Source organism: Erythrolamprus reginae, chromosome 2 (assembly GCF_031021105.1).
Source record: "Erythrolamprus reginae isolate rEryReg1 chromosome 2, rEryReg1.hap1, whole genome shotgun sequence".
NCBI classification, from domain to species: Eukaryota; Metazoa; Chordata; class Lepidosauria; order Squamata; family Dipsadidae; genus Erythrolamprus; species Erythrolamprus reginae.
In genome coordinates, this window is record NC_091951.1 from 204541611 (window position 1) to 204773998 (window position 232388).

Genomic DNA, 232388 nt, shown 5'->3' on the forward strand with positions numbered 1-232388 from the left:
GACAGCGGAAGTTCGGGTTTGGCGTTCGGCTGCTAGGAAGCTGCCCGGCTGTTTTAAAAGGTCACAGCCGGGCTGGGGGGCTTCCCAGCAATCTCCCGAACCCCAAACTTTTGCTGAACCTCCGGGTTCGGGAAGTTGCTGGGAAGCCCCCCAGCCCGGCTGTCACCTTTTAAAACAGCCGCGCGGCTTCCCAGCAGCTTCCCGAAGCCGAACGCCAAACCCAAACTTCCGTGTTCGGAGGCTGCTGGGAAGCCGCGCGGCTGTTTTAAAAGGTGACAGCCAGGCTGGAGGGCTTCCGAACAATCTCCCGAACCCAGAAGTTCGGCAAAAGTTCGGGGTTTGAGAGGCTGCTGGGAAGCCCCCCAGCCCGGTTGTCACCTTTTAAAACAGCCGCGCGGCTTCCCAGCAGCCTCCCGAAGCCGAACGCCAAACCCGAACTTCCGCGGTCGGCGTTCGGAGGCTGTCAGGAAGCCCCGCCGCCCAGCTGTCACCTTTTAAAGCAGCCTGGGGGCTTCTCGGCGGCCTCCCGAACGCCGAACCCGGAAGTTCGGGTTTGGCGTTCGGCGTTCGGGAGGTCGCTGATGAGAAGCCCTCAGGCTGTTTTAAAAGGTGACAGCCAGGTGGCAGCGTTTTTTTTGCGGGGGTTTTTTTTGGTTGCACGGATTAATTGACTTTACATTGTTTCCTATGGGAAACAATGTTTCGTCTTACGAACCTTTCGTCTTACGAACCTCCCCCTGGAACCAATTAGGTTCGTAAGACGAGGTATGACTGTACACCCCTAAGTGATAATGGCCAAATCGGGCCCAAATTGTCCATATTTTGTGTGGCCACCATCAATGTTCCCTCTAATTTTTTCCCGGTGTGGGCGGAAAGGTATAGTGTAAGCGGCAGTCCCCTTGGGACTGGGCGGCATAGAAATAAATAAATAAATAAATCCCTTCTTTTTTATTAAAAGAAATTAATAATTAAAAAAAACACAAAATCCATTACTATTAAAACTAAAACAACCAGCAAAACCAAAAACATAACTATTAATAAAAACAGGTGAGGGCTGGGTTTTTTTTCTCTGTTATTATTTAAGTGCTTTTACCATATGCTAGTCACTTTTCTCTCTGTTTCTCTCTTTCCTGTCATTCTCTGACTCAATCATTTTCTCATTTCTCTTTTTTTCTCCCCTTTTCTCTAACATTTCTCTCTCTCTTCCTTCCACTCCTCTCTCTTGCTTTCTTCCTCTCTCACTCCCTTCCTCTCATCTCTTTCTTTCTCTCTCTCCCCCTCTTGCTCTGTCTCTTTTTCTCTCTCTCTCTCTTGCTTTCTTTCTCACACACTTTTTCTCGTTTTCTTTCTCACTTTCTCTCATTCACTCTCGTTCTCTCTCTCTTGCTATCTCTTTCTCTCCCCCCTCTTTCTCTCTCTCTCTTTCTCACTTTCTATCTTGTTCTGTCGCTCTCACTCTCTCGTTCTCTGGAGGCCAGTGAAGGTGATTTTCAATGTTGGGCGCGTGGGCCGGCGCGCTCTCTCCCCATCCCCCTGCCAGCATGCCCGGAACATTCAAAGTAAAAAAAACCTTCGAAGTTTTTTTTTACTTTGAATGTTCCGGGCGGGCTGGCAGGGGGATGGGGAGAGCGTGCGCCCGACATTGAAAATCACCTTCGCTGGCCCCCCGCTGTGATAATGCCTGCCCCGCCTCTCCTGCAGCCCCCTCGCTGAGAGCCCGGGACGAAAGCGCTCTCAGCGAAGGGACTGCGAGAGCGGCAGGGCGGGTATTCCCGTTGCGGGAGGAGCCGTGCCCCAAGGCGGGAAGCAGAGGGGAGAGGCGGATCGGGCGGGCGGGGGGCAGCGGCGAGTAGCCAGGGGCGCGAGGGGGCTAGAGGCGTGGGGGGCGCGGCTCCGTGCGCGCCCTTGAAAAAGAGTGCGTGGGGGTGTTTTGGGGTGCGCTGGCGCAAGCGTGCGCAGCCTACAGGTAACGGTGGCCACCATTATTTTCCAGCACTGCCTTAATCCTCTTGGGCATAGCATTCAACAGAGCTTTGTAGGTTGCCACTGGAGTCCCTTCCACTCCTCCATGACGATGTCATGCAACTGGTGGATGTTAGAAACCTTGCACACCTCTACTTTCCATTTCAGGATGCCTCACAGATGCTCAGTAAGGTTTAGATGTGGAGATATGCTTGGCCAGTCCATCACCTTTACCCTCAGCTTCTTTAGTAAGGCAGTGATTATTTATTTTGGAGGTGTGTTTGGGGTTGTTATCATGTTGGAATACTGCCCCTGCTGCCCAGTCTCCAAGGGAGGGGGATTATGCTGGGCTTCAGTATGTCACAGTATATGTTGGCATTCATGGTTCTCTCAATGAATTGTAGCTCCCCAGACCATGATATTCCCACCACCACCCATAGTCAATGTTTCCCAACCTTGGCAACGTGAAGATATTTGGACTTCAACTCCCAGAATTCCCTAGCCACCAAATGCTGGCTGGGGAATTCTGGGAGTTGAAGTCCAAATATCTTCAAGTTGCCAAGGTTGGGAAACACTGGTCTAAGGCCTTAGGCTTAGGCCATCTTTAGGTAGAGCAGCAATTCATTTTTTCAGCTCCTCAGAGTTCATTGCCATGAGGCGCCATATTGAACTTTCAGTGACCAATATGAGAGAGAACAATAACAGCAAATTTAACATACCTGCTTCCCTGTCACACCTGAGACCTTGTACCACTAACGAATAATATGACACCTAGGAGGGAAAGTGGCTACTTGGGCCCCATTTGGCCATGATCACTTAGGGGTATTCACTTTTGTTGCCAGCAGTTTAGACTTTAATGGTTGTGTGTTGGGTTATTTTGAGGGGACAGCACATTGTTACACAAGCTGTATACTCACTACTTTATAGCCAAGTATCATTTCTCCAGTGTTGCCACATGAAAAGATATACTGAAATATTTACAAAATGTTAGGGAGTGTCACTTCTGCGACATACTGTACTTTTGTAATAGCATTCACTGACCTAAAATGGAAATATATGAAAACTTCTGATTAAATTAGGATAAACTAAAATTTAGGAATAAAATGCAAGTATTAAAGTGCTAAAAATTGAAGTGTTATAATCACTAAATCATAATATTACTTTACCAATATAAAGGCATAAATAAAAATATACTGAGTGATTGTTTTAGATTGGAGTACACTTCTCCGTACTGAAGGAGTGGGTCCAGCAGTCACGTGGGTTGCTCCTGTCCAATCCGATGGGACTGAGCCTAGTATTAAAAAAGCCTGCTGGATCCGCCCCTTCCCCAGAATTCGCTCAGTCCCGCTATCCAGCGGTCGTGTGAACGCTCGTTCCTCTCAAAACACCTTCCCTTCGATCTTTGTCTTCTAAAAACAGTAAGATTATTCTATTATTAAAGCTTGTCGGCAGTGGATTCTACTCAGCCCTACCGGGCTTCGAGTTTGGGGGAGAAGTGAGCGGCACAGCCATTCGCGGTTTATTTTCCCTCCGTGCTGTTGCTGCAGCCGGCCTGGAATTTAACCTTATTCCTCTCGGCCTGGAGGTCCTGCCGGGGCAAGCCACTGTTTACATAACGATTTAAGGGCTATTTACCTCCTGCGGTGTGGGACTTGATTGTCTCCCGGACTTAGTTCCCTCCGATTGCAAATTAAACGGAGCGGGTTTTTTGGCGTGAAGGCCCTCGCGCCCAGTAACTTCGCACTTTCGGTTTTGCCCTTCTTGGTCAGCCATCAGTGCTTCCAGTCCGCCGCTTGACCCTGGAGTAGCTGTGAGTCCCTCAGGTCTATTCTCCACGGAAGTGGCCTCCAACCAGTGTGCCTTGGTTTACTTAAGTTAAGTTTTGTGAGGCCTGCCACGCTGCATTTAGGGACACGAACTCTTGGTATTGTCCGGATTGCCCCTAAGTCGCAGCCGCTCCTGGGCCTAGGAGCAGGGTCACCTCTCCTCTTGGGAAGCTCATTAAATTCTTCTCCCCCCTAAATTTCTTGGCTCAAGCCTCGTCTTCTGTAATTTGTTCAGACTATGGCTTCTTTTCTCAAGAGAGGCACTACTAAAGGTCCCAGAGAGGTTAGGCCTACTGGTGATGAATCTACTAATATCCCCCAGGCCTCTTCCTCCTCTTCTTCAGGGGCCCATTCCTTGGCTAAGTCCACCAGGGCTGAGAAGAGAAGGGACCTAGCCCTACAAAAAATACATGATAAATCAGCCAAACGTTTAAAGGTGCAGGCCCAAGTGCATATGAATCCAACCCCCCCAGAGGCCTCTTACCTGCCTCTCTCTGGGGTTCCTGTGCTATCCCTGGATGAGCCAAACCTAAATCCACCCCAACCTAACCTATGGGGCTTAAGTCCAGAGGAGCCAGATATTACTGAGGATTCCTCCCAGCCAGAACCTTCTCAGGCCTTCAGGGATCCTCCTATTTTTCCAGCTGATATTTCTTCCTTGCCTCCGGAGTTTCAGTCTATCTTGTCTGTTTTGACTAAAACCATTGATGCTAAACTCTCGGCCATCAATGTTCCTTCCTTGTCTCATCCCCCTCCACGTTCCTCCCGTCCCGTGGGTTCTTCTCCTTCCTATAGAGCCCCAGCCATGGAGGACTCTGATTCCTCTCAGGAAGAGAATGAGGACGTGGATGCAGAAGAGGATGATGAGCCCTTTCAGCGTCTGTCGGAAGATGAGGACTCTCAAATTAAGATTCCAGCCCCAGCTGCCATCTTTCCACCTCAACTCTTCAAATCTCTCCTTCTTAAGGCAAGAGTATCCACGGGGCTAGCCGCGCAAGAAAAGCAGGCTACACCTTCCACAGACCCTCCGAAGGAAAATCTTCCTTATTTCATGGAAGAACAGGAAGACAATGAGGTAATTCCTATGCCCAAATTGTTTAAGGACGCCTTGCTCAAACAGTGGGACCACCCAACCTCTGGCTTCACTCCCACTTCCAAGGACAAGAAGCTTTACAAGCTCTCTCCCTCCTATGAGGAACTCCTAGCCTGTCCCAGGCCAGATGATCCGGTGAAGACTCTTCACTCGGCTGCGGCCATGCCTGGTGAAGCAGAGGAGGTCCTCCGTCCAGAAGACAAGCGTCTTGAGCAAATGCTCAAAAGAGGTTTCTTCGCTGACTCATGGACCATTAAAAGTGCTGCAGCAGCATCCTTCTTTTCCAGAGCCATGCTCTTGTGGCTTCGTCAGCTCTAACAACATCTACCTCCAGATGATCTACGAGGCCAACAAGATTTCAACAAAATCTTCGCAGCTGCCCAATATGTAGCGGATGCTACTCTCCAATCTTCCAGATTTGCAGCCAGGTCAGTAGCGGCCTCCACAACGGCCAGAAGACTTCTATGGCTCCGCCCTTGGCAGGCGGGAGTAAGGCAGAAGTGGCAGTTAGCCATGGATCCTCTGAAACGCAATCTCTTCTTCGGAGACCTTCTGGACCCTCTCCTCACAGAGACCACGGACAAGAAAAAGGTCTTAGGACCTACCACTAAGAAGGCCTCTAAACCGCAGTCCTTTCGGCGCACAGGGCGTCAACAGGATCAAGGGTTCGCCTTTCAAAGGAATCCAGGTCAGTATTCCCCTCGATTTCGATCCCAATCTAGAAACTCCAGGGGCAGAGGTTCCCGCTACCAGAGGGGATCCTCCTCTACCAGAGCCTCCAAAAAATCCAGATGGCGAGTCTCCCTCTTTTCCCATAGGCGGTCGCCTGGCCTGTTTCTCCTCCGCCTGGCACCGTTCTTGTAAGGACCCCTGGGTCATTGATACGGTGGAAAGGGGTCTCCATTTAGAGTTCATTTCTCCTCCCCCTAACCATTTTATTTCTTGTCCTTCTCCCAGCTCCTCTACATCTCGTATCTGAATGGAGGAAGCTATTTCTCATTTGTTAGCTATTAGAGCTATCCAGCCGGTCCCCTCTCTTCAGAGAGGCTTGGGCTTCTACTCCATTTTCTTCATGGTCCCTAAGGCCTCTGGAGGTTGGAGAGCCATTTTAGACCTAAAAAAATTGAACCAATTCATAAAATATAGGAAATTCAAAATGCATTCCTTATCCTCCATCTTGGCCGCCCTGCATCCGGGGGATTTTATGGTCTCCTTGGACCTTACGGAAGCCTACCTCCATATCCCCATTGCCAAAGGCCATAGAAAATTTCTGCGTTTTGCCTTTCAAGGCAGGCATTTTCAGTATAGGGCTATGCCATTTGGGCTTTCCTCAGCTCCCAGAGTCTTCACTAAGCTCTTGGGATCCCTGGCGGCTCATATCCGGGCCACGCCCATTCATATTTTATGTTATTTAGATGACATTTTAATTCATGGGAATTCAAAAAATGGAGTGGCTGCAGATCTCTCCTCCACCATGTCGGTTCTACAGAACCATGGTTTCTCTATAAATTTCAAAAAGAGCCACCTTAAGCCATCTACTTCCATTCTACATCTGGGAACTGTCATTAATTCTGAGATATCCCAGGTTTTCCTCTCTCTTGAGAGAAAACGCAGCATGTTGGATCTCATCGCTCGTATCCTATCCCTGCAATCTGCCTCCATCGTCACTCTATCCTCCCTACTGGGAAAGATGGTGTCTTGTATTGGCATTGTCCCCTGGGCCCGTCTTCACGCCAGGGAACTACAGTGGCTTCTGTTACCATTCCAGAGATCGGGCCACAGCAACTCGACTCGTCGCATCGCCATTCCACCGACAGTTCGCAGATCCCTCAAGTGGTGGACTTCTCCAGCCCTAGACAAGGGATCTCCCTTCCGGTGCCCAGACCAGTTTGTTGTCACCACAGATGCCAGCCTCTCGGGCTGGGGAGCCCATGCCCAGGGTCTTCTAGCCCAGGGCACGTGGTCACCGGAGGAGGCTTCCAGGCCCATCAATTGGCTAGAATTAAGAGCCGTGTCTCTAGCTCTAAAGCAATTCAAACCTCACATCTCCAACCAGAATGTTCTGATTCTTACCGACAACATAGCCACCAAAAGCCACATTTGTGGACAGGGAGGCACAAGATCCAAGGCCCTCATGAAGGAGGCCCTAAAGTTAGGCCTTTGGGCGGAGAAACATCTCCAGTCGCTCCTAGACGATCACATCTCGGGGAGCCTCAACGTCCAAGCGGACTGGCTATCGCGAGCAACCATAGATCCAGGAGAGTGGAATCTCCATCAAGCACTGTTCCACCGAATCTGCCTCAGGTTCGGCCATCCAGTGCTGGATCTGTTTGCGACCGAAGCCAACGCCCAGCTCCCTCGCTTCATCTCCAGGTTTCCAACCCTGGGAGCAGAGGCAATCAATGCTCTCAGGATCCCTTGGCCTCCAGGTCTTCTGTATGCCTTCCCTCCAATTCCAATTCTGCCAGACGTGGTTCACAAGATCATCCTAGAGAGGGCTCGAGTAATTCTGATCGCCCCTCACTGGCCTCGCAGGCCCTGGTTCGCGGACCTCCAACAGCTGTCCGTCCAGGACCCCTGGCGACTCCCCGTTTCGGAGGATATGTTGCGGCAGGGGGCCTCCTTCCACCCGGATCCGGAGTGGTTCCACCTCACCGCCTGGCTATTATCCAGAGAGATCTAGACCTGCAAGGGTACGACCCAGACACAGTGGAAATCATCCTGAAGTCTAGAAGAGGGTCTACCAACCGGATATACGACCATACTTGGTCCAAATTCCATCAATGGTGCTCGCAGGAGGGCTTATCTCCCCTGTGTCTTCCCATTCACAGGATAATCTCCTTCCTCATGAAAGGTTTCCACCAAGGCCTCTCTACAAGCACCATCCGTCGCCACCTGGCAGCCATCTCTTCTGTCTTGGTGGGGCCTCGCAGGCAGCCCCTCCGCTCCTTTCCGGAAATCCAAGAATTTCTCAGAGGAGTGGCCAACCTCAGACCTGCTAAGATCCACAGATATCCTTCCTGGGACTTGCCACGGGTTCTCCATTCCCTTACTCAGGCACCCTACGAACCCCTGAAATCTGCGTCCCTCAGGTACCTATCCTTTAAGGTAGCATTCCTGGTGGCGATTACATCCACCCGACGCATATCTGAGTTGGCAGCCCTCTCTATCAGGCAGGACCTCTGTCAGTTCCATCAGGACAAGGTGGTTCTGCGACTGGACCCCACCTTTCTACCCAAGGTCAGTTCCATGTTCCACAGATCCCAGGATATTGTCTTACCTTCCTTCTGTCTCCAACGGGAGCACCCCCTGGCAATTAGATGGCACACTCTGGATCTTACTAGAGCGCTAAAAATTTATATTCAACGCACAGGACCCATTCGGAGGTCTGAAGCACTCTTCGTGGCCTATCATCCCAGATCCATGGGATCCAAAGTGTCCTCATCAGTAATAGGCCGTTGGATCAGAGGGACCATCTCTAAGGCCTATGAGACAGCCTCCCTCTCCATTCCAAGGAATATTACAGTGCACTCCATCAGAAGTGCTGCCACATCTGCCGCTTGGGCGACTCAAGCCCCGTTGGAGGAAGTCTGCAAAGCAGCCACTTGGGCCTCGCCAAATTCCTTCATAAGGCACTACAAAATCGATTCTTACGCCTCAGCGGACGCTGCCTTCGGCAGAAGGGTACTCCAATCCGTTATCTCTCACGATAGCAATCTAATCCCACCCTAGGGACCTATCTATTGAGTATGTCCCACGTGACTGCTGGACCCACTCCTTCAGTACGGAGAATAGGCGTTGATTGCTTACCTGAACGCCTCTTCTCGTACGGTGAGTGGGTACAGCAGTCACTTCCCTCCCTTCTGTGTGGTCTTCTATGACTTCTATTCCTACCTTTCTTCTAACACATGAGAGTTGAACATTGTGGAGCTTCACTACTGAGCCTAGTCTACGGATTCGCGAATTCTGGGGAAGGGGCGGATCCAGCAGGCTTTTTTAATACTAGGCTCAGTCCCATCGGATTGGACAGGAGCAACCCACGTGACTGCTGTACCCACTCACCGTACGAGAAGAGGCGTTCAGGTAAGCAATCAACGCCTATTTTCTTTTGTATCTTGGCAAATAATATAAAAATTGTGAGAAGAAATGAAATTAAATACATGTGATGAATTTTATCATAACCTTAACAGTACAGGAACACATGACCTGTGGTTTCAACTGTAGCGACAAAGCCTGTTTGAAGTGAATTTGTGGGTATCTTCCTTTCAATGAGAGGATGAAAATCCTCATTGTTGAATTATGCTAGTGTAAACAAGTCTATTTAGGGAGGGACATTATATTGATGTTCACATTCTCAGGAGAAAGGATGTTCCAAGCATTCTGTCTCTGCAAATCAATATGTTAATTGCTTTTGGGCAACTTTTTTAGCTTTGGGGAAACCCAAAGAATTCACGTCTGTTTTATAGCTGGATCATCATTTTATAATTTTGCTTCCAATGTCATTTTCCAAACTGAGTAAAAATGAACTAATAGTCTGAAAACAATCTTGTTGTGGTATTTGCCACCTTATTGATAATCAGGGTTCATTCTGCTTTTAATGGAAAATTTGTTGCTAATATCTCATCGTTTTAAGTGGGTGCTTCTACTTGCTCCTTAGCAGTACACCCATTCTGCTCTAAATTTCACATACCAGTAATTTTCAAATGAATTATATTGTATTTTTCAGAGTATAAGACACACTTTACTTTTGGGGGAGGAAATTCAGGGGGGAAATCTGCCTACCAGGTATTCATCTGGCTAGCGGACTTAAGTCTGTTCAGCTTCAGCACATTATTTTATCCCCTGGTTAGGGCTGAAAAAGCATTTTTCAGAGGGAATAGGAATGAAAACAAGCCTGCAAAGACTTCAGGAATAAAAAAAACTATATTCGGAGGGAGTAGGAAGCCAGTAAAATTTTAATACCTAATTAGGGCGGGGGGGCGGGGGGGAAGCTTTGAAAAAGCTACATATAGCCTCTTTTAGGGAGGAAAAAGGTGTGTCTTATATGAAAAAAACCACGGTATTTGTTATTAATGAATAACACAGTAGACAAAAATGATAGTCTTGCCTACTGATTTTTATCACAAAATGCCTCCTTCCTCTAAGTCAGGGGTTCCTAATTCCTGAGCCATGGACCACTACACAGCTGTGGCCTGTTGTTAAGTGGCGGGCGAGCGCATGGAGGCTGTGCAAATGGCAGGTGAGCGCATGAAGCTTCATTTGCAAATGTGCAGGATTAGGTTGTTTGAACCAATCCCCTCCTTCCCCACTGCTGCCGGCCCGTACAGCCAAAAAGGTGGGCACCGCTGCTCTGTCATTACCAATAACACTTGGATTTGCTTTCAGATAATGTAGTAAAATGTAGGAACGGGCGTTATGTAGTGTATTGAGCTGCGACATAAAAATGAAAAAGCTGGCTGTTGTAGTTGAGCATTATTGGGACATCCATAAGTTTCAGAAAAAGACCAAGAAAATTAATATTCCTGAGCCATAAAATTCCCTGGGTGATTATGCCACCCCTTTTTGAATAAGTTTGAGTGGTTGCAAGCATACAGCTTAGAGCAGTGTTTCCCAACCTTTTTGGAGCCGCGGCACATTTTTCATATTTTCAAAATCCTGGGGAACATTTGGGGGGGGGGGGGTAAAAAAAGTTTGGACAAAAAAATCTCTCTTCCTCCCTTTCGCTCTATTTCTCTCTCCCTCCCTCTTTCTCTCTCTTCCTTCCTTTCTCTCTCCATCCCTCTTTCTTTCTCCCTTCCTTCCTCTCTTTCTGTCTCCTCCTTCCTCTCTCATCTCTCTTTCCTTTCTCTCCCTTTCTGTCTATCCTTTCTATCTCTCACCCCTTCTCCCTCTTTCATTCCCTTTCTCTCCCTCCCTTTCTCTCTCATTCCTTTCTCTCCCTCTTTCCTTTCTATCTCTTTCTTTTTCTCCCTCCTTCATATCTTCTTTCTCTCCCCCCTTCCTCCCTTTCCTTTCTCCCCCTACCTTTCTCTTCTTTTTTCTCTATCCTTTCTACCTCTTACTCTTTCTTTCCCTCCCTCCTTCATTCAATTTTCTCTCCCTCCCTTTCTCTCTCTTTCCTTTCTCTCCCTCCCTTGTTCTCCCCTGGGGCTGCCTGTGCCTGCCCTGCACCACCCAACACGGACGTACAGCCCCCCGTCGTCGGTTCGTGGCCCCCCCCCAGAGGGAGATCAGGCTGGCGAGGGCGGTCCCCAGCCACTGGAGGGAAATCGGGCTGGCGGGGGCGGCGAATCCACCTCCCCAGCCGGGCGGAGGGAAATAAAGCTCAGCTTCCGGTCTCAGAAGCTGAGCTTCGCGGCACACCTGATGATGTCTTGCGGCACACCGGTTGAAAAACACTGGCTTAGAGAAAAGGTACATGGGCTCAAGAACACTTCCAGTTAATACTTCTGATCAGAAGGACCACCAGATGTTTCCTGAATGAAAATCCCCAGGACCTGAAGGTAGTGTTAATTAGGAATAAGGATCTATCTATAAAGCCACTGGTGCATGAACACATGGCAACTGAATTTAGGTACCGTATTTTTGGGTATGTAAGAGACACTTTCCCTCCCTTAAAAGTGGCTGAAAATTTGGGTGTGTCTTGTACTCCAAATGTAGCTTTTTCAAAGCTTTTTCCCCCCAGCCCATATAGTAATTATAATTATTAATAATAATATATTAGACTTGTATGCTGCCCCTCTCCGAAGACTCGGGGCGGCTCACAACAACAATAAAAACAATATATCTAATAATTAAAACATGAGGTGAAGTGATCTTCCATGGTCATCAGCAATGCTTTAGAAGCTGTTTTTTATTCCTCTCAAAACCAGCAAACTAATGTGCTGAAGCTGACCAAGGACACTAGCCAGATGAATACCCGATTGGCAGATTACACACACACACTTTCCTCTCAAAAAACTAAGTGCATCATATACATTGGTGCATCTTATACTCTGAAAAATACGGTGGCTTGTAGCTGAACCAAGTTTATATTTGGCTCAGATACCAAAATGGGCTGTTTTGTCCTGAATTAAGGATTGGAAGCAGAAGAACAAGAAAAATTGAAGGAAATTGGTGGAGGGAGAGGAGGAAACATTAGGGAGATCAAAGGGGGTCAGCTGGTTATAACCCTGGGGTTTGATGTGTGGAGAGAAGTGGAAATGTGCCACATCTTGCATCCCCTACACTCTCCAGGCTCTATGTAGATTTTGCATTGAATGGACCATCCAAAATAAAATGGTGATCAGAATTTCAGTGAAGTGTCCCCCCCCAGTTGAACCAAATAGACAATTACTGTATTTTTCCATTTATGTGTGTCTCTGTTATTTGATAATTGCAAGTATTTTCCTGATGATCCGCTAGGTGGCAGTATTTAGCTATCCTGGAGTGATATCAGAAAAATAAGTTTGGATATCTAAGTACAGTACAGTACACAAGGGCTACAGCATCTTGCTTTGCAGGACTTGTGGGGTATCTAAAGTGATATCAGAACTGTAAGTCACATTGCAAATCAAATTACAAGGCAGTGATGAGCAAATTCCATACAATTGGCAGGAAAACCTCAGGCCTGGTCCATGTGGTCATTAGCAGCCAAACCTAATGTGGAAATGAACCCCCCCCCCAGCTAAATAATAAAAAATTACAATTAATAAACATCATTGAACGCAATACAATACCAAAAAATCTCAAACATTGACAAAGTTTCCATCTGTCAATTACAAAGAACCACTGCTTGGATCCACATATACAGGAAGTCCTCAACATATAATAGTTCACTTAGTGACCATTTGAAGTTACAACAGCAGTGAAAAAAGTGACTTGTCATTTTTCAGACTTATGACCATTGCAACATCCCCATAGTCCAGAGGTGGGTTCCTCCTAGTTCAGACTGGTTCTTTAGAACCAGTAGCGGGAATTTTCCCTTGTTGGCTGGACAAGGAGTGATGGCTGTCTGGCCATACCCTTGAACGGGTGGTCTTGGCGACGCCCTCTTGATTTTGGCTTCTGTGCATTTACAGAAGCCGAGCTGTCAGTATTGAGCATGCGTGCTTGCTCAGGCGGCACGGGAAGTGAACTGGCAGGGAGGTAAGTTAGAAGCCACCCCTGCCAGTCACACAATTTACATTCAGATGCTTGGCAACTGAGTCACATTTTTTAAGGTAGTCTGGAGTCATGTGACCATCTTTTGTCACATTCTGACAAGCAAAGTCAATGGGGAAGCCAGATTCAATTAACAACCAGGTTGCTAATTTAAGAACTGCAGTGATTCACTTAACAAATATGGCAAGAAAAGTCATAAAATAGGGCAAAACTCACATGACAAATTTTTTACTTAGCAACATGAATTTTGGGCTCAATTGTGGCCGTAAGTTGCAGACTACCAGCATACTACAACAGTTAGTAACAAGAGCCTAGGTTCTTGGGAAGAACTTGATGCATATAACACCAGATAAAGAACTACGGTAGCAGCTGTGATTTCCCATTGCTGTTTATAATATTAATTGAAACTTTTCCCCACCCGAATCTCTTCCCAACTCTAAATTACTTCTGAAATGCCTTTTAAATAATACCCTAGATTTCAAAGAGGGTGCAGTAGATGTATCTGCAAAGATGCTACGCACGAAAGCAACGTGTTTGCAAGAAAGACTGGAGAACGGAAAGTTTTGTAGCCTGAGCTTTCTAGGCTTACCATCTAGCACTTGCTGTCTCCATAGTTACAAAACAGAAGATCATGGGAAGGAAACAATCCTACCCCCCTATTTCCCCCACTAAGCAGTGATGTCACCAACAGCCAATCCTGCCACTACAGCAGTTTCATAACAGCTAGAACTGTGAGCACAGGAGCTACCAAGAAAACATGCTGGGCCTTTGCTTGAGTAATCTCATGCTGTTGGCTGCTTGAGCAGGAGAGGAGGCAGGAGGCGTGTTTTCAGCCATGCAAAATGTCACCAAGCTTTCGGGTTTCTAAGAGAAGAGTTTAACTGCGCCCACTCATTTCCTGTGCAGCATCAGTGGGGAAAAGTATCAAAGCCTAAATTCATCTTGGGAAACTAATCAGCTGTGTCATCCATTTCATGCTCTCTCCTCTTGTTTTTCGTTCAGCTATTCTAGGAGGAATGGGACTTCAGCGGATGGCCAGGCTGACAAAACAAGTGAATAAATAATGGGAAAGCATTTGTAGCAACGGAGGTCGTTTGGCAGTGGTGCAGACAGCAAGACTCAAGGCTTTGAAAAAGGCAGCTATGAAGCCAGAAGACAAGAAGCCGTTCTTGCATGTGACTGGAGGCCTACTGATTTGCATACTAGCAGTGGCTTCGGGAATTTTTGATGGTGCCCACGCAGATACTGGCTACGAGCATTATGCTGAACCAACAGTGCCTGGAATGCCAGCCTTCCTAGCTATGCCGGCAAACTGCTTAATCAATTTGGCCTACGTACTTCTCGGTTGGTATTGGTCACCAGGTGACAAGAGTAGGCAGACCTACTTTCAAGAGGTCTTTGCCCTCATGGCGCTTTTATATGGGCCTACGCAATGGGTACGGCTGTGGACACAGCATCATTGGGCAGCTATTTTAGATCAGTTGTTAACACTACCAATTTTTGCTTGGGTCATTGTTTGGTGCCTTTTTCTTGAAAAAGGGTGGGAACCGTATGTTTTTCTAGCCATAGAAGTGACTTCACTGACTAGTTATGTCCTGGCAGTGCTCCACCCACAAGGTTTTGAGTTGGCATTGAGTGGACATATAATTGTTGTTTTTTGGAGAGTACTGAAAGTGCAAAGACATTTTGGCAATGCCACTTCCATTTGGATTATAATTCTGGGGACGATGTGCTGCTTTGGTTTTGTAAGCCTCAAAGTGTGGGATCGGGAACTGGCCCAATGGGCATTCTTCTCTCGACTCACCGGTCATTTTTGGTCCAAGGTATGCGATGTGCTGCAGTTCCATTGTGCTTTTCTCTTCCTTACCTTAATGAGCAGAAGCCGGCTAAGCTCAGTGAAATAATCTATAACTTCAATGAAAGTCTTAATCAAGGGAGAAACTTATAACAGTACAAGTACCTACTGTAGTGTGGTTTGAAAGAATAAAAAGTCTGCTAAAACATGCCAGTTTCTTCAAAAAGCTATTGAAGAAAGTTGGTGAACTCCACACAGTATCACTCAGTTTATTTCCTGTTGAATATAATGCTGTTTTATAAAACCACATAGAAGAGAAAAAAAGTGGTTTATACAGTAGTCCTCCCCTTACAACTTAGTGACTGAAGTTACAGCAGCATTGAAAAAAAGTGACCTATAACAGGCCTTACACTTAACAGTCACAACATCGCCAGGGTCATGTGATCAGAATTCCAGTGCTTGGAAACCAGAATGACTTGCCGTGTCCCAGGGTCATGTGATCACCTGTTGCAATCTTCCCAGCTGGCTTCTGACAGGCAAATTCAATGGGAAGATGGATTTGCTTAAAGACCATGAGATTCATTTAATAACTTAATAATAATCCGGCTAACCACTATGGCAAAAAAAGACTGTAAAATTATGTACAACTTGCTGAACAATTGCCTTGCTTAGCAACAGAAATCCTGGTCCCAATTGTTGTAAGTCAAGGAATTGTAAAATAATTCCATTAGAAAAGTCCTTTCAGCCAACTGAAGTTTCTGATGAAATACTACTGGTAGGAAAGTGGCATTTCCAAGAGGCAGTATCTCCATAGTTTTTACATGGCAGTTAGGTCGTATCTAACACTGCAGGTTGTTGACAATGCCATACAAATACACTAAGGCTATGATAGTGAACCTATAGCAGATGTGCCACAAGTGGTACATGGAGCCGTATCAGAGGGCATGTGAGGCGTTGTCCTATGTCAGCTCCAGCATGCATGTGCACGTAACCAGCTGATTTTTCTCCTTGGGGCCAGTTAATTTTTGACCTTTGGGGCTTCAGGAAGCTTCCCTGAAGCCTCAGTGCAAAAAACAGCCCAGTGGACAAACCAGAAGTTTGGGAAAATGTAATTCCGTTTTGCCCGTTGTGCTGTTTCTTGCACTCCACAGGGTTCAGAGAAGCTTCCAACGGGCAAACCATTTTTCCAAACGTCCATTTTGGCTATTTTTTCACCATCCCAAGTTTCAATGAGGCCTATGCCCATCCACAGGGATGGTGGGGATTGTGTGCATGTACATGGACAGGGTTGGGAGGTGGTGGTGGTGCGCATGTGTGTATGAGAAGGAATGGGTGTAGGCATGCGCAGGCATGCTAGCACACACACATACACCCTTTTGGCCCATGAACCCAAAAAGGTTCACCATCACTGCACTTGGGTATAAGACCAGAACCTTGGAGGTACAACCTGGTACAGAGGCAGATGCTTTTCAGATGGCAGTTATCATTTGGGGGAGCAGGTTCACACTTTGGAAGTGCAAAATGGAACCACTTGATCCATGTGGAGAAACCTGCCTGTCTCAACGTAGGAGAGAACTGCTCTGGAGCATGATTTGAATGAAAGGTCAACAGTCATATAAGGAAGTCATTTCCCTTTTATTCTGAAGTCACTCACTGTACCTCAGTTGTTTTCATTCCTAAGGCCTGTGCAAACAGTGATTTCCTGAACCCACTGTAAGTTGGCTACAGGAATATTATAGTCCTTGACTTGTGACCACAATTGGGCCCAAAATTTATGTTAAGAGAGAATTTGTTAATTGAGTTTTGCCCCATTTTACAACATTCCTTGCCACAGTTAAGTGAATCATTGTAGTTGATAAGTAACCTGGTTAAGTGAATCTGCCTTCCCCATTGACTTTGCTTCTCAGGTTGCAAAAAGTGATCACTTGACCCTGGGACCTACAGTGGTTGTAAGTATGAAGCAGTTGCTAAGCCTTTGAATTTTGATCACATCATGGAGATGCTGGAAAGGTGGCTAACTTGAGTGCTGTTGTAACTCTGAAGTCACTAAATGAACTGTTATAAGTCGAGGACTACCTGTATGCTTTAAATTTATCTAGGAGCTTAGATTGCACTTGCCCATCCATCATCAGGATTTGGGCTGAGACAGACTGGCAAAGTCAGACACTGAGCTTCCATCGTTAAGAATGAATCTGAACTTTCATGTCCTTTGTCCAAAGTGTTAACCTTTCCTACCACAATGGCTCCCTTCACAGTGATTGCAATGCAATTCAGCATTATTAATATTTAGCATAGTATTGAGTAGAAACATCTTACTGTGATGTTGAACTACATTCCTAAAACAGAATCTATCATGGCTCCAACACAACTGCAGCAAAGCAAGTAAACAATAAACAATAAAAAATCATGTCAATGGACAAAATTTACCCTCCTGACATTATGTGGATGTTTTCTATTTTTTTTTCTTTCCCATTTCTCTTTATTATAATCATCGTATCAAAATTTGGGTTTTTTCCCTTTCACTGTACTTTTTTTCCTTTTAATTTTGTGGTTTTATGTATTAAATAATTAAATTAGAACAGTAATAAAACCTACCATTTTGATAACCATCTGGTTGAAAAAAATCAGTAATCCACTGTGTATGGTCTTTGGGAGCTTTGCTTCCATATGGTTTCACAGCTCACCATTTCTTGCAGTAAAATTAGGGGAAGATGGCACGAGAGGAAGCAAATGATCTCGCCTTTCTTGAAAACTCTGGTAGGACAAAGATCCTGCGTTCTAGGTTTCCTCTTCCACAGGAGGTAGTTTTGTTTATAGCTATTGCGAACATCTACTAGGCCCTGCGAATAATCATATAAACTATGAACTAAAGGATACTGACAACGTAAAATATATAAAATGTTCTATTATCTATTCGGTGAAAGGGAGCATGTAGTGAGGAACTTGTATAGTCATGAAAATCCACATCAGTCTCACCCCACCAGTTTTGATCTCCATAACCCCAATGGTGACTTCCATTTTTGGCAGATTGCTGGCCTGAAGCCAAATTGTACCAGAAACACGTGCCACACTGGTGCCAACTAAGGGAATAGGCACGGTATCCAAAGGAGGATAGCATGACCCTTATAATTTGCAAAGTGCTGTCAGCGCTATGAGAACTTTGATCCGGTGTTTGTTGAATTTGTCACTCAAATTCGTCACTCTCTTCAGGTTCATGAGGTGGCTCGGCAACACCATCTGAAGGGGAAAGAGGAAAAAAAAATCAGGTTTCAACCTCTCGCAGAATAAAATTTTTCCAACTGCTCTTTATCAGCTAGCAGTTTCTCACCTGTCCCAAAACTGACATACAGAAATAGCACACTAGGACCATAAATCTGTCTGGGTTGCCTTCAGTGCATCTTTCCCAAAGCCACTCCATGGCTGGTATCCTCTAGCTGTGACTGAGAGTTAAAATCTAACACTTCTGGAGAATACCCATGTGGGAAATGAATGACCTAATGATCAGATTACTGGCGCTACGATGTGTCAAAGAGCTTGGATTTAGTTTCTCGGATGATTTTGTGCTGCATTAGATAAAGGACAGATATCCTCTGAAAATAATGACTTTCTGCATTTGTTTATTCTTAAAACATTCCTACCCAAGGAACTCTAAACAGAGATAAAACGGGTCTTGAGTACATATGGCTTTAAAGGTGACAACTTTTAAATAGCATTTGTAAGCCCACTGAGAGGCTATACACGTGTTCTGTGGGCACATCTTGGCATAGGCAGTATACACAGTCTCCGGACACAATTCAAGGTGTTGGTTATCACTTATAAAACCCTACATGGCTTAGGGCCAGACTATGTGGGATGGCCTTCTACCGCACAGCTCCCAGCGACCAATGATTGGCCTTGTTTGTGTCCTGTCAGCTAAACAGTGTTGGTTGTCGGGGCCGCGGGGGAGGGCCTTCTCCAGCTCTCTGGAGCCAGCTACCTCCTGAGGTCCGTACTGCCCCACCCTACTGGCCTTCCAGAAAGCCGTAAACACTTGGCTTTGCCAACAGGCCTGCGGCCATTGATCAAATGATGCATCATTTAGATCTGGCCACAAAAAATCCATGACTTTATTAATGGGTTTTAAATTGTCTTTAAATTGTTCCTTTTGAGATGTTGTTTATCTTTGTTATGAGCTGCCCAGAGCATAGTTCCCTCTAAGCTGAGCAGTGAGCAATCACTCACTTAAAAATCATCATCAACTCAGAGTTTTCCAAGCCTGCCCAGAAGCCGAGAGGGAAAGAGTGAGAGGGAAGGAGAGAGAGATGAAGAGAGGAAGAGAGAGAAACAGATAGAAAAAAGAGAGGAAGGAAAAGAGAAAGAAAAAGAATGGGAGTAAGGAAGAGAGAAAGAAAATCAAAATGTAGTTTGAAACTAGCTCAACTATTTAAGTGGCATTTTGATATTGATAGAGTTGCCCTATTATGAGCTCACTGTTATAGACACACAGTACAGTATTTTATTTTGAAATTCTCTGAGGCAAAACAGGGTGGGTTTTTTGTTTGTTTGTTTGTTTATTTATTTATTATTTCTGTGCCGCCCAGTCCCGAAGGGACTGCCACTCAGACACTATACTTTTCCGCCCACCCCAAAAAAAAATTAGAGGGAACACTGGCCCAGAGTCCTTCAGGAGTTGGGTGGCATATAAATAAAATAAAATAAATAAAATAAAACAAATAAAATAAAATAAAATACATACATACATTTTGAACCAGCTGAACTTTCCAAGTGCTTTTTAAAGGCAGTTCCACATAGACTATGTTGCAATAGTCTAATCAGAAGATGACTAAAACATGAGTGACAGCCAGTAATGCTTATTAATATAGAAATGGGTGCAACTGATGCACAGGATGTACTTGTGCAAAGAGCGTACTTGAACTGGATCTGCGAGTGCAGAACTCCCAGACTTTGTACAAACTGCCTGGGGGAGTGTGACCCAATTGAGAACTATGAATGATGGAAAATACTTAAGTACAGGAAATCTTAAAATCCACAGCTAATTTTTTTCAGAGCTGCTCCATTTTACTCTGCACAGCTTCCAGGCCAAGAAAGAACCTCAACGCCTTCACTAAGAGATGGCCTGGGACAGATATATAATTGAATATTATCAACATAGGGATAATAGTTAACCCTGTGGCAAAATGACCTAACTCAGCAGTTCTAAGTAGATGATAACATGGAGTAAATGTTCAGAAGTAGTATACAACAGAATACTGTATCAGTTAATATGGGGGATTGATGTGCTATTAATATCGCCAGTTTGAAGGCGTCCCAGAAACTTCTGCTTTGCTTCTTTGGGAGACATCTTGCTAAGCAAAATTGAAGGCTGGTTTATTTCAACAAAACCCATATTAGTTTAACTTAAAAATAAAAAAGTAATCCCTAAATACAATCATTTCATATAAAATGGGTCCACGTAGCTAAACCTCTTAGTGGCAAAGAGGAGCCTAAACTTTAAAGAAAATCAGTGTATATCTTTCATGGGGCTATTTGAAGAGCATTTTTTTCTATGTATGTATTTTCCCCCATAGTTTTGCTTAGGAGAAAAGTGCTGTAAATGTCAGCCAACAATAAGAAGGAAAAATGTTAGCAAATATGATTACTATGCTTCAACATTTTCTAATGCAAAATATGATGCTATTGGAAAAAGAGAAATTTGCCAAATTGAGATTAATTTCCATAATATTTAAATACAATTTCAGAATTATGTATAATTCTATTGTTATATCAGTTGTTTTAAACAGTTGTTTTAAGTTGCAGTAGAATGCTTGGCTGCATAGCTAGAGGTATAACATGCAGGAAGAGGGAGATTGTGATCCCGCTGGTGAGACCACATTTGGAATACTGTGTTCAGTTCTGGAGACCTCACCTACAAAAAGATATTGATAAAATTGAACGGCTCCAAAGACAGGCTACAAAAATGGTGGAAGGTCTTAAGCATAAAACTTATCAGGAAAGACTTCATGAACTCAATCTGTATAGTCTGGAGGGCAGAAGGGAAAGGGGGGACATGATCGAAACATTTAAATATGTTAAAGGGTTAAATAAGGTTCAGGAGGGAAGTGTTTTTAATAGGAAAGTGAACACAAGAACAAGGGGGCACAATCTGAGGTTAGTTGGGGGAAAGATCAAAAGCAACATGAGAAAATATTATTTTACTGAAAGAGTAGTAGATCCTTGGAACAAACTTCCAGCAGACGTGGTTAGTAAATCCACAGTAACTGAATTTAAACATGCCTGGGATAAACATATATCCACCCTAAGATAAAATACAGGAAATGGTATAAGGGCAGACTACATGGACCATGAGGTCTTTTTCTGCCATCAATCGTCTATGTTTCTATTTAACAGAACCAGTTTGGAGATTGAAGAGTGCCACCTCCAGCTGCACAGCATTAGAGAGGTGGGGCTGTTACCTTCTCCTGAAGGTGTAGAGACAAGCACAGCCAGGCTGTCAAGCGCCCCCTCATGATAGAGTTTGAGCCGTTCCATCATGCGCCTCCGTGCTGGGTTGATTACAATCTGAGGAGCAGAGGTACCTGCGGAAAGAAAGGAGACCATCACTAAGTGACAGCCTACCTGGATCATCAACCTGAGGCCCTTAACAGAAGAGCTGGGTTAGTGTCTATCTCTTGGAGTAAACCAGATAAACTAGATGAGCTAATTCTCTGTAAAGCTATATTGACAGAATCTTTTACGTATCAAAGTCCAGGCCTCCCTCCACCCCCATCTTCTTTACAGCCCGAGAAACAAGGCAGGATATCTTCTGAGCCTTTTGCTCCATCCAACTATCCGAATGCTGGCTATGCTGTCTCTTATCTGGCAGTTCTCTTGGCAGCATCTCTTTGCCCAGTGTCTCAAGGCCTTTCCCACGTTATCATTCTGATTGGCAATATGTCATCTAGCTGTTCTCCAGATGCCACCCTGGGTATTTTCGGTGCCAGATGATGCAACCTTTACATTTTGAGCTTTTTTTTTTTTAAAAAAAACACCTTGGTGCAGCATTGCTTTTAAGTTGTACTTTTTAAATACCTTCACTCCTACTGTAATGCATCTGTATTGCTATCCTATTAAAGCAGTTAAGTCTTATTGATCATGTACATTGAAATAAAATAGAAAATAGCAAAACATAGTAAAATGTTAAAATAAGGGTGTCTGAAAGTTAATAAATGTGGGGCTTGGTTGAGATGGCACAGAACAAGCAAGGAAGAAATGTATTTTTAAAAAGATACAGCACAGCAGGACAACAGTGATTAAACAAAATGGACCAAACAAGCCACCAGATGGACAGGTCAAGTAATTAACATGGATGTAACAGTATTTAAAGCCATGTTAGGTTACGGCTCCAACTTGCTCCATATTACTGATACACCAGGAAGCTGCATTTTCTTACCCAACTGGAGACTCTAGAGCAGGGGTGAAATTTACAATTTTTCCCTACCGGTTCTGTGAATGTAGGCGTGGCAAGGGAAGGATACTGCAAAATCCCCATTCCCTCCCCACTGGGGGCCAACCAGAGGTGGTATTTGCCTGTTCTCCAAACTAAAAATTTCCCCTACTGGTTCTCCAGAACCTGCTGAATTTCACCCCAGGCTGAAACTGGGAGCTTAATAAATCAGGTTTCGTGTCCTATTGTATCTGATCTCAAAATACATTCCACAAGTGAATGATTTAACATTAGTGGAGACCTACCTTCTGAATTGCATTATTCCTTCCATCTGACAGCAAAGCATAGAAGGAAAAATATTTCAGTCCATTACATTTACATGCCTACAGTTGTAACTTTCATTTTAAAATAAACTTTTGGAATTTTTGTCTATATTACAGGCATTCATTGCACATCTGTCCAAGGACACATAAAAGTATTCCAAACAAATGCCTTAATTATTGAAGTCAGCTGATCCAATAAATGTGGTTGTTTCCTAACCATTTTTCTAATTATCAAATATTTCATTATGCTTAATAAATACTTTTAAATTCCCAACCTTAGTAACTTCCAGCTCTTCGGTGTTCAGCTCAATGGAGTTCCCAAGCAGTGGAGCCATTACTGAAAATTCCGAGCTGAAGTCTATCCTTCTGGTAGGTGATAAACACTGCTTTAAATATATGGCTGCTTTGCCGCAACATGGCCTTGATGATATATAATGCTGTTTGCTTACATTTGGCTTGTCATGTTGTGTGAACCCAACCCTTATAGCTTCCTGTTATCTATTTAGCCGGCTGATCATTTGTCTGGCAAAAACTCTGGATGGCGAGGGAGAAAGAGACGTCTGCAGGATATCGTACCTAACTGGCCAACAGACACACTTTCTCTGGTCACTCGTCTGCAGCTCAATGGTTTGGAGTTGGCCTCCAGGCTTTCATCACTTTCCTCAGGTTCATTAAGAGGCACGGATAAATAGTAGTCTTCTTGGGGTGCGCGAGGTTGCTGTGGAGGCAGTAATGAAGAGGCAGAAGACTTCCTGTGTAGTTGTAACTGTAGCCTCTCTAGCTCTTGATAGACCTGCGGGATGGGAAGAACGGTTGCATACTATTACTTCTTAGGAACGCCGTCTAGCAAATAAAATAACTCACTCATTCTTCCATTTCCAAGGCAAAGCCACTGTGGCCATCGAAGCCAGTTTCTTTGAACAGGAAGCGCCATTCCCTCCCAAGCTCACTTAACGTCTGATAGGCAGCCTTACGATGTACTTGAAATGCCGCAAACAATATAGTGAATATTCTAAGCTGAGATTCCTTCACTTATATTTATGGTAAATGGGGCACCAATCTCCATCAACAGACGCTGAAGTGCCGGTAGAAAGGAGCAGAAACAAGAGAGACTCAATATAAGGATCCGGATTGTGGGGGCAATATGCAGGCTCTGTTAAAAAGTGCTATTGCTAACATGTTGTAAGCCGCCCTGAGTCTAAGGAGAAGGGCGGCATAAAAATCAAATCAAATAAATAAATAACTCGGCATTTATTAATTGTCACTTCCCCATTTGCCATCATTAATTCTTTCCTTTTAGGGTTCATGCATTGGTCAGTTCCACAGAAGGGATATGGGTAGCTGCAAATGAAAACATCACAGAAAGAGTGTAATTCTGGACTGGAATTTGGATGTTGCTTCATTTCAACCCAACACCTTTAATCAACGGTCATGAAACTTAAGCAACATCTGGAAGACCACTGGTTCCCTCTTCCTGGATCCCTCTAGTTTATTGATTGATTGATTGATTGATTGGGCTTGTATGCCGCCCCTCTCCGTGGACTTGGGGCGGCTCACAACGTATCAATAAAAGACACAATATATAAAATACATCTAAATCCAATTAACATAAATAATTAATTTAAAATATTCTTAAAAAGTTAAACATTCAAATGCACACTGCAGACATCTTACACATTCAATGGCCAGAGGCTGGGGTCTACTGACCCCAAGCTTGGCGGCATAAATAGTTGCAGGTTCTATGGAATGTGGGTATGGATAGCTAACAAAATAAACTTTACACAAATAATGGAGGGAGGGAGGAGCAGTGGGTGGGTTTTGTATGTGTGTAGTTTCTCTCTATGCTCCATCATGAATATGCCATCCCTCTTTTATTTTACACTACATGGCCATCCCAGAAACATCAGACACATATGTTTCTATTTATATATAATGAAATCAAATTGGTTGGAAAGTATCTGAAAAATTAGACCAATTAAAGCACACAAAGTTGGCCTCTTCCAGGTTCCTTCGAAGAAGCAATGCAGGTTGACAGGGCCGTGGGGGTGGGCCTTCTCTGTTGCCATCCCAGCTCTATGGAATAACACACACACACACACCACCGATATCCGCACTGCTCCTACCCTACTGCTTTCCATAAGGCCATGAAGACCTGGCTTTGCCGTCAGGCCTGAGGGGCCTTGAATCAACAACTAGCATGGCCAAAGTGTATGAATGGTATGCATGCATGCTGATGAATCAGTCTATTGTGGGTTTTAATTAAGGTTTTAGAGTTTAGATTGTACTTTTGACTTTTTAAATTGTTGTTTGTATTTTATATTGTTGCAAGCCGCCCTGTGTCCTTTGGGATTGGGCGGCACAGAAGTCTATATATGTATGTATGTATGTATGTATGTATGTATGTATGTATGTATGTATGTATGTATGTATGTGTTAACAAACAAACAAACAAACAAACAAACAAAAGTTTTTTTCCTCATATCTTTTCTTAGTTCTCCCGCTGAGTGACCATAGTGACCAGAAAAATGCTCACTAAATGGTTTCTAGACATCAATAATTATTTCTCGGTGACTCATTCAGAAGTCAGAGCCAATTTGGGATTATGTTTTACAGTACTTGATCTGGGTAAGTCAAATGAATTATAATCCTCTCCTTATATCTTAAGACAAGTAGCATTTTGCTCTTGCATGCAAAAATCAGATAAATTTGAGGAGGGGGGAAGGAAAACCAGACTTGTCTTGATGCCAACCAACGGATATAAACTTCCAAGTATAAGCTTGGGCTGGAATATTTCTAAAATTTCCACTTTCTAAATACACAGAAGGACACACCAGGCACAGATATAGATGGGGCTATGGAGATGTTCAAAGAAAGGGATTTAAAAGAGAAGGGGGTAGGAAATACTACTGTGGATGTATGAATTTATATGCATACACTTTCTTCATGAAACTGATGTGAAACATTAGCACAAAGCCAAGTCCGTATATGTGAAAGGAGAACATATTCAGTAGGTAACATACACAAATCATGCATGATTGTGCCAGATTTTCAAAATTCTTCCTGACTCTGTGAAACAAAGACTTAAAAGTTAAAACTTTGTTACAGCAAAGCAAATTTCTTTGCAGAGGAAGAAATCAAATGTTTGTTCTCTTACTTCAGCCATGGAAGGGCGGCGTTTGGCTCGCGGGTGGAGACAGCAACAAGCCAACTTTCCTAGTGTTTTGCCCAGTTGCTCTGGACAGGGTCCAAGCCGGAGGTCTACGTGCTTTTGGTAGAGATGACTGCCAAGCTGAACTGCCTGGGTTTGACTGGAAGAAGTTGTGTCCGTTGACAAATGGGATTCTTGTGCCTCTTCATCATTTACCAGATCCTTCTGAAAGCACAAACGCGGACAAGCGATTGTAAAAAGCCCAGCTGCGTGTTACAGAATTAATTAGCATAAGATGAGAGAAGAATTGCTCACCAAGTACTTGCTGTGTCCACGAGAATCTACCTCCATGGGTCGTCTTCCAGTCAAGAGTTCTAGAAGAACCTGTGAAGGATGAAAAAGATTATTTTGAACTACAGGAGAAATAGATAAAATACTACTAAAATTGGCACTTTGTTCTTTCCTCATATTTCCTCATACTTCTGTACAAATGTCAGGTGACCAAAACAAAGAATTTCATTATAGGGTTAGGTCATCATAAGATAAAGCCGATCAGATTTATTACAAAGGATCTTTTTGTGTCAAGTTTTCCAACCAGGCCTTTTTTGTAAGAACTCAGGGATCAACTGAATTATTTCTAACTAACCTTTATTGAACTGCTCTGAAAGTCAGATTCTACAACTAAAAGCAAACAATATTAGGTTCTGGCAGGATTTTCCCTCCTGCCTCTTAATAAATAGCTTTATTGTGTACAGTTTGAAGCCTTTGAAGGCTCTCAATCCTAATATTAATGCAAACTTTATAATATGTATTAACCAGTAGGAATAAAAAGCAACATTGAAACATCATAATTATAACTTCAGGGTTCATTGCAAACAATCTGGTCAAATCAAATACAATCTATGTTACTATTACTATTATATACAATATCAACTCTGAATCCCTTAATGATGTACAAAATGCCACAAAATATTTTATGTCGAAATCTAAATCAATTCTAAAATGTAATTAAGTAAATATTTTGACCATGCATCACATAGTTGAAGTAAAAAAAGTTTGTCCATTAATGTAAACAATCCCATAGATAGTATCCCCTCAGAAGGACAAGATGAACTCAGCATGTTCCCTGGAGTCATAAATTGTTTAACGTATTACCTGGGAAGGTGGCAGACTGTAACTGTAACTTGTTGCTTGTATCCTAAGATTTTTATTAATATTGATTGTTTCTTCATTGCTTATTTGACCCCTATTTATCATTAAGTCTTGTATCTCATGATTCTTGACAAATGTATCTTTCTTTTATGTACCCTGAGAGCATCTGCACCAAGACAAATTTCTTGTATGTCCAATCACACTTGGCCAATAAAGAATTCTATTCTATTCTATTCTATTCTATTCTACTCTATTCTAAGCAGAAACAGATGGACGTTTTAGAAATGAATACAGGTTGTTGAACAAATGAACTTAGAATTGCCCTCCACTTGTATGACATATCCTGTCTTCATCACACTTCATTTATTTGAAATACAAGTAGTTTCCAACTTACAACCATTCATTTAGTAATCAATGGCACTGAAAAAGTGACTTAGTCCTCGCATTTAGGATCATCACAACATCCCCATGGTCATGTGATATAGATTCAGGCCCCTGGCAACCAGCATGTATTTATAACAGATGCACCATCCTATGGTCCATGTGGTTGTCTTTTGTGACTTTCCCAGCCAGCTTCTAACAAGCAAAGACAATGGGAGAAGCCGGATTCATTTAACAACTGCACGATTCATTCGCTGCAGTGCTTCGCTTAACAACTGTAGCAAAAAGGTTGTAAAATTGGAGGCAACTCACTGAAAAACTGTCTCACTTAACAACAGGAATTCTAGTCCCAATTGTAATCATAAATCAAGATTTACAATGTAACGTTTCTGTTTCCACATTACTCACCACACCAAAGCTGAATATATCGATAGCAGTAGAAAGCATCCCAGTCCGGACGTATTCGGGAGGTAGATAGGCCAATGTACCCCTCACGGTCTGGGTCTGGCCCAGTGAACTGCTGATTCCTCCCGGCTTTGGCCGGCGGCTGAATCGTGCCAATCCAAAATCAGCCAGCCGTGGATTGAGTGCGGCATCCAAAAGGATGTTAGAACTGTATATGATGGGAAAAGAAGGTTTTGTCACTTGTTGATTGTCAGATAAACCCAACAATATAATTCAGCAGGAGACCAAAGGAATAATAAAAGAGAAGTTTATTTCTTCTTACAAGAATGGTCCCCATAGGATCAGATCTCAATTCTCCGTATCAGAAGGGGCAAGATTACAATAGAAATGCCATATATAAATATAATCCATGTCTTCAATCTCACTCCTCCTACTTTCTTGACCACTCCCCCTTTATATAATATATGCTAATGAAATGCTTGCAAGAAATCTACAAAGCTCAGAGAGCACCAAGGACCCCACAATTCCTTCTCAAACTCCCATATTTATTTATTTGTTTGTTTGTTTGTTTATTTATTTATTTATTTATTGGATTTGTATGCCGCCCCTCTCCGGAGACTCGGGGCGGCTAACAGTGACAATAAAACAGTGTACAATAAAAATTTAGTATTATATGTAATAAGCATGACCAGGAAACAGCTCTGCTCCAAATTTTCATCTTGTTCTTTGGAGATTCAATTTGAAAACTCAGTGTTATCCCCAAATACCAATTGCAGGGGAAAGGGATATGCGTCCTATCTGTCCCAGAAGCATTTGGTTGACCATGATGAGAAACAAAACCCTGGACTAGAGGAGTCATTATGAAAACGAGGAATCAAGACATCAAAAGATGTACACAGTTTAATGGATGATGAACAGAAATTCCTTCTGAATCAGAAAAGTTATTTTGCCCTGGGAACCACTAAATCCATTGCTTCAATTTGCTTTACTATTTCCAATACAGTGGAACCCCGACTTACGAGTTTAATTGGTTCCGGAAGGAGGCTCGCACGTCGAACAGCTCGTATGTCGAAACATTGTTTCCCATAGGAAACAATGTAAAAGCGATTAATGCGTGCAAGCCCGAGGGCTGAGGGGAAAAGACGTCGGCTGAAGCGGGGAAGTTTGCCAGGAGTCAGCAAAGAAGCCGCGCGTGTGTTTTAAAACATCGGAGCCGGCATGGGGAGGCTTTTAATCAGCCCCCGAGCCCCGAACCCGGACTCGGGGGTTGATTGAGAGCCTCCCCATGCCGGCTCCGATGTTTTAAAACACACGTGCGGCTTTTCTGCTGCCTCCTGGCGAACTTCCCCGCTTTAGGAGGCAGCGGAAAAGCCGCGCATGTGTTTTAAAACATCGGAGCCGGCATGGGGAGGCTTTTAATCAGCCCCCGAGCCCCGAACCCGGACTCGGGGGTTGATTGAGAGCCTCCCCATGCCGGCTCCGATGTTTTAAAACACACGCGCGGCTTTTCTGCTGCCTCCTGGCGAACTTCCCCGCTTTAGGAGGCAGCGGAAAAGCCGCGCGTGTGTTTTAAAACATCGGAGCCGGCATGGGGAGGCTTTTAATCAGCCCCCGAGCCCCCAACCCGGACTCGGGGGTTGATTGAGAGCCTCCCCATGCCGGCTCCGATGTTTTAAAACACACGTGCGGCTTTTCTGCTGCCTCCTGGCGAACTTCCCCGCTTTAGGAGGCAGCGGAAAAGCCGCGCGTGTGTTTTAAAACATCGGAGCCGGCATGGGGAGGCTTTTAATCAGCCCCCGAGCCCCGAACCCGGGGGTTGATTGAGAGCCTCCCCATGCCGGCTCCGATGTTTTAAAACACACGCACGGCTTTTCCGCTCGGAAGCAAAGCAAGCCAGCCCGGGTCTTCTCGGCTCGTATCTCGAATGTGAGCTTGTGAGTCGAGCAAAAATTTCTCTAATCTCGCAGCTCGTATCTCGAGTAGCTCGTAAGTAGAGCTGCTCGTATGTCGGGGTTCCACTGTACAGTGATTATTGAATTAGAGAGCTCTTCGAACTATACGTTACTCCAATAGATTCAGAAAAAAAGCATATAAAATAATAACACAAATCACGTAAAAATTGGTATTTAATCTATGAACAAGGCATTTCAGAATTTTGTTAATCACAATTCTCCATAGCTCCAGTCAGTCTGGCCAATGGTGTGAAATACTAGGAATTGGAATTTAGTCATGTGAAAGGTCATAAGTTTCTTAATCCAGCTACTATTGTGCACAATATTCATTGTTTATTTTCATTCTCTCTTGCACAATCCCCCACCACCCCCACTGCCCCATATTGAAGTACAGAAGGTAAAAGAGTTGCTAAACATCTCTCTCACCCAAAAAGCAGATATTCTCACATTTAAACAAAAACAATGCATTCGTTATGTTTACATCTCACTCTAGGAGAAGAATTCCTCTCCATTGTCTTACCTCTTTACATCTCCATGGATAAGGCTGGGGGAATCACTGTGCAGAAACTGAATAGCTCTGGCAGTACCCAGAGCCACATGGAGTCGTTGTGTCCAGGAGAGGCAAGCTTCAGCCTAAGAAATTCAAAATAGATTCAAGGACAGGAGTGATCCTGAAGGACGTGTTTGCAAGAACAGGGTACTTTTAAATAGAGGGGACAAATTCAGGTAGATACCTGATCACGTAAATGATCCTCCAAGGATCCCTTGGGCAGGAAGACATAGACAAGACAGAAACATCCCTGCTCAGCACAACAACCAGCAAACTCTACAATGTTAGGATGGCGAAACCTAAATTACAAAGTGAGACAGCATTAAACAACGGTTGTTCCAACACAGCCCACAGCCTTGTTCCCCATGATTCCCTACCACCACCTTTTCCAATTTGACAACCCTCTAATGTGCTAGGTTTGGGGAGATAAAATTGAACACATCAGAAGGAGAGCAGAAAAGCCCCTATCCCATTATTTCATTTCTGGGATCTCACAGGTACATCCAAAATAAACTTTGGTTCTTACCGGGAAAGTTTTTCCACTTCTGTGACAAAACTATTCTTTATTACAGTCCACTCCAGTTCTGCTTCCTGTCAGTTAGTTTAAGGGAGATTTAAAAAAAAGGAAGGAAGATATATAAGTCATCATTAGCTGGACTGAGTGAAAAAGAATTCTGAGGGGTAACAAAAAAGCAGGGCTCAGCAACTAAGGACCAAACATATTTGAAAAACACAGCCGTATCACACTGAAGAGTGACTGAGTCTGTTATGGCCAATCTCCATGGCTGTCACTCCCTGAGCTACAAAGAGCTCATGCCCAATCTTATTTGTATGGTATGGTCTATTAGAGGTGCAGAAGCCAAGTCTAAGAAATTTCAAGGTTCATTGTTCCATGGACTAGTTGAGAGAGGAAATGAAAATGAAAAGCCAGTGGAAATGAACATAAAATAAAAAAGTGTGAACATTATGAGTCGCAATACCCCAATGGAAATACCTCCTTGAGCCGTTTCACAGCATAGACAGTGTTGCGCAATCGGGCCTGGTAGACGCAGCCAAAACCTCCTTCACCAATCTTGTGATGTTCAGAGAAGTCATCTGTAGCTTGACGCAACTCTTCTAGCTGCCACTCAAAAGGGCACGTGGAGGGCAGAGATTCAAGGCCCTGCAACAGGGTGATCAGACATACCAATAAACAGAACGAAAGGGCATCCCTTCTCTCCAAAACACAATAACTGACGCATCAGCATTTTAGCCAGGAGCATTTTCTTTGGCTGTTGATTGCTTCTCCCCCCTCAAATGGAGAAATGGAAGCAGCAAGCTTTCAATGATCAAAAAGTTATACAGTGGTACCTCATCTTACGAACGCCTCTTCTAATGAACTTTTCAAGATACGAACCCGGTGTTTAAGATTTTTTTGCCTCTTCTTCCGAACTATTTTCACCTAAGGAACCCAAGCAGCTGCTGCTGGGATGAAGGGGTTTCTTTTTTTCCCCTTTTTTGAAGAAAGAAAAGGGAGGGGCGGCTTGGAGGAGGAAAGATTTTGCAGAGAACAGCTTGCTTGCAGAGGCACTGAAACTGTGTCTTTTGAAGAAAGAAAAGGGAGGGGCGGCTTGGAGGAGGAAAGATTTTGCAGAGAACGTGCTTGCAAAGGCACTGAAACGGTGTCCCACTCACCCTTTAGCCTAGCCTTGCTTCTTCCACCCGCCCCCTTTAGCTGCTCCTCCCTGCCCTCTGTTCGCCTCCCTTCTAAAGTTTGGGATTTTCCTGAAGGATTTGCATGCATTATTTGCTATTACATTGATTCCTATGGGAAACATTGTTTCATGTTACGAACTTTTCACCTTACGAACCTCCTCCTGGAACCAATTAAGTTCGTATGATGAGGTACCATTGTACTTGCTTCAAATCAGTTGGAAGTATGTTAGAGTAGCAGAGAGCGGCCTCAGAGAAAATCTAATCCTGTTTCCAGATGAACAAAATGAAAGTGATTAAATGAAGGTACTTAAAAATGTAAACTGAAGCTTCAAGTGAAGAAGGAAAAGATAGAAAATGAATAGAAAAGTAAGAGAAAACACTGAAAGGTGGAAATACTTTTTATACAGCAAAGTTTAATGACTCTTCCAACATCCTACAAAGTATATTTTTGTTGTATTCATATTCATTAAGCTAGGGAAAATGAATAAGTGGTTCCAAAGAACACCCCTAACAAAAGAAAATTCTGAGGCTTGGGTTTCCTCAATGTTTATTAGTGATATCATACTGACACAACTGGGAAAACCCAAATCTGAAAGCTTCTGGGTTTTCCCCACCCAATAGAAAGTCCATGTCCCTGCCCCAGTATCCACATGTCCTTCATAGTGTCCAATCAATGCACCGTCCCAACTGGAGAGGCCTCCCAGGCCCACCCCTCCAGGTGCAGGGTGCAGTGACCTTGACTCAGAGAAAGGAATGTTATTTTGATTATATATCTCCCCATGCCTGAAGATCCAAAGCCCAAGATGGTTTCCAGGCCTGACAGAAAACGCTAAACACCACAAAGTATTTATGACAGAAATTCCTGATTTGTCTAAACCAAAAATATTGATTTGTAACCAGAAAAGGCAGGGAGAAGCCTTCGTGGGGCCTTTCTAGAAATCTCCTAGTTGGAAACAGGGCCGGAAAAGGTGGGGAGAAGCCTCCATGGGGCTTTTCTAGGAATCTCCTGGGAGGAAACAGGGCTTCCACCCTCCCAGTGGTTTCCCCAATTACATGCATTATTTGCTTTTACATTGATTCTTATGGGAAAAATTGCTTTTTCTTACAAACTTTTCTACTTAAGAACCTGAACGAATTAAGTTCGGAAGTAGAGGTACCACTCTACTGTACATGTGGGAAGAATTAAAAATTAAAAATGAATGGGATTAAGAGATTAAGGTACAGGTAGTCCTTGTTTAACAGCTACTCATTATGTAAACATTCAACGTAATGGTTGAACGAAGCACTGAACCAATGTACTCACAACTGGTTCTGGTCATCACAGCATCTCCATGGTCACTTGATAGCTATTTGTGACCTTCCCTGATGGTTTCTCATAAGCAAAGTCAATGGAGAACCCAGGAAGTAGAAGTCACTCTGCTAAATTGCTTGTACATCCCCCACCCAATAGAAACCCTCCCTAGCTCTGCTGTGCTTGTGCATCTTCTCTTATTCAACAACAACTCCTATTTGCCTGCTGGTAGGTGAGCTCCCTGGGATTGTTTAACAATCTGTGACTCTTGCTTAACAATGACAATGGGAAGGGCCACGACTGCCATTGCTAAGTGCTGCAGATATGATACGTTGGGCTTTATGACAGCATCACTTAACATTGCAAATTCCAGTCTCAATTATAGTTGTTAACTGTGGGCTACCTGTACAGCATACAGGCAGTTAGAAGAAGGGGAGAAAATACTGATGTAACAACAGGAGAAGGACTTTAATGAAATGGTGGACATGGGTCTTCGTATCGTTAAAACCAAAGAGCACTAACTTCGATAATGGCAAAACTGCGGCAGCAAAGAGAAATTAAGTACTAACATCAGGGCAGTACTTAACTTAACAAGGACATGAGAAGGGGGTGGGGCTTAGGGATCTAAAGCAGAGCCATAAGCCAGTGTTTCCCAACCTTGGCAACTTGAAGAGATTTGGACTTCAACTCCCAGAATTCCCCAGCCAGCATTCGCTGACTGGGGAATTCTGGGAGTTGAAGTCCAAATCTCTTCAAGTTGCCAAGGTTGGGAAACACTGCCATAAGCAACATAGAAACATAGAAACATAGAAGACTGACGGCAGAAAAAGACCCCATGGTCCATCTAGTCTGCCCTTTTACTATTTCCTGTATTTTTACTATTTCCTGTATTTCCTGTATTTTTACTATTTCCTATAACCTCAGGAAACAATGAGAAAGGAAGAACCGTTACCTAAAAGATACTGAAAAACATATGTTGAAGGAAAGGTAGTCACATATGTCTGTTGTGAGCCGCCCCGAGTCTGTGGAGAGGGGCGGCATACAAATCTAAAAAATAAATAAATAAATAAATAAATAAAATGTCTTGAGCATCTAGAAAAGATACCAATTATGCCTGCCGCACAAAATTAGACAAAATTAGACACAAAGCAAACTTGTTATTTAAAAAAAACCTCAGAACAAATCACTGTCACTCATAGGAAGTCCTAAATATCATTTTTGTCCACATCATAGTTTCTCTTGTCTTCACCATTATCTTCTTACATCCCATTGAACAGTGTATCAAGCAAGCAGAATGCAGTCTATACCTGTGTGTCACTCTGTGTAGGAGGCGATGGAAGGGTGCTGGAGGCTGCAATGCTGAAACGGCTCCTCGGAGTGGAGACTTTTGAAAGGAGCCGAGGATTGGAGTGATCTGATTGCCCAAGAAATAAGAGGGAAGACAGTTTCAATCATCAAGATTCAAAATAGCATAAAAATAGCATTCATTGCCCATTCACCTCTTTGAGAAGTTCTGCTGAAACCAGAATATGCAGGGAGATAAACTGAAAAGTGAAACATTAAAGAGGAAGGGGAGTCATTCATTGTGTTAGTAATTTGGGAGTGTAGTATGACAAATTATAATATACAGGAAATGGTTTACTCTAAGAAACTCATGAGCATTTAATTCTAGTATTGCGTGTTGCATCAGGCATCCCTTTGAAAATAGGTTTTCTCTAAGACAGATGTTCTAGGGGGAAGTAGAAGCCGAATTTACTAAGTACTCAAGAAGTTCTCACTTTCATTTGAAAGAAGACAGTTAGCAGCCTTCCAGAGTGCCATACCAAGTTTTGAAGCAGATGAAACTTCATAAGCATCTTTACATTGGGTGCGCATATGAAACTTTCAGGGAGCTCAGTGGCTAATTTCTTATGGTTTTCCACAACTTACAGAAATACAATTTGGGAGAGGATGGAGACAAGTACGCAAACTTTATTCAAGATCCCAAGCTGATTTTCCTGGTGACAAATTTTGGTTGCTTTTGCCTGTAATCTGCTCTGCAAAAGCACAGTTCTGCTCTATACCCAGAAGCTTCTAATAGCGAAGTCAGCAAAACAATTTCCTCCCGTTATTACTTAACCGTCTTAAATACCATCAGAATGATCTCGCGCTCTCTTTTTCTTTCTCCCTCCTTCTCACTGACCATATTAATACTAAACCAAAATAAATTTGGTGAAATGGCAAAGGAGGGTTATTATTATTGTTGTTGTTGTTGTTGTTGTTGTTATTTTATTGTTGTTGTTGTTGTTATTATTATTATTATTATTAGATTTGTATGCCGCCTTTCTCCGAAAACTATACTTTCTACTTATGGGCAGACACATCTGCCATTGAATTAAATCCATCTGACACCACCTTGGCGAGAGAATTTCCTATTTTCTCAGCCAGGAAAATAATATCAATAATAGCTTTCTTTAACCAAAGAGCTTTCAGAGGTATTCAAACTAAAGTCCCGGAATTTCCAAACAGCACAAATAGAATCAAGTTTAGAGAAACTGTCAAAGGACCAAGCCACAAAGTACATGTGGAATTTTGGAACCTGGTACCGGTTTTGCCTCATTTTTTTCCCAATAAATTCATCAACTTCTTCACTTCCGGGAAAGAGGAGGAAGAGGAAAGGGATTAAACATATTCATTCCTCTCCCCCCCCCCCCAGTGAAATGGTTTTCCCACAGGATTTCAATCAATCATTTCTATGTGCACTTTTAAAAACAGCAGAGAAGGTGGGAAATATGTCAATTTATGGTGAAATGCAGCTTCCCCAGAAATACTGTATCACTTATGTGGATTATTGCAACAACAATTGGGAAACCTACACTTTCCAGAAATGATTTGACAAATTCCTTGACTTTTACAAAGGCTCTCTTTACAATGAGTAAAAATACTGAATCATATACAAGAGTCTTCCTACATTATCTTTTAGACAGAACTGGGTAATCAGGCTTCTTGAATTAGTTAAAATGTGCATGAGGTGAATGGAAAGTTGAAAGACCATAGCAAATAAAAGTGATAAATTTTTACAAAAGTGATCATTCAAAAATGTACATTAGAAATTCTTCACCATACATATTTTGAAAATTACAATTGCTGTGTAAGACAATAAGGTAGTCTTATAAGCAACAAGATACTGTTTTATTTATTAATATCCTATTACAATCTGTAGTTTATTTTACCTTCTATAAGGTAGTTCAGTAATACATCCAACACCAAATCCCAAATGATATGAAACAATTAAAACCTAGTTAATTTTAGCAATTGAAATTCAAGTCTCTCAAACACTAAATACCTCACAAAAAGGGAGATTGCTCTTGGGGCTAGGCAATGCTCCAGGTTCCAAAAAAAGGTGACTTTGAAAGTACGGAAGCTCACCTGCCACACTTATCAACATCGCCTTAAGTCAGAAATGTATTTTCCTACAGATCCTTTGAGGAGTTGCCAACAAATACCACATGAGAGCACCTGAATGCTCTAAATCACTTTTCCTCATTTGAATCTGGATCACTCTGTAACGCTAGTCTTTACTCCCTTGTAAAAGACAGAGACTGTAAAAGTTGCAAGGCTCAAATATTTATGGGAAGACCTGGAGGAGTTCATATATCTCTATTTTGAGAACTGCCATGGTTTCCAGGTGCCTTGGCACAAGTTGCTAATTTTAAATAGCATTTAAACTTATATACTGTTTCACAGTGCTTTACAGCCCTCTCTAAATGGTTTACAGAATCAGCATATGGCCCCCCAAAATCTGGGTCCTCATTTTACTGTTTTGTTTTTAATCCTTTGTGCATGTGCAAAACTTTCTGTGCATGCACAGAGGGTGAAAAAAGTGTGTGTGATGGTGGCACACACATGCACACACTTCTGAACCAGTAGGGAAGGGAAGTAGATTTCACAGCTGCTATAACTTCCTCTGAAATAGTATTGCCCTCTCAGTCATTCAGACGGTCCCCTTCCTCCTACTGTTCAGGATTTTCTGATCTTCAGAAAGATGGTGAAGAACAAACTATTCTCTCAAGCCTTGAGGTCATTATGACAGTTCCCTCTGGATTAGAAAACATTGTTGTTGTTGTTGTTGTTGTTGTTTTGGAATGTGAATGTTGGACGGGGCACATAATTGTTTATGGTCCACGCTTTTGGTTTTGACTGTTATGTATTATTTTAACCCAAGTTAAGGATTTGAGAAATTCTATACTGCTGAGAGCTGGTTCATTGGAGCGGCCCTCAAAGCAACAAACGAAAGAATACAGCTACCAAAAAGTTCATTCCAAAACTTGGGAACTAGGCAAAGAATTATCTTGTTCACCGAATTCACATTTGTAAATGAGGAAATTGAAAAGTTCAAACACCATTATTACAAAGCTCTCCAGATTGAGAAAATTCAATCTAAATGTTTGAGAAGAGTTATTTCTACAATCTGTCAGGTTAAACAAGGAGCAGTAAAAGAAATTCCCATGTCAAATTTCAAAACTTCTACATAGCCTTTACTTTACCATCTCACCAGTAGGAAGCTCATACATTTGTTCTTATTTCCATTTTAAAATGTAGATTGTAAAGTCTTAAGAAAATGTACCAACATTTACAAACATAACCTACACCGTAGCAACAACCAAATCACTGAAAAAGAGAGACTTTATTAACTAACAGCCACTTATTTGGAACAAATAGACATGAAATGAACAAACTATGGAAATCTCTGCAAAGCATTCTGGTTCCCTCCTGGCTCGCTGCTCTTGAACCAGGAGCAGCTTAAATAGACAAACTGGGTTATAAAAGCTCGTGGATTAGCAGGTATTTCAAAATATAAATAGAAGACAATTTCAAGTAGAAAAATAAAATATAGGGAAAACATTTGGAGTGTAGCTTTTGGAATTCTTTTCAACCCCTTACTAAGCAACTCCACTTAGGGTAAACAAAGAACAGAAGTGGAAGGAGCAGGAATTAACAAAGGAGCAGTTGGATGCCTCTGAGTGGCTTCTCATTTATCTTTCTTATAGGGATGCATTATGACTTTTAAAAATTATATGCAGTATTTCTCCACAGTGACTAGACTAATCTGCCCATTTTTTAATCCTCTTGTTTTTAACCAGTTTCTACCACCACACAAAATTTGGTTACTCTGCTGACCAATAAGAGTGTCCCAAACACCTTTACTTTATTTCTTTCCAACATTCTGATGGGTTGGAAAGGATAAATCCCTATTAGGCTTTTTTTAGAGTGTGCATACTACTTTTTTAAAAAATAAATCATTCTCGGCAATTCAAAAGAGCAAATACAAACATTAAAAAAACCCGAAGAAATTTTAAATACATACCTAAGCAAATACAGTATAATCAAAAGTAAATATACTTACATTTCTGATTCACTCCAGAATGGAAGCTACTAAACATTTTATGCAGTGTAAACCTAAGCCACAATAAAACCTCATATAAAATCTGTTTGGATGCAGGGGTGGGTGGGGCGTTATTCTCTTAGAGATGTAAGGCATCAATCAAGAAAGCAGAGCAGGAAGGGGGAGGGGGCTATGGTGATCTGAGACATTCTGACATTGTCCAGAGCAGTGTTTCCCAACCTTGGCCACTTGAAGATATCTGGACTACAACTCCCAGAATTCCCCAGCCAGCATTCGCTGGCTGGGGAATTCTGGGAGTTGAAGTCCAAATACCTTCAAGTGGCCAAGGTTGGGAAACACTAGTCCAGAGATACTGTTTTACAAAATACTGGTTGCAAGGCTTCCTTGTTAATAGGTGTTCTAACAGTTGAGCTATTGCTAGTCTAACAACCTCCCTGCCATAAGACACTTTGTCAAAATACTTTTACCACGCTTTTCTAATAAAAATGCTAAATGTGCCAAACCAATTGGCTATAATGCCAGGAGACGTAAAGCTGAAAAAGTGAGGAAAATTTTACATCTTCACTTTTTGCTAAAGTTTAAAGTAAAAAAAAAAAGCATGCTTGGCCTCATCATCCTTTCTGAGATCGCTCTACAGAATGTTACAGTTGTTTCTGTGACAAGAATTGTAGATGGGGAGAAGAATGAGAATTGCTGGCCTTATGAAATCTTTCAAAACTATATTTGCATTGTCAAACCTTTAGTCATAAAACCTCAATATATTCATGCACTCTCCTTTCAGTTATTTTTCATAGCTGGAAAAAGAGAACATTGCTGAAGAAAAATCAGAGAATGGCAAGAAGAAGAATCAAAAGGATTGAAATATCTTCTTGATGAGGAACAGATCCTCCTCAAAATCAGGAAAGGGGAGACTATTTTAAAAGTACAATTACAGTGGTACCTCGTGATACGAACCCCCCGTGATACGAACATTTCGAGATACGAACCGGGGGTTCGGAAATTTTTTGCCTCTTCATATGAACTTTTTTCGACTTACGAACCCACTGCAGATCACAAAAAGGCGCTCTGCTGGCCGCCGCCGCCCGGCTGTCACCTTTTAAAACAGCCAATGGGCTTCTCGGCATTCTCCCGAATTCAAACCCGAACTTTTCGGGTTCCAGAGGCTGTCGAGAAGCGCTGCTCCCTGGCTGTCACCTTCTGAAACAGCTGGGGGGCTTCTCGGCGTTCTCCCGAACGCCGAACCTGGAAGTTCGACAAAAGTTCGGGTTCAGGTTCCGGAGGCCACGGAGAAGCGCCCGGCTGTTTCAGAAGGTTAAAGCCGGGCGGCGCCACCCGGTGGAGCATCGGTTTTGCAATCGGCAGCGGCGTTTTCGGCCAATCTGGAGGCTGAAACGGAGGTGGGGCATCCCAATAGGGAATTCCATGGGCGGAGCTTTGAAATCACGAAGACCACCTTCCTGGAGGCCATGTTTCGGCGGACCAGGAAGGACGTCTTCGTGACGTCAAAGCTCCACCCATGGAATTCCCTATTGGGATTCCCCACCTCCGTTTCAGCCTCCAGATCGGCTGAAAACGCCGCTGCTGATGGGAAAAATGGCGCTCCGCCGCCCGGCGCCGCCCGGCTATAACCTTCTGAAACAGCCGGGCGCTTCTCTGTGGCTTCCGGAACCCGAACTTTTGCCGAACTTCTGGGTTCGGCATTCGGGAGAACGCTGATAAGCCCCCCCGGCTGTTTTAAAAGGTGACAGCCAGGCGGCAGCGCCCAGCGGAGCACCATTTTGCAATTTTTTTCTCCCCTTGCACACATTAATTGCTTTTACATTGTTTCCATTGTTTCGTGTTACGAACTTTTCACCTTATGGACCTCCTTCCGGAACCAATTAGGTTCATAAGATGAGGTATTACTGTACTTTCTGCCTGGTACAAGAATTTGGAATCAGAATTAACATGTTCAGAAATAATGAGGAACTTCCTGCTCCACCAATGTGTAATAAAATTGGTTTAAACTTTCTAAAAAGCATTTGACACTAATTGATCAATATTAGATTTGTCATCATCTGTAAATTCTGAAAGCAAATTAGAATCCAGTTATTCAAATGTTAATAGATTTCTATATGCTAGATTCTTGTTCCACTTTCCTTTCATGTACACTGAGATTTTAATCAGGCACATCTTCATAATTTTAAAAGATAGTAACCTAAAGCAGTTTTTAGGAAGTTGAATTTTGTGACCAGTGCCAATTTCTGCACTGTATAATCAGGGTTTAGAATACCTGCAGCCTAGCAGAGGAGACTCTGAGTAGATGAAACTCATGCTCTCGATTTATTACATTGTCTCAAGCCCAAATGCTTTCGAATTTATGAAATGAGGGTTTCATGAAATGGAAAACATTTCATGTTTCAAATATCTGAGAAAAGTTGTCCCTGAACAACCCCACTGGACAGGAAAATGAATTATACTCTTATTCCTACACATTCCAGGAGCAATGGCCAAGATGCAGCTTGTACCTGGTTCAGGTGGGGAGGGTTTGGGGTGGGGTTCCCATGTTGTTGTAATGCTCTTGCGGCTGCCTCTGCCACCTGGGTCTGGAGCAGGTGGGGGTTTAGGGGAAGTAGATGGCTTTTGAGAAGGCACTAGGCTGGCTTTCTGGGAACATAGCAACTGATGTCCTGTAAGAAGAATGGAGGAAAAAAGAATTAAATACTAGTTCATATACAACTTTGATTACTGTAGTTCTGCATCCAACTATCATTCTTTATAAACTATGTGTCATATCTTAGAATATTATCCAAGCCCAATGATCAGCTACTTACACAATTAATTAAACCATTATTTAGCTATTATGCAAATTCGCTGCTCTTCTTTTTATAAAGATACTTGCAACAAATAGTTAAACACATTCGATCTAATGGCAGGAGAAGTTATGGTTCTGCAGAATCCACTTGCCTACAGAAAGCCGAATCCCTTTTACAGCCAATTAGCAGATTCTAGAGGATCCTAGAGAATTAGCAACAATCAGGATGAACAGTAGAGTTGCTTGGACCAGTAGAGAAAAGCAGCACAAGGCGCCAGGGGCATTTGCAGCATTAGCTTTCTGCCACCTTTGGCTAAGGAACTGCATTTTTAGATTGTCTTGAAAGTTAGAGACGTTATGTGCAGAAATATTAAATGGCTTCCTTTTCTCTACTGACCTGGTCACTTCAATAGATCGGCATTGTAACTTAAAAATGCTGCACACAAAGGTTTAGTGCAAATAATGTGTGAAGTTTATATTTTAAGAGCAACTAAGAATTTTAGTCCAAGAGCTCTGGAAAACAATAGGTTATGTGAATATAGCATAAAATAAAATTAGCAAGCAATTTAGAGATCATAAAATATAAGTTAGTTGTTTCAGAACAGGTTTCTGTCTACAGTGATCCCTCGAGTTTCGCGATCTCGATCTTCGCGAAAACGCTATATCGCGATTTTTCAGCAATTGTTACCATCTCGATCTTCGCTAACACTATATCGCGATTTTCCCCACCCGATCAGGTCACTCTCTTCCTTCCTTTCTCATCTTTCTTTCTCTTTCTCTATGTTGCTTCTTCCTATCTCACACTCTCTTCCTCCCTCTCTCATCTCTTTCTTTCCTTCTCTCTCTTTCTCTCCCCCTCTTTCTCTCGAGCGGCCGCCTAGCAGCTGATCTGCTCGGCAGCGCAGCAGCAGCGAGGAGCCGAAGATCTTCGGCTCCTCGCTGGTGCTGCGCTTCCGAGCAGATCAGCTGCTAGGCGGCCGAAGGAACGTTCCCTGGGTCTTCCCCGCCGCCTCGGATCCTCGCTGATGCCCGCCCGCCGTTTGCCGCTCGCCCCGTTCGGCGGCCGCACGTCCCGTTCGCCCGCCGCTCGCCTCATTCGCCCGCCGCTCCCCTCGTTCGCCCCCCACTCCCCTCGTTCGCCCGCCGCTCCCCTCGTTCGCCCCCCACTCCCCTCGTTCGCCCGCCGCTCCCCTCGTTCGCCCGCCGCTATCGAACTTGCTATCGAGCCTGCTAATGAAATCCAACCCGCAGCAGCCCTTTCCCTCTCCAGGCTGCGGGAGGGGTCCGGAGAACAATGCCTGGCGCCGCGCTCCCGGCTGGGCTTTTTTCCCCCATTTCCCCTCGGGTGGAATTTCAGACCCTCCGCCGGTTGGATTTCATTAGCAGGCTCGATAGCAAGTTCTTCCTCCCTTTAGAAAGCCCCGCAGCCTCCTCCGACCGGCGAGGCCGCCAGCGAGGACCCGCAAAGCCGCCGCCGCCGCAGCGAGGCCAAGCCGCCCGCTCCCACGGCACGGGCTCCCAACACAGCGCCGCTCAGCCCGCCCTCGGCGATGCCTCCGCGGATCTGCAAGCCCAGCCGAGCGACGCCTCTGGTCTGGGCGAAGGCAGTGGGCAGGCCCCGCCGCAGCAGTCCCCGCGGGCACCGCGCGCCAAGGGCCGGCCAGGCCGCCGGCCAACAAAGGGGCTCCCTCGCCTCCCTCGGGCAGGTTTACAAAGGCAGCGCGGCAACTTGGAGCACGGCACGCCCCGCAGCCCTCGCCTCGCCCGCCCCCGCCTGGCCGGCGCTCCGGCTACCCCCGGCTGAGGAAGAACCGAGTAGCCCCCGCCCTCCCCCGCCCGGCTCCCTTCAGCCCCCCGGGGCCAAGCGGGCGGGGGGCGGGCGGGACTTCGCCTGTCTCCGCCGCCCGCATCGCCCCTCCGGCGGGCGGGCCTCCCCCGCCCGCCTCTGCTGCAGCCACCGCCGCCTCCCCGACTGGCACAAAAGGGCCCCGCCCGCCCCGCCCCGAAGCTTACCTTGCGAGTTTTTGGCTGCGGGGGGAGAAGTAGGACTTTCCTAACTCCCTCCCCCCGGTCGCCGTTTGCTGCTCGCCCGTTCACCTGCCCGCCATCAGGACCGCCGCGCACTAACTTGATGACGGCCAAGCCGTCCCAGATCGTGGGGAGGGGAGCTCTTCTCCAGCCAGGGGACGGCGAGGCCCTCCCAATGCCCCGCGCTTGGAGCCGGAGTGAGGCCACTTCCGCCTCCGGATGAAGGAATCTCCTCAAACTCAAAGCCTGTATCCTGCCGCCCGGTTTACCCAGGACACGAGCGGCGAAGTGACTTGGAGGAATGGAAAGTCCAAACCGCCGGGTTTCAGTGGGGTTTCCCCGTTGCCCAGGGATTCCTTCGCCCGAACGGAGGTGGCTGTGGCTCACTTCGCCGCTCGTGTCCTGGGTAAACCGGGCGGCAGGATACAGGCTTTGAGTTTGAGGAGATTCCTTCATCCGGAGGCGGAAGTGGCCTCACTCCGGCTCCAAGCGTGGGGCATTGGGAGGGCCTCGCCGTCCCCTGGCTGGAGAAGAGCTCCCCTCCCCACGATCTGGGACGGCTTGGCCGTCATCAAGTTAGTGCGCGGCGGTCCTGATGGCGGGCAGGTGAACGGGCGAGCAGCAAACGGCGACCGGGGGGAGGGAGTTAGGAAAGTCCTACTTCTCCCCCCGCAGCCAAAAACTCGCAAGGTAAGCTTCGGGGCGGGGCGGGCAGGGCCCTTTTGTGCCAGTCGGGGAGGCGGCGGCGGCTGCAGCAGAGGCGGGCGGGGGAGGCCGGCCCGCCGGAGGGGCGATGCGGGCGGCGGAGACAGGCGAAGTCCCGCCCGCCCCCCGCCCGCTTGGCCCCGGGGGGCTGAAGGGAGCCGGGCGGGGGAGGGCGGGGGCTACTCGGTTCTTCCTCAGCCGGGGGTAGCCGGAGCGCCGGCCAGGCGGGGGGCGGGCGAGGCGAGGGCTGCGGGGCGTGCTGGGCTCCAAGTTGCCGCGCTGCCTTTGTAAACCTGCCCGAGGGAGGCGAGGGAGCCCCTTTGTTGGCCGGCGGCCTGGCCGGCCCTTGGCGCGCGGTGCCCGCGGGGACTGCTGCGGCGGGGCCTGCCCACTGCCTTCGCCCAGACCAGAGGCGTCGCTCGGCTGGGCTTGCAGATCCGCGGAGGCATCGCCGAGGGCGGGCTGTGCGGCGCTGTGTTGGGAGCCCGTGCCGTGGGAGCGGGCGGCTTGGCCTCGCTGCGGCGGCGGCGGCTTTGCGGGTCCTCGCTGGCGGCCTCGCCGGGCGGAGGAGGCTGCGGGGCTTTCTAAAGGGAGGAAGAACTTGCTATCGAGCCTGCTAATGAAATCCAACCGGCGGAGGGTCTGAAATTCCACCCGAGGGGAAATGGGGGAAAAAAGCCCAGCCGGGAGCGCGGCGCCAGGCATTGTTCTCCGGACCCCTCCCGCAGCCTGGAGAGGGAAAGGGCTGCTGCGGGTTGGATTTCATTAGCAGGCTCGATAGCAAGTTCGATAGCGGCGGGCGAACGGGGCGAGCGGTGGGCGAACGGGACGAGCGGCAAACGGCGGGCGGGCATCAGCGAGGATCCGAGGCGGCGGGGAAGACCCAGGGAACGTTCCTTCAGCCGCCCAACAGCTGATCTGCTCGGTAGCGCGGCAGCAGCGAGGAGCCGAAGATGAGGTTTCCCCGTTGCCCAGGCAAAGGGGAAACCCCATCTTCGGCTCCTCGCTGCTGCCGCGCTACCGAGCAGATCAGCTGTTGGGCGGCTGAAGGAACCTTCCCTTGGTCTTCCCCACCGCCCACACACAAACTTCACCATCTGCGCATGTGCGGCCATGAAAAAATGGCCGCACATGCGCAGATGGTGTTTTTACTTCCGCACCGCTATATCGCGAAAAATCGAGTTTCGCGAGGGGTCTTGGAACGGAACCCTCGCGAAACTCGAGGGATCACTGTAATGTCATTCCTGGAAACATTATGTGATATTATTTGTGAAGAAAGTAATAGAAGTATTCTAGATTCTAAGTTTATATGGAGATGCAGCATGAATGATGAATATATGACATTATCAACTGAAAATGGCAATACAACACTGAAAACCCATCCAGACTCACCAATATAGGTTTTATCAAAGTCTGTTTATTCAAATATGCTTGAGGCAAAGAGTCAAAAGACTAGATAACAATTAAACGGAGATCAGTATAAACACAAAGCAGAGATTTTTTGGGGGGAAAGCCATCTATGGAATGTCTAAAGGAATATGCAGGTGAACAATGTATTTCTTATCATGAGTGGAAAAATCATATTTTTTTAAAAAAAATTACTGATACAGTTTTAAATTCTGAATTGAGATATTCTGGCATTTTACATAATATTTCATTGCTAGCCTTCACTTGTTTTGCAGTTTTCAAGTTGTTTTTACATATATAGTGATACCTCGTCTTACAAACTTAATTGGTTCCGGGGGGAGGTTCGTAAGGCGAAAAGTTCGTAAGACGAAACAATGTTTCCCATAGGAAACAATGTAAATCCGATTAATGTGTGCAAGCAAAAAAAAAAATCGCAAAAACGGCGTTCCATTGGGCGCCGCCGCCCGGCTGTCACCTTTTGAAACAGCCAGGCTCTTCTTGGCGTTCTCCCGAATGCCGAACCCGGAGGTTTGGCAAAAGTTTGGGTTCAGAGGGCTGCCGAGAAGCGCCGCCGCTCATCTGTCACCTCCCGAAACAGCCAGGGGGCTTCTCGTCATTCTCCTGAACGCCGAACCTGGAAGTTCGTCAAAAGTTTGGGTTCGACGTTTGGGAAGCCGCCGAGAAACGGAAGAGCCGTGGAGCTGTCGGCCGGTTGGGAGACTCAAACAGAGGTGGGGAATCCCAATAGGGAATTCCAAGGGCGGAGCTTTGATGTCATGGAGACATCCTTGCAGGTCGGCCAAAATGTAGACTCCAGGAAGGATGTCTTTGTGATGTCAAAGCTCCGCCCCTGGAATTTCCTATTAGGATTCCCTACCTCCGTTTGAGCCTCCTGACCGGCCGACAGTTCCACGGCTCTTCTGCAAAGGTGACAGCTGGGCGGCGGCACTTCTCAGCGGCCTCCCAAACCTGAATGCCGAACCCAAACTTTTGCCGAACTTCCGGGTTCAGCATTCCCAGCGGTGGGTTCATAAGGTGAAAAAAGTTCGTAAGAAGAGGCAAAAAAATTCCGAACCCTGGGTTCGCATCTCAAAAAGTTCGTATGACGAGGGGTTCGTATCACGAGGTACTACTGTACTGTATTTTTGGACGATAAGATACACTTCCTCCCGCCCAAGGAAAGTGAGTGGAAATGTCTGTGCATCTTATAGAGTTAATATTGAGGTGGGAAGGGAGGTTGGTGCAGCACCTATCAGCTGTCTTAGGTGGTGGGGATTTCTGCCCCTTTCCCTGCAATTGGAAGCAAATAGGCAACAGTGAATGGGCTGCAGCGGCAAACAGGTTGTGGCAAATGGGCTGCAACAATGACAAATAGGCCGCAGCAAACAGCCCACGGCGAATGGGCCAGATGAATACCAGATGGATGCTGGGAGGCAGAGGCAATTCTCCCCCCCCCCCCTTATTTTCTTCCCCAAAAGCATCTTATAGACGAAAAATACAGTAATTATTCTGATGGGAACAACAACCCATTTTTTATTTAACATGTTATAAGCGTGAACTGCAAGTAGAATGTAACAAAATCATCAAATGGAAATGTGCAATGTAACATATAATGCAGTATAAGAAATAATACATATAGTTCAGTGCCTCTACTTACACACAACTTTAAGAGAGATTCTGGACAGTTTACTGGAAAAAGCTAAGCTCCTTGAAGATAAGTGAAAAATATCCAACTGTATGGACTAATTGTGACAGATTTCTAAAAAGCCACAAGTGCCATTGCAGATTCTGGGATTACGGTCATTTGTCTTTTGAATAGGAGAGGTGGGAAAAGAGAAAATTTGAGAACATTTTATTTATTTGTTTGTATCTCGCCTTTATTATTTTTATAAATAATAAGGCAGCAAACATATCCAACACATTTTCTCCACAATAACTCTGTGAGGCGAGGTTTTCATGGCTAAGGTGGGACTTGAACTCATGCCCCCCTGCTTTCTAGCCTGGTACCTTAGTCACAAGCTGCCTACAGTCACCTTGAAGGGATGGGAAGCATACAGGTTTAATTGATAAATATAATGAAAAAATAAACCACTAGGCCAAACTGGTTCTATAAAACCCAACTCAAAAAATTACTCAGACAGATCCCTTTAATTCCTCCAGAGCTACCAACTTCATCTCAGCTGAAGAAGGTAGGAGGGAATCACCTGAAACAATGATATCACGTGCCCGGTATAGTTGCAAGTCATCGAGTATCTGAATTAAATCACCAACGTAGGCGTTGCGATTCATCCAGGTCCACATAAGGTTGTGCGTCCGCCCATCCATCTTCTCATACAGTCGCAATTCAACCTGGTTCCGTACAATCCTGGAAGCTAGTGTGTAAGAGAGAGAGAAAGGCCAGTTACTAACCACATACTTACTATCAAGGGTGTAACCTCACAATCAGCCTCATATATAACAGGCTTGACTATTATGCTAGAGCCTAGACTGAATGCTGATATATTACTATTAATATACTAGTCAACTGGGTCCTGTTAGATCATTATTTCAGAGATATTTCCTTCAATAAACAGAATAATTGGGGAGGGGCAAAAAAATAATGGGAGCAGGAACAATTTCCAACTTCTTGCTGGCTTGCCCACTGAGTTTCCTTGTGGGAATCTGGTAGAGAGTATTGGTAAACTTCTTCCCTTCTAGTTGTAGGAGGCAGGCAAGTAGCTGCTGCTGAATGGGGGAAGGGACAAGGGATGGAGACTGGCTGGGAACACAACATTCACACAGTGTTGGAAATGAAAATCATTCCCAGCAGCAGCCAGTAGCACTGAAGCAACCACATCTTTCCCAAATTTCATTCCCTGGCAGTCAGGTTTGTAATGCAGATATAAGTTAGCCTGTTTAAGATATCTTGGTTCAAACCTATGATATTCTATTTCACCCAGTTAAAGATTATATGAGAATTTTAGTAGTACAGTGTTCCCTCAATTTTCGCGGGTTTGAACTTCGCGAATAGCCTATACCACGGTTTTTGCAAAAAATATTAATTAAAAAATACTTCGCGGTTTTTTCCTATACGGTTCCTATACGGTTTTTCCCACCCGATGACGTCATATGTCATCGCCAAACTAATAAATTTTGCAAATAACAAAAAAAATAATTATTGTTAATAAATAATTATGTTTATAAATATCAGGATCACTAAATGTCTTATTCAATGGTGAGTACCAGTAATAATGGTGAGTGAATGGTTGTTAAGGGAATGGGAAATGGTAATTTAGGGGCTTAAAGTGTTAAGGGAAGGCTTGTGATACTGTCCATAGCCAAAAATGGTGTATTTACTTCCGCATCTCTACTTCGCAGAAATTCGACTTTCGCGGGCGGTCTCGGAACGCATCCCCCGCGGAAATCGAGGGAACACTGTATATAGATTCAATTGTCTTGTAAATAAAACATAGCAATACCTTTTTATATCTTGCATCCAGTCTTTGGCTCTCTTTCCAATTCTAAGTGGATAATTGCTACATATCTATAGTACAATCGGATTTTTTGATCCAAACCAAAGAGTCACTTCATGTTTCAGGAACCTCAAATATCTGGCCAATAAGACACTTCCCAATTCACACTGGTTGCAAAATTACCAGACTGGGGAAGGTTGACATAGGCAAAATGTTTCTATGCTATAGGATCTGAACACAAATATAGGAACTCTCTCATATAACACCAAAGTAATCTATTTATTTTTGCATTACCTATTTTGATTCATGCTAGCTTCAGGAGTTTCTCTTTCTTATGCGTTCATTTTTCTTTTAATATTAAAGATATTAAAAACTGAATTTAGGAGTACTGTAGATTAAATTATGTTCTTTGTTTGAATATTTTTACAAAGCAAGGCCACAAGCAGCAGGTGTGGCAGACAAGAAATGAGAAAGAAAACTGAAAGAACCATTTGCTTGCCTCTGACTAAACTGTAGTGAATTAATACAGCTGGCATTCAGCTTTGGATTCATTTCAACTTCAGACCTGCATTCATCTTTGATTGGTAAACACCCATCTATTCAAGGAATTTAATAAACACAATAATGTTTTGAATATGTCCAGGATCTGCTGTTTTGGGTAGCAAGCACAAGGCCAGTAATATTAACTAGCATAGAGAAACAAAATTTGATACTAGATAAAAATGAACTGCCAAACCAGATGTTCTTATGGTTATATACTCCACTTTTACCATTCCCATCTCATCAAGTAACATCATAAGTAAGTGTGTGTGTGTGTTGTGTGTCGTATTTCTAAACCACCCATCTCCCTCCAGAGTTGGAATAAAAATGATGGGCACATACATGACGTAAATTGTTCCTGATAAGCTCTTTTCTCCCATTGGCATTAAATGGAAGCTGACATATTGCAAAGCATCTTTACCATTTTTCCTTGATTCCATTGGCAGTCCAGGGGTTAAAAAGAAAGTACTGTACTAGTTGCCCAGTGCTGTATTTGAATGTGTAACCAGAAAAATATCAAAGGTAAGTTGTTTACACAGAACATCATGTGAGACAGGGAGATAGTTAAGAACCTCACTTGTTTGACTAAGAGAACATTTTGTGAGTTGTCACACTTATTTAAACAGCCACTTTTGATACCATCAATTTTGTACTCTCAACATTTCATAAGTGCCCAGGGGCCTAACAAGATTGTTTTATTTCCTAAAGAACTCCATTCTGGGATTAAAATGTATACTTTTATTGTGGGCATTCTCTCAGCCCCCACATGTTTGTGTCATTTTATTTTAGCTACCTTTAAGATTAGAAAACTGATTAGCCAACCAAATTTTAGTTTTAAAGCTTGGAGTATAGCTGCCATTTGCTCAAAGTACAGTCATCTTTGCACCAACAGGGAAGACAAATTGCACATCTTGCATTTGGGGGCACTGACTTATTCAACTGTTATTGCAAGCCAAATGTCACCGGGTTATCAGAAGTGACCAGAACTGGATGGGATTTTTTTAACATATGAAACTGAGCAGGGTTTCCTGTCAAAACCATAGGATGTTTTAACGCAAAATTTGAATATGCATAGAAGGGAAAGAGAGAGGTAAAATCTATCTTGGAGTGGACGGCAAATTTGGTAGTGCTATACATGTCTGATTGTTTACTGTCTGGTCTTCAGTTATGAATTTTAAAGCAATCTTTACTTTGATATCATTTCAGCCATTCTTAGCTCTTAGGAGCAATTGCATCTCCCTTTTTCTGGAGGATGAATGGAAATATATTTCCCCTCTGTCAATCCTTCCCTCATTATAATTTTAGTGCATATTTTAAATCTTCAAATTAAGTTTTGGAAAGTCCCATCTCTATCCCATATTATACAATATATCATTTCTGTTTCAGGGCTGCCAAAGGAAATAATATTTTTTTCTTATCTATTTGGATTTGATTTAACTCATAAATTAAGACTGTTTTAATATACTATTAGATGTATTTTTATGCAGTGAGTTGAAACAGATATTTTCATATGTTCTCTGGATGGTTCTAAACAATAATAAGTTCTTTCTTTTTTCTGTACAATGAAGACTTCTATTTTGAGTGGAGCGACTGTAGCTCCATTTAATGTTATATATAGTATGTGTCATGTTTGTCTTTGAAAAATAATAAAAATATTTTTTTTAAAAAAGGAAATAAGCCAATATGATTTCCGGATAGATGAGAACGCCTTTTGAGTTGTACCTCAGAGCCTCACAGTGATGTAAGTTATACTCTTTGGAAAATATTACACCATTCTTCATTTGCTGAGATCATGGTCCTAAGGATATTAGTGTGCCACTAGACTAGACTACATGGCTATTCCATTTAGCATAGCTAGCCATTTGCTCTATAAAGCCCCCAAACATAACATGCTAATTCCATTTACATCTAACCTCTTTAAAAACCATTTTACATCTTGGAATAGCAGACTCCATAAATTTCCTATTTACTGTCAGAACAACTATTTCTTTTTTGTCCTAGCCCCATCACATTTGGAGTAAAATTTTGCTTCTATATACCACTGATATATATAGATATTCTCTTCTATGGATAAATAAATAAAATTGGATACAAGAAATGTAGTACAGTGTATAAGAATGGAACCGTACTTCTGCTTCATTCTCTTCAGACAGATTTTGGCAGATTTTGCTTTTCTTATTTGAAACAAGTTAGCTGAAAACTGGTGTTATTCCATTTTACCCATAAATATTTACTGAAAGGAAGAAACAAGAAAAGCCACTATCTGATGGATGAGAATTGCTAAAGAGAAAGAAATAGGTAAACTATTGAAGCCACTGAAGAAAGACATTCATTTTGGTTCCAATGGCAAAGACATGTGTTTTAACAAATATTTATTTGTTATTTGGATTTATATGCCACCCAACTCTCAGAGGACTCAGATAAACTGATAGATGGATGAATGTTTTTACTATGGGTTTTTAACTTTTGTATCTTATTTTATTGATGTTAGCTGCCCTGATTCCCCAAGGAGATGGGTGGAATATAAATGTAATTAGAAACATAGACAATTGACGGCAGAAAAAGACCTCATGGTCCATCTAGTCTGCCCTTATACTATTTCCTGTATTTTATCTTAGGATGGATATACAGTATGTTTAGCCCAGGCATGTTTAAATTCAGTTACTGTGGATTTACCAGCCACAAAAGCAACACACACAGAGAGACGCAGCATTTGGAGAGGGGGAATCCACCTAAATGGATCCACTGGTTCGGGGCAGATGAGTTAATGGTGTTCAGGTAAGGTCCCTTCCACCAGAGTTCCACCCACTCGAACCAAGCACATCCGCAGCCCAACAGAGTGGGCAGAAACCTGGATTTAAAGTCAGGTTAGGATGGTACCTGAGAACGACATAAGCCGAATCCAGGAATTGATCCGGGGTTAAAAATGCGGAAAGGCAGAAAAACCCCATAAAACGCCTCAAGGCCAAGCCCGTATTCCGCCTACGCTCGCCATATGCACTTTGCCCTTCCACTTTCCCCTCTCCTGGCTGACCAACGAGCCCCTCTCCCCCCCACCCCACCCCGCCCACTTACCGAAACGCTCCCACTCGGCCCGGTCCAGCGCGTCCATGATTTCGTAGAACTTGCACATGACCGCGGCAGGCAAATCGTAAAGGAGCCGGGTCGATCCGGAACCGGCCATAACCCCCTGGTCTTCGCTATGACTACCGCCCTCCACCGCCAAGGCCAGGCCATAGGAGAGGCTGGACAAGGGGGAGGGAAGGGGGGGAAAAGAAAGAAAAAAGGGGGGGAGTGAGAAAAGAAAAGGGGCTACTTCCCCTTTAAATGGCACTCAGGATGAGGAAGAAAAAGGATCGCTTCGGCAGGCTCCCGCTCATCCTCCTGCGCATGCGCCAACTGCAGCGTGCATCTTCTCTCCGGGACGCGCGCCGCCGTCATACGCAGAGCGGCCATCTTGGACTTTGGCTGTGCCGGTTTGGGAGTCTTTCATTTTTATGAGCTCCCTTTCCCCCTCCCCACCGAATTGGACGCGATCATTTACCCGGGGTAGGCAAAGTTCGCTCTTCTATGACTTGTGGACTTCAACTCCCAGAATTCCTGAGCCAATCATTCTAACTCAGGAATTCTGGGAGTTGAAGTCCAAGGCGACGAACTCTGTCTGCCTTTACTTGGGAGTTAAAAAAAACCCTCTGTTTGACCTAATGTACCCTTTTTTGCCCGCTGAAGATGGGTAGAATGGAGTTACACAAAAGCAACGTCTTTTGTTTTCCGCTGCTGCAGAAAATATACCCAAATGGACAGCAGAATGAGTGAAAAATCGAGGCTTGATGAGAGCAGACAATTCAAATGGATTTTTTACATGCCTGATGAAAGCCCACATAGTATTCAAGACAGTCTATTAAAGCACTTTTCTGTCCTTTTAATGTAGGCTTGCTTGCTTGCAAATTCCAGATTTGAGTCCAAGTGGTTGGATTCCATATTCTTAAGAAATCTGCTTTATTTCCTAAGTCATTTCTCAGATGCCCCTATGGAGCAGAATAGTTCTGAACAGAACTGCATAATTGGAAGAAAGTTTCAGGAAACATATATATATATATATATATATATACGCATAAGCATCAGTGAAGTCAGTTGGTCTTGGAACTGATGTGCATTGAATTGTGTGTTGCTTTTTACTTAGTTTATTTTGATAGAAAATACACTGCTGATTTGTTCAGTCTGATATAAATTATTCCTACCTAAAATCATAGTATGCCGGATAATAAGATTATCTTTTTTTAAACAAATCTGATGATTCCCCCCCCCCTGCAATTTAGTAGTAGTAGTAGATGCTTGGAACAAACTTCCAGCAGACGTGGTTGGTAAATCCACAGTAACTGAATTTAAATAAACATATATCCATCCTAGGATAAAATACAGGAAATAGTGTAAGGGCAGACTAGATAGACCATGAGGTCTTTTTCTGCTGTCAATCTTCTATGTTTCTCTGTTTCTAATTTTTTATAGTACTGTAGCCCTATTTAAGCAACAAGGCAGAAGCTGCTAGTTTAGGTAATAAATTCTGATTATTATTCATGGTTGTCTATTATTTTTTGGGTGTTCCCTGATAGATTGTAAAAACTCCTTTGCTATGATCCTGTAATCCCTTAATTTGAGAGAGTTGAAGTGACTGAATGCACACAGCAGATATTTTTTCTTTGCGCCCTAGTAAAAAAAAACAACCTCTAGCTATTTAGGATTGAAGCATCAACCTTCCGAGTGGGGGGCAAGTGTTTTCAGCACTAGGCTGTACAAATACAGATAGTAACAATGCATACTTATTTTAATACAAATGCAGACAGCCCTTAACTTACAATCACAATCGAGCCCAAAATTTATGTTGCTAAATGAAACATTTGTTAAGTGATTTTGCCGCATTTTACCACCTTTCTTGCCATAGTTAAGTGAATCACTGCAGTTAAATTAGTAACAGAGTTAAGTGAATCTACTTTTGACGATTGCCTTTGCTTATCAGATCGTAAAAGGTGGTCACATGACTTCAGAACAGTGCATCCATCATAAATATGAGCCAGTTGTCAAGCTATACTCTGCCCTGAGTCCCCAGAGAGGAGCGTCATAAAAATCCAATAAATAAATAAGCATCTGGATTTTGATCATGTGGCCATGGGGATGCTGCAATGGTCGTTAAATGTGAGAAATGATGTTACATCACAGCTGTTGTAACTTTGAACAATCACTACATGAACTGTTATAAGTTGAGGACTATCTACTGCTTCTGTGGAAAATATAATTATTATTAGGTGTGTACAGTATTTAGGTTTGTTCCAGCTTGTGGATTCCTGCCAAGGACTTTTAGTCTGAAATATGGCTCCCATTTCAGCTTACTGCACCGGCTCCTTGAATGGCAAGAATGGCTATCTGTTTTCTATATGTGGGTACTAACAGTATTTTCTCTCTACAGGAGATATCTCTTATTTTTTAAAGCCAGCATTAATATATTAAAATATTTTCTGAGAGGAACTTATTATTTTTCCTATAACATATGAGATTTGTCCTAGCTAAGATTGGCACGGTTGCTTCGCTGAAATATCTATCATAGGATGAAAAATTCAGTTATGTGATAGCTTACCTTTTTATTAATTCATAATTTCTTATCACACAAATCTTCCAGATGGCAATATTTTATAATCCTAAACAGAATCAAGCAGTATTCAGGACAAGCCCAAGGAGTAATGTGTATGGCCAATATCATTTTACTCAGGACAGAGGTAGGCAAAGTTGGCTCTTCTATGACTTGTGGACTTCAACTCCCAGAATTCCTGAGCCAATCATGCTAGCTCAGGACTTCTGGGAGTTGAAGTCCACGTGTCATAGAAGAGCCAACTTTGCCTGACCCGGGAACATGGAAAGCAACTACAGGGGGATCCTGGCCTGTCTCAGGAACTGATGGGAAAAATCCAAGAGACCGTCCTGACACTCTTGGGAAAGGTACCCCATGCACTCCAGCAAATCGACAGTGGCTCCTAAATGGGTCAGTCTGATGGTGGGGGACAGATGACTCTTGTCTAAATGTATTGAGAATGTGTGGTATCTGAAGGCGATAACCGTTATCTTGATATTGTGAATTGCCTAGTGCCTGGATGATGACTGGACAAGTATATCATCCAGGTAACATTGGACATGTATGGGTATCAATCTCAACTGCACGGCCAGCACCCTGGTGAAGAGTTTCAGCTCTGAGGAGAGGCCAAATGGGAGGTCTATATTCATAATGAGACCCTGCATAACAGAACTTTAAATATTTTGGTGGAAAGACTGAATTGGTATGTGCAGGCAGAGATCAATCAAAGTGAGGAAGTCCCTCTTCTGAATGCCACTCAAGATAGATAGTGAGCATTTTGAATTGCTTTTAGGTGATATAGCGATTTAAACTTTTTAGGTCGAGAATAGCTCTCCAACCACCTGAGGATTTGGGGACCACAAACAAGATGGAATAGAACCCCTGCCCTAGCTCATCCTCAGGCACTTGATGGATGGCTCCAATGCCCAACAGGTGCTGAATGGCTTCTTATATGAGTGCCTGCTTATCTGGGTTGGAAGACATAGGGCATCGGGAGATGGAGAGCAATTGAATAAAAAGGCCAGATGACACAGTCTCAATAACCCACTCATTGACTGGCAGAGAGGGCCAGCCGATCCCCTATAGACAGATCCAGAATGGAATTACCTGGTACAACATTACCTCCTACACCTCGAAAGGGCTGCCTGTATTGCCTGCTCTTGCTAGCTTGGCAATTCCTGATGCCATATGACCCTGGAACCTCCCAAAACCTGTTCCCTGATCTGACCTCCAAAAGAGGTGCCTGTTGTAGGGAGGGACAAAAGAAACTTACATGAATAAGATAGGAGGATCTTCCTCATATTCCAGTCCTGATTAAGATGGGGTCCAATACTTCCCCAAACATTAGCTGGCCCTTATAAGGTGCAGACACCAACTGCCATCTATGGTGTGTGTCTGATTGCCAGCTATGCAGCTACCACCAAAGCCCCGATCATTCTGGCCACAATTTGAAGCAATCGAGCATGGCATCAGCCGAGTATTGGGAAGCCACCAATAATTTACTGAGTTCTTGATGGTCCCTGAGGTTGGAGGTAGGAACACACTCTCGAATCTGATGAAGCTAGAGCAAGGAGGAACAGGAGACAAAAGATGTGGAGGTGGATGCTCGAGCAGTCCAGGCAGCTGCCTGGTGAGGTTTCTAGAATGCCTGCTCCATCTGGCGGTCCTCTGGCCGCCACAGTTAATTGGGTTTGCCTGGCAGGTTGGTTGAGGAGTACAACAGCAAAATGGGCATCCATCAAAGGAAGCTAGAGATGTTGGGCCAGTTCTGGTGCAACATTGTAGTATCATTTGTCCAACTGGGTAGGCAATGGCCCCGAGGCCGGATAGTGCCTTTGCCGCAAGACAGTGTCCACAAAAAGCGGAGGAGTTGGAATCGCCTCCACTTCAAACGTAGTTTCTTCAAACAAGGGGTCCTCATTGAAGACCCATCAGAACTCCATGAAGCGGACAGCCCCAGCGTTTTTCGCTTTGAATATAAGTGATTTGAAGGGGCTGGAGTGAAAAAGGCCAGACAAAACTGAGGGTCCGGAGCGAGCCACGCATCATCTGAGAGGTCCAGGTCTAATTGGCCCTCTTTGAGATCTGAGAGCCCAGAGAGCGCTCTGGAGAGTGGTTGCCATAGGGGTCATCACAGAGGTCATCACAAAACAATGAAGTGGGGGCCAAGGCCCTGTTCATGGCCTGTAAGTTTCCGAGGCCCTGCCTAGTTATCTCATACCTGCCTCAATGCCTTGCTTTATCGCTTCATTTATCATAGACTACACCTGGGGGAAGTGGAAATGAGACATTGTAGAAGTGGGTCTAAGAGGTAGAAAAAATAAATTCCTTTTAGAGTTTCAAGGTCATCTCTTGTCAGCACTGGGGGCCAGAAGAAGATGGGCGCGTACGGACTTGGTGGCAGAAGATTAATAGTCCATGTGATGAACTTGTGGGTGTGGGACAGGAGAATGAACTGTAACCTTGAAGTAGAAATCCTTGGGAAATCAGATCCTGGTTCCCCAGAGGCATGCCAAGATGACTCCAAGAATTAATTGCAACTTTGAGGAAGTATTTGACTTGGATTCTGATTTAAATTTAGATGTTAGTTGGAACACTGACAGCCGGTGGATTCCTTGCAAGGAGGAACCTCCCAAATGTCGTTGTCAGTGATGGCCAACTCAGGGTTGTCTCAGGGTTCTGAAGCGACATGGCTTCAGAAGGATGAAATGAGGCCATCTCCACCTGGCTCATGGAAATAGCTTCCAAGGATGCAGCATCACCAAAGCCCTGGTGATCTTCCCGAGGCCTTGGGTCACTGTGGCTGGACTTGGCACAGATTTTTTTCAGCGCCTTGGCTTTCTGAGCCTCATCCTTTTGCTGCCCTGGAGCCCCTGGGATTCACATCGGCCTCAGATGAGGGTGACTGGAGGGCCCTGTCATGGAGAGAGGAAGACACAGCTCACTGATGTGAATATAATGCCTCTGGCTGCTTTTGCCTCCCCATTTTTTGCCTCCTCATTTTTTATGCTTTTTTCCCTGGCGATCTGCCATATAGAGGCTGGTAGGATGAGAGCACCCCACTTGTTGAAGTGCAGTAACCGGGAGGTTGGATAGCCAAAAATGCCCCTTATATGAATGGCCCGAAGGAACTAATGAGCAATCAAAATGGCCACAACATCAGAAGACAATTGGCAAAATGGCCACCAATATTTGAGTCTTGTAAGCATATATATATAGCGCAAGTAAAATAGCTGCCTGTCAGATGGCTAAGTTCAAAATGGCCGCTGCTCCAAGATTTAACGATATGCGCCCAATTGGCTGTGCTGCAATTAAAATGGCCATCTTATATTTCTGGCGGGAGCAGAGCGGCTCGTGCATTAGTGCACTGGACTGACAACAGTCTGGATGAGCACTAGCTCCTGCAATGCCCAAGCAGGGGTGCCAGCTACCAGCCCGTAGAAAATCCCTGCTGGAAGGTAGTGAAAAAACAGCTAGCATGGCAATTGAGTTGGGTGCTGTTCTACCCTAGCTGAGCAGTGCAGAGTGCGCAACTCTTCTGGCCATTTGTCACCCAAGCACGAAAGCTCCAGTGACGAATCCGCAATTGTGAAAACTGGGGTAGCACAATCTAGAGACGGTCAGCTGTAAAGCACTATGTAAATTAACCCCACGGCCAGACTGCGATGCCTCAGACAGACAGTAGATGAATTGGGCTGGCACAGAGCTAAGCTCTAAGGCCAAAGTCGCTGAGTCACTAAATCAGTGGTCCTTGGCTGGAGGCTCGGCTAATAGTGAGAGCCAAAGCCCTGTGCCGTTCTCAACCCAGCAACAAGAGATTGAAAGTAGTGGCAGCTGGGGAATAAAACTCATGAAACAAAGCTCTGATGTCTGGAAAACATCTTACAAGAGTGGAAGTTGGATAACACGCATCCTATTCTGCCTGAGGACTGAGTCAAAGAGGGAGAATTAAGGCAGGACAAAGAAACACAATTTGATAGACTTAGTCCTCATTGGCTGAATGGATGGTGTCATCCCATTCTAGGTTAGCTCCACCCATTATGGAGAAGGCCAATATTTCTCTCTGCATAAGCAAGATCCTGATAGCTACTAGATCTTGGGAAAGTATATTGTCCCAGCAATGTTGATGAGTTTGATCTGTAATTTCTGGTGTTCTGAAAATATATGAAGGTGGCATATATGATCAGGTTTGGTATGAAGCAGAAGCTTGATACCTAAGTAGCCTAGTAGATTCTTGAGAAAGCCTGTTTGAAAGTAGCTGGTGCATTTCTAGTTTAGATGTGGAATCTCTCCCTAGCTAATATTCTGTTGTCATCTGACTCAGAAGCTGGAAAGTGGCAGCAGGAGCAATTCCATTGGTATCAAGGTTTGCATTCCCACTTCAAAATCTTGCATCTGAACTTCAGATATTACTAATGAATTGGCTGGCATACTTGAACTAGTTGCATTTTCTCAATCTTTTTCTTTTTTCCGCTCTTGGGTGCATCTGCAGGAGCATCTAAGTTCCACTTTGACAGCCATCTAGTTTTTCCAATCCATCTGCAGATAATGTATTATTTGACTCATATTACACAGCAGTTCCTGGCTAAATCTTAATCTCGGATCCTGTGTTATTGCTACTTTCATTTGTGATATGTTGTCCTCAGAACCGAGAAGAAACAAAACTAATTGCATGTGGATCAGTGTCATGCAGTTAAGCTGCTTTTAAGTGTGCTCCTAGAGTTCATGAGTGCAAAACTTGTTTTTTTTCTTGAGCCTGTATCATAAAAGCATGACAAATGGTTAAGGTTTTATTATAAGCTCCTTTCTCGGATACACCTAAGCTCCTTTCTCGGATACACCAGATCATCAGGTGATGATTTCTCTCTCATAATTCCAATATTTCTAGAACTGGGAATTTCTGGCATTCAGAGCCTTTCAATATCATTCACGAAAATGATATTGCCAAAATGATAGTTTGTTCTAAAAATAAATGGGGAAAAACTTGAATACCAAATAGAAAGGAAACAAAACAAATGCCAGAAAAATCTTAATACTTTTAAAATAAATACAACAGCACTTTGAAATTGAGCTTAAGAGAAATTGAGGGCATTAGCCACAGTTGTGCCAGATCCTGTGCAACTCCTGAGGAGCTGCAATTCATCCTCCTGATCTTCCGAAATGCCACAGCCCCTCCAATTATCGTAGCTCTTTCAAAGACTGGATGAAATTTTAGGCCCTTTTCAGAGAGCAAATGTATTAGGATAAGAATGAGAGCAGGATTCTGGAAAGCATACTGCTATCATTCCCATCCAAAAACTTCCCCTCAAGCTCTCAAAATAGCTGAAATTTGTGGCAGTAAAATTCTGTCACTTTTGTCATTGAATTCTGGCAGCAGGGGGACTAGCTGCATGTGCATAATCTTAAAACAAAGCTGAAGAACTTTTAGTAATGATTTGCACTGAATTTCTGTAAGAGCAGCATAGGTGGAGGCTAACATTAAGAGAAAGGGTAACATTTCAAATTTGATGACATTTTCCACGGTTTATCATTTTGGAACAGCGTAGAAAAGAAAGCACCAACATCTCAGAATTGTGCAGTCATAAGGTTACCACATATATTTGAATTCCTTTTGGGTTCTAATGATGTAAGAGAAGTGAGTTTGTATCAAATTGCCATAATGAAAAGTACATTCTCCTTTACTGAATAAACACAGTTGGCTTAACTTTGCATTATAGGTAAGAGCCTTAATCTATGAGGTGAGGGCCATTCAATATACACTGCTCAAAAAAATATAACTCCAAGTAAATAAAACTTCTGTGAAATCAAACTGTCTACTTAGGAAGCAACACTGATTGATAATCAATTTCACATGTTGTCAGCACATTCAACTTTGTACAGAACAAAGTATTCAATGAGAATATTTCATTCAATCAGATTTAGGATGTGTTATTTGAGTGTTCCCTTTATTTTCTTGAGCAGTGTATTAAACTTCCACTGGCAGTAATTTTCTGGTTCCCATGCTCTTGTATTGCCATTGGTAAATTTGACCCTAAAGAGGCTGGTGTACTAATTAGGATTAGCTATTGATAAAGAAATGGAGGAAAACTACCCCAGCCTCTTTTTTTTTAACTCCATGTTTTTGAGATGAGAAAAGTCAGCTCTAATAATGGCGATACTGCTTCAAGGCATTTCCATTTATGTTTGCTCCTGACCTTCTCATTTTGGGGTAGGGAAATCTTTAACTATAGGCTAACCCTTTATGATAGATTCACAACACATGGAGTCATATTTGACCAGATCGGCCAAAACTAAGAATGGCCACAACTCTTTAATATTAATAAGTCTTAATAAGACTCTTGTCTCAACTATTGGACAGATACTAATGATATCTACAGCCCAGCTACAGAATAAGTTACAATTTTTTTTAATATATTGGGCCTTAGATTTCACTGACACAGTATAGCTAATCATATTTGTTCTGTGATCTCTTACATTGTGACTATGTGATAAATAATTTCTATTTTCCTAAATATTGCCCTAAAATAGATGTTGAAAAAATGCTTCCTGTAACATAAAATAAACATTACCATGCTATTATTAAAAATTAAATATCGAAGAAACATATCTAGCCTGTTTACACTGATGTATAAAGTATTTTATGATAGGGAGGTAAAAAAGTGATGAACATTTTGTATTAATAAATAACATGAAACACTGTAGATGAAAAAATAATTCTCCATTAAATCCCCCTTAGAGTTTTATGAAACTCAAAAACATCTTCTGCACCCTGATAATTTTTTGGGGGGGATGGGTTTAATTTTAAAAAAAGAAATACTCTTGCAGCAGTGAAACTTGGCTAGTCAAGAAGATAGCCACTTTTCAATCAACTCAAAAGCTAAAAGACATCCTCGGCCACAACAGAGAAAAAAATATTATATTTTAATGGCAGGGCAGAACATTTCTACCTTGGTAATAAAAGGCTCAAACAGATCTGTTAACATTTTACATAGATTTATAATCCAATTCTAGCACAGAATACAGTACTTACCAACATGAGATGCAACTAGATTACTGTGTAGAATGCATGCTGAGTGCTAAAACTGGACCTGCATTTATTTTTATATTGATATATGCAGTTTCCACAGTATCCCCCCCCCCAAAAAATACTGATAGTTTAATAACAACAAAAGATAGAGACACTCATAAAGAAAGGACTTTTTCTTGTAAATTTATAAGGCAAACGTTTTATATAATAAATAGGATACAAGGGTAGGGAGGGATTTTGGTGGATTTCTTTTAAACATATACATGTACATTCAGATGGATTTTGTTATTTTCTTATTGAAATTATACAAATTTTCCTTTATTAAATTTCTTTTTTCTTTTTTTTAAATATAGTCAGTGCTTTCAGTCTTTTTTTTTTTTTGGCTGTAGACAAAACCTACAAAAAGAGCAATCAATTTTTAAGTTTTATTAAACAATCTACTCAGAATTCTTAAAAGTAATTGTCCCAAAAACGCATCAAACAAATGCAAAGTGTAGTCAGGAAATATGGGTGGGAGTACACAATAAAGTATATACTGTATATTTAAAATTCTTCAAAAGAGCCAAGGAAGTTCTACTTAACCTCAATGGAAAGTTTTTTAATATTTTCCTAAAATTAGATATTCAGTATAGAAGGATCATTCATACGGATCAACTGTGATTTTTCAACATTAAAAATATTAGTGGGACAATCCTTAAGACAACATAGAGCCCAACTAATAGAGTGCTAATTATTATTTTTGGAGTTTCAATGCATTCTTAAAACTTATAACGCTACATCCTGATTTGCTACTTTATTCTTCTCCCCTTAATGGGTGTTGAATGAAGGAATCTACAGAACCACTTTCCTTTTTTTCCTATATTGCCTTCTGGTGGTGGATTATTAAAAATGAAAACTTTATGAAGTTCCTTCTGGGTTTTGTTTCATGTTTTTACAATTGCATTCCGGCCAAATGAATGTTTCAATGAAGGAGTCTAAGTATATTCTAATTTCTTTGATACACTGACTTCTGGTAGTAGATTATTAGAAATTGAAGCATACAAAATACCCTGGGAAGTTGTTTAAAAAATTGCCTAAACTACCCCTTTCTCCCTACTGCCAATGGTAAGACAAAAATAAAAGCATATACCTTTCCTCCCTTTTAAAATATATACATATATTTGACACTCACATTTGAAGCATTTGTGCCTGGAACAATTACTTTACAGAAATGTTCACGATACATACTCGTGGACCATTAAAATAAAACACACACACACACACACACAAAAGGTTTTCATTGACATTCCTTTTTTCAGGGTGGGGAGATAAAACCCTACACACAATGAGTCTCAAATACCACAGTTCTTTTCTGTTACATCCCCCATCAGGAAAAAAAAAAACACTATTTAAAAGAAAATAAAGAAACAACTCCCACCCCAACCCCAAATTCTGTGTCTCTGGAATTTATTTTTTTAAAGAAATGTCACTGGATAGAGTTGGCTATGTGAGGATTAAGAGCTGTACAAGGTAGCAAGCACTCAGCATACATTTAATAACAGTCCTTGCAATATTTGGTCTTATAGTGATCACTACTGAATTGTGAAGCAGAAGGAAGTTGGTTTGTTATTAGCGGCATGTTGATTTATGGAAGCAGGAGAAAGGATTTCCCACCATCCCTCCTGTACAATAAAGGGAGGAAACCTCTGGGTTTTTTTTTTGCACTCATAAAGATCAATGTCCAACTCTTCTGCCACTTCATGCAGAGATAACACAACCACAGTAAGTACTGCTCATCTACATGGCTTGAAGGAAAACCATAGCTGCAAGAAAATTTTATGTATTGTCAATTTATGGACCGAGAAATTTTCTTCCCCAACCTCAGTTAGGAAGAATATAGTAACACTGTAACTCAGAGAAGTGTAATCTGTGCTCGGGTTTTGCTTTTGGAAGAACGGCAAATTTAAGCTGCTGCTCTTGAGCAGATATTGCTGATTTCCCCAACTTGCAAGTGAAAACTGGCAGACAGGAAACTCATATTTGGTCCTCTTTCTAACAGTGCCTTTTGGGATATGATGAGAACTGTCAGTAAAGTGCTGGCAAACGTTTTTTTCCCCTTAATGATCTGCTTCCAAACACATCAGCCTTTGATTTGATGATAGTACTTGAGTTGTAATGTCAAATACAAAATTATTAAGTGTGAAAACCAAACATCTCAGCTATCACTCATGCAAGCATAAGCAGCACTAAGGAGAAAGGGCAAAGTCCAATTTCAAAAACCTTGATTATGCTCTCTAAAAAAATACTGTGAAACATGTTTGATCAGTAGAAAAAGTAGAGAGTCAAATTCAATACTTCATTTCTGCAACCCAAATATTTGACATGTCCCTTTTTTGTTCCTACCCTTCTTTCCGGAATTCGTATCTGGATGCAGTGCAACACTGACCCATGAAGGTACAATATCAAATCCAGACATGATGTCTTTGGAAAGCAGACCTAGATTTTTTGCTAAACATGCAGGGAAGAGAGGGGAGAGAAGTGATGGGATAGGTTATAAGTTAAAGAAGGGAACATGCTGTTGTGGAGTGCTTCCAATTTAGGCCAGATGGCATGCAATGCACAAAATGAAAAGGAGTGGTAGGAGAAAATATTAGATTTAAAAGCAGTAGTAGTGGGAGGATGAGAAGCCAAGTAAGAACTTTGCTATGAAGAAAATGAGGAAGAGCACTAAAAAGTTGAGTTTAGGACCAATAGTTTCCCCCCAAAAAATTACACTACAGACTAATTGAAATAGCCATAATCAATAGAGCTAAATCATACCAATAATGTTAATTAGGCTCTAGTTAAACTGAAAATATTTTTAGAGGTAAGTCACAATACAGACCAAATACTTCACATTTTCTTCACTTTATCTTCTTAGACTCAAGTCAATGCCCTTCCCAACAAGTAGATTTGAGTGCAAAAAAATAAAATGTTGACTATATGTGACCATCCTGTTATTTTTCAAACCCTTTGAGCAAAAAGAAATCCCCTTCCAAAAGTGTGAGACCAGACCAGCTGAATGTATCTTGTTCTGGCATTTACTGGCAGACAATTGTGAAGGATGTTTTTCCTTGCTAGGATACTGAAAATTAGGAGTAATAGTAAAGAAAGCAACATGTAATAATTTCTCAACAGACCATACCATTCCTTGCTTGTCAGTCTGTTATCCTTATTTGGTAGTGGTGCAATAAGCAGAAAAAAAGCTACCCCTCATTTATAATGCAATATACAGATATATAAAATTAGACATTTTTTTTCCTGTGTCTACTTGGTGCCTTAAAAAAAAACACCACACACGCACACACACACACACAAAACAAATTAAAATCCCCAAACAAAAAAGATTTTAGATCTAACGTTAAACTCTACACATTATTGGATAATAATTGAAACTGACAAGAAGTTTATTTTCACTTGACACAGAAACATCAGGTGGTTCACAATGCTAACAAGGTAAATCCCTCTTGCACAGTCTCTCAAACTCCAGGCACTATCCACATGTGTCTTCAGGATGAGCTGGGTGGAAGTGGGCAGAGCTAGGAGCAAAGATAGTCACTTTGTATCCCTGTAAATAAGCAGTTTGCCAGTGAAGCTACTACTGATGGAAAAGCAGCTAGTTCCAACAGCATCTTTAGAAGGAAGGGTGGGAAGAGGTCAGACTTCTACTCCTGCTCTACTTTCTCAATACTTTCTTTGGGTTGAACTAGATTTTGGTGGAAGACCCAGGTCTGTAATCAGCCGCAAAGCGGAGCAAGACAAATGTCATATGCAGCAAAGAAATGTTCATGTGCTGGGAGGAAGGCAGGAAGAGTCAGAAAAAAAGCAAGCAGAATTAAAACTTTTTGCTTGCCTGCTGCTTCTCTGGTGCAAACCGGCCTCTCTTACAATCACTTTGTAGCAATCAAGCAGCAATCCTGGTCTGCCTACAAGGATCTAGTTTGGCTCTTACTGACAAAATGAACCTTCAAGTTCCCACCCTACATCACAACTCAAGGAAGGGAAATAGTGTACAAGCGTCATCTTTTAACTTGTTTGGAATGTCAAGACACATGAGATTTAAAAAGCAACCCTGTGGTTTTACACGTTTTTCAAATCCAGGTAACGATAGATTAGACTAAGTACAATATGCCTTTTGATGATATATGGGGTACTGATATTCTAATTTGGATTTTTGTTTCAAATTCCATACATGTTCATAGGTATGCTTAATTAAAAGTATGCCAAAATCTTAATGTTTGAAGCTCCTTTTAATATCCTCATATTAAATTTAACCCATTCTTAAACTATTTGCAAGACATTGTTAAAACCATGTGATCTCAATGGGCTTGTGGCTCTAGTATCCACACAAATAGGAAAAAAGCAAGAAAGAATATTCTTCTCTTGGCTTTAAAGTGCATTATTCTCCCCCATGAAAACATTTTTTTAAGGGAGGGAGAGGTATTTCCATCATGAGGGCAACTAATTGCCTCAACAATGGACATTAAGAAACAGCTGGGAAAGGACATGGCAAAGGGCTGCCACCTTTTTATATAAAGCAGTCACCTGTATCTTTTGAAAAGTACATGGCTGGGAGAGTGCCAGAGCGCCTCTTATGATAGCAAAAGCTACATTTTCTAAATGATCTTTGCCAAATAAGTAGGAAGGCATGAGGCTTTCAATACTCTCAACAGTAAACTAAAGGAGATCTGTCTATGGGTATATGTTAAGTTCAGAAGGTTCAAATGCTAAAAATTTCAAATGCTAAGCATATTTCCTGCAGAGCTACAGCCCCACTTGTTGTCTCAGCTATACACTACAGTATTGTGAATCCTAAAAAGACACTGGAATGCAGCAATACCCTATATTATAGGGACAGGACTAAACTGACACAACGCACTTGCTTAGCCATAAGCTTGTTCTAAATGATTGGACTGGAAATGTGGTTCCCATGTTTTAAAGCTTAAGTGCAGGCAGCTACATAAAGCAACATTCTCCATGTCTGCTATTTCCTCCATCATCCTCTCCCCAAGAATTTTTTTCTATCCCACCTAATTCCTGTTATTAGAATTTTTCCGAGAAGAATGTGTGTAAGAATGAAATTGTTTGTGTCAGCAGGTATCCAATCAGCTATTGGGGGAACAAAAGATGAAGGCACTGTCACACATTGTAATACAAGCTCCACTCATGTACAAGTATTGTGATACTGCACATATGAAAGGGGTGCAGCTTGCATTGTAACAGTGGCATTCTAAACCCAGTTTGTGTATGCTTTTCATCCTGCAAACACCTGTATATATCAGATTATAAGAGTAAACTGCAATAAATATTTAATCTAGCCTTTTCACATGATTTTGTTTAAAGCTATAAACAGATTGGTGACCATTACATACAGTTTAGGCTTAAGTTATAACCCAAACTGATACTTTTTTAATAAAAAAAAATCAATAGTCCAATTGGAAAGATTGCTATCACTATTGTTTATTCTTGACGTGGCTCTGTATTTCAAGCTGGACAGGCTAAGGAGATGTTTTACCATGATATTCTTCTGTGGAAACTTTCAAGATGCATATCTATACAATTAAATTTTGACCTCCAAGGATAAGTGCTCTGTAAAACTCACCCACGTCAAATGGTTATGTCACACTTTCAACTTTGACATATGTCTGTATATTTTTACTATTTTTTTAAAAAGACCCATCAGAAGTGACCCCAAAGTGGAATAAAATGTAAGGTTCTATTCTATTTACCAAAACAATCTCATAATTTAGAAAAATTAATACATGATAGAAGGTTGTCTCTGCAAACTTAGAAGCTGAAGCGAGAGGGACAATAATTCAGTCTAGATTACTCAATCAAGTGCAAAATCTTAGAAATCCCCAAATGCATCCCCAAAGTGTACTGCACTTTTCCCATTTCTTCCCCACAGAGTAAGATATTTACTGTGATTTGGAAAACTCTAGATGGGAGACCCCTGCCCCGCTGCCAAAATAAATTTGTGCCTTTTTTAATATTGAGGGAAAGCCCTTAAAGAGTTTAAATTGTTGCAAAGTAATTTCTTCCTTTTTTCCCTTGTGCATGCTTCTTTACATTTTCTATCAGGTTTCTAAATGTACTTCTCAGCACAGAGACATCATTCCAATAAATAATGAGCTAGTTTCAGATTGTTTATGCTTTCAGATAGAAAGGGAATCCATCATTTAGCCCCAGACTGTAACCCAAATTCTAATGATTAAGAAAGAGGCTTTGTTCTCCATCAGGAGAGAAAAGAAGCCAGCCTCAACCTTATTGCAAATCAAAGAGAAGAAGGAAAAAAAACCCTAACTTTTGGTTCTGATTATGCTACAGAAGCTAAGAAAAAAAATAAATCCATGTTGCTCCAGGATTAAATCTCATCAGTCTTCCCACAGAGAAAACTGAATCTTTTTCTTATGAAAGAAACATATTCTAAGGCTAATAACTTCACTTTGGCTGCTTATGCACAAAGAATTTTTATTCCAATATCTAGTACATAGGCAAGAACACAGAAAAGTAACCGTCTATGCCAAGAAGGCTCTCCAAAGTCTCAAACAGACATGACTCCTGAGAGCCTATGCATGTATGTATGAACTCCAATTTTGCTAAGGAAAAAAATGTAATATTTCTCCCTCTCAAAATAATTTTCCTATTCTAAATTTTGCTGCAAGCAAACTGCTATACTAGAAAGAGGAAAACAAATGCCATTATAGAAATCTCTATTTTTCTCCCAGTAACAACTAACCAAGGCCAGAGGGCACTTATTTAAATCGTAGAAAGTTACTGCTCTGAATATTTTCTGACTTTTAGAGTGTTAACTTTTGATGAAAAAAAATTATCATAGATATCAGGATGTATGTCTATTAGAGTCCTCGAAGACCTATGAAACAAGATGGGGCTTGTTTTATCATTTCACACCACTGGGGAGAAAAAGAAAGCTATTTATGATAGCTACTTTTTGCCAAGACTTTGACTAGGACCCAGGCTTCCTTTCTTCTTATTGAATTATTTGTTACAGTCCAGAAAAGATAGGGAGACACACTAGATTACCTCTGTGCTACAGATTCACTTAATAAAAATAAGCAGACAAGCATGGCCAATGCCCATCTCCTTCCCCCATTGAGTACTGTTTTCTGCTATTAGGAAGGAAAAAAATAGACCTTAATTGCGGACATACACAATAAAACGCTACACTTCTGGCTGAGCCCTGCTTTCCTGGGGAGAAAGGTGATATGTGCTCAACAGCCTTGGAAGAGCTCGGTTGCAAACTGTAGGAAAATTATTTGAAGCAACTAGGCTTCCCAATTCAGCCATTGCCATGTACCAATCCCACAAAAAATTACAGGTAGTTTTACACACACTGGGCTACTTTCCTGAACAAGAAGTAAGGTGGAGAGGTGGAGCCAGTGTTCAGTCCAATGCCCCATTTGATACACACAGGCACACGCTGTACATCCTTCACAGCACTGCGCATCACCACCACCCCGTCAAACAAATAGACAAAAGCCTCCATTAGTGCAAACAGTTTCCTACGCTAACATCATTGATAATAACTGGAAGAACTTCTCTTTTTAACTCTTAGCATGTGACAAGTTCCCACACACATGCCATTCAGCACACTCGGATTGTATCAACAAAATCAAAGGCCTCTCCTTTCAGGATTGACCCAGGAAAGGAGGACAGTAATACAAAGCTGCACCTGGTGTCCCAGTGGTCTCTTAGCAGCAGAGCTATTCTTGGGGGGAGGAGGGGGAGAGGATATTCTTCCCCATTGCTGGCCTAAATGGCAGATGAGGGATATTAGTTCCCCAATATACCACAACCTTATTTCTCTCTCTCTCTTTCATGTGTACACATGCGCACACGGCCTACTGAAAACTACAGAACTCCAACTAAGACTGGACAACTACATTACATGGCACTAGGGAGGTGGAGTGGAATACACACATGGGCCCTTCTCCACCTGATCTGTTGATGGGGCCTCTATAATATGGAGGGCAAACAGGATCAGGGCAACAAGCCAGAGTTTTGAAGCTATTTCTCCCCCGCCAAACAGCTTGCCTTGTCAGTAGTATTCTCAGCAAAGCATGGCAGGAGGAGCCAGGCAGATGGGGAGAGGGAAGAGTGGGCCCAGTTCTGTAGAAAAAGTGCAAAGTGGCTTCCAGCCCTGGGAGGCATGTTTCTGCACCCCACACTGTGCTTTTCTGTATTAAAAATGGGGGGTGGGTGGGATGAGGGACACAGAGGGACAGTTTGGGGGTAAGCTGATTGATTGAAAGCCAGGGCATTGTGGGAAAAGAGAATTCTACCCGGCAGCTGCCTGGAGTCTTGTTTGGGTGTGTGGGGCTGAGAGTGCCTGTTCCTCTCTTTGTTACCTCTGGCGCTCACTTGCTCACTCACCCCCCACAAAGTCAGCTGACCCGCTCTGACACAGGTGTCCTGGTGTCCACGGCCTCGTCCCTGTTTGTAGGCCGGGACAAGGCCGTGGAGGACGACACAGTATCTTTGCGCTCATGTTTGTAGGACACGGCTGTGCCACCAGATTGAGTCTTAGGTGGCTCTTTAGGACAGCCATCACTTTCCGGAGCCCTCTCCTCTTTATAGCTCTTGCTGCTCAAGTCCTGGGGCTCGACTGGAAGGCTCTTGCTGTCCTTGGGGCTTTCGGGGGGCTGAGCAGGGGAGGTGCCCTGGGGCTCCAAAGATGGCTGGTGGGGAGGGAGGTGCTGATCCTTCTTGCCAGGAGAAGAGGAAGGGGCGGGGGTTGACACAGCATTGCCACCCCGCCCTTTAGGGCTGCTTTCTTTGCTGCGGCGCCCTGGGCTCTTGGCAGCCATTCGCTGTCCTTTGGAACTCCATTCCCCTGTGTTGCTTGGAGGAGGAGGAGTTGGCTTGGTGATCTCTATACTGACAGCCTCACGTGTCTTACGTTTCTTGATAGGCAATACTGTCTCCCGGATTGCCTGGATGACTGGCTCCTTGACGGTTTTCTTTTTAGCTTCGGCAATAGCTGCTACTGCACTGCTGCCTGGCTTTCGTCCCCGTTTCTTAGGTACAGCCTGGGGATCCAATTCAGGTTTCCGTTTACGTCCAGGACGCTTGATAACCATGACCTGTCCTGAGGTGGTGGCCCCACCTGTTCCTTCTGCCTTGGCTCCCATCGAAGACGACTGCAAAGGCATCTTGACTAGCAGCTTTCCTGAACTCTTCTCAATTACCCTTTTCACCTGTACGCCTTCTGAAGCAGTTCCTCTAGGTTTAGTAGAGCCGCTACCTTTAGGTCGTCCCCGTCCACGGCCTGTGCCGGGAGATTTAGGGGCTTTAGTTTTCTTAGGAGGCTTCTGTTCTCGTCGTGAGGGGCTCCCGCGTCCAGTCACCGTGAAATCAAAATCATTGGGATCCAGCGAAGTGTCTCCCACCTTCTCAAAATAGGCGATGAGCTCAACTTTAGAACGAAAGGCCTTGCCTTGGGGGCTGCAGTTTCGAAACCAGAAATATGAGAAACAACAAGGAAGGGGAGGGAGAGGAGAGAAAATTAGTGGTAATTCACCAGAGACATAAAAGCTAGATAATCACAATTTTAAAAAACCCTCTCATCTGGGAAGAAGTTGAAAGAATTCTGTGCAATGATTCTGTATTCTACAATAAAGTCTATGCATCAAACATCACATTGCGAATAGGGGGAGGTTTTGAGATTTTGCTTTGTGTTGCGCTCTATTTCTCCCCACTCTTGTAGCTCTGGTGTGAAAACTAATAGAAATATAAGGGAGAGCAATTAATACATTACTAATTCAGATTCCCCCTAATATTTACAATCATAAGGGCTTTGAAAGATGACCTCTGTTCTTATGCCACTGTTCTACCTTTTCTTTTCCATGGGAAAATGGGTTACAAAGAGCAAAGGAAAAGCAGCTTAATATCTGAGGTCCCTGATAAAATTCTGTGAAAACCCCCCCAATGTGAACTTGTTATCAAGGTTTTCTCTAGACTTACAGGTAGTCCTCGACTTACAATCTGTTCTTTAATGAGCATTCAACATTCCAATGGACCTACCTGGGGGATAAATACAACCCAACCCAGATTCGAAGGTACAAGAGTTCTAACGCCTTGAAGTCACTTGACTGAACTTTGGGCACTTGGCCAAAAGACCATATTTACAGACATGTGAAGTACCTAACCTCATTTTATGACAGTTTTGTCCAAAACCAGTATTTACTTCCAATTTTCAGTAAAACTGAGTTCATAGCGAACCAGTGGCTTGCTTAACCAACTCAACAGTTGCTTAATGACTGGTCATAAAATTGGGTTGGTCACATGACCATCCCATTTTACGATTGTTACACCTGGAACAAGTAGGCTCCAGTAAATCGAGGATTTCTGCATTCTTGGTTCCTAGTCCTATATCATCATTTATAATATTTGCATCACTTTCCTCACAGACAATCAGGGATCTTACAAATCTATCCTTATGTTTTCAGAAAAAAATATAAAGAAAAAGAAGCAGATTCTTGCCATGCAATCTTGGCGAAAAACAGCATTATCGAATGCCTGAATTTATAATATTGACGTGTATGTCATCAGAGGTAAATTCCCTCCACCTACCTGCCGCCATGCACAGTATGAAAATTTAAATAGGATGAGGTTGATAGAGGCCTTGCTAAACAACTTAACCTTTTGTTAGGATCCTTGTTCTATACAAAGAAATTCTTTCAACACTGATTTATTTATTTATAGCAGCAAAAACAAAACCAGCTAAAAATCTTGGATAGGATAGAATAGGATAGGATTTCTTTATTGGTAAAGTGTGATCAGACACAAGAAATTTGTCTCCAGTGCATAAGTTCACAGTACAGTGATACCTTGTCTTATAAACTTAATTGGTTCCAGGAGGAAGTTCGTAAGGTGAAAAGTTCGTAAGATGAAACAATGTTTCCCAAAGGAAACAATAGAAAATGATTAATGCATGCAAGCCCCCCCCCCAAAAAAATCGCAAAAACGATGCTCCACTGGGTGCCGCCTGGCTGTCACCTTCTGAAACAGCCGGGCACTTCTCGGCGTTCTCCCAAACGCCGAACCCAAAACGTTTGGCAAAAGTTCAGGTTTGGGAGAACGCCGAGAAGCGCCGCCGCCCATCTGTCACCTTCCGAAACAGCCGGGGGGCTTCTCAGTGTTCTCCCAAACACCGAACCCGGAGGTTCAGCAAAAGTTCAAGTTCGGTGTTCGGATTTGGGAGAACACCGAGAAGCGCCGCTGCCCGGCTGTCACCTTCCCAGAAGAGCCGTGGAGCTTTCGACCGGTCGGGAGGCTCAAACGAAGGTGGGAAATCCCAATAGGGAATTCTAGGGGCGGAGCTTTGATATCACAGAGATGTCCTTCCTGGAGTCCACGTTTCGGCCGGCCAGGAAGGACGTCTCCGTGATGACAAAGCTCCGCCCCTGGAATTCCCTATTGGGATTCCCCACCTCCGTTTGAGCCTCCCGACCGGCTGACAGATCCACAGCTCTTCTGTGAAGGTGACAGCCGGGCGGCGGCGCTTCTCAGCATTCTCCCAAACCTAAACTTTTGACGAACCTCCGGGTTCGACGTTCGCGGCGGCGGGTTCATAAGGCGAAAAAAGTTCGTAAGAAGAGGCAAAAAAATTCTGAACCCCAGGTTCGTATCTCGAAAAGTTCATATGACAAGGGGTTCGTATCACGAGGTACTACTGTACAGTGATCCCCCGCTCGTTGCGAGGGTTCCGTTCCAGGAGCCCCCGCAACGAGCGGGTTTTCGCGAAGTAGCGATGCGGAAGTAAAAACACCTTCTGCGCATGTGCAGATTGTGTTTTTATTCCCACAGCGCTAGCGAGTAGCCGAAGATTGGGGGCGGCGCGGCTGTTTGCCACCGGCATGGAGGGCTTCCTAGCAGCCCCCCAAACCCGGGTTGGGGGTCCGGGGGGCGCTGGCTCTCGCCGCTTTCGAGCTGAATCCGGGAGCGAATTCGCTCCCGGATTCAGCTCGAAAGCGGCGAGAACGAACGGCAAGGAACGCCTTTTCCACGCCGTTCATTCTCGCCGATTTCGAGCTGAATCCGGGAGCGAATTCGCTCCTGGATTCAGCTCGAAAGCGGCGAGAATGAACGGCGTGGAAAAGGCGTTCCTTGCCGTTCGTTCTCGCCGCTTTCGAGCTGAATCCGGGAGCGAATTCGCTCCTGGATTCAGCTCGAAAGCGGCGAGAACGAACGGCAAGGAACGCCTTTTCCACGCGGTTCATTCTCGCCGATTTCGAGCTGAATCCAGGAGCGAATTCGCTCCCGGATTCAGCTCGAAAGCGGCGAGAACGAACGGCAAGGAACGCCTTTTCCACGCCGTTCATTCTCGCCGATTTCGAGCTGAATCCGGGAGCGAATTCGCTCCTGGATTCAGCTCGAAAGCGGCGAGAATGAACGGCGTGGAAAAGGCGTTCCTTGCCGTTCGTTCTCGCCGCTTTCGAGCTGAATCTGGGAGCGAATTCGCTCCTGGATTCAGCTCGAAAGCGGCGAGAACGAACGGCAAGGAACGCCTTTTCCACGCCGTTCATTCTCGCCGATTTCGAGCTGAATCCAGGAGCGAATTCGCTCCCGGATTCAGCTCGAAAGCGGCGAGAACGAACGGCAAGGAACGCCTTTTCCACGCCGTTCATTCTCGCCGATTTCGAGCTGAATCCAGGAGCGAATTTGCTCCCGGATTCAGCTCGAAAGCGGCGAGAATGAACGGCGTGGGCGGGCGAAGGGCGGGCGGCAGCGAGGAGTTTCCGTGGGCGGTGGGGAAACTCCTCGCTGACGCCAGCAAGAGGGGGAAGACCCAGGGAAGCCACTGCCATCTACGCATGCGTGCCCGGCACGCATGCGTAGATGGTATTTTTGACTTCCGGGTTGAAAAATAGCGAAGTACCCTGTTCGCAATGGTTGGGGACGCAATAAACGGGGGATCACTGTATATATAAATAGCATGTAACAGGTCATAAATTATAGTTACAATCATCAATTGTAAGTTACAAAAACAATTGATAAGTCATAAGAAAACAATAGGAAAGATGAGAAGATGAGAAATGTGTATGGTGTTTATATGGCAAGTTATATGGCATTTCTATAATACTTCCCATAAGGAGGAGGAAGGCACAATGGCTCAGTGGTTAAGGTGGTGAGCTTGTTGATCAAAAGGTCGGCAATTCAGTGGTTTGAATCCCTAGTGTTCTGTAACAGGGTGAGTTCCCGTTACTTGACCCAGCTTCTGCACGTAAAAAATGCAAGTAGGAAAACTAGGGGCCACCTTTAGTGGGGAAGGAAACAGTGTTCCATGCTCCTTTGGTGTTTAGTCATGTCAGCCACATGATCACCGAGATGTCTTCAGACAGCATTGGCTCTTCGGCTTTGAGACTGAGATGAGCACCGTGCCCTTGGACCAGGAACGATTAGCATATATGTGTGAATGGAACCTTTACCTGTAGTACTTCCACTTTAATTTTATTATCAAAAGTAAAGGTGGTTTTTTAAAACAAGTTCCCATAATAAATAAAACCCTATATCCATGCAGCCAAAGAGAAGTAGAATAGTATAGTAACCCTTTCCTGACTGTGGCAAAGTATAAATATTTAGTATTATTGAGGCATTTCCTCCCCCCCCCCCCTCTGGAAGCATAATTAAATATAAATATATGTGGATTCCATACAACATCTGGGTATAATATAGGGTAGCCCTATATTAATTGTTAATGTCTTTTCTTCTTTATGTTATATTTACTCATACGTAACTTCTATAAAATGCCTGCCAACTTCAAAATTACATGTTTATTGTATTCATGTTCAGCTGTTGTTATTGCTTCCTGAAAATCTGAATTGGAAGATTCAAAGGTAATTTCTTGAACAATCTTTCTGTAAAATTATCCTGTGTTGTTGTGTTGTTTTTCACTTGTATATGCTGATATGGCAAGACAACCACTGCACACTGCATCAGATTCGCAGAATATATAAAGACACAGTTAGAGAGTACTTATCTGGTTTGTTTTTAAAGGAGCATGTCTTAGGAATTCTTGACAGCAATCCCCTCTGCAGCTGCTATGCAATTTCATTGTTATTTGGCTTAAGGAATTGCTACATATGCTCCCATATGCTCCAGAGGATGATTTTAATATCTGAATTCTGCACAGTCCTAGCATGGAAGTCTTTTCATTCTAAACTGTTCTAAAAACATTCTAATTGTTTTTCTTTGATTTTTCGATATCCTTCAAACTATGTAAAATTTATGATTTTTTCTTTTTTTATTGTGTATCCTCACTCCCTTACTTTTCCCCTTTCCCCCTTATTTTCTTTAATATTCAATAAACTATTTAAAAAAACCTTTGTCATGTTGTTCTACAAAACTCAAAAGCAACAGTACTATTTAGCTTAGAGGAAAAAATGTAGGATTGCAGAAAACAGGTGTCAATAATTTAGAAATTAAATCATAAGAACTGTGACATCTATATACTGCTAAAACTCTTGTGTCTTTGTTTGTTTGTAATCTTCAATTAGCCCAAATGGTACCCAAACATTTCTGAATCCAGGTACCTAAAATGTGTTAAATTAAAGAACACTCACAAAATCCAGAATCCATGCAACTGAAATTTCTAGCATCTTTATACCAGTTGTATTTGCAAAGCTCTGGGCTCTGCAGTATTGCCACAATCAGTCACAGTCACATGATTGTGATTTTTGACACTCCCTGCCAACTTCCCACAAGCAAAGTAAATGGGAAAGCGAACAAAAAATTGAAAACTGTTTTTGCTCTTGTTCTAACCCGGGCCTATGCAGCTTGGAAACAAAGGAGGAATCCAAGCATTGATATTTCAAATCAGTATTTCAAACTATATAAAGTCTCATTTTTACAAGCTAAAGTCATGCATGTGAGATAATCTTGGCAGTTTCTCAGTGAGGGTAATTAAGATATAACAATTCTGTGGCTAGGCTGCTGCCAAAGATCAAAGCTGCACTCATTCTTTCATGAGATAAGGAGTCTCCAGTTTCACAGACTTATTTTTACAGCTTCCCACCATCTCAACCGACAAGGCACTTTTTCTCCAAGGATTTTAGCAGTAAAATAACAGTTGTCTAGCATAACCTGGCTGATTCGATTCCATTGCCAAAAGTTGTAACTCCCCCCCCCCCCCCCGAATTACCCATACTCCACCCTTAAATACCTATAGGAAGTGGTCAACAATTCCCTAGTGAACAAATTACAGACTACTTCCTTTTTCTATACAAGTATTCTTGTCTTTTTCTTAATCTTCTAAAGCGGGCATATAGCAAAGGCTCCAGATCTTCCCCCTCCTCCTCTAAGTCAGACTCTACTGTCATTGGCATATCTTTCACCTCTGATGGCCCTTCGGCTTCATCCAGGTCTCTTTCCCCATCACTCTCACTCTCTGCATCAGCTGGCAACACCACTGACCCAGGGTACCAACATGGGCCTGGTGCATCCTCCTCATAATCTATCATTACCAGAATTGGACGAAGAGCACTCACTGCAGCTCCCAACTGCTTTTTGCCCAACAATGATCATTCTGTTTCTCCATTTAGGTAAGGAAATAGCTCTGAAATTATCATTGGGTCAAAATAAGCAATTGGCATATTGGCTAGGTCATTTTCAACCTAGGCCCTAGTGTACTGTTGTTCTATTTTCAGAAAATAGCATAAGGTCTGCTGTCTGAAATCAAAGAGAGATCTAAAAATTAAGAGTGAAATTGTGCACAAAAAACCATATACAGTGCAATATAAAAATGAAAACAAATAAGGTAAATAAAGTCAATATAATGCTAAAATAAAACGAACAAAGATTAAACCTTAACATGCAGAAAATCAGTGACAGCTATGATCTCCTAAATCCCAGAAAACACAAATCCTGGTTATAATGACACAAGAACGTAGAACATACTCAAATGTGTTCTCCCTCATCTACTCCACTGCTGAATCCTGATCAAAATAATCTCTTAGACCAGAATGTAGTAAGCACATATCCCCTTTTGACTTTTGTAGAACAGCACATGATAAGAGCAATGTACTACAAATGTACAAGGGCCACTGTTACTCACTTGATAAGATAGACGTCGTACTTCCCCGCCGAGCGCCCGGATTTTCTCTGCTTGAGTTTGCGAGTCCAGCCCTCAGGCAAAGTGGGATCATCATACATGGGACCACGATCTCGGATGACAGAACGGCGCTGTTTTGGAGATGCAGAGGCTTCAGGTACAGCTGGAGCAGTTCCAGCTCCTTCTGACATTTCTGCCTTGCCTGCCTCAGCTGGCTCCACAGAGGGCTGGGCATGTTGCTTTTCTTCTTTCCGCTCTTTCTTGACTTTTTTAGATTTTGAAGATTTGTCCTTTAGACCCTGTAAATCTTGGTCCTCAGATTTTTCTTCCCTGCAATGTAGAAAGAGAAAAAAGATATTGAATATTTAGCAATAAGAACTTACTTACAGCCAAAGTCACATTTATAAATTCTCTTTAACATACATATAGATTATACCTTTGGAATTTTTGGGGGGGATGATTTCAGTAGGAAGAAGGAAAAGCAATGTATGATTTTTGAAAGTCTTTCCAAACGCTTAAATGATAGCTGTTTTGAGCGATGTGATAAAAAGGCGGAAGGAGCTTGAATGCAGCAATTGCCTATCTTTCTTTGACACAAGGATGCAATGGAAGAACTTTTTGTGATTTTCTTGTCTACAGTCTGTGGACTCAGTTTGTCCATTCTCAAACTTGAAATGCTTGCATTTTATTTTGTAGACTTCTCTCATATAAATTTGGTTCCATTCCATTACGTTTCTGAGGATCTATCCATAGGTAATAATTTTTTACCCAATACTTTATTGGGCTGGGCAGAATAAAAAATACAAGTGTGCTGCATACTTTTGGATATCGCAGAGGAATACATTTGATTTAGTGATGCCATAGGTATATCTCTGTAGGACTACGATGATCTGCTGTGCTCTTTTTGTTAGTTAAACATCTCTTACAGATCACATACGAACATGACTATATTTTTCTATGTGCGTATTCCAGAAATATCTTCTCTGAAGAGCTCCAACTCACAGACAGGTTTTATAATTCTACAGCTGGTTTAATTAAACAGAGGAAGCCAGAAATTACTATTTTTGTCTGATATGAGAAAGCAGGAGTTCTTGCTAATTTCATATCACAACACATAACCCAGTCAGTATTTAGATTCTATATAAAAAAACACTTTTTTCACTTCCATTCAATTATTTTTAATGCTCTGAGACTGCCTGGACATGTCCATGCAGTTTTCTTAGCAATTTTTTAAAAGAAGCGATTTGCCATTGCCTCCTTTCTTGGGCTGTGTGTCTGACTAGCCCAAGGTGACTTACCTACATTTATGCCTAGAGTGGAATAGAAACACACAACTTCCTGGTTTCTAATCTGATGCCTTAACCACTACACTCAACTGGCTCTTAAAGCACACATTACTCACTTTTTATTGAATATTGATTCGTGATACTTCTCAACATTTTATCTTCCAACTGTGGCATAAATACTATTTATTGCCACTACAGTTTGTAATGAAAAAGATAATAATGCATTATGTCAGCTTTCTCCAACTCTCGGATAATAGGAAATGTCATATAATTCTGGAAAGCATTATGTACCAAGTCTGGTAAAGTCACCTGATGAAGCTGACCTCAATTCCTGATGATTACATGGACAAATCTAGGCAGCCGCTGCCTTCTTTCAAGATGCTTTTCACAATGTAGAGTAACCTATAATGCTGTTTATTAACATTTTAAAAACAACCATGTTATTGCTTTGTAAAACTAAGTAGCAACATAAGCATTTTATGCAGAATATTGCCTAATCTTCTTCAATTCAAAGGTAAGTTAACAAAATTTTTGTTAAACCGACCTAATAAGCCTTCTTAATATTTAATTAATATCCCACCTGCATTATTTTTATAAATAACTCAAAGTGGCAAACATATGCAACATGTCTTCCTACTCCTATTTTCTCCACAACAACCCTATGGGGTGAGTTGGGTGGAGAAAAAGTGAATGTCCCAAGTGATTGGCCCATCTACAGGGTAGATAAAAATCAATGATTTTTTTAAAAATTAAAAACTGATTTTTTAAAAAATTAAATTTATTTTTTTGATTTTTATCAACTTTATTTTAATAAAGTGCTTTTGGAATAAAAATCTACTTAAATATAGTTTTCTATTTAAAATAGATTAATAATTTAGTTTATTCAGCATGAAATGGAGCTTAGTTATGAGGCATGAGGCTGTATATTCTACAATATGGGGACTGTTGGTGAGTCAATAGAGGGTTAGAGGAGGTGCAGCTGTGGGGCAGATAGGACAGTTGCTCTTTAAAACTTGAGTTGATTTAAATCAAGCCTTTTTACTAGTAATTTAAATCATGATTTAAATTGACTTGATTTAAATAAAATCCACCCTGGTACAGCATCTTGCTTAAATTTGTTTGGAATTTATATATAAATTTGTTCTTTGAGGAAAATTCTAGCATTATCAGAACCTAATCTTACGATTATGTAAAGATACACTGTGTGACAACTATCCACTCAGTCAGTCAGTCAGTCAGTCAATCAATCAATCAATCAATCAATCAATCAATCAATACCAATATAGCAACATTCCAGGACAGAGAAGCAAGGAACCACATTCCAAGATATGTGTGCATCTATTCAATCTGAATCCCATCCATTTGCCATTTGTGAATTAGATGATGATATTGGGCAAACTTTGATTTTGATATTTATTGGTAGCTTTTGTAAAGAATAAAACTAATGCCTTATGAGATTTTCTCATTCCCAAATGTGAAGTAGATATAAGTAGATATCAGCTAAAATAGGTGGGCAAAGGGCTGGAAGAGCAAGTGCTTGGATTAGTGGATTTAAATACATATTAAAAAGTAAAGACGCCCCGAGTCTACGGAGAGGGGTGGCATACAAATGGAATAAATGAATGAATGAATGAATCAATCAATCAATCAATCAATGAGTTAATATCCAAACTTATACCTCCATAAATTGGGACTACTTTAGATAAATGTCCTCAATTTTCAGTTCGGTATTTGAGTAAACAGAAGCAGCCTAAAGCATTTTATATAATATAAAATAAAAATAAAAGAGTCCTTTGGGAGTTGGAAATCAAATGAAATAATAAATCACACACACTGCTAGGGGCAAGTTCCCTGAGGATGGGCTCCAGTTTCCCAGTTTGAAAGCTTGGAAGACTCTGGTCCCATTGTCCAACCCAGATTGGACCCTACATTATCATCCTGGGACACGTATACAGTGGTACCTCTACTTCAGAACTTTTCTAGATAAGAACTGGCTGTTCAAGATTTTTTTGCCTCTACTTAAGAACCCGAGCCTGGAAAAATTCCCCAGGAAATTTGAGAGCAGCACAAAGGCCAGGCCAGTTTCCTGCCATTCCCCCTTTAATCCCGGCCATCTGGGCTGCCTCAGGAGCCTTTCGGTGGCGCTTAAGGAGGCTTTGGCAGTCCAGAGCAAACAAACCATTTTCCTTTCTCTGGGCACTTGGACAGGAAATAAGCCTCTGCCAGCACCCAGAGAAAAGAAACACTCCCTTTGCTCTGGGCAGCCGAGGAGTCACCACAGCGAAGGAAAGGCAACGGCTACAAAGTGAGCGAGAGGAGAGGGGAGCTCTTCAGCATGGAAAGGAAGAGGCACCAGGTAGCAACAGCAGCAGCCAGTGAATGGGAGGCAGTCTCGCGCCGGGTGTAAGGGAGGCGCATGCTCCTCCTCGCCTCCTCAGAGTCCCTCTTTTTTTTTTTAAGCCTTAAAGTTTTGGATTTTTTTATTCCCCTTACCTCACCTTCTTCCTTCAGCAGTGACTGTCCCTCTCTCTTCTTCCTCCTCCTCCTCCCACCCAAATTCCGAGCTTTTATTTCTCTCCTAATGGGTTTGCACACATTATTTGCTTTTACATTGATTCCTATGGGAAAATTGCTTCTACTTAAGAACGTTTCTACTTAAGAACCTGGTCACGGAAAGAATTAAGTCCTTAAGTAGAGGTACCACTACATTTGCTTTCATTTATGAGTTCACTTAGTGACCACTTGAAGTTACAATGGCACTGAAAAAAAGTGATTCATGATAATTTTTCACACTTATGGCCATTTGCACCTTCCCCTTGGTCACATAATCAAAATTCAGATGCTTGGTGACTGACTCATATTTATGACATTTGCAATGTTCCTGGAGTCATACAATCACCTTATGTGACCTTCTGACAAGTAAAGTCAACAGGGAAGCCAGTTTGATTTAACAACCATGTTACTAAACTGAACACCTGCCAAGATTAACTTAACAACACTGGCAGGAAAAGTTGTAAAATGGAGCGACATTCACTTAAAACAAATGAATCAGCAAAAGAAATATTGAGCTCGACTGTGGTCATAGGTTGAGGACTACCTGTATAGTAAATAAACACTGAACAACATTGCTAGTGAATGGGAAAAATCTTATTCTGCAAACGATATCCTTTTCCCCCATAATATCTGCACTTCACATTTTATACCACAAGATGGTACTGAAGTCATAAAGAAACAATTCTATCTTTTTCCTAGGCAACATTATAGAATTCATTCAGGCCCAAAGTACAATGACAGAGGGGATGGGGGTGGGGAGATATCTTCTTCTCCCATTGATTTTTAAGTGAATTATCAGGTCCATATGAAAATGATATAAAGTAGAACACTTTCTTTTCCTTTTTTAAAATCATGACAGAGAAAGAGGAAGAAGAGAAGAGAAGCTTCTGAGATTTATAAAATATAGGAACTGAATACCCTATGAAATTAGACTTACAATCCTAGGTTTAGAAAGCCTAGAACTACGTCACCTTAAACACAATCTAAGCATAGCCCATAAAATCATATGCTACAACGTCCTTCCTGTCAACGACTACTTCAACTTCAACTACAACACATGAGCACATAAAAGATACCAACTTAATGTAAACCGCTCCAAACTCGACTGCAGGAAATACGATTTTAGTAACTGAGTAGTTGATGCATGATACTCACTACCTGTAGTATCATCTCCTAACTCCCAAAACCTTAGACCAGAGGTCCCCAACCTTTTTTGCACCAGGGACCGGCTTTAAGCTAGACCAGTTTTCCATGGCCCGGTGGGGGGGGGGGAGCTAGCTGTCAGCGGCGCCGTAAAAGGGGCGATCAAGAGAGGAATGGGTGAATGAATGGACGGAGGGTGGGAAGGAAGGAAGGAAAGAGGGAAGGGACAGGAACAGAAGAAGGGTGCAAAGGAAGCAAGGAAAGGTGTGAAAGGGGAGAGTAAGAGAGGAAGGAGTGAAAGAAGGGAATGAGGGAGGAAAGAAGGGAGGAAGGAAAAGGAAAGCAAGAAATGGAGGGAGGAAAGGAAGGAAGGAAAGAAAGAAAGAAGGGGGGAAGGGACAGGAACAGAGGAAGGAAGCAAGGAAACTTATGAAAGGGGAGAGTAAGGGAAGAAGGTAGGAAGGAGAAAGAAAAGAAGAAATAGAGGAAGGGAAGGTAAAAGAGAGAAAGAAAAAGAGCAAGAAAGAAAGAAAGAAAGAGAAAGAAAGAAAGAAAGGCAACTTCAAAGAAAGGCTCACTGAGCATCTCTCACTCTCTCTCTCTTTCTATCCCTCTTTCTTTCTTTCTTTCTCTTCCTTTCTCTCTCCTCTTCCTTTCTCTCCTCTCTCTCTCCCTCTCTCTTTCTCTCCCCCCTCTCTCCCCTTTCCCTCTCTCTTTCTCTCTCTCCCTCTCTTGCTATCTCTCCCCCCTTTCCCTCTCTCTTTCTCTCTCTCCCTCTCTTGCTATCTCTCCCCCCTCTCCCTCTCTCTTTCTCCCTCTCCCTCTCTTTCTCTCTCTCTCCCCCTCTTTCTCTCTTCTTCTCACTTTCTCTCTCTTGTTTTCTTTCTGTCTCTTTTGCTTTCTCTCTCTCTCACTCTTTCTTGTTTTCTTTCTCACGCTCTTTCTCTCTCTTGTTCTCTCTCTTGCTATCTCTTTCTCCCCCCCTTTCTCTCACTCTCTCTTTCTCACTTTCTCTCTATCTTGCTGTCTGTTGCTATCACTCACTCTCGTTCTCCGTTCTTCTCAGCGGTGACGCGCGCACGCCCTGCCCGCCTCACCTTTGCGAGAGCACTTTCGCCCCGGGCTCTCAGCAAGGGGGTTTGCAAGAGAGGTGGGGCCGGCGAAGGTGATATTCAATGTCGGGGGCGCACAGGCGGTTGCACGCACTCCCTATCTCCCTGCTAGCCCACTCGGAATATTCAAAATAAGAAAAGCCTTCGCCGGCAAAGGTTTTTCTTATTTTGAATACTCCGAGTGGGCTAGCAGGGAGATAGGGAGCGCGTGCAACCGCCCGTGCGCCCCCGACATTGAAGACCTCCGCTGAGAAAAGCCTTTGCCGGCATTTCCTCTCGGGGTCAAGGAGGCGCAGCGGCGGGCGGAGAGAGGGAAGGGGGGGGCAGCGGCGTCCCTCCTGGCCTTGGCGGGCCGCCCGACCCTCCCCACCTCCTGCAAACGCGGCGGGCGGCGGGGGGAGAGCGAGGAGCCGGTTCCGGCGGGCGCGGGGCTTGGCTGGCTGGCGGGGGGAGCGCCGCTGGTGGTGCAGAAAGGCCGAGGGGGCCCTGGCGCCGCGGACCGGCTGAAAACCCCCAACGGCCCGGTGCCGGTCCGCGGACCGGCGGTTGGGGACCTCTGCCTTAGACTATCCACTGTTGACCTCTGCCAATTCCTAAGAGGTCAGTAAGGGCTTGCATAAGTGCACCATCATGCCTTTGCGATGCATTTGCGATGCTGTGATTTCGCTGAGGCTTCCCTCGCTGGGAAACCCCATCTCTGGACTTCCGTTGCCAGCCGAAGTGCCTGTTTTCACGCTGGTGGGATTCCCTTGCTTGGATTGGATTCCCCTGAAGCGGAGGTGGGGTTTCCCATGGAGGGGAGCCTCAGGGAAATCCCACCAGCGCAAAAATGGGTGCTTTGGCTGGCAAAAGGGGTGAATTTTGGGCTCGCACGCATTAAGATATTGGCCCCCACCCTCCTTGCCTTTCGTAAACTCCTTAAAACCCACCTCTGCCATCAGGCATGGGGAAATTGAGACATCTCCCCCAGGCCTATATAGTTTATGTATGGTATGTTTGTGTGTATGTTTTGCTTTTAAATAAGTTTTTTTTAATATATTTTAAATATTAGATTTGTTACTGTACATTGTTTTTATTATTGCTGTGAGCCGCCCCGAGCCTAGGGAGAGGGGCGGCATACAAATATAATAATAATAATAATAATAATAATAATAATAACAATAATAATAATAATTATTATTATTATTATTATTAATAATAATATTAATAGCTTCTCCATTGATTCCTATGGGGAACATTGTTTTGTCTTACGAACTTTTCACTTTATGAACCTCGTCCTGGAACCAATTAAGTTCATAAGACAAGATATCACTGTATATCTAATTTTTTAAAATACCTTTTGTAACTTTATACATCTTAAAATCATCATCATCAATCTGGACATGATCATTTTTGGTATCATTTTCCATTTTACCACTGGAAATCCAAGTGGAATCATTATAAGTTTCAATATATTCATCAGCATATGAATATCAGTCATTAATCGGTATCAGTCATTAATCAATATTTCATTATCAAAATTCCTTCTCTTTTCATCATCATTTTCATTAGTCTTCTTTTCTTCTTCTGTTACTTCCTACATTTTTTCTACATGTGTTTTATTCTTTCCTTTCTCACTTACTTCAATTCCAAAAGATCTTCTGGGATCATTAAAAAGTTCTTTTAAAAAATCAACACTCTTCATAATCAATTTCCTCCATGACTTTAACATCACAGTTTTCAGATTGAAAAGAAAAAAGATTTTTTCATTTTGGCAGAATCAGTCCAACTTCAAATTTCATTCAGAAGTGTCACCAGTCCTTAATAGTCACTTGTCTCCATGCCTCAAAATCATAAATCACTAGGCTTTTGCAATCTGTCCAGCTGCTAACAAAATGTTTTCCAAAGCCTTTTATAATTTGTAAATTTTCTTTTTGATAGTTAAAAATCCAAGTCATTAATCGGTATCAGTCATTATTGTTTTTATTGTTGGCATCTATTTAAGTTCATTCTTATCCAAAAGAGTCCAACCATTTTCTTTCAAACAACAACAAATTTAAATCTGTTTTAAAATTTCCTCCGCTTTCATGCTTTCAAATCTTTCAAGGTCAACAGCTGGGCAAGTGTCCATAAAGATATTCAACTGTTGCAGTAATTCCTCCGACCACCAGATGGTATCCTCTGTTCCGACCTCCCAGCTCTGCCTTCCCTGTTTTAATTTTTCCGTAGTTTTTTTAAAAATCAAGTCGAATTTTCAAGTTATTTCCTTCAAATTTTATCATCCAAATTTCTTACTCCTCCAAATCTTTTAAAACACAGTTCCAAATCTTTGGTAGGTGTGCATTAAGCAGCAATTTAAATTCTTACATAGAATACAATAGAATAGAATAACAGAGTCTATGCAGCTGATTGTGCTTAATATTGGGTGGCGGGAGCATTACTGAAGAAGGCAATAACAAATTAATGTCTGCATTAAGTCAAAAAAAACCCCAACCAGAATGCATACACCCATCTAAGATATCCAGGTAGATAAAATGAATTTGAAGGCAATGTTTCTCCACATACTGTATATCCATAAAATAATTGGACATACAACCTTTGCCGATTCAGTATATATGAAAAGTGGGGGTAGCTTGGCTGTGGTCAGACCATTCATTTGTTGACATAATGCTGGAGAAAATCATATTTTCCTTGTATCAATCAATGACTTATCCTATCTGAAATTTCTGACATTTTTTTTTAAAAATTAGGCAAGTTTTATTGTTATTATTTTTGTAAACTACAACACAGGGCTAAATTTCTTCATACTCCATTTCAGTGGCAGTCAGTCTTATACAGAAACCTATACACCTTCATGTTGTTTGCTTCACTGGCAACCTGGTTGTAACAGCTTCTGTTTTAAAATGTATGTGGTCAATACCAGGATCGAGCAAATTGAGTACATTTTATACATTTAGATAAATTTTCCAACTGATTTGGTCCAAATGGCTTCCCAGTTCAGAAAGTGAAATGCAAATTAAGGTTAACTAGTTGTTAATTACAATTTTAACAGCTTTGTTTCTAGCAAGTGATGTGCAGAGGAATCAAATATGTGATTTAGTACACAAAAATAGAACAAGAGGGCATTCTTGGCTTTGTCCAAAAACAAAGATAGTTACAATGTTTAATTTGGCACCCTGTCATACAGTGCATCAGATTTAGTACATCAATCAATTTGAAATCACTGGACAACAGAAAAAGAGAAATCTCAAAGGCAGTATAAGCACTCTATAATTTGTGCGTGCTGAAATTCAAGACAACCATGGCCTGGCCCATTCAAGCAAGAAACATCACACATAATCCTCCTTCATCAAAAGAACCAATTTGCTGAAAAGTAGTAATTAAAGTAGGTGCTGTTCACAAGGCCATGCTGGTTTCAATTACGGATGACAATAGCTTCTCTGTACTGAAAAAGAAAGTTGCTTCTTCCAATAAAAGGAAGTTCAATGTAACTGCATAATTTTAATTATCCAGCAACTTGGACTTAGATTCTGTTCAAAAACTGCTTCTGTCCATGTGTGCACCCTAAAAGATCAAGGCCCTAGAACTTGAAAATATAGCCTCATGCATAAAGGCATTAAGAAAATAAACATGTTAAATCCCTTACAAGCTATAATTGCAGCTTTTTAAAAATCAAGTTTACAATTGCCATGGGCATATCCCTCTACAGTAGAACAAGGACAAGCAGTGTATATGGCCAAGACAATTAAAAATTTCCTTAAATTTAAAATAACAGTTAATAAAATGGTTCCTGTTTTCCTTTTTTAAATAAAAATGATTACCTGAGTGGTATGGTAAGTTTCTGTGTCTTAGAGAGCTCTGCTGCAGTAATTAAGCAAATTACCCAGTCGTTAAAAGATACACTTCAAGACTGCAATTTGTGATTTTAAAAGCAGTTTCTCTGTTGACTCTGTTTGCCAGAAGCTGTCTGTGAAGCACCAAATGACATTTGTGTGACCAAGGATGCTACAGCAGTCGTGAAGCACCTGAGTGCTGATTACATGGCTGCAGAGCTGTGCAATGATTATAACTGCAAGAATCATTCGTAAAATTACATTTTCGGTGCCATTGTAACTTCAAATGATTGCTAAACAGGGCATTCATTAAGTGACGATTACATATATTAAAGGTATAGGAAGTGTACACATCACTTAGCAAACCTTCAAAGTTACATCCTTCCTGGAAAGGGGGACATATGGGCCAAATTCAAAGTTCTGATGGCCACCCCTTGCTGTCACATGGCTGCACTTCAAGCATTTGGCAACACAGCCAGATTTAATGTCCCAGGATCACGTGATCGTATTTTATGATGGTTTGCCCAGAAACAGGACTTACTTCCTGATTTTGGCAAAAAAAGGCACTTTATTTACTTGTTTGTTTGTTTGTTTATATCTCTATGGCATCCTTCTTAACTGACTCCTCCGACTCAGCAACTCATAGCAAACAATGGGTTTGCTTAGCAATCGCTCTTCACTTAACAACCACGGGCCTTTTCTGACTGCTGAATTCACAGTAAAAACACTGTAAAATCATCACAACGTATAACTGTAATGGGGGTAAGTTCCATTATGATTGTAACTCGATGACTACCTTTATTACATGCATATGGTCAGCAATGTTTTATATTGTATCTTTTATCGAAATGTTGTGAGCTACTCCGAGTCCACGGAGAGGGGTGGCATATAAGTCCAATTAATAAACAATAAATAAATAAATAAATACCATGGTATTATAAATTCATTTTTCAACCAATTCACCATAATATTTTAAAATATAGGGATTCTACTGCATCACATGGAACACATGTGGAATGGAGTACACCTCACCAAATAAATGATAACTGCCATAATGAAAGTAATCTTTTAGTGGATAGTATTCATTTGTTGCCTTTAGGGCCCCCAGCACTTATCTAATATCCTTGTGTGTTTCTGGTACTGAGAGTGGGATTGCAGCTCTTCCTCTTGTCTCCGAAGGGTTATTTTCTCAGCCCAAACAAGATCATTCCTAAAATCCTCACATACATTTATTTCAGAGAAAAAAACTGGATATTCTAGAACCAGACCTCTCTAACACAGGACAATTTGTCCTTATTTATAATTACAGTGGTACCTCAAGATACGAACCCCTCGTCTTACGAACAACTCATGATACGAACCCGGGGTTCAGAAAAAATTTGCCTCTTCTTACGAACTTTTTTCAAGTTACGAACCGGCGTTCGGAGACTGCTGGGAAGCCGCGCGGCTGTTTTAAAAGGTGACAGCCGGGCGGCGGGGCTTCCCAGAAGCCTCCCGAACGCCGGTTCGTAACTCGAACAAAGTTCGTAAGAAGAGGCAAAATTTTTCTGAACCCTGGGTTCGGTTCGGGAGGTTGCTGGGAAGCCCCCCAGCCCGGCTGTCACCTTTTAAAACAGCCGCGCCGCTTCCCAGCTGTCTCCCGAAGCCGAACGCGGGTTCAGGGGGGTGCTGGCAAGCCCCCAGGCCGGCTGCGACCTTTTAAAACAGGCGCGCCGCTTCCCAGCTGTCTCCTGAAACCGAACGCTAAAGCCGAACTTCCGTGTTCGGCTTCGGGAGACAGCTGGGAAGCGGCAGCCAGCCTGGGGGGCTTGCCAGCACCCCCCCCGAACCCCGAACCCAGGTTCGGGGGGGTGCTGGCAAGCCCCCCAGGCCGGCTGCAACCTTTTAAAACAGGCGCGCTGCTTCCCAGCTGTCTCCTGAAGCCTAACGCCAAAGCCGAACTTCCCCTTCGGCTTCAGGAGACAGCTGGGAAGCGGCGCGGCTGTTTTAAAAGGTCGCAGCCGGCCTGGGGGGCTTGCCAGCACCCCCCCGAACCCGGGTTCAGGGGGGTGCTGGGAAGCCCCCCAGGCTGGCTGTCACCTTTTAAAACAGCCGCGCGGCTTCCCAGCAGTCGCCGAAAGCCGTTTTTTTGCGGGGGGTTTTTTGGTTGCACGGATTAATTGACTTTACATTGTTTCCTATGGGAAACAATGTTTCGTCTTACGAACCTTTCGTCTTACGAACCTCCTCCTTGCACCAATTAAGTTCGTATCATGAGGTATTACTGTACTGGGAATCACAGAATTCTATCTCTTGCTGACATGTGTAGTCTTACAAAAAATGAAGAAAATATTTAGTACTGTATATATACTATTCAGTATAAGTTTATGATTATTTTATAGTAGTAAGCAGCCATCTAGTTGTGTTTCACTTATTCCAAATAGGAATATTTACTTATATTAAAGCACAATTTTCCTTCTGTTTATAAAAGAAAATATTTCCTACTTGCAAATAACTAATAGTTACAAATGCCACACTGTCTCAATATAAACAGTGTTCTCTTACTTCCTGTGTCAGATCTAATCCAATTATCAAGATTCTTTCCAACTATAAACATCTAAGTTTCCATTTTGAAAATCTGAATTCAAGCTACTTATCGGTCATCGGAAGACCAATTGCATCATTTTGAAAGCACTACTACATAATACAGAGAAGCTGCTGCCAGGAAAATCATATTATGGCTTTGGGAAAAAGCACCTTTATCCATAAAAACTGAGCTCACCCAATTTCAAATGATGCTGGAAAAAAGAGCAATGATTACCTAAGATGACTATTGTTGTTGAGTCATATTCTGATTTAATATGTTTTAGTTTAAAATGAGGTTGATTTCCGGTTATTACCACATAACAAATTACTGAAAAAATGAAACTATCCTCAATATATTACCATAATTAAGCCTGAAATTAGTCATAAGTCATTATGATCATTAAGCAAGAAGCTCACACAAGAACCATCTTGCTCAACAATCGCAAACTCAGCTCTCCCTGTTGCAGTCTGTGATGACCTGAGGCACAGGCAGTTAGCAGTTCAAACCGCTCTTTTATTTCTTCAAATTTCCCCAAATGCTCGCACATTTCTGGCAATTCCAGAGCAAAGTGATCACACACACATGTACACACCAGCTCTGGCTGTAAATAGTCCATCCCAATGCTGTGAGCACCATGGTTGCAAAACAAGAAATCCAGCAGGGCAAGTGGAGGAGCCCAGGAAGCAAGGGGAGAGGCAATTAATCTAGAAATCCAGAAAGAATGCAAGGAATCCAGCAAAGTTCAAATGTCGACACTCAACAGTCCATGAATTCAGCTGTTTGTTCCCAACAAATGCCCCTCCCGACACCGTCTCCTTAAGACTCATTTCCCAGGTGTGCCTTGTGAAGAGGAGCTGGGCGCTCTCCTCCGGAATAGTTGGGTCAGTCTGCGCTGTTCTCCCCTTCTCTCTACTCTCTGTGCTTGAGGATCAGGAAGGGGTGGTCCTTGCTTATCACTTGATCTCTATGTTCACTGCTTAGCCTCTCTTGGTCATCATGCCCTCTTCCTCCTTATCTACAAACCATCCTAATCCTGAAAGGCCCTGGCCTGACTGGGCATGCTCCTCCCCACTTTCCTCCGAAGCCAACGATCATGAAGATGCTGCAATGGCTGTAATTTCAAATTCAAGCCATACGTTTCATTGTTCAAAACCGTTGTAATTTTGAATGATTACTGAACAAATGGTCATAAATTTAGGACTACCTATAGGAATATTAATGTGCCATTAATTTACATTTTAATTAAATCTGAAATTGCAAGTCCCTGGAATGTAGGCGTGCCCAAGGAACAATATTGATGGCCGAAATGAATTTTCCCAGAAGTGTGGAAAGCAGGCGTAGTGGAACCCGCTGAAGGAAAGAACCACTGTTGTTGAACTGCTTCTACAAATAGAGGACGGGAAGGGATCACTTGAGCCTCTGGGGTATTTAGGGAAAAGAGAGGATTGATGTCTGATCCAGGGGTGACCGAAGGAGTTACGGTAACTAAATTGGCTGCATTCCTATTCTTGAATAACAAGGAACGAAATAAAGAAGGGTGGAAGAGACCTGCAGTAACCGGGGGTTCTGGGGGAATACCCTTGTCGTCAGATAACTCCAAATCCGGCCCCGTCGTCCTCTACTGCACTACGAAACTCTGCTGCATAAGACATCTGCAGTACTGGCTGACCCATCTGGGCTAGTGGCAGGCTAAAAACAACTCCAGAAACAACTGGTTGGGCTGCACCAGGGGAAATAGATTGGGCCCCTCTCATCAATTGCATACATTGAGACACACTCTGGGAAACCACAGCCGAGATTATAGCCTGAATGTTAGCAGGTTCTTGCAGCCCTTGATTAATTGGAAACATCTGATGGGTCATGGCAGGAAACAGCAGCTTGAGAGTAAGATGAGAGGGGGAGCAGGAGGAGGAGGTAGAGGAGGAACAGAAGGTGAAAGGACAGAAACAGGAGCCACATTCAAGGAGTGGCCCGAGGCACCCCAAATATCAGAATCTGCCAGGGCTAGATTGTGGGACTCCATTAAAACCGAATCTGCCTGATCTGGGGGTGTCTCAGCATGCATGGCCACTTTGGATGCCTTGTCACATATTTTTGTCAAGGCCTTATGCATCGTGGTATCAGATTTTTTAGAGGCCTTGGTTATTTTGGGCCTGGTCTCTTTTGTCTTAAAGGCCCTCTTTCTTGAGTGCGCAAAGGAGAACCCCACATTACTAGGGCTGGGGAAATGAGAATCCCTTTCAGGGGCTGATAAGGAGACCCCAGAATCCTGCTGTATTGAGACAGGGGTTGCCATTACTGGATTGAGCAGATTAGGCCCAGACAAAATGGTGGATAACAGTTAAAATGGCCACCAAGAAGATGGTGGGATTCCTAGGTTATTTTATCCAGTAGGCCTCGGTAACTGGCACTGCAACAGTCACTTCAGGTATGGCAACAGAATAAGGCGCTGGTTATTTCTCACTCACTCACTCCCATGATGACAGATAAATCAGCAATTTTGACCTAGCCGCTTTAATTCCCAGTATGAGTATCCTGGTATCAGTAAATTCAAGAAACTGCTCTTAAGGTAAATTTTAACCGAAGACAACTGATGGGATGGCATGCCGCACTGCCGCCAGAGCCGATCAGCTGAGAGGCGCTGAGAGAGAAAGCCTCTTGCAAGGAACCAGGCGATCGTAGCCAAAAGAAAAAAAGGGCCAAAATTGGTTTTCGGGCCGATGCCCGCCTCAGCGACTCCATTCGCCAGGTTTGAACGCCTACGGGAAGCACTTGGCTGCAAAGCTTTCTTTAAAAGGAAAATCCCCTCCCCTCCCCCGGCTACCTAAGGCTCCAAGTAGATTGGCGGCTATAATTTCTGAGGCGGCAGAAAGGTCTGGGCCAAACGGAGCCTTCCAGAGTCCACCAAATGCCTTCCCGAGGCAGCGGCTCAAAAAGGGGAAGAGGAGAGCTCAGGGAGAGTGTTGTTTTGTTTAAAGGAATAAATGGACTTATCTGGAAAGGTTGGAAAGAAAGAGAGTGAAAGGAAAGTGAAGCAACAGTCAGTGAGTTGACCACATACGTCCTGCTGAGGAGCGAGGAAAAAAGCAGGAAGACTGACAAAACTTGAGCTTTTATAACATGGGCTCAGTCCTGATTGGTTGACGGGTGGAGGTCAACCCACTGACTGTGGACTACACCAATGATTGTATATATTTGTGGAGATTTGTATCTATATTGCTATCATAAATTCTGAGGGTGTAGCTCTTTCAAAAGGGATATAAAGGGCAGCTCCACAGAAAACATAGTCAAGACGAGCCAATCTGACCTTGATTAACCGCAAGTATTCTGGCACTAAAGGTTGGGAGAGAGGGAAGATGATATGCACATCTGGATATAGAATCAAAATCTTTAAAAAGTACCAAAACTACTTTGTAAGTAAAGGAATCAGCACAACAAAGCATAAGTAAATAAAAGATAATGTTATCTAAATTTCCTATCTCAGGATACTTTATTGCCAAATTCACACTCCTGCAATACATGCAAGTACAACTGTTAATGTCTAGAATCCAAAACACCAAGGCATCCCAAAAATACAAGTGATAAGAGTTTCTTCAACCTCCATATTACCAGACTACTTTTTGAAACCGCTCTGCTTAAAAACCACAAACTACTCCATAAGACACACTCCCCACCCCAAATATCCCCAAAGTGGGTGCAAATATCTGTACCTCTTATGGAGCAAATATTGCGTTGCAAGCCGCACCAGCGGGATCCTTTTACAGTGCTGAACCCCACCACTTCTCTCTTTGTCATTGCCCGCCTCTTTTCTTTTCAGCAGTGCACGAGTCAATAGGCAGAGCTAGCCATGAGAGGACATCTATCTGTGGTCCACTCAGGCTCTGCCTGATTTCCCCCCCCCCCTTTGTTTTCCTCTTCTAAACCTAGGTGCTTCTTATGGAGAGAGAAATGTGCCGTTAACTAATTATGAAATGAATAACTTCTGGATAGCTATTCTTATGTAGATACTCTAATGATTATTGGAAAAACACCACAAAATGAGAGTTTCAGGCTCTGCAAAATGACTTTAGTTTCAAAAAGACACGGTCATAATGAAATTCAGTCTATAATGCTCAATTCCATCACAATTCATTATCACCAAAGTATGTAGAACATATTTTTTTTGTGGGCAACCTGCAGGAGACTTATAGGAAACCTGGTGGTTTTCCACAAATTGTAAAGGGCCAAAACTTCACAGCAACTGGTAGCAACTCGGCACCTGTGTATATACTTAGAATAAACAAACAAAAACATCTGCACTGGCTGACTGTTATACCTGTAGTAGATAAAATATACCATAGCTTGAAAGTTTTTTCATCTTTCAGATTAAAAGCATATTTTCAGCACCAAGCCCCATTCAAAATTCTCATTCCATACTTATCTCTCCTTTCCAGTATCATGTCATTTCCAGAAAATCTTATTCTACTTAGAAACATACTTACTCAATACCATTATAGTTAAATGTAAGACGAAAAATCTTAAAGAGGTTTTTTACAACTGCAGGTTTCAAATTGAAATTTTCTATTGCTAGAAAAAAGTGTTCCTTAGTAGGACTGGCTCTTTTGCCATTTAGAAAACAGGCTGATAGCTACCAACAGAAGATGCTGGGTTTTCATGCTTTATACAGAATATACATAATTAATTATATTGATGATTTGTTTTGAAAAATTACTGCATCTTGTAAGCCTGCAAGAAATGTACCGAGATGCAGCTTTCCATTCAAATTGGGTTTAACTCCCTTCTAGCCAGAGAACATGATCAAATAATAAAATATTGGCCTAAACATGTCACTTTTTATTTCATCATCAATACTTTTTAATGTAACGTGGCCATTTTGTTTATATACCCTTTATGTAATAATCAACAATGATGAATGATATTATACTGCTTATAAAGCAAAATGTATTTGCATATTTTTAGCCATTATTAATCTAGTATTATTACTAAGTTTTCAAATAAAATTCTAGTTCTAAATACTGCAAAATGCATGCTTAATATAGCATCCCCAGATATTATTATTAATACAAGATGACAGAGTGTACTTTTTGACTCGTGATTTATAAGCTGACTTCATGATTGCTGAATGCCTGGAGTGATTAGTGCAACAGAGGCCCTGCTAGTCCTTTGAAACTGCTGAATAGTTTGATAGCATTATTGTATAGGCAGAGAAAGAGAGAGAGAGAGTGGGAGCCTCCTAATTGCTCAAGTGCAATTCACACTCAAACATCACACACACACACGCGCACATACACACACTATTGAATTCATGCTACAAAACAAAGGAGAAAAATACACTCTACTTTTAATATTCTTTCAAGACTGAGAGAATAAAGAAAGCAGCCGTTTCATTTCACTGTTGTGAGAGCTGGAAATTTCAAAATTAGAGCAAGTACATACTTTAGTAATTAGGAGATCTCCAACCTCCGTTATGGCCCATGCATAATCACATTTTGTTTTAACAAAACAAACGTGTAAACACAGCATTAACTAAATATCTTCAAATTTCATTGAAATGATAAGTAGTTATAATAGGAAGAAACACTGTAGAATATACCAAGTGCTATTTTTGCTTTTTAAAGTATTCCACTTGTCATATTGCCCCCATCATTAACATTTAATATTGAAAGTAAACACAAGATCTTACCTAGTCTTGAACAAATATTCAAGGAAGGAGCAAAGAAGAAAGACTACGGTAATTTTGTGCTTCAAAATTAGTAGATTTGATTTGTAGCTCAAGTTGACATAAATCTGTCTTTCTACATAAACACATCTACAGAAGATCCTAAAATATGTGTTTATTTGTGTATGTCTGTATGTTCCAAGCAAAGCTTCTTTTCTTCCTGACTTCATGAATGCTTCTTCAATCTTTCACCACAAATACATATCCAGCTGATGAATTTCAAGAACAATTAAAGTTAACTGTCTTAAAAACAAAATAAATAAACCTTTATTATTTCCTTATTTCCATCAAACCACTTACTGCAACTAGAGATGTTTGAAAATTAAACAATGTGGAAAGATCTGTTTTAAAAATAGTTAAAATTGATTCCCATTGTTGTGATACTTCTGCGTTCTGGACAAGAATAGTTATGAATTCTTTCCAGTAAGTAACAAATAATTAATGGCACTAAAAAAAATCCCTGAACATAAGAATTCCAAGTCTCCAGTTACTGCCATTCCAGGGGTGAAATTCAGCCAGTTCTATCCAGCTCGCACGATACATAGCACCGACTTTGAAAAGCCCTGCCACCCCATGCAGACTCAGGATGTCCATTTGTGTGACGATTTTCAGCATCTGTCATTGCGAGCCGGTACAGAAGTGAATTTCACCCCTGGTCCATACTCTCCACATTACAGGTAGTCTCATTTAGCAACATTTGGAACTGACAACTCAATTATTAAATGAAGTGGTTGCTAATTGAAAAGACAACTACCTATGCTTAAGATCTTAGTTCAGCTTTCCTTATCTTTACAGACCTAAGAAGATAGTAAATACAATGACTGGGAGAAAAGTGACTTTTCATCACTGTCATAACTGCAAACAATCATTAAACAAGGCAGATGCTAAAAGCGAGTAGAGTGATACCTCTACTTACGAACTGAATTCATTCCGTGACCAGGTGTTTGAAAGTAGAAAGGTTTGTAAGAAGCAGCAATTTTCCCCATAGGGATCAATGTAAAAGCAAATAATGTGTGCGAATGGGGAAACCACAGGGAGGGTAGAGGCCGTTTCCTCCCAGGAGATTCCTAGAGAGGCCCCGTGGAGGCTTCTCCCCGATTTTTCCGGCCCTGTTTCCTCCCAGGAGATTCCTAGAGAGGCCCCACGGAGGCTTCTCCCTGCCTTTTCCGTTTAAGTTTCAGAGGCTCGGGTTTGTAAGTGGAAAATGGTTCTTGAGAAGAGGCAAAAAAATCTTGAACACCTGGTTCTTATCTAGAAAAGTTTGTGAGTAGGGGCTATTCTTAGGTAGAGGTACCACTGTACCTATCATCATTTTACAATTTGCAGAAATAAGAACTAAAATCCACCTCCCAGTGTAGCATACTTAAAGTATGATTTCAAAAATCAAGATTTTCTTTAAGGAGTCTCTCACTTCTGACAAACTTTGTTTCAGTGTATTTAATAAAGAATTAATGGACTAAGCTTTAAGAGAGAGAAAAGTTTTCACATAAATATATTAAATTTAAATTTTATGTTATGCCAATTCCTGGCAAAATATCATCTCATATTTTAATTCAATATTATACTAATAAGTAATTTTTATTTCTTGATTAAGCCAAAAGAATGGATTGAAATTAATCCAGCAGGTTAGTACAAATGGTTCTTAGTTAATGACCACTTATTCAATGACCGTTCATGCTTGCAACAGCACAGAATGGGTGCGTGATAAAATTAATACAGTGATACCTCATCTTACAAACGCCTCGTCATACAAACTTTTCGAGATACAAACCCGGGGTTTAAGATTTTTTTGCCTCTTCTTACAAACTATTTTCACCTTACAAACCCACCACCGCCGCTGGGATGCCCCGCCTCTGGACTTCTGTTGCCAGCAAAGCACCCATTTTTGCACTGCTGGGATTCCCCCAAGGCTGCCCTCCATGGGAAACCCCACCTCCGGACATCCGTGTTTTTGTGATGCTGCAGGGGAATCCCAGCAGTGCAAAAACAAGCACTTTGCTGGCAACGGAAGTCCGGAGGTGGAGTTTCCCAGTGAGGGGAGCCTCAGTGAAATCGCAGCATCGCAAAAACACAGAGGTCCGGAGGTGGGGTTTCGAGGACTTTGGTGTTTTTGCAATGCTGTGATTTCACTGATGCTCTCTTCGCTGGGGAGCCCCACCTCCGGACTTTCGTTGCCAGCAAAGTGCTCATTTTTGCAATGCTGGGATTCCCCTGCAACATCGCAAAAACACAGAAGTCCAGAGGTGGGGTTTCCCATGGAGGGGAGCCTCAGGGGAATCCCAGCAGCGCAAAAACGGGCACTTCGGCTAGCAAAAGGGGTGAATTTTGGGCTTGCACGCATTAATCGCTTTTCCATTGATTCCTATGGGAAACATTGTTTCGTCTTACAAACTTTTCATCTTAAGAACCTCATCCCAGAACCAATTAAGTTTGTAAGACAAGGTATCACTGTACTGTCATTACTTCAATATTGTGACAATGAAAAATTGCTGGAGGCATTGTGTGATGAGAAACTATCAAGCATTGTAAAGAAAAGTTAATGAATAATGGTTTCTTTCCCATGACAGAATCAAAATTAAAATATTTTTAAGACTGAATATTAATTATATTCAATTTCACCAATGTATGTATGCTACCACCAAAAAAAAATGATAAATCCGTTCCTGAAATAAAATGAATTGGGGTTATAATGATAGGTTTTCTTTTTCTTCCGTACTTTTCTGGTCAAAATGGTTATCCTCAGGAATTGTATGCAAACTGTCCAGGATAAATTATTTAGACTGGCAAAAAAACAGGAGGTGCGTTGTAGTTAATTTCATATCATCTTTGATTTGACTGAGTACTGGCACAGTAGAAACACATACAACTCTTACATGTCGATCTTAGGTTCCACATGTCTTATTTAAAACTTTAAATCCCATAGTAAGAAAACAAGAACTAGCAATGTACAATTATTATATACATACAGTGGTACCTCTACTTAAGAACTTTTGTAGATAAGAACCGGGTGTTCAAGATTTTCTTTCCTCTACTTAAGAACCATTTTCTACTTAAGAACCCGAGCCTGGAAAAATTTCCCAGGAAATTTGAGAGCGGCACGAAGGCCCGGCCAGTTTCCTGCCATTCCCCCCTTTTTGGGCTGCCTGAGGAGCCTTTCGGTGGCGCTTAAGGAGGCTTTGGCAGTCTAGAGCGAACGAAACCTTTTCATTTCTCTGGGAGCTTGGAGAGGGAATAAAACTCTGCCTGCATCCAGAGAAAAGAAATGCTCCTTTCCCTCTGGGCAGCCCAGCGTGAACGAAGCGTTTTCCTTTCTCTGGGTGCTGTCTCAGAGTCCCTCTATTTTTTGTAAACTTTAAAGTTTTGGATTTTTTTGATTCCCCTCACCTGACCTCCTTCCTTCAGCAGCGACTGTCCTCCTCTTCTTCCTCTTCCTCCCACCCAACTTCCGAGCTTTTATTTGTTTCCTAATGGGTTTGCACACATTATTTGCTTTTACATTGATTCCTATGGGAAAAATTGCTTCTACTTAAGAACGTTTCTACTTAAGAACCTGATCACGGAACGAATTAAGTTCTTAAGTAGAGGTACCACTGTACTAAGAAAAGGAAATGGAACCCTCAAATTGAGAAATGCGGGGGAGAACAGGGGGTGCTGATTTTCCCACCCACTCCCACTTCCATCTCTGATTGCAGTTATTAAAATTTAATACTGGGGTAACAAAATGCAGTTAAATACTGGAGTGACAAAATGTGGATAAGTGCAGATTTAGCTACTTATTCATGGGCAAGCGATGTAGCAATACGGATTGTATTTACAATATTACAGGTAGTCCTCAACTTAATCTTTCAGGTGCAAACACTCAGATCCACACATGAAGATTTCTATTATTATTATTATTATTATTGTTGTTGTTATTATCTTATTGTTTGTGTCTATAACGTAGGAATCTTCTCAGATTGGTAGTTTGCACTGAGCCAGATTAGATAAAGTTCAACAAATTCAAGGGCTTTGGACTTTGCCCTCTTGCACCTACATAGAGATTCCGAACTAATTCTCTGCTTGACTCTTCCCACTGCCTCAGACATTCTGTCAAAATCATGATTGGGAATTTTAATCATAAATCATTGCAATTGTAAATTGCAGTCACCTGATCATAGAACACTGCTACTAATGAACAGAAGCAGCTTCTTGAAGGAGAAGTGAAATGATTTCAAAGGGGAAAAAAACCCAAGAAAGCCAGTTGCTTTTTGGACAACCAGGACCTGGATGATTGACACTGCAATCAATTGTAAATGTGAGTAACTTTCCAAAGCTGACATAACTTTGAACAGTTGTTGAATGAGATATTGTAAGCAAAGACTACCTGGAGACTAACTGGATATTTTGAAATACAGTTTATAGTATAAACTTTTGGTGCAGCAAAATACCGAAGTTGACTACGGTATGAACACCCACAAGAAATGACAGCTAAAAATATCAATTCCAAATGTATGATAAGTTTTGCATACTTCAGTTTCTCTTTCCATTTTGTGCTTTTGTTTTTAGGAACAGTAAATATCTGAAATCGAAAAAGGAAGAAAAATTAAAGCACCAAACAAATGGAAGTCTCTAGAAATGCTGAAGCATTGGTACAGAAATATAGAGGAAATTAGAAAAAAGCACATATTGGGTTTTTTAAAAGCCCCTTGAAGAGAGGTGGGCTTCTGCCAGAACGGCTAATTGTGTGCAGCGCCACAGCTCTGGAACCCGAGTGCGGGATCGAGCACAATTTTGCTTCCCGCACCTGTACAGGTAGCAAAATCTCACACGGGGATACACGTGCGGGCACGTTTCGGTGAGGCATGCGGAGAAGCAAAAAAACTCGCGAAACATGCCCGCACGCACATCCTTACGCAAGATTTTGTTATCTGGACAGGTGCGGGAAACAAAATTGCACTCAATCCCACACTTGCATTCCAGAGCTGTGGAGCTGTGCTCCATTAGCCATTCCGGCAGCAGCCCACTTCTGCCCTTGAATAGATATGAATGAAACAATGTTGTTTCCAACATACATCCTATTCATTCAATTCCAATGCCTTGAAGTATAAAAGAGCACAAAAAGTTTTGAAAGGAAACAAGAGGAATGATCTTCATTGGTGAAGGTTCAAGTCTTTCCTTCTCTTTGAAACACAATGTCAATCTCTCTTAGAAGAATAAATTTATTACTTAAGAACCTGGTCATGGAACGAATTAAGTTCGTAAGTAGAGGTACTACTGTATATGCTTGCTAAAATCTCCAAAACCAGAATGTTTCAGTATGATTTTGAGTGGCCTGAAAATAATTCTACAGCACACTAAATCACCCATTCTCTTTTTAAAAAGCTAGCAAAGTACTGTAATTTGTACAAATCAGATGTCAAAATCTTTTTATACAGCTCTAGAACGTTGCAGCTCAAGACGTTTCTTGGCACACCACAGCATTGGGGCTGTAAAACAGCACCTGAGCAACAGAGCAAAACTACAGCTCTCCTGAAAGCCTCAGCTGCCCCAGCATTACCCAGCAGCATGGTGCAAAGCTGCCCCAGCCTAGGAACCTCCAATAGCTGCAGCATCTCAGAAAGCCCTAACAGCAGAAAGCTACCACATTCTGGAAGCTCTAACATTGTGGTGCAAAGCTACATTCTGACAGTAGCATCGTCCTGGAGTCCCAAGAAGCACCCTAGCTCAGCCATGTCTGTTACTGATGAGGTAAGAAAAAGGGAAGAAATTAGCCTCAAGCTATAGAATTCTACCTGTGCTTTTGTGTACCAAAATTCTTGCAAATCAATGTTACTATTTTTTCTTTAAAAAGGAAACATACCTCTTTTTATAATTTAATGCTAAAGTTAGTACCAACTTACTTTATATGATTAGTACCAATATTCTTTATATGTTCTGCCTTTCTATTATTTATTTTACAAAAAAGTGAGCTATGTGATTCTCTTTCAGAACAAAATAGCAGCTTCTAAACTGGGAAAGGCAGAAAGGTGCAAAGGGAAATGCCCTTCCAAAAGCTTCCTAAATTTTGTTTTTATAAAAGGTTTTCGTGATAGGGGTGCCAAATTCATCCATAAACCCAACTGGATGAATGTTTTTACTTCTTCAGCCTCAATGATTCAAACAACAATTTTGCTATAGCCATTCCCCAGACATCTATATAGGGAACAATTTGGATTCCCTTGTAAACATCAGTTTGAAGCACAATAGATATACAAAAAAGAAAATGTATCATAAGGAAACAAAGCATAACTTCATGAATATACTTCCAATGAGCAACAGAATCTCTCCTTGATAAACTTGCAGTGAAGAAAGCCACCTCTACATTCTGACAGTAGCACCATCCTGGAATGTGAACAGGTAACCCTTTTATGCTGAGAAAACATTTGACATTTTGAGAGTTCTGCATATTGTGAGTGTGTTTGCCAAATACAGTAATTGCAATATAGATTTTCCCTAATCACAAAATGGCTGCCAGGGTGAACATAGCCAGTCAGAAAAAAACCCACTTATTAGAAGGCAATCTAATCTCTAAGGACACTCTTCATCACTTCAATGAAGAATTGGAAGGCTGGTGTTCTCCTGCTATTATTGAAAAGGAAATATTCTTGCTCGCTTTTACTATGATCAAAATAGACAATTGTAGCAGAATAAAACTTCCTGAGTCTTGAAAGCAATCCCTTAGCTACAAAAGAAGAGATGAAACAAATTCACTGTGGCATATTAAATCATTTCCAAGATACAGTGATAAAGGACAAAGTAAAATATGTAAGAGGCATTCAAACCGGTGGGAAACATTCACCTATATGGAGCTTGAAGTTCAAATTCACTAATTCTTTAAGGAAATAACAACAGATACAAACAAGCTAGAATAGGCGAAAGAAAATAAGCTGAAGATGAAGATCATACTGTATCTGATCAAGAAGTACCAACTAGAGACAAGGAAGATTAAGGGAGCACGGGAAATAATAAAGCAACAGATAATAGCCACAGCTAAAAAAAACCCCAGCAGATACAAAGTTTGAATTGCACACTATAGACAGAATTTCCGATTTCAGTCAAACCAGAAACTTTTTTACCAATCCATCAATGGAGGGACTACAATGAACCAGCCAACGTGTGATAGGGAAGAAATAGTGCAGTTATGGAACAACCCAAAGAAACACAACAAGAATACACTTGGGATAAAGAAGCACAGAAGAAACTGAAATGAAAGAAAGTGTAGTAACAGCAGAAATTGTGGAGAAAAGGGCAAGGAAGATCAAGAATTGGTTAAGTATCAGAGAAGATGAATTGCATGTGCTTTGGTTGAAACATTTTGCCATTGTTGTTCCATTTTACACTGGTTTTGTCTTTTGTTTTTCCTGTTCTTTGTTTCTAAACATTTTAACAACTGTAATCTGCCAAAGGTTGCTGAGAGTTGGGTAGCATAGAAAATTTAATACATCATTATTGTTGGTCACACAGTCCACTAGCCTTGCAATTCCACAAGATTCATTGCCCATTCTACACATTTTCTTCATCCACCCACCTTTTAACATAACTACCTGCAGACTGGCATATTCAAAGCATAATTGATAATCATAGTTCCAGGCTATGATGAGAGCTTCCTGCCTGATCTGCACAGAATAGGAAATAAAATTAATCCTGTCTAAGCTTTGGGAAGATGAGAGACAGCAATGAATTTTTGCCACATGCAGCAGCATTTGGGCCTGAATATTCATAAAATTTTACAAAGAATGGAGGAAATGATATGACCTGAGATCTCAGACTCACCATTCATTGGTAATAGAAAAGGCTATCCTGACTGGTTTTGTAATCAGAGCATGGGTGCTATATATGGGCACTATGGTTATGACCATGGGCTCCTTAGCTCATCTGCCTGTTCATTGTTCTGCATGGTCTCCCAGAACAGAATGTTAGAGTAATGCAGTTCAAGCAAATGACAATATTCACTTCTGACCAAAATAAGAGAGGTACTGGGCCATGAAAAGTCATGAGAGCTATCTGCAATAGCAGATACCATAATCTATATATTTCTTCAAGAATCAAACATTTCTTATTTTTCTTTTCCCTCAAAAGCCAAATATTGCAAGATCTTCAGAATCAAAGTACTGTATTTTGAAAGACCCAGTTTCATACTCAAATAGTTTCAGATTTTAAGAATTTTGTATCTTCCTTCTTCAACAATTTTAAATTCTTATTTAAAGGGTCAAGGAAAGGGTTTTTAGGAGACCAAGAGATTCTGGGCAAAATATCACAGATTCCTGTATTTGCATTTATTTCTCCAGATGTTTTGTTCAAATTTGTCTCTATTGTTGGAGACAAACAGAATTTGGAATTTTTGTTCATTTGTGTCTTTAATCCCAAGGCATTAGAGCCTCTAAGGCAATAAACTGGAAGGTGGTGAGTTCTAATCCTGCCTTGGAGAGGTAACCAGCTGGGTGAACGTAGGCCAGTCACAGTGTCAGGCCTAGAAAAATGGAAATGGCAAACTACTTACCCGCCCCGAGTCCTCGGAGAGGGGCGGCATACAAATCCAATTAAATAAATAAATACTTCCTAAAACCTTGCCAAGAAAAACTGCAGGGACTACTCTGGGCAGTCACCAGTTAGTCAAAAGCTGACTCAAAAGTACAAAAATAAACAAAAAAGAAGTTATTTTTTTGATTTTATCAAATTTAGGCACTGCCAGCCTCACTAACTAATTATTACTAGTTATTTGGCCATTTGATATTACTAATTATCTGTTAGCAAAGTGCTCATATTCCAACGAAATTATAACTCTCTGGACAGGTTTCCACCTCCCCCCCAAAAGAAGTTCAATTGTTCTTTAACACTTTTAACCATGCCAAAACTCACTTTTATGAATTGCAACTATGCAAAATATGCACCTTCATGTGACAGGCCCTGTTAGTCTCACCCCTGTGTGGGTTATAAAATGATCATGGTCGATGTGTTTGGTTACTGAATTATAATTTCTACCATTTCTCATCATCTCTATGAAGATGGAATAGCTGTTTACATGGGTTCAATTTTTAAAAATCCCTTTAATTTAAGTTAGTGAGAGAAAGACATTCCGTGTACTAGACACAAATCAAGTATAACATGGTCTCAGAAAAAGCAGAGCATAATGCAGACACTGTGGAGTTTGCTTCTCAACTAAGCTGTAGCCTAGAGGATAATTCTCTGCCTTACAAGGCAAAGGTTGCAGGTTCAAGTCCCAGTGGGTATGGCTAGCTGATGAGGCCAAAATAAGGCCGAAATAGATCTATCCTAGTCTCCCTTAATTTTCAAATTCAGCTTAAACATGTGACACATACAGATAGAATTGTCGGCTATCAATAAAATTAACTGCCTTGGAAATGGCCCTGGGTTGGGCCGAGAGGCAAAAAAGGAGCTGTGATGTTCCTTCAATATACCAGGGTGATTCGACACAAAATGTAACCCTTCCCTGGTACAGAGCTGAAGGGATTGGATACTGTAGCCTAGAGGATAATTCTCTGCCTTACAAGGCAAAGGTTGCAGGTTCAAGTCCCAGTGGGTATGGCTAGCTGATGAGGCCAAAATAAGGCCGAAATAGATCTATCCTAGTCTCCCTTAATTTTCAAATTCAGCTTAAACATGTGACATACATACATACATACATACATACATACATACATACATACATATGACACAAACAGTATTCTTATGAGTTGGTACAGAATAAAATACCGGTTATTCTGTGTGTTCTGTCAAAGGAAATAATGGGAATTTGAAACAATGCTTTCTGTAGCTTCTGCCTGCATTTGCTGCCATAGAAGCAAGTCTCAGGAAGAAACAATAGATTCAGTTCAATTCATTAACATTGTAACAAAAGCAAAAATATACTTTTTAGCTACATTGGTTTGAGGGTTTTATTTGTTCTCATATGCACAATGTACTGTACACTTTTAAAAGAAAGCATGTCTTTTTTTTAATTTTTAAGCATATGTCTGCAAAATTGTACAAAGCGATCTAAGTTTTTCACATAGAAATCTGAAACATCCTTAGCACAATAACCCTAATTGTAAAGCACATGCCCTGTCCATACTTTTGAAATCTGGCAAACTGTCTGCAAAGTAATTGTGACACACATACACATAAGGATAACATTATGACTTTACAACTAATAAACTTTAACCTCCATATAGCAAAGAATAATCAGCACCACAATACACACTCTCAGCATACCAGGGATCTGTCAGAGGTAAAGTATAGAATTGATTCCAAATTACTTTAAAAAGTCAAGAATGATGAAGATGAAGCCCTTAATTCCTGACCAACTCCACAGAAATCCCAAACTATTTTATACAATACAGTTTAATTCGAGGTAGAATTTTGTTCCATTGAGGAAAGGTAAGTTATTCTGTAAATCACTCCAATAGTTCCAACTATGTGTCTACACCAGTGTTTCCCAACCTTTTTTGATGTTTATTCATGTTTTCAAAATTCTGGGGAACACTGAAGGGGGGGCGGGGGGGCTAAAGAAAAGTTTGGACAAAAAAAAATCTCTTCCTCCATTTCACTCTATTTCTCCCTCCCTCTTTCTCTCTCTTCCTTCCTTCCCTTCTTTCTCTACATCCCTCTTTCTTTCTTTCTTTCTTTTTTCCTCTCTTTTTTCCTCTCTTTCTCTCTCCCTCCTTCCCTCCCTCTATGTCTTTCCCTCTCCCTCCTTCCCCCCTTTCTTTCTCTATCTCTCTTGCTTTCTTTCCCTCTCTTTCTCTTGCTTTCTTTCTCTCATTCTCTCTCCCCTCCTTTTTCTCTCTCTCTCTTTCTCTCTCGTTCACCACGCCAGCAACAGAGAGAAAAAGAAAGAGCGAGAGAGCCGGAGAGAGAGTGGAGTGCGCAGCAGCCATCAGCCTCCTCGCCCTCCCAGACGTCCCCAGCGCCCGGCCTCACGCCGCCTCCCGTTAGCCCGGCCGAAAGCCACACAGTCCCGGACTCCCGGATCGCTTGCTTCTCCGGCCAGCGCGGCGCTTTCCTGGGCAGATGGTTTTGCTGACCGGAGAAGCGAGCGATCCGGGAGTCCTGGACTGTGTGGCTTTGCGCCATGAAGAGAAAACGGCAGCAGGGAAAAGTCGGCCGTTTTCTCTTCATGGCGCAAAGCCACACAGTCCCGGACTCCTGGATCGCTCGCTTCTCCGGTCAGCAAAGCCATCTGCCCAGGAAAGCGCCGCGCTGGCCGGAGAAGCGAGCGATCCGGGAGTCTGGGACTGTGTGGCTTTGCGCCATGAAGAGAAAACGGCCGACTTTTCCCTGCTGCCGTTTTCTCTTCATGGCGCAAAGCCACACAGTCCCGGACTCCCGGATCGCTCGCTTCTCCGGCCAGCGCGGCGCTTTCCTGGGCAGATGGCTTTGCTGACCGGAGAAGCGAGCGATCCGGGAGTCCGGGACTGTGTGGCTTTGCGCCATGAAGAGAAAACGGCAGCAGGGAAAAGTCGGCCGTTTTCTCTTCATGGCGCAAAGCCACACAGTCCCGGACTCCCAGATTGCTCGCCCCAAGGCAGGAGGCGGCGGCGGAGGAGAGTGGGCGGATCGGGCGGGCAATGGGGCAGGGCGGAGAAGCCAGGGGCGCGTTTGGCCGGAGGCACCGTGGGGAGGCAGGGGCAGGGAGGTGCGGCAGTAGGTGCCTCCGGCCAAACGCGCCCCTGGCTTCTCCGCCCTGCCCCATTGCCCGCCCGATCCGCCCACTCTCCTCCGCCGCCTCTCGCCGCGGCACACCTGACGATGTCTCGCGTGGTGTGCCGCGGCACACCGGTTGGGAAACGCTGGCCTACACATTAACAAGATAGATTTAAGATAGAGACCAGTAACACTACTTAATTGATTAAATTCAAAGTATAGCATATTGAATTGACATGTGTTTTACAGCAACTTATTAACTGAAGCAAGACAATCTACAGTTTTCACTGACATTGAAAATAGAGCTACTTTCTCTCAGACAAACCCTAAATTGATAACAATTTCATTTTTTTCTAGTTCTTTTTAATTCTTGTAATTATAGAAATTAATATCTTGACAATTCTTCAAGCTCTATAATGGTACCTACACCAGTCAACTGCCATAGAAGTCTCCGGAGAGGGGCGGCATACAAATCCAATAAATAATAATAATAATAATAATAATAATAATAATAATAATAATAATAATAATATACAAGAAAAACACATGGAGGTGGCTAACAGCCTCCTGTACAAAAATCTTAAAATCTTGGAAAGACTCTTCACTGACTGGAGGCTCATTACTAGCATTAGCAAAACAATAATTATGTGTTTCCACCTTTATAACAAACTAGCATATGAAGCTCCAAAACTCTACTTAAATAACTTACTCTCTTATGGGTTCCCATGCAAAGTACCTTGGAGTAACATTGAACCGGACACTCTTGTAAACAGGGATCCCCAACCCCCAGGGCCACAGCCCACTATGGGTCACCTGAAGCAACAAGCAAAGATAGAGATGGGAGAGAAGCCAGAAATGGGTATTGCTCTATTTCCTCTGCCTGAAGACTGAGCACATGATATTTTTGGTCACTGCTTCCTTCCTAGTGACCTCCCCAGTTCGACAAAGGTGTAGAAAAGTTAAGGTTCGTGACCTGTGGAAACATTAACCCTTCCTGAACAGTGGACTAGACCACTGTTCGACAAACCCAGGCGCCTGGTCGCCAGTGGCGCCTAGAAAATGTTGTCTGGCGCCTAGAAAATGTTGCCTGCTGTACTGTATGTATACAGTATATTTTTCCCGCCTTGTGTTTACGCCCAGAAATGGTACATCTTGGCTTCCGTAGCTCCGCCCATCAACCTCGGAGCGAGCTGCTTTCCCAGCGTCCCCTGCGCTTGCGTGCGTCTCTCCCTCCCCCCCTTGCCTCCATTCCGCCTCCTACTCGAACCCCTTCACTCCCCCCCACCGCACACAGACGCTCCGATCTTGGCCGCTCACCCGCCTTTGGAGAGAAGCGGAAGCCCCTCCCCTCCCGGCGTGAGGTTTTGTTCATTCCTCCTCCGGCTGCGTGCGCGGTGACTTCCGACCAGTAACCCCTCCTCCCCCCTCCCCCCCTCACCCGCGTCCCCGGCCCGGTCTCCCTTTCCTTCTTCTCTGTTTCGGTTTCTGACTAACGGTCTCCCCTCGGATCCCGACGGGAGTACAGCAGAGCCGGCTCGGCGGAGCCAGGCCTGCGCCGGGGGGGAGGGGGTGAAAGCGATGTCAGGTGGAGACTCGGCAGCTGCCGCGGCCTCCCCTCAGCCGTTGCCCTTCTCGCTGCCCAAGCCTCCCCCCCTGATGCAACTGAACCCCGGCGAAGGCGTGCGTCCTGTGGGACCTCCCGGGCCGGAACAGTCGCCGAAAAGCGCTCGCATGGGTGGCCGGCCGGACTGGCCTGCCGGGAAACCCGTCAGTCTTCTGGCGCCTCTCCTTCCGCCGCGCGGGGAACCCGAACCGCTCCTTCCCTTCGGGCCAGTAATCTCAACCACACCGGACTACGGTGTGGTTGAGATTACTGCATTGGCTCATCATTTTCGTAAACAGCTATCTCCACCTGAAAGTGATGACCAATGCATTCACTCACTCCTCAATGAGTGGTATGAGTTTAAGGTCCTTGGAAAAGGAAAGAAACTGTGTGAGCTTCTGGATTTGGCACTCTCCAACACCGAGAGATTTCCAGTTCTGGGAAACCTGTTGTCGATTGTAGCGGTGCTCCCTGTCTCAACCTCATGTTGTGAAAGAGGATTTAGTTTGATGAACATGGTCAAAAATAAATTCAGATCAAGGATGCAAGAAGAAAGTTTAAGTGACTTGTTTATGATCACCATGAATGGGCCATCTGTGAAGGCGTTTGATCCTGCCAAGGCTGTGGACCACTGGTACTTCAGCTCTAAAATCACAAGGCATGTTCATGGCCACAAAACGCAAAGTGAAAAACACTAGAATGTTGCCTAAAATCTAAAATATCAAAATATAATATTTATTATCTTTAAAAGTAAAATGTTGTTTATAACGTTTGTAATGTTTTTTTTGTTAAATTAAAAACCAAGTTTGCTTAAAAAAAATTCTGGCTCCTAAATTTTTTGGCTGGCTCCTAGATTCTGAACAACTTTGTCGACCCCTGGACTAGACAACTGTCAGGGTGGGGCTGGCTTCTCTCTCCCATCTCTCTGAGAAGGGGCGTATCAGATAGGACCAATGCCCATTCTCCACAGAGCTGGGGAGAAAGAAGCCAGGAATGGGACAAAGCCAGCCTGTCCCTCTGGATGGGGAGCAGTCTGGTCCTAAGTCCCTCCAGCATTGTGGACCCTTCAGAGGACGCGCCTACCAAAGGGCGCCTCAGCTGAAGTGAAAATGTCCAACACATAATGCCTAATAAACGGGGAAGGATATGACCAGGTAACTGCTCGACACACCTCAATTGTGGTCTATGTTGCCCATGCCGCCGAAGTGTCTACGCTTCTGAGGAAGTGGGCTGTTACGCGTCGGGGTACTAGGTGAGACCTCGATTTGTATGCAGTGGCTATACATGCCCTAATTCATATTTCCACCATGGATGGAGTTACCCTGTTGCCTAAGGAAGAAGGCTGAAAGGAGACAGACAGAGACTCAGTCCTCCTGAGAGGAGAAGTCTTTTTAACGTATATACAGAGGGCCCTCCTAACGTCCAAAATATGCCACTTCCTCTCCAGGGCATGTTTCAGCCCCGGGCAGAAGTTGGGTAAGATCAATTTTTGAGCCCAATGGAACCAGGATTTTACCTTGTGGACAAAGGAGGAGTCCAATCTCAGGACAACCCTGTCAGGGTGGAAAATACACAGGTCTTGTCTTACTGAAAGTGTTGCCAATTCGGAAATCCTATGGACCGATGTAATGGCCATGAGGAATGCCACTTTAACTATGAGGAAGTGCAGGCTAGCCGAACTTAATGGCTGGAAGGGTCCGTCAGTGAGAGCCTGCAGAACCTTTGTCAGATTCCAATTGGGGTACCTGTGTAGACCACAGGAAGCCGTAAGTTAGTCTCACCCTTGAGAAACCTGGACACAATAGGATATTTGGTGTTCTGTCCCAGCGACGAGCCCCCAGGAAATAGGCTCCCACACAATGATTTTACAAAATTTAAGCATTTAAATATGACATTTTAGGAGGAGTGAGGTTTGGATTTAAAAGTTCAGCAAAAATCGGGAAATAAGTCTTTTCGGTGCCAGCTGCTAATTAGAGTTCCCACAATGAGCCAGAGTCTAAACAGAAACCCAAACAAACCATTTCTTTGATCACACAGATCTCATTAATCAACTCACTCTGAGTTGGCAGGAAGCCCGAAGATAATTAATCCAACTTACCAGTTTGTAATTCATCATTGAAACAATAATATCCAAAGAGAGAAGTCCAAGCGAACAACTGGAACATAACGAAAGTTGACTTCTGCACTGAAGCATCACATGGCTAAGCCTTAAATAGTTTAAGCGTGTGGCTAATCATTCCTCTCTGCCCAAATGCCCAGCTGTTCGGCCTCTTGAATGAGGAAATGGAATGGGTACCCCCTGGAAGTTGTTGGGGACCTTGGTGGTCACATTTTCTGTTAAGACTAGAACGTGATGGCTGACTACAGCAGTCTTGAAGCTTTTGAGAGCCAGATGAAGCCAGCCAATTGATATTGTAGCTCAGGTCTTGCTGACTCCATTGGCCTTGGGCAATCAGTGACTGCATATGGGCACCCCAGCCGAAGAGGCTGTCATTTGTCATGCGGGTCAGATGGACAGGCTCTTTGAACATGCATCCCTGTTGATGGCCTGGGACATCCAACACTGAAAGGAATGCAGTACCTTCTGTGGGATCCTGACATGTCTAGGGAATGGCTCCTGCCAGACTTTGGATAGCTCTGTCTCAATGGCCTTTTGGCGCCTTTTAGCATCCTTTTTGGCTGTTTTAGAGCTTCTGCTGCTCACAGTGGTTGCCTTCTGGCTCCTTTCTGAAGCTGCCTTAGCAGCTGTCCTCTGGCCTAAGGAGCCCTGCCTGTAACTCAAGGAGGCTATAAATCAAGCCCTCTTGTCCCTTTCCTAAGGCTGGGTGCTGGTGGAAGGCGCTGGATCCGCCATTTCCCTCTGTGTCAAAGGTAGATCTGGCCCGCAATGGGCTGTTGCTGCTGCAGCTTTAAAACTGCACTGAACACACACGCACCACTACCAACAGTGACTTACTCCCGCCTGGACCTCAGCTCGGTGATTAAGAGCCGGGTGGAGCCCCACCACTGCTATGTGGCTGGCAGGGACCTTGGCAATCCAATGCCGGAAACAGTAGCTAACCGGCAGACCAGTTACCTAAGATGCTCATCTAATTGCTCTTTAAAATACTTTTTTTCTTTGCTCACAATTAGGTGGAATTCTGGATTCGATAAAAGCCGATCGCTGTTGCATGTCTGGTCTGGCTGAAGACTGAGCCGAACTGGGGAGGTCACCAGAAAGGAAGGTGTGACCAAAATGATCACATGCTCAGTCTTCAGGCAGAGGAAATAGAGCAACATCCATTCCTGGCTTCTCTCTCCCCAGTTCTATGGTGGCAGGAACATGCCGCCACCACTCACACAGAACCATCCCCTCTCCCCACCCCCTCCGGTGCCAGTAAGCCAGATTTTACAAGATATATCTACAGTGGCAAAAATTAATACTAGAAACAACATACTCCAGAAAGTATATAGAACTAAACGGGAAGCTTCAGCTGCCACCCTTTGGTCATCACCATTAGGGTTGGTCTACTCCACAGCAGAATACCCGGTATGGCTTAACAGCTGCCATACTACCCTGCTTCCCCGAAAATAAGATATCCCCTGATAACAAGCCCAATAGGTCTTTTGAGTGCATGGCAATAAGGCCAAGCACTTATTTCAAGGTCCAAAAAAAATATAAGACAGGGTCTTATTTTCGGGGAAACACAGTAGTAAGTCAGACACAAAACTCATTGACACCATGGGGATTATAAGCAGCTATATTACAGGCATTTTGATTTGTTAGCTTCCCACTCTGAGTTATAGATCACCACCAACTTTATAAAGACAAGATGCACTAATGAGAGACTATAGAAAGATTATGAACCACTCACTCCTACTGGTGCATGTCAACCTTTCTCATTTATTAACTGGAAGACTCAAATCCAGGAAACCCCCATTGGAACTTGTACAACATCTGCTCAACAACTTTAAAACTGGTTCTCAGTGTAAAGCCAAATGGGTTGCTGAATGCCCAGAGATAGTCATATAAATAACCCCACAAAAAAGATGCCAGGCTTTGAACTACCCCATCAGTAATGGACAATTCTGAATAGGATTCTCATTTTACATGGCATCTACCAAGATTCCCTGTATAAATGGGGCATAGTATCCTCTCTCCCTTAGTGTGACTGTGAGTTCCCATGTCAAACTGTAGACCATACCGTGACTGACTGTAAGATGAGGGTATATACTGGTCCAGAAACTGATTTTTTAAATATAAATGATGCTGCGCTTCAATGGTTAGATGGTCTAGACCAAAAGTGCACGCATGCACGCTATCATGCATGCACAGGTGCCCACACCCATAATTCAATACCTGGGGAGGGCGAAAACATATTCCACCACCACCCGGATGCCCTCTGGAGGCTGGAAACAGCTTGTTTCCCAACTTCTGGTGAGCCCAATAGGCTTGTGTTTCACCCTCTCTAGGTTCCAAAGGCTTCCCTGGGGCCGGGAGATGGTAAAAACGCCTCCTCCATCCCCCCAGAGGCTCTCTGGAAGCCCTCTTAGAGCCTCTGTGCAAGCCAAAAAATCAGCTGGCCAGCACATACATGCAGATTGAAGCTGAGGTAGGGCAAAGGCTCACGTGCCAGCAGATATGGCTCCACATGCCACCTGTGGCACCCGTGCCATAGGTTCGCCATCACTGGCCTAGACATTGGTATTTGAACATTCATAGATCTTTTAAACTATATTTTATTGTGTTTTACTAACCTAGGTGAAAGATTAATATATATTACTGTTCCATCTATGATACGCCATATGCTACATACATACATACATACATACATACATACATACATACATACATACATACATACAAAATAGATAGGTAGGTAGGTGGGTGGGTAGGTGGGTAGATAGATATTCAGATGCAAGGATAAGTTACACTTTTTATACGGTATTACTGTAATGAATGGATCTCTTACACACTCATTTATAACTCTGTGTATTCAGGAAGAAAGGATGCAAAAAAGGTGAGGGAACAGAGAGATAAAAGATGGCACAATAATATGATCCTTTCAGTAAACAAATACCAAGATTGTAAGCTTGGTACATAGTACAGAGGAGAAATTGTTAAGGATCTAGTCAGCTTGTAAAAATACAGTCTGCACAATGCTGCCAAAACCAACTGAAAGCCTGATTTATCAAGCACTCTTGCACAGCCAGCTTTACAATTTCCTTTTAAGCATTTCTTCTTCTCTCCCAACCTCAATAACAACAATTAGCTACTATTCTAGTGATTCAAAGGATGGACTACAAAAATATAACAGCAGTGACAGAAACCACTGATAAAGGTTTCTTCTGACCAACTGCTCAAGAAAATAGCACTACTATGTTCACCTTAAGGAAACCATACGACAAACATTGAAAGCAGACATCATTATTCACTTCAAAACACACCACCTATTTCAAACGAACTTCCTGTAGAGCAATGGTTCTCATCAATGTTCCCTCTAATTTTTTTTCGGTGTGGGCAGAAAAGTATAGTGTCTGAGCGGCAGTCCCCTTGGGACTGGGTGGCATAGAAATAAATAAATAAATAAATAAATAAATAAATAAATAAATAAATAAATAAATAAATAAATAAGAAAAGAATCCCTTCTTTTTTGTTAAAAGAAATTAATAATTAAAAAAAACCCAAAATCCCTTGCTATTAAAACTAAAACAACCAGCAAAACCAAAAATATAGCTAATAATAAAAACAGGTGAGGGCTGGGGTTTTTTTCTCTGTTATTATTTAAGTGCTTTTACCATATGCTTTAAATCAAGAGTCACTTCTCTCTCTGTTTCTCTCTCTTTCCTGTCACTCTCTGCCTCAATCATTTTCTCATTTCTCTTTTTTCTCCCCTTTTTTCTATCATTTCTCTCTCTCTCTCTCTCTTCCTTCCACTCTTCTCTCTCTCTTGCTTTCTGTCTCTCTCTTGCTTTCTTCCTCTCTCTCACTCTTTTCCTTCCTCTCATCTCTCTCTTGCTTTCTCTCCCTCTCCCCCTCTTGCTCTCTCTTTTTCTCACTTTCTTTCGTTTTCTTTCTCTCTCTCACACTCTTTCTCTCGTTTTTTCTCTCACTCTCTCTCTTGTTCTCTCTTGCTATCTCTTTCTCTCACCCCTCTTTCTCTCTCTCTCTCTCTCTCACTTTCTCTCTATCTTGCTCTGTCTGTTGCTCTCACTCTCTCTCGTTCTCTCTCAGTTCTTCTCACAGCGGAGGCCGTCGAAGGTGATTTTCAATGTCGGGCGCGCGGACGCACACACTCCCCATCCCCCTGCCCGCCCACCCGGAACATTCAAAATAAGAAAAACCTTTCGTCCTGGGCTGTCAGCAAGGGGGCTGCAGGAGAGGTGGGGCAGGCGTTCGTCTCACAGCGGAAGCCGGCGAAGGTTTTTCTTATTTTGAATGTTCCGAAAAAAGCAAAAGCTGATCATTCAAAGGAAGCATGCCACTATAATCTTTGCAATACTGTGGACTTCAAAAAAAGAACTATTCAGTAAAATAAGCACCTATATGCTCTTCAGATTACACTGCCCTTTAGCGCATATGGATCTTTAGATCCATCCAAGTTACCATTTTTATGGATCCAAGTTCTTACTCACAACTTTGTGAATTTTCCTTATCAAGCAGAGAAATTTTTTTTGCAGAGCTGAGTAAATGCCTCTTCCACTGGATACTCAATCACCATATCATATTTTTACATATATTTATTACAGTTTTATACTACCGGACTCAAAACACAAATCTGCAATAATACAATAGGCACAGTGGTGATTATTCACTTCCCAAAGGCCTTCTCAAACAGCTCAGTCTTTAACAGCTTCAAGAAAACCAACAATGATGCTCTTAATATGATTTGTAGAGGAAGGTACTGTATAATATGGGGGCTGCCACTGAAAACAGTTTGGGAGCCTTCATCCTTTCCACTTCATGTATTTGGAGACCATTAAGACAGCGTTTCCCAACCGGTGTGCCGCGGCACACTAGTGTGCCGCGAGACATGGCCAGGTGTGCCGCGAGAAGCTCCAGCTGGGCGGGGCGCTGCCGGCGCCCCTGCCTGAGTGTCGTCCTGTGGATGGTCTTGGGCTTCACAGTCGCTTCCTGGTTCCCTCTCGTCCCACCGCCTGTGTCTCCCGCCGTCGCCTCCACCAAGCCGTTGCCCGTTGCCATGGGTTCGAGTGGGAGCTGCCACTTCCCTCCGTCCAGCTCAGCCACACTGCCGTAGAAAGCACAGAGGTTATTGCCACCGCTTCTGCCTCCACTCAGGGAGCCACCGTGGTCACCGCGCCTTTTCCTCTCGCTCAGCTCAACCACGATGGCTCCCTGAGTGGAGGCAGAGGTGGCGGCAATAACCTCTGCACTTTCTACGGCAGCGTGGCTGGGCTGCCTGGAAGGAAGCGGCAGCTCCGAGGAATGAGGCGCTGGCGGTAGACACAGGCGGAGGGAGGAGAGGGAACCAGGAAGCAACCGTAAAGCCCAAGACCAGCCACAGGACGACCGTCAGCTAGGGGCACCGGGACCGCGCGCAGCCATGGTGGGAGCAGCATGAGAAAGAGAGGATTCTATCCCACGAGGAGATGCCCACCAAGCTGCAGGTCCCGCTGCCGTCGCCTTCTTTCCCTCCGCCTCTTTCTCCTCATGCAGCCTGAGCCCGCCTTTGCGAGTCCGCCCTGGCTTTCGCTTCGCCCCATGATTTCCCCGCAATTTCATCCAGGCCACCTCTTGCCTCCTTTTAAACTGCGGGGAAATCTGCGGGCGAAGCAAAAGTCAGGGCAGGAGAGAAGCACGGGGGTGGGGAAGGAGGAGAGCCCCTCAGCGCTTCCCCTCCGCCAAGCTGCCTGCTTGTCCTCGCGCCTCGTTGCTACCTCCTGCCTTTTTCCAGGGGCCTTTGGAAGGCACCCAGGGAAGGAGGGGGATTGGGGGTGGCTGCAGCGGCTTCTCGTCCTCCTCATCCGGCTGCTAACGCCCTCCCGGCCCCTCTTGCAGTCCCTTCACCGAGCGCTTTTGTCCCAGGCTGTCAGCGAAAGGGCTACAGGACAGGCGGGGCAGGCGTTCTTCTCACAGCTGAGGCAGGATTTGGAATATCGGGGGGGTGCGTGCGGGCTCCGCATCCCCCTGCCACCCGGAACATTTAAAATAAGAAAAACCTTCGCCGGCCTCCGCAGAGAAGAAAGGAAGAGAGAGAAAGAGAGAGAGAGCAAGAGAGACATAGCAAGAGAGGCAGAGAGAGAGAGAGCAAGAGAGACATAGCAAGAGAGGCAGAGAGAGAGAGAGAGAGAGAGACAGAGAAAGAGAAAGAGAGAGAAAGAAAGAGAGCTAGCAAGAGAAAGAGAGACAGAGAGAAAGAGATAGCAAGAGAGAGAGAATAGGCGTTGATTGCTTACCTGAACGCCTCTTCTCGTACGGTGAGTGGGTACAGCAGTCACATGGGTTGCTCCTGTCCAATCCGTTGGAACTGAGCCTAGTATTAAAAAAGACTGCTGGATCCGCCCCTTCCCCAGAATTCGCGAATCCGTAGACTAGGCTCAGTAGTGAAGCTCTTTAATGTTCAACTCTCATGTGTTATAAGAAATTAGAATAGAAGGTAAAGAAGACCACACAAAGGGAGGGAAGTGACTGCTGTACCCACTCACCGTACGAGAAGAGGCGTTCAGGTAAGCAATCAACGCCTATTCTCCGTACTGAAGGAGTGGGTCCAGCAGTCACATGGGACATACCCAAGAGATAGGTCCCTAGGGTGGGAGTACATTGCTATCGTGAGAGATAACGGATTGGAGTACTCTTCTTCCGAAGGCAGCGTCTGCTGATGCGTACGAATCAATCTTGTAGTGTTTTATAAAGGAATTTGGCGAGGCCCAAGTGGCTGCTTTGCAGACTTCTTCCAACGGAGCCTGAGTCGCCCAAGCCGCAGATGTGGCAGCACTTCTGGTGGAATGCGCTGTAATATTCCTTGGAATGGAGAGGGAAGCTGTCTCGTAGGCCTTTGAGATGGCCCCTCTGATCCAACGACCTATTACTGTGGAAGACACTCTGGATCCCAAGGATCTGGGATGGTAGGCTATGAAGAGTGCTTCAGATCTCCGGATGGATCTTGTGCGTTGGATATAAATCTTTAGCGCTCTAGTGAGATCTAGAGTGTGCCATCTAATCGCCAGGGGATGCTCTCGTTGGAGACAGAAAGAAGGTAAAACGATATCCTGAGATCTGTGGAACATGGAACTGACCTTGGGTAGAAAGGTGGGGTCCAGCCGCAGAACCACCTTATCCTGATGAAACTGACAGAGGTCCTGTCTGATAGAAAGGGCTGCCAACTCAGATATGCGTCGGGCGGAAGTAATCGCCACCAGGAATGCTACCTTGAAGGATAGGTACCTGAGGGACGCAGAGTTCAGGGGTTCGTAAGGTGCTTGAGTAAGAGAGTGGAGAACCCGTGGCAAGTCCCAGGTTGGATATCTGTGGATTTTAGAAGGCCTGAGATTGGCCACTCCTCTTAGAAATTCTTGGATTTCTGGAAGGGAGCGTAGGGGCTGCCTGCGAGGCCCCGCCAAGACGGAAGAGATAGCGGCCAGATGGCGGCGGATGGTGCTGGTAGAGAGACCTTGGTGGAAACCTTTCATAAGGAAGGCGATTATCCTGTGTATGGGAAGACACAGGGGGGATAAGCCCTCCTGCGAGCACCACTGATGAAATTTGGACCAAGTATGGTCGTAGATCCGATTGGTAGACCCCCTTCTAGATTTCAGAATGATTTCCACTGTGTCTGGGTCATACCCTCGCAGGTCTAAGTCCCTCCGGATAACAGCCAGGCGGTGAGGTGGAACCACTCTGGATCCGGATGGAAGGAGGCCCCCTGCCGCAACATATCCTCCGAAGCGGGGAGTCGCCAGGGGTCCTGGACGGACAGTTGTTGAAGGTCCGCGAACCAGGGCCTGCGAGGCCAGTGAGGGGCAATCAGGATTACACGTGCTTTCTCCAGGAGGATTTTGTTGATCACGTCTGGCAGAATTGGAATTGGAGGGAAGGCATACAGTAGGCCTGGAGGCCAAGGACTCCTGAGGGCATTGACTGCCTCCGCTCCCGGAGACGGGAACCTGGAGATGAAGCGGGGAAGCTGGGTATTGTCTCTGGTCGCGAATAGATCCAACACTGGATGGCCGAACCTGAGGCAGATCTGGTGGAACAGTGACTGATGGAGATTCCACTCGCCTGGATCTATGGTGGCTCGTGAGAGCCAGTCCGCTTGGACGTTGAGGCTCCCCGAGATGTGATCGGCTAGAAGCGATTGGAGATTTTTCTCTGCCCAAAGACCCAACTTCAGGGCCTCCCTCATGAGGGCCTTGGATCTTGTGCCTCCCTGTCTGCAAATATGGCTTTTGGTGGCTATATTGTCGGTGAGAATCAGCACATGTTGGTTGGATATGTGAGGTTGGAATTGCTTTAGAGCTAGAGACACGGCTCTTAATTCTAGCCAATTGATGGGCTTGGAAGCCTCCTCCGGTGACCATGTGCCCTGAGCTAAAAGACCTTGGGCGTGGGCTCCCCAGCCCGAGAGGCTGGCATCTGTGGTGACTACAAACTGGTCGGGACACCGGAAGGGGGATCCCTTGTCTAGGGCTGGAGAAGTCCACCACTTGAGGGATCTGCGAACCGTCGGTGGGATGGTGATGCGTCGGTTCGAGTTGCTGTGGCCTGATCTCTGAAATGGTAATAGTAGCCATTGAAGTTCCCTGGCGTGAAGGCGGGCCCAGGGAACAATACCAATACATGACACCATCTTACCCAAAAGGGAGGATAGGGTGACAATGGAGGCCGATTGCTGGGGCAGGATGCGAGCAATGAGATCCAAAATGCTGCGTTTTCTCTCATTGGAGAGAAAAACCTGGGATATTTCGGAATTAATGATAGTCCCCAGATGCAGGATGGAAGTGGATGGATCAAGATGACTCTTGTTAAGGTTTATGGAAAAACCATGGTTCTGTAGAACCGACATGGTAGAGGAGAGGTCTGCAGCTACACCAGCTCTGGAATTACCATGAATTAAAATGTCATCTAAATAACATAAAATATGAATGGGAGAGGCCCGGATATGAGCCGCCAAGGATCCCAAGAGTTTAGTGAAAACCCTGGGAGCTGAGGAGAGCCCAAAAGGCATAGCCCTATACTGAAAATGCCTGCCTTGAAAGGCAAAGCGCAGAACTCTCCTATGGACCTTGGCAATGGGGATATGGAGGTAGGCCTCAGTGAGATCTAGAGACACCATAAAGTCTCCTCGATGAAGAGCTGATAAAATGGAAGATAGGGAGTGCATTTTGAATTTTCTATATTTAATGAAGCGGTTTAATTTCTTTAGGTCCAAGATGGCTCTCCAGCCTCCAGAAGTCTTAGGGACCATGAAGAGGATGGAATAGAAGCCTAAACCTCTCTGGAGAGAGGGGACCGGTTGAATAGCTCTAATAGTCAACAAATGAGAAATAGCCTCCTCCATTCGAATACGAGATGGAGAGGAACTGGGAGAGGGACAAGAAATAAAACGGTTAGGGGGAGAAGAAATAAACTCTAACCTTAGGCCCCTTTCCACTGTGTCAATGACCCAGGGGTCCTTACAAGAGCGGTGCCAGGCGGAAGAGAACCAGGCTAGGCGACCGCCTATAGGCAGGTGAGAAAACTTACCATCTGGTTCTTTTGGAAGTTCTGGTAGTAGAGGATCCTCTCTGATAGCGGGACCCTCTGCCCCTGGTGGTTCTAGCTTGGGATCGAAAGCGAGGGGAATACTGACCTGGGCTCTTGTGAAATGCGAAGCTTTGATCCTGCTGACGCCCGGTGCGCCGAAAGGACTGCGGTTTCGGGGCCTTCTTGGTGGTAGGTCCCAAGACCTTTTTCTTGTCTGCGTTTTCCGTAAGGAGAGGGTCCAGAAGATCTCCGAAGAGGAGGTTACGTTTCAGTGGACCCATAGCTAACTGCCATTTCTGTCTTACCCCCGCCTGCCAAGGGCGGAGCCATAGAAGCCTTCTGGCCGTTGTGGAGGCTGCTACTGATCTGGCTGCAAATCTGGAAGATTGGAGAGTAGCATCTGCTATATATTGGGCAGCTGCGAAAATTTTGTTGAAATCCTGTTGGCCCCGTAAGTCATCTGGAGGCAGGTGTAGTTGGAGTTGACGAAGCCATAAGAGCATAGCTCTGGAAAAGAAGGATGCCGCTGCAGCACTCTTAATGGCCCATGAGTCTGCAAGGAGACTTCTTTTGAGCATTTGTTCAAGTCGTTTGTCCTCTGGCCGGAGGACCTCCTCTGCCTCGCCAGGCATGGCAGCCGTTGAGTGGAGCGTCTTCACTGGTTCATCTGGCCTGGGACATGTTAGGAGTTCCTCATAGGAGGGGGAGAGCTTGTAGAGCTTCTTGTCCTTGGGAGTGGGAATGAAGCCTATGGTTGGGTGGTCCCACTGTTTAAGCAAGGCATCCTTAAACAACTTGGGCATAGGAATTACCTCATTGTCTTCCTGTTCCTCCATGAAGTAAGGAAGATTTTCCTCTGGGGGGTCTGTGGAAGGAGTAGCTTGCTTCTCTTGCCCGGCTAGCCCCGTAGATACTCTAGCTTTTAGCAGGAGAGATTTGAAAAGCTGCGAAGGGAAAATAGCAGCTGGGGCTGGAATCTTAATCTGAGATTCCTCATCCTCCGACAGACGCTGAAAAGGGGTCATCATCCTCTTCTGCATCCACGTCCTCATCCTCTTCCTGAGAGGAGTCAGAGACCTCCATGACTGGGGCTCTGTAGGAAGGAGAAGAACTCACGGGACGGGAGGAGCGAGGGGGAGGATGAGACAGAGGAGGAACATTTAAAGATGAGAGTCTAGCATCAATAGTGTTAGTCAGAATAGTCAAGATAGACTGAAACTCCGGTGGCAAGGAAGAAATATCAGCCGGAAAAGCCTGAGGATCCCTGAGGCCCTGAACAGGTTCTGGCTGGGGGAAATCCTCGGTAATATCTGGCTCCTCTGGACCTAAACCCCATAGGTTAGGTTGGGGTGGATTTAGGTTTGGCTCATCCAGGGATAGCACAGGTACCCCAGAGGGAGGCAGGTTAGAGGCCTCCGGGGGGGTAGGGTTGATATGCACTTGGGCCTGCACCTTAAAACGTTTGGCTGATTTATCATGTATTTTTTGTAGGGCTAGGTCCCTTCTCTTCTCAGCCCTAGTGGGCTTGGCTAAAGACTGAGAGCCTGAGGAAGAGGAGGAAGAGGCCTGGGGAAGCTCAGAAGGATTACCAGTAGGCCTAACCTCTTTGGAACCTTTGGTAGTGCCTCTCTTGGGAAGGGAAGCCATAGTCTGAGCAATTACAGAAGACAAGGCTTGAGCCAAAAAATAGGGGAGAGAAGAATTATTTTGTGGAATTCCCAAGAGGATAGGTGACCCTGCTCCTAGGCCCAGGAGCAGCTGCGCCTTAAGAGGCAATCCTGGGCGATACCAAGAGTTCTTGTCCTTAAGTGCAGCGTGCCAGGCCTCACTAACTTAACTTTAAGAAAACCAAGGCACACTGGTTGGAGGCCACTTCCGTGGAGAATAGGCCCGAGGGAACTCAAAGCGACGACTCCAGGGTCAGGCGGCGGGCTGTAGGCACTAATGGCCGACCCCTTAGGGCAGAACCGAAAGTGCAACTTACTGGGCGTCAGAGCCTTGGCGCCAAAAAAACTGCTCCGTTATTTGCAATAGGAGCGACTAAGCCCGGGAGACAAAACAAGTCCCACACCGCGGGAGGTAAATAGCCCTTAATTAGTTGAAAAAAATAAAGCTTGCTCACGGCAGGACCTCCAAGGCCGGAATTAACAAACCGGCCGCGGCTACAGCACGAAGGGAAAAACCGCAAATGGCTGAGCCGCTAACTTCTCCCCCAACTCAAAGCCCTGTAGGGCTGAGAAAAAAACTGCCGGCAAGCTGAGTAATGGAAAAATCTTACTTGCTATTGAAGAGAGATCGAAGGGAAGGTGTTTTATCGAGAGGAACGAGCATTCACACACATCCGATGATGCGAACTGAGCGAATTCTGGGGAAGGGGCGGATCCAGCAGTCTTTTTTAATACTAGGCTCAGTTCCAACGGATTGGACAGGAGCAACCCATGTGACTGCTGGACCCACTCCTTCAGTACGGAGAAAGAGAGAGAAAGAAAGAGAGATAGCAAGAGAGGCAGAGAGAGCAAGGGAGAGAGAAAGACATATAGGGAGGGAAGGAGGGAGAGAGAAAGAGAGCAAAAAAGAGAGGAAGAAAGAAAGAGGGATGGAGAGAGAGAAAGAAGGGAAGGAAGGAAGAGAGAGAAAGAGTGAGGGAGAAATAGAGCGAAATGGAGAAAGGTTTTTTTTTTTTGTCAAAACTTTTCTTTAGCCACCCCCACCCCCACCCCGTTCAGTGTTCCCCGGGATTTTGAAAATATGAATAATGTGCCGCGGCTCAAAAAAGGTTGGGAAACACTGCATTAAGAGATGTAGATAACATGTATGTGCTGGGTCATTCAGGAGGGCTGCTTCTATGCAGAAAAAGTGTCCCTGTAAGTACATCAGTGATAAGCCATGTAGAGCTTAGTCAAAACCAACAAGCTTCACGTAGAAATCTACTGATAGTCAATGAAGAGACTGTAAAATTATATGACTGTAGTCTCTTTGTTTGCTGTTATAATGAATCACCATTTTTATATAAGTTGTCATAGTCTTCAGAAGTAGCTCTAGGTAGAATACATGTAGTAATCCAAACCCATAGTAATAAAAGCATGAGTCACTGTGGCTAGAAAGTTTAATGTAAATATAAAGATAAGGGATAACCATGATAACAGATAAATCTAGACCTGTCTTTGCTTTCTTCTCTTTGAAATTTCAACTCTATATTGTAAAATGGCTCATTAACTCAGTACTGCATCCCCATTACTAATTTTTGCAAGTGTAAGTTTTTTCTACCAGCGTATTTAGCCCCAGACAGAAAACTAATTTTTATCTGAACATTCCAAAGGCAATGTGTTTTTTTTTAAAAAAACCAAAATATATGCTCACCATAAATAATGTTACATAAGCTTAGCATTACAGGCTCACTTGAGAACTGCATGTGTTATCTGAACAATCATTCAAAATATCCTGGTCAATGTTATTCTGATGTAACAATTTTTGGACCAAGTCTGAAAAATGTTAATTGTTATCCAGCAAATCGGTAACTGTTGTAAGAAATTACCAGAACTTATGTTTCACAAGTCCTTACTATGGGCCCAACGTGGCTTCAGAACACTTTAGCAACTTCAAATGGCTTTTTACCTTTGGCCTTTCCTGGACATGAACAGCCTGGACTACAATGATCCATGCTATGCTCATGTTCTGTGCCATCACCAAATTGTCCTAAAACTTCACAGAATTCAGCTACTACAATTCTTGTCAGTTTGTCTATACAAAGCTGTATTAGAATCCTGAAGCATATACTGTAACCTGGTTTACAACCATGTTCTGTTCAAAATATGTGTATGTATTTTACAAAGACCACCATTGCGTTTGAGAGACTATTTAAAGTTCAAAGTTACAACAAACCAGCAAAAGCTACTTATGACCCAGATTCAAAAATCCACAAGTTAGATGACTGCATTTTGGGCACTCAGCAACCAGCTTGCATTTACAGTCATTTGCAGTGTTCCGCAGTCGTGCGACCACAACAATTTACTGCATTTTTGCTGGAAATTGGTATTTACTTTCAGTTTCTGGCAAAGAGCACCTCATAATGAATATAGCTTAACCATCACTACAAGAAGTTATATAAAATCGGGTGTGGTCATGTGATGATCCACTTTAAAGCCATCACATAAGTATAATTCCATGCTCAATGATGGCCGTAAGTAAAGGGCTGCCTGTATCTTCCCAGGTAGCACAACTGAATTACGATTTGTTTAAAAAACACAATTAATTTTTATATGCCTAAGCAGCCTACATTGTTTAGTAGAACAGTTATGCCAATCAATGTTATTATTCACTTACTTGAGAGAGTACATTGCACTTTAAAAATAAAATAAACATAGATGGAAAAACTCTCATTTAAGCACCAAATGCTGATAGTACTTGCTTATTGACTGCACATTGAGCAATTGTTGTTGTTTTTTAAAGTTAAAATGGTACTGAAGAAAAAGAGAATTACAACCAATCCTCAAAGATGTAGCCATCACAGTGTCCCAATGGTCATATATTTATGATTCAGGCTTTGGCAACTGATACACTTTTACAATAATTGCAAAGTTCTACCGCCATATGATTGTTTTTTGCAACTTTCAAAAGTATCAGAAAAGCAGAGTCAATGGGAAACCTGGGAGGAAGTTGAAAATTATGGTCACATGATGCAGTGCTTAACAATCCACAGTGATTCGCTTAATGGCCACAGCCAGAACTGGTGCAAGTGTTTTACTTTTATGATTGTGTTGCTTAGCAAAGGAGTTGCTCATAGATAAGTGAGCACTACGTGTAATCCAAAACTCGCAGAAAGGGCATTGGCCTTACCTGACGCACTCCTTCTCTGTGTGGTGCAGAAGAGTCCAGGAATGGGTTAACACATCCTTTCTGCCCAGAGACTGAGTCATCAAATTTGTGGCCACGCCTCCTCATCTCTCCTCTGGCCCCCAGTTTCGGTAAAGGTGTGGCTGTGAATTAAAGTCTGTGCAATGTAAAGTGATAGCACTTGGACTTCAGACCGTATGGTCGTCAGGCTGGGTTTGGACGCTCCCACAACACACAGAGGAGGAGCGTGTCAGGTAAGACCAACATGACGTCCCTTCTCCAGCGTGGGTTGTGGGAGAGTCCAGGAATCGGACATACCAAAGCCAGCTGTCTTAAGGGCAGGTAGTCATCGGATCTGGAGTCCCTAAAGCTGAATGCACCTTTTGTAGGACACAAAGGCATCCATTTTCTAGAAAATGTGATTTGAAAATGCAAGTCCCTTATTGTACATATTAGTTCTCCCAACCAAAAGAAGTCTAGTAATTCAAATACTTGATGAAAGTGTTAAATGAAAGTTTAAAAAATTAAGGAAATATCTTTTTTTAAAAAATTCAAACTTTTTTGATAGTAATTCATAATATTTCCAAGCAAAATTTTCTATCTCATATCTAGTTTGGCTGTTACAATGACACTATACTAGCCGGGAAGGCGAACCTTCCTTCCTCACAATTGCCTTCCCGGGCTGCGGCTAAAGGGGAGGAGGCTTAAAGGGAGAGGTTTTTTTCTTTTTTAAATTTACCTGATTAATGAAGGGGAAAATTAATAGGAGAAGAAAAAAGGAGACAAGTAGACAGTCAGTAAGTTGACCACACATCCTGCTGAGGACTGAGGAAAAAAGCGGGAAGATTGACAGAACTTGAGTTTTTATAACATGGGCTCAGTCCTGATTGGTTGATGGACGGAGGTCAACCCACTGATTGTGGACTCTCCTATAGGCTGGAGAATCAAGGTTTACATTTCACACCTGCCCAAACTGGCAAGAGAGAAAGTCTACCGTTTCTTGTGTTTGTGACCAAGATTAACATTTTAGACACATGGAGTATTTCCCAACAATAACCTAAAGTCATTTTCTCAGTTGCAGCCTCTCAAAGTCCCAGGTCCAAAAGAACAATCTCCTAAATGTTAGTATGCCCTTCTTGAGCTTAGCATTATAGAAGTGCACACAAGAAACATGCGTCACACATGCAGGCAGAAGTGTCAAAACAACACAGTAGGACTGTTCTAAATTAGAAGTCAAATCTACCACCTCTTCCCATTTGAACCTTTCAGGGACAAGCAATAACATTTAAATGACCTTCTCTTCACATCACAATTAAGCTGCCCAGTATAAACACAGACTCTTACAAATTATTATTTCAAATACATTTCAGGTACAGAAGCAATGAGGAAATGATGATGTAAGGAAAAGAAACAACAGGTAAAAGAGGCAAGTGGAATTTTCAGAAAGACTGATCACAAATGTGTATCAGCCCAATTTAGTAGCCACAAATTAAATTGCTAATAAATTGTTTCAGTCCAGGTAACTTCAGCTGCATTGCCCAAAGAAAGCATGTATTTTCCTACACACCATACACACATACAATAATTAAGGCATTTTATTGTACCTTTTAAGCCTTACAGGGTTTTTTTTGTAAAAAAGCATTAAAGCATCGTTGTGTAAACCAGTAGTTAAAGCAATAAGCAAACAAACATAATAAGTGTATTAGAACGGATCCCTGAAATCAATCATGTAAAGTCTCAACTGAATTATGCACACATGTGCGTTCAGCAGACTACTAGACATCGAGCACCTAGCTATCTTTTTAATCAGTATGTCACTATTTATTTTAATACATTCCAACTGAACTATTATAATATTCTAGAATAGATGGAGCTATCCTGAAAAGCAACACAAAATGTTGTACACCCCCTCTCAAGAAGGACAGCCCATAAACATCCCATATTAGCAGCACACCAATTCCAAAATGCTTTTCTTTAAGAAATAAAATTTTAAATTAAAACTTTTACTAAGTATATTCACTTTCCTTTCTGAATATCAGATAGTTTTGTTAAGAACCCAATCAGCCCCCATTCATTTTTAAATTACTAAAGGTCAGTAGTTTGAAATATGCCCTTTCATTAATCATTTCCTCTTACTGATTAACTGCTAACCCTTTAATTACCTGTTTCCTCTTTACAATCAAAAGAAATCCCACCATTTCAATATTCATTAAGTATCTTCTCTTTTTTTTATGCAACTGCGTGTTTATAGAAGGAGAGAAATAAAAGCACTAGTGTACAAGTAAGTGGGACCTCACCAATTATTCACAGATCATAACATTCATCATCAGGATGGATCAATATTTTACTGTCCATATTGGATAAATTGGTGTTGCATTGCACTTAAAAAATGCACTCAAATGTAAATCTTTCCCTCCCGACACAATGTTCGACACAATGTTCAGAGATAATCTAACATAGCCATATAGCAGATTGATAAGGACATCCTAAAAAGTTAATAAATTACTGGCTTTTTCATAAAATGGTCCCATTTTAGGAAATAATTTAAGCTATACCTAAAGTGCATCTATAATACTTCGTTCGCTTCTGAACCATGTTAATAAAAACTAAATTAAAATCCCAGATAACCTTTGTTTTATTTAAAGTTCTTTGAAATCTATGAAATAAACTTCCCTATATTCCTCCTAAATATAATGAGATGTGCATGGTTTTTTATTCATTCAATAAAATATTGGGAATATAAATAGGGCCATTTTTTGTAATGAAACAAACTTTGAAATTCCCATCCTAAAGCTAATCCACTTAATTTAAGAGAGCATGTACACCAAGACGAATTTCTTGTGTCCACTTGGCCAATAAAATTCTATTCCATTCTCAATCAGCAAGTGTAAGGTTTCTTTACAACACTTGTTAAGCTAAAGCACTTATTTGTGAATTTACTTAACTTTTAACTTTTTGGGATTTATCTAGTTTTTTTAAATGCATAAATTTACTGATGTCTAGTAAGAATTCTCAAGATTTTATCTTTAATATGGTATTGGAAGCCTCTAACTTATTAAACAAATATTTGGTGTATAATTATGGCTGGAAATAAGTCTGAAATATATGAAGTAGGATAATATTTTAGTATTAATGATACATCAAAACTATATTATTCACTAGTTCAAAAATGTCTCAGGTTATGTAGTTAATTTGGCTAAACACTAAGATATTAACTCCCAAAGGCTTTACTCTGTTGAAACATAATAAAGGTTTGAAGCAAATTCCTTTAAATTTTGGCAAATAATCATTTCAAAGAAACTTTCTTCATTTACAATGTATATTTATCTGAAGGTTTTTTTTTAAATCAAACATGGTAATCAGTACAGATTGTTAAAATTCCCTATAAATTTATACAAAAATGTATTTTAATTAAATAAATATTGCTCCCAGGCTTCATTTACTTGGTGGTACTTTCTATGTCAATATTTCTAAACTTTTGTAAAAGATTCATGAAATATTAAGAATTTATTTATGGCAAGAATATGCCTCTCCATTTTTTAAACTTAAATTACAGTTATTGTAAAGCGAAGATTTAATTTTTCAGATTTTCAATTTCAATGAAAGTATAATTCCATCCCCCAATTCATACAACATATTTATACTCTGGAATAATCCCAGTCTGAAAATAGTTAATTTGCTGGAATGTGGGAGATGGAATTAGAACACATGGGCTGCTAACAGTAGCACTACTCTAAATCAATTTATTACCCAAATCAAATTTTCAAGTTATTTGAGTTATTACTTGAAGAATTTAGACTATGTAAAACAAAAAATAGCAATGTATTCAATTAAAATATCTGTTAAATTCAGTTTGGTATGATGCAGTGGCTACAAGTAAAATTCCAGAACCACTACTTATATTCAAACTTTCATAAAAAAATTATAAACTTGAAAAGTTTATTACTAAAATTATTATTATTATTATTATTATTATTATTATTATTATTATTATTAATTAGATTTGTATGCCACCCCTCTCCGCAGACTCAGGGTGGCTAAATGGATATTATTTTTAACAACAATGGAATAAAGGAACTAGAATAGCCTATATTATCAATGACAAAACATTTGAAAAAACTATTGATTATACACCATATAATTTCAACAAAGCTTTTTTTCTGTGTCTATTATATTCTTCAGAAAATGTTCAAAAAAGACTACTGTATTTTTCAGAGTATAAAACACACTTCCCTGTCCTAAAGGAGGGTGCATCTTATACACCAATTACAGCCATTTCTGGCCTCCTGAAGCCAGGTGTGAAAACAGGTGTGCAGAGGGTTTGAGAGATCTGCGGAGTGCTCCTGGGGGCTGGGGGAAGACTTTTTTTTCTTACTTATCTCTTTGAAATCTTGGTTTGTCTCTTATACATCAGTGCATCTTATAGTCCGAAAAATATGGTCATTTCCAATTACAATACAGTGATCCCTCGAGTTTCGCGATCTCGATCTTTGCGAAACACTATATCGCGATTTTTCCACCCGATGACGTCACTCTCTTCCTTCCTTTCTCATCTTTCTTTCTCTCTCTCTTTCTCTATCTTGCTTCTTCCTCTCTCACACTCTCTTCCTCCCTCTCTCATCTCTTTCTTTCCTTCTCTCTCTTTCTCTATCTCTCCCCCTCTTGCTGGCAGGCGGCCGGCGGGCGAGCGGCGGGCATCAGCGAGGAGCCGGGGTTTCCCCTTTGCGTGGGTGGCCGGGAAGACCCAGGGAAGGTTCCTTCGGCCGCCCAGCAGCTGATCTGCTCGGTAACGCAGCAGCAGCGAGGAGCCGAATCGGGTTTCCCCTTTGCGTGGGCGGCGGGGAACGCAAACTCCACCATCTACGCATGCACGGCCATAGAAAAAAAGGGCGCGCATGTGCAGATGGTGTTTTTACTTCCGCAACCCTACATCCCGAAAAATCGATTATCGCGAGGGGTCTTGGAACGGAACCCTCGCGATAATAGAGGGATCACTGTATTTTATCTATGGATAAGGGAATACTTACCCATTTCATATAGTCTTACTCAATTAAAAGTCCATTTTAGTATCACAAATTAATATACTGTATTACAATGTTCATTCTAGTTTAAGGATGTGAATGTGACTTTAGTGTACTGTATAACATTGTATATGAATTATGAATTTATTGTGTATGAGAGGTAACAAGGAAATATTTAATAGGACAGATTTACTTCAGTTTACAATCTTACATCTAGTCTCATTTCATTTTATGAACTGGTATTCTATCAACAAAATGGAAAAAATGATAAAAAATCTTTGCATCAACAATGTTTAATGTTTTAAGAATTAGGTGAGATATTTTTGCATGTAATGAAATGTTTTCACTTATATTTTTCTTTCTTATCCTTGTATAAGAAATTAAAAGAAATTTTAAAGGTTTAACAGTTTAAATAAAACAAAATATTGTTTGTAATCTGATCTGTGCAAAAACAGGGAACTTAAGTCTACCCCGAGCTGTTAAGTCTGCTCTGGAGTAATCTGCAAGTCCATTTATTGAAATTGCCACTACCTTGGAGTGGGGGGGAAGGTGCATCTGCAATTTCTCCTATTAACATAAAAATCATCTTGCTACTAGGTCTGCTTTAAATCAGTCTTGGAAGACAAGTTGCCTACCCTACCATATGAAAATCTATGTCAGGCCGAAGCCAGAATGCTTGGAGTTTTTGGCCTGCCACGTTATGCTATGTTCTTTTGGAATGTTTCTTGCTGTGGGAACTTGGGGAGGGGGTGGCTGCATGCCATGACACATTCCTTTTAGGTTCTCAAGGTCAGCCTTTGTTCAGCATCTGGCCAGAAGCTTCTGGGAGTTGCAGGATATGCTGGCAGATATATGGTTCATGTGATGGGCTTGTGGGAGGAGATGCAAGGAAATGAACTCTAACCTGGGCCCTCGTTAATAAATTGGAAATTTAAAGAAGGTGAAGCCTTGAACCCTGATTTATTTTTTGGATGCTATTTGGAACACTGACATTAACCCAATTCACAATCTATTCATGAAGTGCAGAAATATGAAAAATACAAATATGTTATTATGATTAAGAGTGAGTAAATAGTGGAGGCTATAATACTATATATCAGGAACTGGCAACCTGCAAGACCACATATATTGAATCACACTTTTGCTATACAAAAGCAGAGTTTTGTTGCCAAATTACATTTGGGTTCTTAATAGGTTTTTTTAAACAACTATCTCAAGGTGGCAAACATATCCAATAAACTTCCTCCTATTTTCTCCACAACAGCTCTTTGAGATGTGTAGGGCTGAGAGAATAACTGGCCTAAGGTAACCCAACTAGCTTTCAATTACTGTATATCAATTATGCTATTTAGTATTACATGTGCATAGGCCACATTACTTCATTTAATGCTTCTTTTCAATATACCTAGCAATCCTTCCAGATAATGAACTCGAATAGAGAGAAAATAGGCGTTGATTGCTTACCTGAACGCCTCTTCTCGTACGGTGAGCGGGTACAGCAGTCACATGGGTTGCTCATGTCCAATCCGGTGGAACTGAGCCTAGTGTTAAAAAAGCTTGCCGGATCCGCCCCTTCCCCAGAATTCGCGAATCCATAGACTAGGCTCAGCTGTGAAGCTCTGTAGTGTTCAACTCTCATTGTTAGAGAAAGAAAGATATAGAAAGGTAAAGAAGACACATACAAGGGCGGGAAGTGACTGCTGTACCCGCTCACCGTACGAGAAGAGGCGTTCAGGTAAGCAATCAACGCCTATTCTCCGTACTGAAGGAGCGGGTCCAGCAGTCACATGGGACATACCCAATAGATGGTCCCTAGGGTGGGATTAGATTGCTATCGTGTGAGATAACGGATTGGAGTACCCTTCTGCCGAAGGCAGCGTCCGCCGAAGCGTAAGAATCAATCTTGTAGTGCCTGATGAAGGAATTTGGCGAGGCCCAAGTGGCTGCTTTGCAGACCTCCTCCAACGGGGCTTGAGTCGCCCAAGCGGCCGAGGTGGCTGCGCTCCTGGTGGAATGCGCTGTGATGTTCCTTGGAACTGAGAGGGAGGCCGACTCATAGGCCTTAGATATAGTCCCTCTGATCCAACGGCCTATTACTGTTGAAGACACTTTGGCCCCCATGACTCTGGGGTGATAGGCTATAAAAAGTGCTTCTGACCTCCGAAAGGGTCCTGTGCGTTGGATATAGATTCTCAGCGCTCTGATGAGATCCAGGGTGTGCCATCTAATTGCCAAGGGATGGTCTCGTTGGAGGCAGAAGGAAGGTAGGACAATATCCTGAGATCTGTGGAACATGGAACTGACCTTGGGTAAGAAGGTGGGGTCCAGTCGCAAGACTACCTTGTCCTGATGGAATTGACAAAGGTCCTGCCTGATTGAGAGGGCAGCTAGCTCCGAAATGCGTCGGGCAGAGGTAATAGCCACCAGGAATGCTACCTTAAAGGATAGGTACCTGAGGGACGCCGATTTTAGGGGTTCGTATGGTGCCTGCGTGAGGGAATGGAGAACCCGTGGCAAGTCCCAGGATGGATACCTGTGGACCTTGGAAGGTCTGAGGTTGGCTATGCCCTTGAGGAATTCCTGAACTTCAGGGAAGGATCGGAGAGGCTGTCTGCGGGGACCCCCTAGGACAGATGAAATGGCTGCCAGATGACGCCGGAGGGTGCTGGTGGAAAGTCCTTTATGGAAGCCTTGCATAAGGAAGGAAATAATTCTGTGTATGGGGATGCACAGAGGGGAGAGACCTTCCTGTAGACACCACTGGTGAAACTTGGACCACGTGTGGTCGTAGATTCGATTGGTCGAACCCCTTCTGGCCTTTAAAATGACCTCCACTGAATCGGGGTCATGACCACGCAGTTCTAAGTCTCTCCTGATAACAGCCAGGCGGTGAGGTGGAACCACTCCGGGTCTGGATGGAATGAGGCCCCCTGCCGCAGCATATCCCCCGAAACGGGGAGTCGCCAAGGGTCCTGGACGGACAGCTGTTGGAGATCCGCGAACCAGGGCCGGCGGGGCCAATGAGGGGCGATTAAGATTACTCGGGCCCTCTCGGTGAGGACCTTGTGAATCACGTCCGGGAGAATTGGAATTGGAGGAAATGCGTAAAGTAGGCCTGGAGGCCATGGACTCCGGAGGGCATTGATTGCTTCCGCTCCCGGGGATGGAAATCTGGAAAAGAAGCGAGGGAGTTGGGCGTTTACATTGGTCGCGAAGAGATCCAGGACTGGAAAGCCGAATCTGAGGCTGATTTGATGGAACAGGTCCTGATGGAGGTTCCACTCTCCTGGGTCTATCGTTGCTCGAGATAGCCAGTCCGCCTGGACGTTGAGGCTCCCCGAGATGTGATCGGCTAGGAGCGACCGAAGATGTTTTTCCGCCCAAAGGCCTAACTTGAGGGCCTCCCTCATGAGAGCCTTGGATCTCGTGCCCCCCTGTCTGCAGATATGGCTTTTTGTGGCAATGTTGTCGGTGAGAATGAGAACGTGCCGGTTGGGAATGCGAGGAGAGAAATGCTTCAGAGCCAGGGAAACGGCTCTTAACTCTAGCCAATTGATTGGCCTGGAAGCTTCCTCCGGGGACCACGTGCCCTGGGCTATCATCCCCTGGGCGTGGGCGCCCCATCCCGATAGACTGGCATCTGTGGTGATGACAAATTGATCCGGGCACCTGAACGGGGATCCTTTGTCCATGGCCGGAGACTTCCACCACTTGAAGGATCTGCGAACACTTGGTGGGATGACAATGCGCCGATTTGAGTTGCTGTGCCCCGATCTCTGAAAGGGTAATAGGAGCCACTGGAGTTCCCTAGCATGAAAGCGAGCCCAGGGAATAATGCCTATGCATGACACCATCTTCCCCAAAAGGGAAGACAGAGTTACTATGGATACTGAAGAATTAGATAAAATGTTAGAAATTAACTCCCCTATACTGAGTTTTCTCTCGGGAGAGAGAAAAACCTGGGAGGCTTCTGAATCGATAATGGAACCCAGGTGAGAAATGGATGTGGAAGGTTGGAGGTGACTTTTTTCAAGGTTGATGGAAAAACCATGGTCCTGAAGGACTGACATGGTGATAGAAAGGTCTGTTTTCACTTTCTCTAGGGAGTTCCCATGAATCAAAATATCATCAAGATAACATAAAATGTGGATGGGAGACGCCCGGATATAGGCCGCCAGGGACCCCAAGAGCTTTGTAAAGACCCGAGGGGCCGAGGAAAGGCCAAATGGCATCGCCCTATACTGGAAATGCCTGCCTTGAAAGGAAAAACGTAAAAATTTTCTGTGGCATTTGGCTATAGGAATGTGAAGGTAGGCCTCAGTGAGGTCTAAGGAGACCATGAAATCTCCCGTGTGAATGGCGGCCAGAATAGAAGATAAGGAGTGCATCTTAAACTTCCTATATTTGATGAATAGGTTTAGTTTCTTTAAATCCAAAATAGCTCTCCAACCTCCGGAGGACTTTGGAACCATAAATAGGATGGAGTAAAAACCTTGGCCCCTCTGACCGGAAGGAACCGGTTGAATGGCTCTGATGGACAATAGATGAGAAATGGCCTCCTCCATACGGTTACAATCTGAGGAGGACCTGGGAGAAGGGCAGGAAATAAAACGTTTAGGGGGAGGAGAAATACATTCTAAAAGAAGGCCTGTTTGAACAGTGTCAATGACCCAGGGGTCCTTGGAGGTGAGACGCCAATTAGAGGCGAAATGGGCTAGGCGACCCCCTATGGGAATAGAGGAGAGATTACCATCTAGGTTTTTTTGAAGCCCTGTTAGAGGAAGCTCCCCTTTGGAAGCGAAAACCTCTACCCCTGGAGTTCCTACCTTGGGAACGAAAGCGGGGGGAATACTGACCTGGAGATCTCTGATAGGAAGCCGCTTGATCTTGCTGGCGCCCTGGGCGACGAAAGGACTGCGTTTTGGTAGCCTTTTTTGTGGTTGGACCCAAAACCTTCTTCTTGTCCGTGGTTTCCGTGAGGAGTGGATCCAGAAGATCACCGAAGAGAAGGTCGCGCTTTAAGGGTCCCTGGGATAACTGCCACTTCTGGCGTACTCCCGCTTGCCAAGGGCGAATCCATAGGAGTCTTCTTGCCGTTGTAGAAGCTGCAATGGACTTAGCAGAAAATCTAGTAGATTGCAAGGTGGCATCAGCCACGTACTGGGCGGCTGCAAAGACCTTGTTGAAGTCTTGTTGACCTCTCAAGTCATCGGGAGGAATATGCTGTTGAAGTTGGCGAAGCCACAGCAGCATGGCTCTGGAGAAAAAGGAAGCCGCTGCAGAACTTTTAATGGCCCAGGAATCTGCGGTGAATCCTCTTTTGAGCATTTGTTCAATGCGCTTGTCCTCTGGGCGGAGGACTTCCTCCGCCTCGCCTGGCACAGCCGCTGCCGAGTGAAGGATCTTGACAGGTTCATCCGGTTTGGGAAAGGATAAAAGCTCTTCATAGGAAGAGGAAAGTTTGTACAACTTTCTGTCCTTGGTGGAGGGATTAAGGCCAGAGGCTGGGAAATCCCACTGTTTGAGTAAAGCATCTTTAAACAATTTAGGCATAGGAATTACCTCGTTATCCTCCTGTTCCTCTGTGAAGTAAGGTAAATTCTCCTCCGGGGGATCAGTGGAAGTGGAGGCTTGTTTCTCCTGGGCCGCTAATCCCGTAGAAATCCTAGCTTTGAGGAGGAGAGATTTGAATAATTGAGAAGGAAAAATGGTAATTGGAGAAGGAACCTTTATTTGGGCTTCCTCATCATCTGATAGGCCTTGAAAAGGATCCTCATCATCCTCCATATCCTCATATTCGTCCTGAGAGGAATCTGAATCATCCTGAATAGGAGCTCTAACCGCTGGGGAAGAACCCAAGGGGCGGGAGGGACGAGGAGGAGGAGGAGGTAAGGGAAGCTCATTGATGGTGGAGAGTTTGGCATCAATGGCCTTGGACAACACAGCAAAAATAGATTGGAACTCAGGAGGTAAACTGGAAATATCAGCAGGGATGGCAGAAGAATCCCTAAAGGCCTGGGAGGATCCTGGCTGGGGGGAATCTTCAATAATATCTGGTTCCTCTGGACCTATGCCCCATAGGTTAGGTTGGGGTCTGTCTAGGTTAGGCTCATCCAGAGATAACACAGGGACCCCAGAAGGAGGTAGACTAGCAGCCTCTGGGGGGTCTTGACTACTGATTACTTGGGCCTGCACTTTCAAACGTTTTGCTGATTTGTCATGGATTCTTTGTAGGGCTAGGTCCCTTCTCTTCTCGGCCCTGGTGACCTTGGTCGAGGGGCGGGCCCCTGGAGAAGAGGAGGAAGAGGCCTGGGGGATACTAGTAATCTCATCGCCTGTAGGCCTGGCCTCTCTGGGACCTTTAGTTGTGCCTCTCTTGGGAAAGGTAGCCATAGTCTGACAATTAACAGAAGACAAGGCTGAGCCAATAACTGAATAAATAAGGAGAAGAATTTCAAGGACTTCCCAAGAGGAATGGATCCTGCTTCGAGGCCTCGAAGCTGCTGAGACTTGAGGACAATCTGGGCAAACCCAGAGTTCGTGTCCCCAGATCCAGCGGGGCCAGCCTCCCTAAACTTTTTAATTAAGTAAACCAAGGCACTCTGGTTGGAGGCTTAGCCGGTGGAGAATTTAGCCTGGGACCCCCAAGGCCCGCTCCGGGATCCACGCGGTGGACTGAGGCCTACGCGGCTGGCAGGAGGCCAACACGAGAGGCCTAGATTTAAAAAAGGGCGCGAAGGCCTTCGCGCCGAAAAATCGCTCCGTAAAATTTCTTAAAGGGGAAGCGATCGACTAAGTCCAGGAGACTATAGAGACGTCTCACTCCGCAGGAGGTATTCTTAAGCCCTTTAATATTTATATATACAATAAAGAATCAATAAATCAATAGATTAATACTTGCACCAGAACCTCCAGGCCAAAGGATTAAAAGAATCCACAAGCGGCCGCGGGGATCGTACACGGCAAAACCGCCGGGGGAAAACGAAACCGCAACTTCTCCAAAGGAAAAAAGCCGAGCCGCAAACGGCTGGCGCTATTAGTGCAAGTAAATAATAATGATAAAACAATTCTTACTACTTTTTGAAGAAAAAGATCGAAGGGAAGGTGTTAGAATGTTGAACGAGCTATCACAATACAACCGCAGGATATGCGAACTGAGCGAATTCTGGGGAAGGGGCGGATCCGGCAAGCTTTTTTAACACTAGGCTCAGTTCCACCGGATTGGACATGAGCAACCCATGTGACTGCTGGACCCGCTCCTTCAGTACGGAGAAGTTCGTGTCTGAGGTTCAAAATCTGGATGTTTCCATTTTGCCTAAACACAAACATTCTGAGATTACAGGTACTTAATCCATAGAGGACTGTTCTGAAATATCTATTAACTAAGATGCCAAAAACTATATGGCTTGGGGCCATAGGGTAGATATCTACAAAGCTATCTAATCCCAATTCATTTTGGTATACAATAAGGTTCACTCCAGGTCCCTTCTCTTCTCTTAAACATCTATAGAGACCAATGAGGTGAGCCTTTTCTATTACAGCTCCAATTCTTTGGAATAGCTTTAGATGAAAGTGATAATGTTGTTTCTAGTTTTTCTTAATTTATTTTACCATAGGAATAGAATATAAAACCCCTTTTGGATTGGAGAAGCAAATAAAATTCAATAAATTAATATACAACACTTGATAACATTTCCATTAGGAAAGTGTATATGATAATTAGTAACATGTATTAACAGGTGGGTTACTTAGTAAAAGAGAATACTAAATTTGAACTACACCAGGAGATGAATTAAGCAATATATTCTGTTTAACAAGCTGGGAATTTCAAATTCTTGAAAAGGATGAGTGATATAAACAAAGATGGATAAATGTATATAAATAGGAATACATCAACCCAAAATCTTCTAAATGCTATTAAGGATTGAGCATTGGGAGAGTTAGTGTAAATACATTGGTTTGGTAACTCTCTTCATGCAGTTTAGGGCACTGCTGTTCCTAACAAAAAACATACATAATCAATCACTCAATACTGTATTATCTTAAATAATTCTTACTTAGTGACTACAACTATGACTACATTATCAAAACTTCACTATTTCTAGTTATTATCCTTATTAACTTACCTTTTAAAAAATCAAACTATGAACACCAAAAACAGTAGGTCTGACTTTTTAGGAAATGTACATCATTCCCGATGGAACAGTGTTTAACTATTTACAAAGGAACATTATACAGTGGAACCTCGACATATGAGCAGCTCTACTTACGAGCTACTCGAGATAAGAGCTGGGAGGGGAGCGACATTTTTGTTCGCCTCCCGAGCTCACATTCGGGATACGAGCGCCAAGGAGCTGTCTCCTGAAGCCGAACGCTAACTTCCGCGTTCGGCTTCAGGAGACAGCTCCTTGGCGCTCGTATCCCGCGTGTTTTAAAAGGTTGCAGCCGGCCTGGGGGGTTTGGGGGGGTGATGGCAAGCCCCCCAGGCCGGCTGCAACCTTTTTAAAACACGCGCGCCGCTTCGCAGCTGTCTCCTGAAGCCGAACGCTAACTTCCGCGTTCGGCTTCAGGAGACAGCTGCGAAGCGGCGCACGTGTTTTAAAACGTCACAGCCGGCCTGGGGGGTTCGGGGGCTTCCCCCCCGAGCCCCCCAGGCCGGCTGCCACGTTTTAAAACACGCGCGCCGCTTGGCAGCTGTCTCCTGAAGCCGAACGCTAACTTCCGCATTCGGCGGCAGCGGTTTTTTTTGTTGTTGCACGGATTAATTGACTTTACATTGTTTCCTATGGGAAACAATGTTTCATCATACGAGCGTTCCGACTTACGAGCCTCCTTCCGGAACCAATTAGTCTCGTAAGTCGGGGTTCTACTGTACTGGGTGTCCAGGAGGAAAGTATTTTGAAATTCCCTGATATTTCCCTGACATTTCCCTGTAACTTACGATCTAGTTAAGGCGCGGTTGTAGATGACGTCATACCAAACGGCTAAGCCCTGGAGAAATATCAGTAGCTGAGGAAGCTAGTTATTGCCACAGTTATGCTCATTTTTGTTTGACTCTGCCAGGGAGCGCAATCCGGGATTTTTTTTAACATGATTTTTCCTTGACTTTTAAACATTTTAATACAGTTTGGTTTTTTCCGATTTATTCTGTATTTTTTCATGAATTCCCTGATAATTCTCTGATATTTCCCAAACTGCCAATTTCCCTAATAATTCCCAGATTTCCGTTTTCCAGGTTTGCTGGACATCCTAATTATACTAAATTGATTTAAATGTAACATTAAATGATGAAATATTTAATCATCATTGACTAAAATGCTAAAAGCAAGGTTGACTTGATATACTTAGCATGATGGGTAAATTCAGTCAAAACCTAGATTATGTTTTATCATCGCTCTGCTCAGATAATATTAAAGTCAGAAAAATATTTCTATGCCAATGATGAATATTTGTATGGATTAATTTGAAATGAATGCAATTCATTTGGTATATTACAAATCTGTATCTATATATTCTGTGTTCTTTTGATTCTCTCCCAATCTGCTATAGTGGAATGGCAAAAAAGATATAGCACTTGAACCTATGAAAAGATGTAACAACAACAAAAAAACAATGTGTCTCATTTTGAAACAAGGCATTAAGGAGAAAACTGGTCTGTTAATTCACACTCATAATGTACTCTCTAACATCATAGTCAAATTGTAATTTGTTTTTTATTATAAATAAGCAGCTCTTCTGGTAAAAGGCATATTACTAGCTTTCATAACTATATATAAACTAAGTGAGCAACCAAGTAATTCTTACAGTATGCAATCTCAGCAAATATTATATCTGGATTACAACTACCGGTACTGTATATAAGATTTCTAAGGATTAGGATCTATGTAAGAACAGTGGTTCTAGACACTGGACTAGAACAAAGAACATAAAAGAAATAAAGTAATGCCTCGGAGTTCAATTTGTAATGGGTGCATTACTGGAGCCTAACACATAGAAGCTCACTGGCTGACACTATCACACAGCCCAATCTACCTCAAGCTGTAGTTTGGGCTGTGTTTTTGTTGGGGTAAATTTTTGGAAGTGGCTGAAGGCAGTAACAATGTTACTTTAATAAACCAGGTTAGGATTTTCAGAGGCTAGCTTTGGAAAATGTTTAGAGATTAACCCCACTTTTTAGCATTTTCCTGTTGAAAATGTGAGGGGAATTACTTCCATGTTTCATAACAATATGATGTCTAAATTCAAAAGCATGATTTCTGAACATTCCAAGAAACATGCCATAGATTATAAATATGCAATAATTTGGCCATTTTCAGATAAATGGTTAACAACTGTATGATTGAATCAATAGTCTATTTTTCCATGGATTAGGATATTTTTAAGAAATAACTAAAATTAAATAAAAATTTAGCATCGTTAATTTTTTTCAGTTTAAAATGCATGACTTTTAACAGCACTATTGCAATCTTTAGTTGATGAAAACCTAAACTATTTTTGTTGAAACGAACTACGGTAATATCATTCTAAAATATCTATAAACTTGCCACTTTTTTCAAAGTAAACTGTACATTGTATTATGTTTACTGCATTCCATTTTAAAAGTTGGTCACCCAGAGTTATTTATGAGATGGCTAGTTTATTTATGAATTAAATAAATAAATGAATATCAGACACCTAATAGTTACCGGTACCTGGGTGGTGGCATCCAAACTTTAGAATGTCCTTACACGTGATATTTTATTTTATATGGTTCCTTTTGTTTTGAGCTGAATTGAAATACTGTTTCCTGAGGCATTTTAAATATTTTTTATTTAATGTTATCATTGTTTTCCTAGCTGCACAGTTTTTATACCTTCAAATTATAATTCTATCACTATACTAAGTTTAGATTTTAATAATTTTCTGTAAAACTCTTTAAAACTTTGCCATTGACACATGCTGAAAATTAGCAAGTTTCTCAAATAATAATGCAGATGAAGTATAAATTGATAGCTAACGTATGTTTGATAAATAACCACAACACATAGTACAAGGACTAAATTTTTGAATGCTCCATAGTTCTTAATACCACCTAAGACCACAACTAAAGGTGGCAAATGTTATAACACAATTCCAAGAAGTTACATAAACTCACCCATATTGGCATAAAACCGTCAAAAATGTATTTTTGCTGAAAGAATAAAAGCTATAAAACAGGAATACAATAAGCGCTTGAAATTGATGTTTATGATAAGGAAGATATAGGTAAGGTAGTACATGATTTTCATGTGCTGATGGCTTGGATTCTGAAATTAAATTTTAGTTTTGGTAGTAGGATAAGGGGTAGATCATATATGCATTAGAATCACCCATCTTGGCATAAAACTATGAAAAATATATTTTGCTGAAGGAATAAAAGCTATAAAACAGGAATATAGTAAGCACTTGAAACCAATGTTTATGATAAGGAAGATATAGGTAAGATAGTACTTGATTTTCATGTGCTGATGGCTAGGATTCCGAAATTAAATTCTAGTTTTGGTAGTGGGATAAGAAGGAGTAGATCATACATGCATTAGAATCATAGAAGACTATAAAATAAACAAGATCAGACATTTAGTGTTATACATTACTTAGGACAGAAGTGTTACAATATAGTAAACAATTGTTGCAACTGATAAAATAGTAACAGGATCACACAGAATAGATGGTGGCAGAAAATTAAATAACTAGTGAAAATGCCACAACTTTAAAGCATCTTTTTCCAGATAGAACTTTTTAGATATGTCCAATTACAATTCTCATATTTTGCTAGCATCTCCTATGCTGAAATAATGGTAATTTAGTCCAAAGATCATCAACATAGGGCTCATAGGCATGACATCTACAATATCACTAGGTGGCACTCAGGCACCTTCAAATTATATAAATAACAGAATTTGCCAAAATAAGATATTCTTATGATTTGGGGAATTTTTATTAAAACTTAAAACAAATACACTTGGCAGTTTAAGCAATGCACAAAATTTCATGATGATAACCACTACATAACAAGGTTACTGATCCCTAATGTTGTTTTGAAAATACCAGATTGAAGAAAGTGCATTAGAAGATTATAAACAACAAAGCTCAAATGAAAGTGGAAAGTGAGCATCAATGGAGCACTGCAGAAAAATTGGTACAAATGGATGAGAGCAAAGGCATGTAATTAAGTATCATCCTACAGATCATTCTACTGTTACTCTCCAGACAGAAAAAGAAGGGGGGGGAAGATTGGCGTTGACTCTAAGAGCAGTACTAGGTTTTTGTTCATTGATGGATTCTGAGCAATCACCCTTCACCTAATCCTCCATTGAAATAACCAAAGAGCAGTAGAAGAGTAAAAACAGGTTCTATAATGTGCACTAGATATTAATCAGAATAGTGATTTTTATTTCTAACTATTACATATTTATTTATTCTTTCCAAGTAGTGACTGAAAAGAAAGTGAGTGCACTACCATCTTCCCCTTCTTACCATTCTTTTTATTAGGATGGAAAGTCTGTGTCTCTGATAATTCAATATAGGTAGTCCTTGACTTACAACCATTTATTTAGTGACTGTTTGAATGGAACTGAAAAAAGTGACATGACCATTTTTCACACTTCCAACTGTTGCAGTATGTCCATGGTCACATGGCCAAAATTCAGAAGCTTGTTAACTGGCTCACATTTATGATGGTTCCAATGTCCCACGGTCATGAGATCACCTTTTGTGACCTTCTGACAAGCAAAGTCAATGGAGAAGTCAGATTCACTTTACAACCATGTTACTAACTTAACTACCATAGTGATTCACTTAACAACTGTGGCAAGAAAGGTCATCAAAGGGGGCAAAATTAACTTAACAAACATATTACTGTTGTTAGCCGCCCCGAGTCTGCGGAGAGGGGCGGCATATAAATCCAATAAATAATAATAATAGTCTCACATAACAATTTTACATGAGGACCCGGATTGTGGGGGCAATATGCTGGCTCTGTTAAAAGGTGCTATTGGTAACATGTTGTAAGCCGCCGAGTCTAAGGAGAAGGGTGGCATAAAAATCGAATAAATAAATTTTCAGAACAATTGTCGTTGCAAGTTGAGGACTATCTGTCAACCTTAAGAAAAGATAGAAGCTGCTGTTCCCTACTCTCTTATTTATCTATCAGGATCAGACGAGCAGCAACTGTGAAAAGAGAAGGTTGCCAATCCCATTTGTTTACCTATCTAGTTGAATAGTTGAATTTCTCCTTGCGCCCAAAGACCCAAAACAAAGGAGTTTCCATCCCTGCTTCTTTGCCTCACATCTTTTGCTATTTACGCCAGCTAACTTCCCTCCCATTTTGACTCTGTATCAAATGAGCAGGCAAAAGGTTGCTGTCCATGCACAAACATCCACCTTGGCTCATTTGCCTGCATCCTTGTATCTATAAGATGCCATGATAGCTAGGAATGAGGCCCAATTTTTCCTGCTGCATAACCTGGAAAAAAGGAGGGCGAAGACAGCACTTTCCACTCCCAGGGGAGCACAGTGGAACCCAATCCTCCCTGCAGTGCAGCCCACGGAGAATCCCAGACTAACTTTGTCCAGTTTCTTGCCTTTTGTGTGCGTTCAGTATCATGGGGTTGCCTGGAAGGAGAAGAATCTCTCCCCCCCCCTAAAAAAATATATTATTACCAAACGTTCCCCATATCCAGGAGAAAAGGAAGTTGGTGGGATCAGCTGGTGGGATCAGGAAGGTAAAGGTGCATGGACCACAAACATAGCTTGGGGCCTAGAGGCTGGAGAAGATGGGTCAGCACCACGAAGAGTAAAGCGGGGGAGTTGACATCCGCGGGAGAGCATCAAGGAACAGCAAGTCACCTCTGACCTTAAGCCCACCCCCACCTCTCTTCAGGGGGCACGCCCATGTCTTCCTCACCCACTCCTCCTCCCCTCTTAGGCAGGGCGAGCAGCCCCTCCCATTGCTGGGCAGAGGGGATTGCTGTGACGCACTCAGGGGCCCTGGGCGCGCAGGAGAAAAGGGGAGGGGAACCCACGAGCGGAAAGAAACCAACGGCCGCATCACGGTCGCGCATCCTCTCCGCCCTCGGAACTGCTTCAAATGGTCCCGTCTAGGGCCCCCACGCAAGGGATTTCATGGTCCGGCCCAGGTCTTCCCCACCCCCTTTCCTCGGGTCACTCACAGTCTCTCTTCATCTCCGCTCGGCGCCGCCGCCATTTTCTTCGCAGCGAAGAACCCGCGGGGGGGGAGGGGGGAAAACCGAGCCGGAGAGGAAACCCGGACAGCCAGGCTCCACCCACCCCGCCGCAATTGGACGCTGGGGCCCATCATTCAGGTCTCTATCGCAAAACGATTGGTCGGTGTTTCTCTACACGGGCGAGGCTGCCCTGCTCTTAGCGGCCGTTAGAATTGGCGGGAAGTGCTGTCAGTTACAAGGATACGAAGTGGGCAGGGGACAAATTTTCAGTCCTTTTCTGATTGGACTGTGGAGGTAGTTTGTCTATCGATAGGCCCGTTGGGTTATCAGTCACTGGACAAAAAGGTGGCACGGAATCGCGGGCTCAAGGATTTTGAAATTTAACGGGTCTAACGTTTTTTTTAAAAAACTGCTTCTTCAGTAGTTTCTCCGCTGTGAGCTCTTAAGTTCTTGGTTTTTTAGCGTAAAAAGGAAATTCTTTATACCGAGAAGGCAGTCCCATCAGTGCAGTGTATCCAAGGTCATGATACTCAAATGACTACCTAATTGGTCTCGGCTACAAAATAACTAAAGCCTTCTAGTCAGAATGACTCCGGACGACTTTACAGGAAGGGATGAAGCAGCTTTCTTGGTTTTTGTACAAAAGTGGCTTTTTATTCCATTGTAGGATATTTACCGGTACATCAATGTGGGCTACCTAATACCTTAAAAAACAACAGTGTCAATTCCACTATGTAACCTCACAATATCATCACATTGTCACATGAAGGTTATATTAAAACGCCTGTATTAAATAGTAATGGGTAGGACGTAACTCTGCTTCAAATATTATCTGTCTGCCCTATTATTCCAGCTTGCCAGTCTGATAAAAGAAACAGCTGAAGAGTCAATTCTTACATGCTGAATCCAACCACAGCGAGTAAAATCTGCTTTCAGTTGGGCCTTCTCCTGTTTGGGTGCTATAGGTTTTATTGTTAAAAAAAAACACCTATACGGCAGTTGTGGGTGAGACAAAAAAAGAGGACAATCTCTGTATACCAACATTTCGGAGGTTAAAAATAAGTTATCTTTAAAAACAAAAATTGTTGTAATTGTCCTTGCCACATTCTGTAACATTAAAAATATTTAAGGTACTCATAAAATGATCAAGTTTATTCTTCTAGTGAACATATACATTTGTATCAGTTTTTGATTTTATAGCTAATATGTTTCAACCATTTAGCATGTGATGACAAGTAGTGAACAGAAAATACTAATGCTGGCTTTCTTAAGCATAGCTTTTTTTTTAAAGCCTGCGTTCATACTACACACTAACCATATACCATTGCTTACAAACCCATTAGCAAGGTTTATGAAAATATTAAACTACAAATATGACATTTGGAATCTCACATGCTAAAGAATAGTAGTTTATTTAAACCACAATTGGTTGGTGGTTAAAAATACAGTTTTCAAACCAAAAGGGCTGGGTTGAGAGAACACTATATCAAACTTACCATACAACATATACCATTGCATGACTCAAGTTATCCTGTTGCTCAGCAGCTCGACTGGCACAAGCTTTATAACTGGTACAATTGGGCACTGAGTTTACTTGTAGAACATAGTCCTATACAGCTGCATCAGGTCAGAAGTTGATTCAAGTTTATTTGCAATTAAGCTCCACTGGAGCTTTTCTAGCCATGCATATTGCACTCAGGTTGAGTTCATGTTAGTGTTAAACACTTCTAATCATGGTGAATTTATTTTAAACAGGCATGTATGCTATAATTAAGATATAATAAAAAATTCTTTTCATAACAACAAAATTGATTAATTATCACACTCTGCTCATATAAATCCCAAAAGCATGGTTTCTGATCTTCCTCCAAATTGTAGGAGCTGCTAGCTGTGCTGATTCCTACATTCTTCCAATATAATGGGATGATCTGGCCCAGTAGATACCTTATAAAAGTTATCTGAGCTTCACTTTGGTAAGAAATATAGGCAGGAAATAATGACCAAAAAAAGGTGCAGAAAACAGCAGGAAGTTATAACTCCCACATCCTTGACATGTCATGTGCATTAGTTATAATTGTATCTGTTCCCTAGTGATGCTAATGCAAAAGGATACAAAAATGTACTTTATCAATTTATTCTATAGCTTCTTGCTAAGCAATGCATGCACTACATAGCAAACCCAATTAGAAAGAAACTGGGATCCTTTATTCGATCATGTGGGCAAAGATTTAAAACAGAGAAAAGATCATGTAGGATAATTCTATATATTTTATGCAAAATTCTTGAACAGAATTTATATACTACTCGTCTCACTATTGGGACTGGCATTTAACTAAGTAATACAACTGTTAAAGTGTGCTTGATTTTATGACTTTTTTCCAGTCATTAAGCAAATCACATGGTCAATAACTGAATCCAGCTTCCCCTGTTAACTTTGTGAGGAGCCCCTGGGAAGGTCACAAATAGTAATCACAGAACAACACACACACAAGATGCTGCAACTGTTGTAATATATATCAATTGCCAAATACAGTATCTGAATTTTGATATGACCATGGAGACACTGCAACGACCAAAAGTGTAAGGATGAGTCATGTCACTTTTTTCAATACTGTCATTATAGTAAATGGACATTAAATAAATAGTCATGAATTGAGTATTACCTTTATTTATTAGAGTTTACAATAGACTTTCCACCACTAATTTCCAGAAAAAAACCCAATATTGTTTATTTTATTTTTTCCCATGTTGTTCATTTGCCCATAATATTTTTCTTTGTTTGCTGGTTCTCTTGTGTCCAACACCATCCAAGGTTTTTGCCAATAATATTTTCCTTTGTTTGCTAGTTCTCTTGTGTCCAACACCATCCGAGGTTTTCCTATAAGGTTTTTATAACTAACACGCATATGAAAATACTTCAATAGGAAAGACCTTTCCAGCAATATATGTGGTCAATAGACATGCTGGATGCATCACACAACATCTCACACAAACATAGCAAAAAAAACCTAGGAAGGCACAACCATCCTAATTTCATATATTGGTACAGCTTCATATATTTAGAAATCCTATAATTTTTTTCCAAACCTGGAGTTATATTACCAAACTATTTTTTAACATAAACCCATGTGATTCACTGTCCGTAATCTCTAATACAGGGGTCCCCAAATTTGGCAACTTTTAAGACTTGTAGACTTCAACTGCCAAAGGATGCTGCCTGGAGGGTTCTGGGAGTTGAAGTCTGCAAGTCTTAAAGTTGTCAAGTTTGAAGACCTCTGCTCTAATACATTGATACAATCGCATGAGTAATGTGTCTTTCATATATCTCAAATGTTGATTTTAATTTGCTTAAGTGCTTTGTATGAACATGCCATTTTAATCCAAAGGTATTTCATAATCCAGTATTCAATTGTATGACATTATGCAAATTTTAATAGAGTTCAGAGGGTCTTTCTCCTAAGTACATTCACATACAAACCAAATTGAAAAATGGTTTTGTGAATATCTCCCTATTGGTGATAATTATATATATTAATGTTTAATGTGCCACAAGACTTTCTGTTGTGCCTGTTTAAATTTCTAGCTCTCTCTTAAATTAATAAGCATATAATAATAATAAATTATTATTAAATATGCATATAATTTAAAAATTGGTTTTCTTTTTTTGTGTAAATATATTTAGAAAAGCTAGGAGTATTGGGACAAGGACAATTTGTTTTTGACATATTTGTAATGCAATAATTATTTCTCTCATTAGTGCTGCATATGGGTACAAGAGGTAATCTCTGATATAGGGTAAAAAAGGAACCCTACAAATTCTTTACATTTTGAATAATCAGTTTTCTTAGGATTTGAGTTTTTTCATCCAATATCTTGAAATATTTCAGGGGAATCGTACAATTTCATTAAATTGTGAACATTTATAAAGTCACACAATTTAATGTGTGTTTTAAATCTTAGTAGCAACAACTAGGAGATAATACGTTCCACAGTACCAGCATACATTGCCAAGCCTTAACACTGTCATAATTAATCTAAAAAATAACCTGGGTTAAACTCTGTAAATTTGTTGTAAAATGGTCTAAATTTCCTCTTGCATTAGCAAAAGTTATCTCTTCTTAGATTATATTCATCTCTAAAAAGATACATGGAGATAAAAGGGATTTAAATATACACATTCGTTTGTAAAAAAATATCCTTAAATATTATTTTCATTAAAAAGTAATATCTAGATTTGTCAGAATGCTTATTATAGAATGCTTATTATAGAACTTCCCTGCACTTGAAGGGTAATGAGTGCTTTGCTTACCATTCTCAAAAGCCCATAGGGGACATTCCATATCTAAAATAATACAAAGCTGCTTCCAATTTGAAGAAGACAGAATACAATCTAAACTGGAAGACAATATATATGCCTAACATAGTCAAAATATAGAGGTTTTATTAATCCAAGGAACTGCAATTGCTTTTTTTTACATTGTTATTTACAAGTAAACATAATATTTTACTACTTTTTAAGTTATAAACATCCACCAATTAAATACAATATTAATGTATGAATAATGAAAACCTAAGAATGTTTACAAGATTTATGAAATGAACACTTTAAAAACCACAAGAATTATAAAATATTTCAAACCAAAGAAAAACATAGTATTAAAACAGTGATGATCAATTAACTACTTGTTTCTTTTGGTCAAACATGTGTATAATTTGTGTACAAGAGCAGTTTATGAAAAATTAAATATAGTATGTTGTAAAAAGAATAAATTAAAAATGTAAAAAACTACAGCTGTAAAAAGATTGGGAAAAGTAAAAGAAAGCAGTAACAATTCAGCTAATATTCACCCAGAGATAGTTTTTGCCTGAAAGATATTAGGTGTTTCACATATGTCATAATTCTATAATTTTGATTGATTGTTCTATATTGGTCTTATTTGTGATCTTTTAATATTTTATTATGAATTCTAGTAGATATAATCATATAATACACAATTGCCTAATTTTATTATTTGACTGTAATACACAACCTTTTCACAGTATCATCAGAGATGATATTTTGTATCCTTTTTATAAATATAATTTTATTAAATTATTATAACACATGCAAGATGCCAAATATATTGCATATTTAGTTTTCAGAAAAAGCCTCAGAATTCCAACATATCCATAATTCAAAAAAATTGAGAATTTAAGAAAATTCTGGAGAAAAATATTTATATGCATGAACAATATTCAGTGTTGAAAAAGTTAATTTAAAATGAATGTGATTTAAATACTCCTATCAGAAATTAATTTTTAAGACTCAATTGAGTTATTTATTTTCTAAAGGCTCCTAATACAGACTCCTAATATGCAACCAGGAGTTTTTATAAATAATAGATTTTTTTTTAGATTCAACTTTTAGGATGAAATGCAATACTTTAAGATTCCAATCATATTATTATTTAAATTTGGGAGTAAAATCCGCTATGATTTAGCTCTGAATGAATATACTGTATTGTAGTTCTGTGTATAGTGGTTCTGCAGAGCTACAATCACTAGGAAATGATCATTATATGGACTTTGAAATTGTGATTATTATATTATTTGAGCCATAGAAGAGAATCTACTATAATGTTATTGGTGCCTTTAAAAAAAGAGCTGATTTATGCCGCCGTTCTCCTTAGACCCAGGGTGGCTTACAACATGTTAGCAATAGCACTTTTTAACAGAGCCAGCATATTGCCCCACAATCCGGGTCCTCATTTTACCCACCTCAGAAGGATGGAAGGCTGAGTCAATCTTGAGCCGGTGATGAGATTTGAATATGTATATATATGTATATATATATTATTGATTTTAAAATATAGAATCTAAAACACACACACACACACACAATATACAACAAGTGCTCAGTGATTGGTGCCCATCACCAGACAAGTTTCACACCCCTCCTCCAAAAGGGGGGCATTTCTTATATATACCATTTTAACTCAAGAGCAATATATCTATTTACATATTCTAAAGTGATTCCAATTTATTCCTTGTGGCTTGGTCTCAAATTCTACTAACCATATATTGTCTTACCTGGTCCCATCGTCCATCAGTTGTCGCAAATCAGTTTCATTAACCGAGTTCATCCATAATCTCAAATTGAATATGATCCACCATGTACCAGTACCAATTTTGTAACGGAGAGGGGCGGCATACAAATCCAATAAATAAATAAATAAATAAATAAATAAATAAATGTCCATTTTGTTGCCTCCTTCTAACCCAAGACTATTACCACCTGAGTGCTTTCAATCGCTGCTTGTTTTATTTCTCTACATTTTTCCATTACATTGCTTTTAACTACTACTGCCATTTCCTTTCCTTTGTAATTGTCCATCGTATATTTAACATCCTATTAATATCCTTTTGAACTTTTCCCCAAAAGTTCTGCACTGTACCGGGCATTCTCAAAGCATATGCATAAACACTCCTTTATCTTGACACCCATGCCAACAAGCATTTTTAACATTCTTCTAATTAGCTAAAATCTTAATACATTAAATATTCATTCTAGTTAAATTTAAAAAATCATATAGCACAATACGTCAAAGCTCATAAAAGCAGATTACATAATGTTGTTTTCCACCATGCTTCTCTAAAATGGAAACAAAGGTGCTTCTAGAAAGATGCTCACACACTGATGCATGGATATGAGGTACCATGAAAAAAAGTTACAACTGTATTTTAAAGAATTAAGAGAAAGAATCCTTTTATTCATTTCTGATATTATAAGATGGTAGGTGATGAAAACTGAAGCAGTTCATTACTGTTTTTCTGTTTTCTGCATTGTAATGCTTTCATTATGCTGTGATATTTTAATTCAGAGTAGCTTTATATCTAAATTTAATTTACTATTTTGAAGTGGAGTTTGTTTTATTATTTTATAATGAAATATATCGTGTACACTGATGTTTAAGCTATAAAATAATACCATTCATGCTATTTTTTTCAAAATGCAAACAGGAATTAAAAATATATTCACTGCTACAATCAATACTAAAATGTCTGCATCCTAGCAGCATACTTTAATTTCTGCTAGTGAAAAATACTAGGGGGAAAATGGAGTATTTTTTAAAATAATTGGATATCATTCACATTGTAATATTCAAAGGTTGTTTATTATATGTGCCTGAAAATTTTCAAATATAAGAATGAATGCAATTAATTTTAATTTAGAAATGAAAGAAATATGTTTTAATGACAATATCAATTTGTTAATTTAAGAGCTTATACTATTTTTCCTCAAAATCTCCTTAAAAAACCTAAAATGGTCAAATATTTTTTCTTAAACATTTGGATATCCCCCTTCCCAGGCTGCATACCCTTACACATGTATAAAATTATATTGTATTGGTTATACTGTATGTTTTACAGATCATAAAGTCCAAATCAACTAATTTGCTTTATGCCCTATCAAAATAAATTTATTAATTTCATGGACTGTAATTCGTACAATATGGGAAAACCCAAAAATATAGTAATTTTATGACATTGCACAGATAGTATAAATGTTGCATTTCTGAAAAAAATGTAAATCAGATGTCTCTGATTCACTATAAAATTTGATGAATTTTGGTAGAAAAATAAGCATACTGTAAATGTTCATGTAATTCTTCATTTTGATCAAGTACAATCTTAATTCCTTACAATATTTACACATATTTACCAAAAAATGAATTCCTTCAGCTCTTCATTGATTCTCTAAGCATTGAATGTTCCAATCTAACATTGTGTTTTATATGGGTGCTAGGAAAATCTAGTAAAGTTGTAATGTAAAACTATATGTAACAAAATTAAAAATTATAAATCCTGAATATCTTAGTTAATATCTTCTGAAAGATTATAAATAATACCAGAAATATAGTATGCTAATTTATAAATAGCAATGGCAAATAGGGAGTTATTTACTCAAATGGCATGCCATAAAACATTTTAGTGGCACCTTTTAAATTTGATTAATTATATTTTTTCAATTATAGAGCATGCATAAATTTTCATAATTTACTATAATTCAGTGAAGGGAGAAAATAAAATATTTTTGTTTCTCTAAATTGACCTAATTACAAAGTCTGAGTATGCAAATTATTTTAAGAAGTTTATGCATACCTGGAAATATAATAAAGAAAAGGACTGAAGATTATAGAGTTTTTACAACCACAGACATATAAAAGATGAATTGTTAGCCTCTTGATAAATATGTTACATCATCTCTATGGGTAGGATCCGTACAGAAAGAAATAGTACAGAGGGGGAAACCTCAGCTGGATTCCCTTGATCCATTTCCCCCACAAATTTCAATAGATCTATAGGGATTTTTTTTTTGTTTTAAATAATTTTAATTGTATTGTATTTTAAATTCTTTACATTGCTTATAAATCACTTTGATAGATTTGTGATCCTGCAAGGTAGGATAGATAGATAGATAGATAGATAGATAGATAGATAGATAGATAGATAGGATACTAAAATGTAGAAAAAAATGAACCAAAACCAGGAATCTATTATTGATAATATAGTATATGAAAGAGCATTCTTCAAATCCAATCAAAAGAGCATTCTTCAAATCCAATCACTCTAAAAAGATAAACTACATTTAGTAATCAAATTGCACTCAAACAAAAATACCATATTTTCAGAGTATAAGATACACACATGTTGTTGTGTCTTATACATCAAATACAGCCATTTTTGGGTCCCCAAAGTTCTGCCCCCGCACTCCATTTTTGCCAAAAATGCCCCATTATCTGCAAAACTGGGATGCACAGAATGTTTGGGAGGCCTGCAGAGTGTTCTTGGGGCCTCGGAGAAGGCAAAAATAGGAGTGTTTTTGCCCTCCCCCAGCCCCTAGGAGCACTCTGCAGGCCTCCCAAACCCTCTGCATTTTTTCACAAAAGCAGGTGAAAAACAGGTTCATTTTTGTGAAAAACAATTTGCAGAGAGTTTGGGAGGCTTGCAGAGTACTCTTCGGGGCTGGGGAGAACAAAAACTTACTTTTTTGAAATCTTGGTGCATCTTACACACCGGTGCATCTTATAATCTGAAAAATATAGTAAACTACAATACATACCAGAATTCAAACTCAGAACACTAATGGAGGTAGCAATTATGTGAAGAAAATACTACCGTATATCCTCTATTGTAGTCTTCAGAGAGGGGCGGCATACACATACAAATCTAATAAATTATTATTATTATTATTTTTATATATTACAAACTCAATCATATTATTTTGTTTTATTTTCTAACAGTGTATTAGTAAATGATTTCGGATTTCATTTGAGTCTGTAAAAGTTAAATCAGTAACTGGAGAAGATATGCATTTTGTAGATTTACAAATAAGGCAGCACTATAATATAAATACTGTATAAGTATATAAAGTATACTAATATTGCAGCAAGATGGACTAACTTTTAACTGCTAAGTGTGATAATATGAAATTTTATTTTCTATGCCAATTTTGAACAAAATACATCTTATTGATAGTGATAGAATCTAGTTAAACATTCCTTTAAAAATAAAATAGAAATATTGTAATCAATTTATTAAGAAGTTTCCCTACTTTTTATTCTCAGGTAAATATTATCTTAATTTTTTAATCATTTCAATTAATTTTTCCTAAGAGAAATTCAAAAAGAGCCAGAATCTGAATTATTATTATGTATGTTTATGGCAGAGATATTAATTCACAAATTTGTAGAGGCCATTTTTCCATTTTAGTCAATTTGATTAATGACTAAACTTGACAAGTATATATCTGCATATAAAAATATTATTTCTATATTACAGTTTTTCAAACAAGTTATCCAGTTATCTGGATTGGATAACAGTTCCCTGTTTTTTTGTCCTAATGATGGTGGTGTCTACTAATGTAATCCACCATATATTTACCAAAAAATGAATTCCATTGATGTAAAACATTAATTCCATTGATTAAAACTTGTAAGTAGTATAAATAATATTATGACCCGGTGTTAGTTCACCTTACAACTACTATTATTATTACAAGAATTATTATTATTTTTGTTAGAAATCCGATTTGTAGGTTTAAAAAAACAGTACCACCTTGGCTTTTCTAATTGCTTCAGTGAACTTCACCTCATTGTGTTATAATTAAAAAGTCCCATTTTCTTGCTATTTGATTAAAAAATGTGCAGCTGCTACTACATTACAAATGATCTAAGAATTTTCTTTCAGCAAAATATTTTTGTTTTGGGAATCTTACATTTCTCCAATAATGTTATGTTTCAGTTTTTCTTTTTCTTTGGGGAGGTATTACTGCATTTATCGTATCAATTTAGCATTACAAGTAGGTAAATTAGTACCTTTCAAATATATGGATGGTAATTACCTTTCACTCCAGCCAGCATGGCTAATGGTCAGAAACCTTGGCAGCAGTCCAAAATATCTCTCATTTAGTACATAATTTGTGTTTTCAAGTTCAGTATTGGGTGATTGCTCTAATGACCCAAGCAGCAATTAAAATGTGTAAAGGCAGTTCCAGTAGGAAATCCAAATAGACATCCACTTATTTAAACAAGATAGCCATTCTACGGAAAAGTTCTCTTATGCATGATACTGTACATTGAAATGAACAGAGTAAGCATAAGTTTGGGTTCCGTTGACCATATTGTAATTATTATCTTCTCTCTACTTTGTTCTTTTGATTATGCCTAACATCTATTCCCTTGGATAGTGTTGTAGCATTTGTCAGTTTGTGCAGGGTGAAAACAAAGCCTGATTTTAACAATAATAACTGAAACGTTGGAGAGATACTGGCAGCATTGAAGAGCAGCCAATATTGTTGCGGGAGATCAGAACACTGGACAGCTCCCTTAGGGAGTAGGTATCAAAGCCCAGATGTATTGCAACCACAAAAGCAGACATCCTCTAGCAATTGTCTATTCCTACAACCAAAGAGTTCCTTTGAAAGAAGAAGTAAATGTAGTCTAAAAGGGACAAGGACTATTTCTAAGGTATTGATTTAACAGGACTAGAGAACTTCCAGCTGCCTCTGGCTGTCAAATGAAAGTGACAGGTCACACACCTGCAATAGAGAGACTCTCAAGGAGTTTAAAAAGGATGGCATAAGGGATGGATATAGCAGCAGAAATCTGTAGCAAACTAGATGTTCCAACTATTATCTTTCTGTCTCTTAAAATAGCCCCAGCCCTTTTTGTTGTTCTACAACAAGGTTAACGTTAACAGCAACATTTTGTACAGCTTGAAATGACAAAGAAATTTTATAAATAAATAGTGCAACTATTAGTACAAGATAGAAAGATTGTTTGAAACTGAGTGATTGAGCAAGAAAAAAGATTGAGTCCTTGGATAGGGGTGGCATACAAATCAAATCAAATCTAAATGAATGAATGAATAAATAGATAGATAGTTGATAGATAGATAGATAGATAGATAGATAGATAGATAGATAGATAGATAGATAGATAGATAGATAAAATGACATGTGAGATTTAACATTGTTAAGATCAATGCATATAACTTCCTAACTTATAAAATGAGAATGTCTGCATTGCAATATAGGGGGAAGAACTGTGAAATATAGTGCATCAAACAATCTTGGATTTTTGAAGTTTTGATCCTGTAGAAATAGCAGTGGTCACGGACTACATATTTTATGGTGAAACAGTGATAGCAGGGGACAGCCTTTATTAATTATGTTAGATTTTTTTTATCGAAGATTTCCCTACCTCCTAGTTTTTGAATTGTCCCAGGCTGATGAATATCTTTATTGGTCAGATGTGGAAGGAGAATTTATTTCTGTAGGTCCAAATTAATATTCTTAAAAACATTTTAACAGTGAAAACCAGTGAAAACCAGTGAAAACAGTGAAAAGCATATTAGAGAAGTATTTTCAAGTGCATTTTCTCCAAAGCCATTCCTTATATTTCCATAACATTTTTGATCCATTTAGAAGGAAAAGGGAATATTAAAAATAGTACATTCATATTTCAAAATAATATATGGATGGATGGATAACTAAGAATTGATCCCCCTTCTAACATAAAAAGCTAAAAATATCAAATCAATTTCTTCCAGCACTGAAGAAACCAAATTTGCAAATTGCAAGATGGCAAGGGGAAGCAAAATTATGAACAGAAATATTTTTATTTTTAGTTATTATTACATTATATTATGCTATATTATTTATTTATTCAAAAGTGATAACTGCCAATGAACTCTGTGTAGTGAACAAAACCAGAATGTAGCAACATTTTATAATTATAAAATATACTACATAATAACATAATTATATAGTATATTTTTGTAATAATTATAAATAGAAGAATCATTTAGAACTGCATTAAAGTGTACCAGTCAATATAGATATCTGTGAAAACATACCGGTAGTATTAGATGTATAGGTAGTCCTTACCCTTACAACTCTTTGTTTATTGATGGTTCAAAGTTATGGCAGTTTTGGAAAAAGTGACTTGCAACCTTTCCTCAAAATTTCACAGCACCTAAACAGTCACATGATTGCAATTCTGGCACTTGGTAGTTCCTAATATTTACAATAGGTGCAGTGTCTTTAGCCATGTGATCACAATTTGTGACCTTCCTAGCTGGCTTCCAATAAGCAAAGTCTATTGAGAAAGTTGATTCACTTAGTGACCATGTGATTCATTTAAACATTTAACGACCATTGTAAAAATTGTTGTAATATTGGGTCCAGTTATGGGATGACTTGCCTAATTCCTGTGCCAACTTCCATAATAAGTAAAGTGCTATCTGTAATGATAGGTGGCAATGCCTGGAGGGATGAAGGGAAGTGATGATGCATAGGGAATGTTCAGAAAAGAGAAGGAGGAACTCACAATGGTTTAAATGCCAAAGAGATTTAGGAAGGACCTGGACTAATACATCAGTCTGTTAAAAGTGATGTGGGAGATTTGTACTTTCAGATTTAGAGGATCTGTTAATGTAACCTTACAACTGAATAGATCTCGCTCATCTAGTCACATTTTGCATCTGGCCATTTTCAGATTTATGCTAATAGTATACTGTAAAATTTATTTTTTTGTTATAATCACTGCCACAGTAGGTAATATTAGGTACATTTGAAAAGATGAATTCATCCATAATTATACATTGTGGTTACTAAAAACAAGCCTTTTCTGATTTTATTCTTCGATAACTAGATACCAGAGGCTGTAAAATTTGTTATCAGATTGGTAGGAAATCTAGCAGCTATTTCCAAAATAATAATGCATGCAGATTGCTGGTCCTTCATAAAAGAGACAAACCTCCTCCTCCCTTTTGCATAGAAAGCAGTTAAGAAATATAAGCATGCCTTTCCTATTCTAACCATACATAGGTTCCCTATTTGAAATTTTATTAGTCAGAGCTCAAAGAGATTTGTTTGGTAAATTAACCATTCCCATTCCAGGGTGTTCCTACAAGCCTACCCAGGATAGATAGGAAGGGATTAATATTGTAATATTTTTAAACTTACTTTCTTGTGAGTGCAAGTCTTGGGCAAGTCTGTTCTCCTGCTAGAGAATGTACAGTACTTAGAGGCAGCTGTATTTGTAGCCTGTTCTATTTCCCTATTCCATAGATCAACAAGGACATCCACAGGATCACTGGCTATTGCTTCTGGAAAATCCCTCAGAGCACTAAATAATTAATTGGATTCTGTAAATCTCCAAAGATTTAAGATGCTCTTCACTCCTGCAAAGTGCTATGAAATCAAGCTTCATGTTCGGAAAACATGTTACACATACTAAGACATAAAACAATTTTTTTTAAAAGCATATAGAAGCAAGAAATATATTGTATTACAGTCTCAGTATAAACAAATTTTGCTACAACATATTCACATATTAACAATAAGGACTTAAATGATTGTTTCACACTTGTTAATTTGCAAGATTCTAAATGCTACCACATGCTTGTGACACATGCAGGAGAAAAATCAACTGTAATAAAAACAGTCAATGTGACATTTGTTTAATTAATTCTGTGGTAATAGTATAGATTAGAATAAACACAATATTTTATAAGAAAAAAGAAATAATGCAACATTTAATTTAATTATAAAAAGTTGGATTTTTAAAAATAAAATATGGCTGGGGTAGGCAATAAAATAGTTTGTGAGCTTTTCTGCAGAGCTCTTCCCATAACATTGGGGATACCATTGAAAAAAACTGCTATGGGACATATTACCATTTATGGTGGACCTGCACGATAGCAAAATAATACTGGAATAAAATTAAATTATAGTTAGAAGAAATAGGAGAGGATATAGTTTGGAAACCAGAACTATTCTTATTGTGTATAATTGGAAAAGAACTACAAGAAAAAAATACAATACTGAATTATACATATTATAACGGTGGCGAGATTGATCTATGCACAATATTAGAAAAATGTGGATATACCCAAAAACCGAAGAAATAATAAGAACAATTTTGTAATGTGCAGAGATGGACAAATTGACAAAGGAAATAAGAGGAAAGGGAGAGACTGAATCTTATTTAATATGGAATAACTTATACAAAGGGTTACAGGATAGAAAGAAGAAGTAAAAAGATGTATATTAAGAGTAAGCTAAAAGTGAGGAAACCAGAGCTTGGACAATTTTAGTTATTACAATAAATATATAAGGTAAAGCATTATAGAAAGTACAGTATAAGAAATAAGGAATAAGATATATAAATATGTTAAGAACATGGGAAGTAAAATGTAATATGTACATATTTAAGAGGAAAAGCTTAAAATATTGATACACACTTATGTAGACGTTGTAAAAGGGGAATTTTACCCCTCACTGTTTTGTCTTATATTTGTTTTATATGTGTATTTGTTGGTGTTGTCATGTCTTTTTAAAAAGAGAAAAAAGAAAAAAACACTAGTTGTAGAGGACAGAGTTTGAGCCAATATAGATTATTAGCACCTCTTGATCATATAACAGCTATTCAATCCAAGATATCTTAAATAGAAAAGTTGTAAAGCAGAGCCCAAAGAGATGAAGAGACTAATGTGTAGTTGCTAAAGTCATGAACTTCACTAATGCTTATATAGACTCAGCACTAACCATTGGCTTTGGAGTAAAAGTACAATGTTAGCTCTTGTACCACATTTTTTTCAGGTTTTACAGTGGTATATAAAAAAAGTTTATATTTTAAAAATCCCTTTTGGATAATTTTGTTTTATTGATGAAATACATGACTGTGTTCATGTTTTTGTATGTATGTGAGAGAGAATATGTGTGCGTAAAAGTATTTGTATTGCATTTGTACTTTATACTGCTATTCAAAGTTTATATTATCTGTGTTGCCTGTGCAAGACATTTATCTAATATTCCCATTTAATATTGTCTTTTAGCCAAAAATGTTTGTATGCATTTTTCACTCAATTTAGTTTTGGATGTTTTAAATATTTGAATATTAATTCAATTCTCATGTGCTGGTTAATGCCCACAATAATTTGTTATTACCATTGTTATGTTTGCTTATACAGTTGATTTTTCAAACTGCCATTTAAAAATTATATTGCTTTGAGAGGTGTTATCTATAAATGGGAACCTTAAAGCCTGTTCTACTTGCATCTTTTCTTATCATTATTACAATTATTGTTGTTATAACAGCCCATTGGTAGACTTTAGGAGAAACCCTTCCATGCTTCCACCTCTCACAATACTAGACAACATAGTATCAACAGTAGAGACCTTCAAATTTCTAGGTTCTATCATATCTCAAGACCTAAAATGGTCACCTAACATCAAAAACATCATCAAAAAAGCACAACAAAGAATGTTCTTTCTGCGCCAATTCAGGAAGCTCAAACTGCCCAAGGAGCTGCTGATACAGTTCTACAGAGGAATCATTGAGTCTGTCATCTGCACCTCTATAACTGTCTGGTTTGGTTGTGCAACCCCGCAAGACGGACACAAACTTCAGAGGATAATCAGAACTGCAGAAAAAACAATTGCTGCCAATCTGCCTTCCATCAAGGACCTGTGTACTGCACAAGTCAAAAAGAGGGTGGTGAAAATATTTACTGACCCTTCACATCCTGGATACAAATTGTTTCAACTCCTACCCTCAAAACATTGCTACAGAGCACTGCACACCAAGACAACTAGACACAAGAACAGTTTCCCCCCCGAATGCCATTACTCTACTAAACAAATAATTCCCTCAACACTGTCAAACATTTTACTAAGTCTGCACTTCTATTTCTACTAGTTTTTTCTCATCATTCCTATCATCCTCTTCCTCCCACTTAGGACTGTATGACTGTAACTTGTTGCTTGTATCCTAAGACTTTTCTTAATATTGATTGTTTCTTCGTTGCTTATTTGACTCCTATGACAATCATTGTGTTGTACCACATGATTCCTGACAAATGTATCTTTTTCTTTTATGTACGCTAAGAGCATATGCACCAAGACAAATTTCTTGTGTGTCCAATCACACTTGGCCAATAAAGAATTCTATTCTATTCTATTCTATTTTTGGAGACTATGATTGGTTTATGGTATTAACAGAAAATAAAAATTAATGAGTGAGACAATTATAACTAATCAGGCTAATACACCACCATTCACGGTGGCATATTGCCTGTCTAGAAACGTCTTGTAGAGCCATGTTTTCACAGCTATCTGAAAATGTCTCAAGTAGGAAATGGTCCATGTTTCCAGAGGTTAACAATTGCAAAGCAAAAGGGCCATCATAGGGAAAGTTCAAACCGAAGGGCACCAAAAATGGCATTTCCTCAATAGTAGGGCCCTCAACCTTTTCTCCTAGATATTATTGGATGTGCAGTTTTAGTTTAAACAAAGCGGTCACCAAAATATGCTGGAGACATGGAGAGCTTTGAAGGTAGCATCACCTCGAGGCTCGACTACTGTAACGCTCTCTACATGGGGCTACCTTTGAAAAGTGTTCGGAAACTTCAGATCGTGCAGAATGCAACTGCGAAAGCAATCGTGGGCTTCCCTAGGTATGCCCATGTTTCACCAACACTCCGCAGTCTGCATTGGTTGCCGATCAGTTTCCGGTCACAATTCAAAGTGTTGGTTATGGCCTATAAAGCCCTTCATGGCATCGGACCATAATATCTCCGAGACCACCTTCTGCCACACGAATCCCAGCGACCAGTTAGGTCCCACAGAGTTGGCCTTCTCTGGGTCCTGTCGACTAAACAATGTCGTTTGGCGGGACACAGGGGAAGAGCCTTCTCTGTGGCGGCCCCAACCCTCTGGAACCAGCTCCCCCCAGAGATCAGAATTGTCCCCACTCTCCTCGCCTTTCGTAAGCTCCTTAAAACCCACCTCTGTCATCAGGCATGGGGGAATTGAGATATTCCTTTCCCCCCAGTCCTATACAATTAATGCATGGCATGTTTGTGTGTATGTTTGGTTTTTAATAAGGATTTTAAAATTATTTTAAATATGAGATTTATCATATGCTGTTTTATTGTTGTTGTTAGCTGCCCCGAGTCTGCGGAGAGGGGCGGTATAATAAAATAAATAAATAAATCATTGTAAGCTACATCTGGAAGCAAGCTGACATTGAGTATAGCTCCCATCATAATGGTGTTACATAGACAAATCCATAACTACCTGGGCCACTGATTGCTGCAATAACCAACCCTAACTCTCCAATATGGTATTTTCTGAGTTATTAATGTCATTTCGCTCTCTGATAAAGATAACAGCAACATTTTGGCACAAAGTTAAATCTATATTTCCTAGTTTCTTTTGCTATAACTGAGACTTCCTTGAATAAGTTTACTTAGATGTTCCAGTTTTAAAGGTTGTGAGGAAAGAAATGCTGGAGATGGAGGGGAAGGGATTTACTCATTTGTAGCTGTACCAGAGCATCCCAGCCCTCTTTTGTATAGACTCAAGTCAGTTTTTCACACCTAGCAATTGCCTGGAGTACTCCCCATTAAATTCTTGGCAAAATTTCAAAAGAGATTTGCCAGTTTCTCCATCCTACAACTGAGAGGAAGTGGCTTTGTGCCTAAGGCAGAACTAGAACTGCGAGTTTCCCAGCCTCTCAATTTCTAACCTGTTATCTAAACCATTACACCCAATAGTCTCCTGGGAATACTTAAGGTATTTAAAATACGCATTAGACTGTATACAATCAGTCTGTTTTTCATTACTCACTCACTATGATGTCTTAAGTTGTCAGAATACTTATGATCTTATGACAGCTAGAGGCCAAAGAGATAAAAAAGTAAATTGTGTCTTTTTTTAAAAAAAATCTTGAATGTTGTATCATTCAGTTTACTCACATATAATTGTTATTAATTCCTCTCCATGCAATTTTTTTCTGGTGTTTTTTTTTACTCTATTTCATCTATTGAATCTTATATATACTGTACATCTTATAGTTCTTTCAATCTTCCACTTCCTTCTCCCATGTCCCTCCATTGTAATCCTGACTGCACAAAAATGAATTTATCTCCAGTAATTTTTCTTCATTCTGATGCTCTTTGAAATTAACAATATCAATCACTTCCTTCCCCCCCCCCCAAAAAAAACTTAGCCCACCCAGATTAATTGGAGATAACAGGAACAGACTTAGGTTTTGATACTGGCAATCTCTCAGGACATCAATTTTTTCACTTTTCCATACCTGCAGATATAAAAAATTGGTTTCTACCTCAGCCACATCTTCCTTGCTCTTACATGATCAAGAGGTGCTAATAATCTATATTGGCTCAAACTCTGTCCTCTACAACTAGTGTAGTATTCATGATTTTTAAGTATTTCCTAAGAAATTATTGTGGAATTCATTTAAAATTGATAATGCTGAGTTTCAGTTACCTTGCTCCACTCCGGTCTGGATCACTGAACCTTTCATGGCCATTGCCATATATGAAATCATGCTTTTTGTGTTTGTATTGAAACATGCTGCTGAATATTGCCTAATTTCCTTAGGAACATCCCCAAAGAACTACTATGCTCATATGGACCAGGCTGGTCTATAACAAACAAGTTAAATAATGTTGTATGCGCTATTCCTTTTCTTCTGCTGTTTTGAAACTTATTGTGTATTATTGTCTTCTTGTACAATTATCTTCTCACCTTAGAGCAGAGGCTATTAGTACTACATATGTTTCTCTTGTTTTCTATTTCCCGCCCTCCATGAAGGGCAGAATATATCACAATCGTGAGTAAAAATATGCAGAAGTTTAGTTGCACAAACCTGAGAGTTATGTCTGTAGAAAGTTCCGCCTGTTCAGTGCATTTTAGTTCAACAAGTATTATCTTCCCCCAGCCCATCTAGCAGATATTGTTTTAATAAGAAAAGCCCAGGGACCAATCCATACCAGTATTCTTTCCAATCAATAACATCTTTCTCACTTGTACACCACATGGTATATTCCCCAACTATTTTTTTCTGAGGACATTTCCCTATTTGTCTCATTTCCTAAAAGTTCTTCATTATTTATTTTAGTTATTGCCATTTCCTTGTGCTATGTGTGATGTATGTCCCTGGGTCATGATATTACACAACTTAACAATGAGAATAGTTTAAAGTTTTAGATGCTGTTCAATACTTTTCCTTTGTCCTCAGGTAGAATGAAGAAAGACTATATTTGAAGGCAAGAAATCAATGTGTTTGCTGCTGCTGTTATTTTTTGGGGTTTTTTTTTCATTATGCACCTAACTTTATGCAATCAAATAATGCACAAAGACAGCATAAATCAAAACTAGCAACTGAATGCATTGAATGTTCCTGAAAAATGAGTTGCCTACACAAAGCAGCATTATTGTTCCATGGTTATTGAGGTGCACATGTTCTTGTTAATGTACTTCTATGGGTAGCTTGGGGGGGGCAGTCCCAAAGGTGCTTTACAAAAGATAACTGAACTTTCTTAGTTTTTTCCTTGAAATTATTTTGCGTCTCATCCAAGAAGCTTCTTCAATTCTAAACTGAAGAGAAATATTTTCAGGGAAAAACTAAGAAAGTCCAATTGCCTTTTGAAAAGCACCTTTGGGACAGCAATGTCCTAGATGATTGAGAATCTAATAGACATTTATAGCAGATACTTTTGTTATAACCACAAACCTTAAAACAATGATTTAAGAAATCCTTTTTCTAAATTATACACTGTACTTATTTTATTCTAAATACGGTGAATATTGGGCTGCATTCTCTTTTTTATATATAATATTTTTTTTATTAATTTTTTTATAATAATAACACATATATACAATAACACATACACACTGCATAAAACACAGTGCTCACTGATGTGTGCTCCTGCCACCCAACAACATATAAACGCTCCACCAAAATGAGGGTTATATCTTATTTATAGCATTTTAAACCAAGAACATTACAATATTTACAAATTATAGAGTGATTCCAATTTATTCCTTATACCTTGGTCTTGAATTCTACTGACCATGTAACCTCTAAACCTGTCCCATCGTCCCATTAGTTCCTGTAATTTATTTTCATTAATCATATTCATCTTTAGATCCATAATTTCAAACTGAATGTGTTCCACTATGTACCAGTACCAATTTTGTATTGTCCATTTTGTTGCATCCTTCCAACCTAAAACTATTATCACTTGGGCACTTTCTATAGCTGCTTCTTTAATTTATCTAAATTCTCCCATATCACTCCTTATTAACTAATACTGCCATTTCCTTTGTAATCACCCATTTTATATTTAACATCCTATTAATTTCCTCTTACACCTCTTTCCAAAATTTCTGCACTCCCAAACACTCCCAAAACATGTGCGCAAACACCCCTCTCTCCTGGCATCCATGCCAACAGGCACCCTTAACATTCTGATAAAAGTACAATGCTACCTCTACTTAATTCGTTCTGTGACCAGGTTCTTAAGTAGAAAAGTTTGTAAGCAGAAGCAATTTTTCCCATAGGAATCAATGTAAAAGCAAGTAATGTGTGCAAACCCATTAGTAAAAAATAAAAGCTCAGTATTTGGATGGGGGGAGGAGGAGGAGGAACAGGAGGAACAGGAGGAGGACAGTCACAATAATTCCATGCAGATGCAAAACAATAATCTCCCAGCCTGATATTTATATATCACAATGGCCAGCCAAGTTGGAACAGAATTGTTCTGAGTCAATGCCCCAAAGCTTGTCCAGAAGGATATTGTGGCTAAAAGCTGGAGGAACTATCAATCGAATCATCAGGGTGGCATTCCGCTATCCACTCTATATCTCAAAGAATAAATATTAATACATGTGCATTTCTGCCAGCACTTAATCCAAGTCTGTGATTTCTCCTTTGTTGTTTCCCCCTCTGCTGGCTATTGCAGAAAGTACAATGAAAACTTCTGAAAGAAGTAGAAATGAGAGAGGTTGATTGTGGAATATTCAAATACTGTATGATAATTCATTTTTTTAAATAGAAACAGAAGATTGATGGCAGAAAAAGACTTCATGGTCCAGGACTTATGAAAAATAACATCCCAATGAGCCATGTGTGTATTGTACTTAAACGTTGAGATAGGACAGCTTTTCCAACCTGGAGTCTTTCAGATGTGCCAGAATTCTCTTACAAATGGGAATGAGAGTAGTAAGAGTTACAGCCCAAGAAATTAGAAGCAGATGAGGTCTGAGATAAGACCATAATATAGATTAAGTTAAAAGATAGATAAACATTATGAGAGTTCCTGTAACAGAACCTTTATAGATATCACCTATATCACCTGGAGAAAAGGGTGGAATAGCAAGTGTATTGTGACAAGTAAAATGAAGTCCCATGCCCAATTAAGATCATGCACATTCGAGGCATTGGTCCTTGTACTGTTTGGTTTTTTTCATATTGTTTGGGTTACCATCAACAGGATAATCCCTGTCTCGTGGGCATTCTTAGCCTCAGTGACTTGCATCCATAGCTAAAAAAGAAAGAAATATGTAAAGAAACAATTTCCCTCTTTTTCACAACATGCATAAACCATTTTAGTAATTTATCATCTTCTCTCAAAATATAACAACAGTTAAAGGATTGACTTGGCTCTAGTTTCCTATCCAAAACTTTATATATATATATATATGTTTTCGTAGATTTTCACGGGTACAGGTATGACGGTCTTGGTATATTTGGGTTTCTTCCCGTGTAGGATTTGGAAATTTCTGGCAACATTTTGACGAGGTCACACTCATCATCTTCATTTTTAAAAAATCACAAAAAGTATAAAGACCAATACAAATTGAAGAAAAATAAAAAATAGAAAGTGCAGAAAAGAAAATTAGAGAAGGAAGAAAGTAGCACATAATATAGAAAAAGAAATGAAATATATAAAGAAATCATTTTCTCCGTCACAAATAGAAACAATTTTAGTAACTTATCTTCTCTTAAAATACAACAAATCTTCATATTCCCATTTCCTATATTTTATTCATAAAATTCTCCTGATTAGCAAAGGTCCATTAAGGATTTCTTTTACAGAGATAACAATATAATTATTTTAACCATAATCAAATAAATCAATGTTAGATTGCTTTCTTTTACTTTTAACATCTTGATTTTAGTCCCTTCAAATAATGTTCTGAAGCTTGATTTATTTTCATCTTTTTTATTTCTCCTCACAAAAATCTACAAAGCTTTAACAAGCCTCTTTTGTAAATCCAATATAGGAAGATTATCCAGGTCATTCTCTTGGTTTGTTATTTGTATATCCCTTTTAATTATTAAGACATCAGCCGGCTTCTTTTGTATGTCCAGTGTAAAAAAATTTCCATGACATTATTATAGCTTGTCATTTTTAAATTCATTTTCATATCAGTCTCATTCTTGTCCATTAAAATTTGTTCCTTTTCCATAAAATTTTTTAAACCCAACCTATTTATAGAGATACACTCTTCAAATTAACTTCTACATTCATTGCTCAAAATATCCTTCAAAATGTCAAGTGTTAAAATATTTTGTTCCATTATGTATTGGTAAATCAAATTAAGGTTTCTCATTTAATGGTAATCTTCAGTTCCTTTTAGTTCCTCTGGTATTCAACCTTCAAAATTCGATGCTGTTTTTTGTGTTTTTTAATAGCATTTTTATAATTCCAAAATCTAATTTCAAATTATATGGAAATAAAATAATTATTCATCATTATTCCAGGGGAAAAAAATCCTTAAACTTCCCTTGCTAAGGATTGAAGGAAACTCACCTAGTGTGGTAAAACTTGTGGATCCAAAGGTTGCTAACAGCTGAAAAGCAGTTAAGCAATTTCCAAAAATGATTTCAAAAGGAAATATGCAAGCTCAATGTCTTGAGTGCCAATCACTATTTCAGCAAAATGGCTATTCCCTTGTCTCCTTCTGCAAAATGCTTTTTCCTCTTCTCTTCCCTTAAACCTTCTGGAATATGCTGTCTTGTGGTCTCCCTGTGAGGAGCAATTGCCTGGAGCACTTTTGGGCAATCTAAAGTTCTCTTCTTGTCCAAAGAGGAATGGGTTCTTCATTATGCTACAGTCTTCAGTTTTCCTTTTTTTTCTTCTTCTGAAGCCCTACTCAGCTTCAACTGGGTTCAACCCTATTGTGTACTTCTTCATGAAAAATAATCAACCTAGACAGGAAGAAGTTAAGAATAAACCAAACACAGCAGGAAGACAGTGGAGGATTCCCAGTATATCCCACTGGCTATACCAGAAGTAACTTAAAATTCTAGCATTCATTTGTTTTTGCCCTAAATGTAACACACACACCCTCCCATATTAATGCTTCCCAGAATGGGTATCAATTGCCTTGCTTAATGTATATATCTCTGTCTCTGTCTGTCTACCATCTATCTACATCTATCTATCTATCTATCTATCTATCTATCTATCTATCTATCTATCTATCTATCTATCTATCTATCTATCTACCTACCTACCTACCTACCTACCTACCTACCTACCTACCTACAGTACCTACCTACCTACCCATCTGCCTTACTTTTAGTCTTTCAATGTATTATCTTTCAATTTATTAAGGATGAGTAAGTGTACCTTTCTCTGGAATCTGTTTCTTCAAAGATAATGGCTTTTTTTCATATTGCTTTTGGGAGCAGTTCCCTTTTCATAGATCCTAGCAAAATAATGATGGACACAAAGAGAGATGGTTCATAATTGTCTTCCAGGTTTTCCTGAAGGTAAACTTTCCACTGTTGCCTGTCTTCCTTAGCAATGCTAAGCCATTGGTTCACACAGACTTACAAGAAGACTGACAAATATAGTATGATTCTCCACAGCAGATAAGTTGGTCAAATAAAGCATTCAATGAAGCCTGAAACCTTGATCCTTGAGGTTTTCTCTTGAACTATTGTCGCACATTCCTTAAGACTGGCTTTCTTGTGACAGCAGATTGCTGTGATAATGCTTCTGCTGACCACCTCTCACATGCATTGCCATTTGGGCAGGCAGTGCTCACTCTACATTACAGCATTCTTAAAGGGGAAGGAATAAAAAGTGCCATTCTGTCCTGAAAGATATTTGATGAGTTCCTCCTTGAGATAATACTCTAACTAAAAAAATGAAGACAAAAAATAAATCAATGTAGTTCAGCCAGCTAAATATGACAGAGTTAGAAAGAGAGAAGAGAAAATAAAACATTAAAATACAGAAATGGCAGATGAGGAAGATCTGTGCAAAAAATACTAAGGAAAAGCAGAACAGAGTGTAGAGCAGTGATGGCAAACCTATGGCAAGGGTGCCACAGGTGGCACACCAAGCCATATCTGCTGGCACACGAGCTGTTGCCCTAGCTCAGCTCCAAGGTGCATATCTCCCCAGAGATCAGAATTGCCCCCACCCTCCTCGCCTTTCGTAAGCTCCTTAAAACCCACCTCTGTCGTCAGGCATGGGGGAATTGGGATATTCCTTCTCCCCCAGGCCTATACAATTTATGCATGGTATATTTGTGAGTATGTTTGGTTTTTAATAAGGGTTTGTAATTATTTTAAATATTAGATTTGTTATATGTTGTTTTATTATTGTTGTTAGCCGCCCTGAGTCTACGGAGAGGGGCAGCATTCAAATCAAATCAAATCAAATCAAATCAAATCAAATCAAATCAAATCAAATCAAACAATAATTAAAGAAAGAAAGAAAGAAAGAAAGAAAGAAAGAAGCACGCCAGCTGATTTTTGGCTCACACAGAGGCTATGGGAGGGCATTTTTGGCTTCCAGAGAGCCTCCAAAAGGATGGGGGATGGCGTTTTTACCCTCCCCCGGCTCCAGGGAAGCCTTTGGAGCTTGGGGAGGGTGAAACATGAGGCTACTGGCCCCACTAGAAGTTGGGAAACAGGCCATTTCCAGCCTCCAGAAAGCCTCTGGGAGATGAGAGATGAATTCTGACACCTGAGGAAAAGAGGTTCGCCATCACTGGTGTAGAGAAAACCCAAGGAGAAAAAAAATAACAGAAAGGGCAAAGGGCAAAGGAACACAATGATCCCAATCCAAAACTCAGCCTTTCTCTCACATGTTATAAATAGAGTTCTCCCCCAAACCAAGAAACAAAACCCTTATATGTTTGCTTGCTTTTAAAAGTTGTTTTAAATATATTTTTGCATTTTGTAGAATATTGTGATTTTGTTCTTTGTTATGTTTAACTTTTATTATACATATTATAATTAATGTTTTGTCGCCCCTATAAGAAAATAACGCCTGGAATATACTACCTGACTCTGCGGTCTCGTCCGCAAACCTCAAAAACCTTATCCTTGAGCTGTCTACTGTTGACCTCACCCCATTCCTAAAAGGTCTTTAAGGTGTGTGCATAAGTGCACCATCATGCCTACGGATCATGTCCTAATGCTCCCTTTTACTCTTATCTTATTTCATGGATTCATAATTCTATTTATACTTATACTGTATATCTGTTATCTAATACATGTCTGATGAAAAAATAAAATAAAATAAAGACTCAGGAATGCCATTATTGGAGCTATACATTTAATAAGGGTATACAATAATCTGTGTTACCCTGGGTATAATTATCCACAGATTCCCTTCTTCTCTGTAGCTAGAACATTTAACTCAATGCTAAAAAAAAATCTTAAACATATTACACTGAAGGATATCCTTTCCACTCATATCCAGCAAATTGTGTTCTAAATTTAACATCATCAACTAACCTTGCAGATACAGAAAAAAAATAATTACCAAAAACTTTTGAAGGAAAAAATTGATTCATAGATGATCGTCAAAAACAATAAATCATTTCTTCATAGTTGTTCAACTACAACTCCATCCATCCAGGAAGAACAGTTGTCTCTAAAACAGTGAGAATCCTAGTGTTTATTTTTAAAATAGTTTTGATACTTAACTTTAAACATTAATTTTGCCCAGATCTGAATAATTTACATTGCTTCTTTTCATGAATATTCATGTAGCTCAGAGAAGAAGGTAGGTAGATTGAAGGAGTAAAGACTTTGCTTGGGAAAATAAAACAGGCTTGAACATTCATAGAGAAATACTAGAGGGAGGACTTTTTCAACCTGTAAGGGATACCATTGATCTGTGCCAGAATTAATTTCTGAAGAAGGTTATGGAAAGATCCCCGAATTTAGCAATATATACATATGGAGAAATAAATGAAAAATCCCATAGGTAGCACAGAAATACTTTGCACTATGCATGTTTGTGTTGATAGTTCCCATTTATATATTTTATACTACTTTATATAAAATATCCTGGAGCAGGACTAATGTCCATTAATTTCTTGCCCCTGCTCAGGCATTTCTTAAAAGTACTAAGGAAGAGAAAGAGAGCCCACTATTTCCAACAGCATGGGATTAACTACGTCTTTGCTGTTAGAAGATATAAAAGATAACCACAATAATTTCCCCGCTCTCCAATGTTGGTCTCAATTCTTCCAGCAACAGGTATTTAAATATTTCTCTGAATATTTCTGCCTTCAAAAACATCCTGAGATGCCACTTCTGAACACACAAATTAACTTCTTTCACAAGTCAGACAAGCACCTTCCTTGCACTGAGACGCCCAGCAGCTCAATGCGCAAGATGGTATATGACAAGTTACCAAGCACTTTCCCCCTCAGAGTGAACAATTGCCCAAACAAATGGATCTCCTTCCTCCTTTGACTAGGTCATAAATGTGCATCCTGCAAGCACCACAAGAACCCCCCCCCCCAGTAAAGTGCAAGGATGAATTAATTTTTCTAGCCTGATGCTCATGTAATTAAATTTCCTCATTTTCCTTCCTCCTTTGTTAAATGTATACATTGCCTTGTATGTTGTAGTTTTGCTTTCTCTTTGTATCAATAAAACAAAATAAACTAAACCCAGAGTACCTGTGGGCTCTGGTCCCTGCAATGGCCTTGCCGTTGCTGCCTTCCTAGCTGTCTGATTCTGGCCATCTCAGTCTTCCAGAGTCCTGTCCTTCTTCCATTGATGGAAGATTAAAGTTTCCAGTGTCACTTAATTAGGCTTCCCCAAGTGACCCCCAAAGCCCTTGGATTAGAGGGGGTCCGAGCGGTGGGTGTCACCTCGTAATCAGCTGAGCAGCTTGGACTAAAGGAAGCTCAATGCAGTTTAATGGAGCGAAGGTGGAGGAGAAGAATTAGGGCAAGCTTGAAGCCTGTATGGCAAAGAAAGGTGATCTAATGCTCTCCGCAATAGACGGCAGCAATAGCAATTCAGGCCTTCACTGTCATCTCTAACTGGAAAAATCCATTTTATACAGGGCTGCCTTTGAAGTCCACCTGGAAACTACACACATAGAATGCAGCAGGATCCCTATTTGAGGCAGCATGGGTGTGTTGGGTGTCAGGAGGGCGGAGACAATCCTACTCAAATAATGCTGATGTTGCAGAAACTACTGCCATTAGGTTCCCAAATATAATTCAAAGGGCTGGTTTCAGCCTATAAAGCCACCCTACTGGCCTTCCGCAAAGCCACGAAGACCTGGCTTTGCCAGCAGGCCTGGGGACCATGAATTGTACATCTTTCGTGGCCAAACTGTATGAATGGTGTGTATGCATATGATTATGACTGTTTTTCATACAAATGAAAAGTCTGCGAGTCTGCGGAGAGGGGCAGCATACAAATCTAATAAATTATTATTATTATTATTATTATTATTATTATTATTATTATTATTAAATGGGTTTTATTATGGGGTTTACTTTTAGATATTATATTCGACTTCTTTTTATTAGTTGTATTTTTTTGTATTTATTATATTATTTTGTAAGCCACCCTGAGTCCTTCGAGATTGGGCGGCATTGAAGTCGAATAAATAATTATATGGTTTGGCTTCTTGGTATCTCTATAGCCATACCCCATGCAACCGGGTAAGACTGAAGAAGCAGAAACTACAGAGATTTTTGGAAGGTCTTTTTAATGCTAGTCTGGAGTAAAAAAAGAACAATTTCCTACCCTCAGTTATTTATTAGTTAAATTAATGAGTTAGTTAGGATAGAGTCTCTTCAGATGATTTGAAGATGCTTGTTCCCAGGTGCATCACCTAGGTTAAAATTGCCTTTGATGAGATAAAACTGACTTGCTTTCTATCTCTGGGCTCTTCCCAGCCTTTCACATGCTTTCCTCCTAAACTGAATCTAATTAATCCATGTTGCCCATCTAGGAGGAGAATGTGCTGGATTCCTACCTTTCAAGAGGTGTGTGTGAGAAGTCTAGTGGCAGATCTTGCTTATGACCCTATTCCAGAGAGGTCTAGAGGGGATCTACCAGCTATAATGCTGGTTGGTTGCCAAGTTCCCAAAATGTAGTCATGTGAGAGGGCCTGTTCTAACTTTGGAACCAAGCACTTTGGAAGGGGGGGGGGGGGTTTGCCATAATTTTGAATGTTCGGCAAGCCTAATCTTAATCTTCTCGCAATTTTGTTTTCCGTAAGCAAATTATTTAATACTTTTAACTGGTTTTTATATTGCCTTAAAAATAGTTTTTTACTTTATGCCCCCAAAAGTTGCCTTGTGATAGGTGGTCAAATCAATTGGGAAACAAAAAAATAAAACTGTTCTTTCAAAGAATTTCAACTGAATTATATTTATTTATTTTATTTATTCATTCATTTTGTCCAATACACAAATACACATAGGAAGAAAAATAGACATGTAGCAATATGTAAGGGTAAAGTGAACTTAGAGGAGAGGATATATGAAAGAAACAAAATATATATGATAAGTGAGAGAAAGGAAAGACAATTGGACAGGGGACGAAAGGCACACCACTGCACTTATGTATGCCCCTTAGGACAGGGAGTTCAAGGCAAATGGTAGTTTTTCAAGCTGGTAGCTTAAAATCTTACTAAATCTTTAGCTCCAGTGTAGATCCTAATGTTTAGATTATAAAGACTGATCATTCTCAGGAGATTAAATCACAATCAGGGAAAAAAGTTATTCACAGAAAAATCTAATATATAAGCCATTTCCCCCAACAGTGGTTTTAGCATGTTCTAGGAGCATTCTACCATTGTTGAACCAAAATGTCAGTTTGATGAATTTAAGTTTATTTTTTCTTCACCAATAGCCAGTAATGGGCTGCTACCCCCAGGAGTGGGAACGCAGTGGAGCTAGTAAGTTTATGCACTATTTATTGAATACTTAATATTTTTTATTGTCCTTTCTTCTCTAGTACTTTAGTATGATCCTTAATTACTTTCAAAATAGGAAATAATTTTAATAGTGTGTTTTTACCCATAAATGCTTTAATCATTTTAATCATTATCAGGAACTGAACTTTTATAGCAATGAAAAAAAATTGAGCTACTTGTCTAATCTGTTATCATACTGAACATTGTGGGTTCGGTACAAAACCTTAAAATGTTACTGTGCTTCTCAACAAATAATGCTGTCTATCATTTCTCCTTTTTGTGGCTATTCAAATAATGTGACTTAATCAACTGAAAAAGAGTCCAAGCACTATTTGAAAACTTATCTTGGTTGGTAAGCCACTCCAACCCAGTCACATGATCATTAAGCCACCACCACTACTGGTCACATGATTGTCAAGCCACACCCACAGTGTGGTAGTAAAAAAATTGGCAGCCCATCACTGCCAATAGCTGAATGTAACATTAAGAAGGCATCAAGTATGAGGAAATGGCTGTAGCCTGGATTAAGAGATGTTGATGTATAGCCCAATTTTCTCTGTAAGGACAATCAGGACAGAGCCATTCCAAACTTTAATGCAAAAAAAATAATTATAACATCACAACATCCTATATAGAAATGTAGCATGTCAAGAAGAATGCTAGTCTGGAGTTCATTTGGATAACTTAGCTTTTTATATATAAACATTTATTTTCTGTGGGACAACATTCAAGCAAGGTGATGGCGAATACCAGAGGCGAGTTTCAGCAGGTTCTGACCAGTTCTGGAGAACCAGTAGTGGAAATTTTGAGTAGTTCAGAGAACCAGTAAATATTCCCACTGATTGGCCCCACACTGATTGAGAGGAAATGGGGATTTTGCAGTAACTTTCCCCTGGAGTGGGGAGGGAATGGAGATTTTACAGTATCCTTCCCACATGACACCCACTAAGCTACGACCACCAAGCCATGCCACATTCACCAAGCTACGCCCACAGAACTGGCAGTAAAAATTGTGAACCCACCACTGGCACATACCTATTATACCCTAAATAACAAGGGATCAAAGATTCTGAATTAATCCTCATCCAGTTCAATTTAGTCCCCTGCAAAGCATGGGCTTCTTTAAATTTGTTAGAATAATAATAATAATAATAATAATAATAATAATAATAATAATAATAATTTATTAGATTTGTATGCCGCCCCTCTCCGAAGACTCAGAGAAGCTTAACTTGCCGGAGTTCCACACATTTTCTGGATAGTTCAGATTTTGGAAATTTGCATGGTAACTTACATTGCATTGCTTTTAGTGTCAAGTTAAAACTGATTTGATTCAGAAGCAGTATGCCGGACTGAGACTGATCTGCTGTAGCCTCATAATTTGGGAGAAAAGCCGGTTAAGAATATTGTGTATAATGAATGGAGGGCTGAATAAATCAAAGAAGGCCCTATGGCCTTGTTACTATGACAATCTCAGTTCAGAGTTAGATCATTCGACAGCTTGGATAGTTTGCAATCCTTTCACTCAGAAGAACTCTAAAGGAAGAATAGTCCACAATCCAGAAATAGATCCTAAAAATCTTTTTATGGCTTTTAGAACATTCAGGAATTAGGCTGCTGAAATATTAAGGCAAGCCACTAAACAACCAAAGTATAATTTTTGTCTGATACAGTATATCAATCATTAAAAAGATGTAAGAACACTGCTTTTAAAAAGAAGATAATATGTACGCACATATTCCTCAGAGAGAGGCGGCATACAAATCCAATGAATGAATGAATGAATGAATGAATGAATAAATAAATAAATAAATAAAACCACACACAGAGCGATACACACCCAACTGGCAAATGTCTTAAAAATTCTGAGTCAATAAATTTGGGTAAATGAACTCTGAAAGTGCTCTGAAAGTAACTGCATCTCAAAAACCACATTCATCAGCCACCCAAAGATTGTTGGTCCGAGTTGCTTTTGGGATAAATGGGATTTAATTTACCCCATTTAAATTGTTTTAATTGGCAGGAAGCCAATAGTAGGAGGAAAGTAAGCAGGTACGTTACCATTCTATCTAGTACCCCTCGAATGGAATTAGATATTTAGGAAATAATTCAGACTCATAGTACAAAAGAAAAGTGTATATGAACATATGGGAAGGACATTAAGCATTACATAACTGAGGTAATAACAGGAGACATTGGCTATATCTCAACACTTTGTCAATATATCCACTCATGTAATTTTGTAATTGTTCTTTTACCAAGAATATTCTACATTGCTTTTCGTGTAAATTGCACAGGAAATCAGCTGGAGTACCACAGAGACCCGCAAAGCCTAAAGTACAAGAGTTATTGTCTTCCTTTGAAATTCAGCAGTCATAAAATTTAACACAAACTAGAAAACTCTTCCTGCTGTCAGTTGCTTGAGCCAATGATAATGAAATAGACGCTGCACCACTTTTGTTCCACAGAAATGAGGAACCTCTGGCCCTCCAGCTATTGATGAGTTGCCATTCCTAGCATTTTGGCTATAAACCATGATTTACACATTGCTTCAAGTATATTTACACATGCAACTTCAAATATCAACCAACAAATGCTCTACCCTCCACATCGGCAAAAAGAATCCTAACCTCATATATAAACTGAATAAACAAATTCTCACAGCCAACCCACACTCAGTAAAAGACCTTGGAATACTAATATCAAATGACCTAAGTGCTAAAGCCCACTGCGGTTAGGTCCCACAGAGTTGGCCTTCTCCGGGTCCCATCAATTAAACAATGTTGTTTGGTGGTACCCAGGAGAAGAGCCTTCTCTGTGGCGGCCCCGACCCTCTGGAACCAGCTCCCCCCGGAGATTAGAACTGCCCCCACCCTCCTTGCCTTTCGTAAAGTTCTTAAGATCCATCTCTGCCGTCAGGCATGGGGGAACTGAGACATCTCCCCCAGGCCTATACAGTTTATACATGGTATGTTTGTGTGTATGTTTGCTTTTAATAATGGGGGTTTTAGTGTTTTTTAAATTATTAGATTTGTTCTTACATTGTCTTTGTTATTGTTGTGAGCCGCCCCGAGTCTACGGAGAGGGGCGGCATACAAATCTAATAAATAATAATAATAAAATAATAATAATAACAATATCGCCAAAAAGGCTTCTAGAGTTGTTAACCTGATATTATGTAGCTTCTGCTCCGGCAATCTCACGCTACTCACAAGAGCCTACAAAACTTTTGCCAGTCCCATCCTTGAATATAGCTCATCTGTCTGGAACCCATACCACATCTCAGACATCAACACCCTTGAAAACGTCCAAAGATATTTCACCAGAAGAGCTCTTCACTCCTCCACTAGAAACAGAATACCCTACGAAAATAGACTAAAAATCCTGGGTCTAGAAAGCTTAAAACTACGGCGCCTAAAACACAATTTAAGTATTGCCCACTTGAAGATCTTTAAAATTAACTGTAAGAACTTCTCCATCTGAGCTCTCTACACTTAATTCAAGTGTACCCTTCTATTTAATTGTGGAAGGGACCATAAAAGATTAATACAAGTGGTCTAGCTGGTGGAATATTATCAAAATGACAAGCCTTTCCAACTTGACTAGACTGGGAACAGGGAAGAGACCAATTAACCAATCCACCTCGGCCATACCTAGCCCCTCTACTCAGAGATCGTTAGAGGATATGTTACCCAGAGAAAGATCCAATTCTTACAAAGATCTACAAACAATGCTGATGCAGATGCAGGAATTAATGCTTAAAAATCATGAAGATATTAAAAAAGAAATTGGTGAAGTTAGAAATGATACATCTGAGTTAAAAGAAAGAATGCAAAATATGGATAAAAGACACGAGGCTTTCCAACAACAGATGCTAAAACAAGAACAAAAAATGCAAGATTTGGAAGATAGGATAGACCAGGACCATAGACAAATGGAGGACCTGACTGAAAAACTAGTTCAAGCTAATAAGGAGTTAGAAAATACTGTAATCCAACTAGAGAGCGAGAAAGCCAACCACTTCCTCAGATTCCAAAACCTAAGGGAGGATAAAAGTGAGGATTTACCAGATATTATGGCAGACATTCTGTCAAAGGCGCTGGGCATTGAAAAAGATACAATGCTAAATAAAATAGATGAAATATATAGAATCAATACCAACTACGCCAGATGCCACAATCTCCCTAAGGAAGTCCATATTAAATTAGTTAAAAAATCAGTCAGGGATGAAATACTCCACAGAGCTCGTGAAGATCCTATAGAATATAAAGGGAGACAGCTGGTTATCTTAAAGCAAGTTCCGAAACATGTAAGAGATCTGCGTAAGCCATATACCTTCCTTTCTGCCAAATTGACTAGGCATAACATAAATTTCAGATGGCTAGTCCCAGAGGGAATGCTGGTGACCTGGCAGGACAAAAAAAATAAAGATAGATTTGACCGACAAGGCAGAAGAATTCTTTGAAAAATACTTTACCAATGAACAGACAGTTGAAGCAAAAAACTATAGTGAAATAAGAAACTCTCCTCCAATTATAGAACAACCAGTGGACCAGACTCTAAATAGAACAGAAGAGGTATTGGCTACTAATAAAAAAACTAACGAGAAAAATGGCTACGCAGAAATACCAAAAGATACCAGAAGCACTGGGCAACTAGACCCAAATATAGATAAACCAAACTTGGCACAAAGAACGATTAATTGGGGAATTGAGATATATTCAATCAATATAAATGGTCTGAACTCGCCAAACAAAAGAAACAAAATTCTAAACAAATTTGTTAAATTGAATCTAGATATCATTGCTATGCAAGAGGTACACATTAAAAATAAATTTGAACACTTACTTAAAAGGAACAAACTAGGAAATCTATTCTCATCCTTAGCGAAGAAAAAAAGAGAGGAGTAATTTGCTATATCAATCCAAATATACAAGCTAAACTGAAATATAAAGATAGAGATAGCAGAATTCTAATAATAGAAATCCAAAAAGAATCAGAAATAATAACACTAATCAACATATATGCCCCGAATGAAGGTCAAGAAATTTTTTATAAAAAACTACTAATTACTATTAATGAATATGCTACTGACAATATTTGCCTGTTAGGGGATTTTAATGGAATAATCGATAAGGAATTAGATTATAATAATGCTGGAAGGAATAAACAAAAGAAAAGAATTCTCCCTAAATCTTTTTTTGAACTAACTAAAGAACTAAAACTTAAAGATAGTTGGAGAGATAGAAACCCAAAGCTTAAAAAATTCACTTTCTATTCAGATAGACATCAATCTTGGTCAAGACTAGACATGGACAACAACAGAGCTTAATACAAAAATACAGTCAATTGAGATAGAACCTAATCTCATCTCAGATCATAATGCTCTTAAAATAACGTGGAAAGGAACAAAACAATGCCAAAGATGGACATTTCAAAAATCAATTTTAAATCAGGAAAATTTTAAACAAAAACTTCAATTGGAAATTAAACTTTTCTTCCAAGAAAATATTAAAGAACATACAAATGTACAAAACTTATGGGATACAGCCAAAGCAGTAATTAGGGGAATTACAATTTCATACATGGCCAAAGAACATAAACTTAAAAAACAAAAAATGGAAAAATTAGAAGATTACAAAATACTAGAAGAAAATTTACAAAAATATCCTCAAAAGAAAGAAATAAAACAAAAAATGTCCTTGATAAAACATCAGTTAAACTTAATGGACCAAGAAAAACTAGCACAACAAATTAAAAGTAGCAACCAATATAACTTTGAAAATGCAAATAAGCCTAGCAAATGGTTAGCTAATAAGCTTAAAAAACAAAGAGAAAAGAAACTTATTAATTGTTTTAAAACAAATAATGGGGAACTATGCCACGATTTAGAAAAGAAAAAACAGATCGCTAGAGATTTTTATAGTAATCTTTATGACAATCAAGAAAATATATCTAAGGAACTACAAGACAAAAAAATACAAGAAATTCTAGAACTGGCCGATCTCCCTAGGATACCAAAAGAAACGAAAGACTTATTAAACAAGGAAATTACCATCACTGAACTAAAAGAGGCAATTAAAAGACAAAAAATTAACAAAGCCCCTGGCCCAGATGGCCTTCCATCGGAGCTTTACAAAGACCTTTATAATCTGCATTAAGTAGAGAGATGGGTCGATAATTGGCTATTTCTGTGGCATCTCTCTACTTAATGCAGATTATAAAATTTTTAGCTCCATCTTAGCCAACAGAATTAAAGGTTTCTTAAATCAATTTATACACCCTGACCAAAATGGTTTCCTCCCAGGGAGACAACTAAGGAACAACATAAGAATGATAATGGATAGTCTCGAATATTATGAGCTTCGTAATGAAAAACAAGTGGCGCTAATATTCTTAGATGCCCAGAAGGCCTTTGATAATGTGTCTTGGAACTTCATGTTTAAACAACTTGAGTATATGGAATTTGGCCACAAATTTATAAATGCAATCAAAGCCATATATACTTATCAATCTGCCTATATTATTCTCAACGGAGACATAACAACAAAAATATCTATTCAGAAAGGTACAAGACAAGGCTGTCCACTGTCCCCCTTACTTTTTATCTTGACACTAGAAGTTTTAATTAGAATCATCAGACAGAGTGAAGAAATAAAAGGCTTAAATTGTAAATATGAAACATACAAACTGCAAGCATTTGCGGATGATTTAGTATTTATTCTAGAGGACCCGCTAGATTCAGGACCTAAACTACTGGCTATTTTAGAGAAATATGGTATAGCGGCAGGGCTAAAAATTAATAAATTAAAAACTCAAATTTTAACTAAAATATGAGAGATACACAAAAAGCTATTCTAATGTCCAAATTAGATATCCAAATAACCAAAAAAATTAAATATCTTGGCATTAATATGACAGCCAAAGTTTCTAGCCTAAAAGAAAATAACTATGACAAATTAATTGACAAAGTACAAAATGATTTGGTGAAATGGAAGAAATTACAACTTTCACTATTAGGGACAATAGCGGCTATTAAACTTAACATTTTACCAAAAATATTATTTTTATTTCAAACCATCCCAATCTATCTCAAACAAGAATTTTTTATAAAATTGAATAGAATCACCAGTAGCTTTATTTGGCAGAACAAGCACCCCAGAATCCGTTTAAAGTATATGCAGGATAGAAAAGAAGAAGGAGGCCTAGCCTTACCAATATGGAAGGACTATTACAATGCCACATCCTTAACATGGATAAGAGAATGGATGCTTCTATCCAATACTAGGCTATTAAATTTAGAAGGACACGACCTTCATGCAGGCTGGCATTATTACCTTTGGGAGGAAAAATCTAAAACGCACAAATATTTCACCAACCATTTGATTAGAAAATCCCTGATATACACTTGGAAAAAAACCAGGAAAAAACTCTATAAAGGAATTCCACTCTGGTATGCCCCGTTGGAAGCTTATGTACATCCTAACTTCCACCAAAAAAAATATATATAATAAGATATAAAGACATAATAAATACCAATGGAGAAATTAGAACCAGAACAGAATTAGAAACTATGGGTCAAAAAACAGAATGGTGGGAGTACTTACAAATTCAATCCAAATTTAACAAAGACAAAAATAAGCCAGGAATAGCAAAAAATGCTCCTTTAGATAAATTATGTACAGGATCCCAGGAACAACTGATTAAATTTTTTTATTGCTATCTAACCTCTAACGAATTTGATAATACTAATACAAAAATAAACATTAAACAATGGAACCCTGATCTTAAAACAGAAATTAAAGATGAAGAATGGCAATTATTATGGAACAGAAACTATAAATTAATTATAGCTACAGCCTATAAAGAAAATTTAATTAAAATGTTCTACAGGTGGCACATTACCCCGATAAAATTAACAAAATTAAATAACCAACTATCACCTTACTGCTGGAAATGTCACCAAGAATTAGGTACTTACTTCCACCTATGGTGGCAATGTAAAAAAGCACAGAACTACTGCAACATAATTGGACTCTGGATTGATGAAATACTAAATTTGAAAATAGAAAAAACTCCGGAATGCTTCCTTCTGGGTATCTTTAGACAAAACCTGCCTAAAATTCAAATACACCTAATCATCCATCTAACCACTGCAGCTAGATTAACATTTGCGCAGTGGTGGAAAAATGAAGACATACCTCCAAAAGATGCAATAATAAAGAAAATTAAATACTGTGCAGAGATGACTAAACTAACCATGGCAGTCAGAAATGAAACCGAGTCCTCAATTAATAACTGTTGGGATCCCTTCTACAGATGGTTAAAAAACAAAAGAGAATAATATGCTGAAATAATGGAAAGACCTGTATAAATTAGGCTAGATACAAATCCGGTATAAAATCTTTTTCCTTTCTTTTTAATAGTTGCAAGAGATATTAGATATATTAATATGAAATTTTTATTTTTAGTTCCAAAATCTCTATATTTTGATTAATTCAACGCTTGCTTCAACTCATCTATATGGCTAATTTGACCCAATGTAACGAGCTAATAAATTTGAAATCAGTTCATATTCTCAACACAGCTCCACTGTACATTTACCCACCCTCTTTCTCTCTTTCTCTCTTCCTTTCTCTTCTTGCTTCTCCCCTTTCTTTTTCCCCTTCTCCTATCCATTTTCTATTTTCCTTCTATCCCCCCTTTCTGTAAGTCTATATGTTTACTAATTGTTATACTTTTACATCTAGACATATAGTATTGTACTAAGATTCAATTGTTAATTGTTATGATTTCTTTTATGTTCTGTATATTTGTAAATAAATTTTTTTCTAATAAAAAATATTTTTTTTTAAAAAAAGATCATATGCTGCAAATGTCCTTCCTGTCAATGACTACTTCAGTTTCAACCGCAACAACACAAGAGCACGCAACAGATTCAAACTTAATATTAACCGCTACAAACTTGACTGTAAAAAATATGACTTTAACAATTGAGTTGTCGAAGCGTGGAACTCATTACCAGACTCAATAGTTTCAACCCCTAACCCCCAACATTTCTCCCTTAGACTATCCACGATTAACCCCTCCATGTTCCTAAGAGGTCAGTAAGGGGCGTACATAAGTGCACCAGTGTGCCTTCCGTCCCCTGTCCAATTGTCTTTCCTTTATCTCATATATCATATATATTTTCTTCCTTTCATATATATTTTCTTCTATTTTTATATTTTTCTTTATATATATTACCTCATGTCTATTCTCTACTATATGTATTGTGTATTGGACAAAATAAATAAATAAAATAAAAAATATATGTCTAGAGGGGAGTGGGGTAACTACCTGTCATTTAACATATTACACACAATGAACAAAACCAAAATTAATTTCAGTGTTGAATTTTTTTAAATTTAAATTTTATTTATTTTGTCAAACAATTATAGGGTGATAATTTGTACAAATTAAACATTAGATAAGTAATGATAAAAAGTAACAAAAGAAGACAATAGGACAGGGACGGTAGGCACAGTGGTGTGCTTATGCACGCACCAGCCACAACATTCCTGTCTCCTTTTCTCTCTCTCTCTGCTCCTTTCTCACTTTTGTCCCTCTTCCCCAAACATTTATTAATTTCTGTGAATTTTGGATTCTTCCAAATTTGCAGTCACTTCCTACCTGTGCACTGCTGGTATTATATAGCAATGAGCTTCCTATTAAAATATATTCATATATGCTGTATATCAGAAGGCTGCCCTAACATTTATTTCATTTATCCATTGCAAATACATTGTGAATCCCTAAGTTAACTCATAATTTTTAAAATCAGATTTTTGTATGTGCAAAATAACCTCAGGCAAACCCCCCCCCCCCCAGATTTAATGTAAGAAATGGTTTCTGAAGGCAGTTAAGATTCAACAGAATGGAAATTTCTACCTAAAATTCATTAGGCTTGGGTGGTATCTGTGCATTCAAAATACAGTATCTGAAAGGAAGTGGGGCTCCCTGTAGGCCCATCTGCTTTGGGAATGTTGTCATCTGGGACCATGGGGATGGATGTTCTCTGCTGGTACTCGACCTTCATTGGAACAGCCCCCTTGCCCCCCCAAATTAGACAGCCACTGATTTCCTAGGGATTTACAAAGGTCTTTAGAAAGCCATGCGATGGATCCCATTCTACATGGTTCTTTCCTTTTTTTCCTACTGTGTATTTGTATTGTTGCTTGGCAAGCCATGTTATGTGAGAACTGTTGTTATTTTGATCATATTTATTGCTTTTAATCTTTTCTACTGGAACTGGCTACGTACATTGGTTCATGATTGAAGCAGCCTCTAAGCCAGAATAACAAATATATTAAATAAGATGTGTTCGCCTTTCAAGGTGAAAATAATTTTTTGGGATAGACTTGATCACAATGGAGTTGTGTTGCCAGTGAAATATTCTCTTTTATTAAGATATGACATAGTCTATAGAGAAAGAAAGAGTACTCTAACTCATATAAACAGGGACTAGTCTCACAAAGATCTCTGTGGACTGTATACTACTCAGGTTCTTGTTCTGTTTACCAATGTGCATTCCAAGTCATCAATTCCATTTTGTTTTCGGGGAGGTTAAGCACATTAAATCCAAATTAAATTACTTCAACCACTTCAAATGTAGATATCCTATTACCACTGTGTGCATGCACAGAATGTAAACCTAGCACAGACCTACCATAGTTTAGCACATACACTTTTTGATATATATCACTTTTTTCATCCTTACAGATGCTTAGCAATGCTGAATTTATAGATATATATAAATTTTGTATACACATACAAACAAACACACACACACACACACATGTGGAAGTGTATCATAAGCATGCAAACAAGAGCTCTGGCTGCTGGAAGCCATTCAAAGAGGCAAAAAACTTTTTTGCAAAACTTTTACCTAATGTTTTTTGGTAAGATAAAGACAATGTGGGCTAAGTTACCAACCTTAACTATGTCCATGCTGCACATGGCATTCCCAGTTAACAGTAAAGACAATACCAATCAGTCTGGGCATATTTAAACCCTAAGTCACAATTAAGGACCCATTTTACCCCAAGTATGTTCATAATGTTCTGTGCAAGCTAGGATCTTTGATTTAGAAACTATCTTGCAAACCAGTATATTCTGTATTCTACATACCCTCAATTACGAGTGCTAGGAATAAAGTAAGGATGTGTTACACTCAGGATGTACTACTTAATGTATTAGGTTGTTGTTGTTTTAGGAGAGAAGTATTTACAGAATTTTCTGCCTAGCAACAAATATAACTTGACAGCCTGGGACTTAATGTATCTTGACTAGGGATTAAGGGATGATGGCACTATTCTGCCGGTTGGTATCAAGCAGAAAAATGTCTTGAGGTCTTAACTATTTAAAGGTTAAGGAATTGAAGTGGGGGGTTTTTTAGAATCCAAAAATCTATAATGTTTTTTTTTCTTTTCTTTCAAGAAAAACCTTGGGAATTCAGACCGGGCTTTTTTTTTTCCGTAAATCAAAGATAAATACCGTACTTTTTTCTTAGAAGAGTTGAAGGGTGTCCTCAATCCTGAAATAGATAAATGGCCATCATTCTTTGTGAAGGCAAGTCATCTGCTTCCACATATGTCTGCAACTTAACATGCTCTCATATTTCCACTGGCCTAAAATGTTTGTTTTCCTTGGATTACCTGCAATGGGATGGTTTCAAGATAGATGAAGTGTGGTCATTGTAGAATCACTGACTGTAGAAGAATTAATTTAAACTTGGTTGATTTCAAAGGCTCAAACTCAACCCTGACAAGATGGAGTGGCTGTGGGTTTTGCCTCCCAAGGACAATTCCATCTGTCCATCCATTACCCTGTGTGGGGGGGGAGTTACTGACCCCTTTGGAGAGAGTCTGCAACTTGGGCATCCTCCTCAATCCACAGCTAACATTAGAGCACCATCTTTCAGCTGTGGCAAGGAGGGCGTTTGCCCAGGTTTGCCTGGTGCACCAGTTGCGGCCCTATCTGGACAGGGACTCACTGCTCACAATCACTCATGCCCTCATCACCTCGAGGTTTGACTACTGTAATGCTCTCTACATGGGGCTACCTTTGAAGAGTGTTCGGAAATTTCAGGTCATGCAGAATGCGACTGCGAGAACTATCATGGGCTTTCCTAAATATGACCATGTCTCATCAACACTCTGCAGCCTGCACTGGCTGCCGATCAGTTTCCGGTCACAATTCAAAGTGTTGGTTATGACCTATAAAGTCCTTCATGGCATCGGACCAGAATATCTCCAGGACCGCCTTCTGCTGCATGAATCCCAACGACCAGTTGGGTCCCACAGAGTTGGCCTTCTCCGGGTCCCGTTGACAAAACAATGTCGTCTGGTGGGCCCCAAGAGAAGAGCTTTCTCTGTGGTCCTCTGGAATCAAGTCCCCCCGGAGATCAGGACTACCCCCACCCTCCTTGCCTTTTGCAAACTACTGAAAACCCACCTATGCCGCCAGGCTTGGGCGACATAACTGACCCCTAGCTGTTTCATTTTATGTTTGGTTTAATTGGATGGTATGACTGTTTTATAATGGGTTTTTATAATTGTTTTTAATATTAGATTTGTGCTGTGTATTTGTTGTGAGCCGCTCCGAGTCTTCAGAGAGGGGCGGGATACAAGTCTAATAAATTATTATTATTATTATATGGAAAGATGCCAAGATGCAGGCATAAACAAGAAGGTATGAAAATATTAGACAAAACTTCAAAATAAAAGACATTTCAACAGACATCTAGTCTTTTGAAACTAGTGGGCATTTTGAGTCTTGAAACTAGTGGGCATTTTGAATCTTTCACACAAAAATTGTTTGATGAGACTTATCTTGTTATAGAACATCTGTTGAACATAGGGCAAGGTGATATAGATGAAAAGGCAGCATCTCCAAGAATTTGAATTCTAAACACAGGTAGGGTCAGAATCAAAAATGCAAATATATTCTCCCGAATTCATATTTCTCTCACTGATCTTGAATGATCTCCCATGTTTACTTCTTAGCCCTATCACATCAGGTACAAGATAGATACAAGCCAGGCAAGGGTTCCTCATCGCCGGTGCTATCGGTGCGGTTGTGCGAGCAGCTCAGTGTGACCAGCACACATGCACAGGAAGCCAAATCCTTCGGGATTCTGAATCCTGAGTCCTTCGGGATTGGGCAGTGTAGAAGTCGAATGAATGAATGAATGAATGAATCAATCAATCAATCTTGCATGAGGACACGTGAGATAGAGGTTTTGCCGATTTTTGGCATTTTTTGCTGCGCGAAAGCAAAAAACCCACTGAAAATCTTGAAATCTCGCGTGCACGAGGGCCCTTGCCTGAGCGTCCTTGTGCAAGATTAGGTTTCCTGTGCATGTGCAGAAGCCAAATCTTGCGTGAGTGCACCGCCCCACCCACTGGTCATCCAGAGCTGCGCACAGAGCTCCATTTTTGCTACCAGTGCAATGGCGTCAAGCGTACTGGTAGAAAACCAATACTGGTACAAGTTCTAGCACATCAGGTACAAGATCCAGGGAAGGGGAGGAAGAGAGAGAGAAAGAGAGAGAGAGAGAGATGCTTCCTTGATTCTTCTCTTCCTTCTTTCCACCATCCTACCATCATAAACATTTCCCAACATCCTCTTTCCATCTTATTAGATCATCCTATCCGTCTCTTCTTACTGCCTCACAGGCAACAACTCTGGCTCTACCTCTTCCTATCTTTATACAGTAGTTTGTTGGAAACTGGAAATGTTCAAAGCAAATTACTGACCTCCATTTGTCCATTGTTGGCAATTCCAATTATCCCTGGATGTACAAGGGTACAAACATCTTCAGTAGAATGAAAGATGGCAGTATTGAAACATACATTTTGCTCTGAAAAACTTCCATCTCGAAATAATAATAATTTGAAAAGCTAATATTTAAAAACCACAGGTATCAGCTGGGATTTTGTAATAAAGGGACACATGCCAATATGCACAATAAATTACATTATTATTATTTATCTCATAATTTCAATTCAGTCTCTGTAAGAACAACGCGTATATTGCAATTCTTTTGAGGTTAGATTTTCAAAAATTATTTGCTAGGTCTTTAAAATGATTGTATGTTGATCAATGATAGTAGTCTCTTTAGTATGGGTTTGGAATTTCTGAAGACCCCCTTGGAATTCTTGAAGACCCCTCAATAGTTGTTGACCTATGATATAATTAATATCTATTTTATTTATTTATTTTAATTTTATTCATTTATTTTGTCAAGTACGTATTGCTAGTATACAAAGATATAACAATACAGTAGAACCCCGACATAAGAGCTGCTCTACTTAAGAGCAACTCGAGATAAGAGCTGGAGGGGAGAGATATTTTTGTTCTACTTACAAGCCCAAATTCGAGATACAAGCGCCAAGGAGCTGTCTCCTGAAGCCAAACGCTAACTTCCGCGTTCGGCTTCAGGAGACAGCTGCGAAGCGGCGCGCGTGTTTTTAAAAGGTTGCAGCCGGCCTGGGGGGCTCGGGGGGGGGGGGCTTGCAGCTTTCTTTCTTGCTCTTTTTCTTTCTCTCTTTTACCTTCCCTTCCTCTATTTCTTCTTTTCTTTCTCCTTCCCACCTTCTTCCCCTCCCTCCCTCCCTTCACTCATTCCTCTCTTACTCTCCCCTTTCATAAGTTTCCTTGCTTCCTTCCTCTGTTCCTGTCCCTTCCCCCTTTCTTTCTTTCTTTCTTTCTTTCTTTCTTTCTTTCTTTCTTGCTCTTTTTCTTTCTCTCTTTTACCTTCCCTTCCTTTATTTCTTCTTTTCTTTCTCCTTCCCACCTTCTTCCCTCCCTCCCTCCCTTCACTCATTCCTCTCTTACTCTCCCCTTTCATAAGTTTCCTTGCTTCCTTCCTCTGTTCCTGTCCCTTCCCCCTTTCTTTCTTTCTTTCTTTCTTTCTTTCTTTCTTTCTTTCTTTCTTTCTTTCTTGCTCTTTTTCTTTCTCTCTTTTACCTTCCCTTCCTTTATTTCTTCTTTTCTTTCTCCTTCCCACCTTCTTCCCTCCCTCCCTCCCATCACTCATTCCTCTCTTACTCTCCCCTTTCATAAGTTTCCTTGCTTCCTTCCTCTGTTCCTGTCCCTTCCCTCTTTCCTTCCTTCCTTCCCACCCTCCGTCCATTCATTCACCCATTCCTCTCTTGATCGCTTAAAGCCGGTCCCTGGTGCAAAAAGGGTTGGGGACCTCTGTCCTACAGGATTGGGTGGCAGAGAAGTTGAACATATGTAAATTTAAAAGTTTAAGAAAGTTTACAAGTTAAGTGAAAGAAACTTCATTATTCATTTATATGTAAATGTACATTTCTTCATTAAAAACATGTCTTTCTGCATAATTTAGACTAACTTTGTGAGTTTTTTGAGGGCTGGAACCAATTAAAATTATTTACATTAATTCCTATGGGGAAAAGTCGTTCGAGATAAGAGCTGCTCGACTTAAGAGCCCAGGTCCGGAACGAATTAAACTCGTATCTCGAGGTACCACTGTATTTATATACATGATATTGGTACTAATAATAGAGAAACATTAGGACAGGGACGGTAGGCACACAGTGCACTTATGCACACCCTATACCAACCTCTTAGGAACTGGGTGAGGTCAACAGTGGATAATCTAAGGATAAAGGTTTGGGGGTTTGGTGATGATAGTACAGAGTCAGGAAATGAGTTCCATGCATTAACTACTTGTTTGCTAAAGTTGTATTTCCTACCGTTGAGTTTGGAGCAGTTTACTTTGAGTTTGTATCTGTTGTGTGCCCGTGGATTGTTGTGGTTGAAGCTGAAGTAATCGTTGACAGGAAGGACGTTGTAGCATCTAATGTTGGGAATGAGAAATATTACTTTGTGCTTGATGCGATGAGTGTTTGGACATCATTTGAATAGGCTAGAGATAATACCATTATGACAAGTTATGTCCATCTATGTTTCCAATAAAGGAGAACATTTGTAGGTCAGTCTTGAAATAAGTGGTCCTTGGTGAGCTGGGGTGTTTTCTTGCAGATGTTTCATTACTCAAAATAGGTAACATCTTTGGCTAATGGAATGTCTAAAAGAAAACAACCAAACTCAGAGAGCACTAAAGTCCCCTCATCTATATTTGGTGATCTATATAAAAAGATTTTGAAGATCATTTCTTGGGGTAATTCCAGGGCATTGTCTTTGGTGAAAAAACACCACTTCTGGTACAGTAAAGTTGGAGTAACATACAAAAATGGGACATTTGGAAATGGGAAGGAAATTCCATTCTGAACCAGCTTAGTGGAGTTCTTTGGGTTCTTTAATCCCTCCATCATGCTCATCTCTTACCTGAGGTGTCCGGCAAAGATACCATTGGTGATGTAGAACACGTGCAAGCTGTTAATACGCAACCAACAGAGCAGGGGAGGAGGGGAAGAAGAAGGAAAGGAGGAGGGGAGAGGGCCAAATTGTAGCATTGTAGCCCAATTAAGGGATAAAACGTTTAAGGGCTTTGGGGGATCTTATTCTCCAAGATGAAAGCTTAATCTTCTGGGGTGGGGGTAGATATATAAATGGGTAGGAGTTTGACCCTTAGCGTAGACTATTGGATGGGAGAGGCTGATCAAGAGCTGAGAGAAAGAGCAACAACAAACAAAGAACTGAGAAAGAAAGAGAAGGTGGGAGAGAGAGAGAGAGAGGGCAAGAAACACAAACAAGGGGAAAGACAGTAACCAAGGCCATGACAGAGGCCTGGAATGTGGCAGTATTTGCTGCTCGTCGACGCAGTGATGATGATGAAGATACCACCAGGGACAGTGTATTTGCTTACACCAATACCAACAATACCCGTGGTGAGTTTGGCAAGGGCCTCAGAACCGGGGTAGGTGGGCAGGCTAAGGTTGGTTCAGAGGATAAACTTTTGCAAGAGCAGAAGGTGGGCTTTCTCCAGCTGACTTCAACTTTGGCAATTAAACGGAAGAGGGGTCCCTGAAATGGAATTTGCTAGTTGCCGCTGGAACAGTTTTGGATAAGGAAGGGCTCCAAAGTGGTCCCAGTAGAAGGATGGGAATGGCAGTGATGGCCTTAGTAGGCAGGGTTATTCAAAAAGAATGAACAGATTTCATGATGCATTGCTTCAGTTCTCAAGCATTGTCACGTAATGAGTCAGTGACCGTTTGAAAGAGGAGAGATCTAAGTTTTGAATGGCTGCCACAGGGACAATGAAGTCGCGTTGTTCTTCTGGCAATATTCAGTTGTTTTTTTACCCTTGGAATGGTGAGTCCTCAGGAAAAGGCTTTCTGCGTTGGGGGGCCTAAGACCTTGCTCTTTGTGCTTGGCCTGTGAGATCCCCAGACCTAACTTGCATGGGTTTTTTTTTCTTGTGGGGATAAGTAAAAGATTGCGCTTATGTTCCACCGCTACCCACTAAACTCGATGATCTTAAACATCAAATAACAACAGCGATCAACTCAGTGGATTGTGATATGCTGATACGCGCCTGGGATGAATTCTCTTATCGCATTGATGTTGCCCATGCTGCAGGGGGTGGCCACATTGAACCCTTGTAAGACAGGGGGGGGAAGTTGATTGTGAATAGAATACTTGTGACTTGGCTGGAGTTTTGCATTACTTTTCCTTAATAAAATATTGTGTCGTGAAATTGGTTCATTTTTTAAAAATAATCCTGTATTATAAGTCATAGAGAAGTATATACTTTCCTATGGATGAACTCTTGAATTATTTACAAGAATAGGGACCTTGTCTTATTTTAGCAGAACACTTCCCTGATTGATTTGCCCATTATGCTTGCTGAGATCCTTCTAATATTTAACTTTGTCCATCTTCTGGCAGACCCTTTTGAAGGTCCAAACTACCATATTGCACCACGATGGGTCTACAACATAACTTCACTCTGGATGGTCTTTGTTGTCGTTGCCTCAGTCTTTACCAATGGTTTGGTATTGGTGGCCACAGCCAAATTCAAGAAATTACGGCATCCACTCAACTGGATTTTGGTGAACTTGGCTATAGCTGATTTGGGTGAAACGGTTATTGCTAGCACCATCAGTGTCATCAACCAGTTCTTTGGCTATTTCATCCTTGGCCATCCTTTGTGTGTTTTGGAGGGTTATACTGTCTCTGCTTGCGGTAAGAAGTACTAATTCATGATGTTTTTTGCTTAATCCCTTTTTACCCCAATCCCTTCCCTCCAGGTCACAGTTTTATCCTCTTCCCCCTAATATAAGCACATCCTATAATCCTGTTGTCCTCAGAGATCACCCATCATGCTGTTCCTTTTGCCTCCATGTCCCTGAGTTGCTTGCCTATTAATCCCATGCATTCCAGGACACATCTGGCAAAACATTTAGTAAAGGCTTCAGTATAACCATTTCAGCTTTCTGACCCTTGTTGCTGTTTTGTATAAATGTTTTAGCAGGCCAGAAACTGAATTTTTGTAATGTAATGATAGATTATATATAATTCACAAACACACACATACCTAATAGATCTATGTCCTTATTGTTGTCCTCTAATGCTCTTCCTTCCCAGGCATTACAGCTCTCTGGTCTTTGGCCATTATTTCCTGGGAGCGCTGGGTTGTTGTTTGCAAACCTTTTGGAAATGTCAAGTTTGATGCTAAAATGGCTCTTGGTGGTATTTTTTTCTCCTGGATATGGTCTTGCGCCTGGACAGCACCACCAGTCTTTGGCTGGAGTAGGTAAGTATAAGGAGGGGATGGTACAGAGCGACATCACTGGAAACAAAGGAGCAGGGAAATGTCCTTCAGATGTGTTGGACTAAACTCTCATCGTTTTCAGCAGCTTTCCAACATAGCCAAAAAATAAACTTATGTATATGTTCACATAAAAAGTGGCTAGCTTTCATCAAAAATGTTGATAGGGAAGAGCCATTGAGGGGTTTTTTCAATGAGAAATATGTGGATCATCAATCATTTTTAATCTACAAGTCATTAAATCTTTCATTTGACATTTAATTTTGATGAGAGGGTGAAAAATGAGCAGGATCTCTATACAAAGGTATTGAGATATTGAAGCCTAAAGCAGTTCTGAATGCAACTGCTTCTGATGTTATCAAATCTATCTTCATCAGAATGTTGTGTGGCATAAGAAACTCTTCTGTTTTATTTTCTATGAACAAATGTAAAACATACTAAGAGGGGCTCAAAAGATTACTCAAATCTCAAATGTGAAAAGGATGTTCTTCTCCTCCCAACCAGGTACTGGCCCCATGGCCTGAAAACATCATGTGGTCCAGATGTATTCAGTGGCAGTGAAGATCCAGGTGTCCAGTCTTACATGGTTGTCCTGATGATTACCTGTTGTGCAATTCCCCTGAGCGTCATCGTTATCTGCTACTTGCAAGTGTGGCTGGCTATCCGTGCGGTAAATACACACTTTGTATTATATCACAGATGTCATGTATCCTTCCTTTCCTCTAGTATTCTCCTTCATGTTCCTTGTGACTAGCTTTCTCTTTCTTATAAAGCACATTTTTCTCCCAAATTAAAGTATCACTGCTATAGAGTCTCTAATTGAAAGCTATATAGAGAACTAGTAGCTGGATTCCCGTGCTTCGCTACAAAATTATGTGATCGGGCTTGATACATTGATATATTAACACCTAAAGCTTGCAAACTTATGTAGAATGTATAACTCCTTAGCATCAGAGCATGATAATATGATACTGTATAAGAAATACTAATGATCTGATGGTCATTTCGAAAAATCCTTTCTTAGCGAGCACCTAGAAGCCAAGGGGAACATACGTGCCAAGTTTCAAGTTTATAGGCTCTACAGTTCTAGAAATTTTGTGAGGAGTGAGTGGTATTTGGCTTTTATAATATAAATTAATATTTTGTTAATGGAGCCCCAATTCTGTCACTGTACTTGAAAATCCACATTGCAACACAAATAAAAACACCTCACTACCAATATATACCCAGTTAGTTCCCCTAATGTGATCTCCACTTCTATAAAAGTCCTCTGGCTAATCTGTTTCCTAATAAGGCCTTTGCCAGGAATGATTCCCAATTTTTCTAAGTTCATCTTCACCATACTTCTGGTTATATTACTTTCCTTATAAAAGGAGATCCACATACAAATTTAATCTGGATCCAAATTCTATGGTAAACTCATTTCTCTCTCTGGTTCCAAATCACAACCTAGAGATCTGAGATTTACTTTATTAATCTGACTTCTTTCCTTTCTCTCATAGGTTGCAGCCCAGCAGAAAGAGTCAGAATCAACACAGAAGGCTGAGAAGGAAGTGTCAAGGATGGTAGTGGTCATGATCATTGCCTATATTGTCTGCTGGGGACCATATACATTTTTTGCCTGTTTTGCTGTTGCCAATCCAGGCTATGCCTTTCACCCTCTGACAGCTTCCATGCCTGCCTTCTTTGCAAAAAGCGCCACCATTTACAACCCAATTATCTATGTCTTCATGAACAGACAGGTAATTTGTTCTGACCACAATGGAATAGCTAGAAATTATTGGAGTTGAGAGAGATGGGTGGATTAAGAGTAATTAACAGAAAGCAACTGGGGGATGGGGCTTATATCATTTAGGGGGTTGTGTTATGTTATGTGGTGGAAAAGGGTAGAACTGATTGACATTTGTCTATCTCCTGGCAGTTCCGTAATTGCATAATGCAGCTCTTTGGCAAGAAAGTGGACGATGGTTCTGAAGTTTCTACTTCCCGCACCGAAGTCTCATCTGCCTCTAACTCTTCTGTATCACCGGCATAAGAGCTCTTTCTTGATAGATTTCAAGACAGTTCTGCCTCCCAGGAGAGCCCTAGTGAGAATTTCTCCTTCTTTTCGCAGCATGTGGATGCCCTATGCATATCTAACATATTGGGCTGCTATTGCACAAACCCTTTCCTTGGACTTAAGACTGTGACCCAGGTTGGGTCCTTCTATTTCTCCTAGGGAGAGGGAGGTGTTTCCGCTTTCCTTTCAGAATTGTTTAGGGGGTGGCAATCATGTCTCTATATTCAAATATTCCATCAGTCCGAAATTTCCCTGAGGCTTCAGAGGTTGTTTTGATTGTTGTTGTCATCCCCTATCACTGTATCTTTAATTAATCTTGCACTTATCCTTTGGACTGCAAGACAGGCAAAACAAAGGCTCCTGTGCAAAGTTTATGACTTTTGCAAAGCAAGTCTGTCCCTTTTTATTTTTTTTAAACAGAGAATCCGCTCATCTTCAAGATGCCATTTCCTATGAATGGGTAGATAGTTTGATGTATCCACAAAAAGGGGATAATCTAGATATCAGCCACAGCAGCTCTATTTTGGTTATCTTTTGCTCTGCCCATCTTATGAAGTGTTTGGGTGGGTGCAGGGAGTCCATTGAAAGGAGGCTGGAGAATGAAGTTGTTTCTTGCAATTTCTGTGCTTCAGCAGGTTTGGAGATACTGATTTCTAGCTATGCCTAAGAGGAAACATAATTCTGTCAGAAAACATAAATGAGAATTTGCTGTAGCATTTTGGCCATCCTAGAGCTCTGTATATCTCCTCAGCATGGCTCAACAGGACCCACTCTGTACATAATATTTGATATTAAATCACCCATGTTCCGTGGGATATTTAGCTAGAAATGCAATGGGCAAAATTATTTTTAAAAACCTTACAGCAATGAGACAGAATAAATTAATGTACAAAAATGTTTACCTTATGTATAAAAGCTGAGTTTGTATCTTACAAATTATGTTGCAAAACACAACATTTTATATTTCTTGCAAGGTATCCAGGCATGTGGGAATTTGCCTTAGGTACCAGTATAATGACTGTGGATTAGTGGAAAAAGAGAAATATCAAAAGGTAATTTTAATTGTTGACAGTGGATATCTGTAGAAATCAAACAGGGTGAAACTGGTAGCTCAAACTGAAAAGCATGGGTCACCCCCCCTGACAACAGAAAAGTGTGACAGAAACAAATCCGAGCAATGAGACAGAATATTTGGGAAGTTTTCTTCTGCAAACCTTAACTGATGAGAAGAGCACTGAAGAATAAAATGTCTGTTATTAGAATGCAATAGGATTTCCTGTCTAAGGTACCAAAAAAATTGCTGGCTGAATAGCTTAAACAAGGATTTAAACCTATAAAATTCCCTTTATTTTCTTTCATGTGAAATCATGCTTTCATATACATATGTGTATGCAGCACATATTCCTCTCTTCCGCTCCAAAAGTTGAACCTCCATAGCAGACATGAACATCAAACCTCAAGTTTCCTGCAATGTTTTTCAGCTCATATGGGACACTAGAATTCAGAGGTGGATTGTCATGTGGAGTTGTTTTTCAAGCACTTTTGCAATTTAGTTCTTCATAGCTATCGTAACAATCAAGGGGAAAAGAAAGAACAGAAAGACAGACTACTTTTTAATTTTAATAAACAAATAAATAGTTATATTGTTGAGAAGCTGCAGCATGGGCACATAAATAGTGATGCCAACGTTGTCTGACTGTCAAGATGAAGGAAGCCATTTTTTCCATTCTGACTCAATAATGTCAGGGAAGTAATTCCATGCAAGAATTGCGATGGTGATCACAAGGAGAGTGGACATGGCCCGCATAGGAGTATGCACAAGCGGAACTATAAAAGCTGAAATGGTTGAAAAAAACACCAGGATAATGGCAGCAACGGTCAATAGGAGGTTCATGAGCTGTCCATAAAGCTTATACATACTGGTCTGGGGCATCTCCATTGCCTCCTGCTGTTGGGCTTGCTGCTGCTGTTCCAGTTTGGCAAGCCGGGTCTGGTAGGAATCCAGCACCTCCTACCACAAAGACAAGGAAAAGACAGGAGGTCAGGTCAGGATCAGCCAGTTTCCAGGCACTGATTTAGTTAATCCCAGGTGGATTTTCCCAGCGTTATTTTTCACCTGCCATTTGCAGGTCATGTGCTCTAATTCTTTGATGGCTTTATTTATATTTGCAAAGAGGAAGGTCAATTTTCTGACTCCTGGGTAACCCAACTGGCACTATTTAGACAAGACAGACAGATGCCAACAAGTTCAAAAGGCTGCTAGGGTTTACAAAGGCACAGAGAGGAAATACTTTAGAGGGAAAATGTTGAGGGCACTCCGAAACAGCCCAATTAATACTATGCTCATTGTTCATAGAATGCTGACTTGTACAAAAGGGGAAGGCACAGTGCAATATTTTGTTGTAGATTATGTGTGTTACTAATGCTAAGAAACTGGCTTTTGCAGTATGTGCAAAAGCAGGTTATGGTGATCTTATCGGCAGACAAAACAATAGTGCCAGTGCTTGTACCACTTGTAACATCGTTCTATAATCCTTCGTCCTCTGAGTTTTTGGGCACCCTACAATGAAAGTCATTGCAACCTTCATTTCTTATTGCAAAAATACACTGCTCTCTCTCTCTCTCTCTCTCAAGACAGTTGAAGTTGCCTATTGAGTAAGATGGGGTAGTACTTTTTTTTCCTTTTGTTCCATTTCTGTGCATTCTGTCAAGCTAGCCACATGCAACCTATTCCAATGTCCTGTTCTTTGCTCTCAGAATAATAACAATTTCTTAGATTTGTATGTTTGTAAGAATAATACTGTGTACAGCACCCATGAGTTTAGTTAAGCCATCTCTTACCCAGACATCCCGGGACCTCTCATAAGATTGATACACCATCTTCTCCTCAGTGCAGGCCAGATCATGTTTGAGGTTGGTGATTTCGTTGAGATTTAGTTGTACTGCATCATTCACTTGTATTTCCAGGTTATAGTGCCTGAAGAAAGGTGGCATTAAGTGAGGTTCTATAATCTGATCCTGTGTTCTAAGTCCTTTTTCTCTCCCCCCTCCACCTCCCAGCCAACTGGCTGATCTTGTTACAATCACCACTTTAGGCATTGCTCTAAATGGATTATGATGAGCTGGCTCTGCTTCCTGATCTGACACTTCCAGTACAATAAATGGGTGACTATGCTCATCCTAGATTGGGAAGAGGATTACAACTATCCAGTGCCATCTGTGTTTGGGAATGTGAAAACAAGAAATCAAACATTCTGGGGTACCTCAAAGCACTGAATCTAATACTGGTAGGAAAAATTGACATTAAGGAAAAAATACTTTTGGGAGCCCAGTGAAGGTTGGAACTAAAAAGCATTATTGCTGCCAAAGATGTGACAAGTAGATAAAACAATTTGGTAGGCTGAATTATTATGCTAAATATGCTTCTGAAGGGTTCTCTATCAGATATTCTTTTATCTAAGTGAAATGATCTGAAGGTAAAAAATAGACATAATAAATATGAAGTCAAATTTATTCATTTGCAATGATTGACTTCCTTTTGGTTACATAATAGAAACAACAGAGATATTTACTAGCAAATGGAATGGTAAATTAGCCTTCAGTCTGGTCTCTTACTTCATGCTATAGATACATGATTTTATTATTTTTTTAAAGAAAAATATGAAAAATTATCTGTTCATTCAGTTAAATTATTTTTTTCCAAAAGGAATCTTTTAAATAGCCTAGTTTAGTTATAATCTGATTTGATCTGATATGATCTGATCTAATCTGATTGGAGGATTATGGGATGGAAAATACCAGCAAAGAAACCAACCTAGTAGTAGTGTATTTCTGCTTTGCTGCGAAAGCACATCAATAAATGTGGAGTGACAGCAGTAGGATTAATTGTTGTAAAAATGTTCTCAAGCTCTATATACTTTTGCATACAAGATGGATCTATTTCTAATAAAAAAATCATTGCAACATTCCTTCTGGCTAGGGAAGTTGTGGCTGTGCACTTTTCATATTACAAGAAAAGCAGGAAGTGTCTGAGTAATGTCAATAAAGCATGGAGAAGATCAGAAGAAATAGGCAAGTTATGATCTATATTGTGATATTACATTAGTAACACATTTTTGTGTGAATGTGGCATATGAGGTAAAGAGATTCATATCCAGAAAAGACATTCTGTCTTTATCACTAAAGACAGAACTGTGATGTTCTAAGAGAATAAGTGTCAGGAGGAAACAGGACACCAGGGACAATCAAGCCTGAATGGCAAGGAAATGGAATATTCTCAAGAATGTGGATGCCCACCTTTTCTTTTCCTCCTGTAGGAGTTCCATAATTTGCTTTTTATCAGCTTTCCAAGTTTCGTCTAATATGTTCCTCTGGTTGTCCAGGGCTTTGTGATATTCCTTTAGTTCCATGATCTGGTTCTTCAGCTCCTGAAGCTTCTTTTTTGCCTCCTCTTCAAGATACTGCTTTGGGGCTGCCTCTGTGATAGACTCATTTTCTATGGTCTCTGGGATGGAGTATTCTTCTATCAGAGGAGCTTCTGTAGGGCGGAACTTGAATATGCTATATGGCCCTTGATGAGCCACATTGACTTTGAGAGTTTGGGTCGGGGGAGAGGAACTGCTCTCTGCAGGTGAGAAACTCTTCTGCTCCAATCTCTTCAGTTGGGCTAAGCAATCCTGAAGACGCTGTTCAAGATGAGCAATATTAGCCGAGGAGCGTTGGTTGATACGTTCAAATGCTTGACGGATGGAGGGGGCCTTTTCCCGATCAGCTTTGCTTACCAGTTCCACATAAGTGGAGAGGTTCTCATCACGATTGGCCTTCTCCACCCGCAGCAATTCAGACAAGTGCAATATACGATGGCGTAGAGCATCTTTCGGACTTCGGTAACTTGACTGGGAAGTTCCGGAGGAAATAGAGGACCTGTGGGTCCTACTGGAGTCCACCTGCTGCAAGGTTGGAGCAGAAAGACAGGAATATCAGAGCAAAATATACCAATTTAAGGTACCTCAGAATTGTCATATTTTACATGGAGGCCCCATTAGGTAACTAACAATGTACTGAGTGATCCCAGAATGTAAAGCCTCATACTGTCTACTTTGTATTTACTCCCATATTCTCTACTTTGATTTCATCTAGGGTAGTCAGTTTCCCTTTCTATAGAGAAAGATGGAGTGCTACCATTTGGACATTGTGGAGAAAGAGGCATGCTGAATAAGAGATGACTGTCCAATAACTCTCTTTCCAGGCAAACCTATGACAATTTTATAACCTCAGATATTCAGTGCCAGTTCTTACTGCCCCCTAGTTCAAATTTCTAAATTAAACAAGATTCCTAATAAAATTATATTTTGAACCTTGTTCATTCACTTCCACCTTTCTTGCTTCACCTGTGGATTTAAGCACTGATTCCTCAGTATATCTCAGCTTGTACAAGCACACTGAATTTTAAATCTCTCCTTTCTTTATGGGGGAAAATCAAGGTGGCAAAATCAGAGAGATGATCAGCAGCTGGCTGACTCTTCAGTTTTCTGATGAACTTCCTATTTATCTCAACCTCACTGTCTCTTAAAGCATGCCTTGACAAAAGGGAAAAAGGAATGGAGAGATTGGATATATACGGTACACAAAGTTGTACTTGGGAGACAAAGAACTGGTCAAAAACCTTTTGAAATGCCTTCCTGGATTTGAGATGATTAGGTGTGGGTATAATGCGTAAGGGATGACATTCTACTTTGATCCTACCGTGTTTCCCCGAAAATAAGACATTGACTTATATTAATTTTTGCTCCAAAAGTTGTGCTACGTCTTATTTTCGGGCGGTGCCTTATATTTCTCAAATAAGACAAATTCACAGGCAGAAAAGCTGAGACCCCCAAAGAAAGTGTACCATACGGTACACTGATTATGGTATGGTACCTGTCAGTATGGCACCCACACACACAAATGACGGCACTTATATGGTATAACAATATACTCCCGCTATTGCAGCTTCTGGCCACCAGAGGAACTACAGTCTATGCACTGTAGTGGAGACTGTAATGGTGCTGAGACAGCAGCAGACTGTGTCTGCTGTACTGGACGGTACAAAGCAATGGAAGGGGCCAGCAGGGGATGCCACATTATTACGGTAATGCTATGAACAGCTTTGAATGGTACCATATGTTTTTCCACCGTACCGTATGTAAACTTGACTACGTCTTATTTTCGGGGGGTGCCTTATATTAGTAAATTCTGCAAAAACTCTGACATGCCTTACTTTCGGGGTACGTCTTATTTTCGGGGAAACAGGGTATTTGACTATGGCTGGTAAGGTGCAAAAATACTAGTGTTTCTTATAGTTTGCCCTATCTTCTGTTCTCTTCTGGAAAAGTACCTGTGCACAGAAAATTCCCTGTCATTAGAACAATGCAATGACATCATATATCTTTCTCCCTGAATCATGACAACTGCCATTACAATGAGAGATACTTACTGTTTGAAATCTCAATACGTAGTGATCAGACTGTGTCCTTAGACTTAGAAATATTTATTTACCCATAGTTTACCAGAGCAATCCAACCTTTGAGTTCATCTGATATGCTATACATATGAATGGGTTTGTTAGGCTACAATCTAATTGTGATCTAGAAAGTTATAGTTCGTGGTCAAGAGTGTCTACAAGAGAGCCATGTGCTAGATAAAATGCATTTTAAATGTGAAGAAATGTGCTTTATTGGTCACTCACTGGATTGGGACCTTGACTTGTTGAAGCTTCTGAGTCCTGGGAAGGTTCTCCTTTGGTTAAATTATAGTCTACCATGAATGCTGCATGGAAACAGACAAGTGCACAAAAGTAACATTAATTTGTGATCTAATCTTTTTATATTTTTTGTTTTATTTGGTTATTGTAAGTTGGCCAAAGTTACTTTTGATGAGATAGACAGCTATACAAATTCGACTAGCAAAGAGATAAATAAAATTGTACTTTGTTGAAGCTAAATTGCAACTTCCTCTAGCCTACTTAAAATGGTGTTAAGAGGTAACTTTTATGACTTTCTTCATCTCTCTTTTTAAATAATTTTTAAAATTAACTAAATAAAAAAAGAAACGGAATACACAAAATTATAACAGAAGAAATAAAAATATAAAAATATGTATATATGTAGGGGGGGGACTGGGGGATATTGCAAAATGTGAGTTCCAGGTGTAGTCATAGAAGAAACGGCAGACATCACGGTCTCCAGAACTTTAAAAAAACTCTTGTTACCCACTCTTGTTAACATCGTCAGAATGTAAAATCACCATTGACAAGACGGAGTGGCTGTGGGTTTTGCCTCCCAAGGACAATTCCATCTGTCAATCCATCACCCTGGGGGGGGGGGAATTATTGACCCTCTTGGAGAGGTTTCGCAACTTGGGTGTCCTCCTTGATCCACAGCTAACATTAGAGCACCACCAGGAGGGCGTTTGCACAAGTTCGCCTGGTGCACCAGTTGCAACCTTATTTAGACAGGGAGTCATTACTCACAGTCGCTTATGCCCTCATCACCTTGAGGGTTGACTACTGCAACACTCTCTACATGTGTTCGGAAATTCCAGATCGTGCAGAATGCGGCTGCAAGAGCTATCGTGGGGCTACCCAGATTTGCCCACATCTCTTCAACACTCCGCGGCCTGCATTAGTTTCTGGTCACAATTCAAAGCGTTGGTAATGACCTATAAAGCCCTACATGACATCGGACCAGAATACCTTCGGAACCATCTTCTGCTGCACGAATCCCAATGACTGATAAGGTCCCACAGAGTTGGTCTTCTCCAGGTCCCGTCGACTAAACAATGTCGTCTGGTAGGCCCCAGGGGAAGAGCCTTCTCTGTGGTGGCCCCGGCCCTCTGGAATAAACTCCCCCCAGAGATTAGAACCACCCCCACCCACCTTGCCTTTCGTAAGTTGTTAAAGACCCACCTATGTCGCCAGGCATGAGGGAATTGAGATACCTCAGGCTTATATAGTTTACGCATGGTATGATTATGTTGTATGGTTTTAATGATGAGTTTTAGATGTTTTTAATATTAGATTTGTTACACTGTTATTATTTTGTTGTGAGCCGCTCTGAGTCTATGGAGAGGGGCGGCATACAAATCTAATAAATTATTATTATTAGTAGTAGTACAGTCACTTCATTTAGATAAAGCAATTGCTCTTCCAATGGGATTTTTCAACCAATATGTTCCTAGTAGATAAATCTACTAGTTAAATAATATCTTCCATTTGATTACACTTGCTATTTCTTCAAAACCCCTGCCTGAAATAAGTATCCCAACTGCTCTTACAACAGACCACTTTGAATGGATGAGGCACATATTATAATCTACAAGTAACTGCAATGTGCCTCCCATTTAGAGATTGTTGGATGCTGCTACTTCAGAATGTAGCAGCCTGAAATAGTTAGATGTGTATCTTAGTTTCAGCATATCACACCTCCTGTCTGAGATATTTATCAGTTGGCTTCCAAATGCAATTCAAGATGCTGGATCTCATTTTAAAAATCCTTCATGATTTAGGCTCTGTATCTTTGGAACTGCATGATCCCAATTACAGTATATTTCCTCACCAAATGATATCAGGAAAAAATAGTTTGTTGAGGTATCATCTCACAGGGAATCCCATCAGCAAGAGACACAAAGCAGCCTTGTCAAATGCTGCCCTCTGCCCCTCATTCAACTTGTCTGGATAGTCCTGTATGGTCCTGATGCTGCTGATTTTCAGAAGGCAGTTAAAATATGACTGTCCTAAGGCCTTGGGGTGGATATGTTTTAAGTTCTGTTTGAAAAGACTATACACTTGTATTGTTCCCAGGTCAATATGACCCAGACCGAAAATGGTTTATTTTAGGTACTTAAATTTGGTCTTTTTGAAAACGTTTTTCACTGGGAAACTAGTTTGAACATTTCTGCACACAATGAAATGAAAATTGAAATGAAAAAAATAATGCTTATATTTTTAGTTTGCTAATAAAAGCCCACCCCCCATTTTTGTGAAATATTTTTTCAATTTATAGATAGTTTAGCCTACAAACTGCGTACAATTTTACTACATTTGGTGTGGGATTACTAGTTTGAACATTTCTGAACAAAATGAAATGAAAACTGAACTTATTTGTTTATTTTGCTCATAAAAGGGGCACCCCCCATTTTTCAAGCATGTCAATTTATAAATTTTTCTAAGCCCCTAATTCCAAATATTTTCAATAACTTAGGCATTGAACTACTAATTTGAACATTTCTGAACATAATGAAATGAAAATTGAACTGAAAAAATTGATGCTTGTTTGTTTATTTTGCTCAGAAAAGGCCCCCACTAGGCTGTGCTCAATTTTTTCAGGTTATATACAAATTATGCTATTAATTTCAAAATAACATATTTGTCTTTAGTAAAATGGATTTATTTCATAAAATGATCTCTCTGGCCATCATGTACTTGCTTTTCAAAAGGATATTCCAAATATTTCCAGCCAAATCTATATAAAAACTGAAAATAATGGAAAACAGCAAGGCCAAGGGGAGCTATTTCTGAGCAAAAAAAACAAATAAGCATCAATTTTCTCAGTTCAATTTTTATATCATTATGTTCAGAAATGTTCAATGTATCATTTCAGGGGGGAAATTGTTTTGAGATTTGGACCCTGAAAAAAATAAAAACTGGAAAAAAATTACCAAAAAATTGGGGAGGGGCTTTTATGAGCATAAAAAATTAAATAAGCATCAATATTTTTCAGATCAATTTTCATATCATTATGTTTAGAAATGTTCAAATTAGTATCCCAGTGAAAAAAGTTTTCAAAAAAGTTGTAACTGACAGGCTAAAAAAAATGTAAAGTGGCAATAATTGCACACAGCCGAAATGTGTTTTTGAATTTCTGAGTGAAATAAAAATATAAGCATCAATTTGAAACCTTAGAGAATATTTTTCTGATGATCAGCAATGTTCAATTTAGTAAAACAATGCCTAGGATATTAAAAATATTTGAGATTTGGAGCCTAAAAGAAAAGGTAAAGTGCAACTGATTGCACACAGTCATGGGGGGGAGGCCCTATTTCTTAGCAAAATAAACAAATAAGAATCACTTTTTTCAGTTCAATTTTTATATCATTGTGTTCAGAAATGTTCAAACTAGTAATTCAATGCAAAACATTTCAATAATATTTTGATTTTGGAGCCTGAAATATATATAAATTGAAACAATTGCACACAGCGGAGGGGGGGACGTTTATGAGCAAAATAAACAAATAAGCATCTATTTTTTCAGTTCAATTTTCATATCATTATATTCAGAAATGTCCAAAATAGTAATTCAATGCAAAAATTTTCCAAAAAGTTGCAACTGGCAGGCAAAAAAAAATTTAAAGTGAAAATGGTTGCAAACAGCCAAGGGGGGGGGGGGGGGTTATTTCTGAGCAAAAAAAAAAGCATCTTTTTTTTCCAGTTTATTTCTATTTTTGTACTGATCAGAGATGTTCAAAGTAGTAACCCCACATCAAATTTAGTAAAATTGTATGTAGTTTGGAGGCTAAACTATCTATAAATTGAAAAAATATTCACAAAAATGGGGGGGGGGCCTTTATGAGCAAAATAAAAATATAAGCATTAATTTTTTTCATTTCATTGTGTGCAAAAATGTTTAAACTAGTTTCCCAGTCTAAAACATTTTTAAAAAGACCAAATTTAAGTACCTAAAATAAACCATTTTCGGTCCGGGTCATATTGACCTGGGAACAGTACAAGTGTGAGGTTTTTTGCCCCCTACCCCCCAAAAAAATTCTCATAGAAAGAACCCCTAACATGATGCAAAGTCTTGAAAGTTCAAGTTTCAGATATGCAGGGAAAACTTTTTACAGGGTCTCAAACTTCGTTTTGGGTCACATAGACCCGAACAGAACAGCAGGGTAGTTGTCTCCTGTAGTACAAAGTTATTTGCTATAAACCATCTGCAACCCAAAATCAGGCTACACATTTTTTACTATCACTGTGCAGTCTTTATTTAATGGTGCAATTGTTCATTGCCATATAATTGTATAGCTTGTCCTGCTTAGTGATCATTCATTCAGCAATCTTTTGAACTTACAAAGACGCTGAACAAGTTGTACCTATGTCTGGTCCTCAAAATTCTGGCCTTTGCAGCATCCCTGCAGTCACACGATTGCAATCTGATACACAGTAACTGGCTCACAATTATGACATTGCAGCATCTCACAAACATTGTGAAGCTGGACAAGCATAATTAATGGGAAAGCTGGCAGGAGATAGCAAAAGGTGACCACATGATGTTGCACTTAATGGTGTAGCAGGATTTGCTTAACAATAGCAACCAGAAATGCCAGAATTGCTATCATTAAGCAGTATGTTCACATGGCATCATACTTGCAATGGAAATTCTGCTCCCTACTGTTGTTATTAACCAAGGACTGCCTGGCACTGGTTGATTGTTATGATTTATTTATTCCTGGTTACAGAAGGTATGGAAGCTGCTCAAGAATTGATTACTATTGGAGAAACATATAAACACAATCATTTATGTGGAAATCTCTGTGTTGGTGGGAGTGAAGAACCAGTAGTACTTGAACTGTATTTGCAAAAGTGAGCAACCAAGTTATATGACCAGAATTCAACCACAAATGGCAGGCAGATGCTGTCACTCAATCTAGAAAGATCAAAGTAAATACAACTTTATGAATGAGATTGTACTTTAAATGTTATCTGATAAACTGTTGCCTAGTCAGAAATCAAAGATGGCACTGAAAATAATGTTTTCTCCTCAGATAGTGTCAAAATTAAGCCCATAGTGAAATGCAGTTGAATCTAATTCTGTATTTGTTTACACCTAATAGACAGAATCTTGCTAGATTAATGCAGTTCACATTCAGAATTATCAGAGAGCTTTACTGTAAAACATGCTACCTAACACAATTTTTTTCTGTAAAAGTAATTTTCTGATTAAAAAAAAATACATTGTACAAAATGGGTATTCAATATAATCCGCTACTCCTAAAGGAATTTACATCTAAGCATAGATCAATAGATGGCAGGAATCTTTCTCCAGAAGCCACTTCTCTATCTATTATTATTATTAGTTTATCACACTGCCAGATGTTTAGATAGGATGTAAGTTGTTCCAAGTACAGTAAAGCTGCCTTTTGCAACTGACTGAGACTTTATGACCAGTGATAATGCTCCAATTGTTTTTGGATTGCACCCAAGGAGCTTATTGCTATTAGTACTATCTTTGCTTTCTTTTGCCACAGTCACTCTATTTTTATTTACAAGTCTTTGCATTTTGTGATTTTCTCCTATTGTCAGGTACTGCCAGATCCATTATCAGACTAATATTATGGTTCATTGCAGTCAGCCAGATGTTTGGACTTGATTTGGCATTTTTATTTGCCTATTGTTATTGTTAATTTTATATTAAATTAAATTAATCAGGGGCTGAATTAATATGTCTTGCAAGTGCTGTATCTGCATCTCGCATTCCAAATCTTGAACAGACATAGGTTACAGTTACACTTACAATGATCACATTTTCTTGGGGGGAAAGGATAAATCTGAAAAGAGCAAATCTGGCAGAAGTCTGTAAGGATAAAATATGTTTCTGTTTATAACTTTGTTTTACAAAGGAAAACTCAACAGCAAAACCACACACAAAAATAATTAAATTAAATCTAAATAACAATTCTTTGAAATAGTTGTTCCAAGTACAGTAAAGCTGCCTTTTGCAACTGACTGAGACTTTATGACCAGTGATAATGCTCCAATTGTTTTTGGATTGCACCCAAGGAGCTTATTGCTATTAGTACTATCTTTGCTTTCTTTTGCCACAGTCACTCTATTTTTATTTACAAGTCTTTGCATTTTGTGATTTTCTCCTATTGTCAGGTACTGCCAGATCCATTATCAGACTAATATTATGGTTCATTGCAGTCAGCCAGATGTTTGGACTTGATTTGGCATTTTTATTTGCCTATTGTTATTGTTAATTTTATATTAAATTAAATTAATCAGGGGCTGAATTAATATGTCTTGCAAGTGCTGTATCTGCATCTCGCATTCCAAATCTTGAACAGACATAGGTTACAGTTACACTTACAATGATCACATTTTCTTGGGGGAAAAGGATAAATCTGAAAAGAGCAAATCTGGCAGAAGTCTGTAAGGATAAAATATGTTTCTGTTTATAACTTTGTTTTACAAAGGAAAACTCAACAGCAAAACCACACACAAAAATAATTAAATTAAATCTAAATAACAATTCTTTGAAATAAAGGACATACAGATACAATAATAAAGGACATATAATAAATGTTTATCATAAAGGACATATAATCACTTTTGTCATATGATATTATCTCAGATTGTTTCACCTTCTAATCTTTATTACCTTCAGGCAGCTATGAAAATAAAAAGGGATCAATGATGTGCTTGGTCTGTTGACATGAAGGCAGAAACATTTCAGAAGACAGAGGATCATTACACAAATCTAGCTCCCACTAGCACAAGCAAAGATAGATCAGGACATTTTGATGCCTTATGCAGAAAGACAGTATCCACTAAAATTAATACAAGCCGTAAAAGACCTTAGTGACATGGCTTGGTGGGAGGGGGAAGCTCTTCCATGGGTTTTGCTCTTTCAACTGTGGTTTGCCCAGGATTTTCAGACTCTTCTATGTTCTTAAATGTCTGTAATGGCATAAAATATAACTAATATATAACTAATATAACTAATAAGGATGCGATAATCTAACCACATGTGCTGGGTCTGTAGCAAAGTAGGATGTGGCTGACTAGTTTGCAATTTAGTGTAGGGCACAATCACAGCCAATGCATCCCAACACTTCCTCCAAGGTAGGTTACTCAGTTGTCTCAAGACAGCATCCACTCTAGTAGTCAATGAAATGAGTAAAGGTGCATGTGTTTAGCAAAGTAATTACACTTCTCCTATATTCTAACGTAAAAGAGAATGCTATATTTATGGTAAAAGATAGTGTGATACATTCTATCTTCTCTCTCTTCTCATATCTAAAAAACTTGAGGCCAAGCACTTTGCCTAAGCATGCTGTCAACCCTTGCTGTCTGTCACTCTCTTGGCAAACAAGACACTCTGGGCTAGTTGCCAATGGCATTCCTCCTCTCCGGCAATGCCAAATCTGCAAGGCTACACATAAGAGTACTTCTGGAGAGGAAGTGCACCACATTCCAGGCTGCCTGATGTTTCTGGACAGGCCATGTATCAATTCCTTCTTGAAATTAGGCACCTGAGATCAATTCTGCTACTCTTGCAATTTGATTAGGTGAATTTTGCATTTCGGTACTATTGAGCTCAACAAAGAATCATTCCCCACGTTGCAGGTAGGATTTTATAGTCGATACGTGAGGATGGGGAAAGGGAATTCTCTCCTGCGATGTCACAAATGGGGAAGTGATTTTTCTGCTGCATCCACACATCATGTTTTTTAAAGGTGCTCCTCAGAAACCAGCCTATCAAAGGTGACTCCTCTCCGATAACCCATGTGAGGTTTCACACAAGGTAGAAAACACTTATTTTATTTATTTATTTTGTCCAAAACATGATGAAGGTTATAGAGGATATTACTCATAGTAGAGAGAAATAATGAAGGATAGAGGAAAAGACATAGGAATACAATATATCATGAGAGAATAGAAGAAAAGATACAGGTAAGTAATAAGAGAAACACATGTATGGGAGAGACAAATAGGACAGGGGATGGAAGGAATGCTGGTGCACTTATGCACACCCTTTACTGACCTCTAAGAAATCTGGAGAGGTCAACCGTGGATAGTCTCAAGGTAAAATGTTGGGGGTTAGGGGATGATACTACGGAATCCGGTAACAAGTTCCACGCTTCAACAACTCGATTACCAAAGTCATATTTTTTTAGTCAAGTTTGGAGCAGTTAATGTTAAGTTTGGGGGTCAAGGGAAAGGGAGGGTTTTGCCTTCTAATTCTGCTCAAGATCCCCATGGACAATTGGTGGGTCACTGTGTGACACAGAATTCTTGCTGGACTCGATGGGCTTTGGCCTGATTCATCCTGGCTCTTCTTATGTTCTTAAGTTTGAATCTGTTTTCCAGGACAAGTAATAAAAAGTACGAATTTTCCCCCTCAAGCACCCTGAAAAAGCTGCTTTCTTCAGTCACATTCTAAAGTTGTCCCGACGTCCAAACAAGAGTCTCAGGCCTAACGACTCCTAAGTCACTCCTCGTCCATTCGCCCCGCACCCCTTCACGAGGTTTATTTATTTATTTATTTGTCAAACAATTATAGGGTGATAATTTGTACATATTAAACATTTGATAAGTAATGATAAAAAGTAGACAATAGGACAGGGACGGTAGGCACAATGGTGCGCTTATGCATGCCCCTTACAGACTTCTTAGAAAGGAGGAGAGATCAATTGTAGATAGTCTAAGGTTAAAGATTTTGGGGTTAGGAGTAGAAACCACAGAATCAGGTAGTGCATTCCAGGCGTTGATTACTCTGTTGCTGAAGTCGTATTTTTTGCAGTCAAGTTTGGAGCGGTTGACATTTAGTTTAAATTGATTTCATGCTCATGTGTTGTTGCGGTTGAAGGTGAAGTAGTCGTTAACAGGTAGGACATTTTGGTATATGATTTTATGAACTATAATTAAGTCGGAATGGAGACAACGGAGTTGTAAGTTGTCTAAACCAAGAATTTCAAGTCTGGTGGAGTAAGGTACAGTATTTTGTTGTGAGAAGAGGAATGAAGGACTCTTCTTGTGAAATATTTCTGGACTCTCAATTGTGTTGATGTCAGATATGCAATGTGGGTTCCATACAGGTGAGCTGTATTCTAGGATTGATCTGACAAATGTTTTGTAAGCTATTGTTAGCAGTTCAAAATTACCAGAGAAGAAGCTGCGAAGGATTAGGTTAACAACTCTTAAAGCTTTTTTGGCAATGTTGTTGCAGTGGGCTCTAGGACTTAGGTCATTGGATATGAGTACTCCAAGGTCTTTGACAGATTGAGGGTTATCAATAAGTTCAATTCCTCCAAGTTTATATTTAGTATTTGGATTCTTTTTACCAATGTGTAAGACATTTAGTGGTGGAGATTTGAAGTTGCCAGGTTTTAGACCATTCTGCTATGTGGTCAAGGTCTTTTTGAAGGGTAGCAGCATTGTCGGTGGTATTAAATAGTTTGACATCAGGGTTCAAATCCCAAGGCTCATTTTATTTATTTATTTATTTTATTTTATTTGTCATACAAATATAGTATTGTATTGTTTAACACAGTGGTCCCCAACCTTTTTTCCACCAGGGACCAGTTTCAGCAAGACAATTTTTCTATGGCCCGGTGGGGGCGGAAAGGGGGTTTAGCTTATCGTTCCATTGTCTCTCTCCCCCCCCTTTTTAATTTTGCGGGGGAGTTGAGGTGACAGAGGGAGAAGGGTAGGAGGGGGTGGTTTCCTGTCTCTTTCCCCTCCTGTTCATCGGGACCGCCGTTTGCCTTTCAGCAGTTCCAGAGGACATCCCCCCCCCCATTCCGGCTGGGATTGCAGCAAGGAATCCCAGAGCAGGGGGAGGTGCCTCCACGGACACAGTCACCTTCCTTTGCGATCGCTGCCTGCTTGGAGCGCCCACCACTGCCAGGTCTGGTAATTTTCTTGCAGCAAGGAATCCTTCCAAAAGAAAATTACCGGAGCTGGTGGTGGGGGTTTCATGGTCACACACACACCCCTGGCTTCGCTCCCACCCAGGACCCCGGGAATAGGGTGGGGGAGCCTAGCAAAAAAAGAGCTGCACAATGCCAAAGCCTTTTCGTTTGAGCTGCAGGCAGAGCGAGGGCTTTGCAAGGGCTTCGCAAGGAGGAAATAGACCACTTTCGACGAGAGAAGAAAGACAGGAAAGGAAGAAAGCAAGCAAGCAAAGGTTTTCTCAGCCCGAGGCAAATGGCGGTCCCAAGTGAACGTGAGGGGAAAGAGACAGGAAACAGCTTGGCACTCGCCGGCTCCACAGCAGCTGCTGACTCCGCGGACCGGTGCAACATGCCTTGCGGCCCGGTACTGGTCCGCGGACCAGCGGTTGGGGACCCCTGGTTTAACATAATATAAGTATAAAGTAGAGATAGAAAAGATAAAAAGACATTAGGATAGGAATGGTAGGCACGAAGGTGCACTTATGCACGCCCCTTACAGACCTCCTACAAAAGAGGAGAAATCTATTGTAGATAATGTAAAGTTGAAGATTTTTGGGGTTGGGGGAAGAAACAACAGATGCAAACATTAATGCTGGATTCCAGCGGGTTTAAGAGCACCGGCCGGCCCCAGAAAGCAGAGGGCAGAACCTGGCGACTATCACGTGAAGAGAAACTGCCCAACTGTAACCGATGTCCTAGCCCGCCCCACAGGCCCTGGCAATGTAGCATTCGCTTTTGACGCATGAGGTGACCGACGCCAACCCCGCTCTCCCCGCCAATTTCCCCAGCCTCTGAGCTCACTTCCTCTCGCAGGCGGAGCGCTGGCCAGTCGGATAAAAAAAAAAGAAGAGCAAAGCGTGCTTAGCGCATCTGGGTATTAGGTGCTTCATCATGGCGAGCGACTACGTGAAGCCGAAGGAGAAAACTCTGCAAAACCTACGCGATATCGCCGGCCGCCTCCGGATTCACTCCATTCGGGCCACTTGCGCTTCGAACTCCGGGTAATCGAAGAGAAGGGAGGCACCGCTTATTCTGAGGGAATTTTGGGGTGTTCCCATCGTTGTCCTGCGCCGGGGATTGAATTCTCTCCTTTTTTTTGTTTCTTACATCCGAATGTGATAATGGGAACGTTTCCTATTGCCATCTTCTCTAGGTTCGCTTGCAGGGAGGGAGCGATGAAGGTTTTTATTGAGGTCTAGTCTCCGAAGGGCTTAACTAGCAGCTTCCTTCAATTGAGATTATGAAGCCAAGAAATGATTTTAATTAGTTTGCAGAAATCCATTAATTGGAATAGCTCTTTTCTAGGTCGCTTTACTTGAAGTTTATGAGCTGCTGTACTCTCATTAAACTAGTCTTCCTCGGGGTGATGTTGTAAGGCTTATCAGTGTAGGCGTTTTATTTCTTCTGGGGTGGGGTGTCTTTTAACTCAGTGTTTCCCAACCTTGGCAACTTGAAGATATCTGGACTTCAACTCTCAGAATTCTGGGAGTTGAAGTTCAGATATCTTCAAGTTGCCAAGGTTGGGAAACACTGTTTTAACTGAACATTATTCTCTGAATTGTAAATTCAACTCTGATAGTAATTTTGTATCTCTCTGCGGGTAGTTCCTGTTGAATTTTTGTCTCTCTGCCTTTTGATCTTTCAGTCACCCAACATCATGTTGCAGTGCCGCAGAGATCATGTCTGTGCTGTTCTTTCATACCATGCGCTACAGGCCACATGAGCCAGGCCACCCCAGCAATGACCGCTTTGTGCTCTCTAAGGTGAGAGGAGTGTGCGGGAATATGGGGGAGGTGGTCTTTGGAGGATGGGACTGGATTACAATGCTCAAGTAAGGCCACAGCTTATTTCTTCCTAGTTGAGAGTTCGACTCAGCTCTTTCTACAGCACCACATCACAGAGTAATCTTCTTAAAAACTAGAGAGATCACTGTTTCATGGTTGTGATGCCCACTTTGTTTGCCCCTCGCAGGGCCATGCTGCGCCTATACTCTATGCTGCATGGGCAGAAGCTGGTTTTATCAAGGAGTCTGAGCTGTTAAATTTGAGGAAAATAGACTCTGACCTGGAAGGTCACCCAACGCCTGTAAGTACTCTTCTAAGAATAGTGCTGGGAATATGGGGGAGGTTTGGGGGGAAAAATAACTTGACCTATCCTGTCAAAATACATACATGTGTATATATAAATAAATAAAACTTAGATGGTATAGTTTTAAAAATTAGTTGTAGAAGATCAGCTTTTTAGGATGTAACAATAGTATTGTTGCTTCTTTCATGAAGACATTTGGATCACTGATGCGGAAGCTTAGCCCATAAAATTGGCTTTATTCTACTGTGTAAACTAGTATTAAACATATATATATCAAATCCCAGTGAGGGTATGGCTAGCTGATGAAGCCACAATAAGGCCGAAATAGATAGTTATAGTTTAGTTAATTTATAGTTTATTAGATTTGTATGCCGCCCCTCTCCGAAGACTCGGAGCGGCTCACAACATAATAGTGATACAATACATTACAAATCTAATAGTAGAAGTTAAATCAATTTAAAAACATTAATACATAGTAAAATCCCTACACATTCAACCTAATCCATCATACAGTAAGTCCTAAAACATAATAAAAAGGGGGAGAAGGTGGTAATTATCCCCACGCCTGGCGACAAAGGTGAGTCTTCAGCATTTTACGGAAGGCAAGAAGGGTGGGGGCTGTTCGAATCTCTGGAGGGAGTTGATTCCAGAGGGCGGGAGTTGATTCCAGAGGGCCACAGAGAAGGCTCTTCCCCTGGGGCCCGCCAGCTGACATTGTTTAGTCCAGTGTTTCCCAACCTTTTTTGAGCCGTGGCACATTATTCACATTTACAAAATCCTGGGGAACATTGAGCGGGGGGTGTAAAAAAAAGTTTGGACAAAAAATATCTCTCTTCCTCCCTTTCACTCTATTTTTCTCTCTCTCTCTTTCTCTCCCTCTCTCCCTTCCCTCCTCTTTCTTTCCCCTCTCTCCATCTCTCTTTGTTTCTCCCTTCCTTCCTCTCTTTTTTGCCCTCCTTCTCTCTCCCTCCTTCCCTCTCTCTCTCTTTCCCTCACCCTCCTTCCCCCCTCTTTCTCTCTCTCTTGCTTTCTCTATTGCTGTCTTTCTCTCTTTCTCTCTTCCCCCTCTCTCCCTCTCTCTTTCTCTCTCTTGCTATCTCTCTTTCTCTCTCTCTCTTTTGCTTTCTCTCTTTCTCTCCCCCCTCTCTCTTGCTATCTCTCCTTCTCTCTCTCTTTTGCTTTCTCTCTTTCTCTCCCCCCTCTCTCTCCTTCTTTCTCTCCCCCCCTCTCCCTCTCTTTCTCTCTCTCCCTCTCTTGCTATCTCTTTCTCTCTCCCCCCTCTCTCCCTCCCTCTCTCTCCCTCTCTTGCTATCTCTTTCTCTCTCTTTCTATCCCCCCTCTCTTCCTCTCTCTTTCTCTCTCTATCTCTCTTGCTATCTCTTTCTCTCTCTTTCTCTCCCCCCTCTCTCCCTCTCTTTCTCTCTCTCCCTCTCTTGCTATATCTTTCTCTCTCTTTCTCTCCCCCCCTCTCTTCCTCTCTTTCTCTCTCTCCCTCTCTTGCTTTCTCTTTCTCTCCCTCTCTCTTTCTCCCAGTAGCCGTGGGGCGACGGCAGGGTGATCAGCTGTGAGCTCCAGAACGGAGGCACAGATGGCGGTGGCTAGACGCCGTACATTTCTGGCGTTGCGCTGGGCATGGACGTGGGGCTTGAGCCTCCGTCCTGGTCCAGCCAGCAGGCAAGTGCCAGCCACGCAATTCCAGCATTTCCAGCCGCCGCCGTCGGTGCCTCTGTTCCTCTGTTCCGGAGCTCCGCCTCAGAGCTGATCACCCTGACGTCGCCCCACGACTACTGGGAGAAAGAGAGAGGGAGAGAGGGGGGAGAGAAAGAGAAAGCAAGAGAGGGGGAGAGAGAGAGGGACCACCCTGCCACCGCCCCACGGCATGGCTCCTGCCCGCTTCCGCTGCCGCCGCCATCACCCTCCCGCTGCCGCTGCCCTCCCACCAAGCCCCAAAGCTCACCTGCTGACAGGGAAGCTCCAGCCGGGCGGGGCGCCGCAGCTGCTGGAAAACTTGGAAGGCGCAAAGAAGCAAGCTCAGCTTCCGGTCTCACAACTTTTTTCTCTTTGCAAAAAGTTGCGAGACCAGAAGCTGAGCTTATTTCTTAGCGGCACACCTGACCATGTCTCACGGCACACCAGTGTGCCGCGGCACACCGGTTGGGAAACACTGGTTTAGTCGACAGGACCCGGAAAAGGCCAACTCTGTGGGACCTAATCGGTCGCTGGGATTTGTGCGACAGGAGGCGGTCTCGGAGATATTCTGGTCCAATGCCATGTAGGGCTTTATTGGTCATAACCAACACTTTGAATTGTGACTGGAAACTGATTGGCAGCCAGTGTTGGCGAAACATGGGCAGATCTTGGAAGCCCCACGATGGCTCTCGCGGCCGCGTTTGGCATGATCTGAAGTTTCCGAACACTTTTCAAAGGAAGCCCCATGTAGAGATCTATACTAGTCTCCCTTCATTTTCAAATTCAGCAAAAATGTTACATACATACATATACGCATACATACATACATATGTATACAGTGGTCCCCCGATTATTGCGAGGGTTCCGTTCCAGGACCCCTCGCAATGATCGGTTTTTCACGAAGTAGCGCTGCGGAAGTAAAAACACCATCTGCGCATGCGCAGATGGTGTTTTTACTTCCGCCGCAGCAGCAAGGAGCCGAAGATTGGGGTTTCCCCGCCGCCCACGCAAACTCCTCGCTGCTGCCGCGCCCGCCGCTTGTCTTGTCCGCCCGCCGCTTGTCCGCCGCCTGCCTGCCCGCTCGCCCGCCCTTCGCCCGCCCACGCCGTTCGCTTGCGCCGCTTCCCAGCTGAGTCCTGAAGCCAGAAGGCAAAGGCGAACTTCCGCGTTTGGCTTCGGGACTCAGCTGGGAAGCGGCGCTGGGGGCAAACTCCTCGCTGCCGCTCGCCCCGCCCTTCGCCCGCCCACGCCGTTCGCTCGCGCCGCTTCCCAGCTGAGTCCTGAAGCGAACTTCCGCGTTTGGCTTCAGGACTCAGCTGGGAAGCGGCGCTGGGGTTTCCCTGCCGCCCACGCAAACTCCTCGCTGATGCCCGCCGCTCGCCCTCCCGCCAGCAAGAGGGGGAAGACCCAGGGAAGCCGCCCAGCAGCTGATCTGCCCGGCGCCATCTACGCATGCATGGCCATAGAAAAAAGGGCGCGCATGCGCAGATGGTGTTTTTACTTCCGGGTTGAAAAATCGCCATATAGCCGTTTCGCAATGATCGGGATCGCAATACCCGGGGGATCACTGTATATATAACACAAAACTGGGATTTTATGGTAGAATTACAAACTAGAATATATTTTGTTGGAATACAAAGTCCCTAAAATAAAGTGTGTGTGTGTGTGTGTTTATATAATATACAGTATTTATATTGGAAAAGATCCAGATTGTGTCTCTGACCAGAAAACATAGAGGATATAGGACTAATCACATGAAGACTGTTTTCAATGGAATACCCAACAGATTGTGTTGGTATTTATTCTGTTTGTATAACTCTTTCTTTTTGTTTAACAGAGACTTCCTTTTGTGGATGTGGCCACTGGTTCCTTGGGTCAGGGCCTGGGAGCAGCTTGTGGAATGGCCTATACAGGGAAATACTTTGATAAAACAAGGTAAGAAATCTGGCAGAAGTTTGCATAATGAAGCCTGATGCTCTTTTTTCAAGAAAAGTTTCTTGCCTTGTTTTTTCTTTGCTCTATTGCAAAGTCAACTGGATCAAAGAATGACAAAAAATGCATGGTGAAAGAAACTTATCACACACATTCACAGATGCACACACACAGACATACATACCCAGAATTTGTTGGGATTCTTGTGTCTTGCTGTCTTCTAGCTACCGAGTTTACTGTCTATTGGGTGATGGTGAATCCTCTGAAGGATCAGTATGGGAAGCCCTTCAGTTTGGGTCTCATTATCAATTGGATAATCTAGTGGCCATTATTGATGTGAACCGGCTGGGACAAAGTGAAGCAGCACCACTGGGCCATGACACAGATGTTTATCAAAAGCGCTGTGAAGCCTTTGGGTGAGCATTGCTGACTGTTTTTGTATTAATTCTGGTAGGAAGCCTGCTGCCTTTTGCTCCAACTTTTTCCTCTTTTGCTAGATGGAATACCTGTGTTGTGGATGGTCATGATGTGGAGGAACTATGCCAGGCTTTATGGCAAGCAAGTCAACAGAAGGGGAAGCCCACCGTGATTGTGGCCAAGACTTTCAAAGGGCGGGGAATCTCAGGTGAAAGTAATCTCTGAATCTTGGGGATGGGAAAAGGAAATCAGAGTCCTTGAATGTCACTTACTAATGTTCTCTATTTTAGATGTGGAGAATGCTGACAATTGGCATGGAAAGCCCATTCCAAAAGATAAAGTGGAATCTGTTATCTCTACCATTCAGAGTCAAATCCAGACTAGTGATGCTTGTACTATCCAGCCACCTGCTCAAGATGTGCCACCAATCATTACCGTGGATATTAAAATGCCTTCTTTGCCTACCTATAATATAGGAGAAAAGGTACTGCATGGACTAAGCAGATTTTTCTTTCAGTATTTGCAAATAATCTAACTATCCTTCTTCTGTACTTTTTGTGGCATACATCTTTTTCAAAAGGTCGGTGTGACATGGATCTAACGCAGAGCACTGACAAATTCCATATTTAATTTTTTTCTCCTTGTACCCATAAGAAAGAACTAGAGGAGTAAAGTAAATAAGAATATTCTTTTCACCTTGTTTATTATTGACATATTCATAACATGCATCTTCAGTGTTAGTTTGGATATTGAATTGAAATGGACTTTACTCTTTCCGTCATATTCCATTTTCCTAACCTATCTCTTGAGGTACCTTTCCTTTCGTTCTCAAATCCACTTTGATAGTATCCCTTATCCCACAGAGAAACCCTGCAGAGGATAGTATGTGAATTAAGTAAGCTTTATATAAGACAATAAATCCTGTGCATGAGAATAAAAGGCAAATTAGTATATTAATTTGGAAAATGATAGCATGTCTTAGATCAGGATTTGCTTTCATTTTTGGAACAGGAACTACACTTCATTAGGAGCACACACACAAAATTAGTTGAAATAAAATAGATGGGATCTGGACAAAATGAGCTTTAATTAAATAAAAGTACTATATTATTTTTCATATGTACAATAATTTTCCTACTTTTATGTAAAGATTAAAAGGGTCAGTGCAGGAGATTCTAGAGGCATATCCAAAGTGTTTGAGGATTGCATGCAACTCTGAGCCTCAATCTAGACAATTTAGAAATACTGTATAAATTTTAATGCAAATTATAATATCTCCTATATAATATAATTTAATATATTTAATATAAATTTAATATAAAATACTTGTATTCTAATGTTAATCCTCCACTGCTTTTCATGCAATGACTTCTTGGAAGTTTTGCCTAGCTAAAATAAATGGAGTATTTCCCAACTTGTGTCTAGGCATATCATGCAGTGAAGGGCTACCAACATTTTTACTACCACACTGTGGGCATGGCTTATGCATTTTCTTTCAACATCTTTCAGTGCAAATTGGGTGCTCTGGGGTGGAGCTCCATTTCTGCTACCCCACTGCATTCCCCCCTGTCCGGGCAGTAGCCCACTCCTGGCATATGATAAGAAGAGTGGTGATGTTTATAACTTGGTGGTAAAATAAATGATCTGCAATTAAATTTTATTTTTTTGTCAGGTGGCTACCCGAAAAGCCTATGGTTTAGCCCTGGTAAAATTGGGAAAGACTAACAAGCATGTGGTTGTTTTGGATGGTGACACTAAAAACTCCACTTTTGCTGAGCTTTTCAAACAGGCCCACCCAGAACGCTTTATAGAGTGTTACATTGCTGAGCAGAACATGGTGAGTCTAAAACATGAAATGGATTGGTGAATCTTGTGGCATGATCCGTTTTAATGACATTTTTGTGTATGTGCTCTAGGTGAGTGTCGCTCTGGGCTGTGCTGCTAGGAACCGTGCCATTGCATTTGCCAGCACCTTTGCTGCCTTTTTCACTCGTGCATTTGACCATGTCCGAATGGCCGCTATCTCCCAATCAAACATTAAGCTTTGTGGCTCACACAGTGGGGTTTCTATAGGTATGTGTTGCCTGATATCTAAACCCCTTTACTTTAATTACTATAGTTAGACTTAAAGCTTTTTGTTTCTCCAGCAGGGTGAGGACCATTATAAATTGTTCTCCTTCCTGTTTATTATTTCAGCAATCCTATACTATAATGTGACCCAAAGTCATCCAGTAAGCTTCTTGACTAAATGGGAATTTGAACATAAATCTTTATAGTCTTCTTGATTATGACGGTCATGTTGGCACTTTCCTGTTTATTAACCTAACCTGCAGTTGATTGAGATATTTGAAAACAACATTGTTATTAACTGAAAATCAAGAATATGATATAGCAAGGAATTCTGACTTTTCCCCAGTTCATTTGGTTTTTCTTCCTTTCAATGATTTTGAACATACATGTTTGGGAATCAGCTGCTTGGGCAAAATGCTAAGTTGTGAAAAAATGTTGGCTTTAGTAGTCCAAATACAACATGCTAATTCTAGGAGAAAAATCTACTTTTATGTTTATACTAGCTGTACACAAGATGTGAAGACTGTTGATTATTAATAATTCAATTTAATGATAACAGTTAAAGTTTACTGTTAATAGTCTAATAATGTATAGGGAAAGTAGAAATTGTTTAAATAGAGTGCTTTCAAAGTGTTTTGAGATTTCTGCTTTATTCTCTTTGCTGTTCATCTACTCAGAATACCAAATGTCTAAACTCAGCTAGTTCTGCCTGAAAGGGAGATTTTGATTTGTAAATGTGATTGACCTTTTGCAGACTGAATTAAGCAATTGTATGCTAAATCTCAGTGGCCTAATATTGGGAGAGATATGGTTGAGGTATTGATATCTCAAATGCATGGCATAGTGTTTGAATGCATTCTGTTTTGTGACATGGCAAGCGATTTATTCAACTGCTGCTTCATCCCAGGAGAGGATGGGCCCTCTCAGATGGCTTTGGAAGATCTAGCCATGTTCAGAACTATTCCAGGTTGTACTGTGTTTTACCCGAGTGATGCAGTCTCTACTGAATATGCTGTTTCTTTGGCAGCAAACACCAAGGTATGTGGGTAAAGAATATTATCTGAGGTATTGGTCTTGGCCTGTTGAGATTGAGGTATTATCATTTTGAAATAAATATTGCAAATCACAATTTGCAATAAAGCTTCTTGCTTATAGCATTTTCTTTTACCCTGGCCCTCGTTTTCTTGCAGGTTATTTCATTTATTTATTTCAATCAATCTGTTTTACACCGTTTGAAAACAAATCTAAGCATTTTACAAATTTGAATTCATAATAATATATCAAAGTAACAGCAGACAGCTTAAAACATTCAACATCCATATATCAGAAAACAAAAGTTGTAACAATTGTAAAACTTCTTAAGCATTAACTACACATATTCTAGATCAGTGATTTTCAACCTTTTTTGAGCTGTGACACATTTTTTACATTTGCAAAATCCTGGGGCACACCACCAACCAAAATGACACTCTAAGACACTCTCCTCTCTTTTTCCATCACTGTCTCCTCCCCCACTTGTGTGTGTGTGTGTGTGTGTATACACACTCTTGAAGCATTTCCAAAAACAGGTGAGGGCTGGTGGGGGTTTCTCTCTTATTCTTTCCAAAAACAGGCGAGGGCTGGGGTTTTTTTCTCTCTTATTCTTTGGGTGCTTTTTATCATATGCTTTAAATCAAGAGTCACTTCTCTCTCTTTCTCTTTTGTTTCTCTCTCTTTCCTCTCATTCTCTGCCTCAATCATTTTCTCATTTCTTTTTTCTCCCCTTTTTGCTCTCATTTCTCTCTCCTTTCCTCTCCTTTCCTCTCTCTCTCTCTCTCTTGCTTTCCTTCTCTCTGTTGCTTTCCTTCTCTCTCTTGCTTTCTTTTTCTCTCTCTCTCTCTTACTCACCCTCTCTCTCTCTCTTTCTCTTGCTTTCTTTCTCTCTCTCTCTTGCTTTTGCTCTCTCTCTTGCTCTCTTTTTTCTCTCTCTCTCTTGCTTTTTCTCTCTTTCTCTCTCATACAACACGCCGGCAACAGCAGCATCGGGCAGTAGCCGCGGGGCGGCGGCAGGGCAGGCGGCTGCGAGCGGGAGCTCCAGGGTGGCGGTACTGATGGCAGCGGCTGGACGTGTTGCTGGATGCTGTACATGCTGGCGCTGCGTTGGGCATAGGCGTGGGGCTGGCACCTCCATCCTGGCCTAGCCAGGTGCCGCTACTGCCTGGTGCCGCTGCTGCCAGCACCCTCCCGCTCCTGTTGCTGGCGTCTTCCCACCAGGCCTCAAAGCTCACCTGCCACTGCCACCAGGGAAGCTCCAGCCAGGCGGGGCACTGCAGCTGCCGGAAAACTTGGAAGGTGCAAAGAAGGAAGCTCAGCACACTGGTTGAAAAACACTGTTCTAGAAACATAGTTCATAGAATCTCTTAAATGGCTAGATTTTCACAAGCTGATTAAGGCTGTAGCAACTATTCCAAATCAATGTAGCTTCTAACTGATTGGCATCCTAATGTTTTTGTCAATTTTATTTTTGATTTGAGATTATAATTAACATATATATATTGTGAATAATTCCTTGGAGTTTTCTGTGTATTTCCAGTGTGGTATCTTTCATTCTTTACTTCAATTATACAGTATATACTTCTGTGATAGCATTGCCCTAAGAATTGGTTAAGATGTTTTGCATAAATCTAGCATGTTTTATATTTATGTGTTTTTTATATAACATTTTTAATACAATTATTTAAAACCATTCTGTGTTCTATAATGTTTAATTTTGATAAGATTTCTGTTTCTTCTGAGTATTCATATTCCTTTTCCATATTGCTCCTTAGGGAATATGCTTTATTCGTACCAGTCGTCCAGAAACTCCTATCCTTTATTCTCAGGAAGAAAAGTTTGAAGTTGGCCATGCCAAGGTAAAGGACTTGAAACAGATGGTTTTTGGTTCTATTTTAACTTTCAAGTATCCAAAGAATGAACTCTGGTAATAGGCAATTTGGCCTATAATGGCAGTCAAACATTTCGTCTTCCCTTGAATGGTGCCCTATACCAGCGTGTGTCCCTCCCAGTTCGAACCAGATCACCCTAACTGATAGTGACCCGCTGGTGATGTCATGATGGAGTCACAGATCCACTTTGGTTGGTGCCAGTCTGTATGCACCACCATTTTCTTTTCATTTGTTTCTGAATGTTTTACTGTTTGGAAGTTTTTTTCCTGTGCTGCTGCCTGCAAAAGGGACCTTCTGCCTACCCCCAGGTTTATACGTACCTTGATTCCTTGGCCTAAACCACAGCTGATCAGCTCCTCAGCTGTGTTTTGGGATGATTATAGCTACTGAGCATGCGCGGAAGCAGAATTACACAAGGGAACATGCGCGTGCAAATACAGAACATAGTCTTAAATTATTTTGAAATGCTATGAAATAATGAAAGAGGATTATACACAGGAGCAATCCTATTTCTAAAGCTAAACCTTTAACATAAACCATCCTTGTCTGCCTGACCATTTAAAAGAGAATACAGTGGTACCTCTACTGAAGAACACCTCTACTTAAGAACTTTTCTAGATAAGAACTGGGTGTTCAAGATTTTTTTGCCTTTTCTTAAGAACCATTTTCTACTTAAGAACCCGAGCCTGGAAAAATTTTCCAGGAAATTTGAGAGTGGCACAAAGGCCCGATCAGTTTCCTGCCATCCCCCCTTTAATCCTGGCCATCTCAGGCTTTTCTCGGCTGCCAGAAGAAACTTTCGGTGGCGCTCCCCCTCTCGACCGCCTGGGTTTCTCTCTCTGGCGCAGTGTATGGGAGGCACGTGCTCCTCCTCACCGCCTCAGAGTCCCTCTTTTTTAAAAAAATCTTAAAGTTTGGGATTTTTTTGATTCCCCTCACCTCACCTTCTTTCTTCGGCAGCGACTGTCTTCCTCCTCCTCTTCTTCCTCCTCCTCCCACCCAAATTCCGAGCTTTTATTTCTTTCCTAATGGGTTTGCACGCATTATTTGCTTTTACATTGATTCCTATGGGAAAAATTGCTTCTATTTAAGAACGTTTCTACTTAAGAACCTGATCACGGAACGAATTAAGTTCTTAAGTAGAAGTACCACTGTATAGAAGTTATTGCAACAAGTACTGTAGTCTACCATTAGATGGCAGAAGACTAATACTATTCGACAATAACAATTTTTACTTATCCTAGCATCTATATAGGCTTTCAACAAATAAGAAGTGAGTTGAGCCCCTGTTTTTCCTAGCTGTAGAGATAAGTTCCTGGAATTTAGATTAAGATTTAGTTCAAACAAAGCAATATTAAAGAGACTGCATTCAGTTAGCAACTGTTTAAAGCAGTACCTCTCAACCTTTCTAATGCCGCGACTCCTTAATACAGTTCCTCATGTTGTGGTGATCCCCAACCATAAGTCTAGTGCCAATTCTCCCAACAGAGCTTTAAGCTGATTGGCATAAAGGTCAGAGGGACACCCCCACTCTAAATGCCCGATTGGTCGGATTGTAAAAATATCTTCCAAGGCTTCAGAATGGAAGCTTTAGTTTCTAACACCATGGGAAATTTGTCTTTTCCTATGGTCTTAGGCGGCCCCTGTGAAAGGGGTCCCAAACCCCTAGGTTGAGAACCACTGATTTAAAGGAAGGTAGTTTAATTATCATGGGTGAACAAAGAAAGTTGATTTTCCAATTTTCCATTGCTTTTCAATTTTCCATTATTATCACAATTTTTTTTATCATTTTGGTGATTTGGAGGTTTCATTCATTTTGTGCACTGTATAGAATAGTTGTAGTTTAACATGGATTGAGTCAGATATGAAGTCTAATCATTAAGGGCAAGTTGTTCTCCATATGCAGTGCACTTTCTCCTAATTGTTTAGAATTTGATCTTGAGAAAACTATTTTTGGTTTGGATAAAAGTCCTTTTTTAGGGGTATCAATGTTGCTGTAAGTAGAAATAGACAAACCAACTACTTAGTGGATCAGTTGTGAACCATCAGGCCTCTTTAGGTAACCTTTGATAATATGCATGGAAAATTATTGGTAATGATGTTTGCAAGCAAATATGTAAGGAAAAGTACATGTTAATAGTGGAGTTCTTCCTATTCTGATCTTTTCCTCACATTTCCCTAAAATACATTAGTTATCAGATCTAAAATACTCTCCCTTCCCTTATTCTGTATGATTTTAGTTTAGCATATTAGTGGGGTAGACATCTTCTAAAAATGCTTATATCTATTGATTACTTTTTATAGGTAGTTCGTATAAGTGATGCCGACATAGTAGTTGTTATTGGAGCAGGTGTCACACTTCATGAAGCCCTTTCAGCTGCTGATGAACTAGCCAAACAAGGTATTGGACACTGGAGCTTTGGAGATTATAAATCCAATTATGTGTCAACTTGATCAGCAATTTTAATGGAATTATTTCTTTCATCCTTCTTATTAGTGTTTTGCTTTTTTTTCTAGGGATCTTTATCCGGGTAATTGATCCATTTACAATCAAACCTTTGGATGCTGATACCATCATTTCCAATGCCAGAGCCACTGGGGGACGTATCATTACAGTTGAGGATCATTACAAAGAAGTTAAGTAGTTTACTAAAAACATTTTTTAAAGAGATTCTTGGGAGAAATTGCATATGGCTAAAGATGCACTTGGCCAGATCCCCTATATTAGTACCTTTTTTTTTTTACAAACTGTTATGTGTGCTCCTCATCCAGGCCCATCTTGGTACCTTGGTACCTTGGGCCAGTGGTGAGAGTGAGGGAAAAATAGACCTGGATGAACCTGAAGGGCCACCAGGGGTGGCAGATATGCTAATGACAGTAGAGTCTGACTTAGAGGAGGAAGATCTGGAACCTTTGTTAGATGCCCACTTTAGAAGATTAAGAAAAAGACAAGAACACTTGTATGGAAAAAGGAATAGTCTTGTTAACTCTAGAAAATTGTTGACCACTTCCTATAGGTATTTAAGGGTGGCGTATGGGTAATTCAGGGTGAAGTTACAATGTTTTGCAATGGAGTCTGATGAGGATTTGAGGTTTCAGCCAAGTTACGCTAGCCATCTGTTATCTTCCTGCTAAAAATCCTTGGAGAAAAAGTGCCCTGTCTGCTGAGAGGCTGGGAAGCTGTAATTAGTAAGTCTGTGAAACTGTAGAATTCTTATCTCATGTAGAAATGCACCAGCAGCTTTGATCTTTGGCAGCAGCCTCGCCGCGGAACTGTTAATTACCCTTGCTGTGAAACTTACCAAGATTATATCACATGCATGACTTTGGCTTGTAAAAATGGGACTTTAAATATAAAAAGACTGATTCGAAAATATCAATGCGTGGATTCCTCCTTTGTTTTCAAGCTGCATAGGCTGGGATAGAATACAAACTAGTTTTGCTTCTGCAATTGCTAAGATTGATTATATGTTGATGCTACCATTTTTTCATGTGCTGCTCAATCGTTTAGAAATACCTATTGCTGTGCTTTGTAGAAAAAAATTATACATTGAGAGTACAACCTAATATGGCCTAGGAATGGTTGCCTGTTGGCCTTTCAGTTTCTGTTAAAACAGGTGTGGCAGCTTGTTTATGTATGTGGGCTAACTGTGTTGCTAATTGGTGTGTCAGGGGCAATATATCCTTTCCTCGTGTTGAGGTCTCCAGTGCAATATGTTTCCCAGCATTTCACCAAATAGCTTGTCAACAGGCTCTTATAAATGTGATGCCACACTTTTCAGCTTTAGCAATATATATTTATCTCGTATCATAAACAATAGAAGGCTACAATCAAGACATGGATTCAGCAGTCTGCTTATCAGTCATTTATCATATGCCTAAAGTGTCACTAAATGCAAGAGCTCACCACATTATTTCTGCCCACCAAATGGTTGATTAGGAAACTTTCAAAAGTGAGACAGTAATTGGAATGGGACAACTTGCTGCAGGAGAATTCAACATGGGAGAACTCAAGAGTGGGACAAGTAGAATTGCAGCTAATCTCAGCCTTGAGGTTTATTAACCTGATAAGGGTCAAACCTAAAGTAAGACAAGGCCTACTGCAATTCACTGGTGCCTGTCTTGAGTTCTCCCATGTTGAATTGTCCCGTGGCAAGACAGCTGGGGCAAGATGGCTGGAGCGAGTCAGCCAAAGTAAGTTGTCCTAGACCTGATGGTAATATATATCGGATAAATAATACTTGTAGACTATACTGGAGCCTTTTGGATTTTAGAAAGGCTGTATTTTTTCCTTTTTATAATTTAATATGAAACTATAGATCTCTTTAATATATGAATTATCTGAACCCCATTAAATCAAGTTGAGTTTGATTAATTTGCATTCATGCAGCTTAAGCTTGTAGCTTTCTTCTATAGAAGGCAGAACAATCTCAAGTGCTCTAAAAAAGAAGCTACTGTATTTGTGTGCTTTTATTTGTTCATAGTTAGAATGCAAGGCAATGCAGGGTAAAAGACCTTCTATATAGTGGAAAGAAAAATAGATGCTTTTCTTTGAACTCCCAACACCAAACAAGGAAATAAGCACATCTTTATAAACTCCCTAAGTTTTAATGTTTCTTACAGTCCCTCTGTTTCTCTTTCTGAATGAGAAAGACAAATGATAGATGTTGAACTGCTGCTAAAATATGCAACCCTATTTCTTGATGAGTTTAATTGATAAAGGGAACTGCGTGTGTAACTTTGTAACCTACACACGAAGTACATGTACTTTGTAACTCTTTTCATAATTTTCATGTGAAGCTGTTAAAGGGAACAGATTGCACCAAACATACTCTGAGTGAAAATCTCCACTTATGTCCATCCCTTTTTCCTTCTCTCTCTAGGTGGTATTGGTGAAGCTGTGGCAGCAGCTGTCTCTGGAGAACCTGGTATTTTAGTCCAGAGTCTAGCTGTGTCAGGTGTGCCTCGGAGTGGAAAACCTGCTGAGCTCTTAGATCTCTTTGGGATCAGTGCAAAACACATAATAACAGCTGTGAAGAGCACCTTTGCCAATTGATTTGACAGGGATGAAGGAAAGAAGGGTTATGAAATTATGAAAATAGATTCTGAAGAGCAGAGTGACAACTGTTGGGTCTCCAGGTAGTCAATCAAAAGTAACCCCTTATGATTCCAAAACATGCATTGTTTAACTTTTAATTTTTTAACAATTGTAATTAATATTACTTTCCTTGGTTTGGGACCAGATTTTGAGTGCAAATAAGCTTAAATTGTTTTGTAACACAATTCTCATCGCATCAGTATGTCATTCCTTCTATTTTTTAATCTGTAATTGCACATTAATTGGATCTTACTAGTCTACATAGATTAGTAATGCTCATCTTATTGGAGTTTATGGTTACCTTTTCTTATGCTTGATTCCTATCCTACTTGACTTTTTCCTCTTCAGCCTGACATTCCAATATTTAGTTGGGTAGATTTTCCATGGGTTATTTCCTGCCTGAAAGAGTTAATGCCTAATTAGTTTTTAATTTAACAAAAATGCAAATACCTCTTATGGGAGTGTGATCATCTAAATTCTTCAAGTATACTTTATTAATGGTACTGTCTTAAGATGTCTGATGTAATTATTAAATATGGAGAGGTTCCAAGGAGATGCAGACTTAAGTCCAGTTTCCTCTGCAGCAGCTCACAGTGATTTGGGTCCATTCATACCCTCTCAACCCAACTACCTCACAAGTTGTTGGGAAAATGGAAACAGGAAGCTGCTTACATGCTGTGAATTCCTGAAGGAAAAGATATAAGCTTAACAAATAAGCAAATTTAAATGTAACCAAGATAATATTTCTGTATTACATGTACTTTTGCTGCCATCAAGCAAATCAATAAACTGTCACTTTCTTGTGGATGATTTGTGTATTCATATTGGAAATACTGTACAGTACTTGCATTAAGTATTTGTCTAAAATGTGTGTAAAATGTGTGCAATAGTCTTTTAAGGCCGAGTAAGATTTTACATGCAAAATTGTTTACTTTTTTCTCCTTCTCCCTAATAGGAGCCTCATATTTCAGTGTAGCTTTCTAAAATCTTTAGAATTTGTTCTAAAACAAATGTATACATTGTTTCCATTTGAGTTCCTCAAATGGGAACAGCAAACAAATGATGCACAAATGAGCCATGTTCTGAATTTCTGATTCGTGCTATTAGTGGAGTAGCAGCTAGATCTCATCAGTTAATTACAGTGCATTGAATAAATATAGTGGGGAATATACAAAGCACAGTAGTTCACGGTATTTACATAACTTAATTTTCTGAGTCAAAAAATTCTGGGCCATCACAAACTCAATCATAAGCTAACAATGTAGTTTGGGAATACAAAGTTAAATTGTGATTGTAAAGGCAATCTGTGATACAATCTTGACCAGATTGCACCTTTGCAACCTCTCTGTGGCAGTAGACCCTGGAGATCTTGGTTTACTGAGGACCTCCAGGGGATGAAAGGCCAGAAGAGATGTCTAGAGAAGCGTTGGAGGAAAAGCAAATCTGAATCTGACCGAACACTTGTAAAAGCTCATATGGAGACTTACAAAGTGGCACTCATCAACAAGATGTGCGTATCATGTTGCACTGTTTGCATCTGTGGAATCTTGCCCAGCCACCCTGTTTCGGGTGACTTGCTCCCTCCTTAATCGGGTGTGGGGGGTGAGGTGTTTGACAGACCCTTGCAGGGTAGTGCTGAGGATTTTAATAAATCCAGACGGACCTTGACTCCAATTGGTACACAGTGTCGGCTGACAACAAGTCAGTCAAAGTGACGGGCCCATCTTAGTCCTGTTGTGTGAGAGGAGTTTGACCTGGTAACACCTGATGAAGTGGACAAGGCCATGGGAGCTGGGAGCTCTGCCACCTGTTTGTTGGACCTGTGTCCCTCCTGGCTGGTCTCGGCCAGCAGAGAGGTGACATAGAGGTGGGTCCAGGAGATTGTCAACGCTTCCTTGAGGGAGATTTCCTTTCTGGCTCCCTGCAAGGAGGCACTTGTGTGCCCCCTCTTCAAGAAGCCTTCCCTGAACCCATCTGTATTCAATAAATATCGCCCGTGTTGCTCCCGCTCCGATGATCCTTGGATGAAGCCAATTAGCTGGACCCTCAACAGTCAGGATTCAGACCCGGCTACAGCACTGAAACTGCTTTGGTCATGTTGATGGATGATCTCTGGTGGGCCTGAGATAGGGGTTTATCCTCTATCCTGGTGCTTCTTGACCTCTCAGTGGCTTTCAATACCATTGACCATGGTATTCTGGAGGGGTTGGTAGTGGGAGGCATCGTTTTACAGTGGTTCTCCTCCTACCTCTGGTTGGTTGCAGTCAGTGTTAGCAGGGGGTCAGAGGTCGACTCCTAGGTCCCTCCCTTAAGTTTCTCAAGGGTCAGTCCTCTACTCCCTACTACTACATGAAACCGCGAGGTGAGTTACCATCAGTATGCTCCTCCTCCCTGTGTCCACTCAGTGAAGCAGTGGAAGTAATGTGCCAGTGTCTGGAGGCTGTTCAGGTCTGGATGGGTGTTAACAGACTCAGACTCAATCCTGATAAGACGGAGTGGCTGTGGATTCTGCCTCCCAAGGACAAGTCCATCTATCCACCCATTAGTCTGGGGGGGAACCTTTAACCCCCTCAGAGAAGGTCTGCAACTTGGGTGTCCTCGATCCACAGCTGACATTGGACCATCATCTTTCGGCTGTGGTGAGGGGGGTGTTTGCTCACGTTCACCTGGTGCATCAGTTGCAGCCCTATTTGGACAGGGAGGCTCTACTCACAGTTGCTCATGAACGTATCATCTCAAGGCTCGACTACTGCAATGCTCTCTACATGGGGCTACCTTTGAAGAGTGTTCGTAAACTACAAATTGTACAAAATGCAGCTGCGGGAGCAGTAATGGGCCTTCCTAGATATGCCCATGTTTCTCCAACACTCCCCAGAGATTGGCATTGCCCCCACCTTCCTTGCCTTCTTCAAGTCTTAGACTCATCTATGCCGCCAGGCTTGGGGTGATTAGATCCTATGAATGTTATCTGTGATTGTTGTCTGAATGGGTATGATTGATTTTTTAAACAAAATTGGGGATTTTAGATTGGTTTACCTAGATTTTAATTAATTGGATTTAGCCTTTGTATTTCATTGTTTTCTTTTATATGTTGTAAGCTACTGCGAACCCTCAGAGAAGGGTGGCATATAAATCAAATAAATAAATAAGTAAATAATAAACCTGGCTCTCTAGACCCTTTTTTATTTTGTATGTTATATATGTAGTATTGATGCTGTCACTATTAAAGGTTGTGATGCTCTTAAAAGATACTGAGCTACTGGAGACCTACTACGTGATGCAGAGTGCTATATATTTAATATTTCTGGCTTGATGCAAATCTGCTAGGATAAAATACTGGGTATTTTGTGGTTTTATATGTTGTGCTAATTCATCCCCTAGCTTACACTGTGCAAAGTCAAAGCAATTAGGTTCGTAGAGTTAACAATTATTTTGTTGTGAGTACACACTCAAAACATACACTTGCTCTTACATATTCTAAATTCTTTAAATTCGTGAGTGGGCAATTAATATTTCATTTCTCCTGAACTATCCAATTAGTGAAAACTAATTTAAGTAAAGGTATGTTTAATTTGGAGAGCAAAGATCAAGTTGGCTAACTTGTTTCACATGATAGTTCCTTTTCAAAAACTAAGAACATGTAAATAATTCATATTCCTTTGTAGGGTACATGTTTTTTGATAGTGTTTTAAAGTTATCTAC

General features: G+C 41.0%; 6 protein-coding genes across 10 annotated transcripts; 3 read left to right on the forward strand and 3 right to left on the reverse strand.

Moving 5' to 3' along the window:
- Positions 1–14071: 14071 nt before the first annotated feature.
- Positions 14072–17244, forward strand: TMEM187 (transmembrane protein 187). The gene has a single exon (XM_070741396.1). It carries the CDS (start codon positions 14166–14168, stop codon positions 14925–14927), a length of 762 nt encoding a protein of 253 aa, XP_070597497.1. The 5' UTR covers positions 14072–14165; the 3' UTR covers positions 14928–17244.
- Positions 17245–17705: 461 nt separating this feature from the next.
- On the reverse strand, positions 17706–52965 carry IRAK1 (interleukin 1 receptor associated kinase 1). Of its 2 annotated transcripts, none has more exons than XM_070741394.1 (14): positions 52526–52965; positions 47663–47830; positions 41032–41193; positions 34446–34552; positions 31147–31314; positions 30679–30743; positions 30337–30451; positions 30123–30235; positions 27654–27858; positions 26028–26096; positions 25719–25937; positions 23141–23357; positions 21271–21393; positions 17706–18055 (listed from the first exon to the last, which is right to left on the reverse strand). In XM_070741394.1, the coding sequence occupies exons 1-14, from the start codon at positions 52632–52634 to the stop codon at positions 18003–18005; spliced, it is 1893 nt and encodes a 630-aa protein (XP_070597495.1). In that variant the 5' UTR covers positions 52635–52965; the 3' UTR covers positions 17706–18002. The 2 variants fall into 2 exon arrangements, with proteins under 2 accessions (XP_070597495.1, XP_070597496.1); XM_070741395.1 differs by lacking the exon at positions 52526–52965 and adding an exon at positions 52331–52511.
- Positions 52966–62426: 9461 nt separating this feature from the next.
- On the reverse strand, positions 62427–147015 carry MECP2 (methyl-CpG binding protein 2). 4 transcript variants are annotated; one of them, XM_070741400.1, is made up of 3 exons: positions 146883–147015; positions 78194–78520; positions 62427–71583 (listed from the first exon to the last, which is right to left on the reverse strand). In XM_070741400.1, the coding sequence occupies exons 1-3, from the start codon at positions 146897–146899 to the stop codon at positions 70524–70526; spliced, it is 1404 nt and encodes a 467-aa protein (XP_070597501.1). In that variant the 5' UTR covers positions 146900–147015; the 3' UTR covers positions 62427–70523. The 4 variants fall into 4 exon arrangements, with proteins under 4 accessions (XP_070597501.1, XP_070597498.1, XP_070597499.1 ...); XM_070741397.1 differs by lacking the exon at positions 146883–147015 and adding an exon at positions 145372–145515; XM_070741398.1 differs by lacking the exon at positions 146883–147015 and adding an exon at positions 145225–145291.
- Positions 147016–191677: 44662 nt separating this feature from the next.
- LOC139161799 (red-sensitive opsin) lies at positions 191678–195731 on the forward strand. Its single transcript, XM_070741402.1, has 6 exons — positions 191678–191813; positions 192814–193110; positions 193513–193681; positions 194201–194366; positions 195199–195438; positions 195618–195731. Exons 1-6 carry the CDS (start codon positions 191702–191704, stop codon positions 195729–195731), a joined length of 1098 nt encoding a protein of 365 aa, XP_070597503.1. The 5' UTR covers positions 191678–191701.
- Positions 195732–197454: 1723 nt separating this feature from the next.
- Positions 197455–202557, reverse strand: TEX28 (testis expressed 28). Its single transcript, XM_070736813.1, has 4 exons — positions 202483–202557; positions 200052–200704; positions 198597–198732; positions 197455–197766 (listed from the first exon to the last, which is right to left on the reverse strand). The coding sequence occupies exons 1-4, from the start codon at positions 202555–202557 to the stop codon at positions 197455–197457; spliced, it is 1176 nt and encodes a 391-aa protein (XP_070592914.1).
- A 10716-nt stretch (positions 202558–213273) lies between these two features.
- TKTL1 (transketolase like 1) lies at positions 213274–229491 on the forward strand. Its single transcript, XM_070741403.1, has 14 exons — positions 213274–213469; positions 214114–214231; positions 214440–214553; positions 218083–218180; positions 218402–218593; positions 218675–218802; positions 218885–219078; positions 220267–220431; positions 220511–220667; positions 221572–221702; positions 223472–223555; positions 225893–225989; positions 226106–226224; positions 228472–229491. The coding sequence occupies exons 1-14, from the start codon at positions 213360–213362 to the stop codon at positions 228523–228525; spliced, it is 1761 nt and encodes a 586-aa protein (XP_070597504.1). The 5' UTR covers positions 213274–213359; the 3' UTR covers positions 228526–229491.
- The last annotated feature ends 2897 nt before the right edge of the window (positions 229492–232388 follow it).

What these genes read in the sequence shown, in the direction of transcription:
- LOC139161799 (XM_070741402.1), top strand. Translation starts at nt 191,702, where the DNA reads ATGACAGAGGCCTGGAATGTGGCAGTATTTGCTGCTCGTCGACGCAGT. An exon ending in TTATACTGTCTCTGCTTGCG is followed by an intron (nt 193,111 to 193,512) that starts GTAAGAAGTACT and finishes CTTCCTTCCCAG; the next exon opens with GCATTACAGCTCTCTGGTCT. An exon ending in CCAGTCTTTGGCTGGAGTAG is followed by an intron (nt 193,682 to 194,200) that starts GTAAGTATAAGG and finishes CCTCCCAACCAG; the next exon opens with GTACTGGCCCCATGGCCTGA.
- TEX28 (XM_070736813.1), bottom strand. Translation starts at nt 202,557, where the DNA reads ATGGTAGACTATAATTTAACCAAAGGAGAACCTTCCCAGGACTCAGAA. An exon ending in CTACAGGAGGAAAAGAAAAG is followed by an intron (nt 198,733 to 200,051) that starts GTGGGCATCCAC and finishes ACCTTTCTTCAG; the next exon opens with GCACTATAACCTGGAAATAC. An exon ending in AGAGGTCCCGGGATGTCTGG is followed by an intron (nt 197,767 to 198,596) that starts GTAAGAGATGGC and finishes TCTTTGTGGTAG; the next exon opens with GAGGTGCTGGATTCCTACCA.
- TKTL1 (XM_070741403.1), top strand. Translation starts at nt 213,360, where the DNA reads ATGGCGAGCGACTACGTGAAGCCGAAGGAGAAAACTCTGCAAAACCTA. An exon ending in AAGCGCTGTGAAGCCTTTGG is followed by an intron (nt 218,594 to 218,674) that starts GTGAGCATTGCT and finishes CTCTTTTGCTAG; the next exon opens with ATGGAATACCTGTGTTGTGG. An exon ending in TGATGAACTAGCCAAACAAG is followed by an intron (nt 225,990 to 226,105) that starts GTATTGGACACT and finishes TTTTTTTTCTAG; the next exon opens with GGATCTTTATCCGGGTAATT.
- TMEM187 (XM_070741396.1), top strand. Translation starts at nt 14,166, where the DNA reads ATGAAGCCAGAAGACAAGAAGCCGTTCTTGCATGTGACTGGAGGCCTA.
- IRAK1 (XM_070741394.1), bottom strand. Translation starts at nt 52,634, where the DNA reads ATGGCCGGTTCCGGATCGACCCGGCTCCTTTACGATTTGCCTGCCGCG. An exon ending in GGCCGAGTGGGAGCGTTTCG is followed by an intron (nt 47,831 to 52,525) that starts GTAAGTGGGCGG and finishes CTTACACACTAG; the next exon opens with CTTCCAGGATTGTACGGAAC. An exon ending in GCCGCCCTTCCATGGCTGAA is followed by an intron (nt 23,358 to 25,718) that starts GTAAGAGAACAA and finishes CCCATCCCGCAG; the next exon opens with GTCTATCAAGAGCTAGAGAG.
- MECP2 (XM_070741397.1), bottom strand. Translation starts at nt 145,406, where the DNA reads ATGGCGGCGGCGCCGAGCGGAGATGAAGAGAGACT. An exon ending in AGCGGAGATGAAGAGAGACT is followed by an intron (nt 78,521 to 145,371) that starts GTGAGTGACCCG and finishes TCTACATTGCAG; the next exon opens with GGAAGAAAAATCTGAGGACC. An exon ending in TACGACGTCTATCTTATCAA is followed by an intron (nt 71,584 to 78,193) that starts GTGAGTAACAGT and finishes TCGAAACTGCAG; the next exon opens with CCCCCAAGGCAAGGCCTTTC.